Raw genomic sequence first — 246,563 nt, forward strand, 5'->3', positions numbered from 1 at the left:
ATCAAACCCCCTATCCAACTTCTTCAGCGCCTCCTCCACCTCGACCGCCCTCTCCTCCCCACCCCTCAACCCTTGCAACCTGGGAAGATTATGCATAACGCGCTCAACCATCTCCTCTAAGGCCTTAGGATCGCGCACACCACCCCCTGCACCCGTCATTGTACCCCCAATCCCACCTAAGGCGGTAGCACGCATGTTATCCCAGACAGCTTGGGCGGAGTCTGACTTGGCTTTGCCTTTGGTGGTGGGATTGGTGTTGTTGGTGTTACTGTTACTTCCAGCATTGCCAGGATTACCAGTACCAGTACCGCTGTTATTGGCGTTGGCGTTGGCGTTGGCACTGGTGCTGGTATTCTTGTTGTTCACATTCTGACCACCCCCATTATCTGTCCCCTTCGTCAGCTCCGTATTCTGAATCGGCAATTGCTGCTGCTGGTGCATCGAAGACTGCGGCACATGTTGACGTTTCCGCAGCATGACCTGGCCTTGTTTGTCCATGTAGGTTTCGTACCCTTGTTGGTCGAGCACTTCGTCGGGGACGCGGACGTTGACTGGTGATCGGTTGCTGCTGCCACTGCCACTACCACTGCCACTTCCGCTGCTCTCGCCTGGGACAGCAGGGTTCGGATTTGGATGTGGGCCTGATGCTGTGGCTGGGGCGGCGGGGGCTTTCGCTTTCGCATTGGCATCTTGATTATACTTCTCCAGCGCGTGAATACGGTCTTGATTCTCCTTATTCCCTTCCATTAGAAACCGAAGACACATTATAGCGTGTTCGCGGATGTAAGGGTTATGTTCATCGTAGGAGCAGCAGTTCAACACCGCCTCAATACCACCCAACGGCCGTATCTGATCTTGAACGTGCTTGTTCTTCCAGACCAGGGAGCTGAGGACGAGGACGGCGAGCTTCTTCAGGTTGCGCCACTCGAAGTCTGAGGGCTCGTCGGCTGCTTCGTCCATGTAGGGTCGGGGTGATGGTGAGGTGGGTGGAGGGATGTAGGCTTCGGCTGCGCCGGCTGTGGTATCGTATGGTCGTTCTACAGCGACTGGTTGGGGTTGGGGTGGCTGTTGCTGGTCTTGCTGCTGGTGCGACGGAGGGATGTGAACCTCTACTGGGGCTGGAGGTGGTGGCGCGTGCTGGACATTCCTCAGCGGAGGTGGCGATAGCTGACCCTTGGGTATCGCTGCGTCCAGTTCTTTCAGTAGGGTGACCAGTTCATGTGAGATCTCCCAATTACTGAGCATTCTCTTCCACGTTTCGTGTTCTGTAAGAATGGCGAAGAACTCTAGGTACTGGTAAACGCCCTCATACATGCGTTCCATGTCCCAGAGATTCAGAGGGAAGTCCTCGGGTTGCGCATGTCCAGCGCGGATCTGGCCTTGCAGGAAGATGAGGGCGCACGTTTGCGGAATGATGTGGCGACGGAACTCGGTGAGTAGAAAGTTGACCATGTGGACATCGCCTTGGTCGACCTGCGGGTGGTTCGCCTTGAGATGGCCCTTCGTGGGTTGCGCACGTGCCTGTCTGGCGCGGAAGATATTTGTGAGAAGCTTCATGATGACTGCCTGAGCCGGAGAGATGATGTCCTTAGATCTGTTATAATGTTAGTCAAAGTCCGTGTTTCCAATGGGTATACTTACTCAGACTCTCTAAAGGCATGGTAAGCAAACGGCAGTAGCTGGTTGGCAAGAATAGCCTCCATGATCTTGACCATGAACTTGAAGTACAACTCTTCCTCGCGCAGATCCCAAGCAGCAACAAAGATCAACAACTCGCGCAGCAGATTCCGGCCATTATCCTGCGCAAGAAGCAAATGACACCGAACACCATGCATGCTCCTGACACTGCTAAACACGGTCGGATCAGAATGATGACCAGGCTGTCCCTCCGTCGGCTCAACGATTCCAGCCATGATAATCATAGGCAGAACCTCAATCTCAGTAGGACCCAGAATAAGTGGAACATCTGTGAGCAGCCCTCGGCCTTCATCACCAGGAATGTCATCGTAGTCGTCATCATTGTCATCGTCATCCTCTGGCGGAGGAGAGGTAGGAGACGCTACGTCACTGATTAGCCCTGATGGACGGTCGGGGTCTGGCTCCAGCCGCTTAAGCAGATCTTCTTTGCCATTTTGGAGTATCTCCGCACCAAAGGATGGCGGGTATGTCACACGGAAATCGATCTCACCTGCCGGGGGAGACCGTTTGATGCTGGGATCTAGTAACGAGTCATCCAATGCTGGTTTCGGGGATTGCTTCTCCGCTGTGGGTTGGGGTGGTTGCTCGCTGTTGGACTCGTCGCCAGGTAGAGCTGTGATGGATGACCGCATCCTGTCGACCTCCACTTGGAGTTGGTTGATGCTTTTCGCCAGCGCCTGTACACTCTCTTCGTTCTTGGCATGCTGATCCACGACTTTGCGGTATGTGCTCGTTTGAGTGATCTGATCGCGATATCGGGCAACGACATCTGCATAGAGCATGTTCCATTTCTGAAAGTGTTAGCAGGAATCAGGTCACACGACAGACGTAACCTACGTTCTTCTCCTCTTCACCCATGGTCTGCCACCTCCGCCTGCACTCGGCCGCAATTTCATTGGCACCTGCCTTGACACCATGATGTATCAGCGCCTTCTTGACGTCGTTGCCAGTCTCGCCAATGTAGAGCAGGAATGGCGAGGACGCAGGCTGTTGAGGAATCTTGAACGCGTCCAGACTTCGCGCTGCATGAGTCGGCAGAGGCTGCTCCTCCGGTGGCGGGCCTTGATCTTGTTGTGGAAACTCGTCCATTTTGTACTTCATGTCTGCGAAGTTGGGCAGTTCATTGTCGAGATGACTATCGAACAGCTCGATCCAAAGCATCAGCTTCCGCTGCTCGTTCCGCGCGATGAGATTGTTTAGGAACTGCAGACAAGTAATGAGCAGCTTTTTGTATGCATTAATGACGCCCTGCCATTTGTCTTCATCCTGGGTTCCAGCCTCGCCATCATACCCCCGCGCCGTAACGCGTACACAGACATTGATCAATGCGAAAATGTCCTTGTCAAAGAGCCTGTCTGCACTCAAATTCTGCACCCTCTCGCCATGTACCTGCACATTCCTTGCAATGCACACAAGCTGATTCAGCCGTTCCAGGTCCCTCAGCAGGCTCGGCGAATAGCTTGCGATGAGCGGGCCCGACAGACCCTCATATTCAGGCGCAGCAGGATCCGGCGCAGCAAAACAGCGGCGTTCGAGCGAGGGAATAGCGGCTTTGAGCACGCCCGCGAGATCGTCCCAGAATTCCCACGAGAGGCCGAGTTCTTCGCGCAGCTCGAGACTCTTGCGCGACTCTTCCAACGTCTTCTTCACCACGTCGCGCTCCAGCATGCGCAGTGTATCGTCCCGCACATAGCCCGGGTTGTGGAAATGCACGGTATAGGGCGCGAGCGCAAGACGTAGGCGGGTGAGGTAGGGGCGCGCGGTCATGCCGGACGAGCTCTCGGGTCGCTCCGAGTCGCCCACGCTCTCCGTGTCGTTGATGCTGTCTTCGGCCATTTGGGGCTCCGTCTCAGGCTTCACGTCGGGCGGAGATGGCGCGCGGCGGTCCCAGTCATTCCACAGTTGGTGCTCGGCGAGTAGCGATCGGTAGACCCATACACGAATGGGCCCGGGTGCGCGGAGGATGCGGTAGACGTTGTTGGAGGCCAGTTTTTCGACTATGTTGTGGTATTGCGCCAGCGCTATGGGTGCAAAGGCGAGGTGGGCAGACTCTTTGCCCGTGTCTGCAAACGGCGAGGGGAGATGCAGAGCAGCAGGCAGCGAATCGGAGTGCGTGGAGGAGCTCGAGTCGGAGGTCATGATGGCGGCGGCGTTGACCAAAAATTTACAGTCGCCTCAAGACGTTGCCCCACCATGCATGATCCCCCACCTGACGTATGCAGGACGAGGTAGCGATTCCCTCAGCTGTCCATGGTAGTCACTCGAGACTACCTAGGTAATTTCATTGCATTCACGTGTTCACTCACATCAAAATCATCAAAACTCGATTTGTAACATTTTTCATTCATACCAATACTGGTATTTCGAGATATGTACGGAGCATATGAACCTCGAGTAGGCATAGTATTTGGCCCGGCGAGTCTAGTGGTACCGCTTGTTTCAATCTTGGAAGCAATGTAATGTGGTCATGATACATGGTAATAGTATCTCCCACGGACATGAATTGTTCCGTTGGCAAAGCATTCCAGCTTTGCGCTGTGCCGTTAGGCATGCACGCGTGACCCTCACAAGCGTCGGTGGTGAAAGTGTAGAAAGGGAACGACGATGGAAACGTGGTGGCGACGTTATATGGAGATATTACATACCCTCAGCCTTGAGCCTGGCCGCCATGAAACGGCTCACCTTTTTGGTCTTGCCATCTCGTTCTTCTACGATGGGACTTTCTTCGTCCTCTTCAGTTGCCTTGAATCCGCCTTGGCGCTGGATGAAGCGATTGCGCGCCTTGTGATACTCTGCTTTGATCTCGCGGTCCAAGAGAACTGGATCAAACTCATCAGGGGCCTGAGGCTCTGAGGGAAGAGGGGCGTGCTCGGTAATGGTAGTGGCTAGTGTTCGTCCAGCAGGGCCACTTGGTACAGGCGGTGCTTCTGGAACCGGAGGTGTTGGCAGCATCTGGGGAGGAGTGTTCGTCGCAGCGCGGGCACTCTTGAACCTGGACATCTTGGCGGGTTTGGGTGGCTCTATCGGAGCTGCAGGGATTGCAGACCGCTCGACAATGGTATCGGATATGGTCGTTGTGGATCTAATGGGTAACCGCGCGGCTCCAGCTGGTTCTTGTACTGGCTTTGGCGCTTCAGATATGTCCAGGTCGTCGGCAAAGCGCACTCCCTTCTTCTTCGACTCCTTTGTATCAGCCGGCGCCGGCATTGTCGCAGGAGAAGCCATGGACTCATCGAACTGATCGTCGCTCTTCACTTTCATGGTACGAATGTCTCCGATGTGGTCTTCGAGAGATGGCTTGCCCGACTCAGGCCCTACATTCTGAAGCATGCGAGCGCCCAACTTCTTCTCAAGTTCCATCATCTGCTTGCGATAGTCCTCGGTGATGACAGGCTTGGTGCTGCGGCCATACTCGTCTTCTTCTTCGTCGTCCTCAGTGTCGTAGTCGCCGTAGTCGTCATCTTCTTCGTCAGAGTACGACGCAGTAGGCTGGTCCAGATCGAGTTCAGCGACAATCTGTCCGACTTCCGACATGCCATACTGAAGCATTTGCCGTCTCAGCTCGGCTTCCTCTGCAGACTCGTCGTCTGGTATAATGGCATTGGCCAAGCTCTCGTAGTCGTCCTGCGTGAGCTCCTCATCGACAGAGAATTTTGCTTCGTAGTCGGGTTGTGCAGGTTGTGGTGTAGCTTTCGGAGTTGGTTCGACGTCGACCTCCTCAGAGAAAGACACTGACTTCTTGACAGGTTCTGGGTCTGAGGGTTTGGAGGAGGATGTAGCGGGTAGGTTTTCGGAGGAGGATTGAGCAGCTTTCGACTCCGGTGTGGTGTGTGAAGGTGGCGCAGACGTGGACGACGTATCTGGAGAAGCCTCCTGCGCCTCTGCATTTTTCTTCTCCAGCTCCGCCTTCTGAACACCAGCCTTGCGCAGGACATCAACAAGCTCAGCCGCAGCCTTGCCTGTCTGGTTGACGGAGCTCGAGACTTCGTTGCCGTCGTCATCCAGTTCTTCCTCAATGTCCATCATCGGCTCGCCCTCTTCATTGTCCATGCCTGGCTCCAACAGAACATCGACACCAGCAAGCTTCTTCTCAGCAGCATCGAGGTTCTTTTCGATAGTAGCACTGCTCGTCCGAACATAGTCAATGCGTCTAGAGATCATGTCAATAACTTGGTTAGCAGTGCGTTCCTTGGGCGAGTTCTTGCAGAGCAGCTCCTCGACTTCCTTGTGGTCCAGCAGGCTAAGGTCGAGGTCGCGTGCCATCTCACGTATCTGTGAGGGTGAAGGGTCGCTGGCGCCTTGGATCTCTTCCTTGAGCGCCTCATACTCAGCCTCCCAGGTCGTCCAGTGGGAGAGGGCTTTGCGCAGCTTATCGACATTTTGCTGCAGCTGCACACGGCGGCGCTCAATCTCCTCTAGGGCGCTCTGTGTTGAGGCTGCCATTTTTGCTGATGTGGTGAGTGGGTTGGGGAGGAAGGAAAGGTGAAGGAATTTTGTGTACGAGAAAAAGCGTCGGTCTTGGCGTCAGGCCCCACAAGGGAAACCATGCAAGCCATGCATACAGATCGTCGGTATGTCGTCTGTCAGACAGGAGCGTTCCTGGACTTTACAATCAGTCATAATCCCCTCGTCTGCATTTCTATCGACTTCCAGACATGCTCTTGACCTCATAGAAAGACCAGCGACTTCCACCCGCTGAGTCAGCACCAAACCTCAAGATCCCTCGGCCCATCCTCGCAGCTCCATCGCCTCTGCCTCATACCCGCCATGTCGAAATCCGCGCGCGGCGCCGACGCGTCCAAGCCAGATGGCGGTGCGTCTCTCTCCAAAACCCTCTACAACTTGTCTTTGCAGCAGTCACAACTCGCTCGTTCCCTCGCTGACGATGCATCAGACTCTTGCCCCGTATGCAGGTCGTCGCGCTTCCTCAACTCCAACATGCAGTTCAAGATCAACCCGATATGCTACCACAAAATGTGCGATACCTGCGTGGATCGGCTCTTTGGCAAGGGCAACAGTATATGTCCTGTTGCTGGATGCGCAAAGACGCTGGCGTATCGGAACTTTCGGAGGGCGACGTTTGAGGATCTGAAGGTTGAGCGGGAGGTGGATCTGAGGAAGAAGGTCATGAAGATGTAGGTGCTATTGACGCATAACAACGACGTCTGGCTAACAATCTACAGCATGAACAAAACAGAAGACGACTTCGAGTCCCTCCGCGACTACAACGATTACCTCGAGCAAGTCGAAGAAATCAACTGGAACCTCATCCTCAACATCGACGTAGACGCGACCTGGGCAAAACTAAAAAAGTTCGAAGCCCTCCAAAAAGCCGAATTAGAAGCCGCCGCCCGCAACAAGAGCACCGGCATCAAAGACGACGTCGACCCGGGTTTCGCAATCCGCGGACTCAAGAAGCGCGTCGCGCCACCCGTCGAAGCACCCTTCGACCCATTCGGCGGCTACACCATCGCGCCACAATACTACGTCCTCCAGGACAGCTACGAGGTGGACTGGTACGCGCGTATGAAGCGAGATCCGGCGCATCTGGTGGGAGGACACAGCTTGCAAGATTACTGCAGTCGGACACTACGGGAAGCATTCGGTGGCCTGGGTGTCTTTGTCGAGGACGAGATCCCCGCGCGCGAAGCTCCGTCCATGTCCATGAACGCGGATGTGGGCACTGAGCATGCCGCGACGGCAGCCATGAGCAGAGATGTCATCATGGACGACGTTTTCTAGTTTTCTTGCACTGTGATACCCGGCTTCAGGCCAGCATTTGGGCGGCGTTGAGATGGCGTTTGAGTAGATGGGATTATCCTTATAGCATTGTTCGAGGTCCAAGGATTATATCCTGCTTTGCCCGACCTGACCCGCTGCCCCGTGATATCCAATGTCATTGTACTCAAACTGCTCTTCAGGCAGCGCGTATCCGTCTCCGCCCCTGCCTCGTTGCGCCCGCGCAGCAATGGGATTCGGATTGATGTCCCTCCCCGTATCCTCTTCATCTCTCTTCGCTTCCCCTCCATTCAGCACATCCAATTGCTGAAACACGCCCCTCGTCCTCGCGCCCCTCATAACCTTGACATCCAGTGCCAACGCGCACCCGGTTGCCACAAATCCTAGCAGCGCAAAGCTGAACAGCGCCTTGTACATCCTGCACACGCTAACCCCGGTGTCTGATTCCCAACTCTCTGCATCGCAAACGTGTGCCAATGTACCTGAACACCACCACGCCAGCAAAGCAAATGATACAGTCCAAAGGAGCGCGAGGACGCTGTTGAGAATCAGGTTGAGGGACGCGGAGAGGCCGTGGCGGAGGTGTAAGACGATCGTGGTTGTGAGTGCGGCGAGGGTGAGGAGGGATACGGTCATTAGCTAGGTAATTATTAGTTTCGCAATGGATGTATGTAGTAGGTAAATAGCCAGGACGAAATGAGGAAGGGACTCACCAAGATAAACGTCCACGGCAACCTATACCCATCATGCGCCAATTCACGCAGAAAGTAAAACATTATACTCGCTACTACTAAGGACGAAAGCAGTTGCGCGCATCGTATGATGTGGAATGGGAGGAATGGGTACGCTGTGGGTTTCACCCGCGTCTTGCGCGGTGCCATCGTAGGCTAGAATGTGATGTGTTGTTTGGCGTTGTCGGCAAAGATGAAGTATGTACAAGACAATGATAGAGGTGTTAGTGGATGAGCAAAGTTCGCATTTCCGTCATGTCCATGTTGAGACGCGGAGTTGGGACTAAACTAGGGGTCCAGTTGGCCTGGCCTGGGCAGCTCAGCTTTCTCGTGTTGCGGCGGTTGGGCCGAGATGCCACCTTTGTGACGGTAGACATGCGAGAAAGCTACGATTCTTTTAGAGTCTCGAATGGATAGGTTGGAGAGTAGTTGCGGTGTGTATTGTTGTGAAGTATAGCCTTGTTCGTTCTTGCTGATAGAGGACCTCAGGCACCCGACTAGCGCGCCTGCCCACTTGGGCGTTTCAATGTTCTACAGCTTTTGACCATGATTTCATTGACGGCTGATTGCCTCTTTACCACGTTCTTGCTACACCCACTCCTACCGCTCGCGTACGCTCAGAACAACGGAAACGTAGCGTTGGCGGCAGAGTTGGGGGTGTTCAAAGGCCATGGACCGTTGCCACCAGTGTGGAATACGGCTCGCGCATGATGCACCGTCCTACAAAAAAGCGTCTAGTTCCCGTTTATCAACTCCCGGACCCACATTGCGGCTGAGTAGTCGAACAAGTCTTCACCATGTCCCCGGAAGCCATAGGTACCATGTTCCCGATGGGATGGCTCTCAACATGGCGACAACGCCAGGGATCGCGACCGCACCGCTTCGAGAGCACCAGAAAGCACTGAAGCTCCCATGAAGTATCCGGATTACTCATACGAGATCCCCGGTAGACGGCGTAAGGACGCAGGCAAAGAGTGGGTGTTGTGCCCGTCCCCTGTCCCGTCTCGCATCGGATAAAATGGATACACGATATCAGGCCCGCACCTGCATACGGAATCTTGGATCTCGGCCCAAGATCTCGATGTCGCTAGCATGCTTTTCCTAGTTCAGTAGCGCTGACAAGCAATTTATATTCTGCTGGTATGCTCCAGGGCGGTGATTTACCGGTCTCCAAGTCTTGTATCGGCTATTCATTCTTTTGAGAGAGCGCTGCTTTTTCACGGGACGCGATTATGAAGTTACAGACGTCTACTTTGCTGGCGTTTGCGCTGTTGGAGTGTGGTAGTGCCGCAGTTGTCGAGCGGGAGGCAAAGGGAGCGGTTAATGCCAGCTCTTATGACTTTGTACGTTACCGATCGAAGCCAACAGATCACCTCATACATGAAAAAAACTGAACAGCCTGGAGCCTACGTTATCGTTGGGTCACCTACTTTGCAAGATTTTGGGTCAATGTAGTCTGCAGACCTGTTCAGTCTTTTTCTTATATGAGGTGAGATTCCATCCCGACTCCGAAGATGATCTAACAGACGATGTAGATTGTCATTGGAGGCGGAACTGCAGGCCTCGCCGTCGCTTCACGCATCAGTATCGGACTCCCAGAACTCAGCGTCCTTGTCATCGAAGCTGGACCCGATGGCCGTCAGGAACCAGGCATCTCCGTCCCAGGAAGAAAAGGATCAACACTTGGTGGCAAATATGACTGGAACTTTACCACCATCGCCCAACCCGGCGCCAACAACCGCGTGTTTGCGCAGAACCGTGGCAAAGTTCTCGGAGGATCCTCCGCTCTCAATCTTATGACATGGGACAGGACTTCCGAGTACGAACTGGACGCCTGGGAGAAGCAGCTCGGCAACAAAGGATGGAACTGGAAGAACTTGTACGCTGCGATGTTGAAGTGCGAGACATTCCTACCGTCGCCGGCATACGGCACCGAGGGAGTCGGCACAACGGGGCCCATCCGCACGCTCATCAACAGGATCTTTCCCCGTCACCAGTCCGCATGGTATCCCACCATGAATAGCCTCGGCTTGGCGACGAACCGAGAGAGCCTGAACGGACGCCCCATCGGTGTCTCGACCCAACCGAGCAACGTCAGCCCCAACTACACTCGCTCTTACGCCCCAGAATACCTCAAACTTGCCAAGGATAACCTGGTGTTGAAGCTAGACACGCGTGTGGCGAAGATCAACTTCAAAGGAAAGACTGCCGTCGGTGTCACACTGGAAGACGGTACAACAATCACCGCGCGAAAGGAGGTCATTATCTCGGCTGGATCGTTCCAAACTCCTGGTCTTCTGGAACACTCCGGTGTCGGCAACTCTACTCTCCTCAAGAAGCTCGGTATTCCCGTCGTTAAGCATCTACCTTCGGTTGGCGAGAACCTCCAAGACCACATTCGCATCCAAATCTCCTACCAACTGAAGCCCGAATACCCTTCCTTCGACGTCCTCAAGAACGCCACTCGCGCGGCTGCCGAGCTAGCCCTCTACAACGCGGATGAGGTCTCACTTTACGACTACACCGCCAGCGGCTACGCATACTTCCCCTGGGGCACCGTCGGCAATGAAACCGCTTCAAAGTTCCGAAACCTCGTTGACAGCGACGCCAGCTTGACGTCCGCAACCGACAAGTTGAAGAAATCATACTTCTCCCCCGCTCTCAGCACAAAGGTACCTCAACTGGAAGTCATCTTCTCAGACGGCTACACCGGTCTGAAAGGCTACCCCGCCGCCAACTCCACCCAATTCGGCATCGGCACATTCGCACTAATCGGCGTGGTTCAACACCCCTTGAGCAAAGGAAACGTCCACATCTCCTCCCTTAACATCAGCGACAAACCGCTCATCAACCCAAACTACCTCTCCCACCCCTATGACCTCGAAGCCGCGACCAACCTCGCCAAATACCTGCGTAAGATCGCTTCCACCGCGCCCATGAGCGAGGTCTGGACAAATGAGTACGAACCGGGCAGTGCTGTGCAGACGGATGCGGATTGGCGCAGGTATGCGCTGGCGAATACGTTGAGTATTTATCATCCTATTGGTACTGCTGCGTTGCTGCCGGAGAAGGATGGTGGTGTTGTGGATAAGGAGTTGAAGGTCTATGGTACTAAGGGGTTGAGGGTGGTGGATGCGAGTGTCATTCCTCTTTTGCCGAGTGCGCATTTGCAGACGCTTGTTTATGGGATTGCGGAGATGGCGGCGGAGATGATTGTTAGGGAGCATAGTTAGGTGGTAGGTTGTTAGTGAATGTATGCACGATACTTGGATCAAAGATGTTGACTGAGCGGCAAGATAGCTGCACCAGATTACACAGGCACGCCAACCTTAGAAAAATCTGAACAGGTCTAGAGCCTACATCGACGTTAAGACACCTACTTTGCAGGGTTCTATGTTAATGTAGGCTGCAGACATGTTCGGTTTTATGCTTGTATGAGGTACAGGTGTCTCTAATTGACGCGTTGTTCCATGCCGGTCATGCTTCATAAGCGTGTTACTTCCTTCTTCTAAGGCCTCCCGACCCGTTTGGGCTAGCTTCCCTTCCCCCGCATGTAGGGCCGGCCTCAACCATTACTATTTAGATGCCGCCGATGGCGACATGCCGCGGCATCACCACTAATGCGCCCTGCGGTTGACACCTCAACAATTCGGTGCAAAGCATTATTAGGATAGATGCCGACGGCAACAAAGTCATCCTTGGAATGGATGAGCCTCGTCACCAGAGCATGACGCCCAATAATTCTTCCTAGCAGTACAAGCTACATAACCCAGAGCTCGGACAAAAGACATCGGTCAATTGACTACACACCACGAAAACCTCCCTCAGGTTCACTCCACAAGCTATCAACATGTCTTTCTCCATAGGCATGCCCTGGAACGAGGGCGAAGAGAAGATGCACCGCCTCCTCCGCATTCCGTCTCAAGACAACCCAACATCAGCCATGCTCACACCACAAGCAGCCTTCATGTTCCAACGCGCCCCTCTGCTCGCACTCGGGACTCTAGATGCACAGCATCGACCTTGGACGACACTATGGGGTGGCGAGCCTGGTTTCTCAGAGCCGCTTGGTGGTGGTTTCGTCGGTACAAGGACTCTCGTCGACGGCAAGTATGATCCTGTTGTGCAAGCGCTTGTGGGTGGAGGGGAGAAAGGCGAGATGACACAAGCGAAAGACGGTGGGAAGCTAGTAGCAGGTTTAGCCATCGACCTGATGACAAGAAAGAGAGTCAAGACCGCCGGCCGCATGGTCGCAGGGACGATAAAAGACGTCGAAGTCGAAGTCGAAGGCGAAGAAAACAGGAAACAAACACAACTCCAACTCGTCACGAAGATCGAGCAAAGTCTCGGGAACTGCCCAAAGTACCTCAACCAATACGAAATCCGGCCCGCGCTTTTAGACCCAGAGCTCGTATCGAAAGGCTCGTCGTTGTCTGAAGAAGGGAAAGCACTGATATCAAAATCCGACATGTTCTTTCTCTCCACCAGCACAGAAGACGACATGGACGTCAACCACCGCGGCGGCCCACCAGGTTTCGTCCGCATCATCTCCACAACCACCCTCGCCTACCCCGAATACTCTGGGAACCGGCTTTACCAATCCCTCGGCAACCTGATGCTAGACCCGAAAATCGGGCTCGTGTTTCCAGACTACGAAACCGGAGATGTTGTGTATATAACAGGCACAACCTCCATCCTCGCCGGCACAGACGCCTCCGCCCTCCTCCCGGGCAGTAATCTCGCTGTTAAGATAATGATTGAAGAATGCCGGTACGTAAAAACCGGTCTACCATTCCGCGGCACGAAGAAAACACCAAGTCCGTACAACCCACTCGTCCGCACACTAGCGACCGAAGGCAATGTCCGCGCCGCCCTATCCAGCACCTCCTCCTCCTCTTCCCGCTCCACGCGCCAAACAGCCCTTCTCACAAGAAAAGAGATCCTCACACCCACCATCGCACGCTTCACTTTCTCCGTCAATGGCGGCCTCACATACGCGCCTGGTCAGTGGATCGCGCTTGATTTCAGCCAAGAGCTCGATGTGGGATATGAGCATATGCGGGATGAGGATCCGGCGAGTTTGAACGATGATTTTGTTAGGACGTTTACGATTTCTTCGACTCCTACTGTAGGAGACGCGGGTAAAGAGAAGGAGTTTGAGATTACCATCCGAAAAGTGGGGGCTGTGACTAAGTTTCTGTTCCAGCAGAATGAGCGTGCAGGACTGGAAGTGGGTGTTTTGGGGGTGGGAGGGGAGTTTAAAGTCGTGAGTGCTAGGGCTGGAGAGGGGAGAAACGTGTTTGTGGCTGGGGGTGTGGGTGTCACACCACTATTCGGTCAAATCGGTGGGCTGGATTTACAAAACGGCGGGTTCATGTTACTGTGGGCGGTGAGGGGGGAGGATGTGGGGTTGGTGCTGGATACGTTTAAGCGGTATCCTGGGCTTGGGAAGTGTACAAAAGTGTTCTTTACTGGGCGGGCTGTGGAGGATGAGCTTGCTAAGACGAAAGATGAGGTCAAGGCGCAGGCGAATGTGGTGGAGAGGAGGATGATGAAAAGCGATGTACAGGATGTGCAGGCTGAGACGTGGTATGTGTGTGCTGGAAAGGGGATGAGAAAGGAAGTGACTGGGTGGCTGGATGGACAGAAAGTGGTGTTTGAAGACTTTGATTATTGAGAGCTGGAGAAGATCATGTATACTCCACCCCCTCCCCTACACCCTCCGCCTAACCCTCCCCGCAATCCTCTCCCTCGGCCTCATCGTCCCAAACGCCTTCCTCTTATTCCCCGGATCCAGCCTCCTCGCCCCCTCCAGATCACTCACTTCAATCTCAAACACCCCCATCAATACCGCTAGTGTCACAATGCCGATATTGCGTGCAAAATGCCGACCAGGACATTTATGTTCGCCGCCGCCGAAAGACGTCCAACTACCGCTCAGACCTGCGTCGCTGAACTTTGAGCGGTTGGAGGTCTTGTTGGGGGGAGTCGGAGTGGAGGTGGGGGTGGAAGTGGAAGAGGGGGTGGAAGGAGAAGTGGAGGTGTTGACGAGATACCGCTCAGGCCAAAAGGTATCCAGAGGTTTAGCAACAGTATGGGGCCGGATGGCACGCCAGCCCTGGGTGAATTGGCCGGCGAATTTATGGCTGATGAAGACTTGGGTTCCTTTGGGTACGGTGTATTTCCCATCCAACTTCCACACGTCACTCGTTACTTCTCGAACCGCGAGGTTGGAACTGTACATTCGCGTGGTCTCGGCGTGGAGACTCTGGAATAGCGGGCGAGAGGTGAGTTGCATGAAGTTGTACGCTTTTGTCTCCTCGTCTACGTGGTTCTTCATCTCAGACAACACACACTGTTGTAGTTCCGGATTCCGCAGCGTTTCGAATAGATACCAGAATGTGACTGGTACGGTTAAACTAGTTCCGCCGTAGAGTAAACCGAGAGTCTGAGCGGACCTGCCTTCGATGCCGTGGCCAGGCATTTCGCTATACAGTTTCTCGCGTTCTTGGAGAAGACCCGAACCCGCGACGGGATCCCACACTGTGTTCACGGCGTTGGCTTGACGCAGAGTCTCGGACTTGATGGTCCATGTGCGGATTGCGGAGAGGAGGCGGTCGCGGGCGGCGTATGCTTTTGGAATGATGAAGCGGGGGAGGCCCATGAAGAATTGATCTGTGGCTTCGATGTGGATCCAGAGATCTGTTATGATTTCTGGGTAAGACTCGATAATCGAGCTGCCCAGCAGTGTTTCGGTTATGCCATACGAAAGATGGTATTCGAGGAAGGCGTAAAGGTCGGGGATTTCGTGCCATGTGCCATCAGGGGTTTCGGCGAGGGTTTCAGAGATGGTGCGCTTCATGACGTCGAAGAGGCGTTGGACGAGGAGACCGAGATTGGAGCCAGTGGTGTGTTGCCGGATGTGCGTAGTTTGGATGTAGTCTGTGTTGCTTTCTGGGGAGTTGTAGTAGTCGATGACGGCTTTGGGACTGCTCATTAGTGCGCCCATGATCTTTTCGTGGATGAAGGGGTTGGGGTCTAGTTCGGCGGAGTTGTTGAGCGCGCCTTTGATGTGCTCGGGGTCGAGGATGAAGAGTAGTCTCTCGCCTGCGCCGTCGAGGAAGAAGGGTGAGCCGTCCCCGTATTCATTCCTGTCAACACGTCAGTTCTGCTACGATGTGACAGTTCAGCACAGTTGTCCTTGGGTACTTGCATGCATTTGGCCAGGAAGCCATGGGAATCATAGGCCATTGACAAAGCATGTCGGAGTCCTGGAATCCAGTACGGCAGTGTTGGTGGTAAGATATTGTGCCCTTTGCCATACTTGATGGATCTGAAGACGTGCGACGACCATATCCTCGTGCAAACACATATCGCAGCTATGGCCACGACGCACTGTACGATGAGGCTGCTCTCCAATACTGCAAACGCCGGCCCCAATTGATCGTCCACACGTGTCGCGTTGCTGATCTCCATATCGTTGCAAAGAGAGCCTTGGACTGGACACCTTTTCGATGATACCCCGCGGCTTACAATGACATTGTCATCTTAATGCAAGGAGAGTCCAAAGATAGCAAGGCGACATTTCTGCCAAGTTTGGAGTACGCATCCTTTGATATTTCCATAGCCTCCGCAACGGATGGACACCTAAAGAAAAAGGGCCTTTTCGGTTCATCATCATCAGCATGAGCCAAACATTAGGCCCTTTGCCCTGTGCTTGGTGACGTTATCCATGTGCATACTCGGTGCTGCGCAAACCTAGGCCGATGCTATAGCAACAACGCAAAAAGACTACATGTTAAGACCTCCGCAATGCGCGAAGTATGTAAACTCCAGGACGATATTGTGTGTGGTGTTGTGCAGCTCACGTGTCACGATAAACCACAAAATCTCCGATCGTCGTCGATGCAGGGCGAGTCAGCGCTAACCAGAAGCGGCGTCTAATCTCTGTGGTATCGGCGGCCTCGTCGGCAGCCTTGGGAACGGTAAGCGCGATGGTTCAACTGGAGGATGTCCTGCATGGCTGTAGTGTACTCGAGCGACAGGTGAAACACCAACGGCGGCTGATTGCGTGCAGGTAGTGCATGAAGGCGCTATTTTTGGTGGCATGGTGTGCATCTGGCGTGCATAGTGCGGAGGTGGAGACGATTGGCTAGCGTGTCAGGGTCCCGGCTAGAACAACAGAGCTTCGTCAACTCGACAACCTCCGCGCGCCTCGCTGTCATCATCACGCTCCTTCGCGACCTAGACATCCTTCGCCGTTAGCTACTCATCCATTGCATTTCTTTTCCCTGTTCTTTTTGCGCACGCTTGTTCTATCCCTCAACCCTCAATAGCTTATCTAGCAGCCAGCTAGGACCGTCGTCAGCATGCCGGGAGTTCGTAAGTGCGATCCTCACCCATTTTCACTCTTCAAATCGAGTCCATCTCCGGATCCGACGCGCTTGCATCGTTGCAAACTTTGTAGCGGTTGGCTACTCTGATGTCTGCTTGTATCCGCGCAAACTCCTACCCACCACAAGCCATGACCCTCCACGTTAGCCCGTGTGATCACGAGCACATCCACAGAATCGCTATCTGACACATCCCTCCAACAGCACTCGACGCCATGGACCAGATGAAGAAGGCCTTCAAGGGTCTCTTCAGGGGCAAGAAGTCCAAGAAGGAAGAGCCAAAGCCCACGGCCACGGGTGAAGCGGCTGCTGCTACGCCTGCGCAGACCAAGCCCACCGAGACTACGCCAGCTGCCCCAGCTCCTGCGACTGCGCCCGAGCCCGCAAAGACCGAGACGACACCCGCGGCTACCAGCGCCGAGCCCGCTGCGCCAGTGCCAGCGCCTGCTGAGCCCGCTGCAGCTCCAGCTTCAGATCCAGCTCAGAGCGAGGTGAAGAAGGATGAAGCTGCGGCCCTGACTGAGGTCAAGAAGGCCACGTCCAGTAGGTTTACATCTCGTTCACACTCCAGTCCACTACCGTACCGCGGGAACGAAGCCTGCGATGGCTCTAGGCGGCGACAGAAGGTCGACCTAGACAACCAGTGGAACGGCCCCATCTAGGTGTGGGACTCCTGCACCAGATGGATGGCTATGTGTTAGCATCAGCGCACTTCCCCCAGCACGTTACGACTTACGCCAGATACGACATTTGTTTTCAGTAGTATTTCTTATATCTCTTTCATCGCTCAAGACACCGAGACTAACGCATCATCTTCCAGCCCCCGAACCCGTTGGTGCCGTCGCGCCCGCTCCCCCAACTGCTGCCGAATCTCAGCCCGCTGCCACCGAGGCCCCTAAGGACACTGAGGCCAAGGTCACCGATACACCTGCACCTGCGGCCCCCGTGGAAATGCCCGCAGTGCCTACCAGCCAGCCCGCAGCCGGCATGAGCGCTACAAGCGGTCCTATGTTCGACGAGCCCAACTTTGGCGAGGACAAGGCTGCTGCGCCCGCTGCACCAGCTGCGGCACCAGCTCCCGTTGCGCAAGCTGAGGAGCCCGTCGCCCCTGCACCAACCCCTGCAGTTGCGGATTCTACTCCCGCTGCTCCTGCGCCTGCGCCTGTCGCTGAGCCTACCGCTACCACTGCTGTCCCAGCCGCCGCTGAGGAGAAGGCGGAGAGATAGGGAGCTTCCTTCTCGGCTTAAGAGAAGCCACCGGGCATCACCGCACAGTTGAGGAAACGCCGCATCAGAAAAGGGTCAGAAAACCACAAAAACAATCTTTTTGAATACAGCGGGCGAAGGGCGAGTGTCGGGCCAGGGTTTTCAGCATTGTCTCTTTCCACTAATACTATACCCCACTGCTGTATCTTTCGACGGGTGTGTTGAGCTGTTGGCGAGCTTGAACTTGAATCGAAACAATTTCCATGACGATTGTAGCTCTCTCTTGTCCAGTGAAAAGTAAACGAATCATCGTCATTGCATTGCCCAAAGCTCCCAACTAGCGCGGGGCAAATAGCAGCCCGCGCTACACGTCAAGGCAAGCCCCACCACCGACGTCAACCAAGGGACGCGATAATTCACACTAGAAAGCTGCCTCTCCCGAAACATTTCTACACGCCCGCGAAACAGCTCATCCACCACGAACACGCCCCCAAAGTTTCTCACATTCCCCTCACTCTGCCAGCACAGCAATAACACCAATCTTGCGGCGATGCCCCCCAAAAGCGGCTTCTCGCGCACGCGCAACGTCGACTACGATGACGACGACATGTACGACGACGATGACGATTACTACGAGGAAGAAGAAGCTGGCGGTGGAGCCGATGCAGGAGATGGCATGACTGAAGACGATAAAGAGCAGATGCGTGCGGGTACCATAAGAGTACGCGAGGCGCTGGGGGATAAAAGCGATTTTACGAGCGACGAGCAGATACAAGAGGCGCTATGGCATTATTACTATGATGTTGGGAAGAGTGTTAGTTATTTGAAGAATAGGCTTGGGGTGGGGGAAGTGAAGACGGAGGCGTGAGTGGTATCTCGAAGAATTGGATGTGAGGCAGATGCTGACATGTTGCAGGCCGAAGCAAGAAAAGGCCAAACCTGCGTCAAGGTTCGATCAAGCTGCTAGTGTTGCGGATCAGAATGCGCCCGTAACTGCAGGTAAGCACGCTCACTACACTCCATTCTTCACCTGCACTTTAGCTATGTAGACGCGTCTGCTGCCTCGCTGTCATCCTCCACCGCTGCCCCAATCTCGATGCGATGCCTACCAACGCTGTCACAGACTTCTTCTGGGATGTGCCCTGGGGCAACGTACCACCCGAGCGACTGGGCGTCATCACCGTCGATCCTCCACACTACAAAGGCGGACTACTTGGGGGCTCCTCGAAGCTGGCTGCTCTTGCGGCGAAGCGCAGAAAGGAACGAGAAGACGCGGAAGCCGCTGCCTCGAAAGCCAACAATGACGCGGATTCGGCGATCGCCATGCTGGATAAGCTTTCGGTGAAGAACCAAGAGGGTGGCAATCCTTCTCTCGGCGGCACTGGTCCAGCTCGGCCTTCTCGATACCCTATCCGCAGACGGTCGCCATCGCCAGCACCAGAAGCCCCGAAAGAACCCGAGATAGAACAGCCTCAAGCGCCTCAGCCTGCCGTAGTCGTCGAATCGCCAGCTCAACGCGCCACCGCCTCCATGTTCGCTTCCACCCTTTGCGGCTCTGACGAGTCATCGAAACACCCCCAAGCACCGCTACAAGAGGTTCCACTACCCTTTGCTGCGTACAAATCGTATGATGGCACTGGTGCTTTTGCTGGGCCGAGTCCGGATGACATTGTGCGGGCAGCACAGGCAAAGGGCGCAGGTGGCGGACGTCACTAGATTTTGATACAACTTCTTTTTGAACATCTCTAAATCATACAGGAACAACACCAAAGAAGAAAAAGAAGCAAACGAACGGTGATCTGACCGAATCGGTCGAGAAGCTTACCGTGGCCGACGAACCGAGAGTGAAGAGCAAGAACCTGAACGTCGTGGATGAGTTTGAGAAGAGCGCCTCGAAGCGGTTGGCGAACTTTGTAGTACTTGGTGTGTAAAAGGCGATCGTCGATGCTATGTGATTCCCATGTTAACATCTCCAGGCCACGTCGACCACGGCAAGAGTACGCTCATGGGGCGGTTGCTCTACGATCTCAAAGTCATCGACCAGCGGTCAATAGACAAGTTACGGAAAGAAGCAGAAACCATCGGCAAATCCTCGTTCGCGCTAGCTTGGGTCATGGACGAAACAAGCGAAGAGCGGAGTGGTGGTGTCACCGTTGACATTGCTACAAACTACTTCGAGACCGACAAGACCAAATTCACCATTCTGGATGCGCCCGGACACAAAGACTTCATCCCCAACATGATATCAGGTGCATCACAAGCCGACTTTCCCGTCCTAGTCATCGACGCAAGTACGAACAGCTTCGAGTCTGGTCTTAAGGGGCAGACCAAAGAACACATCTTGATCGCGCGCAGCATGGGCATGCAACATATCATCGTGGCCGTGAACAAGATGGACACTGTCGGATGGTCGAAATCGCGCTTCGACGACATATCAAAACGCATGACTGCCTTCCTCACCGAAGCCAGCTTCCTCGAAAAGCGGATAACCTTCATCCCACTCGCAGGCCTGACAGGAGAGAACGTCGTCAAGAAGATCGAAAACTCCGCCGCCCACTGGTACACCGGCGAAACCCTGCTAAAAGCACTTGAGCGCATCGATCTCCCACCCCGAAACTTTACAAAGCCCCTCCGCCTCTCCGTCGCCGATGTCTTCCGCGGCGATATCCGCTCCCCACTCAGCATATCAGGCCGCATCGACGCCGGCACCCTGCAAGTAGGCGACGTCATCCTCGCCCTCCCCGCCAACGAAACCGCCACCATCAAATCAATCGAAGTACAAGACGCCCCCGTAGACTGGGCCGTATGCGGTCAAATCCCCACACTCCACCTCACAGACATCGACCCCGTGCACCTCCGCCAAGGCGACATAGTCTGCGCACGTAGCGATCCCGTCAAACTCGTCAAAGCATTCACATCCAAGCTCCTCGCTTTCGAACACGTGCTACCGATGCCTGTAGAGGTGTTTCGGAGTACACTTAACTCGCCTGCGGGTATCAGGACGTTGAGTGCTAAGCTGAACAAGTTCACGGGTGAGGTTGTGAAGAAGAAGCCTAGAATTGTTAAGCCGGGGGAGGTAGCGAGGGTGGTGGTGCAGTTGGAGAGGGAGTTGCCGGTGGAGGAGGGGATGAGGGTTGTGCTTAGGGAGAGGGGGAGGACGGTTGGGGCGGGGCTGATGGAGAATGTTGCGTAGATGGGTGCAAAAACGTTTGTCCGATGGCATGCTCCGACATGGAGTATTCGGCGATGGAGTGATCCGATATCCTGTAAAGAACATGTTGTAACCCTGCGGAACAGGAAACCGACTCAATGAAGACAACCAAATGATTACCTTTCCCATCGCCCAGGCAGCTTGTCTCTCCTTCTAATATATGACTGCGTCTTCACCCACAGTACTCGTTCAATCGCCCCGTGGGCAAGCGTCACTTTGGTAGCGCTTGTGGAATGTGGGCAGCGGTGACGTGTGCTCTCCTAGGTAAGAACACTCCATCAGGAAGCCGCGAACCTTGGAACCTTTCGCTGACACGGGATTTAGCCCTGCTGTCAGCTCTCCTGATCATTCATCCAGGCTATCTAGAACCGAGAGTGTTCTCCTTATAACGAGGCGCTCCCATCACAACACCTGCATCAATAACCCCCTACAGAAAGCTGGAGAGGCATCACGTACCTGGCACCAGACGTCACTTCCAGTTCCAGCAGCTTCTCGGGGTGAGCGAGGCTGCTCGCTGCCACAATGATCGCTCGCACCTGCCTCTTGTCCAGTTGCTAACCCAACACGGCCAATGGTCTGCCTCAACGCTTTGAAATCGTCCGATACTACGTCAACGCATGGTCAGAGCGGTCGTAGCGCTAGTCTGTGGCCCCGGGGCTGTCTTCGTCTGTAGCCTGGTTCTGGTTCTGCTTCTTACCACCTCCGCGATTTTCACATCCTCACCTCTTTCACATCTTTCACATTCACCACCTCGACCTGTTTCAAATCCACTCACATTCATCAAATCCTTCACAACCTCACAGCCACACAATGGCGACTAAGAAGAAGACGAAGGGCAAGGCCAACAAGCGTGTCAAAGTCAGGCACACTCCAGTCTCGGACGTGGATGACACCGAATCTTCACCGGCCTCTTATCAGGACACTCGACCTGTATCGTGAGTACAAACCCATGGCTAGTCTCGATACCCCCTGACATCTTACAGGCAGAATGTTCTGGGGAAAAGGACCCGGCACAGCATCCCGGACTCCGACGATGAGCAGGTCACTGGATACGAGACCGAATGCGCAATCCAGGCTCTATCGCGTCTTCAAATCACCTCGAACGACAGTATCAGCTCGAAGACGGTCGGTTTGGTGCTACCACTTCCACGCCAGCAGATTGACATAGCCTGTTACTCCAGCAAGGTCTATCACCTCCCCTTTGCCCAGGTACTCGTCGAAAAGGGCTACGCCGTTCTGATCGATTCCATATACGAGCAGGAGAAGGTGCAGGGAGGCAACATGCACCGTCTCGAATACTACGAATGGAGAGCGAGACTACGCTACCTCTTCGCCAGCGTTCCTTTGCGTGTCCTACGGTACACCCTGGACGGTTCGCTGGCCCGTCGCGATCTCAGCGAGACAGATCCAGATATCGTCAAGCACTTCCGTCAGGATGGTCCGTGGCAGATGCGTACTTTGGAGAAGTTCGCACCGGCGATCTATGTTCGCCCCTTTGTCGATGACCGTGGAGAATCGCCCACGCCAAGACAGTTTTGCCAAGTCGCTCAAGTCCTGTTCAACTACGCTTATGGTCTGGACCTGGACATGGCCCTCCGCATCGACACGGCCCTCTATCCTTTTCAACAGCCATCGACTCTGGCAGGGCTCAAAGAGGGTCGCCACTACTACCTAGCGTGCTCACAGAAACGTGCTCTGAAGGTGGCAACGTGGTGTCACGCCATCATGACTCTAGCCGATTTGAAGACGCCCGAGGACCAAAAGGACACACCCATGAAACAACCTCGAGTTCACTGTGGCTACTCCAGGAGCATTTCACATCGCAAGCGGCAGTACGACAAGCACCAGTCCACGACTTGGCTCGCCCTTCTTGTCGAATCAGCGTTTCGGGTCCTGTTCCCGGCAGCAACATACCATTTTCACACATATCCCATCTGTTTCCTAGGGGCCGAGTACGAGGTGCTACTAGCTGAGCAGGCTATGACAGTTTGCACACATGCGGACTACAAATACGGTGGGTTCTGTGTCGTACCCGCTGGTCAGTGTTCCTCTGCAGAGCTGTTAGGGTACAACGATGCTACCAAGAGCAAGACATGGGAAGAGCTCAACCTCTGGCGCGATGAGTACACACCTACTTTGGCCAATCAGATCTACGATAACGCCCTGCGCAACCCCGACCGTGACCCGGACGAGTACCCGCCGTTACCGGGGTTCGATGCTGCCGAGGCTGGAGCGGCTAACACGGATGATGCCGAGGTGGGTCTTGCTGCGCTCGCCATCGCGGACGACAAGATGAAGGGGAACCTTGAGGGTGAAACATTCTTTCACTGATCGTGGGGTTGAGGACGTATGGGCACAGTGGTACTCTCACAGTTGACATGGGTGTCGCAGTCTATATGGTTATCAAACTCAACATCAAAGCAACTGATGACATGATCTTCTATCATCTCAACCATCTCGACATCAATGCAAGAAAGCTACCAATCTATTTTGACCGATGTCCTTTGCCGTGCACGGGTGCTTGTGAAGGCGTAATCGTTACCACGTCTCGACATAAGGAGATAGCAACGGGCTGTTCGGTTATGCTCGATGTTTACAAGATTAATTCGTAGTGATATATGCCGTCGCCAATACATGAGGGCGCTAGCCGTTGATATTCCACAAGTTATGTTGCCGACGTTGTTTCGACTATCATATATACGAACGCTGTCTGGCGGATTTCGAGTCTACAGTGTGGTTGCGAACGCCGGATACCAAAGCTAGGTATTGGTTTACATCCTACAGCATTACTTGTAGATAACGCAAGACACATGAGAAGCCTGTGTAGTAGCCAGGGTTATAGACTGTCTTAACAATGCATTGAAGATGCGGGTATGTTGCCATCATACTTCCGCGAAATCACGGGTGAGGGGCTTTGTGCTGGAGCGTGGATTGTTAGGACGCTTTGAGCTCGTTCGAGTCTTTGTTGTCCTAGCATGATAGTCGATGAGTGAAAGGGTCAAAGAAGGTGAGCGATTGTCTGCTAAAGACGCATAGTGAACAAAGACTTCAACATACATAGCAAGTAAGCGAGCGTCTCGTTCATCGCAAAAGCAGACTCATCGTATTGCGCACCTCAACATTTCTGTACAGCGACTATCAATAGCTCCATCGTATACTCGCCATGGCAGACGAACAATCACCAGTTGCAGGGTTTTCGCACCGGGAGAACAATGGTTTCCTTCGTGTAGCTCCTACGCCAGATATGCCAGTAAACAACACACAGCCAACCAGTGCACAGCCGCCACCACCATCGAAAACCGGAAAAAGACCATTCGGGGGCGGTGAAATACTCGGAGAGCCTCTCATAAAACGATCCCGGGTGGATGAGAACAACGAAGCAAGGCGTTCCAAAGAGCGCAGACCAAGAGAACTAGACCCAGCAATGCTATCCAAGCACTTCACCATGGCCAACAAGAAAGAGATAGAAGAAGTAAAAGCGCGTATCGCAACTGCAACGCCAGCGAATCCAACTGGCATTCCGCCTCGCTCCACGCGTCACGCAGAGCCCGTTCCACTATCGATGGCGACAGGAAAACCAATGGTATCAAAGTCATTGCGCGACGCACCTCCACTTCCAAGAGACACGCCGTCCAAAGAGCGGCGAGATGCCATGGCACCACCCAGAGAAAACACCTCGAAGCCCCATCAAGACCCTTCCGCTTACCACCAAAAAAGAATGGCTGGAGCACATCGCGACACACCCACACCAACACCAACACCAGGTACAAAAGCCAACCCCATATCCTTCAGTTCTGGCCTGCACGCACTAGACCGCGAGTTCCGCTCTGGATCAGGCTATTACTCCGAGCAGCAAGACGACGACGAACTATCTCTTCTCTCATCCATATCCTTGAGTGAAGGGCCAAGGGGTCCTGGTGCACGTCGGGGGCTCAGACGGGATGGTAATGGTTCGGGGAAAGGCTATGACCGCTATGGGAAAGATTGTGACCATTACCAGCCGGCCCGGCGTACCACAAGGTCTGAAGAGAGGAGGAGAAGGGGGGCTCTTGATAGTGGAGAGTTGGAGAGGATGGCGAGGAGACACCGGACGATGGGGATGGGGGGGAGTTGTGATGTTTCTCCTAGATCGGGGCATGGAAGTAGAAGTAGGAGTCGTAGTCGCAGTCGGAGTTGGAGGAGTAGGAGTCGGTCGAGGTCGTTGGTGAAGAGGGATGATAGGTACAGAGGAGAAGGACATCGTGTAGAAAAGCCACGGGGACGCTCTGCAAGGCTCGATCGCGCTCCATCGCGACGGCCCCCACTGGTATCGCAACGGCCGCGTGAACAGAGTCCACCGCCTTCTGGACAGGTGAGGAGAGAGGAGGGGGTGAGGAGTAGAGGGGGGAGGAAGAGTCGAGACCGGAGTCGTGGCGCAGACCGGCAGCGTAGTCGAGGGCGGGAAAGAAGTCCAGAGCAAAATCGAAGTAAACAGCGGAGTCGCGGCTCTTCACATGGCCGTGGTAAAGATCGCCGGCGTAGTCGAGACCGCCGTCATAGTCGAGATCGTCGCCCCAGTCAAGACCGTCACCACAAGAAACGCCGCAGCCGCAGCCGCAGTCCCACACCCTCCAAACCATCCAAACGACCCCGTTCAAACCCCCCACACCCACCACCTTCCCCTCCCTCCCCTTCCGACTCCTTCTTCGGCGCGGATGAAATACCCGAACCCCACGAGAGTCTCGGTGTGAGCGAAGGCGAATACACACAAGAGCAGGAAATGGCGTTGTTTGATCTTGCAGTCACTGTGTATGTGCAGAGAGAGAGGGTGGCGGAGCTCATGTTGAATCGGACGAGGCTGCAATTTGATTTGGATAATAGGAGGAAGAGGGAGGAGGGGGAGGAGGGGGATGGGGGTGAGAAGGAGGATGAGGGAGGTAGAGAGAAAGGAGATGGCGATGGGGAGGAGGATGGGGACGGAGGCAAGGGTGGAGCTGAGAAGGGTAGTAAGGAGAGGAGTAGTAGAGAGAGGGGTGGTAAGGAGAAGGACGGTGGAGGGAGCAAGGAACGTTCATAACATTAAGTCCTTGTGCGCTTGCGGCGTTGGCTAGGTAGATGTGTGTTGATGGCTTTGTATCGCTAGACGAGATGAAATCGAGCCTTGGCCGGGTATAATCGTTGACAAGACGTGTATAATTCCTCTACATACCTTCATTGCCCATTGCACCTCATCTCTTATTCGCCCAAGGTGCCTTCGTGCCCTCTTGTGCACTTGGCGCATTTCCAGCATTCCCTTTTGCCCAGGGTGCTGCAGTACCACTTCCTGGCGGCGGCGGTGCAGGTGTCCTACTTGCCCAAGGCGCTTTAGTAGGCTGATTCGGACCGCTGGGTACACCTGCATCTGCACCTCTGGCAGTAGCCCAGGGCGCAGCAGTTGCAGCTGGCATGCCACCACCCGGCCTTGTAGTACCAGCACTAGCCCATGGTGCCGCGGTCCCAACCGTACCGCCAGACATGCTTCTGATTGGCATGCCAGTCGCTGGCTCAGCCATCGGGTCTCTTAACGCGGGCTGCGGTCTTGCAGTTGGTGCCGTGTTAGATGGTGTACTTGACTTTGGCTGACTGGCTGTGTGGACGCTTGCTTGAATGGCCTTGGCGTTTGGATCAGCAGAGAAGGAGAACAGCGAGCCGAAGGGGAAGTGCTGAACCACAGGGAACTTGGATAGTACTTCTGCGTTGTACATCTTGATCATTCCCTGATGTTGGGGTCAGTCAATGCACGCAATCAAGGGTGTCGCAGTACTCACCTTGTTTATCTTGGCCCATCCTGCCTTGACGCCGGAGACATCGTAGAGAATGTTGCTGTGTTCCCAGAATGGACCCTTTTTCACGTCGTAGATGAAGCCGATGGCACTGAAGTACATATTCCGGTTTCGCTCGCGGGCGACTGCGGGAGCCTTCGCCACGTCGCCTGGGTGGGGAGCGGATGGCAATGAGCCTTCTGCTGCCACGTCTGCTGGTGTGCTGATGGCCGGTGAGAGTTGTGCGCTACCGAATATGTAAGGTACGAAAGAATGATCATCTAATCCCCATACACCATGCGACCCGGCAGGTTCAAGGGTGTATGTCAAGATGAGTCGGCGAATCAATTCGAGGTACGGTTCGATGACCCCAAGTACAATGCCGCGTTCTTGCTCGCCATCCTGCGACGCGGGAAAAGCTCCAAGTTTCCAGAGACAGCCGAGAAAAGCGAGGAAGCTCAATTCATGACCTGAACCGTAGTCTAGGCGCTGAGAGCTTCCAAAACTGCCGATAAGATACGCTTCCAACTCGGTTTTGGCTGAGACGTCGGATGAGGATTTGAAGGATAGTACTTCTTTCGGTAGATACTGATCCAACAGTGCAGGGACTCGTTCTCTGACGATATCGTACCACGTCCTGAAACTTACGTTTCCGAAACGACGCGGTCCGGGATCTGGTGGCGCTTCATCCATTATCGATTGAAGGGTAGAGATAAGCTTGGCGAGGCTTTGCACAACGGGTGGATGGGGCACATCCGGGTCATGCAACTTCCACTCTTTCGCCGTTTCTGTGCTGTTCTTATCTTCGCTCTTGATTTTCCGTGGTATCATGGCCGTGTTGAGCTGGAAGATGAAAGTCATGATATCGGCATAGGCTCTGCTTGCCAAGAAGAAAGTGACGTCGTCGCCATCGTGGATGCGTTTCGCGGGGACTTGGAAACTGTGCGATGCATCTCTGCTCAATACTTCTAGTACAGGTGCTTTGGACGGATTCGATGACATGGCGGGGTGCGTGGTGTGGTGGTTGTTTGGGGGTTAGTGGGCAGGGACGATCTCATGTGATAGCGTGTTTTGGGGATGGACCCACTCTTTCGCGCCTTGACAGCGTTCGATGCTTTTGGCCGCGGGGATGACTTCACTCTCCCCCCACATCGCCGTCATCGCTCGGATACCCTTATTAGCACGGATGCACTAGTATTATTGACGCTCACTTTATGGCGCGGCTCAAAAATGCGCCCAAGCAGGCAGGTACGTCGTGTCGCAGTTGCCGTTGAGCTGGCGGGTAGACGCGCGAAGCTCTCCCACATGCCCACCAGCTACACAATTCTATATGGAGCTTCCATCCGAGCTTATATAAGCTGACACTCATACTACAGCTCCCAAGCCTTCCTCGCCCTCCTCAGACGACAATGCTGCAACCCAACAGCTCCTCGCAGAGTCCAACTCTCCAAGCGCCAACCCGCCCTCATCGTCCGCAGTCCTCGGCGCCAACCTCCTCAATGCAGCGCGTCCTGGAAAGCTCAAACGAGTCAGCATACTTCCTGAAGGAGCCAGACAGAACCTAGCGATAAGAGGAGACCCGTACGAGATTGAGCTGAGCCCTGAGAAGGGTCGGTACGCGCTCCCGCTGAAGGTCAATCATAAGCCGTTGAAGATCAATAGGAAGAAGAAGGAGAAGAAGAAGCCAGCCAAGAAGAAGGTGCAGGCCACTGTGCAGGCAGTCGAGGAGCAGAGTGACGTCCCTGCGCCTTCGTCAGAGCTCCCGGTGCACCATGACGCTGAGCCACAAGTGGAGGATCTGGCAGTAGCAGAACCCGAAATACGTTCCTCGCCGCCAGAGCTCGCACCGCCGGAACACACCCCATCTAAAGCCGCCCCGCCCATACGCGACACTGGCGTGGTCGATGCCACTGGTACGACAAGCCTAGATGGAGAACCTGCTGGTGCGCAGAAGGACAATAGCAGTACACCACGAACGTCGAAACGGAAATCAGAGTCGGATCACAGCGAAGAACAGCCCTCCAAGATTCCGAGGAAACAAAGGCGGACGACTGGCGAGTCGAGCGCATCGAGAAAGAGTCACCCACAAGTACGCATACCGGTCCGGCGCAGCTCGCAACAGCAGGATGTGGCGACTGCGACCGGACATGACGATGTTCAAAGCACGCGAGAAGGCCCCGAACGGACTTGGGAGCAGAGACAGGAGGATTTCTTAAAACTCATTAATGGTCCTGCACGAAAATTGAAACCTCGGAAGAAACGCACCAACGATACCACTGAATCAAGCCAGCAGTTACCGGCTAACGTGAGAGGATTGCAAAAGCACGCAGAGCCGCCCAAGCAAGCTGCGGAAGTTGCCGATGCTCCAGAGACTGAACACGCGCCTGTTGTCGACGTGTTTGGGGACGATTCAGACGAAGACGACGCTAGTAGCGTCGCTGAGCAAGCTGATAATACAACGCGCCCTGCAGGAAGGCCTGGGGGCATAGAAACCGTCTTTGAATTCCTCAACCTAGAGGCACGGCCAGGAAAGTGCCGAACCAAGCTGGCTACCACCATCAGACGCGCATGCAAGACATACAGAGCCCACCTTCAGGAAGGTGACCTTTCCATGGACACTGTCGTCGATGAAGCCGACGATTTAAGGGGGGCGCTCGGACAGATCAGTATCGATGTCGAAAAGAAGGACCAACGCGCCTTCAAACGAGATGCTTATCGTCATGTCTTCCGGGCTCTTGCACTGTATCTCGAAGCATTGTATACGTGGCTACAGGACAATAGCGGTGACGTAACCGAGTCTTTGGAAGCTATGAAGATTCTATCACCCCTGATCAACCAGGTGCTGTCTTTCAAAGACCGCATCGCTGAGTGGAATGTTCCAGTGCCTCAACGCTCCAAGGGCGATCGAATCATTAAGGATGTCGATATTGGCCTCATTGCCCATCTTCGACAAGTGAGCAAAACGTATCGCGGACATCTTAGTAGACTCAAAGCCAGGGAGGAGCACCGCAAGATACAAGAAGACTTCGAGCGCAGGATGCAAGAAAGAGAGGAGGAGGAGAACCGGAAAGCCGAACTTGAAGAAGCGCGAACACAGCGGTGGAAACGTTGGCAAGCTCTGCACATCGTACGTCTGACGTGCGAGCCCGATGCGCGCAGAAGGAGCAAGCTGGCTATCACAAGACTCGAAGACCTGGAAGAGAGAGACGCCAACGGCGTCATCTTCGAGCGATTGCCAGTATTCACACCTCGCTCAGCTCCACCGCATCGTCAAGCATCAGCGTTGAGCAACAAGCCGGAGTGGACCGAACAGGAAGAGACTGCTCTGCTTGAAGGTTTGAGACATCTTGCTGGTACGTTGGAAGTCATTGTTCACAGCTTATCGTCATCGCACTGACATGTACTCTAGGTCCTCAAGTCTTCGAGAAGATATTCACAACGTATTGCCGGCCCGACTCATCTCATTCACTTAGCGGCCATTTGCGCGATCGCAGCGTCGCAGAGATTGTCACAAAAGCAGCACAGTTCCGGTCAGACTTCCAGAAGTTATATCAAGATAATGGCTGGGAGATCGAGGAATGGATTACGAAGATACCAGTATTGCCGTAAGTGCGGGTTACTTGGATGCTTTGATCCACCTCTGCTCCACACACGATCCTGCCCCTTTCCCGCTTGGCGAGAAGGGTTTTTTTATCAAGTTACGCTTTTTGCCGTTTGTCTCTTTATGATACCCCTCGTGTGCTACATTTCTTTGATACCAATGCAAACAACATCATGGGCGCGGATGTCTCCACCAGCCCTCATTGTGGCCCTCCGCCCACCACATCCCCCTGTGCTCCATGTTCAAGATTATCAAACAATATTGCACCCAACAGTGTGCGATAAGTACAGTTCCCATTGCATTGAAAGCACGGGTCTACCCTTTCGCTCGTGGGGTACGTGGCCAGATCACTGGACGTGAATGCCAATTACACGAATGCCCGACCGCCCACTGGTAGACATAGACATTTGGTACCGATAATCTGCCTCCACTTCTCCACTCACTATCGCACCTATACACGAAGCGCAATATTCCACTTGGATCATTTTCACATTGGGTTCAGCGCACGCGCCCCTCCACCGCCCACAGTCGCGAAGTCGCTCTCACTTTAAATTCCCAGTACACCCTTTCTCCCTCCTGACTACTCCAACCCGCCTCTCACTTTCAACCGCAAACAACACCCAACACCCGAACTTGAATATTCCCCCAATTTCAGGTCAGAATTCCCGACGACAATACGCAATACTTACCACAACATCACCATCCCACAATGTCTCCTCCCGCTGCTGCTGCTGCTTCTTCGCCCTTCTCCCACGCAGCTAGCCTCGCCCACTACGAGACCAAGAACTCGTTCGAGCTCATAGTCATGGCGAAGCTGCGTTGCGTTTCTGATGCTGGTGAGAACCAGGAGATTATCGCGCGGCTGATGGCGCAGGATAGGGAGAATGGGACGTGGCCTGGGAAGTGCGAGGGGCCTGGGGCGACTGCTGCGACGAAGACTGATGGCGCGGCTGAGGAGATGAATGGGGAACAGGGGGTTGTGGTGCCGGTCGAGAGAGTCTTGGGGAAGGAAGAGAGGACGCCTGAGGCTGAGGTTGGTGGTGAGGGAAGGGCGGATCACGTGCCTGTGGCGATTGTCTCCGGAGACAGACGCGCTCGTGCGCGTGCTGTGACTGCCAGCACCACTGCGATTAGCACGAGGAGCAGAAGCCCGATAATCCCCCTGTCACAATTGGCAAAAGAATGGGATGAGGATTGGGGCGCACCTTTCGCTTTCCCTCTCGCCGCTAACACCGGCTCGAAACCCAAAGCTAAACCCGTGACTACATCCGAGTCCGTTTCCAGTGGCTCAAAGTCACCCGTTACACCCACATCCCCCGTCTCGCAAGCCTCTCCTGTCTCACAAGCTTCTCGCCCGTCCCTGGCAACTCCTGCCTCGTCCCCTCCAACCATCCCGGCTTCGTTGAAGTCGAATCCGTATAACCTTCTCATGAGCGATGAGCAGGACGATGAAGAAAAAGAGGAAGAAGAAGCAGAAGAGGAGAGCGAGAACGAGGGCCTCATCATCCCCCTGAAGATGTACACGGAGAAGGCCAGGGCTGCCGCCGAGTCTACAAGGGCTGAGGTCACGTATGCGGCAACAACGTCTAGTAAGGATGCTGCCGCCGCTCCTACGGAACAGCCTGGAAATCTCCCAGCTCCCGATTCGTTGGCCAGTTTCGAGCCGTCTGAGGTTATGTCGGCGCCTGAGGTTGGTGTGCTTCCTGAGGCTCCTGTTGTTGTCAGGGACTTTGGTGCTATGGGTTCATCTTCGTCCTCGCTGTCACGCTCACCCGAAGAGGCAGCCCACAAGTCCGACGTAGCTGCTTTCTACAATATGCCTTCCCCCTCGCCCGTTCAGCCAGCGACATCAACGAAGAAGACTCCGGTTCAGATATCCGCTCGCGCTCCCCCATCGCCACCATCCTCGCCACCACAGCACGCTCACACCGTCCCGTCCTCTCCCGCGCCCACCAAAAAGACTCACCAGCCGCGCAACGAGAAGCGCAAACAAGACCAGGCTGTTGTGTCGTCGAATATGTGGGACGCGCTGGCCGCTGACGATACCGGTGATGGCGATGACACCGCTTCTGCCCCCGTTAACACCGGTGATAATGACGAGGGCGATAGCGACGTGGAGACAGCTCCTGTCCCAGGGGCGCAGAAAAAGAAGAACAGGAGGCGCGGAAAGAAAGGTGGAAAGAAGGTGCAGGCGATGAAGCAGAAGGTGGAGCAGGCTGTGGAGGTTCCTGTTATTGTTGCGCCTGTCCTCCAGCAGACGGTCTCGATGACGGCGAAGGTGGGGAAGAAGATGGAGATGTCGCAGGCGCTGGGTGTCGCGGCGATCGTTATGGTTCTTGTTGCGCTTTTGGGAGCTCGCGTTCTAGGTTAGAGGCGCACGGCGCGTGCTCAGCGTTTTTACCATTTGGATGAAGTTTTCTGGGGTTTAGCGGCATTTTCTGGAGTCTTGGGGTTCTAAGAAGACACAATGGTTTATGGGGCGTCCTGGCGCTCTGGTGGTATTAGCATAGTCATTCTAGACACTTCTCGTAACGCTTTGTGTGCGCAACGGAGAATCGAATGCGCCATTGAAGCAGACTGTGGCCTGGTCTTGATCTGGATTTGTCGTTGACATAGCACTTTGGTATCCAATATGACTGCGATAGCTTGATGTTGTTCGGTGTGCCTGCCCAGGTGGTGTGTTTTATTGCCGCGATGAGCTTCACGTCACTTCGTTGGCTTCGTATCGAATCCGTGATAATCCCTGTGCCTTCGACTGCTCCGCATATCGCGTTACCAGAAGTGCGTCTCGAGGATTCTACGAAAGCGAGAGCGAACAGGTGCGTTCGTCGAGTGCGGCGGAATGAAATCAAACTCTACGATCATGACTGAGTGGGCGGTGTGAGGTTAATCAAGCGCGCGTAGCCAGGAAATCCTGTCTCGTGTTGCGCGAATAATCAGAAAAGGGTGAGGATTCTAAACGTAAAGTCTTCCGTTCGAGGACTCGCCCTGGACAACATGGCTACGGCTGAATGGGATGCACTAGCACCGCACGTCGTGGCCCTTTTGCGGTCATTTGAACTGCCGTGGACACCCTCAAGGCCGTCACCAAGCAGTCATCCCACAGGTTCCGCAAGCCATCGCGAGCTACGCGCGACAACGCCTGCATCACAACCAGCAAAGCCCACGAGTATACCATGTGAAATAACACCCCCACCGTGCAAGCGATCGCGCACCTGCATACACGCAAATCAACCGACCAATAACAAGCTTTCACGCAGCGGGAGGGGTCCGCGCTAGTCCGCAGCCAGAAGCTTGTAGGCAAAGCACCGCCTTCCCACAACCACGACATCATCACAATGCGCGAATTATCCCCCCCTTGGCGCACGCCGGCGAAGCAAGTAAAATGTAGCCCATCCTACTTTCACGTGCGGTTTCGTCGCCGCAATAGGCAAAACCAGGCCCACGATGGCAGTGGCTGAGCAACACCGCTGATCACGAGATAAATCCCTCATACAATTATTTCGCTGGGCCTTTGTACCCAGGCCGTTTTGCGCTGTAGCTCACGTGTTTTCTGGGTGATTCTGCACTCCTCTTCTTCTCCTTCTTATTCCATTCCCAATACACTGGTAACTTCCTGTACTCTGGACTTTGAACACGAAAGAGTTATTTTTCCTTTCGCTTACCTCGCCCTTGCGCTTTCGTTGCGTTGCTGCACGTAGCGATAATCCCTCAGTGTGTCAGTGCGGATTGAGCGCATAGCGACAAAGGCAATATGTGGAAGCCGCCAATCAACTTCATTACGCTGCATTGTAAGTTGCACACGGTTCCGTCTGATCCGGGAACGGCATGGCTAACGGGGTGTAGATGCATACATTCTCAGTTTCGGGATTCTGGCCCTCATCATCATCTATCCCTATGGCAATCTCTCGGCTATCGATGCGTACTACTTTGGTGTCAGCGCGTCGACTGAATCTGGCTTGAACCCGTAAGTCTGGGTTGGTGTACTGGGATGGTAGCCGTGCTGACAGTGCGTTAGTGTTGATGTCAAGGCTCTCAAGACATACCAGCAGATCTTTGTTTACATCACGCCTATTGTTACAAATCTGGGATTCATCAACGTACTCGTCGTCGTTGTGCGACTACGCTGGTTCAAACAGAAGCTCAAGGGCATTGGTATGTTGAGCGTCGCTCTAAGCCTGCAGCTGAAGCTAACCCCCAACAGCGGCGGCACACAGTAGACCCAAGAGCTTGCAACTGTCTATGAGCCGGGCGCAAACAATCGACAATACCGCCGACACACGAAAGATCGAGGAGGGTCTCACCGGCGAGACCACAGTCTCGGAAAAGCAGCCTGTTGCCACTGCAGACGAGTCAAACGACCAGCCTTCCGCTCCTGCTCCTCGCATCACATTCGCCCCGGATCCTCGACCTCATGTCAACGAAAAGGGCGCTTTGTATGTCCCTGGTCCACGAGAACGCGACAATGGCGAACGCATCACTTCGATGTCGGATGGTAAGCCTGCCGATTGGACTTCCATGAGAATATGCATAACATGATCGCTACAGAGGAAGACGAAGACGAAGACGACGATGAAGACCGCATCAAGCCCGTCGCAGAGTCAAGCAACCCACTGCGTCGCCTGCGGTCAGAGACAAGAAGTATGAACACGCGTACCATGAGCAAGGCTACCTCCGTAGACCGCGCTGTATCCTCCATCTTCGTTCTTGGAAGTACCGCAAGCGGCGCCCGTCGTAGCGAAGACAAGCCGGCACGCAAGACACCCACCATTGACCTGAGCTCCATGACCCGGGAAGAGTTGGGTGGTGTTGAGTACCGCGCACTGCAAGTCTTGCTCAAGGTTACTATTGGTATGTATCGAGAGCGATGTATTTGGCTCGCTCATGCTGACTATTATTCCAGGATACTTCGTCGGCCTACACACGCTTGGAGTCGTTTGCTTACTCCCATGGATTCACACCGCACCAGCCAAGTATCAAGACTACCTCGCCTCTCAGGGTCAAGACAAGACGTGGTGGTACGCTCCACCCCCTCTTACACCACATGATCTCCATGCTAACATGTCCCAGGGCGTTCTACTCCGCCCAAACCATGGTCGACAACCTCGGCCTGACCCTCACACCCGACAGCATGGTAACCTTCCGCGACGCCACCTGGCCCATGCTAGTAATGTCCTTCCTCGCCTTCGCCGGCAACACATTCTACCCCGTCTTCCTACGCCTGCTCATCTGGTCCATCTACAAAATCGCACCCGCCGCTTCTTCCCTCAAAGAATCCCTGCGCTTCCTCCTCGACCACCCGCGCCGATGCTACACCCTCCTCTTCCCCAGCACCGCCACCTGGATCCTCGCCTCCATCCTCTTCGCCCTAAACTTCATCGACACGCTCCTCATCATCGTCCTAGATCTGGATAATCCCGAAGTCAATAGCCTGCCAGTAGGACCCCGCATCCTCGCCGCTATCTTCCAATCCGCATCCTCGCGCCACACCGGTACCGCGACTTTCAACCTCGCCGCCGTGAACCCAGCCGTCCAGTTCAGTCTGCTAGTCATGATGTACATTTCCATCTACCCCATCGCCATCAGCATACGCATGAGCGAGAGCTACGAGGAGAAATCCGTGGGGCTCTACGCCGGGGACGAGAATCTCGATGAGCAGAAGGGTGGTAAGACGTATCTTATCAGCCACATGCGGAACCAACTCAGTTTCGATTTGTGGTATATCTTCCTGGGGGTTTTCATGATTTGCATTGCGGAGAGTGATAGGATTATGAGTCAGGAGGACTATGTAAGCTTGATCGAATCCACGAAGCGGGTTTTCTTAGTTGGGAACGGCATACTAACGATATGGACAGGCTTTCAACGTTTTCGCCATATTCTTTGAAGTCGTATCCGCATACGGTAACGTCGGTCTTTCGCTTGGTCACCCGTCGAATCTCACATCGCTGTCTGGCCACTTCAACACGTTTGGCAAAGTGGTGATTTGCTTCATGATGCTGCGTGGTAGACATCGTGGTCTGCCTTATGCGCTTGATCGGGCGATCAATTTGCCTCATGACCTCATTACGGAGGATGGACAGGAGGACAGGTATAGAGATGAGGATGCCACGACAGCTGGCGGCGTTAGTGGGAGTGCGAGTGAAAGTGAAGGGAGGGAGAGGAAGATGATGAAGAGTTTTACGCAGTAATGTTGACATGGTCATTTTTATATAGAGGGGATTGAGTGGGCTTGTTGTATAGAATATACCGCGATGCGTTGGACGGTCATCTTCACAGGATACGCACGAATTTGAGATGTGAGGTTTACGTTTGACTAATGATACTTTGACTGCATATAGCTGACTATCTGATCACAGAACTCGAAAGCAATAATACGATGAAGTACGAAGCAGCTTATACAAGCCAACTTACCTACCCTCTAAGCAAGACACGAAAAGCTAAAGAAGGAAGAAAGACCAGGCTCTACGAGGATTTCGCATCAATCCCCACTTCCCGCTCATCACAGCCTACCAGTTCATCCAGCCAAACCCGCCATTGCTAAAGTTACTCCCCATCTGCGGCCGACGCTGAGTTCCTAGATGAGCTCCATACTCACCATCGCTACCCATCCTTCGCGGCGCCTCGCGGCCCTCACTCCCCCGCACCGCACTACTACGATACAAACCGCCACCACCGTAACCGCCAGACGTCGAGGGACGCTCGTACCCGCGATCAATACTAAAGCTAGTCTGTTGCGGCTCGCGGAAACTAGATGCGTACGACGGTGTGGCGTATGAGGAAGTGCGGGACGAGGAAGAAGAAGTGCTGGGCCTACCCATGCTAGCGAGGAGACGCGATGTAGTAGACGGCTGCTCGAAACGAGAGGAGCCGAGCGGACTAACGGAGCGATGGTCGTCGTATGAGTGCTTGTTAGTGTATGCGCGGGGCCGCTCGGAAGCGCGCATTGGGCTGAGGTCGCGGTACTGGTACCGGCTATCGTAGGGGTCGCGCTGGGATGCCGCGCGGCTGGGTCTAGAACTACCAGTTGTTTCACGACGGGGTTGGCTGGTGTAGTCGCCGTAGGGCTGGGAGAAGGGCTCGGTCATTCTACTGGAGCTCGATGCGCCATAGGGGTCACGGCTGGAGGATGAGTAGGGGTCACGGCGGGAGGAGCGGCTGGAGCTAAAAGGGTTGTCTCCGCCGAAGAAGGATCCGAAGGGCATGTTGGGTTATAGAGATGAGGATTTGGTTGGTGTGTTTGTTGGAATGGGTGGATGAAGACTGTAGTGGTCTCCAAGCTGTAGTCGTGTGTGTGTGTGTGCGAACTGTTGATGTGATGCCGTCAACTAGGGGCCAGACTGGGAACTCTTTTAAACACTTCGATCCGTCGCCAGTCGTGACGAGACAGTGCGAGTGAGACCATGGTGTTGATGAACGATATGATGGGCCGGCGTGTGGTGTCGAAGAACATGCGGCAGAGTGCTAGATCGATGTGTGGTGTGAATGTATGTACCTGCGCCACTGTGAATGAGGAATGTATATAGTGAATTGACGGTGGGGATGAAGGAGGACCGGGGAGAAGATACGGTTATGTACTGGAAGGGGATAGAAGCTGTCTTAGCGACAGGAAAGACATTCACTAGGTAGTTGAGCATTGAATCGGTTTTGTGTTTCGTGAGGCTACGTAATAGGCTTCATAGGATACAAGACGCGATCCATCCTTGAGAAGTCCGTGGGCTTATTTCAGTACCGCTTAGGAACGAAGTTACAGGCTCTGATAACGGCGGCGCACCATGTCAATATCTTCCTGACACCTCAAACAAGAAATAACTGAAGAGGTCTGCGGACTGAATTAAGATGAAAACGGGCGAACTAGATAACCCAACGTCGGTGCAGGTCCTAGGGTGTTCAGTCTTTTCCTAGATTGACGTGATGGTACGCTTCTGTGGCGATGCGGGCGGGCTCATAGACAATGATAGAAGACTGTCGAACCCAATAGTCTTGGTGAGCGATCAGGAAAGCTGACAGACCTACCAGCGTTCATATCAGCGACGTGCCCACGACCTTTCAACACAACCTTCTTACCTAGCAGAGTAATGACTGTCGTGATGCCTATGGCACGACCGGAACGAGCTTTTGCAGCCCGTAATCGGGTTGGAGGGATGTTGGCGATGGTTATGATGGATGAGTATGACGATAGTGGATGTTCTTGTCTCCAAATCGCGATTGCGCTGTCGATCCTTTGGAGCGATTGAGATGTCATATGTGGATACGCGGTACGAGCCTGTGCGATCAGTCCAAGAATTTCTGCCTCGTTTTCAAGATTCCATAGCTTGACCAGCTCCCCCAATGACACGTATCCTTTGTTGTTCTGCCCAAGAATGTGACCAGCACTTCCCTCTTTCGGCGGTGCAAGAAGCTTTGTCATCAGTACGTGGTCATCTTGTATGTTGACCCACATAGCTACTGGCTTCCTTGGAGAATCTTCAGATATAAGTTTAGACTCGATCAAGATTTCCGTTGTGTGAACACCTTTTGCTTCGTCGCGCTCCAGAAATAGTACGATGAGCTGACCTATAGTACGAGACCACGAGGGCTCGCTATAACGATTGATTCTCGAACAATTCATAAGGAATCTGGGCCACAAATAATGTGTGACAGGTGACGCGCTTTCGTTCAAGAGTCTTTCAAAGCAGCTCACGATTTTCTCTAAGTCTTCAGTTTTTTCGACCTTTAACAAACTCTGACTTAGACAGTGTAGGACGATACCGACTAGCTGGTCCGATAGCGGTGGTTTGTGAGGCCTTGTAATCCGCCAGAGGATATATGAAGCGTTGCCGAAGAACGCCGAGTACGAAACCGGGGTAGTAATGGGGACAGTAACATGGTTTTTCCAATCCTCGGAGTCGGAGTAGCAGCTTGTTGGTTGAGCGACCAGACCAGCAGCAAAACCCTGATGAACAACGCGTAGGATATATTCTTTGGATGGAGGTAGCTTATTCTCTAGCCAGCCTGGGAACTTTCGTGACACTGTAGACTCCAATTCTACAAGGAACTCGAAGTGTGACCTATCTTTCCCAGCGCGAAACCGTAGCTCCATGAGGTTACCGTACAGGTACGACCAGTATAGCGGCTCGATCAGAGAACAAGGTGTGGCTTCATACTCTGCCAAATGCATTTGGGAGATGGCTTCAATAACATCAAATCCAACTAGTTGCTCAGCCGTGGTTTCAACGACCGCCGGACGTTCAAGGAATTCGACGATAGTTCGATGAACGAACACAACGTATCTGGATCCGGCAGGCTTAGAGGGGTTGGGATAAGTTTCCGGTCTTGTGTACCATGACGACTTCGGCCTAAGCGCCACCCCCCCGTACTTCTCCCTACGCGCACGATCCTTCTCATCCTCCTCGTACTTCTCTCTATGCTTAGTACCCCCCTCCCACAAGACGGATTTCTCATTTATGACTTCAGGGGTGGGCCGGTCCTCGACCAGTCCTCTACAACAGGCTTGCAATAGCCTCCGAGCTTTTTGGGTCTGCGTTTTGTACCATGTGTGTGGGTCGAACTCGTTTTGAGTGTCCAGCTGGGTCAATACGGGAGGTTCTTTCGTTGCAAATTGGCCACCTGCCTGATATTCGTCCAGGTATAGACAAGACAGCAATGATAGTCCGCCTGGTAAAGTCTCAGCTTTCTGTACCATCGCAAAGATCTGATACGCTTTCTTCCGCTGTGATTTTTGTATAGATCCAAGAAGATGCTCGAACAGTTCCTCCAACTCAGTAGGAAGCGTCGCCAATTCCTCCTTGAAAGATGATGTGTCGCGGCCATCTTCCAAAGCTCGGCGGAGCTCCTTGATGACGAGCACCACCCAGAGAAAAATGCCGTCCGATCTATTGACGATATCTTGTGTGAGACGCTCCAGAGTGGCGGCTTCGGGTATAGATCCGAGCTTGGATCGCGTGAAACACTCCATATCGTGCCTAGTCAGTTCCTGTAACCGAATCCTTGGGCCATCGGCGAATGCGTTCACGAACACGTTATGTTCTCGACTGGATACGCATAGCTTAATGATATTCGGTGAGGTTTGGACCCAGAAGCGAAGTGCGTCGACCAGGTAGCTATCATCGTGCTGGGCGGTGTCCTCAAACTCATCCAAGGCATCGATGAAGAAACAGAATCGATAGGATTCCTGAACGGCTTTGTTCTTCAGGAGAGCTATCAAGGCATCGAGAGTTTTCCGTAGAGGCATCAGACTTTGAAACGCTATCAGTCTGTCCTCCTCCGTTATGAGTGCCCAGTCACGTGGGAACGCGATCTTGATCAGGGCAGGATGAGCACTCAGTATATCGAAAAGAAGTGATCTCATCATCCCATTGAACGACTTCTGCAACGGCTGCTTTCCAGGTTTCCAGAAGAAGTGGTTGGTCATTACAAGTTCTGCATCACCTATAAGTCGTCAGCTTACCACCGTCTCGATCTTGACTGGTCACAAACCTGCCCACTCCAACAATCGCTTCCGTGTCTCGGGATGATCGAACAGAAATTTCATGAGTGTGGACTTCCCGGATCCTAGCTTCCCAGCGACGTGAAATATACCACGGCCTTTAGAAAGCCACGATATATATAGCTCACGTGCGTTACTTGCCAGAGTAGTGTCATGCACCCTGGCCCATGGGTCCACAATCCATCGAAATGTGTCGCAATGCTCTTCTTGTATAGTTTCAGCCCTGGTGTGCATCTCATCGAAGGCGAGAGATTTCAGAATCGCACGTGATGCGTCTCCTTCTATAGTCAATTTCGTCAGTCCGAGAAGGGTTTTGATCTGATCTTGGGCCTCAACACTCAGTGAAGCAACACAAATGCTTTGGCGGAGCTGTTTGATCTGTTGCGGTATGACTTCTAGCATAGCATGACTCGAATGCGCAAGGGTTGTAAGAGCCTCAAGTTGCGCTTGCACTTCCGAACTATTCACATTAGGGAAGTGCCCAAGAGCGACGTCTTGACATTGACTAACCTGGTCAACTTGCTGAACTGCAGGTGCAGCTGGCTACGGCAATGTGCTAGCCTCTCTTCAAGTTCCTTCTTTTCGTCATTGTACTTGATGTTTTTGATCGCTGACCGTAGAGTGCCAAGCGTTGAGTTCGGCTTGCCAGGAGCGATTTTCTTCAAAAGGTGGAGAATCTGCTCCGACAGCTCACGACACTCTTGAGCTAACCGACGGAGGGCTTGTTGATCTTGGCTGTTCGAGTCCGTTATTGGGAGCTTCAGCCTCCAAGTTAGATCGCGCATCTCAATGGTGACTTCCTCCAGGCTCTTGTTCTCCATCGTCATGCCGCTAGTAGAGTCGTGTATCTCTTTCGCAGAACCGATCAGCTTTGCGCCGAGGTCGACAAATTGGACGATATTGGCAATCAAGCCAATCGCTGTTAAGGCTTCCATGGTGGATGGTGTGCAAGATCCAGGTTTCCATGTATGAGGCCAAAATCGGAGCTGGAACGGAATATCAAGGAGCAACCCAGTCTCCAGTTCCGGAACAAAAGACTACAGCTCTGGTGAGCTGAGAGTACACAGTGGGTGTCAAGACTCGAAGATACTTGAGATGGGAGACGGAAGGCGCGCAAGACAACCCCTCATTGTACCGCCCATGGCGAAACTGTGCCGCAACCATGCAGACATCCAATGTGAGCGCGTCGATTAGCGCTGCCGTCCAATCTATGCACGGTAATGGAGGCTGTGTACGAGAAACATGTATGGTGACGCATACGAAAAGTGAGTGGAGGGGTTAAAGTGAGTGCAGGCTGCACATAGAACGGGAAGGTACCACCCACTACCCTGCACCGTTTCGAAGGAAAGAGCCGGACACCCACTACGACCCTGGTGACGATAAGAAGGGTAAGTAACCTAGATGTCTCCGTTATCCTGGGAACCTTCTTGGCCTTTGTTGCTGTGGGCAATGTAGACTGCGGCGCACCTGTTTAGTTCCTTCCTTGCGTAAGTGCTCGCGCGGGGTCGCAACATCACTGTGCTGTGTGGGTGAAGAACATGGGGCAAAAACCCTCTGGTTCGTTACGGCCGTTCCTTGCGCATGTACATGATCTACACGATCTACACGTTTCCAGTGTCCTCACCTATCGCACCTCTGGTATCTTCCTGAGCACGATCAGGTAGCCGGCGGCGTAACCAGCCCATCGCAATCCTTCGCTTCCACCTGGGTATCATCCTCCTTCTCTATCCGTCTCGACTTCGCACCGATCGCACCGCCAGGGTGATTCGTCCTAAACACAGCTTTCGTCTCATCTTGATGCAGCGCCTCGGCGACAGTCAACGCCAACATATCGCCCACCGCAATGGTGACGGTGGTGCTAGTCGTCGGCGCGCAGACCCCAAACGAGACCTCCTCCAACTCATGTATGGGCGCAGGCAGCAGTATGGAGTTGGGCCGGTCGTCGAGGAGCGGGCAGTCTGAGGGTTTCGTATGCGATGTGATGGCGAGGATGGGCGTGTGGGAGGGTATGTGTTCGAGGAGAGCCATGAGCTCTGCTGTCTTGCCAGAGTAGGAAATGAACATGATTGCGTCGTTCTACTTATATCAGTACAGCCCTTAACATCTAGGGTTTGGATATAACTTACCTTCCTGATGTCACCGAGATCCCCGTGCAGTGCCTCAGCAGCATGCATGAAGGAGCTCGCTATGCCCAAACTCTTCATCGTCGCGACCATCTTGCGCCCCACCAGTCCGCTCTTGCCCACTCCGCATATTATGAGTTTACCGCCAGTCTGGCTGGTCTTTGTGATGACTTCGACAGCCTGGAGGAGACCATCGCGCGCCACATGGTCGGACTCGTAGAGAAAAGTGACCTGCGAGAGCGCGGTGGCAGCAGTCGAAAGAACGTGGACGGCGCGCGAGAGCAGACGCGATCCTTCAGAGTCGCTTGCGGCTAACGGCGGGGTAAGAGGTTGGGTATCAGAGCCCGCTCGTTTTCTCTTCAGTGATGCTGGCGGGGACGATGTGCGTGATAGTGGAGAGGTCTCAAATGTCGCGGTCATGTTGGTGTGAAATGTGGAAGATCGGCGGACGTGACGTGAACGCAGGGTCAACTGCTGCTGTATATCAACAAGGCCCTGGCGATCTATGCGACAGGTCTACACATGCGCGATCTAGATTAGTCTTCCTCGGGCAGCATCGGAGGCGGATCCCAGTTTAGTAGGCGTAATACACTTATCGATGTAGCAGCGCGACGCGACACAACCACCAGACGGAGTTGCAACAAGCCCTGGAGGGCCTGATAGCCCCTCCATGATGACAATTCGTCGCATGCCGGCTCGAAACAGGCTTCAGGCCTCGTCCGCTTACTCGGAACATACCAGAAGGCCGAGGGCGCGAGCCAGACCAGTAGTCTATGGTGATAAAGAAAAATGGATGGCGATATCTACGCTAGAGATGACATGCATGCAGCATGGGCCCGCGACTAGGCCGGAAGCAAAGATAGCCGTTGTCATCAGTCGAGACCAACCATCAAACCACGTTTCTGTCACTGTAGCGTCTGATCGCGAGGAATAGTCGTCCATGTTTAAGGTAGGGAACTGCATACGTGCGTACACGGCAAACCGCTAGGTCCCGCTATGCTGAGGGCGGAGCGCCCGCTGCTTCGGTGAGTTTTGCCCGCCGAGCCCCCATACAAACCAGCCCCTCCTCCACCCCGTCAAGCTTTGTCATGCCCAATTCCTTCCTGTAGAGCGCTTGCGCTTGCTCGCCGCCGGTCAAGAGGACCATCCACCGGAGGTTTTCCATTCCGGCGCAGATCTCGCGACAGCATGCGATGAGCCATTTGCCGAGTCCTTGGCCCTGGTGTTCGGGGACGAGGTAGACGTCTGTGAGGTAGGCGAGCGTCGTGTAGTCGGTAATGAAGCGCGCCATCCCAATAGGCTTCTTGATGCCGTCCGAAACAGAGTATACACCGAGGGTGAGACTGTTGTCAAGCATGGTCGACAGGTCCGTGAAAGAGAGCGGTTTCGCCCAAAACATTGCGTCCGTCGCGTAGGCTTCCTGGACGAAGGTGTACGGAAGGAGCGACCGGTCGGAGGATATGAGGTAGGTGCCCGAAGCGACAGTGCGCTCCCATTGGAAGGTTTTTGAGTCCATCTTGTGCTTGGATTGATGATTTAGAGTGTGTGGTTGCAGATGTTGGCGAGCAGCTTCCCAATATACCTTTCGAGTCAACAGGTCCTGTGTTCGGAGATATTCGCGACCCCTCGCGCCCTATACGCCGACACCACCCAACCACCATGCGACAACGCGACGACTTCACCTCCATTCTCCGTGCTGAACCTGGAACATATGGCATGCGCGAATGGATGCCGCGATGCAGAAGCGAGGAGGTAGTCACCGCGACTGCCTTTTTCAAATGGCGGCACTCATGTGAGGAAGGTGCATACATACGCGTACACCGTTGAGATTATGAGAACAAGTAGTTGATTGCACGCTACATCTAGCATACGCCTGTTCAATCGCGCTTACCTACTCACTTGTAATACGCTGTGAGGATGTTCACTCCCGGTCGCATTATGGCCACCTGCAGTCACGTGCCGATCACGCCCCTGTTCTTGATCAGTAAAGCTTTCTAACACCAGCAGGACTGACCTACAATCGCGACCTTCGCAATGCGCCATCAGCGTGTCTTTCCAAACGTCTCGGTCCAGGGTGGCGGGAGTGACGCGAAAGTCTTCATACCCATCCAGCGCCCCATACAACTCATAGCCAGCCTCGATCAGCTGCAGCATCAGAGGAAATAGCGCGCTTATGCGTTCCGAGAGCAGGAACATGTTGAATTCCTCGTCATACGAGTATGCACCTGGGCCATAAATGTAATCTACTCGCAGGTGGAAAACGATCGATGCGCCAGGCGCGAGCTTGAAGAGACACTGCTGGAGCGGAGTGACGTTGTCTTCGTCTTCTTGTTCGCACACTTCGACTTCGAGATGGCGCAATAGACGATCGCTTTCCAGACCGAGACCCCAGATGTCAGTTTCGAAGAACTCGGCGACCTCCGCAGGTGTGAGGAACAGCCACAATTTGGTATGATAATACCAGCGACGTGCAAACTCGCTCATAGTGTCCAGATCAACAAATTTCTCGCTACACATATGCGCGTATCCGTATCCGCGTTCCTCGGCGAAACCCGCAATAATATCCCGGTATGGCTTGTCGACGTCATCGAGGTCATCGTCGTTGATGGAGAGAGACTCATCTCGAGCAGGGGAGAGGATGTGGTCGTATATCATGTCCCGGAGCTCGCGGGGAAGCTTATGTTGCATGGCGGTACACAATGCCCGACAAGACTGCTGGGCGTAGTGTTCGACATGAGCATCGGCGAAGTCTTCGTATTCTGACAGCGTACGATCCAGACTTGCGATTTGGGACGCCGTGAGTAGTGGACTGTTCTTGTCCAGAACATGGTCGATAAGTGCGCAATATCTGAGTGTGCTGGTCCTCATATTAGTACTGAACAACCACTCCATTAATGACCCAGGTGTCTACATTGCCTTCAGGGTTATCGCGACTTTCATTTTTGTCCCCATGTATACTGCAGCTCGCCTGTTCAGATTCTTGTTTGAGGCTTTTGAGATGACTTACATGTACACGTTTTCACGAGTCAAATCGACTGTGTGAGCCATGTTGCTTTCGCTTTTGGGGGGCTTAGATGGTGGGGTTGAAGTTCTAAGAGATTTGGTTGGGTTGAATCAGGTCTGCAGGCTACATTAAGCTAAAACCTTGCAAAGTAGATAGCCTAACGTTAACGTAGGCTCTAGGCTGTTTGGGCTTTTTCTAGGTTAGCGTGACTGACCTGTAATCCACATATTTCACTCCGCAGGATGAGTATCTGGTCCGTGTGATCTTTCCCTTCACGTGCACTTTGGATGACTGATCGCAACGCCGCGCTGAGGAGAGCACCCACCCGTCGGTCCCTACAGTCTGAACTACCCGCCCCGACCTTTCTTCAATCACCTTCACGACTCACTTGTTATCCAGCCATCGCCATGGAGGTGCGCACTCCGCCCGCTGTAGGATTCTTTCTCGACCATGAATACGTTTCCCAGTAAGTTCCATCTGGGATCCACGAAGCTAGCATCTGGGCAGCTGCTAATGGTCCCAGTACCCTCGGGCATATCCGTATCCTGAAGCACATCGAAGCACCCGACCGAGCTAAGCTCAATCGCACAAGGCCTCATCAAAGGCGTAGTAATCTTACAGCAAAGACCCGACAACGATTCCAAAATCTCAAGCAAAAGCTGGCCAAAATCACAACAAAGCTAGACCAGCTCGAGGACGTTCTCCAGCAGTACTTGAAGGACTTCATAACGCACCGTCATCAAATCATTCTGGAACTATTTCAGACGAAGTTCGCCCGAGAACTTCGCGATGAGGTATACGGCTATATCCTCCGTGATCAGATGGCGATCAGTATCAATCATCATGACCTAGTGGCGTCTGCCTCACCAGCATTCGCCATTCCCGGTCACACGAGCGCAAGTCGTTCCAAGCACTTCCAGACGTCACTCACACGCAATGGCTACGGCCACTTACTTGAAGCGAGGGCGATACTCAAGGACACGATGCTGGAGCTAGCTCATGCATGGTACAGGCTCTCCACGTTTCGCTTCATGCACGCCCTCCACGTCGAACTATTTCTTAGAACCGACTTCCATGGCTTCGGCCTCGATACGCAGAAGCTAATCCGGAGTATTGAGGGTAAAGTAGCCGCCACGGATAGCTCTTGAGCTATTTTGCTAACTTTTTACTAGTATGTGTTCTCCTTGCAATCGGATCATCACGAGACAAGCGCGCAAACAAGAAGATGTGTTCTCCTTGCTACGCTTTAGCTAAGGCAATTCGAAGACATCTTGTTATCTATACTAACAGCTTGATAGCTATTCACCCCTGTCAACTCATCTGGAGATTGCGTCAAACTAGCCAAAGACTTGGCCGAGCTTCACACTCTCAAGACTGGTGCCAACATTCTGCTCAGCTTCCAAGCTATACCGACAGATGCAGTGAGAAGGGCAATGGCAGATTCCAGCGCAGCAATCCAGCCTCGGGATCTCGCACTCCTATTCCCGGGCATTCAGAAGTTGATTACAGCCGAATATCGTGTCACGGTGAAGCTGGGCTACCACTTGAAGTTCAAAGTTGTGAGCGAGGAGCTGACGGAGGAGTGTTGGAAGGAGAAACTCGAGGATCATGACAAAGTAAGTCCCTTCCTTGGTGTGCTGATAGACACTCGCTAAACTCGTCCCAGGTCATGCTTGCGAAACGCGCCCTCCGTGAATGAGCGGCTAGTGATGATTCTGGTTCGTCTGACGAGTTTTATGGGTCTGCGTTGGAGACTTCAGGTTCATGATAGATTAAGAATTCCAAGGTTATAGCCTGCGTTAGAGACGACAGGGTGATGAAAAAGGAAGAATGGCAAGGTCATAGCTTGTGCTGGAGACGACATGGCGATGCAAGGGTGCGGCGGAGAAGATCGAAAGACCCCGAGACGCTCCGGACGTGGTTATCAAGTTTCTTAGGTACAGATTAGTCCGTTTGTATTCTCCAATCGGAGTTGTAGTGGCGCTGTCTCCTCGCCGGTTGATAAGCCAGTATCTTCTCCACCCACAAATCATAAGTGATCTGTTCCTCGTTATTGACGGAGAACTCCAAACCATCATCCACCTTGAACACCAAACGGAGCCCAGCTGCACATAGCTTCTTGAATGTATCGAAGAGTCCGCTCTCAAGATCCTTAACAAACTCCAGTTTCTCGGTCACGCCGCGCTCCCAAAGAATGCGTTTATCTCGTGCCCATAAGGCCACCTCCATGATGCCATGTGAAAATGCGCTCCGGCGGGACCTGCTTCTAGTTGTTTTGTAGCTGAGAATCCCGAGCCTAATCCTGGTACCTTGCTTGAACTGCAGTAACTGTTCCATTCGGTGGCGCAGCAGTGGCAGTTGCCATGGCGGTACACCATGGCGATCTCGCGCGACGAAAGCCATGGACATCTTAAATTGAACATTCCTGATATGGTCGCGTGGCACAATGCCCAGCTGCCAGCGATCTTGGGTAGCGAGATCGACGACGAGGGATAAGTCATCGGGTTCCCAGATGGCGAAGGTATTGACTCTGTACCAGTGCTCCACTAGTTCAACCAAGAACTTGTGGCCGACACGCTCGCACAGCCAGATGTCTGATAGATCCAATCGCGGACATTGCAGATCGAACGTCCAACGTTCGCGTCTCTGTATAGACGAACAGGCTCTTCCGCGTTGACCAACGTATGTACAACCTTGGCCATAGTCGTTGTAGTGAAGGTGGTCGTGATCTAAGATCCCAACGAGCCTAACGGTACTCGGTACAACAAGATATCCATAAATCTGGTCCCGAATCTCTCGCGCTGTAATCTTCTCGAGAAGTCCGTGACTTATAGAACGACGGACTTCTCTGTTGTAGTTGGACTTGGAAAAGATGCGTTTCCTCTTCAGTCCCTCAAGATAGATTTTGGGAGAAAGAGACTCCGCGTAGCTCTTCCAGACTTCCCAGGCGATGTGTATATCGTAGGCGTAAGGAGTGGAAGCAAGGCGAGCCTTTCCGAGCGATAGTGCTTTGACAATAAGGGGTGCTCGTCCTTTATCGTGGAGTAAAGTCTTGATCCTCTTTGTAGAGGGCGCTAGTTTGGCCCAGTCTCTTGGAATCATCAGCAAGGAAAGCTGTATCTCAAATAGGGTTTGCCTTACTCGTCAAGCATACCACGAACTCGCTTGAGCGCCCCAGCCGACGGTACTGGATTCTCTAGATGAGGTGTCGCCATGGTCTAGAAATGCTGTGGTTTGAGCAAATCGAGTTGCGCGCAAGGTGAACTCCGTAACATATACATATTCAGACTCCTACCGGGGTGCGGTGCAACTTCGGAAATGACGAGTTGGTTCATCGATCGGGTTTCGTGGTAGCATCACGCTATACAACAAGAGACGTATGACCCTCTTAGGAGCCTATATCACCTTGGGCTTTGGCTGCTCCTTTTCTTGCACACTGAGGTAGATGGCAGCGCACCTGTTCAGGATCCTTTTTGGATAGGTAAGATGGCAATGTCGTTGCGATCGCTCAGCTTGGGCGTGCAACACATTGAGCAATACCGGCTCGAATTCGTGAGTGTTGCAACATCAGCCGCCGTGTTCGAGTTGCCCGGATGCAGCCAGTAATCGTGTTTGGGTGTGACTTAACGCGTGATCACGTGAACAGTCTTTGCCAAGGATACTCCCATGATCGGCATTATGGGCAGCCGTCAAGAACGACGTGGTATTTGGCTAGGCGATCGCATTCTCTGCCGACGCAGGACGGCTCCATGCGCGATTGTTGTCAACTCGTTGATGGGGGCCCAAAGAGAGCTCTGCGAGGATGTTGATGGATGGCTGGAGACGTGCATGTGAAAGCCTCGGTCTCAAACTTTCAGGGGCGATGACGCCATCGCAGGGGAGTCGCACCCCATCGCGCCTGCACTACGCGTCTTTCAATAATTCTCACCACCTTACTTCACCACTATTGCAGTTCATTGTCGCATTGATCAGACATTATTCATTGTTATGCTGTTTATCTAGCTTTTACTTTCTTCTATTGATGCATCTAGATGGAGATCCACCTTCCCATCCAGGTATCCACGATTTGCTTCGCCTCGTCGACCAGACCCATGTCCAGCAGCAGTTGCGAAGTGCCGCGCACGGCGGAGTCAAGTGCTGAGAAGATCCAGGCGTGTGTGTAGCTGGTGTGCTCACCGATGAAGATGGTTTGGGCTTCGGTCTTGTAGTAGGCGGGCAGGAACAGGTCTTGTTGGCCAACGAATGGGGAAGCCCAAGCACCAGCTTGGTGCTCGTCGGTCTCCCAGCACTGCCGCTCGTATGCACCAGTCCACTGCTCGGAAGCCACATCGCCATGAATCTCCACCATCGCCCGCTGGACCATCGCTACGTGGTCTTCTTCGCTGAGCGCACCCACTGAGCGCGCAAGGGTACCAGAGATGTACGATCCGAGGATGACACCGGGCCCAGTTGAGTTGACCTTGTACGCGGGGTAGCAAACGCTGCCGATACCTGCGATGTCGACTGAGCCGCAGCCACCGATGATGGGCTCCGGGAGGTGTTCCCAGAAACGAGTCTTGTAGTGCAGAGAGACCTTGCAGGACTGCTGGTAGTTCATCTCGCTGATGGCGCGCGACAGAAGCGAGGAGTACTGGGGAAGATCCCAGAGCCTGACCTTGGAGAAAGGCACCGCAACGACTGCGTAGTCGTATTCCTCACTTTCCGGTTCCATGGCGAAAGGATCTTGGCGCCATTGGACAGCGATCTTTCCGGTGCTCTCATCGTGCTTCAGACCGGTTACCTTGCGCCCTAGAGTCAAACGGTCCTGGACGTGGGGGTAGAATGCACGCGGCAATGACTCCAGACCCTTGTCAATGGTTCGCCAATCCGTGGCTTTGAAGTATACAGTGTCGTATTCCCAGATCGGAGCGTCGGCGTTGCCGGTGATGTAGTCCACAACATCATCGCTGGCGTTCAGTGCGTACTTGATGTACGCAGCCTCGGACCAATGGAAGAGACCCTTGTCGACGGCATTCTTGTGAGCCTTGAAGACATTGGTGGCGATCTCACGCTCAACTTCCGGTGTGTATCCAACGAATTCTTCGTATGCCTCCTCCGCCTTCTCCACGGCCTCCTCATCTGGGCCCTCAGCTGCTGGCAATGTGTAGGCTGTTGCGTTGCTCTTGATCTGCGCTGCGCTAGGGATCCGGCCGTTTGGCAGACGGTACCCATTTGAGTTAGCGGGCAGGTTTGGGCTTGATTGGATCCAGTTGATGAAATTGACAGCAAGATCGCTGGTGTTGCCTCCGTTCATCTGGTTCAAGACGTCTCCGAGCTGGAAGACCATCTTGTGGTCATTGATTTCCAGTGTTTCGTTCTGGTCCGGGTAGGTGATCGAGACGGGGAATCGCATAGGCCCCATCTCTTGGTACTGGTATTGCTCGGGTGTGCTGCCTGCTAGGTACTTCGTCCTGATACGGCCGCCAATACGCTGCGAGGACTCATGGATATGCCAATCGTGGATGCCTACGGAGTCGAGGAGAAGACTTGTCATCAACCCCGACATGCCTCCACCAACAATGGCGATCTTTTTGCTCTTCTCGACTGCGGCGTACGATGCGTTGTTTTGCTTCGCCTCCATGTAGGCTACACCGTCGAACCAAGGACCCATGGCATCAGCCACGTCGGAGATCTCCTCTCGTTTCCTTGGTGGATGTTGGATCGAGATGGGCGCTGAGCTGCCAATCAAGTTGGATCCTGAGTAGGCGTGAAGGCATCCGCCGTGGACAGCATCATCTGGTACGATCCAGACGAATCGCTCGGGACGACTTGATCGCTTGATGTAGTGGGATGCCACGTCGTGGTGACCGTCGGCGTGGCTCTTCATGCCGCATTCGCCATACACCAGACGAATCTCGCCCTCGAAGTCATCGTCTCCGTAGCCGACATGGACGTTGTGTACCGAGTTGGATGTGACAGCCAGAGGCTTAAAGAAGACAACCTCCGATCGAGGAGCAACTGGGCTGGCAATAGCACCACCAGCCAAAGATAGGGCAGCCGAAGAGGCTGTGAAAAGACCCTTCATCGTGGTGTAAAGAAGAGATGGATGTGATGAGGAGTGTGAGATGAAGGGAAAGATGCCCTGCTCATATACGGATCTACATGCACGACCACAGCGGGCAGTACTACACAAGCTTACACCTTCTTTCGCATTCCCGTTGGTCACCAAGTCTTATCGTCGTAGGGCGTGGCTATGATCGTCGGAAGTTGTCGTTGCGACGGACCGTTTGCCGTTGGCCTAACAAAAATGCTATGCATTCGGCCGCGATAAGGACTACAGGGCGTCGCCATGCGCGACTTCTACAAGACTTTTCGTAAGTAAGATGGGGTACGCGACACGCCCAAATGCCTGTTACAGTTGACCCGCAGTATACCCTCGAAGCGAGGTGCAGTAGCGCTATGCAGTACGGGTGACAGTGTGGAGACTCAGCTTACAGAAGAGATGGCATTGTGGACTGAGGTTCCTACCAACGAAAAGATAACCCACATCGGATAAGACAGGAGTCTCGGCTTAGCTACGACCGTCATTCCGAGCGATCTCGGCTCTGATACCAGCGCTGCGTATGCAACTTCACGATACCACCTTGAACCATCCAATGCGATCCCCCTCGACGCCAAACATCATGGACCCCGCCAGGTCATTCGAACAAGCACGAAGGACGCAATTCTCACAAAACATGCCTCAAGATGAAGGCTACATAACCCATCGACTGCGTTGTTGCGAAGGTGACACAGAAGCGGGGTGCGTGCGATGATGTGCATGTTCGTCCAGCGCGACCCTACAACGCACTGAACGCGTTCATGTGGGGCTGAGCTACCAGCATGAGTCGGACACAAGATATGTCAAAAACGTGGCATAGAACTTCGTCCGGGAACAATGTCAAAACTCCGCAGGGAAAGCTTGTCCCTTCACGGTAGCAATAATTCGACAGGGGTCTGGATCCTCTCGGCAAATGAGCGGCAAGCCATGGATACCCCAGGTGGAGCCACGATTGCGATAACGCGCAACGGCTGGCCTAAACCCCGACTCTTATCTCAACACCCTGCAGCCTTTATCTCACGTTACGTCAGGACGAATGCGCGCTTCACAGTGCGCGTTAAACGCAGGATACAAATGCAGAGATATCTCGGCGCCCAGGCGAACTACATCTTCGACGGCCCTTCTCGCGATAGCTTAGCTGACCTCTGCTCCACCTCGCCACAAGTGCTATCCTCCTTCCTTTTCTAGTGCGTGCTGGATATCTACGCGGTTTTGAACCCCACGATGGCGCCGAAACGGTTGCGCGAGGCCCTGCCAACCTGAGTGTAGTGCAGGTAGTACAGTTCCTGGTGGACATTCCGGTACCTTGGAGCCGGCGGTGGACCGTTAACCATTACAAACGGGTCTGACTGTATCGCGGATCCTCAGCCGTGGCTGGAATCCAACAATACTGGCTGCATGTCGGAGTAACATTGGCAACGAGCTTTACCTGGTACATGGACACTCGCAGCTCTTGGAAGCCATGGCATTCGGTACAACGCGGGCGGTCAGACTTGACCGAACACGAAAGAGTCGGGAGATGATGATCCGCGAGCATTGCCAGCTCTTATAAGACTGTATAGGGCCAACGATATCGGAATACTCACATCATCGTACTCGTGCCTCTGTCAATACCCTCGCAGAACTCAATCGCTATACTCCATTCATCATGGTCTCTTTCACCTCCATCGTCACCACTTTCCTCGCCGTTACTGGTGCCGTAGTTGCCAAGCCAACACCAAAGCTCGCTGAGCAACCAGTTGTTACCTATCTTGGTACCCAAGGACCCATTCTCTGTATGCTACCAGCCGATGTCTGATGATTACGTGCTAATTACTGTCAAGCGAGCGGTGCATGGACATCTAAAGGCATAGTCTACACCTCTGGAACCGTACCTTCGTTCAATGGATCGATTGTAGCAGGTGGCATTGAAGCTCAAACGGTACTTGAGTTGCGTTCAAGTTCATCAAGGACTCATACTTACGCAATACAGGCCCAAGTCATCAAGAACATTGCGGTCATCCTCGAAGAAGCGGGTACATCATGGGACTACGTTATGAAGACCACTGTCTTCCTTGCCAACATGTCGGATTACAGCGCGATGAACGAGGTGTATGCTGCTATGCTGCCCACTCCCAAGCCAGCCCGCACGGCTGTTGAGGTCGGCAAGCTACCGGGTAACTTCTTGATCGAAGTTGAGGCCATTGCCGCCATTCCAGACTCATGAGGCGAAACAATTGTAAATAAGAGATAGAAACCAAGAGCGGTACCCCAAGCTGTATTGACAATGCGAAGTCTTCACAAGCGATACGAGTCAATTTTCCTTGACCTTCCGCGAGAGACGTAGATGTGACTATGCACATGGCGAGGTTCACACTACTCGAAGTCTTACGTCCAAATTACCGTACGATGCAAACCTGTGGAGGTGGAATGCCAACGGACTTGCTTTTGTTTCTACGGCGGAATTGGCTCCGCTCACGCATCGGTGAACCATGACGTTGAATGTGGGGTAGAACCAACACCATACTGCTGGAACAGCGCAACGTAGTACAAGACCAACAGGCCCGATATGATCGTATCCAGAACGACCGCAGCCTTTCCGCGATGCCTGAAATTCACGACCACGATGGCAAGCCCGTCCACCACCACATGGCACGTGTAAACGGCATCCGCCTCCACTACATCAAATCCGGATCCGGCCCACCCCTACTCCTCCTCCACGGCACACCCAAAACACACTACTACTGGTACCGCATCTTACCCCTACTAACCAAAAAGTTCACCATCATCGCCCCCGACCTCCGCGGTTTCGGCGCAACCGATAAGCCCCCCGCAAGCGAAGGCTACGATGGGCGCACCAACGCCAAAGACATGGCCGAACTCATGACCCAACTCGGACACGAGGAATTCTCCGTCCACGGCGAAGACCGCGGCGCAACATATGCCTTCTGCCTCGCAGGCCTATATCCCGAACGCGTGACCCACCTCTCCTTCTGCGAGATGCTACTTTCCTACGCCCTTACCAAACAAACGTTCTTCACGCGCAAAAACATCGCAGCGCAGTATAACCAAGCCGGCGTGTGGAACTGGCATATTCCCTTTTTTTGGCTGCCGCATGTACCCGAGATGTTGATTCAGGGGAAGGAAGAAGAGTTCTGGACGCATTTCATGAAGGCGGAGTGTTATAATCCTAGTGCGCTGGATCAGGTGGCTGTGAATGAGTGGGTGGGGTGTTTGAAGGCGCCGGGGGGGCTGAGGGGTGTGTTGGAGAGTTATAGGGCGCATTGGGTTAATGTGGATGTTGAGGAGGAAATTTTGACGGGGGGGAAGTTGAGGTGTTGTGTTATGACTGTTGGGGCGCCGGAGTGAGTCTGATGATGCAGTGTGTTGATGCGGCTTGATGCTGACAATTTCAGGTTTTTCGGCCCGCTGGTTAAGGAGCAGATGGAGTCTGCTGCTGAAAAGGTGCATATTTCGGAGGTGTTTGAGGAGTGTGGGCATAGCTTGGCACTTGAGCAACCGGAGAAGCTTGCCAATCTTTTGAAGAAGTTCATTCTCTAGACTCAATACGCTGGAAGCGTGATACTCAACATGAAGAAACTACCCATGTGAAGTCGATGCTCCGGCAACAACCTCCCCACCCCTTTCTCTAGCAACTAAACCCACAGTCTGTGGTACGACATCTACCGTCGCCGTAATAAGCTGTCAAGCACCTGCAGATATCGGGGGTAGCTTGTGTCTAGTGTTGATTAGAAAGTAAATTAGGAGACTCCGGATTGTAGGTCACTTACATCGAGACATTGCTCGTACCAGAGTGCGCAGATGTAGCACCATAAGAGCGGTTTTCCGTCGGCGGCTTCGGCCGCGACGGCTGCGTCGACTGCGGCGTCAATTGCAGTGACATCGGGGCGTAGGACCGATGATGTAGGGACTGCGATGGCAGTTGTGGCCATGAAGGCGGTGATGAGGGTGAGGAAGTGCATAGTAGGTGTCTATTACTGGAATAAGTTCTGATAGTTTTCTGCTCAATTGAGGTGTGAACTCTTTCAGACTGGTGTGATGGATTGTCTTTAGAGAGGTAGTACAGGCTCTTCTTATAGATGGGGAGGTTCCAATGCTGGCAGTATCGCGTCAACCGCGGCGCGAGCGCTATCACGGCGTGAACCTTCGCCGATGAGTGAAGGACGAAGTCGCGATTTAACCGCTGTATGTGTGAATGGTGGTCGCAAAAGCAGTGAACCCCCTTACTTATCATGAGGGGTAGTGTGTCGATTGACGAGCCTATGTGACGTATCATAATGAGATCGTTATCATCAGCAGGTGCGTCGTAACAGATCTGTCCCCGATCTTGTATATCGTGCCCCATATCGTATGGGTTCTCGTTGCGGCCAGATGTCGACAAGCTCAACACTCTTCAGTAGCTTGTTGCCCTGGAGAAGGTTCTAGCTCTTTTGATCCGTGTTTGCCCAGCCAGAGGGTACACGACCCGTATATCCGATGAGAATTGATAGGAGACGCTATTGCCTATAGCTCACAGTAGACTTTGGCAGTCAACGGCCTTCATCGGATCCTTGCACCGTTTCCATCTAGCTCTTCGATGCAGGCGTAGGTATACCTAGGTATTATGAGCTGCTCTTGTGTGAAACCTCCGCAGCTGATAGCGGCTTCCTACCGACAGCACATGCAACATAGCTAAAACTCCGCAACATCGTCTGTACAGTTGCGGCGTGGCACTGACGGCTCATGTCGATGACGTCGTGTCGCTGAACATACCCACCAGCGATTGAACAGTCAGGGGACCTCGGGAGTAAGGGCGTGAGTCACATCGGAGATGGTGTGCGGGACGTGGTAATCGGCTAGATCATGCGCCGGCCCGCTTTTGAGTCACACGAGGCAATCGAGATGCTGAAGGACGATGCATCACCAGGTGCGTGTTGAGACACCTGGGCACGCGTGGACGAAGACGACGTCACGTGGAATCTTATCGATAAGCTAGCGCCGGAATATCCTGACGCGGGCACCGCGAAACGTCACCTCACGACGCGTGCCATGGTTGCCTTCATCCTCCTTGTCCCCAATCGCGATCTGCCCATATGCCAACGACACCTGCTTCCTCTTTCGCTGGCAGTGTGCGCGTATGGTGTGAAACCCTGACCGGGTGACACGCGCTTGTCCTGTTCCTGTTCCGCTAGCTACCAGCTCCGCCGCCGGGAACGCACGATCGAGTCCTTTTCGCTTGCCGCTGACGCATCGGTCTCATACACCTAGCTCATACGAGCGCATTCGGACAGATATATATCGCTCGAGTAGTGGGAAGCCGGTTGTTGCTGGTAAATGCCGCAAGATCGCTACGGGAGATCATGCTGAATGCATGCTGCTTCGGCGCTGAGGTCGCCAAAGGGCGGGCCCCACCATCCTCAATACACATTCGGCGATGGTGACTTTCCAGTCATGCTGGATAATCGCCGTGTGGAGCGCACCTTGTTGGGCCGTCCATTCAGGTAGCAGACAAGAGCGAGGAAGCCTCAAGGCAGAAAGGGCGGCTGTGCTATGCTCCTTTCATACGCCTGCTATATCCCGCTTCCCGATTGGCGCATCGCAATATTCTGGCAACACTTCATTCGAAGAAAAACCTGACGCTATGATGCCTACGTTGACGTTAGGTCATCTACTTGGCAAGCTTTCCTCTTAATGTAGGCTGCAAACCCAACGCAGCATGCAGCGCATACCTCCGCATTCAATATATAGTAGTAAAGAAAGCGTTCAGCCCTGACGGCCTTCATTCCAGAACAGGCCAGCGGCATGCGGCACATCCTATCAGGCTGCTGCGATTTGAGATTATGTCGATTTGCGTGGAACCGTGGAGTCATCAAGTGTGGTGGGGGGAGTACATATAGAGTCCCGTTCCATGGTAAAGGCGGCTTAGCGAGTATACCTGCCCCTTGAATGCTTTGTGCAGCCGCCAGACCCCAAGCCATTCACGTGTGCACGCTAGCGTAGATCAGTCTTCGGAAGCCGCATAACAGCTCAACCTGCCGCACTGTCCTCGCTGATTCCAACCTCATCGCACTGCCACCACGCACATAAAAGCTGCTCAACTCCCGCGCTGTCGCGTCAAGCACGACTGCACCCCGCACGCCACACAAAGCAACAGTCGACCTGCTTCTTCCGCACGACATTGTACCTCAACGACTGCACCCTCTGATCGCGGCATTCTACCTGGTGAATCCTAGTGCTCCCGATTAGCGCATGCTTTCACCCCTGTCGTGCGTTGGCTAAACCCACCCCACATCGCGCCACCTGAAACAGGTACATCGTCAAAGGACATCACCAGTCACCGATCCGATTGCATCTTTCTCACACATACTTTAATCGACCGCGACAAATACTCAACCCCCTTGTAGCCGCCATGGCAAGATTTGACGACTTCCCGGCAGAGTTGCGCAACATGGTATACGATCAGCTTCTCCGCGATCGTCATACTCAGCAGCCAACTCACAACTCTCTTGCACTCTTCACCGTCTCACACCAGGTGCATCTAGAGTCTACTTCTTACTTCTACAAGAACAATCCCATCAGCACCGTCGCCCCGTCGTCGCCTATAAACGCTAGCGCCACCGTGCTTCCTCCTATCGCCGATAGGTACCTTCGATTCCTAAGTCGACTCAACGTATCTGCCACGATTGGGAGAACGAATCCGGAAAGAGAGCGCAAGATCGCTGATACCATAGCATCACTAGCTACTATCGGCGCAGCCTTCGAGGACCTGGAAATTTGCATTCAATCCTCCTTATCAAGGCTTACGAATTCACGCGTCGATGACTCCGTATTACACGCCAACCATCCCATCACGGTTTCATTGCGACGACTGCTCGATTCTGGAGTGGCAAAAGTTTTGCGCCTCGATCTCCACAAAGTCTGGTTTGCGCCCGGTATCGCCCAAGACCTTCACGTACGATACGGCACTCGATTCCAGTTCGTGGGTGGCAGCAATGCTATCATGGACCCACTCAGCATGGAAAGGTCTCTCACTGGCGTTTCTTCAAGCTCTCATCTGACCACCTTAGGTGTCGATGACGAAGTCATGGCCAACGCTTGCTCGGACGATGCTTACACTCCCCGGACGCCATCTTCTCTTCCTTCCTCGATTTGTTCACCATTCCAAGATCTGGACATGTTTTCGGTGACGTCGTTCGATCTCAACTCCGATACTACTACCGACGACGAAGGGTCTATGGAGCACCCGAATGAAGGATCGTTCTTCTCTGGCGCCGACATCGAAGAATGGGAGGCCTCAACACAGGCAGCGGAACAGGAAGAACCGAAACACCCGTACGACATCGAAATCGATGAAGACGAAGACGATGATGAGGATGAAGAGATGGAAGACATATCGCAAGATGATATGGAGGCGATATTTGGCAATCTGGAGGAGACCGCTCATCACGTTGCCAATGATGCTGATATTTCATACATGACTAACTTTGCGCCTGAGCTGCTTTTGACTCGGCACAATCTTGGTCATCTGGAATGAGGCTTACGTGGTACTACTACTAGGTCTAGGATATGGTGGACTTCCCATGATGTCAGTGCGTGTTGTACAACAACCATGATTAGGCATGATTGCAGCGAGCATGTCGCGTGCAATTTGCGGTTATGGCATCTTTCCTTTATCCGGCACTCAGCATACAGCGATCTTCAGCACCGAAGCGTGCTCATCGCGTTTTACACCAGCGAGTGTTAGCATTTGTTAACGGCGTTTTCTTGGTCTTTCACATGTATCGGATACCCGTGCGCCGCCATTACCAGCATTAAGGCGTTTTTCTTTCATTCCACGACGATATACTGGCACGAAAATCGCCACGTCTCTTTATAGAAATTACCGATCGAAAACATACCTTCCATCCCATCTCACTTCGGCCTGCCGATGTCATCATACCTGAGTCATCGGGCATGACTCCCATAAACTTACACCCTCATTGCTAATCAGCTTTCCGCAGCACTAGTATTCTCCCTTCATCATCCCCACCGTAGCTCTCTGCGGTCAGCGACATGGGGAATGATCGATGCAGACTTCAGAAACCCCGCCTTCCCGATTCCCGTGACTCACACCACGACGCGACCATGCCGCAGCCGGAGAACCCCTTCGCTCACTTCTTTCACTCCCAGGCACGCCGCAGATCAGAGTCGGCTGCTATCCCAATTCACGACCGCGATGTCAAGCGCGATACGGCGACAAGCTCTACGGCGCGCAACCCTTTTGCACCACCGGTTCCACCAAAGGACGAGCCGCATAAGACTTCGTCCACTTCATCCGCGATAAGTGAGACAAGGAAGACTCTGTCCGCTCTGGAGAAGGAGTGGATGCTGAACGACTGCATTCAGCCGACATTGGCACGTGAAGATAAGCTGAGGCAAGAATACTCACCGAAGAGTATGAGGGCGGTAGATGGAAGCGAAATTCGGGAGGGAAGGTCACCAGCCAGCCGAATACATCCAGCTTTGAGGTCAATCTCATCACCCCCACGAAGCTTCATAGCCCTCCGAGAGAGTGTACAAGATAGCGGGGTCGACGTATTCAGTCCTGTAACCTCCAGCGACGCAACATCAGAGAACGCCAACAGCGAAGTCAAGTCGAAGGCTACAAAGCGCGATACCGTCGCCGATCTCTTCAGCGAGATCATGGGAACCGGTAAAGCGCCACGCCTACCTCGTCAGAAAGTGCTAGACGAAGTCTCTACACGTTCCGCCGTGCCACCACCCCTGCGTATACCCAGCAAGCCCAAGCCTTCACCTCGTGGTAGCGCCCTACCGCCGACGCACAAGTACAACAAGCTAGAGCTAGGCGGCCGTCCCTCACTCCAGATCGTAACGACGTTCGCCGAGCCCAGAACCGCACCAGAGCCCCTCGCCAATCGTCGCAGTTACACAAAGCGCATGAGTCACCAGCACGGTCGTAAGGATAGACCAGCACGCGCATCCATGCTGCGATGGAGTCTCTTCCCGAAAGACACGACAGTATCACTGCCGCAAGTACCAGAACCACGGAATGAGACTCCGCCCATACCCCGGAAGAGCAGCAAGAGAGGCAGAAGTATCACCTTGGAAGAGCCATTGCTACCCAGGAAAAGTACACCTCCTCTTGGAGAAAGTGTGCCACCGCCTCTGCCTGTCACTAAACAACGGCGTGCGCAAACCTTTCCTGCGCAAAAAAGCTCTCACAAGTTGCGAAAGGATTCAGACATCCGTCTTTCACCCACACTACCGCAGCGCAGAGCCACGCATCACATCACTGTGAACAGGATGCGCGATCCAGACGAGGCCTTCGAGGAACTCATCGCGCTTCGCAGACGTGCGACCGCTGATGTTGGCGGAGGTGCACCCACCGTACCTGCCAGGGTGAATAGCAAACCCCACAGCGTTAGTGGCGGTAGAGGAGGCGATTGTTTTGGCCTATACACCACAGCAAAGAGTCGCGTCGATGACATCGTAGAAGTAGTGCGAAGCGTGAGAGAAAAGAACAGGGCGAGGAAGAAGCGGGAGAAGATGATGGCGGAGGTGAGGAGAAAGTATGAGGAGATGGCTAGTGCTACTAGTAATCAGACGGGTGGAGAGGGAGGGTATAAGTGGTTGTGATTGGAGATGTGATGGGTTTTACTATGTTGATACATCTATGTTATACTTTATCTGGAGTTTCATCATATTCATCCTTTAGCGTCTTTCGACTGTGATGATGGCCACACGAAGTTCTTCGCCTTGCCTTCTCGCAGGTCTTCAGCTGTAGGCGGGATCGTGGGTTGGCGTATGGGTCGTTCCCGCCCATCCGACGAGTTAGCTGAGGAAGACTTGAGTTGTGTCTGTGGTGTAAACGTTGCCGCGCAAGGGTTCAGAATCTGTGCGACTCTTGCTAGGAATTCTGGGCTGAAGCTGGGTTCTGCGTTGGGTGATGTCATAGTGCTGTTGTGGGGTTGGAACGGCAAGGGTGACTAGATGTATGGGTGGGAATAAATGGGTAAAGGAACAAACGCAGTGTTAGTGATTGTTGTGTGCGACAATGTCTAATGCGGTGGGCGCGTGACTCAAGCAAACAAGTTGTGGTAGTTAAAGACGTGTTCCATACCTGTCTCTTGTGTTGTCGCAGCAGCTGGGGGATTGTGGATACATGCTTAAAGAGTGTTTTGCAATTCTGAATACGATGTGATCTTCTGCGCTGAACTACAGCACCTAATTATCTTTGCCTGCTATTGATGTACTTCACGCATCCGCCCGCGTAATTCCATCGTGGCGCAGAACCCAAAGATCGTTCAGCCGAGGTGTACCCGTCTACCGGCCTTTCATTCGCTGCCTCTCCTACAAACTAGGAATCAGTAGAACGTGCCAATAAAGACCCGATCTCCATGTTCTTAACACGACTACTCTTCTTTGGGACCGCGGGCCTTGGTTTTGGTGATAAGCTGCCAGAACTACGTTGGCGTGAGGAGGATCTAGAGTGACTCTCTGAGCCATGGGCATAACCCCCGTGAACCGCTGTTTCAATGACTGTTGCTAGGGAGCCGATAGCGTAGCATATGAGGCGGATGGAGCTGCCAAGGAAGGAGGGTGACAACGAAGTAATCGCAGTACAGATCAAGACCGTGGCGAGCGCGGCGGTGATGGGATGAGCACCGAGGATGTATAAGATGCCCTCGTAGCACGCGAGTATGACCCAGACTACCACTGCGGTGAACATAGCGATGCGTAGTCGTGTGGGGACATCTTTGCCGGGATTGTCGTCTTCTGGGATTCTTTCGAGTCGTGCCTTGCGGCCGGGTCTGTCGTCGGCAAGGGGAGCTCGGATCTCTTCATGCCCACTTGGTTGGCTGCTGGTGTCGATAGGATCAGACTTGGTCGGCGCGGGAGGTTGTGTTGGCAAAGGATGAGCCGGCGACTGTTCGATTTGGTGGTGGCCTACTTCTGTCATTGTTCACGGTAGCTGTGACCGAGTTGTATGGCTTATAGTGTAATGAATCGAGAAGGAAAGTGGTGGCGCAACCCGATATACATACTGAGCGGAGAGAGAAGTTTGCTTCGTCTCAAAGAGAATGGGCGAGAAAGCGGACGCAAGACGAAGGAAAACTACAGCCAAACAACATCAATAACAAGACCCTACAAGAAAATCAGTTCTCTGACGTCCATTCAAGCACTGCGCTAAGATGGGTAAAACCCGAGTGGCAGATCAGGCATCCAGTTCCTGTAGACCTGAGTATCGGTTGGCGTTTGCATGCATACAATGCGCACCAGGCTACGCCGCATCAGGTCTATAAAGCAACGTCACGAAGTCAGTTTTAAGTTAAGAACACCCGTGCAGCTAGTTACCGATAGTCAGAGTTGTGTCGCGTACTCGATGTTTGACAAGTCGACGACACCACACGGCAGGCTGACGACGAGAATGTAGGAAATAGACAGCGGCCCCAGTGATGATCACTGATCAAGGCCAGTGATGATACCTAGGCTATCCATCGTAGCCCCATAGGTGTAGTAATCACCGAGCTTATTGCATTGACGCTGACAATGTCGAACGTTTGATTGCTCCACGGAAGTGCGGAACGCCCAGTCAGCAGCCGCATATTGTGGCACCGCCCAGGAAACACGGCCTTCGCTGCAGTGGACACAGGTTCGTTTCAGACAGCAACAGACAGCGGCGTCGGATGCGGGGTGGTTCTGCATGTTGGAAAGGAGGCGTTGGCTTATCGGGAACAGCGAAGATGTCAGGAGGCGGGATGGAGATGTCGAGTGGGGCGGGTAGCCAGGCGGGGAGATTACCAGTTTCTGGTAGGCGTCGCCCCAATTTGGACCCTTTGCCACCATCTTCGCTCGTCCGGTCGCACTGGAAATGGCCTCGAGCCCAACACGTACAACAACAGTTGTCCTCTGTTCCTCGGAAAATATCAACAGCTTCGACTTTGTCTATATTGATGCGCTGTCAGCCACAACGGCACATGACCGCCAACTGCACTGTGATGCCGTGCCAGCCGTTTACCAGCGCGGCAGGAACCGTGCATCAACACCATTTGGAAAGATTCACGGCTCAGCAGCGGGCCAGCATCTGATTCGCCCCAAGACGGGATCCAGAAGCCACTTTAGCACCGCCAGTGGATCCAGGTTCGGGGGCGTCTGGCTGCAGGGACACCGCAAAAGGCTGAAGGGCCTGCCAAGCGCAATCTCGCCGGCCCCCAGCGCCCCATGCCACCTCCTGCGCGTCTTGGCTGGTGCTGACGAGCTGGCGGGTCTGTCGTCTTTTAAAATGTGCTGATCCCCCGACGCCCTGCCACAGCACGCTGCACCCCCTATCGCCATCGTAACATCTCCGTCTGCACTCTCGCGTCGCTCGTTTGGATCTATCCTCGTTCCTGGATCTACGCCGCCCAAGATGATGCTACCGTCGACTGGAGGTCGGAGCCCGTTGCTCGCGCTCTCGGTGAGCGCTGGCTGTGTCCTGGTATTCATCTTCGCCTTCATGGCTTGGCAGAGTCCACCCCGGGTGACTTTCCCACATGGCCAGTCTAACTTGTACGTGCTGTCAATTCATGGTTCTTGGGATGGAAGGGCCATGGCCTAATCAATGCTTTTCCGGCGGAAGCTAACAGACCCTACAGAGCTGCAGCCAGCGCGCAGACCGACTCGACCATTGGCGATGTCATCAAGCTACTGTACCAGAACCTGAAGGTGTCACCGACTGAGCCCTTCATTCGCGAACCAAATGGCAGCCACATCACGTTGCCACCGAACCCGCGCTACAAGAAGAACCTAGGCAGCGACGTTCTGATTCTGGATCTGGAGACCCGTCCCCTCAAATCTACTGAGGAGTACGAACGGGGCGAATATGATTGGCGCAACATCAACCACGTTTCTGGCGGCATCTTCAACCACTACACGTATGCGCTTGTCCACGGCTACGACTACAAGTTCGTACAAGCCCGCGAATTCGAAGACCGACACGCTACCTGGATCAAGCCATCTGCACTTGCAAACCACATCAAGGACTACAAGTTCATCATCTTCCTCGACGCCGATGCCGCTTTCCGCTTCCTGCACGTCCCTGTCGAATGGATGCTCAACCACTGGGACGTAAAGCCGCACCACTCCTTCGTCATGGCCAAAGACCCTTGGAGCGCGAAAGAGCCCCAGTACAACTCCGACCGCTTCAACCGCACCTACACCAACACCGGCTTCATGATTGTCCAGAACAACGAGCAAACCCTGCCCATTCTCAAGGCATGGCACGAGTGCCCCGACGACACCCGCTACGCAAACTGCTCGCAATGGAAGCAACCCCGCTTCCACGAGCAATCCGCTTTCGGCGAGTACATCCGCTACGACTACGAGCAATACATCAAGGAGCTTGAGTGTGGAGAGGCCAATGGCTTCCCCGGTGTCGAAGTCAGCAACTGCCAGGGCAAGCTCATCCGCCACTACTGGTTCGAGAAGAGCAACGTCAAGATGGACTTCCGCGAGAACATCATGAACGCACTCACACTTCCGATACAAAAGATCTTCGCGCAGAACACGAGTGGCGTCGTATACCAGCAGGAAGAGAATGTCATACTACAATAGCAACGGCTTGCTCTACTGGCAAAGCAAACATAATACGTTTACGAAGAAAGAGGAAAGGGCTTATCGCATAGCATAGCGTTGCATTACCAAGGCGTTTTCCAGATATGGGATGGGCAATCATTTGTTATCATGTTTTCGGTTTTGGTTCAGTTCGGGCTGGGTGGTTTTCGCCCCGATTCATTTTACCGTCGCACTTTCGATCTGGGTCTTCCGACGCGATGATACCCCAATACGAGTCTCCAGTTCACACAATCAATATTATTCACACAACGCTGATATCCCGTTGTTGCGCCAGATTACGTTGCCTTGTTTCGAGTTGCTGCGCTTGGCTTCCGACGCTGTGACACCCGGGGCCAGTATCACCTGCCGAACGAGGTATACTCCCCCAGCCGATCGTACAGCTTACCACGATTGAGACGCCCATCAAGCGCATCACCAACGGCACGCCTGAGAGCTACAAAACAGGATCTCTTGCCCAGCCCAGCCGCTTATCACCGCCACTTCACCCTAGCCACGCGACTGCATATCTGCCAAGGCGCTAGAACGTCGTTAGCGCCGATGATCGGCGGTCAGCCACGTCCTCGAAATTGGGTTCGGCTGGCAGGGCGGCGTCCTATGTAGGTTGGCCGACCGGAGTTGCGACGGCGCTGTTCAGGCGGTCTGTCTGCGGAGACTACTCGCTCTGCTTTGGGATGGAGAATGGCGAGCTTTCGCGACAAGTGTCCCGAAATAGGCTGAATGCGCTTGTCGATCTATACGAAGCGCTTCGGATTGCGCCGGACGCTGGAATTGGCAGGTTTGGTCGGCGTACCCGGTCCCGGTGCTAGCAGGTTCTGACACGACGCTACTTGGCCTTTGGACGATGCTTCTTTTGGAGATGTAGCCTTAGGGTGGAGGCTAGGGTCTTTCGTGCGTAAGGTGGTCGTCTGAATGATGGCTTACTGAAGGCGGCATATACACTCTCAATCACATACCGGACGACAAGCAGTACATGCCGCCAAACTTCAGTATCCGTCGCATCTCGTCTCCGTTTCAAGCATGAAGCTCAGCATCTACACACGAGAGAAACTCGCCATCTACTCACGCTTGCCAGAAGCTATTAGTGCTTCATGTACCCCGAGTTGCATTGGTCCTTGGCGTTTCCGAAGTTCACCTTCAACACGAGAGAAAGTCGTCACCTAATTACGCATGCCAGAAGCTGTTAGTAGTCCGTCTACCCCGAGTCGCCTCGGTCCTTATTTTCTCCCCATCGCACCATGTTCTCGTGTCAGCCTCGAGCGCTTGCCCTCGTACCAAACTCGGTGTACATGTGAAGCCGAAGTATCACCAGTGGGGTTCTTGACGGCCTGAGTCTCAGCTCCATCTGATAAATTTTCTAGGGGCTTGAACACATCCATGGTTTGTATGTACGATCATGATCTCGGTCGCTTTCGATTATAGAACGTTGGTCTGCGTTCACATCTGCTGTGGTGTGTCCAGCATGCGCTTCTAGAGTTCTCTTCTAAACTACTGGCTACAAGTTGGAAGTATATTAGAAAGCCTGCTCGTTGCACAGCTGGTCAACACAGTATGTTGCTGTGACAAGGTGCTGCAACAAGCCCACGCTCTCAAAATTCAGGATCCAAGGCCTGTGTTGACGATTACACACTTGAGGCCGTCACTTCGATGTTGTGCCGCTGAAGTATGCCATACGGCTCGTTCGATGTTGTTTTGAGTGTTTCGAGACGACGCAACGGAAGCTAAGCAACGCTCTTTACCCGGACGCCCATGTGCGGTGTCGCCAAGCGCACGCAATATACTCCTGTGTTGGTGGCACGAACCAAGCGCATAAGGGCATGAACGACAACGACCATATATGTTGTATATTCCTATTCTTCTGCTTCGCTTTCCCGACCTTGCCTTCCTAACAACGAAACCGCTATCGCATGATCATGCGCCGCCATGCCCAACAATTATCAATCTTGCTGTGCCTCCTAGGCGCATGTACTGGGCTTCGAACGGAAGATCCTCCGGCCACAGTACAATTCGACCTCGTTTTCCCTCCGAACTACTCCTTGATCGAGCCCTACTACCCAGCACCCGTCATCTTCGCGGTTCACAACTTCTCCGCCATCGGCCAAAACACTTTGTTCTGGAGCTGGAACATTACTGATGCGATTAACACCGTCAAGGGCTATGAATCAACCACCGTCGTTGCCTCAGGTCAAAGCCGCCCCGATACCATCGGCGTAGAAATGTCGCCTGATGTACTTCTCATAATTGAGCCAGTCTCGCAGTTATGGAACAACACCATGGATCTTCTTCGTTTGAGCTACACATTTGGTCTAACGTACGCTTGCGGCAATACAACTGGAATCTCGGCAACTGGTTCAAACGAAACAGTGCAGTTTAAGGGAGAGAGCTTCTTTGCGCTATTACCAATCCACCCAGACGGAGACTATGGGCCTTTAGCGCTCGCGAGAAAGGGACGCTGCGCCAAGCCGATCGGGTCTGTTGGGGTTCAGAAGCGGTCCGAGGGCAATTCGGACCAAGAATGTCAGGTTCTCAACCCTGCTGTACAGCCTACGAAAACTTGTGCGCTACCCATCAATGCAAGAGTAACAAGATGGGCTGAGTCTGTGATGAACATAGCAGCTGAGTGTCCTAACCGGACATGGCCCGATACGACTGGGCTGATGGGTAATTGCATGTCGAAAGCGTCTGGGAAGAACGATTTGGAAACCCGTGGCATGATTCTGTTTATATCTGCAGCCTTTCTCTTGACTGGAATTTACCCGTAATCTAAAACCAACACTGTTGTCTGGCAACAGCCAATTTGGTTGGAAGACATCGGCTGTGCACCAATGAAAGTTTTGTGTCTGCTCTAGGGCTGTGCCGCGTACTTAGGGAAGGATGAATCCATCGCTCGTCAAGATACCCCGTCGTCCCTCACATACCTTGAGAAAGAGACCACGTCTACACAAGGTGAAAACAACTCAAACTCTTCCACAAACAAGATGCTCTCGCGATCCTCCGAACCACCCTACATGACCATCGCCTGCCCGCGCAGCACGGGGATCAGTCCCCGAAACAAGATACCAACTGGTATCGTCGACCCGGGTGCGCATCCAGCGTGTACGTTCTGGCACGACAACCTGGACAACAGTCTTCCTTGTTGTATCCTCACGTATTTCTACCTCATCACGACTGAAGAACTGTTTGCATGGGTCAGTAAAGTACATACGTAAGGACTGGATGATTTAGAAGAACTGATAAGATGATAGAACCCCTCCCTTACCAGTGAATGCGGAAACTACCGAATTGGCCATAGCTACTGCGTTGAAGTTGCTACCAATTCCAGCTCTTCTACGGGGATTTCGTCAGCAATGATATCCCCAACTCCTTTAAGCTCCAAGTCGTCTTCTACGCCACCTGCAGTTTCTCGTCCCTCTACAACGTCGCCAGTTGCCACAACTTCCCCCACACCTTCTCCCACGCCCGCAGTGACCACACTGTCTACAACATCTCGCGCCTCTTATTCGACATCCTCTTGGAATGGAATCGGTACAATGCGTCAGATTTTGGACCGATGCCTGTACTTGTGTTGGGGCTTTATGATGTAGCTTGGCCGCGACATGATCTACTCGCTCTTCTGGACAGAACTGGAGTCCTGGCGTATCCGATAGATCTGGTGTGCTACACCTAGGTCCTCCACCTCCTCCTCCTCCTCCTCCACCTCCTCCTCTACCTCCTCCTTCTCCTCCTCACACAACGACGACAAAGCGCATAGTCCTAAGTTAGTCTCCAGGTTTAAGGAACAGCGCCGCGATGTCAGGGTCTAGAAGCCAGATAAGACGTTCTTCAACACTGCGTACTTCAACAAGGAGATTCTGTTGGAGTTGGCCGAGGATTGGTATTGCAAGTTTGGGTTGTTTGTGCCGGATCGGGAGCATCTTGAGTCGTTTTTGGTGCATGGTGGGGTTATGAGTGTGGTGTAGTGTAGCATGTGATGCGTGGACTTGGAAGGCCGCTAGATGGTGATGTGGAGTTGAGATTGCAAGAATGTATTGATGATGGGGTATCGAGCAAGTAATATATACAAGAAGAGGTGAAGTCTATGAAATGAAGTGATGCGAAAAAGAATACAAGACCCTCTTCGGGCTAAAAATGAACACCTGCCACCGAACCTAAGAGTCTACATTGCCTTCGTGATGTCATGAACTTTCCTTTTAATACCGATGTAGACTGCAAAGCATCTGTTCGGTTTTTTGAATAGAGTAGTACGAAACGTTGCTTAGTGACCGCTCTGATTTTGCTGCCCTAGATCTTCGCCAGGAGGTGGAGACCATGGGAACAGATCCAGGAATGAGACGTTATCCTCTTGACTGTGAACAAAGCTTTCATCAGACCTCGGAAGAGCCTGGTGATGATACCCGGACAATGATCCTTGCGCAGACGGAATGTCCTGATGCATGTTGTAAGGTGATGCTGCGGAAGGTAGCAATGGTGAATAGAAAGAGAAAGGCGACGCTAGAGGGCTTTGATGGGTTGGATCCACTGAGCCGTGTATGGAGGTAGGTCCGGTGTATAGGTGTGTCGAAGGAAAGTACGATGAAGAGGCGGTGTCGAACGGTTGGTTGCTCTGTAGGGTACTCAGATCCGTCAACCCAAGATTGCCGCTTACATTTACTGGCGAAAGTGGGTGCCCGAAACCATGGGCAGGGCGAAGAGGATACAAATGCTGAGGCGATGGCCAGCCTTCCCGTCGGACGGCATTGTATGGCGCAAGATTCTGTTGGCCGAATTGGAAGGGCCACACATTTTGGTGGAGTGGTGCCGCTTCTACGGCTTGCTGAAGATCATTATGAAGTTCCTGAAAGGCTTGGTCCTCGCCTGCTGCAGGATCGTACGATTGGGATGGTATCGAAAGCCCATTTCCAGCGCCCCTGATATTGAAAAAGTCGTGTGCGAGTGAACCCTCACCTGATACTTGCTGTATGTCGGGTAGAGTATACGAGGCCTGGGTTGGATGTGCTGCAGGTGCATGGTTTTGAGGGGTCTGCGGTGCCGAGCCGAGCTTGGTAGGGGTAGGCCTCTTGGCTGGTCGGCGACGAGGTGTAGAGCTCTTGTTGGCTCTGCGTGAGGGAGTCGTAGCAGTGTCCGTTTTGTTCTTCTTTCTCTTGACGGGATCGGCGTGTAGGCCCGGCTGGCACTTGCGCTCGTGCTTCAACAGAGCATCATTGCGAGTACACACGACCTTGCACTTCTTGCACATCAAAGGGCTCTCGTTGGCCGATGGATGTTGGGTCCGTATGTGTCGTGCGAGGTTGTTCGTCATGTCGTCACCAGTGAATGGCACATCGCACTGTCTGCACCGAACCTCATCAGGGGACGATGGTGGCGACGCAGGCGTGGAAGAGATGAGATGCCCAGGTGCGTTTGTATCGACCAGCTGCTGACCATGTCCAGGACTGGCCGAGCCTTCTGTGGGTTGCAGCGATAGGCCGTGGCTACAGTTCGCGTGCGCGTGTACGGTAGGAGGGATGTCGTTGGCTTGATGTTGGGAAGGCGGAGTGTTATCGAGCTGGTAGGGGGGTCAGTCATAGACGCGCAACGAAGCAGAGAATGGCTTACATGAAAGCCATGCTGCGACCAAGGATTAGGAGGAGGTGCCGTGACACAACGCGACCCTACGCCAGTGAGGTTGTATGCCGACTTGCCTGCGCCCATGTAGGAGCGCAAGGGATGCTCGAGGCGTTCATCATCGTTGGGGTATATCGGCGGCGACATGCTGAGGTGTTGCCCTCCCTCTAGTCCTGTATGAGGTGGGACGAAAGGTGGGTGAACCACCCAAGGTGGTCAGCGGAGGGTGTGAAGGTATGTATTGCGGTTTGGTCCAATGCGATCTGGTCGAGGCGCATCATCGGTGGGGTGAAACAAACGTCCGAAGGAGGGCTGGGACAGCAGACTTTATGCATGGAGAGGTGCTGCGAAGCCGTGAACGAAGAGCTTCCCAACGGCAGCCAATGTGGTGCGCCTCCAGCCCGCAAGTGTGTAATTGCTCCTTTGCTCGTCCTCCCACGCTGCATTATCGTCACAAGAAGGCTAGCCGATGCCCCGTGCGGGGACTGATGTATGAGGGGAGAATTCGTAGGGCTAGCTAGGGGAAGGATGCCGGAAGGATGCCGAGGGCTTTGGATCTTAGATCGCGACCAGGATGGCCTCGTAAGGTGGAGCAATGAGGACGGCCTTTCTGAAGTCGCGCGTTGGTATCTCGTAGAGGGGCGAGTGCGCAGCCATGCAGGGAGCTTAGCAATTCAGCAACTGGGGAAAACGCGATTTGTACGTCACAGGGAATTGTCGTATGAGAACGTGGTGGTACCAAGAGCGTAAGCCACTCAGGCTAGTATACTTCAAGTCGAGGCGGTGCACAGCAAGGCAACCACCAAGCATGGAAGCATAGAAGCTTTTTGCGCCTCAGATCTCATTTCCGCTCGCCGCGCTGCAAACGCACGGCAACTGCAGCATGGAGTAATGGAATAATCCATATTGGCGTAGACGCGTCCCCATCGCGAGCGCGGGAGTGCCTGGCGTCACCGCGAGCGGGGTGTGCAGTGCACAGACCGCGACAGAGGCACCTGTGGACCTATCGTGATCGCAAGCGGGAGGCGGAGCAGCGAAGGATAGTGGCAAATTTTCAGAATGCGCGCAGCTGTTTGGTGTTATGGGAAGCTCTTTGCGCCCAGGCTGGGGGACTCTTACCAAAGCTTCTTGGGTGGTGTGGGTGGAGCGTGTAATCTCCATCAACTGCTGTCCTGCGCACGCCAGCCAACTTGGCGTCGTGGCTTCGCTCATGAAAATTCTTTGAACATGAAACAATGCTCGAACGAAGGTCGAGACGCGTCCTTCGTAAACATGCTGGCGAAGGACAGGTAATTCATCTTGTTCGACGGATGACGTCGGTGGGGGAGGGGTACCGACTCCGTAACGCTCGAAGGCGGCGCTTACGGCTATCTCAACAGTCTTCGGATAAGATCTTGGCTTCGTACGTGGCACGCTCAACGCAGTGTCAAAGCGTATCGCACGCTGCATGCAGTCAGCAACGTGAAACGGGTTCTGGCCAGAATTTGTGCGATGTGATGGTGCATGGAGCTACAGCTTCCCCTTAGTTGCACTGTGACCTGTCAGGGCAAGGTACCACTTGACACCGCACATGTCGATCCCGTCGTTCCCACGAACGCCCGCCTGTCGGGCCCTCTCCAGTATTGCATCATATTTATCCTGGCCCTTGACGCCGATCGTGATCGACACAAGGCCCTCTGGATGCCCTTGTCTCCCTGGTATGAAACCCAGCCTGGCGTTTGTGAAGGCCAGCAGGTCACGACTTCGCACGACGCCAAATATCGCTTCCCACTCCCGTGCGGCCGCTTCGTGGCCAAGGTCGCCGGGCTGCAAGCGCAGTACACAGCCCTCTAGCGTAAGGTGTTCGGTCCGCTCCATGCCGGCCCTATAGCGGTCGATGTCTGAACCGCAGGCGTGCCATGGGGAGAAGCGGGTCTGAACTGGCGTAGGATTCTTCGGACCTGGTACGTGGGAATCGAGTTCTGGCATCATGCCACCTGTCACCTCGTTAGCCATATAATTTTGTAATTGGTAGGTGCCTAGCGTACCCTTGATGCCCTTTGGATGGTACTGAATGCACACCGAATCCGCGTAACTATGCTCAAAGATGACTCTCGACAGTCTCTTCGCTTCGATGTATTCGCATCGCTTCTTCGCGTCTTCGGTCTGCATGATGATCATGTATCCGCCGTCACCGCGCTTCTCGATCAGCCGTCCGGCAGTCGTCCCTGGCTTAATGGGCGAGACCACCTCGATGAAGTCGCCGCCGATTGGTACTGCAGTCATGTTAGTCGCTGGAGCTGGGAAGAGACGATGAACGTACTGAGGAAGTTCTTCAACCCCCATTGCTCGACAGCTGGATCCTCGAAGACGACTTCTGTTCCTAGAACGTATGTCTGGCATCTCTGTCAGTTTTCGGTGTGTCGACCTTCATATCGTCGCCCTACAAGCTGCTGCTTCGCGCGTTCGATATCCTTCGCGACAAGTGCAATCTGGCGTAGACGCGTCGGAGCCGGAGCAAGAGCCATGTTTGCGTGGAAGATTTTCCCAACGAATATGCTGAATGGCCTAAGATTCAGTCGAAAGGGTGAGATGATAGAATTGGGACGCGTAATGCCTCGTTGACGCTTACTCGAGCTCAGCGGCTCAGCAGCGAGTAGCTTCTTCCCCGCATCAGCAGCCGCGGCACTTCCTGTTACGGAAGCTACAACGTTAGTGTACTAGGTTAGTAGAGCATCAATTGGGATCAATGGGACGATGGGTGACATCGCAGGTATCGACTGAGATACGTATCAGAAGCGGTGTCGTGACGTCGTCAGGGCGTGATGTTGCGATGTTTCATCGCGACTGCCATCCCGGAGGTCGGGCCGAAGTGCCGAAGCACCGATGCTTTCGTCCGATCTTCAACGCGCCTTCCAACAACAATCACCTTCTTTTCACTTCCGCCGCTGATGCACATGAACATTCACCAGTGACTTTATCTAGTCATCACGGCGAAGGAACGACACGAATTGCGCTCCTTTTTTCGCACGCCTCTCGCGTACATCATCCACGACATGGAGATGGTTGGGCTCCAATGAGTCGTTTGCAAGACTACACCGTAGCCTGGAGGTACACAACCCCCTTAGATCGATCTCCTATCGGCAGGTGCTTCTGCGAACATCTCCGGACTAGGTATGCCGATGCATCATGAAGAGCAACTTCTTCGCGTATGTGGGTTTGTTTACTCACTGACTGACATATCTCTTACTTTACAGACCTTGACAAACAGTCACCGGGCTTCTGGAAAGCCCCCGCCTGACCTTGACTGAGCATCTGCAAGTAAGGCACTTGGAAGGACAATCGTTTGCCGACTTTACTTCATATCCACAAGGACATGTCATGCCGCCTTCTTCTGGTTCATCTTCAAACGTCGATAACAATACTTCATAAACAACTTCGATACCTAATCCACACACAGCGAACTCAACACTCACCTTTCTTTATTACTCTGTATCCACTGGGTGGTTTCAAAAGGTACGCCTGATGTGCCATGCGAGGCCCGATCATCACCGCTTGTCGGTGTTGCTATTATATATACGAACTTCACTGGTGTTTGCCTAGCAAAGAGATCTGTCGCAGTAAGTCGTCGGTCGTCGACTTCAATTAGAATACAGGTAACGGTAAGAGACCATAGAGGACCAGACTACCGGCTACGGTCTTCTTCTACTCAACGCCCCCCATCTTTCGTCCACTGCGCATCATTAACCTCTCGATACATCATCTCTCCGGATCTCTGATACTCGCAATCTTTCGGTCATTCTTTCTCAAGCCTACACGCACAAGATCTAAACACATCGCTAACGCTCAACGTAGGCTTTCACATAGTACGAATTGATCTTCATGGTCGTTCCCGAGTCAAATCCCGATCAAGTTAATTTCGCCAGCAATACTGGACGACGGCCTTCTTGTCATCGCACCTGTTGCCTCATCCGTCAACTCTGCATCAAACATCCGAAGGTCTTACGTCTAATTACATCTGGACTAAGGAATGCCCTGCTCTGATCGGCCTTGAGCTATGGACAGCTTCGCAGCATATATCGGGTACTCGTTGTGTGCGTCTATTGTTGGCGATGCAATATCTTGGTAGCCATCCTCTGGTTCGCGGCAATCGGCATATCGCGAGCCAGTTACAACTCATCCAATACCAACGACACAACATCCTCTTCTACATAGAACCGAGTGCGAATTGGTAATCATACTTGATGTCTCAATGATTACAGGTTATTCGTCAACGAACAACTGCCAGATGGCTTCCTTTCACTTTGGGTAGCATGTCCTAGGAACGTACTACACATCTGGAATAGGAAGCGGCCCACATTCCAGCTGATCAGGAGACCCTTGTACCGCAAAGAAAGACATCATCTCCTCATACTCATGGTCACAGCTGACCCTTTGAGTCATCGAACCTTACGACTCCTCCCTCATTAAGACAACATTCAGTGCATCGAGATTATCAGTACGTCATCTGCGTCTGTTTCTGACGCGCTGAAGTCCGTTTAAGGGATGTACAAACGCTTTTGAAACATCCTATACGCGCCTTTTACGCGTTTTTACGCGTTGTGAGCTTTTGTAAGCGTCTTGTCGGCTTCACCACGGGAGTTCGGGTCCGGTGCCCGAGCGCCCACCCTGCCTGTTCAAATTCGTCTTCGCGGTCACCTCCGATTATACTCTCTTCTTACGACTCTCATTCAGCTTCGAAGTATTCGTTCATCTTCTTGTCATTCTTTATAAAGGCCGCTGTTCCCGTAGTCGTCTTCCCTTTCTTCGGCCACTCCCTCGCTTCTGTTCCGGAGACGACGAGTCAACCGTTCTGTTCTACGTTTTCTAGGTAAGTCCCTCTTTTTTTTTTACCGTTCTGTTCTGTTTAGCGTTCAGCGTTTTGCTTTGGTGGGAGCTTCAGTGGTTTATAGCTCTACAGTGAGCTTGTCAAGATGTCGGACTCTGTCAACAACTATTTCTTCGCGATCGCGGCGGCAACACCGCTTCCTTCTATCGAGGGTCAAGACCCCATCAACAACGGCAACCTCGCGCCTCCACTACCTCGTACTCGTTCTCAAGTCTCCGCACTTCGTCCACCTTTCACGGTTCGACCCACTGTCCTTTCCGCACCCGTTGCCAAGAAGTCGAGTACAAAGCCAAGCAAGAAGCGCAAGCCCGATTTCACCATCTTCGTCGACACCGAGGCAGCCAACGACGTCGCGAGGCCCATTCAGACACCCAAGCGGTCCAAGACCAACAGCTTACGCACTCCGCTCCGCGACAGGACCTTCTCTACTGCTTCAACGCCCTCGCCGTCTCCCCGCCTTCCCGACACCCCATTCCGCTTCTCGCCTGCCGACCCTCTCTGGGAGAACACTGAGAACTACGAGCCTTACATTGAGACTCCTCCCACGACTCCACTTGGTCCTCCTTCCACGCCCCTCGGTCCCACCGCCTCGGTCGGCCCACCCCCTCCGCTGTCCACACGCGCTCTTCGTCCTCGCCGTGATCGTGCTTCTTCCTTAGCCAACCTCCTGCCCCCGGTCAACATGCTCGCCTACAACATGCTCGGTATTCAGAACTGGAGGATCAGCTCCATCGGTATCAACCTCGCCTACCGCAAGGTCGCTAGTAGAACCCACCCGGACATGGTTGCGCCAGCTCAGAAGGAGCTCGCAACGCTGGACATGCAGCAGATCAACGCCGTCAAGGACATGTTGATGGACAAGGTAAGTCTCAATTGTAAGAAAGGAATACGACACAAATACTGACCTCTATAGGACCTCCGCATCAAGTACCACCGGGACGGTCTCATCCCCTGGGTCGTCTGAGGACTCGAGATGTTGTACCACACTGATGATACGATGATCATGATACGACGATAATGCCGAGTTTGTGTAAGAGATACTGGAAGAGAGTTGTGTACAGGGTTTTGCCGCCTGTGGCATGCCAGTGTGTTTTCCAAACGGTTGCTACGATGAGTATGAGCATGATGGTAATGGTCAGAGGTTAGTGTGGTAATGGGTGGCGATCTGGTTTGCTGATGAATTATGCTTCATGGCAATGGTAATGGTCGGTGGAGGAAAAGTGCCTTGTCTTTCCTTATTTTCTTTTCCTTACTTTCACGACACGGTACTCGCATGTGGTGCTAAGCGCGCACATTCGCGCACGACGGGTACGTTTTCATGACGCTGAACGCGACACGATGGTTACGAATACTGGTATGCTCAATACATTACATTCATTTGGAACTCGAGCGTTGCGATAATATACGAGTGAGTTCCTCGGTGACAATTTCGTGTCAGTGAGCACGTCATAAGCCTTGATTCTCACGCAAACTGCCGTGGACTTAAGTACAGAATACATGACACAGCATATAGCACAAGAGACGCAGCACATCCCGACCACACAGAAGCCAACAAATAAAGAGCAGAGTGCACTTCAATCCCTCGATTCTTCGTCTATCGTACTCCGTATATCGTCGCCGGGTCGCCCCATAAGCTTCTCATTCAACGCGACCATTTCACTAAAAGCAACTCCGTGTAATATGCTTCGCTATTAACAACAACAAGTGGTCCGCCCCATTCGCCCATCGGGTTGCCAAGGTTCCGGCCCGTCCCACTACAGCATTCATCTCCGCGGACATCTCCGCGGCACACTCGATCGCGAAAAAAAAAAACTGCCCCGCAGCCGTGCCGTGCTTAGCGATTCAGGGCCAATTCGTCCTACCGTCGCCAACCCTTCTGCATAACGTAATTCGTGTCGATCTCTCTCGATCTTCCCGTCCAACACCACGAATTTCTTCAATACCCCTCCGTCCTAATCCTCACATAACTATCCGCATTACTAACATACCCCCTGAAACTCGGTCCCAGGCTCCAACTCGCCAACTCCCTGACCACATCCCTCGCGGCATCGCACAGATCCACCTGGCCCGTCTCTTCATTGCTACACAGCGCCTGGTCCGTCGCAAAGCTCCAGTCGCACTGGATGTTCAAACTCATATCCATGAGCCACTCCATGCGCTCCTGCATAGCAGGGATCTGGGTAACGAGTTCGCGGAAAGCGGGCCAGACGATGAAGTCGACGATGTTGATGTGCGGCATGAAGAGTTGGTTGGGGGTAGGGCGGAACCATTCGGGGATTGCGTTGTAGGTTTCTGGGCTGGGGGAGATCATCCAGCGCATTAGGTACCAGAAGAGGTACATGGAGCCGAAGCAGGAGAAGGTGTTACCTGTGGGGGGTTTGTTAGCGATGACGTATTTCCTTGGGGGGAAGGCCCGGTGAGATGTTACCCTTCATGTATACGCCGTGCACCATGCCGACTGCCCATTTGGTGAGTATGCCGGAGTTGTTGTATACGTCTTCGTCCCAGAGTGCGGCGATGTTGGGGTGGGTTTCGATGATTTGGTCGGCGGGTATGCCCATGTTCATGAGGGTTGTCGCTTGTTCGTAGATACCAGGGAATGCGCGTTTTAATGAACCCGGGTCCGGTATTGTGTTTATGGGTAACATGGACCATGTGGGTAGGAACAGGTTGGTGATTTGCGTCTCTTGAATGTCGCCCGGATAGTGGTTACTTCGGATGCTACTGGAGAATGGCATGTTGCCGAAGAGGTTGCGGAGGTTGAGATTTGGGTGTATCCTGATGGTGTTCACGATCGGTTGTCGACCAGTGAGATGCGTAGGGTATGCCGAGCGTATCGTGTTTTGTCTGTGTGGTGAGGGCCGTTGGCTCCGAGATGGTTTCGATGATGGTGCGGCGTTCCCGACTCCGTCGAAGCTCGTTCCTTGCTGCAAAAGTCGTGGGTCAATCTGGCTTTCCTGAAGCCTATCTTCCTCTTCACTCTCTTCCCCAGCCTCGTCCCTTGTTAGGAGATAGTCCTCTCGATCAAACAGCGGAACTAGGAAGGGATGATCGTTCGCTCCATCTGCCGTTGCTGCTTGTTTTCCCTTACCCGACGCAAATGTTGATGAAGGTGCTGACGGTGACCAGCCTCTGTTCTGGCTGGTGGGTGATGCCATGGAGATATTGGAGCCTTTTCGAAACTGTGAGGCGCCTTTACTCGTGTCAAATGCCGATTCGTGGCTCATACCGCTTCCAGAGGTGTCCGTGGACTCCTGAGCCAGTAAGCTGAACCAGAGTTATAAACTTGTTGTAGCCAGAGGAAGCTGTCGAGTGATGCATACCTGGGGGGTTGGCCGGATACCGCCGGGGATACTGTCATTGGGAGGGTCTTTGCGACCTCTTCAGGTGCTTCACCGAGCCTTAATCGAGCGAGGACAGCGGCGGCCTGGTCGTCGGTCCCGGAGCGTAGCGAGGTAACAATGCGCTTCAGGTCATCCAGCTCGCCAGTCATGCTGTCTCTCTTCATAATCTTCATCCGCTCGGCTCGCGAGACACCTTCGGCGACGTCGTATTGACATGATAGGTCGTTCTCCTTGCATCGATTGCATCGGGGTCTGGTGCCGTCACACTGCGAATAAGCAATCAGCACAGTCCGCGGGGCCAATGAAAGCTGCAAAAGGCCTACGTACAGGTAGTGTCACATGATGTGAGTACCTATAGAAGAGCGCAAATCAGGGATGCATGGGCCTTGAGTACTTGGAAGTATCCTTCAGTGCCTCGCAGGGCTGTAGCATGGCATAGTGCCTGATAGCTGAGCGAAATACCTTGGGATGGTCCAGGGCATTGCTATTGCGTGTAACTCGGTCCTACGTACCTTGGCCTTCCCATTTCGGCACTGCACGCACGCCACGGCAACAGCCTGTCGCTTCTTCCGCCGGTCTGAGGCTGCGCGTCGCTGCCCCGGCTCATCTGAGGCTGGTGCAATGCTTTGCCATCGCTCCGAGTGATCCATACCGTGAATGTCGATGTAGTGGGCGAGATCCCCGGTGCTCAGAAATGCCAAAGTCGCTTGTGGAGCCGGTGGAGCCTAGGCAACGTCGGATGCGTGAGCGTGTTCAGCAGGCCGTGTTGTTGGGCTCGCCTCGCGCTCTGGAGTTGCGCTTCGCCAACCTGTACACATCTGCAGCGGTTCGCCACTTCCTGTTGCACAGATAAACCGGTCGGGGACGCCACGGGTTCCTCGCCTTGGAATATTAGAACAGATCGCATTTGCGACCAAGATCGAATTTGATCGAAAGCTCGGTACAAAAGGCCGACAGCAAGCTTCGTCCGGGAATGCTCTCCTGACCAATGAGACGCTATGGCGCACCATCTCACGTGCTGTAGAGATCGGTCCAGAATAAGGCATCGGAATCTGTTACTATGAAAAAGAGGCGAAGGAGAAAAGTGCATGAGGGTGGAAACCGAGGCTACGTTCCAGACGGATAGATTGGCTAGCTTCGGCGGCACACGTGCGGCGGTTCGGGTCCAGATGTATTTGCTCGCTAGCATTCAACGGGGTTCCAGGCTCCCTAACCCTTCGAGAGCCTCAAACGACCGTCTGAGGTGTGGGTGAAGACTGGTCATGATTGGACGGCGTGTAGTAACAGGTGTGGTGGAGTGGAGGTGGCGGTGCGTGTCGTGCTGACTGCTAGGCTGGCCCATTGCAGCCGAGAAATATCTCGCATCGAAGTGTGACGTCGTGCCATCCACAGCGTCTCCCAAACAACCTTCTCTTGACCTTAGTAGGCATACCATGCATATACGCCAACGGGCGCGGCAGTCAGGTCGGTAGAGCAGCGTCGCCATCGGTCCTGCCTGGTGGGCTCTCCATGTCGCCGACCGTACATTGAGAAGAAAGGCAAAATCGCAATGCGCCTCGGAAGAGCTGGCGGACGAGGTTCAAATACAACATGCGTGATTGACGTCACTGGGCAGACTGAACTCCAGGATTGCTTTGAGGTGCCACGATGGCAAATCCGGAGCCTAGACCACATCGCGTTGCAAAAAATGTCCGACGGATGCTACTGGCTACATGCATCGGCAAGTTGGGTGGAATCGACATGCGTTGGTTGTCGTGGTATTGCACGAAGATCGCAACACCATCAACGGGAACGGGTACCTGTAGCACTGCGACATTCGTGCGTCCTCTTTTGCTTGCTATGTAAGGTCCGGAGTTTCAGGCCGAACCGCCTCATTTTTTCGAGTCCGCAGTCAGCACTCGGAATATAGAACGACTGATATGGTATGTGCACGGCTTTGCTAACTATATGTCGACAAACTTTACCTCTTTCAACTGCCGTTGCATTGGAGAATCATATCTGATGAGAGCAAAATCCGAAAACTTCAACACGTGATTCTCGTAACGAGTTGCCCCAGCCACGGCTTCAAAAACGGAAAAGTGTGAGAATGCGAGCCACGATCTGTACTGCCAGTCTTGCCGATTCGCCAACGGAGTGCACATGCCGAAACACCTTCACGAAAAGGGTACGAGCCAGACCTCCTAGGGCCATGGAATTCGCAAATCGCATACCCACACCAAGATAGCCTCATCTTGGATCCACCTCGGTTCGCCCTCCGCCGAAATCTCGGCCTCCGGCGCCGCCCGCCAATCTGTCGCCAGCGACAGCTGCATATGAAGTCTAGGTACTATTTAGCTGTGCCTCAACATCAACTAGGGAGCATGCTTCCTGGTCAGGATGGGCAGGGTCCATCTGCGGGGTCTAGGCAGTGAACTTCGTAACGAACTTCGTACGCGAGAATAAGTGTTCAAAAATGTGGATACACGACGAGGTGATATGTAAGATGAATTGCGATACTAGCAACGGGCGAGTACGCCTCAGAAGCTCCTGGACTCCTTGCTCGACATATAAAATCCCCCGGTATATCCGTCACTCTATGTCTCCGTGTCTAAGGTCCTCAACTGACAAAAGAAAGCGCTATGCCATGGCACATTGAAGGCAAACCCGTAATCCAGACACTCAGGGTTTCTAAACCCGACCCAATACCATATCGTTATCTGATGATGTGGTGTCCATACTCTTGCCCCGACTCGCCCTGTTCTTGCCAATCGTGTTACCAAGCGCTGGGAAGCAGTACCCAGGATGGAATACGGTAAGCACCAACACACTCATGACGATCATGGCACCTTCCAAGATGATAAAGTCCGTCTCATCGCGCATGAGCTCGCTGCCCCAGCCATCGGTGAGTTCCGGAATACGGTAGATGCATCGAATGTAGATACCCAAGAAGCCGACTATGATGGCGAAGATGAAGCATCGGAACGATGTCTTGCGGAAGAGCGTCATTGCTCCAGAAGAGAGTTGATCGCGGCGGTGGTAGGTGCGGATGGTGTACTCGACGAGAAGGGCGCCGAAGATGGACAGAACAACGACCTGGAGGACGACACCGGCCACCATGAGATTTGTTCCGAGATCCTGCAAATCCGAGCCGCTATCTGCTGTAGCAGCAATGCCACCACCGGCACCCTGGAGAACGAGCGAGAAGATGTCGCCGGTAATGAAGATGCGCGTGTACCACACTGGCGACAAGCGTGACCACGATTGTCCGAAGTTAATGACGATGTGCTTGAGCGTGACGTATATTCCAGCCGAAACGAAGGCGGGGGAGATAATCAAGCAGCAGATCTGCATCTGGAAGCCGGTCTCGTCGTAAGGGTTGTTGTACAAGAGGATGCGTCCGATGTATCCGACAAGCTCGCCCAAGCAGCCTAGACAGAGAGCAATCTATCGGGTGTTAGATGCGTCCTGCCGAGTCGAGGAATAACTTACCATGTAGGTCCACGTCTTGTATCGAATACCCAGCCCCAGGTTGATGACCAGGCAGAGGCCGAAGAACGCCGCGAAGAAAGCATTGGCTTCGATACTGGGGTAGTAGCCGTATAGTGTACCCTCTACGGGACATTCAGGGCCAACTTCGACGCACCACTGAGGGACAGCTACTTGTTCGGGCATCGTCAAGGGTTCTTGGAAGCTGGAGGGTCGTTGCGATAGGGGTGGAATACTCCGAAAGCGATCGAGATAAGTGATCTCTGGAGAAGATGGAGGTAGATGCGGTGGTTTGTGATGATGACCTGTTAAACGACGGGTGATCCCTTACCTTATAGCCAACAGTCGGAGATACAGGTGAGATGGTGTTTCGCACCATGCACCGAATCCATACATGGCGCAAGTATAGCCCCAGCCTGAGGCAGTGCGGGCTACGCGTATCTTAACGACCCGTTTGCTAGTCCTAGAATAGCCAAGGATGCGAAATCTGACAAGCACATGCAGGATGCCTTCTCTTGCAAGCCACGTTCTAAGTCATCATTGTTTCGCGGATTGCCCCAGGATAGGTTTAGTGGCATCGCTTCGGTAGCCAAGACTTCCGAAAGTGGGTATGATTGGGTGCGTCATGTACTGTGGGCTGAGCAGATGTTGGTGATGAACTTATTTCACCGGACGTGTTTGCGTATATACGCATCTTCATCCGCATCTCCACATCATCTACGTAGGTGATGTGATGGTGTGGACCAATCGAGTATCTTGGACACGGGCTCGCGCGACACGATAGCTGCGAAAGACAACACCGAGTATGCCAAGCATACAGCAAGTAATGCGCCAGTCGCTACAGCGCGAAAGACAGAGACTGCAGTAGTAGTGGTGTATATTCGACTGTTGTTCTGCCCAGCTTTGTGGACCTCAGAGGCATACCGCCAGCGCCATGCTGACGTTTTGACGCAATCTGCGGAGGAACTTTAGGCCACCGCACCGCAGAGACACGGTGAGTTGTCAAGCCTCCAAGGAGTCCGACGAATTATGAATCGATAAGGATTATTTTTTAGCGGTATCCAGTTGGTTCCTCGTGTTTTATAGGGCTTGGCACCTCATCGTTCCGGTTACTCGGTCTTCGGTCGATGGACGGTTCCTCCTCGTTTGCTCGTTCACAACCAACAAGCTTTGCACAGCCATGATACATGCGCTTGAGTAGTCGTCCTCTTACGCGCGATGAACTGTGAGCCCCATTATCTCTACCCCTTTATGCTCATTAGCATCTAGAAGGGACAAGTGTGGGAGTTCATGCTGGGGCAGCGCCGTGCTTGCCGTCACCATCAGTAACCACGAGAGAAGTAGAAGGTAGTTCAGAAACCATGGCGCACGCGATACTGAAATTGAACAGCCAGCTCTGGACAATGTATCGGACGAATCGTGATGCGCTCGATGAGGGTGTTGCGATGGACCGTGGACGCGGCCTCAGCGATGGAACACGAGAAGCCGCCCGGCGCTTCGGCATCCGCATCTCCGACAATCTGGAGCGGCCGTGCGTACATAGGTCTCGCATCCCAGCTCTTTTTTGCAGCGCTCGCTCACCGTCGCGCGACACCGAAAGATCGCGATTGACACTTACGCGCACGAATGGATCGAAGGTCCCAGCATCTCAACAAAGAAGCCACGGAAAAGTGCCGGTCCTGATTCAGCGTCGATGCTGCGCGAACAGCGTCCTCCGGCGAGTCGAAGTCAACGTGCTGCCTGCATCATCAATTCCATCCGCACAAGGTCAAGCTATTTGGAGACGACTTCGGGATGGGCGGTTCATCGCGCGATCACGTCACATGTCACGATGCTTCCCTCCGCTGCATGCGAGTAACAGTCGCATCAATGGAAGGTAAAAGGTGAAAGGGATGCGACCCCTGAAGGGGATTACTGTTTAACAACTACCCTCCAATTAATAAATTGCAGGCGCAAGATTGGCATACGCTAGAGAATGCGCAAGATGAATCTGCATGCCTGGCTTTCCACCTACTGTTGTTTTCAAGGCTCTAACGGCAGTACATGGAGTGCAGCAATTGCTGGCAGGATTGCACAGCTTTAGTTCCGGATATAAGACGTCTGGTACCACGACCACGGGATGAGCGGCACAAGCTGGACGTCGCAGCATGCACTCTTTACAATGGCACCTGGTGCCTGTCAGAATCTCCAATGTCAACACCGAGCAGCCCGAGCATTCGTCAGTCTCGATCACACTTACGCACATAATAGCAGACTGTGAAAAGGATATTGTCTTGCTAGAGCGAACAAGAGCACACGTCGCATACTAAACACTGCAATTTTACCTTCGCGTGGCGTCTGCATGGGACATGCTGTACCACATCGGCTCTCCCACACATGTCCGACTGTCGGTACATGGTATACCAAAGTTTCCGAAAGATCACCATCGTTTTTTGCCTCAACCGCACCACGCTAACCTGTTCCTAGTCTAGGCAAGCCATCATAGAAGCATTGAGATGCACGCCACTTGTGTCTTCCATTCTTTTCCAGCCCAGCACGCGAGACAGCGTTTCGGACGGGGTTCCAATTGGCATCTGTCGCTCCTTGCATGTGCATGTGGGTATTCTTGATCGTGCGAACACCCCATGTGAGCCAATAGCTGGCCTCGGTATCGTCAAGCTTTATACCTCCACAGTGATCAAAACGATCAAACCATTCCCGCGTTGCAGCCCGCTACTCGCGTGGACATGGTCGGACCCTTGTTGCATCTGTGCAACATGGTTCTTTTGCGCGTATCGGGTGCTGGCACGCAGACGCATTCTACCCCTTCTGGAAGGGCGGTCTGTTCAAAGCCGTTGATCTTGGCCCATCGTGCAAGGGTTGAGAGCTTCGAAATATTGAATACGCGTTCATATCTGATCGGAGCGATTAGAGCATAGTCGAACGGGCCAACAACGTCAGTCATTTCCATGAAAAGCATACATTCATACTTAAACTCTCGAGAGCGCTGCTTCTTCAGCCAGATATTCACTCTTTATATTTCATTCGTTACTTGTTGAGCAACATGTTGGGTCTATCTCAGGCACTCTTGTTGGCGGTGTACGCTGGAGTAGCTTGTGCAAAGACTGTCACTTATGACTTCGAGGTTGGCTACGTGACTGTGAGTACTCTAATCTACCTGTTGACACCAAATGACAACACTAACTCACTGTAGGCTGCGCCTGATGGCTTCGAGAGACAGGTTATTGGCATCAATGGAGAGTGGCCAATTCCTACCATAGAATGCGATGAAGGTGATACCGTTCAGGTGACGGTTCACAACAGCCTTCCGGATCAAACCACCGCACTCCATTTCCACGGCATATGGCAAAAGGGAACACAAAACTACGACGGTCCCAGTGGAGTTACTCAGTGCCCTATTCAACCTGGATCGTCGTTCACCTACACCTTTATCGCGAACCCTGCTGGCACGCATTGGTACCATGCGCACGAGAAAGGTCAATATCCCGATGGTCTGCGTGGCAAGATGATTGTGCACGACAGAGCTTGGGAGGCGAGCTTGAACATCGATAAACAGGTGTACCTTTCCATGTCGGACTGGTAAGTAAACTCAGCCTTTTTCACGCGCGCGAACTCACAGTAATCAGGTACCACCGCCCCATGCCCGAGATGATCGAGGCTTATATGAGCCCCGACAACACAAACGCCAACTTCGACTCGCCCGACTCTTTCCTCTTCAACGATGCCGCCAAGCCTTTTGACCTCAAGATCGCTAAGAACAAGAGGTACCTTCTTCGTATCGTCAACACCGCCGCTGTCGCATGCGCTCGCTTCCACATCGCAAACTACACGCTGAGCGTAGTTGAGATTGACGGTGTCCAGACGCAGCCCCAGGAGGCAGAGACGATCATCATTTGCGCCGGCCAAAGCTATGGTGTAATTGTGCAAGGAAAGAAGGACCCCAAAGGATCCTCCAACTGGATTGCGCAGATGATGACAGACATGTTGACCAACGGCGCCCCCTCAGCAGAGGAACGAACGGTAATTGGAGAAGTAGTCTACGACGACATCTTCGGCGAGATCGACGACATCATCGACAGCATCTCCGACGAAATCGACGGCATCTTCCTCGAGCCCGAGTGGACGCCCCCACCCCAAACCATCCTCAACGACTTCACCATGAAGCCGCTTGATGGCCAGAGACTTATGGGCCCCGTCGACAACCACATCGAGTTCACCACCAACCAGACCTACTTCGAGGGCGTCGGTACCCGCACTCCTCTCAACGCCCAGCCCTGGGTTCCTCCTCAAGTGCCTACCCTCTACACCGCTTTGACAACCGGCAGCATGGACCCCGCCACCTACGGCCCCGGCATCAACCCCTGGGTTATCAAGTCCGGCGAAATCGTCCAGATCGTCATGCACAACCCGCACATGTACCCCCACCCCATGCATCTCCACGGCCACGTCTTCCAAGTCGTCGCCACGGGTCTCGGAGTCTGGAACGGCGATGAGAGTTCGCTTCCCCGCGTACCCCTCAAGCGCGATGGTTTCGTTGTACCTGCTTTCGGCTACGCAGTCATTCGCTTCAAGGCTGATAACCCCGGTGTGTGGTTCTTCCATTGCCACATCGATTTCCATCTTGTTGGCGGTATGGCTGCTACGATCATCGAGTCGCCTGATCTCCTCAAGGGCTCTGTACCTGCTGCTGGTGTTGCGCTTTGCGATGCCGGTAAGAGGAAGTCGAGCGGTAACTGCGCTGGCGAGAAGGGTGAGATCTCCGCAGCGGACGCGAGCACCAAGTGCAATAACGTGTACAACACTCGCGTTCGTGGTGCACTGATCGAGCAGAACTAGTCTTTTCGCACTTTGCATCTTTTCCTCTTCTTTGTAGAACATTGAATACTGTACATGTCTTCATCTATTTTTAATTAGACTGTATCTTATCATACCACTATTTCTCTTCCTACTATACTTCAATGAGACTTTCCACAGCTACATCCGCTCTTCGCTCCGACCCTCTTCTTCCAACTCCATGTCATTGTCGGGTCGGCAACCATTTTCTGCATTACGGCGGTGTCCTTGTCGTTCCAGCCCTTGTCTAGCATGCTCATCTCTACACTCAACCGCGCATACCGCACCGCCTCCCACTTCATCCCAAAACTACTATATGTCTCCGCGGCATGTTGATACGCCGTCGCGAGACTAGCATCGAGACGCTCTTGCTGGTACAAGCTGATGAGAAGCTCTGCCGTTGCCGGAGTGGCAGCAGAAGATTCCGTCCAGTCACTGAGAACGTCCTGCTGAATAGTCGCAATATGTTCGAGCCTCGAATCCGATTCCGCCACCAAAGAAGCATGGGCAGTGCATGTGGAGCAGGAACATCTGAAGCCCCAGTTCTTTTCCAAACCGCGCATGCGCCGTGCGCGCGGTAGCTCGTTGTTGATGTATGTTATTGTGATTTCCTCGCCGGGGTAGATGGGTCGGATGGCGTGGACGTAGTGCGTCAGCGTCTTTTCATCGAAGAAATACGCGGCATTTGGTCGGCAGTCGTGGTTCAGCATCGCGATCTCGGGGAAGAGCGCAGATTGCGAGATGCCGTCGATGGCGACTTCAAAGTTGTTGGTCGTGATGCGGTCGTCTATCTCATCCGCATCGGGAGTGTGACCCATGAGCTCCCAGAACAAGGATTGCGTCGACTTCGGAAGCGTGTCGATACCGCGATGCAGCAGCGCAAGGCGCTCGGATTCAGGTAGGTCGTATAGATCGGGGTCTGTGATAAGAATGGGTGTGGAAGCGAAGATCTCGTCGCCTCGCTGAAGGGTCTTGTTGGCGACCAGTCCTCTTCCTTTTCCAGGGAATTCATGCTGGTAGAATGGTGGGTTCTCGTAACGGTTGATGCGCTCGAGGGTTTCTGGGCGCTTGAATGCGTCGTGTTGCAGCATGGCGTAGGCGAAGGTACGTGCGGTGACGATGAAGATGCCTCTCCCCGATGCGAAGTCTTGTTTGCTGAAGACGCAGTAGGGCTCTGCGACTTTTTCGTTGGTGAAACATTCTGGCCAGAATGTCCAGGGGAAGTTTTCTGTTTGGGAAGCTAACGCGCGGGCGTCTTCTAAAGAGTTTGTGTGAGGCGAGGGGTCGGAGGTATTGGACTGGAATGCTACTGATGCTGGTGAGTTGCCATATGCCAAAGGTAGGCATTTGCCGTTGTCAAGTAGGTGATTTGATGGGCATGCGTCTTGTATGAGAGGTTGTTGCGCAACAAAGCCGACTTTCTCGTTCGATAGTGCGAGCGCGCTTCCCAGCAAGCTCAGGCTAATAGCTGACTTCATGATGATAGGCTGTGCTTTGTAAGTGGATTCGGTATTCCGGGAATGTGAAGATACAGGAGCAAAAGAACAGTATGGGTTACAGTTTCGTTTTTGTATAAGAATGTCTTGAACTTTTGAGTAGAAACTTGAAACGCATCCTGATCGTGAAGCCGGAGATGAAACGATTGCGCAAAACAAGCCGCACCCAGACGCGTCGGAACCACCGTCTGGAGTTGCTACATGGATACTGTAACATACTGGGTATGAGGCTTCAGCCTTTGTTTAAACATAGCTACGCGTTGGAGATAGAATGTTAGCTTGGCTGGCGTGTACTCCCTAAGTAGTTATGGGTGTCGCGAAGCTCAAGCGACGCAGCCGGAGTGGTCTTCGTAGGAGTCGTGCTGCCCCCATGTTGGGAGTCACTAGAGTGCGCAAGATACATTTCTGTAACATTGCTTGCTTGCAACAGATGTTGCTAGGATGTCCGATTACGAGTGCGCGGGGAACGGCGGGAGGATGCACGTGAGTGAAGATGTGACGCGTTTCGAGAGTGAAACCCTGGCGCTATCGTGCCTCGGCAAAACTTACCCGCTAGCACTCTCCAGAGCTAGCGCAAGCCCCGCCACTTGAACCTTTGTCGGGAAGCATCCACGCCCACGGAGGTTCATCACTCTAATTGCAAAACGCGTCATCTTGTGCCATTAGGCTGCTAACAGCATACATTTTGAGCGGAATTCCTAGGCCTAACGCGACGAAGTTCAGCGAGCCCCTCACCATACTCACAACAGCAAAACCTTTCGGCTCTGCGGGTACCTGAAGCTGCAAGGCCCCGAGAACTCAGCCATCTATAGGAGATGATCGATTGGTATAGACGCAGGATCGTTGCATCAATGAAGTATTCCCGAAAAGCAACTTTAGAACTGGTCTAGACTTCCCTAATCCATCAAGGATCCCACTCAAGAAAAGCCGCTTGGATTATCGTTGTCACTCTTTCCAAGGTGAGGTCCTCTGGTCCAAACACGACTGTCCGGTTCCACATTGGTGCTACTATGACCTTATATCCCGCACGTCTCAGGCATGCCAATGGCCAAAACAACCACTCTACTTTCTGCGCGTAATCTTCCGCGTCGGTGCGAATCACGTCTAAGGATCTGGATTCGTTGTTGTGTCCTTCCAGAGTGATCGTAATGGTCGAACGTTCTTTGAGCTGGAATAGGGACCCAAGCCTTTGCAAGTCGAGGATCTCTTCGGCAGTGTCTCGGGCGTATAGAACAGGTATGTAGATTTCGACGTTTAGGACCAAGTCAAGTGGCTTACCCACTAGAGCAGCACTCCATTCGAGCTGAGAGAGGCAAGAATCGATGGTGCTGGCATCTTCGGTAGAGAACCTCGTCGCTTCGTACCATGCTTTAGCTAGCTCTTGTTTGATTTGAGTATCCGCAGCGAAAAGTCTGAAATTTACCCCAAGGTCTCGGCGGAAGGGAGCAAGATTACCGACCTTATATTTCCGCGCCGCTAGATTCTCATACACGTCTTCGAAGAGGTATTCATACACCATATCGCGAAGCTCTCGAGGCCAGAAATCTTGCATGTGCTGGAGGATTGAACGACGATAGGCGTATCGTATCCGATCGCACTTAGCTTCATGGAAAGCGTCGATATCCGCTTTTGTGGCATGTCCTGTTGGACTGTGGTAGGCTGATGAATGAAGAGCAGTCCAAATCTTCTGAGAGCCTCTCAGTTCTGTCGTCGCGCTACGAAACGTTAACAACCATAACATCCATGGTGACACCCTGATACGCACTCATTGAGGTATGCGCAACAAGTAGGCCAAGCAGCTTCAGCGGCTTCTCCGTCTAGAATTGCACCATCTTCCTCGCCTTGGAGCTCACCGGACTCTTCTAGAAGCCCGTCGTGCTCATCTCTTAGAAGCGCAGCGTATTGGTCCTTCGAAAGCCCGCATTTCTCTTGTGGAAGCCTATCGTCTTCATCTTCTGAGTCTCCATCTTCCGAGTTCTCATCCTCTTCATCGTCTGAGGCCTCATCATCTTCATCTTCCGAGACCTCGTCTTCTTCGTCGACTGACATCTCATTGTCCTCCTCATCCGAAGGCACATGATTATCTTCTAGAAACTCATTATACTCAGCGTCTGAGACATCAGACATCTCCGTATCTGAAAAATCCGAAGAATGCGAGAACCCTACGTTGGCTCTTTTCGTTCGTTAGCCATCAAGATCTAAAAGGCTTTTACAGTAACTTACTGGTGGGTTATATTACCCGCGGTAACATAGTGATTTGTAGCAATTTCTTGCATCTTTCGGCCCTAGACTTGTTAGCAGGACTCAAGTTGATGCACGAGTGCAGCTGTAGAAAGTGCGGAAAATGAGAGTTTAAGTAGTGAACCCCGGTATCCGGTATCGCTCGGAGAGCCGCATCAGGGGTCTGGTTTTGCCGTTTTCTTACTCATTCATCCACTCCTTATCGTTCATTTTAGTGGTGGTAGAAAACAGGGCGCGCCATAAAACAGCAGCGGTAGAGCAATCACGGCTGAAGGATACCATGGGTTTGATGCGCCCGGGTTCTTGCGGACGTACGCCCCATCTACCCGCTTTCTCTACTTAGGTACTGCTATCGCTTCCGGAACAGCGTTATGGATGGCCATGGATGTAGTGTCATGATTTGAGAGCCAACAAGGATGTAAAGAAATCATTGTAACTGCCCGGTACGTAGTTTCAAGCTGAGCACGCGATGTTTTCTGGGATGGTACGGACGGATAAGAGCTCCACTCTATCCAAAGAAAAAGCCAGATAACTGTGACAATCCAATATCGAAGCTAGAAGTCTACATCGCCTGTACGTAAGCCTGAACTACTCTTTCAAACTCATATAGACCGCAGAAATCACTCATTCTCCCTCAACCATGCCTCCACCCGACGGTTCCCTCGTTCTACCACAATCTTACGGCAACACCACGGTTGAATTATCATCTTGTATCCCATACTTCTCATACGCAGCGACACTGGGAATAGAGACGCTGCGCGATTCTCGATCTCCCGCAGAAAAGGCAATCTAGGGGGCCAATCCACGATAATCGTGATGGTTGTGCCCGGGTTGAGACATTTGAGAGAGTCCAGATCTTTGCAGATGGCCTCGCGCATTAATGGGGCTTCTAGGGGTTTTGCCTTCAATTCGACTCGTCTGATGAGTTGCACTGGATCAATGCCAGCGCTCCATGGGTACTTTTCCAAGAAGGGGCGAATGAGTGCGGCATCCGTGACGATGAAGTTTGACGTCCGGAACCATGCTTCAATAAGCTCATTTCTTATCGCAGAGTCGTGTATATATCCTGGCTTAAGCAGATAGCTATAAGGATAATGCCTTCCGATGTCTGCCTTCACACAGGGTGGCGTGTCGTCGGAGTTATTGGCGTCGGAGTTCTCGGCTTCGGCATCATCCGCTTTCAACAAGACATATGTGCCCTGAAAGATGTTTTCGAAAACCATCTCACGAAGCTCCTTTGGTAAACGATCCCGTATACTCTGGAAGAACGCACGGCAATGCGGGCCTTCTTGGATCATAATGCGTTCGTCGACTTCGGCTGGAAGTCGGGCGAGGATGTTCGAGAGGCTGCGGTCCGCTGCCTCGAAGGTTTCGCATTCTGACGCCGTGGCAAATTTGAATTTGCCTTTTAGCCTTGGTACATAAGCTAGAAATTCTTCACGCCCGCGGTAGTCTTCTAGCCATGCGCTTGCGCTGAGTTGTGTTAGCATGTGTCTTGACGATAAGGAAATTGTGTCACACACTCTCTGAGATAGTCGTGGTACTCTTCCTCTTGAGGGTCATCGTAGCTATCAGAAGGATTGGTCTTGTAGAATGGATCTGGGTCGCGTCTCGAGTCTTCTCAGCTGCCATATCTGAAGCAGAGTCATAGTTACTCACTGGTGTGCCATACTGTTTAGCGCAATATCGTCGCGAAGCTGTGTTGCAGGTTGAAAGGTGGAAGCAAAGGACGCCTGTTGATCAAAGAAAGTCTGAAGGTAGATAGCTACGCGAATTTTATCTGTATTCTCTTTGGTCTGGTAACGTTGTGATTGCGGAGCCTATGAGTGGCTTACCGTCGTTAGACCTCATTACAGTACCAGTAGATGGAATGGTTAGCAACCAAGGTGTTCTCCACGCTACCTTATCAGTGACTAATGTGCCTCGCATCTATGGCTTGTCATCGTTAAAGGTCATTACGGTACCAGTGGATGAAGTGGATAGCAACCAATGTATGTACCAGGGCCCATGGTAGCGACGGTAAACTCGGATTGCGCACTCGCGCCGGTCGCAGTCAGAAGAGCAGGCGCGTATACTCCAAAGCGCTAGACAGTGGCCTCCCCATCTGATGTGACAATAGAATACTATCCCAGAGTATCCATCCGTGTCATGTGCCCCTCGCATCTATGCCCTACTTCCCCCTGCGCGTCCTCAACACCCTCCCCCCTCTGCTCGTATCGCTCTCCACAGCACCACCATCCCCACTCTTTGCTTCTCGTCTAGCCCGCCCCTTGTTCCGCACCCTCTCTTCTTTTCTCGAAACCCTGCCGCGTCTACCAGCGTTCTCCTCAGGATCCCCACTCTGCTCTTCCTCACCTTCCGTTTCGCGCTTGGCCAGCGCCTCATTCTGGACCCGCTCTTCTATCCTCAAGATCTTGATTCGCCATATGCGCTGCTCCATGCTCAACTTCAGTTCTTCTAATTCACGCTTCTCCGTTGCTGTCGCATTCGTCGGAAGTTCGGGCAGAGAGGCGAGTAGGTTCATGGCTTCGATTTCGGCTTCTTCTGTCGCATCTATCGGTTCGTGCGTTTCACTATCCGGTGCCGGATTTTCCGCGTTGTTCAAAGCCAGGTCTTCGTCATCGTGTGCGTCGGGTATGGTCGCACCCTCTCCTTCGTCTTCTGCAGCAGAAATACCGGGCGGTTGCGTCGGGGCCGGAACATCAAGGGTAATGTTATCGTTATCCAGCTGCCAGTGCGGTTCCCTAATTCTTTGCTGCTCCAGCCTCGAAAGCCGCTTCTTCCTCTTCCTGCTCTTCTCCCTCGCCTCATTGCCTTCAAGATCTGAGAGGAAACCAGTGTCATCAGGCACCCGGGGGTCGGGGTCTTGATGCACTAAGGTTGGGAGTTCGACTGCCAGAGGATCTGGCATTGCATCTTCATTTGCTTTCCGTCTCTTGCCTCTTGGTGGTGGTTTGGGTCGCGTTGGCTTCTTCACAGCGGATGCATCGGGGTTCAGGTTGACTTTGACAGGTCGCACGCCGGAGAGGTACTGGTATTTTCCACCCGCGAGGGGCTCGGACGAGCCTTCTTCCTCCTCTTCCTCGTCGTCGTCGTCGTTGTTGACAGGTGTTTTCGGCACCTGTATACGGGTATTCCGGGTTGTGCGGCCACCTTTCTTTTCCTTCGCGTCTGACTCCGGGCTGGCTAGCCCAGCTCCCATCTCCTCGGCATCTCTTTCATATTGTTTCAAGACGGCTTTCAGATCTACAGCTTTGGCCCGGCTCGATCTGCCAGCCGCCGACTTGTTCTTCTGTTGACGCATCTTTACAACTTCCTTCAGTCTCCTTGTGAAGTCTGGGAGAGTAGCGCCAGGTAGTGATGAGATCTCGCTTAAAAGCATAATGATGTCGGCACCCCATTGAGGGAAAAGGTCCTGGGGCCATAATGGACGTGGAATGCAGTCTTTGGCGAATTCGAGGTGCCAGTTGGTCATGATAGTGGTGACATGTTGTTTCAAGGACCTTGGAAAGATGCAGGTGAGCTCTGATTGGATGGCTTTGGATAGATCAAAATCTTTGGAAGGTGCCATATTCGCGTCTGGGAAGAAATGTCGTATATCGTATTGGTGTTATTGAATAGTCGAGTGCAAAACATAAGGACTATGAGATGGAGGAGATGGGATTCGTGATTCTGGCGCGTGTGGAGGCAGCATCGTGGGTTGAGGTGAAGACATCGAATGAAGCGGCAAGTGCAGTATTTCCAGGGTAAAAAAGGCGGTCAATGCTCAAGGCCGTCAGCCACGCCGACTCGAAGGAGCTAGCATCAACCTGCAGCTATAGCAGACTCCGTTCAGTGACTTCCCCACGCGTGCGTTTTAGCCTTCGAGGCATTCGCAGTGTCCCAAACGCCGCAGGATGCTGGGGAAGCTCAGAGGATTGTTTACTGAGGAGTGGGTCTGATGATGTCATCAAGTTATTTTAGGCGGGTTTTGAGTTTAGACTATTGCGGTAAGCTCGGATTCAATGGATTGGGTGCGCAATAGCTGATGGACATTGAGATGTGTCGTATCTTCTGAATTCCGCACACTCAGGCTTCCGTCTAGAGACGCCTCCAGATGTTGTACAAGTCGTGTCGCGTATATGATACAGGTATAGCACAAAGCTGAGGAGAGTGTGAACGCCGCCCGCTGCAGAAACCTGCGGTATATGCCAAACAACCCAAAAACACCGCTTGCCCAGACATGTCGCTGCCCGCCTGTGGCCTGATAACGGTTCGCTCTGAAGAGGTATAAATCGTGAATCGAAAACGTTTTACGCGGCCACAGCCATGCCGCCGCCGCCAGATGGTGCACCCACGTCGGCTGGTGGTGGTGGGGGCGCATCGAGCCTTGTGTTGTCGGCCATCATGCGGTTGAAGCCAATTGAGACACCCTCGATGACAGCCAGCAGAATAGCACATGATATCGCGCCGTTTCGCATCGACCTGTATCCTCCTCGTACTGCGAGCGAGCCACCTGTGAAGAATCCTGCGATGATGGCGTTCCACGGGTCCTCCTTCTTCCGTATTCCCTTGACTGCGCAGTCGTATGTGTTGAAAAGTCCTCCCCAGACTCCGAAGTTGCCGCCGAGAACAGGCGCGCGGGCTTTGATCGCTGTGATGGCGCCGATGCGTCGCTCGCCGTAGGGTGAGTTACGGAACTGCAGATTGTAAGCGCGGGTCTTTATGAGGTTGGAAAGATACTTACACCCTTCACACCATGCCATACTGCTCCTCCGACAGCCTAATGCGGTATTAGTATACGGGCCAGAGATGCAGCGCTGGTGGGGACATACACCCATGGCAAAGGCACCGCCAAAGTCATTGAGAATGACCCAGGGACAGGGATCGCGCGAATGATCCATTATGTATTATTAGAGAGGATGATGTGTTTTGGGCGATTCCGGGGGTGAGGCGAGGCGTGGGCGAGCTCGTGGTCGGACGGTAGCCACCGGTGACGATGTGCTTCGATGGAATTTCTTGAGGACCCTTGCTGCTTTGGCGCTAGCGGTAAATCTTCGGGACTGGCGCGACCACTTCTGCCGTCAAACCTCCTTCCATGTCTCGTCACTCACCATCAGAACCATCTATGCGGCATCAACTTTTCGCTTTTATGGAGTCAGATGCTACTTTCTCTGTCATTTGTCAGCCATAGCAGCTCTGTCGAACAATGCAGCTACGAATCGCTCCTCCGCGCAGCACCCATCGCTTGCGACTGTGCACGTCCAATGAATCTATACTGTAACATCCAGACCAATTCGTCGCGAAGTCTACTACCATCTCATATAAGAAAAAAGCTGAACAGGTCTAGAGCCTACATTAACGCCAAGTTACCTATCTTGTAGGGGTTTAAGTTGATGTAGGCTGCAGGCCTGTTTAGTTCTTTTCTTGGTTGGCGTGCTACGTCTATTGTGATAGGAGCAGCTATTCGATATCTGTGTGACGGTTCTCCTCTGTCCGCCTCCTTCTCCCGCAATGATTTTCCAGCTTGTCCATCAACTCTGACTGTCATCGATTCTATATCTTCAGCATCAATTCTCTGTACTGCGTTTACGGGGACGTGTGCATCGCTTCCGAGGTGAGAGTGTGACCTGGACATCACTCTCAGACCACGTACAAAAGAGATGATTTTCCGACAGAGTTCTCAGACCTACATGCAGGTAAAGTACAAGCATCTGTCGTCCATCCAACTCATGTCTTCTCCTCGCTGCAAGTTGAGCTCATGCGTATCATGCATTCACCGCTCACCGCTTCAGAAGTGGTATCAGACTCGCGCTCACTACGACATTCCTGCCCTCTCGTCCTGGGGATTCTACGCTCGTCCAATGGTTTCCATTTGCGTACTGCTCTTGGACCCTGCTTTGGAGTCTGTGTCACCTCGGATTTGCTGCCTAGAGTCAAGTCTTGGCGCTCGCGCTCTCGTTGTTATCAACTTTGCTACCACACACACCTACTTACCTCTTACCACTACACCACTTGACTTTCTGTACAACTTCTCAATATGGTGGGTGCTACTCGAGGCCGCACACGTAAGGAGGCTGTAAAGCGACCAGTCTCACCTAGCGACGATGGCACCATTGCGGACGCACCGCTCGAAGGTACCGCTATTGTCGACGCTCAAAGCAATCCGCACATGCCTTCGTCAGCCACTCACCCCGCGCGTGACGACGTATCGCGTCTGAGTGAGGGCCTCGAGCCGCTTCACCTGGTTGGGCAAGATGGTGAGTAAAGCGCCAGCACAACAAGATTTTATTCAGCTAACAATAATCTAGACTCAACACATCCAATCCACACACCTGCTTCTAGAGAAATCGATCCGCTTACTATCCATGTGAAGGAGGCCATTGCGACAATTGGCCGACTAGAGGCCTTAGGCTTGCAACGCTACGACATTCCCCTGCCCAAGTGCATCGTGCTAGGTAAGTCACCAAATTATAGATAATACAAAGGTTTTGTTCGCTGACATCCTTAGGCGAACAATCCACAGGAAAGTCTTCAGTGATTGAAGCCATCTCTGGTATCAAGACTCCGAGAGCCGATGACACTTGCACCCGATGCCCTCTTCTCATCAAGCTGGAGTCCTCCGATGATCCGCGCGCGGGCTGGAGCGCGAGCGTAACACTTCGACGTAATTTCGGCTACGATGGCAAGCCTGCAGGTCCAAGCCACGAACGTCGCTTTCCCGGTTGGATACAGTTACCACAGCCTAACGACGCTTTCTTCGCTGATACCGACAATCCTGAGAACCTGGAGCACATCATTCGCCGCGCACAACTGGCCACTATTAGTCCCCGCGTTGACTACCATGAATTCTTGCTTCCGAGTCTTGCCGCACTTGGAGAACATCACAAATGCAAGTTCAGTCCGAACATTGTATGCATCTCCATCACTCAGCCGGGTTCACCGTCTTTAAGTTTCTACGATCTTCCTGGTCTCATCAACCAAGCCGACATTGAAGAAGAAGCGTATCTCATCCAGTTTGTTCGTGACGTAGTTGTGGACTACGTCAAAGACGCCGAGTCTCTCATACTAGTCACCTGCTCGCTAGCGACTGATATCGCCAATTCAACCGCTGCTGGCATCGCGCGTAGTATGAAGGCTACTGACAGATGCATTGGTATGTAAAATCATCGTCTATAACTTCTTTTGCTAACGCCGCTTCCAGGCGTACTCACCAAACCCGACTGCCTGCCGAAGGGATCACGTCACGACAAACTAATGGAAGTCTTCGATCAGAAACGGTTCGCGCTAGGGCACGGTTACTTCGTTGTGAAGAACCCAGCACAGGATGAACTTAACAAAGGCCTTACACATCAAGAGGCTCGGTTGCAAGAGCATCACTTCTTCAGCGGAGAAGATCCGTGGTCTACAACCTTCAAAGATTATGCACACCGCTTCGGAACTCTCAATCTCCAGAGTTTCCTTTCGGGGAAGCTTGCCGACCAGATAACGAAGAAGCTCCCAGTCATCGAGCATGAGATCGATACTCGGCTTGCTGTAGTGGAAGCTCGTCTGCAACAGTTCCCTGAACCTCCCAACCACAACGCGTCACGAATCATCTCTGACGTCGTGCTCGACTTCTCACAGGGGGTTCGTAAAGAGCTCGAAGCCGAATTCCCATGCAAGGAATGGCGTAACAAGTGGAGGCTTCTGCAAAACGCTTTCTTCGATGCGCTAGTCAGTATGAAGCCCACAATGGCGACGGGTGGACGTCGAGACGCAAGCGTTTATGCAGACGTACTAGACTCTCAGCCAGGAAGTTCTGCGAATAAAGCTATTTCGCTAGACGACGACGATGACGAATACGATGACGGAGAGCACAGCGAAGATAGTGAGTCTGCAGCGCGCAACAATCCCGAGACACCTACCAAGAAGCGCAAGATCGACGGCACGCCGGGGCTTTCTCCAGTCAAGACACCGAAGCGAGGTCTGCCCAAACCGCCGGAAGAACAACCAATGATTACAGACTTCCGTGGCTTGAAGAAGAAGTTCGTTCTCGACGAAGTCACTGAATACTTGTCCGAACACTCCCAGTCGAAGGTACCAGGCCAGATCGAGCCACGAGTGGTCGATAACCTCATGCTCAGCACGCTTGAACACTGGGACCAGCCGCTTGCGAAGTTCTTCGATGCTTTCGAAAAGCAGATTAAGGATCAAATGAGAACACTGTTCACCCAACACTTCAAGAAATGGCAAGGCTCAACTTTCCATCAGACCGCATGGAAGATCGTTGAAGAGATGCTAGCAACCAACTTCGACCAGCAGCGCACTACCATGGCTAACGAGAGCCTCAACGACGAGAAGGAAGGGCCATACATATTTCACAACGATATCTTCGAATGTGAGAAGGAGGCCGTCTTAGAAAACTACCAACAAGCTCGCTTCAAATATCGCTTCACAAAGTACAAGAACAGCAGAGCGCAGCGCACAGGCAAGCCAATGAGTCCTGCTGAAGAAGAGAGGTTGAAGAAAGATGTCAGGGCTATGGAGGTATTTAACCATGAGCCTTACCTCGTCGAGCGAGGCGTTGTCGCTCAGGTCACTACCTACTACATGCTCGCCGTGCGCCGCTTTCACGATGCGGTATGTATGCGAATAGAATCCAAGTTCTACAAGCAGCTCCGCACTCAACTCCGCGACGAGCTTGAGAATGGTCTTGGTCTGAATGAGGGCCATGAAGGTAAGTTGCCATTATCTAGACGGGAGACTGCATATGCTAATTGCTTCGATTCAGGTTACGAAAACGCCAAGCGCCTCCTCTCGGAATCCTCTCATCGCTTCAACCAACGTATGGAGCTTGTCGGACAACGCGACTCTCTTCTCCAAGGCCAGAAGATCCTCCGCGATCTCCAGCAGAGGAGGTACGGTGGTGACAGCTCATCCTCCACGTTGGACGTCGGTTCTCGGACTCGCCAGTCTAGTACTTCTTTCGGCATCCCCACACCGGTTTCGGCAGATATGGAGGACGTGGATATGGCAGGCGCTCCGCGTCACTAGCCTGATGGCTGTACATCCGTGGCTATGGCCTTGTTCTGGATACGATACGATACGTGAAGCTTGCGCTGTTGGTGGACAAGGAACACTGTTTGCAGGAAGATTTCTTTGGTCTACGCAAGCGCGGACCAGTGGTCACGCGCAGCAGTTGCATAGCATGGGTATTGTCGTCATGAAACAGTTCTGGCGGCGTTGACTGACGACTAGCTGTCGCGTGGACACTCATGTATGACGAAGTATACGTAGCGAAAGCATCTCGTCTCTTCATTCTGACTTGCTAATATGGCATGTGAAACGTAAGTGTATAACAACGTCTTGACATTCTAGTCCACAGATCTTTAGATAGGGAGGAGCGCTTCGCACGATATCCGCGAGGCGATTGGACGACAATATTTCCCTGCTCTAGGCCACTCTTCCTTCCTCATCACCTTCTCCATTGCCATCTCCTTCCCCGACATTCACTTCGACATCTCCATTCTCTCCGACTCCTCCTCCACGACGCTGCTCTCGCTCTCCCACTACACCTCCGCCATCACCACTCCGTCTCTGAGTGCGCTCCTCCTCCCCCGGCCCAGCCGTCTTGCCTACTCTCTGCGGTCTTCCTAGACTTCTCGCCAGCGCGTATCCCTCAGCAACACGAAGCTGTTCTTCGGTAACCCTCAACTGGCGAATTGCTTGCTGGTGTGCAGTCTCACTTTCGAGAGCAGCGCGGACACGCTGGGCTTGCGCTACTCTGACCGCCGCTTCAGCAACTACCACTGCATCCCAGGCTGCTTGCATTTCGAAAGATGCTTCATCGCTCCGTGCGGCGTACCGTCGTTGTTTGTCTGGCCGTGCCGCGAGTGGTGCTGGTGGTGCTGCCTCTGACTGGAGCGCTTGGTCATTCGCATCACCTGCCTCCGGTTGGGGACCTCGCTCATTCGCATCGCCTTTATCGCCTGATAGTCCTGGCCAGTCCTCTTCTGATTCTGATTCTGATACCCAGCTCCTAGCAGTAGCAGTGATAGCTTGATGAATAGCCTTGAGACTGTACCGTTTCATTCTCTTGCAGCGCATCTCCAGTTCCTCGCTGATCTTCTTGCCTTGTCTTTTGGTAGGAAAACGTTCGGACAAGTCACGAAGCAGCTCGATGATCACATCCTCAATACCTGTATCCTCCGGAGCATCAAGGTCGCCTCCGCGTAGTATAGCTGGGAAGTCGCGGTGGAGAGAATGGATGCCCCAGTTAGAGTATATCTGACTGAGTGCCGCGTCTTTATCTTCTCGCGTATGTATGGTCTGGGCTTCGGGTGCTTCGCTGAAGATGCTTGAAGTGTCGTCGTCTGCTTCGCTTGCGTTGCTCCCTTCCTTTCCTGTCTGCTGTGCTCCCTTCTCTACTTCGTCCTTTCCGTGCGATCTTAGTCTTCGTCTGAACTCATTTACCGCTCCATCATTGACTGGTTTGGTTGCAGGCTTAGGGTTGGGTGCCGCAGGAGGCTCATCATCTTCTGCTTCGTCTGATTCGGGAACGACCGTGTCTTCTTCCTCTACCTCGGATGTGATCGTGTGATCTTCATCCTGATCGTTGCTGGCGGTAGTGTTGTTTTTCTTTGTCTTCTTCCTGGCAGCCTGTTTCTTCCCAGGCCCTTTTCCCGCTGCTGGTCTCTTCTTCGTGTTGTTGACTTTGAACTTTGCTTGGTCTATGAAGTTGTTCCCGAGCAATTTCTGCAAATCCTCGCAGATATAACCCATCTTTTTTTCCTTAGTGTTACCTATGGGCCCTGAGCCGTGGTATCTACGAATGTAGTACTGCTCGATTTGGTCTTTGACTTCCTGGCCTTGGTTTGGATGATTGATCGACAAATCTCGGAACGCGCGTATAGTCGTCATGTCGCAGGTGAACTCTGTCATTTTCTCCGTACTGCCCTGGAGCCAAGTGTCGGCGTGCATCCAACTTGTCATGGTAGAGAAAGCCTGGCCCCAGTTAGCGATAATGGTGGCGATCGCCTGTGTTCGTTCCTGGGCTTCGGCTTGGGTGTCTCCAGGGGGTTCAGCTCCTTTGAGGTTGGGCGTCTTTGGGGGCATTGCGTTGGTGATGTCTTGAGAGTTGCTTGAACTGTATTTCCAAATCACAGCTCTCCTCTCTTTAAGATAACCCGCGCATTTCCATCTTATTCCAATGTTTGTGTTCAAGCAAGCACGCTCTTTGATCTTTGAAAGACATCGCCACAAAGGTTTCCAAAGCAGTACTAGTGTTCAGCGGAGCAAGCGAATATCTGAATAATGATACATTGGAGTGTGCCGGTGTGTTGCTGGCATCGTTACCAATGGCATGGGAAGACGCGAATGTGGCAGCTGGTGATATGAGAAACAATAGCTCTATCAACATTCGCTAGACACTGACCACGTCGTGTTCCGCTACTTCTTCTCCTTCTCCTTTTCGTTCGTCTTACTCTTGCGTTTCACTCTACCTTCTCCACCATTCCCTCCAGCGTTCCCTCCGCCATTCTCTCCTCCATCTCCTCCCTGCTGTATCTCTCCGTCTCCTTCCTCACCAGCACCCTCAGCCTGCGTGCTGCGTCCCAATCCAGAGCCACCGGAAAGACCCCCTGGACCATCACCCATCATACTTCGTCTCGATGGTGCTCCTGCCCAGCGTCCCTGTAACTCGTCCGTCCTCGCATACGCCTCGTCACTCACTCTTCTAGCTGCTTCTACTCCCATCAGCAGCGCAGCTTGATCCTGAACGGACTGTCCATTGAGAACGGCCTGCTCGTATCTACGGCGGGCCGAATGAATGCGTTGATCAGCTTGCCTACTGTCGTTGAGAGCACGACGAAGCGTCCAGTTCGTTCCTATAGTCAGGACACCGCCTTCGAAACGCGATAGTCCTGGTTGTGCAGCAGGCTGTGTCGCAGCTTGCGAAGCTCGGAAGGATTGGTTTGTCAACGCAGTTGGAGGTTGAAGTTCGCGGTCTCGGCGCCTGCGCTCTCTTTCTTCTGCGTTGAGTACCATCGGCTGTCCACGCGGGCTATCATCTCCAAAGGACCCTCCGATCATGTCCAAGGCGCTACGTCTCCCGGTGCCCAGTGGGGGCGGAGGAGGACCTCGCCCCAGTTCTCTGATCGATGGCCCACCGCTTGCATTTGCCGTAGTCGTCCTTGCCGTAGGTCCTCCTGGTATCGGTACTGCGGCATGCGTCGGCCTATCAAACTGTGCGAGGAAAGCAAGGGCTTCATCCGTACTTCTCGCCCTTACAAAACTCTGCATCAAGTGAGTCCTGATCCGTTCCATAAGAGCAAAAGCCTGCCGAGAATCATCGTGAAGGTTGGAAAGGTCAAGCAATCGTGCGACGAGTCTGAGGTCGATAGCCGTATCGCTCGTTATGTTGGCTGGAAAGAGGCCTCGAGGGAAGTCGAGATGCAACTGGTAGATGTTCCAGTTGATATAGATGTCACTGAGTGCCCGGCCTCTCTGTAATTCGGTGAGTACTGCGGCTTGCGTGGCGTTGTTTGCTGTTCCAGTCGCTGGTGCTTTGCCGTTCTGCTTTGCGCTTGCCGCTGCCTTTCCGCCATCGTCTGCCTTCTTCGGGGCTGGGCCGTCGTGGAGTATAATACTGGAACCTGAGCCAGAGTCGTCGTCGTCGTCTTGATGTAGGCGGTGAGGGGCTAGGTCGTTGTAGTTCGGCTTTGCGCTATGCCTCAAGGTTTTCCTGCGCTCAGACATCTCTTTACCGTCATCTCCTGCAGATCTCTTCTTGCCTTTGCCCTGAGCTTCGGCCTGCTTCTCGTACTCCTTTAGTATCCTCTCCAAATCATCGCGCAGGCTCTTCTGTTTCTCAGCCGGCGTACTACCTATATCGCCAGTCTTTGACTTTCTCGTGTTCCAGCGCGACTCAATTTTCTTTCTGACTTCTTTGCCGAGATTAGGAGTTGCGTCGGATAACTCCCGCAGTTGCTTAAGGGTAGCTGGTTCGCATGTGTGTTCAGTCAAGTTCTTCGTTTGACCTTTGAGCCATGTATTTGCCGGTATGCAGCCGCTCAGGGTACTGAACCGTGGACCCCAATTCCTAGCCATGGCATTCGTCTCTTGTCTTACTCGTTGAGCGTCCGTTAGAGCAGGGGCCGGGACAGGTGCGATCACCGGCGCAGCTGCATTACCCACAGGAGGGGGAGGCGGAGGATCACTCGCAGTCGCCGGTACAGCTACTTCGTCGTCTAGTTCAGTCAAGTAGTTTCGCAGCTCTTCTTCGTCTTCAGGGTTAAGTTCGCGGTGCGGCATCTGTACGCCATCTTCTACTGCCTCCTCCGCCTCATCATCAACCATCACGCTATCTTCCCTGGTATCAGGATCCGCATCAGATGTGGCTGGTGCCGCCGGTGCAGCTGGCGCAGTGAGTACAGTGGGTGCAACGGGTACCTCATCGCCGGCGTTCTCGTTAGTATCGTTCTGTTGCCTATGTCTTCGTTCTCTGTTCTCTTCTCGTAGCGAGCGAGTGAACTTGGTTTTCCCTTTCGGCAACATTGTGAGATCCGTTTCTTCCGTGTTTTGCTTCTCTTTTCCCATAGAGATTGAATGATAAGATAGGTGAACAATTGCAGTTATCTTATGGACGGAGTGAACTACATTCTTGGTTCACGACTCTCTTTGGCTATATATAAGCCCTCGCAGCTCCATCTTATTCCATCGTTTGCATCCAAACAAACTCGTTCTTTCATCTCTCAAACCTGAACGGCATTCAGTTGGTACTAGGTTCTCGTAGAGCAATCTAGAATCCAAGCAATCGCATTTCGAAGATGCTTCGCCTCCTCGAGAACATCGTTGCCAGATGGCATCGCGATAAACAAGTGTATCTAGGTATGGCATCACACCGTTCAGTGTTGGGACAAGTATATGAGAGTCTTGATATTCTTTCCACATGTGTCTCGGACAGATCTAGACAGATCATGGAGTTGTACTAGTTCAGCTAGAAGACACTGACATAAGAATAAACTATCAGGCAGTATGGATGCGCACGTCTGCTACCCTATTGCTCCGTCTCCTTCTCGCCTCCACTGCCGATCTCGGCCCCTTCACCCTTCTCATTGCCATCGCCTTGCCCGTCTGCCTGGGCTCCCCCACCACCCTCTACATCATCCCCTTCTCCCTCCTGTCCCCGCTCTCCACCCTGCGCCTCAGCCTCCCCATCGCCCGCAACCTTCACCGGAGCTCTCTGTTCACCCTGCTCATTCGCACCCTCTGCCCGTACCCCCTCACCACTCCGTTCCTCCGCGCCTTCCCCATCCATCTCCTCTCTCCTCCGTCCTTCCTGTATACGGTCCCTCAAACGATCAACATCCATAGCCCCCTCGATACGATCTCGCAGCCCAATCGCGTTTTCCAACTGCGACTCATCTTCATCGCTAGACACACCGATGCCGCGTAGGTAGGCTAGCCTGCGCCTGCATTGAAGTACCCACGTGTTCGCGTCTCGGAAGTCCATGGCGCTTAATGAGCTTCGTAGCTCTGCTTCTGTGGCGGGACGGGGGATGCGGTGTTCGGTGTTCGGTCTCGCTGGGTCGCGTAGTACTGCTCTATCTGTGCCATCTGCTCTGGCTTGTGCTAGAACGTTGGCTGCGGTAGTTCGAGTCTGTGCTGACGGTAAACGGGTGTTATTTGCCAATTGTGCTGCTAGACGATACAGTTCGGTGACTCTTGCAATGACGGCAAGAAGGGTGTCTGTGGTGTGCTTTTTGGACCGGCTCAGCTGTCTTGCGAACTCTTGTCTCACCGCAGCACCTTGCTCTCTCGTATTGGTCATGTTGGATAGATGCAGGATTCGAGTAATGACGATCAGATTAATGTCGTTATCGCTTCTTACGGCCGCTGAACGCTGGAGGTCTTCTCCTAAGTAATCGAGCAATGAAGTGATGCCCCAGTTGCTGTAGATTTGTCTGAGGGCGTTGTGTCGCTGCGTCGGGGTCCTGATGTCGAAGTCTGGTTGTTGTTCAACTTCGGCATCTTCAGACAGTTCGGTTAGCAGGGAGCTGATGAGGTTATCTCGGGTAGATGGGCGTTCTTCTCTTTGTTGTCGTCGCTCGGTAGCTAATTCCCGTTCCCTTGTATTCCCCCTGGTATTACGTTTGCTAGCCACTTGCTGGTCATTTTTCTTTTGCTTCTTAGATGGCTTGCCATTCACGTAGTCTTCGTCATCTGCCGCTTCGCCTAACGTATTCAACCCATCATTGTCCTCTCCCACCATGGTGCGCGGCTGTCGCTTGGCTGCCTTGCCGGGTTGAGCTGAACTGGTCCCATCATTCCTTGCTTTCGCAGCTCTCGCTCTCGGTGTTCTCGTGGGCTGGGGCCCAGCAGCTCCTTCTTTACCCTTTGTAGCCTTCTTTGCTTTCTTCTTAGTACCCTCCTTCGGTTCGTCGTCTTCCCCTTCGCCTTCGTCGCCGTCATCGTCTTCCGGTCCTCGTCCATCTGCTCTTAGCTCCGCACAGATTGCATTGACATCGTCGCGCAGCCTTTGTTCCTTGACCTCGCGTGTCTCACCAGTTCTCTCCCATTTATCACGATGTTTCCTCCAGCCCAGCCTCTTGGCAACTGCCGCTTTTGCCTTGTCGTGGTCGTTTTTCGTGAGCCGGGAGAGGTCACGGAAAGCACGCAAGGTCTCGATATTCCAGTCTGTGTCGCGAAGATTTGTGTTCCTTTTCAGCCAGGACTCTTTGGCGTTCTCCTGCAAGGTATCTCTCAAGGTAACGCCAACCCAGTTTTTATAAATCTCATCTAGTAGGTCTTGTTTGGTCTCTTCGTGGCTAGAGTCGGCGGAATCGTCATCGTCGATCATAGGTGCATCTTCTCTTCCGTCCTCATCTCCGCCAGTCTCCTCCCCTTCCCCAAGTTGGGTCTTGCGTACGATGAGATCCTCTTCGACATCGTCCTCCCCGATCATTGCCTCATCTTCCTGCTGTTCTGCCTCATCTCCGTCATCCGCGAAATTGAAATCATCGTCATTCAACTCTGGGTCTAAGTTTGAGGGCACGTCTGACATTTCGCTTGTGTCTGGTACTGGTTCTGGTTCTGGTACAAGTGGTGCTGCAGCCTTTTTCTCCTGGCTTTTGCTGGGTCTGATGTACTTGATCTTTGCCATGTCGAGATCCGTATCTTCCGTGTTTTGCTTGTCTTTTGTCATAAATGCTGAATGGTACGATGTGTGAAAGATTCCAACTCACGCTTCCCCTCTTGATAAACACTCACCCACCGCTCCATCCCCTTCCACGTTTGCTTCATCGACAAACATCTTCCTTTATCCCTCTATTCGCGAAATCGCCAGAACAACCAGGTCGTTAGCAGAAACAACTTGCGCGAAAACGAGAGTAACGAGGTGCAAAAATTACATTATCTGTAATCCTCCATTCCCATCTTCCGACCGTCAAGCGTAAAAGCCCACCCATCTCATACCATCTCCTCATCCATCCGTCTCTCTATTCCCACCCAGCCTCAACGCCAGCCATCGCTTTAGATATTAAACCCTCAAAATATACATACAAGTAAAGCGAACCCACAACGATCAGGAAAAAAAAATGAAGAGAAAAGGCGTAGTTGAAAAGAGGCTGTATATCCCTACTCGGCCCCCATCCACCTTCCGAGGTCCTCATATTAATCACGAACCATGACTTCAACTACCACATATCGTCATCCCCCCTCTTCCCCCCCTCTTCATCACTATAATTACTATACCCTCCTCCTCCCCCTCCTATCCCACCACCACCACCCCCTTTCCCAGATTGTCCCAGATAATTCTGCGTATTCGCTACACTATATCCACCTCCACCACTTCCTCCCCCGCCATTCGCACTATGATTCGAGTGATGCGAATCACGCGGGTTCTGGTTATAAGAATTACCCTGCTGAGAGCCGCCTCTTGCATGCTGTTGGTGGTGTTGGCCGTTTTGTTGTGATGAGAGGCCGCCATTGGCTTGTTGTTGGTGAACAGAGGGCCATTCTTGTGAGGATTTTTCGGAGGATTGCTGTTCGTGCTGTTGCTGTTGCTATGTTCTTCGTTAGTCTCTCTTCTAAACACTCAATCTCGACATGTCTTACCTGCTGGTACCGCTGATATTGAGCAAACTCCTCAGGCTGCGACTGTTGCTGTTGATGCTGCGGTTGCTGCTGCTGCTGTACCTGCTGCTGAGATTGCTGAGCAGCCTGCTGCTGATGTTGCTGCTGCTGCTGCTCCTTCTTCTGCTGCGCGGCTTGTTGCTGTTGCTGAGCCTGTTGAGCTTGCTTTGCTTGCTTGGAGTTGCCGATGGAAATCTGCGGGTGCATTTGCTGGACCTTGGCGAGGTACGAGTACATGAAGTTGGACAGCAAGACTTGGGAGTAAAGCTCGCGGCGGGGATTCGCAAGCTTGATGTGGGCCATGCGGTATATCGCGCGCTCTTCTAGGATCGAAAATCGGGTCCAGTTGTAGTCGATATCGGGCTTTAAGATGCGTGGCGGGGGCTCGGGCGATAATCCACGTGAGGCGTTCTTCTTGTGGGACGACTCTTTCTCGCCCTTCTTCTTTCCTCCTCCGAAGATGGAGGACAGCAGTCCAGGTTCCTTCTCTTTCTTGCCCTCGCTGGATGTTTTTCTGGCGCTCTCCTTCTTTCGCTCTTCTTCCAGCTTGACGCTTTCGCGATCCAGCACTACGCTCTCGCGACCACGACCGCCGCCCTGTATCGATGTCTGCAGGAGGTCCAGTCTCGTGTCATCGTGGCCCTTGTCCTTCTCCTTCTCCTGGGACTTGCTGAGCTTGTTCTTGACCTTCTTCGGGGCTTCTTTTTCTGAGTCTTTGTCTTTTGACTTCTTGTCTTTTTCCTTCTCCTTATCACCGCCAAACCAGCCCCAGCTCGTCTTCCTTTGCCCGCCCTCAGAGCCATCCTTGTCCTTCTTATCTTTGGCCTTCGGTTCGAGCTTCTTCTCTTCTGGTGCGTTCGGGATTATGGACAACGAATCGACCCTGTTGTTCTGGCCGGGCATCGCCGAAGGATGCGCTACTAGATCATCGAAGGACTGAGCGGGTTTGATCGGGGACGACTGAGCAGCTTGTGCATGACGGTTCGGTCGACTCGACGACTGGGGCTGGCGCTGTTGTTGCGGAGGTTGCTGCTGAGGTTGAGGATAATGACGTGGGCCCGCAGGTTGTTGCTGGGCTTGAGGCGGAGGTTGGCGGGAGGAGTGACGTTCGGGTAGCTGAAACTGAGGTGTTCGGTTCTGTTCTTGTGGCGGTGGTGTCTCGATGATCTGGGGTACCTGCTGCGGCGGAGGTGTGTAGCCTGGCAAAGGTGCAGTCGTGCGGCCGTTGGAGGCGATTCGCGAGTGGAACTGCCTGGGCTGCGGCGAACTCCGCTCCTGCTGGGATATCGGCTCCGTAGAAGCTGATCTGGGGTACTCTTCAGATGAACCAGGTCTCTCGCCGCCATAGCTGGGAGATGCCCGCTTTGCCCCAGGCCGCGAGAAGTTGTTGGACGATCCTTCAAACGCCGAGTTAACGGGTTCCGACTGAACGCGGTTGAGACCTGGGAGAGGAGGGACTTCGGGTATGCTCTCGGTAGAGTGGACGGGCGAGGTGGACGGGGAATCTTCCGTGTCTGTGTCTCCTTGTCGGCCAGAGACGAGTCGCCGTGAGAGGGGCGGGCCGCCTTTCCGCAGACTGCCTCGTCTGTACGTAGTGTGTGTTGATCTCTTGAGCGTGCCCAGACCACGCATCTTGCTACCCGGCACAATGGGCATACCGTCGGCGCCCTCTTCCCCTTCCCCCGACATGCCCTTTTGATCGATGCTCATCCGTCTTATCAGGGCCACCGGGTCCTCCTGTATGTGCTCGAGCTCCTGTAGGTTCGACAAGCCCCCGTTGGGCTGCGCGCCGGATCGCTTCCTCTCCAGCCTCTCGGCGCCGTCCTTGTAGCCAGAGCCAGTATCAATCTGCCTGGACAGCATGGACTTCTTCCGCCGCAGCCCTCCACCCGAGCCCTGACGCCCCATGGCGCCGTCCGGAGATAGCGAGTCAGAGTCTCCGGAGCGTCGTCTCGTCCTGTCAATCTTGTCTTCAATGAACGTCTTGAACTCCATGGGCGCCAGTTCGGGGTGCAGCCGTGCGGGTACCCAGAAGAGTTTCGACTCGTCCTCTTCCGACATGGCCGGTGGGGAGGGCGGTGAGTTTGCGGACTGGAACGAAGGCAGATCGGGATCGGCATTGTTAACGCCCATGGACATCCTCCGTATGGCCTGCAGGTTGCTCAGCTCCTGGGCGAGGCCCGCCGGGCTGTTCTCGTAGTCGAGGTTGTTCAGCGGGAACTGGTGTGACGCCGTGTTCGAGTTCGAGCGGGACAGCGGAGGGGACATCTGGCCGCCGTTCGAGGGGTGCCGGGCGACCGAGGCCCGCTTCTGGGCCATGTTGGCGGTGCCATTGGGGCTCGTGGGCGTTTGGGGCTTCTCGAAAGACATCTGGGGACGCAGCGGGGACCTCGCGGGGGGCGCGTTGGGGAAGGGGTCGAAGGCCTCGAAGGCGCCAAAGGACTGGATCGAGTCGCCGTTGGGGCTGGGGACGAAGCTTAGGGGTCGCAGGCTGCGGCGGTTGGGAGCGTCGGTGTCGCTGTCGCCGCCGTACATGTCGCCTATGGCCTCGGTGACGTGGTGGCTGTCATCGCTGATGGATATCTGCGGCGCATGCCCCCGGCGCGGGCCTGGGTTTCGCATCTGATATAGGCGGTCCAGCTCTCTGGCTCTGTCGGTTGCCTGTGGGGTACGAGACTTGGTCAGCTTGGGGGCTCCTTGGAACGTCGGGTTGGCGCCGCGGGCCTTTGCCGGGGAATAGGGAAACGAAACAATGGCGACCTCAACTGTCACCACAGTATTTGGTAGATGTTTGCCTGAGGCTACTAGGTAGACATGCGCTACTCACCATTTGCGAACCTCAGAGAGTGCGGAGGTGCGGGTTAGCACGATTGCCACGGCTTGCTTAGGGCGCCGAGGCGGTGCGGGCATCCAAGGGCCCAAGGTTTGCGAGGCGGACGGGTCGGGCGTGTTGGTGCTGCGGCGAAGGAGTATCAAGCACCATGGTCTCAGGGAGAAATAGTAGAGGTACACATTCGCGCCGTGATGCACATGTCCAGCCAGCACCCCAACTAACTGCAATGTCACTAGCCCGGAGCGCGCCCAAGATGCACGACTCGGCGCCCTCCAGCTGCTCCGCCACACAGGGGGGCATCACCACAAGCCGAGTGTAGGTCAACAGCAGCCGCCCTCAACCCGCCAGACACCCAATCCATGTCCGCCTTACCCAGCCGGGCGACATCGATACCGCATCTAGGGTCCTGCTCAAAAACAACTAGACCGTTTCAACGTCTACACCCAAAAGGAACCCCTACTGGAGTTTTCACGGTTTCGGCAGCACGCGGGTGTTCACGTTGTCACCGAATGTGATGCGTGCGAGAGACAAGAATAGCCGTCTCGTCTCAGACTACTCGCAGATCCCCGGACTAAGTCACGGAAGTGCACCATGAAGCACGTCGCTAGCCCACACCATTGTCAAGCGAGCTGTCACCCTCCCTCGCTCCCAGCCCAACATCGTGATCCCATGCTAACTCACCGATATCATCTATCCACATATTGGCGCTACTCCCCGTCAGGCCGAAGCGCCAGGGGTAAATGTCCCTGCGTCTACCTATTCGCTCGTGCCGCTGAGACTTGTCTGTTGTACAACGTAGCCGCACGCCAAGGTGATGTCATGCTTAAGCGCTGACCCTCCGCGCTGCCATTATCGTGAGTGCTGCATTGCCATCATCTCCGACGCTTGGGACTTTTCCTATTGCGAGTAGTTTGTCTATAGGGGTGGGAGTGGTGTGCTGCCATGGTATATACAAGAAGCAAAGATTCACATTCATGCCTGGCCCCTGGTCTCACCTCATACAAGACAAAAGCTGAACAGGTCTGTAGGCTACATTAAGCCAAACCCTTGCAAAGGCAGTAACCCAGCGCCAATGTAGGCTCTAGGCTGTTCAGCTTTTTCCTAGGTAGGCGTAGTCTCAGGTCTCAGGTCGATGCGCTGCTGCGTCTCCAGACAAACATCGCCGAGGCCACTGCGCACGTGACGGCTCCGAGCGCTAGGTAAAGATTGAGATAATCGTAGCCGTCCTCTTCCTGCTTGGGGAAGGCTGTCGAGGGGTGGGTGGCGCTTTCAGCCAGCTATACGGTGTTAGCTCGTGGAATTAGTCAATGGATGTAGTACGTACGTGAACAAACAGCTCCGAGATGCTGTTCCATGTCGTGCTGACGTGCAGTGGTGGTGCCATTCTCAGGGCGCTGGTGTACTCGTCGGGCTGCTGCTCGCATCGCTGCATCGTCTTGTCCTGGTCTGCCTTCAGGGCTGTGTAGACCGCTGGTAGTTGGTCGAGATGGGGGTACTTCTTCCGCAACTCGACAACATGCGCAAAGCTCGTGGGGTCGCTCGAGTCGTAGGTATAACACAACAGGTCGCACGCGTCTAGCTTGGCCTGATTTTCCAAAATCGCGGGTTCGAGTTCACCGAGCTCCTCTAGGATCAGATAGCATTGTTTGCCACCTTTCAATTCCACGCTGTTGACTGCTGAACGCGGTTTTATCGTGGGATGGTAGGTGTGGCTGAACGGTCGCTGGAGGAAGGCAGACAGCAACGAGCTCTTTCCACTCCCGCTCGACCCTATGACATAGCATAGAAAGACGTTGCGCTCGACGCGGCCAGGCTTCTTCCGCCGCTTCCTAGCTTTGGTCACCTTGAGTGCGCTGGTGGTGCCTCCGCGCTCGCCGCTCTCAAATCCGAGGTATGCCAGGTATGCTAGAGTCGTTTTAGGCTCTTCAAAGGTAGTCATGCTCCATTGCGCGAGCCATCCCTGTAGTGTGATGTATCCAGCTTCGTTGCGCACTGTACATGATGGGAACGACGAGTCCACCCACGATGTCGGCATGCCGGGGGTCGGTGCGAACAGATTCGCGAGTTCTCTGTCGTTCAGTCCTCCGTCATTGTCCATATCAAACTTCAGGAACAGATCGACGAAGAAGCGGTAGCCGGACGGGCTGAGTTCGGCGGAGGAGAACTGAGGAACGTCGAACTTGGGATGGAGGAACGTATCTTGCAGACTGAGACTGTCGGTGTAGTGGAATTTCCGCAGTATGATCCAGATGGTTTCGTGTCGTCCCTTCTCTGCGAAGATCTTGTTCAGGAGCAGAAACCCCTTCTCGTCCATGCCATGCTCGCCGGTCAGACCAGGAGCAAAGCGCTCCATCGACCTCTTTATATTCATCAAGTCGTCGTCCCCCAGCGGTTTCTCGAAGCACTTAATCTGGAAATCGTGAATCTCCTGATCGTTCCAGTACCCATCCTTGTCTGTGTCGCATAGATGGAAGACGCGTTGCAGTGCAGACACGGCTGCTGGCTTGAGTGCGTTCTCCTTGGAGTCGTATAGCGGGGCTATCGGGTGTGTGACGGCCTTTTGGCAGAGGAAGAAGACCTCGTTGATATTGTGGTGGTCCTTGGCGCTGGTGCGGATGCAGGAGTCGATCTCCTTGAACTCGTTCATGACGGGCAGCATCTCCTCCGACACGACTTGGGATGTTGTGCCATTCGAGGCGATGTCGGACTTGTTCGCGCACAGCACCACTGGCACGTTGACACCCAGCGAGCGGAAGTAGGGCATCCAGAACAGCGCCACCCGCTCATAGCTGTAGTGGTCCGAGTATACGAGGAGTATGACGTTCGATTTGCGGAGCTCTGTGCGGAGAGTGTGTCGTTCGTGGGGGAGGGCGGAGGTATCGACGATGGTAGTGGTGACATTGTCGGGCGTCCCAAGCGTGGGCGGGAGCGTCACCTGTGGCAGGACAGGCTGGATTTTGGCTGTGACGAAGACGTCCTTGACAAGAGACGTGATGATGGAGCTCTTGCCGACGCCATCGTCACCGCAAAGACAGATCCGTACTGCGCATGTTAGTGAGTGTGTTGTCGGGAGGGTGCTCCACATACCGGTCGCCATTTCTCGGCGGCATTATTGATGCATTATGGCAGGTGTGAGGGATGTAGTGGAGGTAGTGAGTGGTTGAAAACTTGGTCGGACCTGCCGTGAGAATATTCAGACTTGTGCAATGTTCATAGCACTTCGAGCGATTCGTGGTCAGAGCAGCACCAGTGCTGTCAGAAGGCTTGGCACACGTGGGAGACGATCGCAGCCCTGGAGCTTCCCCGCCAGCAGCCCCGCAAGATTGGCTGCTGGGAGGTGCAATGCGTCGACCGTTGTCAAGTGGCCCTGCAGACACGCCGGACCCATGTCATGCCTCGTCCTCTCCACCAACGGCCAGCGGCATGGCAGGCAATTAATAAGACTGCCCAGTGCACGGAGCCATAAGGCGCCCGTCTCGTCTCCGCTTTCCACTTCCCCAATGGTTCCATGGCCCGCGCTCCCATGCCAGTCCCAGCCTGCCTGCCGCGGGCCACAAGCTTCCTTCTCCGCGCGCGCCCAAATTGACGTATCCTGCCTCTTCACACGCCGATGCCATAGCCGCGGTACTTGCTGGTGCTAATGTCTTACCCTTAACTCTACCCTGCCACTCCTAGCCAGGCACCGCGACTCCACCAGGCCGCAGTTAGCCCGCAACTGATTACACTGCAGCAGCTATGTTGTGAGTACCTGTCCTATCTCTGGCTGACCGCCAGTCGCCCACCAATGGCAGCCCTATCGTGCTCCACCCCCATCGGACGCGCGACTGATGTGTGTACAGCGTCCTCCCTCCGCCGCCGCGCTATCCTGTCGGAGGCTACCCGGGCGCGCAGCCGGGCCAGCTTATCGAGACCAACAACACCCTCACCCATCCCACCGGCCCCGAGCACCAGCTGGTCGTCGGAGAAGGTAATTAACCAGCCTGGACCCTGCATTCCCTGCCCTCACTGACGCAATGAAAGGTACCTATGTGCTGCGCGACGACCTCCACCTAGCTACGCCCCCGCCGCATCCCTCAGAGGCCCCCATCCACAACCCGAACCCGCTTGCGACGACAGTCTCTCCTCCCACAGCCGGCACCAAGCTCTCGCTGGTCGCCCTTGCGCCCCGCCAGCCCTCGCAGTCGCAACTCCACCGATTCGGCACACGGACGAGCACCCGGTCGCAAGTGCCCCCGAGCATACAGGAGTCGCCGCACGAGTCCAATAGCCAGGCGAGCGATGGCGGTTCATACAGCGCCAATGGCATCGTGTCGTCTCCGCTGGATGGGCTGAAAACACCCGTGTTCGGCGAAGGCAACGCGGCGCTGGCAGTCATCAACGGCAAAGACTCCAAGGATCCTACTAAGAGGCGGAAACCGAAGAGCAACATTGTTAAGAGCAACTCGTCCTTCGTATCCAGAGTCATTCCCCACGAGGCCCTGACCAAGCGATTGCAAGAACACAACCCCAACGGCCTCTATGCCTTTGCAAACATCAACCGCGCATTCCAGTGGCTGGACTTGACATCGCCTACCAAAGACGAACACCTGACCAAGATCCTCTTCACCAAAGCGCACGCGCTATGTCACGACATAAACCAGATCACAAAAGGCCCAAATCATCTTGACATCATCATGGGTTTCTCGACAGGCGACATAATATGGTACGAGCCAATGTCGCAAAAGTACGCGCGCATCAACAAGAACGGTGTCATCAACAAGACCGCCGTGTCGGATATACGGTGGCTGCCGAATAGTGAGAATCTGTTCCTCGCAGCGCACATGGACGGCAGTTTGGTGGTGTATGACAAGGAGAAGGAAGACGCCGTGTTTGTGCCAGAAGAGGCCGTTACCTCTCCTAGCGAGAATGGGCTGACGGATCAGGAGAAGAAGCTGAAGCACCTCTTAACCGTGAAGAAGTCTGTCAACTCGAAGAACCAGAGAACGAACCCCGTGTCCTACTGGCAAGTCTCGAGGTCAAAGGTCAATGCCTTTGAATTTTCGCCCGACCGACGTCATCTTGCGGTTGTGTCTGAGGATGGGTCCTTCAGGATCATGGATTTCCTTCGCGAGAAGCTGCTCCACCACTACATGAGCTATTACGGCGGCATGATGTGCGTCTGCTGGTCGCCTGACGGTCGCTATGTCGTCACAGGAGGACAAGACGATCTCGTCTCGATATGGTCTTTGGAGGACAGCATGCTGGTAGCGCGCTGTCAGGGCCACAATTCGTGGGTGACGGCAGTGCAGTTCGATCCATGGCGATGCGACGAGCGCAATTACCGCATTGGCAGCGTAGGAGAGGACTGTCGTTTGTTGCTGTGGGACTTCAGCGTCGGCATGCTGCACAGACCGCGAGCAGTGAGTGCAGTCGTTGAACGCGACAGTTGTGATGGCTAACGTTGATGTAGGCGTCTGTGCGACAGCGCGGTAGCATCGCCTCGTCGAACCTCAAGATGCAGCGCACACAAACGGGAGGAAGCTCGGTCAATAGGCTGCGATCGAACTCCAACCTCACATCGGGCAGCATGGCAGACGAGGAAGAAATAGTGGTGCACCCCGTGGAGCCTCGGGCACGCACGGCCATGCTACCTCCAGTGCTGGTGAGTTTGGCCTGAAACCTCAACATTCAATTTCTAACCGCCAATACCCATAGGCAAAATCCGTCCACGAGCACCCACTGTGCTGGCTAGGCTTCGAAGAGGACTGCATCCTCACCTCATGCAAGAACGGTGAGTCCCAGCAGCAGCAGCAGCAAAGTTTTCCGTTCAAATCACCTCATATCCACCCGTTACGCGCACGTTTGGCACCATGATCTGCGATAAGGGCCGGGTTTCTACTACAGGCGCCAGGTGGCCGTGCGCAGGAACACCCGTCTTAGTGGCACACAGGGATCCGCCCGACGCATTTGTTGAGTTCGCGATGGGCAAAATTGAGAGATAAGGAAGTGGATCGCTGACAGTGTGTATTTGCAGGCCACATCCGGACTTGGGACCGACCGAAAGAAGGTGCTGGGAATGACGACAGCAGTACGTCTGCGAGTGCAAATGGGAATCATGCATAGGACGCGGTATTTGGATCTGCATAAGACGTTATCGCGCGATTGGGTTTTGGTGGTGGTGGTGGCGGGATCGAGGTCGGAGGTCTTGGTAGCTCCTAGTCTTCGGAGCCCAGCATTTGTGTGCACTTTGCTGCATACGCACCACTACAGTCTAGGAAGTAGACGATCTCTACGATAATGTATACTTCTACTGAGCCTACAGACTAAATTCTTCAAAAACGTGGATTCACTGAAAACGGCGCGCCACACGGAATCTCTCATCCTGGTCCTCAATCGGAGGAGGTTGGACCTCCGATATATCCCGACATCAGTCTGACATGTGCCAGACGCCCGTTCAGCCCTACATGCACGTCTGTCTTCCTTGCATGCGCCGCGGGCGAAGAAGCTTACTTTGTTCTAGAACACCCAGTCCATCCATCTGCACTACAGTACATGCGTCACTCAAAATCAAGTTTCCTTATCTCCACCATGTACCCTTTACGGCAAAAATCTCGACCATGAGGGTCACCACTGGGTTCCCGGCCGGTAGTAACTAAATTAACTAGACCATGTTGATTGCGCTCACGATGTCGGAGCTGTATGTATGGACTAGGGCGGTGGATACAATGCGGGAATTATGTGTAGTTGAGAAAGCAAGCGATTGTGGGTCTGTATATACTTTAATGTACGTACATACATGTACATGGATATGATATGGATATGATGAGGCTCTGCTCGCATTACCCACAGTTGCGGCAATGCAGGTCTAGCCGCAGATTTTCGTGACCGTGCATGCTCGGACCGAGATTAAGGTAGGGGAAGAGTTGAGTGGTCAGTGGTGTAGTGTAGGAGAGGCTGGTGGCTGGTTTCAGCGTGGCGGTCAAGACAGTCGTGACGGCGACGGCGTGGCTGTATCGGCGATGCAGATGCGTTGAGATGGAGTCAGTGTGAGACGGAGGCAGGAACGATGGTTCACATGAATAACACCGCAAGTCAAACCTAGATAGCCATACCCCTCCATTGAGTGAGCAACGACACGCAATACACATGCACACCCTCCACCCAATCCCTCCACGTCAGGCGACCCTCGTTCGACCAGACAGCAGAAATTCCTGTCTCAACGATAGCATTCGTCGAACAATGGAACCGGCGAGGTGCATTCGCACGTTTCGGAATTTGAGCTGCAGGTTGGCCGATGCTGCAAGATGGGCGGCAACCATGCCAGGTGTGGCGCAATCGCAGCTGCTATCCATGTGCAATGCGTAAGAGGTAGAAAAGCGCACTAGAAGGCTGGGTAGTACCATGTGGAGATACTTCGGGAGAGCCGCAAGCAAAACCCTGAAGAGCTTAGGCTTAGTTAGAGCAGGAGGGCGATGTGACTCCAAGCGAGGAACGAGGAATAGTGGGTGTTGTCGGCGGGTTTGTTGGATAGGCTGTAAGACGGAGGTATTCATGATTGTATCGCAGTGAATTACTCTGGACGCGCGTAATACATGTCTCTGAATGCTACTTGCACAGGCAGCGCTGCTATCGCCATGGCCGCCGTTCGCGGTGTCTTCTTATCGGAAGACCTTCTTTGGGACGGCCCCTGCTGCCAGCCCCGGCCTGCCAATGCGACGCCTAATGATTGCGCCAGAAAATTCTAAGACGTGAGCGCAACCAGGAGCCGCGCTAGACAGGCGACTACAATGATGCGAGCAGGCCTACTGGACTTGTCGCGTCTCCACTTGCAGCCCATGAGCTCATCAGGGTGCAGGCCGCCCTTGCCCGCTTTATCCCACGCGCAGCCAGCTAATGTGGTATATCTAACGCGGTACCTACACGCGGCCGCGGCCAGCTGAGTAGAGTCCTGCCCTTACTTTACTTTGGTTGCATATCTGTGACGTGCGGCGCTTTCTGTGTCTACTTCCTCCCACGCTTCGAATCAGCATCTCTCAGCTTGCTGACTGCATCGCCGTCCACGTTCGCATATTATACCACCTACGCCTGCTAGAAGTAAAAGGATACACTGTCGCTGGTTACATTTCTACAATCGAAAAACCCCTCTAAACACCTTTTCGGTGGTGTTTGGTTCGACTCATAAAAAGACGACCCTCGTTACATCATGCCTCGCCCAGGTGTCGGGGTCTTCGGCAGACATGCCGTGCCCACCCTGGAGATCAAGTACGCTTCTACCACCGCCAAACCTCAACATGGCGATATCTAACACATTCCCAGGCCGGAGTCGCCTTTTGTCGTTTTCTACGGAGAGTCGTCCGAGTCGCATGAGACGGAGCTGAGGGGCAAGTTGATTCTGAACAACCCAGAGTCCATGTCAGTGAGGAGCTTGCGGATAACACTCACGGGCACACGCAAAGTCTCGTACGGTAACGCCCCTTTCTGGAGGTTTAACAGAGCTGCATGCTAATTGCCCGCTCACGCAGATGGCATTTGACCAACACCGTCAGCCCGCAGCCGATTACGCAAAAGACCAACTTCCTCGTCGAAGAACTCCACCTCTTTCCCGTCGACGTCGGCAGCAAGACCAAAGCGCACAAGCTCAACGCCGGATACCATGAGTGGGATTTCAAGTTCAAGATGCCGCCCAACCTCGACCAGAGCGTGGAGGGGCTGCCGACCAACTGGGTGGTTTATAGTCTCAAGGCCCACGTGGATAGAGGGTACATGAGCAAGCAGCTCAGTGCTACGGCGCACATCCGCGTCATTCGCACGCTCGGACGCGACATGCTCGAATCCATGCCTATGGAGCAAATCAACGAGGATATCTGGGCGAACAAGCTGGCCTACAAGATTACGGTCCCGCAGAAGAACTACATTGTCGGAACGTCGATAACGGCCGATTTCGTGCTGATTCCCCTGCGCAAGGGTGTGGAGATTTCGACAATCAAGATGGAGCTGATAGAATCGCGGCAATTGTTCGCTGACTATGCTGGCCGCCGGATAAGTCACAACAACGACATGCAGGTTGCGGTCACAGAAGGCGACATGCCCGAAGACTCTGCGCGCAGGGTCCCCGACGGAACAGAAGACACAGACGCGCTATTCGACGAGTCGCATCGCTTTTCCATGACACTCGATCTACCCAAGTCGCTCAAGAACTGCCGGCAATCCGTGGACACAGAAAACATACGGCTAACGCACAAACTGCGCTTATACGTCAACCTCAAGAACCCCGAAGGCCACACTTCACAACTGCTAGTAAAAAACCACGTCCACCTCTTCATCTCGCCGAACCTGCCCCCCAATGAAGACCAAAGCGTAGTCGTAGACCAAAACATCCTAAACGCGCAAGCCATCCAAGACGAAGTCAACCAAAACGCGCCCCCGACATACGGGCTCCACCAGCTCGACTCGCTCTACAACGACATCGACCCCTCCGGCTTCATGACACCCGGCGGCGTCCACAGCATGATGAACAGCGGGGCCAACACGCCCTTCTACGCGCAATCGCGGCGCGGCTCAGCCGAAGACCTCACGTCGCTCGACGCAGCCGTCCACCAACCCGGCGGCGGCGCCTCCGCAGCTGCCCTCCAACACCGCCTCGCTAACCTCAGCATGCACCACTCCGACCGCCCCACCCGCTTCCAACCCTCCCGCCAACACTCCTCCGGCGAAAGCACGCCCGCCCACGGCACAAACACCAACAACAACACCGAACAAGCGTACTTCGACCTCCCGCCCTCAAACTACGACATGGACGCCCTCGCCCGCACGCCCAGCTACAACACTGCTGTGCGCACGCCCGCTGGTTCGCGTACGCCTGGCGGCATGGATATGGATTTGCCGAGCTACGAGATTGCGATGAGTAGACCTAGTAGTCCTAGTAGGAGTCGGGGTAGTAGGGGGACTACCCCGAGTCCTACAAGGAGTTTGGATACGTTGAATGAGGAGACGTATCGGAATACGCAGATGAATAGTCGGAGGCAGAGTCCACGGACGGCGAGTCCGAGTAGTGAGGGGAGGTAGGGGGGGTGGTTTCTGTGGGGGATGGTTGGTTGGGGAGAGGGGGGGGTTTGTTGGGTTTGCTACGCGGTTGTTTTCATGGTATTTCATCGCCTGCTTCCCCTGTCATCTTTATGATTACGTTCACGAGCGCATGTTAGACGCAGAGACGCATATCTCTTTCACTTCAGCATTTGTATAGATATAGATTTAGACTTCCACTTTTGTTGGGCTTGTTGTAGGGCTTCACCACTCTCGATTGGGTTGGACTGGGTTGGATACAGAGGTAGTAGAGGAGGGAGGATACCCCATGCGCATCGTTTTCTTACAATGCATAGTAATTACACATATCATTACACTCCATTCATCATCTATCATGTTTGCTTGCTTGATCTGCATCTGCATCTACCATCCTCCATCTTCAATATCAACATGACGTAGCGAATCACCTTGGCATCGCATGACTCGTGTCTCATCTCTCCATGGACAGCCACTTACACATTCATTCCCCCACGACTGACTCAATGCGTACCCTTCTGGGCTGAGACATGCAAGATGTACAGATAAGAACAAGGTCACGCGTACTACGTAGATTGTGCTAGATCTTCCACCTCTCACACACGCCAAGCTGTCATCGGATCGTGGGCTGCCCAGGTGTCGGGTAAACACCGGGATGTTCGGGCAGATGACCGAGATGTAGATTGTCGATCCATGGATTGGCGAGCTAGTATGAGTTTGGTAGTGTTCCCGCTGTGTTGGCTGCACGTATACTTCCGAAGTTGAACCACGAGTTTCTGAGAAGTGAGGACCATGCAGGTCTTGATAAGTAAATTGTTTCTTGGACATACTTGGCATATACTGACTCAAAGTACATGCTTGTGCAGAACAAGCAGTACGGTACAACTTCATCACCAAAAACTCATCTCTAGGTAGCCAGTCCAACATATACAACTTCCTTACTCATTATCCCATGTTCTTATATACTCTTCCTCATCTACATCTACCCATCCTATACCCACACCCACACAGTATTTATCCAGTCCTATATCTATCCCCTCACACCCACCCTACGAAGGATAATGCTCAAACAAAAACCCCGCCGCCATCTCCGTATCCCCCTCGGTTGCATTCAACGCCGCCAGCGCCTCCTGCCTGCTAAACCCCAACACAACCAACTTCTGCACTTCCTCATCTGGCCAAGCCGCGCGCGCCGCAGGTAGATTACTAACCATGTTGCGGATCTGATCAGCCGTGATATTTTGGAGTCCACTTCCACTTCCACCACCCATTCCGCTTCCACCGCCTACCCCACCCACCCCACCCATCGCCGCTCCACCAAAATCATAAATAGGCGTTTTATCTAGATCAACATCCGTTCGTAGAGACAATCCAAGCGCTTTAACCCACCCCGCCTGCACAGTCTCAGTATCGAGATTGCGGTCGGTGATGTATTCGATATCATCATCACAATCCCCCGCATTAAAATACTCCCAGCCCATCATCCCCCCAAACCCCCTCCCCACCTTATAATAACTCTGCCGTAACTGCTGAGCAACCACCGCCAGCCGTCCCACATCAACATACCCCCCACCATTCGCCTCATTCGTAACCACGCCCATGACAATCTTCTCTGGTTTCCAGCCCGCGGCGATGATGGTGTCGTACCACGCCGTTGTAAACGCGTCGCCCCAGCCGCAGTAGAATTGCGTGTTGTACCAGGCTATTTCTTTCCCCCAGACGCTGCATTCGAGCTCGGGGTAGCTGAAGCCGGAGAGATGGCGGAGCGTGGGGTGTAAGGGGTTGGGGGTGGGGCCGCTGGCGAGCATGGGTCGGGGCGGGCGGAGGTGAGCGGGGATTTTGGGGTCCGGGATTAGGGCTGTGGCGACGGGTGCGAGGGTGATTAGGAATTCGGGGCCGAAGTCGCTGCGTAGACGCGAGATGAGGCGGGTGGTGGTGGAGAGGGGGATGGCTTCTTCGATGTCGAGGTCCAGGCCTGAGAGGGAGCGGGCGGTTATTAGGGCGGCGAGGGGGGTGTAGTATGCTTCGAACTGTGGGGATTTATTAGCTTTATGGTCTTGAGGGATGATGGGATGGGATGGGGTGGTGGCATACACTCTCTTCATCTCCGCTCAACTTCTCGTAACTCCCCTTTGCTGCTCCACCCAGCATACCCAATACCTTGACCCCACTCCCTTGTAACCAATTCACCTCGCCCCATAACTGATCAAACCTCTTATCATCCGGGCTATGATCATTCAGCGTGATATTCCCAGGGCCATCGTTGAGGTGGATAGCCGCAACAATCACATGCGTGATGCCCGTGTTGTTCGTGAGCAGCGGAAGCAACGAGTGGTAAGTGCCGTTTGAGTCGTGGAAAGTCTGGTGGTAGACGATGAGACGTGGGCCGGTGGATGGCGGAAGGAGTTTCGCATTGGGAGTCATTGCTGAGTCAGTGGAGGAAGCGTGGTGAGCAGACCGCCCGTGGACGGATTGCAGACCTGGTACGTGGACGCGTTCCTGCAGGTCCGTAGGGCTGAGGTGGGGCACGCGCGCTACGTCATTCATCGGTGCCAGGGGCATCATCGCCGCTAGGGGCATCATCGCGAGCCAGCACAGGAAATTCATAATGTCGGTGTAGTTGTATGTAGTATTAAGGAACGACGCACAAGTGCGAATTTTTATATTCCATCCCTCCTGGCATCAGCAGGACATGCCTGTGGTGTACTTTGGTTGTCAAGCTGCGATTTTACTGAGATCCATGGTTGTGATACACTGAAGCACCATGAGCCACAGTTCCACTTCATGGGAGAAGGACAGCCTGCATACTCAAATATTGAGGACAGAACGTGCTGGAATAGACGTAGAGTAGTCGTAGTACACTGAAACCAACGCTCACATTCAACACGTGATATCAGTGTGGTTGTATGTAGTATTGCATGCATGTACTCAGTAGCATACCCTGACCAGAACGCCATTTGCTGTCCGATAAAGACACAGCCCCAATCCTTGTAACCAGAACAAAGCAGGAAAGCTCCTAGACACTAACGTCTCGTATTGCTCACCAATCCTGCAGACCACTCAAAGCGTAACAGTCGTAGCATCCTCCTGGGACAGGCTAGTGGTAGCCGTTGCTGTATTCGTGTCGTGTGTCACCGTTCATTCCGCCAAAGTACGGGTGGATGACCGTCTGCTTTGCTGAGATGCGGCCGGCGGGGTCGTAGACAAGCAGCGCATCGAGGAGATCAAGGCCAACTTCGTCGAGGTTGGTGACTATGTTTGCGACGTCTGTCCGGCCCCACTTGGGGAACGAGGGCTTGAAGTCGGGGAAGGAGGTGACGCCAGGCCAGTCTTGCTCGTTGGGTGTGCCGAGGATACTAGACATACTTAGTATATGGAGATAGTATAGGGTGAGAGTGCATACCGGAAGATCTTGAAGATCTCGTCAATTTCCGAATCACCAGGGAACAGAGGCTTGCGCGTGCACATCTCGGCGAAGATGCAGCCAACAGACCACATGTCGACACCAGTTGAATATTGGCGACCACCAAGAAGAATCTCCGGAGCGCGGTACCATAGCGTGACGACCTATGATATGTCAGACGACGACCCCAAATCACATATGCAGTATCCATACCTCATGGGTGTATGTTCGCAGCGGAACACCAAACGCACGCGCCAAACCGAAATCCGCCAACTTGAGATTACAGTCCTTGTCAATGAGCAAGTTCTGCGGCTTCAGATCACGATGCAGCACGCGATGAGCATGGCAATACCGCACGCCCTGACACAGCTGCATCATAAACTTCTTAACCATCTTATCGTCCATGCTCAGGCTCTGTCCCGCCAGCCCAGACCCCTCCGGCAGCGCCTTGCCCCGTCCGCCCTGGCTGACCGGCAGCGCCTCCATGTACTTCTTCAGATCCAGATCCAGGAACTCGAAGACGAGGTAGAGCTTGTGGCCGTCGGCGTGTACGATGTTGAGGAGGCGCACAATGTTGGGGTCGTTCATCTCTTTGAGGAGTGAGATCTCGCGGATGGCCGTCGAAGGGACGCCTTCATCTTCGGCTTCGAGGCGGATCTTCTTGAGGGCGACGATGCGTTGGTCTTTGGTGGTGAGGTCGCGCGCTTTGTAGACGACTCCGTAGGTTCCTGAGATTATGTCAGTAGGCGCATATTAAGCCATCAAGAAATAGCGTACCCTCTCCAACCTTCTCCAACTTCTGGTAGTTCTCCATGGTGGCGGGCTGGGGACTGCGATTGCTTCAGACGACAAGCGGTCAAGCGTGTTGAGGTGGATCGCGGGAGATGCAGTTTCGCCGCGAGTCTGTATTATTCCCGGTTCGAGGTGGGACGAGGGTATTGGATGCCTCTCGTGTGTACCTGTGGTTAGTACGTGCGGGCAGAGAGGAAGGTGCAGCGGGGAGCAGGGGACGAGGGTGTCTGGTGTTAGGAAATTCGAGATGTAAACACCCTTGACGCATCGGGCAACGCGCACCCGTCAGCCACAAACGCGAGCTTAGTCAACAATACCTCCCACGTTTCTACAGCCCCATCATTATCAACATCTACCCGTGGACCCTGCTCACAAATATCTACACATACATCCTCACTTTCCCAAAACTTTCTGCTGTCGAACCCACACGCAAAATGCACCACCTAGACCCCCATGAACGCCCTCCAGACAGCATACGCAACGTCTACAAAAAGTACCAGAAAATGAAAGCAAAAGACATAGACCTAGATGGCGACATCATCGATCTCTCCAGCGACGCCGCCGCGTCATCAAACCCCAAAGTGCGCGTAGTAAAGGAATACACCGCAGAAGACCTGACCGCCATTTTCCGTTCTTTCGCCGGTGACGGTGAAGACGGGGGAAAACTGCAAGCCACAGATCTGGCAAGATCGGTACCAGTGTATGAACACGAAGATATGCCAGGTAGGAACGTCCCGTGTTTTGAATAAATGAATTGTTCCACGCTTGCTCATCTCCCGATTTCTCATTTTCATACCTTCCTTCATACCTCAACTCCTAACACCTCCCCCAGGCCTCCACATAACCCCCTCCCTCCTCCCCCTCCCCACCCAAATCACCCTCTTATCAACCCTCCTTCACACGTCCCTCTCCTCCCCCACGCACCTCACAAACATACACACCCATTACACGCTCTCCTACCCCACCTCCCCATCCTCTTCTTCCCCCTCATCCCCATCCCCCTCATTCTTCTCCCTTCCCCCTTCCTCCCCCACTCCCATCGCCGTACCCCTCTCCCCCTCCATCCACAAACCACTCACCATATCCCAACTCCTAAACAAAAAGTTGCGCTGGACAACCCTAGGTGGCCAATACGACTGGACCGCAAAAGGATATCCAGATACAACACCTCCACCCTTTCCTCCGCAAACAAAGTCGTTACTGGAAGCCCTCTTCCCCGAGACAAAAGCGGAAGCCGCGATCGTGAACCTGTATTCTCCAGGCGATACACTGAGTGTACATCGCGACGTCGCTGAAACGAGTAGCACGGGACTTGTTAGTGTGAGTTTGGGGTGTGATGCGATTTTCGTCTTAGGGACGTCGAGTACGGCAAGTACATCAAGCACATCAAGCACAGTAAATACGGGAGAGGCGGAGGGGGGAGAAAAGACAGAGGAGAAGATCATAACGCTAAGACTGAGATCAGGCAGTGTGGTATACATGTCCGGGGAGTCGAGGTTTGCATGGCATGGGGTGCCTCAGATAATGGCGGGGACGTGTCCTGAGTATCTTCAAGACTGGCCCGCGTCGTCAGCAGAGGGGGAAGAAGATAATGAAGAAGGAGGAGGAGGGGAGTATGAAGCGTGGAGGGGGTGGATGGCGAATAAACGGGTTAATCTGAATGTGAGACAGATGTTTGATTGATCACTCTACACCACCCCACATCACATCACAACAGAACAGATGGAGATTACAAAAGCATTATCATGTATTAGTACTATTCAAAGCAAAAAGGGGTATGTATATATATCCACATCCACATCCAACAACCATCGCCCGCCCACTTCACCACCTCCCCATCAACGCACACCTACCACAGCGTAACCTTCGACCCAACATCCACATCCTCATCAGACGTACACGTAGCGATCATGAGACTTTTCCACTAGTATTTCCCCGGCTCACCAGGAACCGCACTCCCCGGTGCCGTCGTCGCACTACCAGGCACCGCAGACGCAGGCGCACTAGTATTACCACCCGTGACAGCATGGTCAGTCGAGTTAGTACCAGCACCCTCCAGACCCGTAGTCTGGATAGGAGCAGGTTGCGTCTTCTCCTCGGGATACATGTTCTGCGGGCTAGTATCGCCAGAAACAGGGCTGGTGGGAACGTCGTTTGTAACTTTACCCGCTGCGCCGCTGATGACCTGCCACCACTGCTCCGCAGCCTGTGGCGTGTGTGCTTTGAACGCAAATTCGTGTGTCATGGAGAACGCACCGCCGATCTTTCCCTTTGACACATCCTTGCCCTTGACATTAAACTTCTGTCCATTCACCGCACCGATCATACAATCAGGGATATAGAGCGACAGTTCGGGGACTGGGTCCTTAGCAAAGTCGTCGTCTGTCTTGAACTCGTGCAGGAACTTGGAGGGCGTTACGACGTAGTAGTTTGTGTCGTAGGAGCGCATGATCTTGCCCTTCTTTTCGAGCGAGCCCGAGATGAGGGGCTGCGTCGCGCGGTGGTTCTGGTTGGGGAAGCTGATGTCGGAGAGGGTGCGGGCTGGGGCCGCGGGGTCGATCAGCACGGTGTTGTTGCGCTGGATGAAGCCGTTCCATTCGAAGTCTTGGGGGATGCGCTGCGATGTGCCGACCATGTCGCCGTATGCGGCTTTGGTGTGCTCGGCTTGGGTGTTGACGACTTGCAGGAACTGGCCCATGCCGGACTGGATGGTCTGGATGATGTGGGCTTCGAACTGGGCGAATGAGTTCTGCACGCTGATCAAGTCCTGGCGGTTGTTGTTCTCCTCTTGGACTTGCTTGTGGAGGCGGTGGTTGACGCCGCGCTGGAGGATGTAGGGGTCGTCGGTGGCCTTCATGTTGCCGCTGTGCGAGTCGAAGACTGCCGTGTGCTGGCCGAGGAGCTCAATCTGCTTCTGGGTGTGCAGGCGAGCCTTGTCGACAGCCTTACTGCCCTTGCCAGCTCCCTTGGTGAGCTCCTTGCTCTTGTTCTTGATCTCGGTGTGGAGGCGGTCGAAGATGGGGAGGACGGCGCCCTTGAGCTGCTTTGCGGTCTCGTAGTGTTGGTTGGAGATGCCCTGCCATGGTTAGACAGAGAAATGTTATGTGATGTGGGAGAAGTCGTACCTGGGTGTTGGACCTGATGTTCTCGAACATGCCCGCAATACCACCGAGCGACTGATCGAAGTGGTGGCCCTCCTTCAGGGGATCCTTGACCGTCTGTTCAACGTCAGTAGCTGTATCGCTCTCGTATTGAGTCGTCGACCAACCTTCAAGACGCGCTCATACTCCTTGCCGTGTGCGTGGTTCGTCTTCTCCGTGGCTGTGACATAATCCTCGAGGTAGGCGACGGCGTGCTTCCAGGCTTGCAATCGCTCCGCAAAGAGCTTCGTGACCTGGAACACGTTAGGAACTTTCCCTCTCGCCGATCTCCAGACTGCTCACCTCTGAGGTGTCCTCTCCTGGGATGGCATCGTCGTCGGCAGATCGGTTGGTGAGGCTGCGCGTGGGCATCTCACTCGTGGCAGAGGTGGGCGCAGACATATTGCAGGTGTGTCGTGATACTGAAGAAACAAGGTGCAGTCGTGGAACGTGTCTTCGCACGTGTAGGAGGTAACGTTGTTGTTGCTGTGAAGCTCGAAGACGCGGCTAGCGAGATTTGGTTGGTGAAGGCGGGGTTCGCGTTCTTTCGGAAATGAGCCCGTGTCGTATGCTGCACGAGGGACTTTTATAATAAAGATATCTGGTTCAGTAGGATTATTTATTCCAGGGTAAAATCAGGGTCCAGGGAGGGGTTTAAGTTTGATTCAAAGCTCCGGGGGCGCATCTAGATCGACACTCACACATGCCGGAGAAGCAGGGTGCCATGAGGGTTTGGCTGGCCCTGTGACGTCAACGCTCGCAGCTTTAGTCTAGATCCACGCGGGATCTACGCCAGGAAATGGGTTTGGACTGCTGCTGCGCCACGATCCTAGGGGTGATCGCGGGACAGACCCTGACCACATGGTTACATTCAAGGTCGTTGACGTATCGTGGCTTCATGCCATTGCGCCCGAGTGTGAGAGGCTTGTCAGGGTCTCCGCCCAACGCCATAGTACCCCCACATTAGCACCGAGGAACGGCAGAGGCTCCGAAGGCTTTCAACGAGCACAACATTGCGCTAGGTCGAGGTTCAGGTCAGGCAGGTAAATTCCAAGGCTGTGAGTTACCCCTGTCGAAAGGTGTAGAGAAACTCAGACTTTGGTGGTCTCCACGAGGGGTCCTTATTTGTCATGCTGTCAACTTCTATGACAGCGTACCTGTTGCCAGTGTCTAATCAGGTTGAAACCTACCACGAGCTGAGATTGACGCCTGTGGTTATGTCAGAATTCGCGTCGCATTCTACTGTAAACATGCTAATAAATACTAGCGGCCAAAGAGTTTCCATGGAACCTAGGTAACGTGTACCTCCACCCAGATGATGTTTTTGCAATTGCAGAGTGCGACTCGACTTGTAGCCACCCTTATCGTTCAGAATCCGGTGACTGCCCAATTTGATCATATGTGCTTACTACAAAGCTGCATCGTAACAACCTGTACTAACCAGCATGAATGCTGCAACGTCCGAGCAGATAATAGCGAGGGTTTATGGTGTGAGTAGAACAGGGAGTTCTGAATAGTTACGTTCCAACATGACTTGTGTGGTGCATTTATCAGGTGAGCCGTCCCGCGAGTTGATTGGTATCATGGAGTCTGAGGGTGACAGCCCCAGTATCTCCATTTTCTCTCCTCGATTTGGATGATCTGGACGGGGCTGTGTGGTATGAATCCCAGGTGTCTGGAATGGGTACAACACTACGTTGCGAGTAGATCAGCTTGCACCCATGAAGCATGCTAATATTGGGAGTTAATCGGTATGTCTGCAGGGAGAGTCTTGACATCGTTCCCCATCTTGTGAATCCACTCAGTGTATTCCTGGATGTCTCCGCGGTGAGGGCAGCAACGGTTCTGGATCTGCCGCCTGAGGTCAATTGAATGGCGCAACCCCGTTCTCTTCTGCTTCGCAACGTCCGAACCAGTCACTATGGGGTTTCTCGCGAACTAGGCACAGTGACGAGTTGCAAAAGTCCGTCTTCGTCGCTGTGCCTCAATGAGACCTCACGTGGGCAGGATTCCGGTTGGGTTTTGTGTTCCAGAAATGTGCTGCAGTAGGAGCTTCTCTTCGGCCATTGCCTTTCCAAACTAGATAATGTCCAGCGATCAAGTTAGCAAAAGTGTTATGGAGTTGGTGATGTGTTGTGGCCGGGATGAACGGTCTCGGACAGTTGTCAAGGGACAACGATGACGTCGGACCGACCCATACTGCGACCCTTCAATATCCGTTCGTCTACGTTGAACCTCCGGTCGGCATGAGCGCCGCAGACGCGTTGGAGGCTTTGTATAGCAAAAACTGGGGAACAGGACGTATCTCCGATGTGAATTGGAGGCGGCAACCGCTTACCCCACATCTCGGCATACCGAATGCGGCTAAATTCAGCTGTCATCCGAGGTCGAGCTGGGATGTGGGAAGCATGGCATTGGAGAACGGCTTCATCCCCACACACTGCTCTTTGACAAATTAGGCTGTACATATAGGAATTGGCCCTCAGAGCATCAATTCACGACTAGAGAATATATCTTTGTGGTTACCACCATCAACGTGCTACCTACACAGTAGGAGCTGACACGCGCCTCCCCGCATTTCTCCACACGACCGAACACCACAACAACGACCGTTGCTCACAATGGTGATTTCAACAGCAATTCGCATTGCGCCATCGCGCGCAGCTCGCGCCCTCAACCTCCTCCGAACCGTACAATACACACATCCTCCATCATGCCCCTGCCATTCGAACCCCAACTACCATCAGTCGCCGTCTACCGTCCAGCAAGCTCGGCGGCATCTCGCAACGCCCCTCGATCATTCCCAGCAAAAGGAATATGCATTCGAAATGGCAGCATCGAGTATACGATTTGGACCTGGATGTACAAAGGAAGTTGGCATGGACTTCAAGAACATGGGCAGTAAGCGCGTCATGGTCGTCACAGACCCCAACGTGAGGAAACTAGACGCAATGAAGCAGGTCATTGAAGGTCTGGAGAGAGAAGGTGTGACATACGAGGTCTTTGACAAGGTCAGAGTAGAGCCAAAGGACCACAGCATAATGGAAGCCATCAACTTCGCGAAGCCATGGAAACCAGATGCGTACCTAGCTGTTGGCGGTGGTAGTGTCATTGATACAGCCAAGCTGATGAACTTGTACACAACCTTTCCCGACGCAGAGTTCCTAGACTTCGTCAACGCGCCTTTGGGCAAAGGAATGCCAATTCCGTCAAAGCTCTTTCCGCTTATCGCTGTACCAACCACTGCGGGAACTGGTTCTGAGACGACTGGTACTGCTATCTTCGATCTAGTTTCCAAGCGAGCGAAGACTGGTATCGCGCATCGCAACCTGAAGCCCACTTTGGGCATAGTTGATCCGCTGAACACACGTACCATGCCCTCTGCTGTGCACGCATCTTCAGGTCTCGACGTACTGTGCCATTCTCTCGAATCGTGGACCGCAATCCCATACTACGAGCGCACTCCACGACCCACCAACCCCCTCAACCGTCCAGCCTACCAGGGCGCGAACCCAATCTCCGACATTTTCTCTCTCAAGGCCCTGAAAGACACAGTCAAGTACCTGCCCCGTGCGGTGAAAGACCCCGATGACCACGAGGCTCAGTCGCAAATGTTGCTTGCCGCAACCCTCGCTGGTGTAGGTTTCGGTAACGCAGGTGTGCATCTCTGCCACGGCATGTCGTACCCCATCTCAGGCCAGAACCCTGGATACAAACACTCGGGCTACGACGTCGACCACACCATCATCCCACACGGTGTCAGTGTCGCAGTGACCGCGCCTGCAGTCTTCAAGTTCACCGGCGCATCGAACCCTGAGCGACATTTGGCCGCGGCCGAAGCATTCGGTGTCGATATCTCGAACGTCAAAGCAGAGAGCGCGGGAGAAGTACTGAGTGAGGCGCTCGCGGAGTTCTTGGTCAAGCTTGGTGACCAACCACGTGGGTTGAAGGCGCTTGGGTTCGGGAAGGAGCATTTGGATCAGCTGGTTGAGGGTACCATTCCCCAAGCGAGAGTGCTGATGTTGGCGCCTAGTTTGGAAATGCAGAATATTGATGCCGAGAGGGAGCAGTTGCGGGGTTTGTTTGAGGATGCGATGGAGTATTGATAAAATACCGGTGGACATCTAGGTACGCAGTGCAATTTGTAAAATTCGCAGTTTCAAATACAACTGATTTAGCATTTGAAGACAATCGATCTGCAAAGTACTAGCCTCACATTACTACACTATCCATGAATAGGTATCGGGGTTAGCAGGCCTTCTTTAACGCCTGCTCAACTCTGCGCAACTCTGCGCAACTGCTATCGGCGCCCACTTGCTATACACTGGCATCAAAGACGAGAACGACACGGCAAAAAAGCCCTTAAGCATTGCGACGGCTTCTCATCGCGCAATCGCTGCCCGCCAGCTGCATGTATCTCGCTATTGAGTACGTCATCTTACACGTTCCTCACTGCCGGGCGTAGGCGAGTCACATGCAAAGATGATGCACAGCCCCGCTGTGGGTGGTACAATGAGGGGCCAGATGGCACAACTTCTGAATTGCAACCGATGTGACTCTACTCAGTTTCTCCATGCTCGGCGCCGCTATCTAAAGCGCAAAATCTTATTCGACACCATCACATTTCGCGGCTCATGATTTGAACCAGTACAGCAACGATGGAAACACTTGCCGTCATAGGTCTGGTCGCCAACATCGTACAATTCGTCGATCTCAGTGTTCGTGCCATTAAGTCTATTGATGAGATACGACAATCTGCACGCGGCATGACGAAGGAGACGGAAAGTCTAGAGACAGTTACCGAGACGATGCGCGATTTCAGCGTACGAATTGTGTCCAATACAATCAATCCAAAGACAGATAATGAGCAAGCGTTATGCGGTCTTGCTAACGAGTGCGGCGAGATCTAGTAAAAAATCCTGGTCATCACTCAGTCTGTCGCATGCCGCAAAGGCAAATCTAAAAGATTTCTTATCCAGTCTATAATCAAAAGTCATTACTACCGTAGTGAGCTGGAGCAGCTGAACCAGAGACTTGAACGTTGTAAGGGACAGCTGAATCTATTCTTGTCTAGTCTGAATAGGTATGGACCACGAGCTGTTCTTTGATCGTTTACTGATTGAGGAAGCGCCAAAATACAGCAACAGTTGACGGATCTCTCCCTTACTGCTGATTCAAACAATTCAATACTCCAAAAGGTCGAGGAGCAGACGTCGAAACTTCAGAGAGGCGTCACAGTCACCTCGTTCAGCAAAGATGCACAGCAACAAATTCGATCGTTACTAGGAACCTCGCAAGATGAAGTAACAACAGAGGCACAACATCAAATTCGTCGAGGTCTCTCCTTTGAGCTCATGCGATATCGCGAAGAAGCCATAATGCCAGCAAACTCCGAAACTTTCCAATGGTTGCTAAGTGGAAGAGCGACTTCAAGCGCTGAGCTCACCACGAGAGCGCGAGAAACGTTTCTCCAGTGGCTTTCTTCCGGCTCGGGTATCTTCCACATATGTGGCAAACCAGCTTCTGGAAAGTCAACGATGATGAAGTTTCTATACAATGATCGACGCACACAAGAAAGACTGGTGTCTTGGGCGGGTGAGCGCTATATATAACTCTTGACTGGACTCACACTGAAATATGTTCAGGATCTTCGAAGCTGGTCCGCGCCCGGTTTTTCTTCTGGAGTCAAGGAGCCTCAAGCACTTACTCCATCCACGGCATGAAGCGAAGCCTCTTACACGACATATTGGAAGCGTGCCCTGAGCTTGTTCCTGTCATCTTCCCCGACGAGTGGTTGGCCATCAACTCCGAGACTGCGCCGAAAAATCTCAAATTCGAATTCACCGTGAGTCAGGTTCATGATGCTTTTGGTGTTCTTCTAGATCTTCACCAAATCTACGAAAGGCACCGTTTCTGCATCTTCGTTGATGCTCTGGATGAGTTGCAAGAGACCCACCCCAAAGATCACTACAATCTGGTGTGTATGCTCCAGGACTGGGGAATTGCTTCCAATGGCAATGTGAAGTTCTGTGTGTCTAGTCGAGAGTATGCAGTCTTCGATGGCACCACATCAGGCGACCACTGGATACGTGTTGAAGATATGAACCGTGAGGACATATCTCGATTCGCCAGAGACAAATTTCGGTTCTTTGTTGAAGATGAAGTAATTCGGGAACGCTGCGTGAAGGCAATTGCTTCTAGGGCTGAGGGTGTGTTCTTGTGGGCGCAACTCGCGATCCAGACCCTCCAACGCTCCTATGATGAGGGTGATACTCTAGATCCAGACCGACAGCTTGATCAAACGCTGCTTTCGACGCCATATGCATACCGTCATTGGTTTTCGACGAAGAGCCGGAAAGGGCGTCAGATCTACGCTATGATAGCTCTCCTTGCCAAGGAAGGCGCGATGCTACCACTGTTCTCTTGCTCCTTCCTCGAACTGTATTCGCGCGACCCAAAAACCGGGATTGGACAGGGGACTACGATACCCGATGCACAAAAGATCGGCCCGGGCGAGCAAGAGACTTGGATGGACGACTGGAACAGCAAAACGCGAAAGTTGGTAGAAGACGAATGTGGGCATTTAGTCAGCATTACGAACGTGCGGCAGGGAAACGGAGCCCTCGACTCGTGCATCACATTCACTCACCAAAGTGTACTGCAGTTTCTAGACTCGCCGGAAGCTCAGGCTGGCATATCGGGTACTATGGCTGACTTCGACACCGTCGACGCTATCTCTCAGCTACTTTTAGCGACTCTGAGATATGCAGATAAACAGTTCGACCCAGCGCAATGGTCGACGCTCATTCGCGCCCTTTCCTGTGTACGTACGCGCAGCAGCCTGGACAAGGCGCCATACCATTTCCTGGAGCAACTGGAAATGGTTATCTATCACAAGATCGGGCAGCCTTTGTCCGTCAGTGAAACGAGAGATGCCGAGATTACTGGGCTGTTGTGGAATCCCAAAGACGGTCCACTTACAGTTGCGTTCCGTGGAAACACTGGGGAATTCTCAAGCCGACTGTATTGCCCATTGGTCTTACCAATATATCTATACGCCGGTCTGGGCAATGTTGAGTACGTCGCATGGAAGCTCCGCCGCGCCCCAAGATTTCCACGCAGCTATCACGACGGACAGATCATTTTGACGTGTCTATTTTCCAGCATAGAAGCGTCATTACCGGATCCAGTGCATCTCCTCGACTGCGTGTCGCTGTTACTGGAAGACGGCTACACGCTATCGACGTATCGACTGGTTTCTCAACTAATACAGCTTCAATGTCGATCGAAAGATTCTGCTTTACAGGATTACAAAGATCGGAAAGCCCTGATTGGCAAAGCTCTCGAGATGATCATGCGACGTTCTCCGAGCAAAACCATTCCAAACCTTCTTCTCGAGTATGCTTTGGAAGAAGGTTGCGAAGGTACCACAGGAGAACGTGTAAAAATATGGATGACTTCGGATATGATTCCGACTGCTGTTTTACAAAATGAGTATGTGGACTGGAAAGATGCCCCATCTTTGGCGAAGATCATCAATAGCGGAAAGCGACGCGTCCCGCTGCGGAAATTGGTCCAGTACTGCCAGTTCGACAACGGAAGAGAACTCCTACGCTTAGTGGATACTATGGCCAGGCCCCCGGGATACTTTAAGCGTGTCTGGTATGGTAATGAAACCTCGATCTTCGTCATCGCATGTTTGTTCGGTAAGAGTACCTAGGTGGTGGAGATAGCTGAACAGGCTGCTCTTTGACGATTAGCTAACACCAACAGGACTGCTGATTGCGATACAATGGTTCAAAAGTGGTGCCTTTCCAGCTCCCGGTTCATTGACTTGCTCTTCCGAAATTGCTCCAGTGTTAGGAACATTATAAGAAGCGATGCCAATGCGATCGCGCTAGCTCTAAGAAGCCCGCTCACAGTATCACATTTCTCAATCTACCGAGGGAAGTCGACGCGTTGTCCAATAGATGTAGCTGTGCTTAATACCTCTTCTTTCAATGGCATGGCGATGCTTTTGCTCAATTTCCACACGAAGATAGCGTTTTTCGCGATACGTCCTTGTGGTTGTCCACCACTATTACCTACATTAACCACGTAAGTATGAGTCGTATGTAATTCGGGAGGTGTAGTTGGCTCCCCGCCCTCGGACGTTGCAGTACCATGGGATGCAGGTGATGAGATCAGAGCGAGGGTACAAGATGACGCCGTGGATGGTAATACCGGAACCCCAACTCGACTATGCGAACGAACTTGACTGCCTCATTCTTACTACTTAAGCTCGCACTTTCCGCCAATACTCTTGTCTATCAGCCATCAGATCTGCAGCCATTGCCGGTTCGGATATCAGCAAGTATTATCCGTGTATGAACTGTCGTGAGACATTCACTAACTTCAGACGTCCGTCATTAGGCAACACTTTTCAAACATTGAATATACTGGGTGGCTCAAGATGGCACAACAGTGGGTAGCAAGGACAGTCCTCCAGACCTTAGTAGCTAACTGGGAAAAAGACCCCAGACAGGTTCATCGATTTTGGGCAACATTCCCGTGTACGTCGACGAGGCTCAGGAAGAATACGATGAGAACCTTTATCAGTATGTAACATCATTGCGTTATCTGAGAGGCAGTTATTGACATCAGGTAGCGCATCGAATCGACTGCGCGGCTGTTACTCGGTCGTCAACGCTCTTTTTGATCTGGGTTGTAACCAAAGCATGACTATGCGTTCATCATATGAACGCGAGCGTGCCTTTAACGCAGCTCAAGACATGGCTCAGGATGAAATTGACCGAACGCAACCCGAGGTCACCCGTCTTATCTCGAGTCATGAGGCGAAACCTTGCCGTGCATTGTTTGGGGATGTAGAACGCCTACCGACAGAGCTTCGTAAGATGATCAATGGGTTCATCTGGCAGGATCAACGCGTCCAGCTGGACACTTATAAGAAGGATCCAGAGAACCCCACCATCGTTCTTTCCACAACGGAACGGAATAAAAGAACGCGTTGGCCTTACGACTGCCTACTGAAGCCCGACTACTTCACCACCGACGATCCAACAAGGCTCGAGCTAGTCAAAGCGTGGTACGAGTCCAGTACCTTCCTTGTCAAGAATCCCGCCCTCATCGATAGGTCTCTCGAAAAGTTTCGTTGGGGCTCCAACCTGAGACCGCTCGAATACATCAAAAAATTCGAGATGAACGTACGGATTACTGGAGACACTGCTGAGCAGGCGGAAATGGCGCGAAAAGTGCAGTTGCTCGCACTAAATGTAGATCGATCCGCTACCATGACGATCATCCTGGAGAATCTTCAAGAGCGTGTGCAAGCGGGTGATTCAGTGGAGGATTATATGAGAAATGCGGCATGCATGTTTCCCATATTGGAGAATTTGACACAGCCACACGTGGGATTCAAGTTCATAGTCCGTTCCAGGTTGGGCAGGTGCAACGTTAAGTTTGCGGTAGTACACGAGGAGATTACTGTACAAGATTGGACTGATAAGGTCGAGGAGGCGACGCGCGGATTCGTACTTGAGTAGCGCATGGTGTAGCTTACGGCTTTGGCTTTTCATTGTTTACTTGTTGCCTGGATCGTACCTACCTACATAGTATAGCTTACACTTTAAAGTGGTACAAGTGCTTTATTTCCTCACCACCCGCACTTGTTATCATTTCGTCAATTCTGCACTCAACTTCACAGTATAGCACTATGTCAACGAGCCTCGACAGTATCCTTCCAGAAGCGGAGCCAACTCATATTCCTAGCGATGCGCGACTCCCTGCTGGGAAGGTGTAAGGCTCATCATACAAATTTCACTAGCGGCAACTGACGAAATCTGACAGAAAATTCGAGCAGGCGGCTACATCAAAGCATGAAAAACCAAGTGTCGCTGGGGAGAATACTGTATCCGCCACTGTCGACGAAGACCGGGAGTATCTTCAGACGTACGCGCCATTTGGGGTGGGAAAGAACAACGACTGACCTCCAACAGCGCGTTGAAGAAGCTCAAAGTCCTCAAGCGAATTATAGACGCGCGAGTCGGAGAATTGAATGCCGAGAATCACATCTTCTGTCTACGCAACAGTTTTCCAGTCAAGGAGCCTTCTCACGAAACCGGTCGATACCAACGGATGTTCAGACTCCAGGAAGAAGCCCGGAATATTGCTAGTGAGATCGATCGCCGTATGCAGCGCTATGCAGCGGCGCAGTGTCTCCCTATCTGCACTATGGTCTGCAACAAATTACCCCGCGAGCTTCGCGACATGATATACCAATACATCATTGGGGAGTCGATCGTGAGGATTGATAAGGAGGTACTGAAATCTTTCCTCTTTTGTTCCGAAATCGGTGTCAAGCCCATGCTCCCCGCAGGATTCACGAATCGCACCAACATTGCCTACGAGCACCTCTGGGATCAAGACTACTCCGGCAAGCTCTTCTACTCCGAGCTTATCGAGGCCTGGTACCGCAATACAATGTTCTCCTTCGTCGAATGTCGTCTCGTCCCTGACTTCCTCAACAATCCGCGCTTCGGCTACGGTGTACTACCGCGAGAATGGGTGCGCAAGATCAAAATCATCAGGATTACAACAACGGAGAGCGTCCTCTCTATATACAAGGGAGAAGAGAAGGCATATAACATCAAGACCGGCGATCTCGATAATCTCAAAGATCTGCCTAAGCTGACGCGTGTCACGTTTGACTTTGACGCAGCCTTTTCGTCACTCCCCACGTATCACGACAACTATAGGCGATTTGTATTAACGGATCTGAAGGAGATGTTTCCAAAGATTCAAGATCTAATAGATAGGGAGTGTAGGGTATCGGTAGTGTTCTCCAGTATGGGGCCGCTCGAAATGCGAAGGGATGAGCTTACTTCTCGAATATGGGAGGATAAGCTGGAGGCTATCAGGCCTGATTAGACAAAGTACATAACACCCAAAAGGGCAGCCGGACGGCTACATCTACCAAGTGTTATTCCCTTGTACTGTATTATGTTATTGTCGTCTCCTGGCTGAAGTCGAACGAACCTGAAGATCCCCTTCACTTGATCTTTCCCTGCGCGCGTCGTCGTCGGCGCGTCCCCGCGTTGCCCGGTCACTCACCTTCACCACCACGCCAGTGACCGCAAATTCACGCTCCTTCCGCAAACAGAACGCCCACACCCTTCCAGACTTTTCCAACGCGCGTCATCGCCACCCATTACTCAGCCCCGGCGCCGGATCAATCCCCCGCCGCGCGCCCACACTGGCTATATAATCTCGCCTGCCCCCTCCCTCCCACCTGGTTTCTTTTCCTTACCTTGAACTCAAAACTGCAATCGTCGCTCTTGTTCGCATAGACGACCCAATTGCGGTTTTACTCCTCGCTTTCTCGCGCTGACGTGAGAGAGTCATGTGGTTCAAGGTCATACCGCTACGGCGGTCGCTTGGCCTTAGGGACAAGCTTTGCGACCTTACGGGGTTCAATGGACACACTTTCATCGGAACCCATACCTACACATCCTTATGGGTGTCGCTTATCCACGGAGAAGCTGTTTTGAATCTCTCAGCTCATACTATCGCACACTCGGGGCGTACGCAAAAGCTGCTACGGCAGTGCTACGCCGGTTTGCGTGGTTTGACTGAGACAAGAATCTACGGATCCCTTGGCTGACAATTCCACACACTTGGGAGCGTCGGCGTTTCATCTGTTTGGGCTACTGACGGCTACGTCAGTCGCGAGAAGCTGCGAGAAGGCGTCTTCTCGCAGGGGATTGTTGATCCATTGCTGAGGGTGGGAGGGAGGGGGAGAAGCTTTCATGACCATCCAGCTCATTCTTTCGCACACTCGGAGAAATGAGCAAGGTTGGCATGATTGACAAGACATGGATTCACGCATCTTGGCTGATCTGTCCCACCGACTTGGGAACGGTAGCCAGTCGTGATGACATGTACTTGAGGGAATATGGGGAGGGTGGGAGGGTTTGTGACATGGTGTGGTTTGTGGATGGGGTGGGTGGAGGGGGTTTTGATATGGTTGGAGGGTTAGAGTTGTGGTATGGGTGTAGATAGTAGATAGAGTAGAAGAACGTCCATTCTTCTACACAACGCTGTTCTGTCGTGAGTGCTTACTAAAAACCCCCAACTTAAACTGAATTTGTTCGCTAAATGTTACCTCGCGTGTGCTTAGATTGCTACAAGATATCGCCCACTTCGTGTCGTGCGATCAGAAGACGAAGTAGGCGGCTCACACATGGTCTCGCGAAAAGTTCCAAGGGGATTGTGTTTGCTACATGCGTTCCAACGCAGTGAAGGTTCTTAAGCTGGAAGTAAGAAGATAATATGCGCAGAGAACTTGAATCACGTACGAACACAGTGTAAAACCTTTAGCGAATCCTAATACAAGAGGACACGACATAACGCGACACGATCTTGTGGATATTGTCGATTCTGGCAAGCATCACCACTTCAACGCCCTATCTCGTGATGCGAAAGTTGTTCTCTTGGTATTCTCCAAATACCACACCGCAAGAGCAAAGTCATGAAAGCGCGCAGTATCAAGTGGTCTTCCTATACTTGTTAATGCTCGTAGTGGGCGCACGGAGTAGACATTGCCATGCATGCCACATTACGCACCAGACTCAGCGGCCACTATATCGACCCGCTTCCTTCTTCCCACTGCTTTCATACTACATTCAAACATGCTCTAGTGTTTCTTCACGTTCTCGCCGCTTGATGCCATCCTACTCTCGCTTCGCCTTCTTGGCATCCACTAGATTTCAAAAAGTCCAAAAATACAACACCATCACCAACGACCTCAAAAAAGAAACAACTCCAACGCTGTGTCAACGTTGGGAATTGTTGCAAGCCCGACGTGGGGGTCGAACCCACAACCTTGAGATGAACCAATCGAGTCTAGTTAGGACGTGAAAGCTAAGAGTCTCACGCTCTACCGATTGAGCTAGCCGGGCTGATATATTGGCTTCGGCAGAATTAACGTGTAATGATTGACTGTTGTAGAGGCTGGATTGGGGCACTGCGGGCTTGAGAAGCTTGTAGCATCTGGTGTGAGGTGTTCAAATTGGGCGTGGTAAAGGTAGTTTGAAGTTTTTTTCCTCTTCGGCGGATATACGGCTACACTCAAGGAAGGTATGCCAGCGGAGAGCGACCATTATGTTCATATGCGAATACATGGCATGTATACATGGCAATGCTACGAATGAGCAAGATGCGCGAATGGGAAGCAGAGGTAGTAATACCTACCCCCCACTTACACACCCTCCACACCTAGCCTCAGGCACAGATACACAATCCATCACAACACATGCCACCTTCGCTATCGCTGTCTTTACCCCTGCGTGTAACAAAAAGGCACATGGTCACTGTCAAAAATACAATACCTCAACAGTTCACAGCAGGTCAGCACTACACCCAAGCGAACACTCGAATGCTCAATTCGCGACACCGACAGGACCCACATCGGCGGTCATGCACGTACCCGCAGAGCCTCAACACCCTCCTCCGACCCCCGATTACAGCCGCCTCCATATCCAATATCCAGTAGTGTCAAATCCCATCGTCTCACCTATCATTCGTTCGGAGTCGGCACGGACAGAGTTCATACACCAGCTATCGTTCGATAGCGTGCCCTCGCACAAGACTCCGAAGTGGCTGGACTGTGGATACAGCAAAGTCTTTGCTTCGGAGTCGAAGTGAGACAGCGATGGCAACGGTGGTTCGCGATGGGGTTAGGTTACAAGCTTCGATATACGCGGCCGGTGAAAACTAGCGGCGCGGAGGTCGTGTTGGTGGTTGCAGTTGTATGCAGTCTGCGTTATGCGAGGGTGATGCTTCTTCTCGAAGCGGCGCTAATGCAGAGTCTAGAAGGGCGTGAGAGTACATGCCACATGCGATTCACCGCGCGATTATTCTCGGGAGGATTGGGATAGGCTGGGAGACTTGGGTAGTTGCCGTTGTTTTTCGATACGCCGAACACGTTGTCTAAGCGTAGAGCAGGCGTAAGCCGGAGGCATCGCATCGGAGGTTAGCTGGCATCGGTGGTTTGTAGGGCTATGGGTTACTTCGCTTGGGACTGGAGAAACCGAGCCGAGCCTCCGAGGATAGACTATCGTTGTCTTACCATGCCGGAAGGAGTAGCCCACTAGCATCCATCGCAGTCTAAACGAACGAAAGATAAACTAGACTCGTTGCGAGTAAGTTGATACCGGTGTAACGTTGCCCCTCAAACCACCGCTTGCGTGGCGGTGAAAAATGGCTGTGGCTCAGATACTCGAGAGGCTCGAGCCGAGCATTCACCGTTGTGGGTCGCAGACGCTGTCAGCTGCGGACATGGAACATGGCATTTCAACTCCATGCCATATCCACATGTACAGAAATAACCGAGAAGTTCTGGACTCGCGGGAACTACTCGTTGTGCGCTTTACAGTGGACCTTTTTATCGGAAATGTACGGGTGAGATTGAGAATTGTTCTCGTCCGCGCATCTGCAACCCTTAACTGCGGAGTACAGCCAGACATGTGACAGCAAAAGACAACGGGAACTATGCGAGGATTTACGCCCCCAAGGTGGAGATAATGATCCTTGTAGAGCGAGTAGAATTCGAGATGTTGCATGCGAGCTTTACTTTGATGGGGAAGGATCATGACAATGTGACTTGCAAAACCAACTAAAGAAAAGAAAAAACTCCTCTTCATTCAGACTCGTGCAGATATCACGTCCGATGTAACAGTGCTTTGGGTAGCAATGCAGGTACGTACCTGCCATTTTGATTCCGTTGAAACAATAACCCTGGCTGCGCTCGTGAACTTGCGTTGCTTGCGTGTCGGTGGAGCTCGGCAAGCACCGCACACATGCGCGCCCGCGCAGGTTTGGCACGTGAAACTCGGTTCATGCATGCATGCGTTCGCAAGTCAGCGTCCGTCGGATTTACCGACATGAATGTGCTGCAGCGTCGACAGCTACGCATGAGTGACGCTGTTCATGAGGAAATGGATACGATTGTGTGATTCGTGCATACTCCATCCCCAATGCGAGCACAATGACGCATGAATCAGCTCAATCGATACATTCAACACCCTGCACGCATGCGCGTCAACGCGTCGCCAGCCTCGCGAGTACCGAATACGGAAGACTCGTCTCTAATGGCCACCGGAAGGATAACAAAGCTTGTTGCGCGGCGATGCCAAATAGCTCTAGGCGTAAACGATGTAATATTCTCTGGGGCTTCTAGAAAATCTTCGCTTGTGTGTGACGATGGCAAAAGGCGAAAAGGGCTGAGATCCGCTGACAGCCAATCGATCCGGTGGAGCGGAGGGGCTGTTGGCGCTGGCGATAGCGACTCCACACCACTTGCGGGCACCAGAGGTCTTGTTGAGAGAAACATCGATATTGGTGGTGAGGCCTAGCCATGCCAATCAGCAAACTACCATCGCTATTTCGTCAGCGCGATCTTGTTGGATTTCTTGTGTGACGTATGAGCAGCTCTGTTGAAGCAAGCCAACAATCCTGCCGCAACATGTCTTGTGTTGGGGAGCTGAACAACCCTGAGGCTGACAAAGACATATCTTTCGCGCTGTAATTTACCAGTGTTCTGCATTTAGCCTGCCTAGGGAGAGGTTTGACCCGGTTTACCCAATCCAGTAACTTGATGATCGACGTCTTGGGCCTTGGTACCTGCATTGGATCCGGTGTGTACGTCATGGATCCTAAACTCCATGACGAAGCTCTAGCAGGTTCACCCCAGAAAAGGGATATGCTTTCTACCCCATGATGTGTTGCGACCCATTGTCTCCAGATTGTAACAGGTTCGTGACCAGGATCTCGCGGCTTCTGGCAAGTGAGGCGCATTGATGACAGCATCTCTGATGCAGCGAACAACCATGGAAGCAACTGATGCGAAAAGGGTCTTCGCGTCGAGGGTCGAAGGTATGGGGCGTGTGGAGTGGTACCCTTGACACGTATGGATTTGAGCAACCTGCGACGTCCGGGGTTGCCAGTCTGGGGAAGTGTAACCACCAGTTCCACAGTTTCAACAGCACACCTGACATCTCAAAACCTTCGCTCCAAACTCTGTTTGTCAGTCGTGAATCAGTGCTTGGGCGGGAATTGCCTGTTCTGTTTAGCTAACCGCTCGACTTGAGTCCTTGCGGGGTAAGCGGCGTTCGTGGGGAAGCTAAGCAACGTTCCGCGATATAATCGGCACGAGATAGCAACAACGCGGATTGGTGGACAATCGCGCCATGGAGCGGTGTTCTCGCCGACTATTACTGTCTGATTTTCAGGGTACTTCGGTCCATCTTCGTTGTTTTGACACGTGCGGGGCCGGGTCTGCAGACCAGGGAGATCATGAGGTAAGGCAGTAAGGCATGATGCGCAAAATGAGTTCTGGAAAGTGCTTCATCCGAGCTGTATTGCGCCGAACGTCTGAGTATCCGAAGATACCCGAGGCGGCCTCTGTCGATAGTGTGCTGACTTCTGGTAGTAGGCTCGTCCTTGCTCCGCAGCATAGTGAGTCACCAGATTCTTGATAATGTCTGTAAGCTGATGGGTGAGCAAAGCGGTGCCGCACGCAACTTATTGCTGAGGCGCACGCTACGCAAGGATGCGTCGCGTGGGAAGAGCTGAAGCAGCAAGCGCATGCCTGCGACGACGGCGGGGAAGACGTGCCCGCTGCAAGATCAGGAGACAGCTGACCACGACGAACTCCCGAACCTTCTGGCAGACTTGAGCCCTGCAGAGACGTGTAATGAAACAGCAGATAAAAGAAATTGGGATGTAACAAATACTGGGCGGCGTTATGCTGTTTCCGGGAGCGCCATCCGATACTACGTAAATCTGGGGTCTGGGGATAGTCTCCAAGGTTTGGTTCTACCGGTAGCGTACCATGGTCTTCACTCGCCGCTCGATCGAATCGTAGATTTAACGCACAGCACCGGTTCAATGGGTGCCGTTCCTGAGAAACGGTTTGCATCATGCTTGCCTCAAGTCTCAAGATCGCCGTGTTATTGTTTGGTTCGTGATAACCGTTGCGTATGATCATCTTGCTTTTCGTGGTGGTTGGCCATCGCGACTTACCTTCTTTAGCAAATGTCCGGGGTACTCTCGACATCGTCATGGCTGCGTGCATCGAAGCTTGTCGCAACAGGTCTCTGCGCGGCATGAGGACCGTCCATCTTCACGGGCAGTGCTAGGAGCAGCACGGTGTCCATGTGCTCGTATCTTGAGAAGCCTCGGTGTTGTCGAAGAGTGGCCGGGGGTTGTTCCGCTTGTCCAGCGCAATGTCTCCCCCGCCTCTTGGACCCCAAGTTGGTTGAGCTTCGATAGCGCAGTCATGCAAATGCCTCGGCTTGCTGTGTCAATAGCTGGAGGCTAGAGCATGCATCAGCACGGCGAAAACCGCAAGATCGCTGTTGTCGTTTCCATTCATAACGTTAGAGAAGTCAGGGCGACAAAAGAGGCTGGTGAGCAATGACGTACATCCGTGAATGCGATGGACATGTGGGTGATTTAGGGCTGCATACTACCGTGGCGTCTCTATGGAGTGGAGCAGGTGTCCATCTACCGAGACTTCGGAAAAAAGATGGTGCATGCCTGATCTCGATCTTTGCAGGTCTGCCCTGGCATCATGAGACTGATCGTGATCAACCTGATGCGCCCGTTAATCGCAGACACGATCGAGAGATCGCGATCATTCGGGAATGTAAATATCCTGATTGTCGTCAAACGGCCCTTTCATATCGCGATGGTGTTGACTGAAACATGCCAGCGAAGCCTGGGGTAATTGACGCTAGGCTAGGGCAATGTCCCGGAGTCAGAGCCACTGCCGAAGATCTTACCGACTAATAGCCAACTATCGTGAAGGTCAACAGACGGTATGAGCGCGCTTGGGCGATGCGCTGGCAAGACTTGAGGTTTGAGCGGGGATGGCTGGCGTTCAAACGTGTTGGAGACAGGTGATGCATCTGTAAACAGTCAAAGCGCAAGTGTTCCTGTGTCTGCTCCTACTATTTCGAGTTAGTGATATGACGGTTGAACTGATAAAAAGTAGATTGTGGGGTGCCGTTTGCACCGCGTGCCTGATGTAAAGAATACCACCGGATGAAGCATGATGGTGTACCGCTAGGCTGATGTGTAGGCAGAGGGTCGGGGTACGGCTGAAGACTAGTGACGAGAATCGACAGGAAGCAAAGAGAATGTCACTACAACGACAGAGACACCTCATACAACAAAAGAACTGAACAGGTCTGCAGACTACGTTGACCCAAAACCTTGCAAAGTAGGTGGCCTAACGGCAACGTAGGCTCCAGGCTGTTCAGTTTTTCCCTAGGTTGGCGTGGAGAAGTCGTAGTGCCTTGGTTCTGGTGTTGCTACTCCCATGTGCCCTGCTGGACTATGGGCAGTGCCAATGGCTGCATTCAAGGCCAATAAGCCATTGGTATGACCGAATCCTCTCGTACATTAGGTGCGTAAGCCGAGTATTGTGATTAAAGTATGTGTAATGCGGGAAGTATTGACGGAACGATGGCGCTGCGTGTGGGACTCTACATCCAGGCAATGGGAAAGACTTCCGCGGCCACGACCTCAAGCACGACATTTTGACGGCGCTCTCGCCGACCTGATCAGCGGAGAATGGCGTCCTGCACAGCGGCAATTGATTGTCTCTGCTTCGCCTCAACGACACCACCTCATACCAGAAAAAACCTGAACAGGTCTGGAGCCTACATCGACGCCAGGTCACCTATTTTGTAGGTTTTTATGTTGATGTAGGCCGCAGGCCTGTTCAGCTTTTACCTTGGTTGACGTGACACCAGCATCCCGAGATCCGTTCGACGCGTAGGCAGACGCAGACATCAGATCTGCACGCAGCGGCATTGGCGAGAAGGGACGTCACCAAAGTGTGACGATAGGTGTTCATGTGACGGGACCCCCACGGGGGCAGCAAATGAGACTGCGGACACAGGAGGCCTGGAGTGATACTGAACCGAAGCCGCCAACGGAAGCGATAATCACAGTCACAGGACGAGGGATGTAAGCGGTTGAGCCAGATATTGCCAGGGAGCCCTTTGGCGTGGCGGAGTTCCTCGTACATGAGGCTGAAGCATCTCCAAGTTGACTCGTCAAGGCTGGCTTCAGATGACCACTCGCAGGCGCTAACATGCCAACGCATCGACCTCCAGACCGACTTGGTCGCGGGGTAGCGCTGCGGGTGCCTGATAGAGCGTCGCCTTCCGCCGTTTTCAGGGATGAATGTTGTTTTTAGCATCCGGATGATCAGAGGACTTTGAAATCAGTGGTAATAGTGAGCGTCAACAATGCAAGCTGCTGGAGCGACCGGGGCCGCGTTGCGCTGCGCTGATTGAGCCCGCGCAATCCGGTGGTGATGATTGCTGAGCGACGACCGAGGGACGATTGGCGAGGCCGCTTCCCGGAGTCATCTGGCAAGGCTTGCATGGTGGTTGAGTGATGCTGATGCAACGCATATTGAGCAGCGAGGGGCGAGGGCGACGACGCCTGGAGCAGGAGCAAAACGGCGCGCGGGGAAGTGCGGTAACTTTCAGCTAGCATGACGTAGTGGCGTCGCTCACTATTGTCAGTGTCAGTGTCTGCGAAAAGCCTCGCCGCCCGACTCGTGCCTTGCCCTGCTGAAACCGCGAGCGTCGAGATTGCGTTGCGCGGGGGCAGCTGTTGGTGTTGAGTTCGCAGCTCGAGTCATAAGGCTGAGCGGCGTCTGCAGCCGTCGAGTCTCGCCCGCGATCCCACGACGCACGACGGAGGGTGGGTGTGCTCGCCACGATGCACGCACGATGCACGTTGCCTGCGCCCTGGCCTATATGGCGCAAGGGTAGGCCCTCACGGGGCAGCGCCCTCGAGTACCGCATGCCCTTGGTGATCTCCTGTGATGAGCAGCGGCGCAGCAACATGTCAGGCACACAGAGTTCGTGACGGTGAACAGGAAGCCGGGCCGAAGCAAGGGCGGCGCGGCTCAGTCCAATTTGACTTTGGGCTGTGACGAGCGACGAGCAATGTCGCGGCTATTGCAGATCCAAGTTTCGCCATATCATCAATAAACAATGACCAGGCTGATCGCCATCGTGACACAGACAGCGTGCCCTCTAGGCGCGGCAGATGTAACGGGGGGAATCAGTGTGGTGGTGGTGCGATCCGGCACTGCATGAAGCCTACAGCAAAGCGTGCATAAGCGCTTCTTAGGCAGCTAGCTTGGAGTGGTTCAGAAGAGCGGTAAAGGAACCTGCCAAACAAGTGGCTCTTTACAATCGAACATGCGTCTTGTTGGGACCTCGAACCCCGGAACAGGTGACAGCTAGAGAGTCAATGAGGCTTCGAGGTACATCGGCCTAGTGCATGGCCTTGCCGCCACAGTCACTGTAGGCATCATGTAGGAGTGTGAGATAGTGAAGAATCCGCTTTTTATCATTAGGTATCTAGGCAAACACCTGCTATTTCCAAGCTAGGTGTTGCTGTGGTTCAACAGCTCCGTGGAGCCGTCCCATGCCGGGGTATAATGGGTCGGGCAAAGAGTCCGATACAAGTACAGTGCAGGTGATAGTACAGACCAAATAGGCGTGAGCCGTAACCCGTCTTCAGACCAAGAAGCACCCATTGTCCGATAACTGCAGGAAAGAAATTCGTAGCCTCATTGGGCGTAATCGATGCCCTGGTGGTATCAGAAGATTTTGGGAGGATCATAACCCATCATCGCCTGCAGAGCGCTAAAGTGAAGAAACAAAACGCCTTGGTCCAATGCCAAACCATAGATGCCGCTAGAAGTGCAAATGTGAAGAAATGATGATGAAGTGCTACCATCCGGAGCGGTGGTACTCTTGGGCGTCGCCGCCGTCGAAGAACTGGTTGTAGGAGCTGTCGGGCTTGTTGTCGTCCCGGAAAGTAGTAGATCTAATTTGAGCTTGTTGCTCGTTGGTGTTGAGGCCCTTGACATCGCCGGTGGTCATGGCCCGGCGGAGGGCTGGTAGGTTGACTGCGCTTTGTGCGCGCTTTGCTACTGCGTTGGTGGTGGCATTCTTTTGCTGCCTCTCCCACAGCAGGTTCTGACGAAGAGAGCCAGTTAATTCTGATGTAAGCATGTTTCTCCTGCACGTCTTCGGGGACATGGCGGGTGGGTGGACGTTGGAGGTGGTCATGATGATGGGCTTTGGGCGGGAAGCCGGCTCGCGCATCATCAGACCCTTGTCCTCGTGGGGAGAGTTGCCGGTCGATGGACCGTTGGGTGCGTTGGTGCGGGAGCGTCGGATAGCAGGCGATGATCGCGATGCTTCGTTCTGTAGTGCTGATGCGCGGTCACCTTGGTGGAGCGCGGTGGTGAGTAGGGAACGGCGGGAGGTGAGGTTGGGCTTTGAGTCGACGCGCGAGAACAGAGGACGGTGCTCAGCAACGCTGGGGGGACCGCTCTCCTCGTTGTCGTCGTCTTCCCACTCGTCTTCGTCGGAGTCCTCGTCCTCGATGGCGCTCTCGTCGACGTCGTCCTCGCTGTCGGTCTCAATGGCCGCCTCGCTGCTCTCGGAGACGTCGTGGAAGGTGCGGGTGCTGACCTCGTTCTTGAAAGAGGTCGTCTTGCGCATGGGAGCGGCGTTGCGCAGCTGCTGTGAGAGGGAGCTGCGCTGGAGAGAGTAGGCCTCGAAGGAGCTGCCGTTCTCCTCTTCCGAGGAGCCACCGAGAGTGAACATGGGCTGCTTCTTCTTGCTCAAGTCGGCCTTGGCAGGCAGCGGCTTAGTGACAAAGCTAGAGGTCTTCTTGAGGATGGGGGTGGGGTTCAGGTTGGTGGTGGACCGTACCGAGGTGGAGATGTGGCCAGGCTCGAAGCCGCGAACGACGCTGTGCTCGCTCACGTCGGTGGAGGTGCTCGCTTCGGAGCTGACGGCGGGGCTCATGATGTCGCTGTTCACCGTGGTGGCTACAGTGGAAGTCGAGGCTTCGGGGATGGGGCGGGCGGTGGTGGGGGGCGAGGTGTTGTGTTGGGCGGGCTTCTGCTCGGGTACAGGCGGGGCAAGCTGTGCGGGCAGAGGTGAGAGCGGCTCAATGAACTTCTTCTCTTGGATCGAGTTGACGACCTTCTCGAGACCGATGGGCGTCATGTGCTTGCCGCGGGCCTGGCTGGTGGCAGAGTCGTGGCGGCGCAGGTCGGGGCGGTCGGCCGAGAGATCAGAGCGGGAAGTGGTGATGATGGCGCTTTCCACATTGGAGTCGTCGGAGGCGACGCTGGTAGACAGCGCGGGCATGTCCGCGGCGCTAGCCGACAACTGGCGCTGGAAGGTCCACTGGGGAGCAGCCACGGGGTCTGGCTGGCAGCAGAAGGTCTCGCGGGACCACAACCGCCAGGCCATGTTCTCGTAGCGTTTGCCGTCTTCCATGGCAGGCGAGCATCGTGCAAATACTGAGGGGTGAGTTAGTCGCTGTTGTGCGCTTCACATGCTATCATGGCGATGTATCATGTGTCTATCGGCATGCATGTCACTCACCAGACCAGAGGCCGAACAGGTTCTCGGTGCTGCGGGTTTCGATGGTGCGCATGGAGCTGTGCTCGACACGCACTATGGGCCGTTCGGCGCGGAGAGGCATCGTAGGCGTTGTGTTGGGGTTGAGGGGGAGTTCGTTAACGGTGGTTCCGCTTGCGTCAGTGACGATGAGGTTCCGGGTGCGTCAATGGAGTTGCCGAGCAGAGGGAGTTGCCGGCGATGCTACAGCGCTGACAGATACATGGATAGACGGTGGTGAGTGAATGGATGTATATGTGGGGAGGTCCAAGAGAGCGTAGTGGGTGAATGGGAGCAGGCGTGTAATGCTATGGGCGAGGTATGTAGAGAGGGCATGCAAGTGGGAGTGGATCTTGTATGTATAAGCCCAAGTACTGGTGTGCGTGCAAGGTCCACTAAGAAGGTGCAGGGGGGCAGCGACCTACGACCTGGGCCGACATGGAAGGCGCGATGGGCACCCACACTAACAGGCGACCCCTGCAACGCGCTCCTTCCCCCGGCAGATTGCCATCAGAGCCTTGATCCATGCCCTTGCGGCCTTTCTCGGGCTACCGCTCTTTTGCCCGGAGTCCAGAGTCTACCATGGATCCTCTCAGTCAGTTTCTGCGACGCTCGTGGCCCTCGTCCCCATCGTCATCCCCCCCAGAGACATGGCCGCATTCACTCTTCCAAAACAACGCATCCAGGGCCGCCGCCACCTGCGCCAGCGAATGCCACCTCTGCGTCGCCGCCCGCGTGGTGACGGCCTGGGCGTGGGAAGGCACATGATCTGAACAACACAGGCCGTGCACGCTGGTACTTCCAGAACACTGCCTGACTCGCTGTCTCTACCGCCTCCCTCAAGACTCATGCCCATCCCTCGCGCTGCTGCGTCGAGCCCATCGGGGCCATGCTGACCACGGCACCCTCTGCTCCTACGGCGCCCATGGTCGGCTTGCCTGGCTGACTGGTAGCACTGTCTGCTGTCGCTGGCGGACCCGTTGCACCACAAGTCACCTGCCCGGCGAACCTTGGGAGAAAGTTACGCCGCCGTAATACAATACCGCTAACTCAGCGGTTTCGAAAACCTATGCACGCCATGTGATGCTGCTTGTCGCATCCCGTTAGCGCTCGCGGAAGCAGCTGAAAACTTCCGCGCGGCGCTTCTTTTCCCTAACTCGCCTCTTCCGACATTCCCCCCTGCACGAGTCTAGCCTTTGAAGCCCATGTGCTTCCCTTGCCCAAATGGCTGCGCCCTTGGCTGTGCCTCTTGGACCCTGAGTCAATCCTCATGCCCATCCACACCAACTAGACAGCCTCACAGGCAACTTGGCACCCTCGACGAGACGGGTACTCTTGAACGTCGCGACAGCCCTGTTTTCAGGTCCGCATCCGACACTCTGTCCTTTGCACCGTCTGCATCGTCTGCGCAAATCCCCCGCACTGGGGTCGGCAACACGGGATCCTCAATTCTTCCGTGGCGGTCAAGAGCAGCCTTCGCACGCTCTGGTGACAGGGCTGCTTTCGGTGTGGTCAACTCCGCCTTTGTCTCTGCGGTTGCGAATTTTACCGCCTACCACCAACGCTGACCTGCCACTGTGAATCGGCAAGCCATTGTTCGCTAGGTTCCTAGATGCGTTGGTTATTCGCAAGGGTGCCAGGCCACGAGGTACAAGCCCGGTGGCCACCTGGTTAAAGTGCTGTCCTCGACGCCTCTGAGACATGCCAGCTACCCCAGATATTCCGCTCCAGACTTTGGGGTAGCGACAGGTACCCTGCCATGGTGCACTGTGCGCCCACTCGTCCTCCAGTAACTTCCAACTTGGCTGTTATGCTACGTCAGTCCAGTACACGGCAATTTCTCGAGGTCATCTGGGGCGCCTGTCGAATCATAAAGCCGCAAAAGCATCAGGTGCGACCGCACATTATCGCTGAATGCGGCGTGATGCTTGTTTCATGAGTTGTACACCGGCAGCTACCTCTACGTGGCACTAGACTGTCGAGTGCCTGTCGCTCTGCTTATCCAACCGGTCGTCGCTCCTGAAAGCCACCCGGCTCACGATGCAATCGATCGCACATTATGCACAGCGATTTCTTTGGTACAAAGAACAAACGTCAGCGTGGGGAAAGACGGGGCCATGTTCACCCCAAAGGCTGTCGTTCGCTCGTGACATGACATGGAGCTGAACTTTAGTTCCCCGGACCGTGGCCCCGTCGTGGTTGTCGTATGCTTTTTCTCACGATCATCATACAACCGTCAACTTCCACAAGCTCTCCACCTCTATCGCCTTATCGCGACGGAATGAACCGCCATCAAACCTGGTACGACTGCACGATACGCCAAAGGTGTATTTCATGTTCGCATTAGTCGTAACCACCTTTCATCGTTCCGAGACTGCGTATATGTTGTATCATGACCTAAATCGGGTTGCTTTGATCATCAGCAGGACGATGACTGTACCCCAGATCACGACATAGCAAGCTGTGACGCTTGCCAAGCGATTGTGGTATCGGGTCTGCCGTTGCTTTTCGCTCTACAACGAGCATGCACGGCCATATGGCGACGGTGGCACCTACGTGATCGGTATGCGCACACGTCGTAATACAAACGACATTCTGTCGAGGCTGCGCACTGCCCAACTTCGACGACTCTAGTCACTCACTGCCGTCGCCCTCTCTTCGGGACAAAATCGAAGCGATCGAGTTCGTCAGCGTCCAGCTGAGATGAGAGCTCGTATCTGCGTCGGGAGTAGCCAGCAGCCTGTCATCCGTGGTTATGACAAGTGCCGGAGAGTCGATCGCTGTATGATTACTCGTCACATGCTCGACGGCAAACGATCTCGGTACATTTTGTGTTTTCCTTTTACGAACGACTCTTCTGCACCGCGAATATGAGCTGCGCTATCAAGCCGCACACATCGATCTCGCATACAACCCACACTAACTACAGGATAATACATACTGCACCCACGATGGCGGCTTGACAGTGCCACTCTACCGGACACTGGAGAATGCAAAGAGCCCGACAGCCTGGAAACCATGTTCGAGCTAACCGTATCGGATCCGGGGCGTCCAGCCGCTCCCCGCGGGCGTCGCGTGGCTGCTACCAAGGTGCACCAATTGCCTGGCTTGCAACCACCGGCTGTTACATCGGTTGGTCGTGATAGCATTACACTCACCTTTCCGTATCACGTTGTAATCATGCTCTGGGTCGCGCAGCTCCTTCACCTTCCTGGTGCTTTCCCGGCTCGCGCATCGCAGATTCCCCTTCAGTGGCGGCGCCCGGCCGTTCTCAGCGCTCACTGTCCAATCATGCGCAACAACGTGCTCACCCTCACATGTGCTGCTCGTCGCGATAGTTAACCGAGGCTGTGATGGTCAGTGCCATGCCGCGCAATGCCACTGAAACATCACCATCGCAGAGAATAGGAAGATTTGCCTTTCCTGTCGCTACAGCGCTTCTATCACATCTCTAGCGTACGGGGGGAACTTGATGCTGGTCTCCGCCGTCTTGCACGAATCGACATGAGGGATTTTGCACGAATCGCAGTAGTCCTGTGCGTTCCCCGGAAGCGGACGTTGCGCCCAACAAATAGCAAGGGAGAAATTATTCCTCATTTCCAGTGAGTCGGGTCTCCATTCTGGCGCGCATTCAGTATCGTCGATTGCCTGAACGAGGTGCTGTGGCTGCCCAAAGCAGCGACACGTTCCCCAGTGCCTGGCGGTGGGGCCCGACGCGCAGGCATCCCACGCGTGCACGCACGAGCTCGTCGCATCGTCCACCTCCGCACTGATAACCAACCAAATGACATCCGGACGTCTCGCCGGTCACCGATGGCAACGCGACATCAAGCGGATCAAGGCGCCGGTCTTTCCGCCGAATGTCACAAGCAAAGTCATTCATCTGTTGGCCTTCGGTGCAATGTCGACCTAGTATCCCGCACTTCGGAGCAAAGGTCCCAAGAGGCCAACTACAGTCTTCCAGGCTCATTACCCCAGCCGGCATCGAGTTCACATGGACACGCCCCCTGCTTGGCGAACGCCGTGTGGTGTATACTGCTCCCACGTGTGCAGCTTATCATCGCTTATCCGAGTAGAACGCCCTACTCCCGCAGGATTCTGCAGCGACAAACGGGCCGGCTTATTGCTCATGAGACCGTACCTGAAACCCAAAGATGGGGGTAAAAGTTTGCAAAAGCAACTGCATGTCTGATATCTTAGCAATGTTTTTTGTAACGGGCGAATGGAGAGGGGTGGATTTGATGATGTTTTCCCGTAGGATTGTGGCAGATTCCTTCGCTAACGGCCATCTTGTTCCACCTTCTGCATTCAGGCTGCGCCTTGCATGGGCCCTCTTTCCGGCACCTACCTTGGTTAGCTTATCGGTCGAGCCGTGAGCAAAGTCTGGAGACCTCGTGGGACTGAAGACGGGTTACAGTTCCATTACTCGGCACCTTGCCATCTCTGGCAACCCTTCCAGACGCCTGTATGACTGGTCTTCTCTTTGAAAGCGGCTTACAAAACGTCTTGAAAGTTTCCAATATAACGCCTCGAACATGGTAGTTACAGGCTGTTGCAGAAAGAGGCGGTTGGCGAGGCTCTTTCACCCGTCCCGGGCTTATGGTTCCCAGTTCCAAGTCTGGTTCGGTAACACTGCGTGCTGACTGTCATCTGCGCGTCTTCATCTATCTCGTCCTACCCGAACGCGCTTACGGTGTCAACTCGAGTGGTGGTCAGCCTGCGCTGATGTACCCGCTCCCATATTGAATTCATTACACTCAGCCAGCGAGAGCGTATTACCGTGCTGTCGGGACCGAGGCGCTGACCCCAGATACCAATCCTGATTCCAAGGTCTCACTCTATGGTCGTACAAGTCTACCTAGGGGTGCTGTAATGCTGTGGCAGGATGCTCGTATACCCCTTCACCGCCAGAAAATGGAGCTGAATTTGGACTTTGTTATTCAAGTGCCGCGCATAGCTTACGAAGATCGCAATGCCAGCCCGCACAAGACTATGATTGTGCAACACCCAAAGATATCGCTAACGAACTCAAGACTAATAACACAACTGCCGTATCATCTCAGCAGACCCCACGCGTTACGCCCGACAACTCATCACACAACCACATGTATACCAAGGTACTTTATCACACGGCCCGAGTCTTACCAAGACTTTCGGCAGCCTTACACCTCCATGGTTTACCACAGCCCGAGCGACATGGCTCTTCATCCCGTGGTTGCGGTTCGCATGGTTCATGGATAAAGCACAAATATCCAGCCTATCAAGCCCCCAGCATCCTATGTCATTTCCAGCCACCACCACTCACTCCCAAAGTCGGTAATAGACGCAAGCGAGAAATTCAGCTCCCATCTTTTGCAGGTTCCTGTATAGCCCCATACGTGGCCGGCAGGATGTCGCACCAAAAGCGCGATTTCGATCACGCAGTCTACCTGCTGTAGCACACCAACCTTAATCAAACGCAACGTCTAATTCCACATTCTGGAAGAATAGGCAGAACCTCTCCTCCACTGACAGACAGCCGAGGCGTAGTTATACAGGACTCTCGGCATCAGCGAACACCCCGTCGGTCGATACCTTCCGTTTCGGATCTGTTCCGTAGCCTCCGCGTCCGCATGCCTGGCGCAGTTACCCCAGACAGACGTCGTCGCGTGGTTCGGTTCTGCATGCGCTTTCACCGGTGCTTACGCGCTTCCTTCGTATCGGGGTATTATATCTGGCTGTACTTTATGCTATGTTGATCCGCCGTCACATCACATGCGAAGCTATTTCCGCGGTCCCATATCTCGCGACGAGTTTCGGAACACGAACTTCGGGCGGAACATGATGCTGACATCAGACGGCAGACGGCTGTATGGCCAACGGTGAGGGAGGGAAGGCTCGGGGCGAGAGGGCGATATTACTGCCCTGCGTTTAGCACGCTCGGGGCTCTTGCTTACTGTGACAGATGACTTGACCTCTGCGCTGTACAACACAACTACCCTGATAGCGTCATCAGCGTTCATGTCATGCTTTTCTTGCGACACTGGATACTTGGAGACCCCATCTACACCCCCGCATACCAGCCCCAGATCTCATCTCGCCACAGCCTTAATCCGGGCTGACACCTCGGGCGCAGTCAAGGGGAAAAGTGTCACCTGTCACAACTGAGGCTCCATGCGTCCGAACACGTCTCCAAGACTCTCACATGATTCTCCTCAATGCCGCTCTTGACCCGTGCCGTCGTCGAGCATTTTCGGCCCCTGCATGCCACGTTTGTCTCCACATCTACGCAGAGTATATCAACATGCTGATATGATAGCTATCATTACGTTCATGCACATTCACCAGTTTAGCATGAGATCCCGCCCTGCGCCCAGGATATCTTCGTCACGCGCTTCCGCTTCGCCTCATAGTCGATCCTTCGTGTATGGGTATGGGTAAGGCGAATGGCCAAACCATGCTGATAGTAAGATTGGGCGCGTGCCTGAATACCGCGGGCGATCGCTTAGCTGCATTTAGAAAATGCTGCGGTTTACTTACGCGAATGCATAAGTTTTGTTTGATATAGACTAGATGCGGTTCTCTTTCGATAAGGGACATCAGAGCGAATGGAGCGGCGACTTCCATATGGTAATTGTTGGAATGGGCGATTCGTTTCGAAGGATTGGTATGGTGATCGTAAGTCTAGATTTGGATGCGAGGGCTGATGCGGATGTGTTCGCTGTTGCCGACGAGCCAAACATGCGAGTACAGTACTCACCATAGGATGCGAGTGTTAGTTTCACACAGCGATCGAATCGACAAGTCGTCGCAACTACCGCAACAGCACCGTCTCTCACCGGCTATCCCCCACCCGCTACCTTCCACTCCACACTCTCTACTCGCCTACCACCCGTCCTAACAATACCCAATACTCGCACTCCCCTCCACCCGTCAATACATCTCCTTTCCACTCTCCCCAAATCATCTCCACATCCCGACCTCTCACAGCCCACCTCCACCTCAACAACACCCAGCACTACCACGCAGCAAATACCCAGCACTATACGCATAAACGCCTTGCAGCGACATATGCACCGAACCGGCTAGTCTGGGCTAGTCTGTTCCTTTCCCTCGTGTTGTAGTATGCAGGACGGACATATCCGCAAGGAACGGATTCCTTTCAACTAAGCGTGTCTGCGCTACTGACGTGCAGCGCTTCTGGATATGCAGGAATACTGCAGCGAAGGAGCATGTGTAACGTGGGAATGGAGGGTTTACCCGGTCGCTAAATGTCGAGGCGAGATGGAGCGAGGGGGAGCGAGGGTGGATGATAGTAGAGTACAACGTGGATGATGTGATAGTTATGGTGTTAGTGTAAGCGAGGTGTGTATGATGAGACGTGTGGATATGAAAATTGGCTTGTCAGGAGTTAGCTGTTCTCGATTAGCTAGAAGTGTAGTATGTTTTCTCGGCGACACATTTCTTGCCCAGTCACGGATGCTCTTACCAAAGGTTGATTAGTAAAATACGAAAAGAGTTTTTTTGGACCCCGACATGTAAAGCGTTATCCTTGAATTTTTGTCGATGTCTTTGCAATATGTACATTTGACAAGATCTCTCGCGACTAACATACACGCAATGTATCTCAAATTTCTAAAGGCTAGTCGGTTTTTATGAAGTTCATGTTTGCAACTTAATCGTCTTCCGAGAGCTAGCAGTATCGTTGACACACACCCAAGCTTCCCCTCATTCCTTTTCTACACTCATTTCCTCTCGAGAAGATAAGGACACCACATGCCGATACGCAGCGAATACAGACCGTCAGCCTGTCATGTTGATCAACTTCAATGTCTAACAAACAACCCATCTCGCACGCCAAATGATTCTCGTGTCGAGACCACACAAATCCCCTGCGTATTGTGTATTCAGATCTCTCGTAACGAGCGATAACGATGCGACGGGTTGAATCGAGGGTGAGGACAAAAATCAGGAATCGAATTTCCCGATCTAATCAACACGCGATCGAGTACGCTATGCGATGCACATATGTAGCATGCGTTCGCATCATGTAGAAAGAGTTCGATTCGATTCGCTTACGGGGAACCGGACGTGAGTGTCAAGAACGACGATCGTAGGATCAAAGGATTGGGCCTCAATGCCGCGGAGGGACACTGTGATGCAAAACATGATACGCAAGCCTAGGCGACTCGAATCACCAGATTCGTAAAGACAACAGTATCAGAGTGCGACGTCGACATCAACGGTTAGTAAAGAGCCCACATTGTATAGCACCAAGATGCTTGTATTGATTTTACTTTGAATAGTCTATGGGTATTAACGCCTTAGACATGGCTTCTAGATGTTGCCATCCAACATGCCCTTGCGCCTTCGCTCGACGCGCCCAACGACCAGGCACAGGCACAGTCACAAACACAAGTGCACAGATCAATCGGTGTGATAGGTACGGCGTGGTGACATGATCGGCATCTAGAAGTCCTGGTCGTCGTTTCCAGCAATGATGACGTTGTTGACCTGTGCGTTTGGTGTCAGTAGTTGTTTGCAACAAGGCAGTGATCCAGCGGTGAGGATAAACGGTAACACAAAGCGAAAAAAGGGAAGGGTGGTGTTTGTTCGCGTGTAACGACAACAATGCAACCTGCATAAAGCGCACCACCCGTGCGACGCTTTATCTTCGGCTTCCCCGCTTCCCCGGCCTTGCAAATCGATCCAGAAGACGGACGCAAGGGAGGGAAAGTGAGCAAAGCGAGGTTGCACAGACGGGAGGGAAGCGGAAGGGATAGCGGGAAAGGGAGTCACACCAAGGGTGTGCGGTGCGACAAACGACAATTCGTTACGGAACAAGGGCGGGAAAGTTACGATACGTACCTTGAGTACCATACGGCACAGCTGTGTAGCGAGCAACAGTTGTTGCCGCTTCGAGATCAAGGGATCGATCACGAAGTGCTCCTTCATATCTGTGATAACGCCACGTTAGCACAATCTTCGGTAATTCAGCCACCAATGAGGCCCATGACGTTGTGCATAACAATGACAGCAAAGCAAAGGTCTCAGATGACTCCTGCTCATCTCCACTTGTAGTTGCGTTCATGCCAGCGCAGCAAGTGGCGTGGCGTGGGGTAATGCACCGTACCCCACGGGGGCGTTGGATGCGGGAACTGAATGCGGGAACTTGGATGCATCACGGGTCTCGGGTCTCCCGGAGATAGTCCGTACTGCAGCTATGCTTGATAGCGGTGAGGCAGCCGGTAATCATAGAGACAGCCGTGGGGAGATGGTTGGATAACAAAGAGCGAAGTGCACTTACCGTTGCTTCCCGTCTGCATGCAGTCAACACCTAACCTGGTGTTTCCCTCCTTGGCTTGTCGGGACTTGATGTTGGCGAGGGTTTCGATGGGGCTAAGACCGGAGTTCTCAGCCAGCGCCATGGGGACGGCGTCAAGGGCATCGGCGAATGCGCGCATCGCGTATTGCTCGAGGCCAGGGCTCTGCGAAGTGTTAGTTGTTGTTATCGCGGAGCTCCGTAACGCTTACCTTGACTGCGGCATCCTCGACTGCGAGCGAGCATGCTACTTCCGCAGCTCCTCCACCGTATACGATACGGTTGTCGCGCACCAAGTTTCGGACGACACAGAGGGCATCGTGTAGTGACCGCTTGGCCTCGTCGATGATCATCTTGTTGCTACCGCGAACGAAGACAGTGACAGCCCTTGTGTTCGCACACTCCTCAATGACCAGCATCTTGTCGCGAGTGGTTCCGAAGGTCAGTTCCCGGACGATGCCAGCCTTTCCTAGCTTCTCTGCGCTGAGGTCCTCGAAACGGGGAACGATGCGTCCGTTGGTTGCGATGGCGATCAGCTCGATCTCTGGGCCTCCTACCCACCGTACAGCAGGCAGCTTGTTTGTGAGAAGAAGATGGTTGGCCTCGTCATCGAAACCCCACTGACATATTACTACGTTGGCGCCCGTGTTCTTGATCTGCTCAATCATCTCGGTGAACTTGTTCGACTCGTAGTTTTGTAGCTTCTTGAACTCCTCTACGGTGGTGATGTCCAACTTGTGCTTGGTCTTGGGCTTCGGTGGCTCGAATGCGCATGTGAGGATGGCGAGTTTGGCGTCCTTGACTTCCGACGGCATCTGGGGATGCGAGAAGTCCTTGTCTATTATGACACCCTTAACAAGCAATGTGTCCTCGAGCGATCCACCGACCTTGCCGTCTACCTTGATGAGCTCGAAATCGACGTCTTTCCGCTCGAGATCTGCGACCGAAAGCACAGCATCTACGGCGATCTTGGCGAACTGGTCGTGCGCCTTGGAAACGATCTTGCTGCCCAAACTTGTCTTTGCGACCTTGAATAGCTCTTCGGTGTTGTCCTTGGAGAAGTGGATCTCGTCGCTGACCTCGTCGAGCTTGGCCACGGCAACCTCGCAAGCCTGGTCGTACCCGTCTGCTATCCTGATGGGGTGGATGCCCTTGTCGATAAGGTCTGCTGCCTGCTCGAGAAGCGCGCCCGCCAAGACTACGACACCAGTTGTTCCGTCACCAATCTCGTCGTCTTGTGATTTGGATAGTTCGACTAGTAGCTTCGCGACGTGGTTGGAGATTTCCATCTGGGAAAGAATGGTGGCGCCGTCGTTTGTGACCGTGATGTCTCCGTCGGGCGAAATCAGGATCTTGTCCAGTCCTCGTGGTCCCTAGTTTCATAAGTTCATGTCCTCTTCTCCTCGACTCGGGCGTTGGTGCGTACCAGAGAGCTCTTGACGATATTCGCGACCGTCTTGGCCGCGAGGATGTGGGACTTGACAGCATCGTTGCCGTGTTGCCTCTGCTTCTTGCCTTGACTGTCCCGGATATTAGCTGCTGCCTCTTACTGAGCCTTGGACCCTCTCCATATCGTTCCACGTACTCTCTGACAATGATGAACGGCCTGCCCGATTCATCCTTCATCACCTGCGCTGTACCCCACTTTGTCAGTCGTTGATTCACGGGCGATTCGTAGTAGATTCGGACGCATACCGTTGGAAAGGTCGACCTCTGTAATTGTATAACGTTAGCACGTATATCTCACTACCGGGGGTTTGGGAGTTCGGAGCTGTTGCTGCCCGCACTTACGCATCTTTGCGGTGTGAAAATGCCCGCTGAAGTAACAAATGCACGACTCCGAAGAAGTATCAGACTACAGGTACACACTAGGAGGGAATCCCGGGTATGTTTGGTAGTGAGGGGTGGTGGGGTATGGCCAAACAGCTGCCATGTCGGTCTTGAAATTTCCCCAGAAGGGCTTGGCATCAGGGTGCACGGCCGCGAGTCGCGAACGCGCCGTCCGCCAGCTCCAAGTCTCCGATCTGCCCTGACGCTTGCTGCCCCGAGCTGCCACCACACCCATCCCAGCGCATCGCGGGCTTCCAATCGCGCTTATCCGAATCGTCTCGAGCTCCACGAAGCTATCTATCCGCGTTATCTTCAGTTCCTATTCATAGCGACAGCGATTCGACATGCCTCGTGAGTCGCGCCCGCCTGCCCAAACAATCACCATACGCGTAATATCCAGCTGCTAACTTGCGCAGCTGCTCTTAGCGATCACGGGTCCTCGGACGCCGAAGACGTCCCCGCGCAGCCAAGAAAGGGAAAGGGAAAGCAGCCGGTGCAGGAGGATCCCATAGACGACGAAGAGGACGAGGATGACAGTGAGGTGGGAGAGGACGAGTACGCGCAAATCCATATGTACATGGATCGCATCGTGCTGACAATGCGACAGATACGTCGTTGAGGCGATTCACGGCCACAGATTCACAAAGGTGCGCGCAAACACCACCTCTTTCCCACGCGCAAACACTGACAACACCAGGGCGTCCTCCAATTCGACGTGAAATGGGAAGGCTACGACGACCCCAAGGACCGGACATGGGAGGCAGAGGAGAACATGTTCGTTGCGGTATTGCTCTGTACTAGGTTGAGACTGACAGTCGCAGGGAGGGAGCCATTGACGTGCTGAACGAGTACTTTAAGAAGATCGGAGGCCGACCAGAACCCAAGGGCCAGAAGCGGAAGGGACGACCATCGACCGCCGGCATCAAATCCGAGTCTGGCACCCCGTCATCCTCCACGAAGCGCGCCAAGGCAGACAAGCCAGAGAAGAAAGTGGTAGAATGGAGCCCACCACCAGGCTCATGGGAACACGACGTCGACCACATCGACACGGTGGAGCAAACGAAGGACCCCAAGACGGGCCAACTGGAGAAGTTTGCATACTTGGTGTGGACAAATAAGCAAAAGACACAGCACCCTCTCAAGCACGTCTACCAAAAGTGTCCACAAAAGGTGCGTTTGAATGCCTTCTGGATATCATTCACCATACTAACATCTCGCAGATGCTCGAATACTACGAAAGCCACCTAGTCTTCACCGAGAACGTGGACGAGCCTCTAAACGGTGACGACACCAACGACACAGTGATGAACGACGACTAATCCGCTTAAGTCGAGTAGTACCCGAAACCGAAATTGCCGATCAAGATATTCCCTTCCGGTGAAGTTCGATTCGACTTCGCCCCCGCGATGCCATACGCGAAGATGCTACCCAAAAACTTTCGTTCCCCGACATGGTCACCCACCACACCTCTTCTATCGTTCCTCCAGTCGCCGACCGTATCTCCCATCACACCTCCTCCTCCTCCTTTGCGCAAACCACCAACCGTGTCCCGGTTGATACCCACGGAACAGTTTTCATCTTCCAATCCTCTGATGCGCTTGGGGGCTGGGGAGGACCCTGATCAGCTGCAAAAGGGTACACATGTGTCTGCTGGGTACGGTGTATAGGCACCGAATGTATTATAAGAACTTCTTTGGATAGGTACGGAAAGGGAATACTGGAGTATCAAGGCTTCGTTCAAGCGGTTCCAGTTTCGCATTGTGTATCTGGTATCGTTCGGAATTTACAACGTTCATACTTGCACCCAAATCCTAACGTGCAACGCCTGGTGAAAACGATCATGTGCTTCGCAAGTCTATGCGACCAAGTATATGCACTACTACAATTTGTAGGCGATGTTCCCAATCTAAAGCATCTCTCCCAAGTTATGACCAAAGGTTCCAAGTCAAATCAAGTCGAAATAGTTCACAGACGAGGCAATCAAGAGAAATGGTTTTAAGTAACTTTGAGTATGTGATTCGTTCCATTCCATTCCATGCGCAATTGTATATACAAACATAACAATAAGCTCCGTAATAACGTTGCGGGTATCCCAATTCGGCCCAGTCCATACCATGCCAATTCAGCATGACTTCTTCAATCTTCAATCGCATTATCTCGTTCTCGTTCTCTTATAAGTTCAAACTCCAAGGCGCAAGTCGCATAGCCATGCAACCGCAACTGCCTGTAACGCCGATGTAAATGCGAACCACATCGTCCTTCTCTCTGGTGATGTGTTGTCTTGTGTTGTACTGTAGTCATAGCGTCGTTAAAAATGTCTCTTTTGTATCTCTTCTGTATCTCTTTTCTCTTTGTGTATCGTTGCTCCGTGTTGTGTGGTGTTGTGTGATGTGACGAGCCGATTACACGTTCTCAGTCATATCCGAAACAGACGACGCAGTGCCGCCGACAGCCATGCGCGTCTGCAGGTAGTAGATGAGGTATGCGATGGCGGCGATGAGGATGAAGAGGATGAGGATGATGAGGAAGATGACGATGTTGCGCTGCATGGTTGCGGTTGGGGGTGGTGGGAACGAGGGGGTCTCGTTGGTTGGAGTGGTTGAGGTGGAGGTGGTGGTGTTGGTGGTTGTAGTTGGTGTTGGTGTGTAGTAATGCGATGCGATAGTCTTCTGTAGTAAAGTCAGTAAATCGTCCTTTCGTAAACGGAGTAGTAATTGTATGCGCACTGTAATCTCAGCGCAAACAATCAATGGTTTTGTATAACGCGGTCGTGGTGGTGTCCAAGCTCGCTATCGTCCAAGCAACACTCAGTAGTCAAGTGATGGTATCCTGGAAGCAATCGAATGACCAAGGATAGCGATAGTAGTACGAAGGAACTCGAAAAGTACAAGTGTGTGTGTGTGTGTGTGTGTGAGGGGAATGAGTTAATAATATCAGCGAGGAAATCTGCAAGCCAAGTCGTAGTCCATTCTGCAGGTGGCATGCAGGCACTTTTGTACAGACGTGGCGGGGTGCGTGCGCCGCGTGGGTGGTTGGGTCGCGTCCATGGCCGGAGGGGCTGGCGTGGCTGGGATGCCGGCGTTACTGGCGGTGAGGCTGGGCTTGAAACGTTGGTTGACGGAGTTGATTTAATTGAGTACGTGGTGATGCGTTTGTTGAGGGAAGCTTGTTTTTTGCAATTCGATTCAGGGTAAAGTGAGATGGAGTTTGTGGTCGATCATCGGGGGGACGGGGAAGGCGCGCGGTCAGGTATTCTGGGTCTTGGCGCGTTCGGGGCGGGAGAGCGATCTGACGGTTCGGTCTTGCGACGACTTCACCACCCCTTTTGTGACTTCATGATGAGCTGTATTGTCGTCGCCGCCAAACATGCGCACATCACGATCCGCTACCCCGACGATTCGCCGCGCAACAGTTGCGAATCAGCTTCATCTGGTACCCCGACGGCCTTTGATGACTCTGGCAACGAGCTGTTCACATAAGAACTCTCGACCGGCGCTACTGTCCACGTAATCCTCTTTTGCTTCTCTTCCGACAACGTCCACAGTTGAGTTCATGATTAGAAACTCATGCTTATAATTGTTGCATGTGGTGAAGGTCGCGATCAGCAAAGTGGTATTTCCCGTCTCTCAGGTGAAGTTATCTGGTTCGCAAGGTGAGTGCCGTCAAGTACACTCCGGAAGGCGATGCATCAGCGGCTAGGTAGTAAGTGAGAGGCAAATCATCCCCGATGTTAGTATACTTAAGCCTCTCATTCTTTTTCCACTCCTCAGACATTATCCTTCCTTACCTCCTCTACATCCGGATCGACATCAGAGTCGGACAACAGTATGCCACCCAAGAGAACCCATGCCGAGATGTCGGCTACAGGAAACGAACCGCCTTCGCTTGATACTTGTCCGCAAGGAAAGCATCTGGTCGCTTTGTGAGTGGCTTTGGTCTTCCCCAAAGTTCACTCGACTAAACCGTTTTTGACAGTGCACAACGAACGGATATACTCATCAAGATATGTGTACACCCTACGAACGCCAGCTCCGGTTCCGTTTACGTGCCACGTGAGCTGCTACGTTCTGTCTATCGCCCCGACCATAGCGAAGAATACCGTCGGTCCAAGTCTGGAGAATTGGAATTATTGGTCCCCGGACTGTACTGTTCCGAGGTACTTGGTCTATTCGTACAGTGGCTCTACGTTGGAAAGTACACCGAGCTGGGTGGTCTAGTCATTGCATTTAATGAATCCCCGATTCCGAACCTGACCATGTACAACACCGACAGGAAAGACACAATGGAGTGGGCAGTCAAGGCTGCGATACTGGCTTGGCTCTTGGGCGACATGCTACAAATACCCGGGTTTCAGAACTATGCTATGGAACGCCTCCTTGCCGCTCTTGCACGCAAGTCAAAGCAGCCACAACTCACATTAGCCTTGTGTTTGTTTGTTTGGGGATATACAGACTCTAGCGACGTTCTAGATTGGGTGCTGATGGACTTGGTCATCCGGAACTGGGGTGATGCAGCCGTTGTTGATCTGGCAGACTTGGACTCATGGTTTTCTTTCATAAGCGACCAGCCGTCCGACACCAGGGTCAAGTTCATGGAGGGGACGCTCATGTCACTTGAAAAACGTCGTGAGAAGGTCTTGGTGGCGAAGGAGTATCTCGTCTGAGTACCTGAGAGCACGGACGAGACATCAGCTTCGGGAAGATGAGGACGGACAAAAGCAAGACATGGTAGTCGCTTGGGATGGGAACTGGAACAAAAGTACTTTACATCATCCGGATAAGTCCATCGTACCTGGACACTAGATTCATGTCCGGGGCCATTTGCGTTACTTGATTTGGTTACCTCATCACTATGAATTCAGCATCTGCTACCTTCTTCTCCTGAACTTCGCTTCCGAGCCGCCCGTCTTGGCTACTAGTTCCTTTCCAGCCTAGGTCTTCGTCTATGCGAAGTAGCCTTGGGTACCATCTGTCTCGATGAAGCCATCGATCACAATTGCCATATAAATAGCCGGTAGCCCAGACATGTATTGTAACCCGCTTCCGATATCTCTTTTTGCCTTCCCTCAATGCTCCATAGTCCCATCAGCCATGAATGTCGAACGCTGCATCAGCCTTCACAACGAAATCGTACGACACGGCTGGGTCGGCTCAGGACGGTCCCCAGATACCCTCGCCTCGCATAGCAAATCCTGGTTCGAAGTATTTGGCGATGAAGCTGAAGTCGAACGGTCTGCACTCTCACCCGACCTAGTCCAATTCCTCGAGCACCGGAAAAAGGAGGGAGACATCGAGAAGAGTGGCCTAAGTATTCGAAGAGTACTGGGAACACGCGCCTTGGGTTTTCGTGCCGTACAATGAGAATATGCTGAAGCACAACCTCGATGTGTTGGAGAAGCTCGTTGACGCGATTGAGAGCCGCATGCCTACAGCGAGTAGATCACAAGCAACCGACTCACCTGCATATGGCCTGTTGGACGACAACATACGTGACACAATAGACCTCCCTCAGCGATTCGCATTCAACTTCCTATTCCGCGCCCGCCGGCCTCGCTTCAAGATGATAGCTCCCGGTCTCCGCATTATCCCATCCGCAGACTTTCCGGACCAACCCTTCCGCTCCTACATGTCCAAAGACAAAGAAGAAGTGCCACCCGTACTACTCTTCCAGTCCGACCTAAACTTCTTCGAAGACCCAACCTGGACTCCGCAAAGTCCAGACGACGCCATGGTGCCGAACTTCTTCGACTACCGCGATATCAAGACTTACCCTTCTGGCTTGTACCTACTGCCTACTAATCACAGGAGTTTGGAAGATGGGATCTCATGCGTCTTGCCGTACGCTATTGGTGGGAAAGGGTTTGCGAGGCGAGGCGATGGAACAGATTTCGCGGGTGGAGAGGAGTGGCGTGGGAGAGATAGCTTCACAGAGTTGTATCAGCCTGGAAGACGGGCGCTTGAAGAATTTCAGGCGCAGAGTCTGGCGGGGGTGTTGGAAAGTTGGCTGGGTATGGTGGAGAGGGGGGATTGGGAAGTCGATGAGAATGGGGTTGTGGGTCATATGGAGACTTGGAGGGAAGCGGATACGGAGGAGGGGTGGAGGAAGTATGTTATATCGAGTGAAGAACCATCTAACTCCGACTGGGGTTGGTATACATAGGAAGAGACCTTCTTCTAAGGCAGAGATGCTTCAATAACAACATCCAACGCATCCTCATGAATCCAAATGCCCTCAATCTTGAGTCCCAACGACTCGATTAACTCGCGAAATTGCGACTCCGTTCGCTCTTGACCAGAAAGTGACTGCATGACATTGACATCCATGGCCGTAAACGCCCACGGTGCGTTCCGATCGGGTATGAGGAGCTCTTTGATGAGAAGCTTGGAGTAACCAGGCTTCATAGCGAAGACGATATTGCGCAGGATGCGGCGACATGCGTCATCGCTACTGAAGTCATGGAGAACGTGTTGGAGCATGTATGCTCTCGCGCCTTTGAAGAACCGTTAGTGCCTTATACGTAGGATTGTGATGCCACCGTAGAGACGTACCTTTGATCGGCTGAACCTCATTCCAGTCCCCAACATGTGCTTCAAATCCATCTTGCTCACTCCGATCAACAATATGCTTCAACTCCTGCAGCACGAGTCGACCTTTGACATCCTCCCCAAGCGCTTTCCTCAACAGACCCAGATCACCCGCATCGCCGCCTCCAATGTCAACGAGTAGCACCTCCTCGTCAGACACAGGTCCACCTTCCACTAAACGCTCTCTGAACGGGTAGTACCCATCTTCCCAAAAGAAAGGTTTACCAGCGTTGTACATCTGAATCATTCCGCCGAATCGCTCCCCCATCGCTGCGTCTTCGTTGAAATACGTGTAAAGCGATTTGTTGGAAAAGCCATGGGCGTGTTGAAATGGGCCGTTGTTGATATTGGATGGGTTGCAGTGAGAGATTGAGTCAAGGAATGAGGGGACGCGCCAGCCTACGTTGTAGAAGTCGTCGAACCTGTTGTGGGTGTGGTATGAGTATTGAGACGTATGTATGTGCGTGAGAGTATGAGTTTGGGGCTTACATGAAGTGCACAGCATTTTTGAATGACTTTTGTCTCAAAGAAGCTGAGAGGCGAGTGCTTGCGTAGGCATCATGATCGACTTCGCGGATCGTGCCGTTTGCTGCTAGATGGCGTAGGAAGCGTGCTGTACGTTCTTCATTAGTATCACTTCATGAGACAAAGATTTCCAGTCCCTCCAAATAGTTCCGCATGCCAATCTTGAGGGCATTTGTTATAGTTTGCGATAGTGCACACATACCAACCAACCTTGCATCCGCCCCCGCACCCTCAGCAATCCGCTCACACGACACCTCCTTCTCCCCAACATCACCCAACGCTTCGAAAACTCCCCATTGCAAAGCGAGTCGAATAGCGAGATAATGTCCAGGCTGAATGCATTCCGTCCGTGGTTAGCGCTAATCGACCAAATGCAGTAGCCACAACCCCGCAAACCCAGCAAGACCACCACGACCCAGGAGACGTACCTCATTAAACGTCACCCGGAAGACAGCTTCATCCGGTCTTTCCAACTCGTTTCTGAGCGCTTCGGCTAGACCGCTGAGTTGGAGGCGCTCGGTGTTGCTGAGTTGAGCGCGGAGGGTTGGGGCGGCGGCTAGGAGGGTTTTGAGTTGGGAGAGGGCGTTGGACTCCATGATATGCGGATGGTAAAGAAGGAGAGTAAGTTTCGTGAGTAGATTTGACTGACGTTGACGATGATACGACATCTATGATAGATATGCCGGCAGAATGCAAGTAGCCAAGAAGGCGTATCGCGCCTGCCATTCCAGGTCAAGCGCGGGAAGGCAGGAACGGTGGGGTGCATGATTTTGCTCATATGCGCCAGGGGTATACTTGGGAGGCTGACGACGTTTGTATGGTGACCTTGATGAGTTGAAGAGAATGTGATGGTGGGCTCGCTGATCTGGATTGACAATTTCACATGGGCATCGTCTACACCCCGCCCACTAGGCTCGCGATCTTTCCCTTCTTTCTCTCCAACCGTGCCCTGTCCATCTTCCATTGACCCCAGCAGCATGCCAATCCAAAGATTATTGAGCCTCTGGGAGGAGGAAACCGTCCGTAGAGGGCTCGCATCTGGGAGTGACCGAAGAGTCGAGCTAGCATCGTCGGTTACTTCTGAAAGAACTAGGTTGTCAGTGAAACTTTCCGTATCTAGACAAGCTAGTTGTACCTTTTTTGGGGTGATGTCGGACCGTGGACAGGAATGAGAAGCAGTTGTGTAACGTGGGTTGATGAACAGATAAGTCGTAGTTGTCGAAGAGTGAAAGTAACGCCGTTTAATGTCGTTTGTAATGGAGAGAAGCGAAAAATGAATGTTATACACGGCGACATATATATGGTGAAAGAAACGTTTGGCTGTATATACGTGACGTGGTAGCGATAGAACATAGCCGTGGTTGTGGTAAGTCAGACCCACTTCATGTGTGCGGTACCACCTTCACCCAGCTCCTCGAGCTCAAAGACAGCATGCCAGTATGCCATAACCATATACATTAAGAAAAAAGGGTATATACAACCACTTTGCGTCCTCCAAAGCTTCCGAGCTTCTAACAAAGAGTAGCTCAACACTATACAAAAGCTCTCATCTCAATCTCAATCCCCAAGTAACACCAAAACGCCATCCTTTTCCTGAATCTTCCTATCCGTGCCATCTTATCCCTTTCTTCTTCAGCCATTCAATGCATCTCATCCACCTCACTGATAAAACCTCCACTTAACCTCCTTACACGCCCACTCCTTCTTAATCCCATTAATCCTCTCAACCTCCCACCCACTCGTCCACTCCTCATCCCCGACCTTCCCACCCAACCGAATCACCTTGCTGAGATGGCACTCTCCCTCCCCCTTCGCCGTATACCGCCATTGCAGACAGTCTTCGACTTCTGAGCAGACAGCCTGGCAGCGCTCAGAGCTATCTGGTGCATCGGGATGTTTCTCGGCGAGCTTGTCCCAGTTTGGTGGTTCCTTTTTGTCTTCCTTCATATCCTTGCCTTTTTTATCGTCTTTCTTGTTGTCTTTCTTGTCTTCGCGTTTGGAGATGCTGTTCGAGGTGGGGAGGGCGCCGGCTTCTTGGAAGACGCGGGAGTCGGGGGGTGGGGCGGTGTCGAGTTTGAGTTTTGGGGGGTCTTTCTTGTCGTCTTGCTGGGTCTTGTCTTCTTCCTTCGGGGTTTCCTCTTTCTTGGCATTGTCTTGCTCTCCCTTCTCTTTCTCTTTCTTCTCGGCATCCTGCTCCTCCTTCTCCTTCTCCTTCTTCGCAGCGTCGTCTTTGAGCTTTTGCCGACGTCCTTCTGGTGCAACGATCTTCGTGTCTTGACTGAGGTTGTCCCAGCCCACCTTTTGCGTTTCGATGTGCGGTTCCACTGAATCGTGATAGGCGTCGCGGTACAAATATGGCTTCTTCCAGCCATTCGCGGTGGTCCACTTCTTCTCAATATCCCACTGCCTCGTGAGTTGGTCGCCGCCAAGGTGATTCCATGACACGGCAGGAGCACACCAGTGCTTCCTGGTGTAATCAAGTGTACTTGGCTGCTCACTCTGGAGAAGTGGCCACGAAGCGTAGAATTCCACGTGTGCGTCGCCAAGCGCCTTCGCTAGCATCAAGTCGCCGCAGCATTGCTCGCCGTTGTCCGGTTCCCACTTGGTTGCGTAGAGCTCATCGTAAGATTTGGAGTACCGTCGCAGTGCACCCTGAGACATCATGATGCCTGCTCCGCGTTGCGCTACCTGTGTACCTGCGATGTAGTAGGGCGCTCCACTGTAGTACGGTATCCGATAGTCCAGCCTGTTCAGCCATTGTAACAGGTTCGTCCAGCTCAGACTCGTGTCGGCTTCGATGAAGACAAAGAACTTGGCACTGGGGTTCATGTGGTACGCCTTGTACACCATGGGCAGGAACTTCCACTTTTCCAGCTCCTCCAGCTTCTTCATGTCTGGCTTATGCTCCGCATCAGCATGCATGAGCTGGTATTCCTGGAATTCTTGGTGTTTGAACTTGGTCTCGCCGCTTATGGAATCGAGCGCATCGTGTACTTTGTGCCCTTGGAATTCGCCGGCGTGGTCGCTGAAGATGGCAAAGGTGGGAACGCAGGCTAGCAGATTGCTGAGGTGGCTGTTGAGCTTTTCGATTTCGGCTTTCGATGTCTTGAGGACGACCATGACGTCTTTCGCTCCGTCGGCGTCGTTGCAGAACTTCTCGACTGCGTGTGTAGGAATGGCGGCTTCGGCGGGCTTCGTAGTTGCAACGTCCGGCTTAGCCGCAATCGGAGTCTTCGACGCAGGTATCGCCTCGGTGGCTAGTGTTGTAGGCGCTTCCATTGCGCCTGAGCCCGTTATGCTCCCAGACTTATCACCACCCTTCAACTTTTCTTTATCCTCCCATCTTCCGCCATCTTCCTCATACTCCGCGACACCCGTCCCTGTAGGCGCGGGTGGTGTTGTCTTTCCCTTTCCACCTTGCGCTCCCTTATCGTCCCATCTGTGATCATCTGTCTCCTTCGGATGATCGCCATGTGCTATCGGCGTGGATGTCGCGTGCGGAGTCTCGATGACAGGCGGCGGTATTATCGGTTCGGTATGCACATTCTTGTGGTCGTAGTGGTCGATGACGGGTATCGTGGGCTGGGGCGTCTGTTGCGGCAGGCCGAAAGTCCAGAAGAAAGTCAAGAGCGAAAAGGAGACGATGATGATGGCGAGCCGTGAGGGGGTGATGAGCGGCATTGCGGCGATAGGGCTTCAACCGCCAAAGTTGGGATTTGAGGTTTGGTTGAGATTATTTTAGGGCATTGAATTAGACAAAGTCTTTGAGTGAAAATAATCAAGTCATGGTGGTTGCAATCGCCAAAGTCGCGAATGCCCCTCTGAGCGATGATCCCGGGAATGATGGATGGATGAGGCGGTGGCTCTCACCCCTTGGCTGTGGCGCTCGGTCTAGCAGGCGCGCCGGAAGACGCGCTATCACGACGCTTGACCTGCCCAACTCCATTTTTCGGTCTTCGATGCTGACGCAGATGCTTGCTTTTGGAAGAACAACTAGAGACTTGAAATCGTATCTACTACACTACTGTATTATGCAGGGGCTTCTGACAGCTGTCACCACGTGTCGAGGGCGCGCCCGCTGGCGTAGCTCACAATATCACGTGATGCACTTTGATTCCTTTGCATCGACAACACTGCACGCATGCAACGCGATTGCAATGTTTCACTGAGCCGTTACGATAGCTCCTACAGGTTTGCAATCACTCTCCGGCCTGAAACTGGACGCCTTGCGTTCTATTCGGCGTCTCTTTCCCGTATTCAATCTCCGTCCCACCGGAGTTCCTCCGCTGTCCACAACTTCATCACCCAGCATGCCATTACCAAATCGCGCTTCTTACCGTCCTTTTCGATCTCATCTGTCAACTCCAGCGCGAACTCTTTTCTATTCGTGTCAAATTCCGTTCTCACCAACGAAGAATACGCGTTCGCGGCACCCAGCCCCTCCTTGCCAGTCTCTTCCCTCGCCACAACCACCCCCTCAGCATCCTCCCACACCCCCTTCTTAACGCAATACAAAAGATGCTTCTCAGGCTCACACGTACCTCTGTAATCGCACACATGATGCTGAGCTTTGCATTTGGTAACATGCCAGATGCGCGTCCACTGGCCGCCCCAAAGTGACTCCCCAGAAGTCATCTGGATGCTGCCAGGTAGTGTTCCAGCTTTCTTGCCGCGCATCTCGAATTCGTCTATGCTATATAGCGTTTCCTCGCTACTGTAGGGGATCGGTTGGTCGCGTGCCGTGTGTGTGGTTGGTACTGAACACGATCGCGTCTCGCGTGCGTGTACTGCGCGGATACGCAACTTCAATACCGATCCGTCAAGATCGAAGTCTCGATGCAATTGATATCTCGGAACGTTATGCGTCGTGGTGGCGTATATGAAGGAGCCCTCTAGTCTGAAGGTCTGCGCTTCTTCAAGGGGCACAAGGTCGAGTATCGTCGTTCTCGCTTCTCGTTGATCCTGAACTTTCGATCGCGATTCCTCTTTGTATTTTGGAATCGTGTGTGTTTTGGCGAGCGGGCGACGGGCTGTAACGTTGGCGCTTAGCAGCATCGTCTCTGGTGCTGCGGACGGGCTGCTGCTTGGGCGACTTGATGCCGACCACATGCTAGATGGAGAAATGGCTTCGTCGAAGAGCGCCTCATCACCATGCGTAATTGCACCCGTCAGAACGTTGAATGGGTTCGTCTCTTTCGCATACGTCTTGAACGTGAAAGAAGGGTCAACAAGTGGGATTAGGTCGTCTTCAGCAGATGCGGTAAACTCAAATGGGCGGCTGAACATCGTATTGGCTTCTTCAATGAGATTAGATGATGGGTATACTGCTAAGCATAGGACTGAGGGTCTAAATATCTATCCGCAATGTCTCTGAGTGTTCTACGTCGTTGATGTATCAGCCACGATGGGCGTCTAGATTAATCGTTGTCGGCACCTCGCATACACCAGCATGCGCTGTATAAGTCGATCGCGCAAGGAGGAGCTGCAGAGTCATCTAGCAGTATTCAAGCGATTGGACTGGAAAGGCCGTGGTGTGTGGGCGTGGCGGGTTGAGCTGTCAGTAAGCATGTGAATAAGCGCAGATCACAAGTTGACTACGCGCGGCTACTCGCAACGCGCATCACAAAGCACTTCGAAGCGAGACATAAACGCAAGGCGCGTAGCGAATGAATATATTATTGTATACAGCGAGCGAAGGCAGCGTACGTAGCCAAATATCCTCCTAGCCACACGGCTCCAACCTACAATGGCTGCCCATCCTCACCCAGAATCGGAGCAAAGAAGTTGAACTTGCCAAAAGGATCATACTCCTTCTTCAGCTTCCTCAGCTTCTCCAGCCTCCACGGCTCATACCCGTACAACTGCTCCGTTGTCTCGTCACCCCTCGCATAGTTGATGTAAGACTCATACGGCTTGTTCGTCCCGTTAATCATCGTATCGCGAATTTTGCCCGCGTAGTCCCACGCGAGCGCGTCAAGACTAGCGTTCTTGTCATAGGTCATGAACGGAGAGAAGAGGAGCTGACCATCGCGATCGGGGTATGCGGTGCTGTCGCTGGGAATCTCGCCAACGCGGTTGGTGGAGTAGCTTTCGAGGAGGACGGCGGAGTTGCGGAACTCGGCTGGGAAGGTGGTCATGATGTCGATGACTTCGCGGAGGGATGGGGCGTCATATGTGTCTGCTGAGACGGGGACGAGGGAGCGCGTGTAGCCCTTGGTGCAGGAGGGGCCGTCGCTGTCGGCGCCGGTAAATCTACTGACGCCGCCGAGGTCGGTTATGCCTGATTCGGTGTTGATGGGGGACATCGCGTCGAAGGGGTCGGTGTATTGGGCTGGGACGGTGTCGGCACCTTGGTAAATTACCCAGATGATGACGATGGGCTGGTGATGTTAGTAATTGGACGGTGTTGAGGGAATGGATGTAGACTTACGTTCACTGGGTCCACCTCTGGATCGAAAGAGAAGACGATGTAGTGTTCCAAGCTCACCGACCTGTTGGCAGCTGTCATCCAGGTATTTGCGACTGCTACAACGTCTTCCATCTTGTCGTGCGTAAAGAAGTAGCCGCTGACAGCCCATCCATCCACCACTGGCTTCTTGTCATAGATCTTGATCTCAGCCTGAGTCACGAGACCAAAGTTGTGACCAGCGCCACGTATCGCCCAGAACAGGTCTGGGCTGCTCTCGTTGACGGTGATGGCGGTACCGTTGGCTAGGACCATACGCGCGGAGACGAGCTGATCGGATGCTAGGCCGTAACGTCCCTGATTCCAGCCATGACCTCCTCCGAGGATAGGGGAGACGTAGCCGACGCAGGCACAAGCCGTTGTCATTGTTTGCTTGTCATGGAGCCCTAGGAAGTCAATGACGTCGCCATTGAGAATACCGCCCTGAATCAATGCGGTATCGCCATCGTCGACGATGAAGATATCGTTCATACCCCGCATGAAGATTCCGACGGCGTTGGTAATGTTGTTGAGGTACGTCGTCGTCGCGTGAGCGCCCGAGATGGCGTGGAAGGGCTTGTCGTTGGCATTGGCATAGAGGATCTGGCTTGAGGTTAGCCAAAAGAGAAGTTTACCAAGGTAAGTGTCTACTAACAGTCTCCTGAACATCTTCTTCAGTCGCAACCTTTACGATCATATCGTAATGCGGAGTCTGCCCAGCACCCCATCGTACAGTGGCATTGGCAAATTCTTCTGAGCCTGGCAAGTAGACTTCCGCAAGCTGACTCAACGAAGACTTGAAAAGCTTGAAAGATGAATCAGACATATTCAAAGAAGCCTGAGCGGTAGCCACCCAGGCCGCTAGGGCGGTCGCTGTTGAAAGAGTGTTGCGCAACATTGTTGTGATTCGATCCGATGAACAACAGATGAGGTACGGAATTCCATACTGTAGACTTTGGTCTTATACAATTTCGGATAGTGGTTAACTACCGTGAAAATTGCGTGAATTGCGCGCCTCACCAACTTGTCGCCGTTGTTAGTTTAAGGAGCGCCCTTGGTCTTTCCCGCTTCTCCACCAATTCCAACATTGTGGAACAAAGGAAATGTAGTTCACTAGCATCCTTGTTCCCGACACAATGGGTCAGGCGTGAGTCGAATGCAAAGGGTCAGTTCGATAGGGCAATCGTGAAAGCCATCACTCCTTCCGTGCAGGTACCGTGGTGAACTGATTGGTAGCCACGCGTGAAGCTTACTACGAGATCTTCGGAAGATTCATTGAACTGCCAAGTTCGGCCGAAAAACAAATTGATAGAACAGAACGAATATGGAAAAGCGTTGCTAGCGGCGTTGGAGCGGCGTTGGAGCTTGCGGAACGGATGATGATGCGCGCTGAGTCGAGACGCGCGTTAGAAGCGCGTAAACATGTTGGATAAAGACGACGACGTGACTTCAAAGGTTCGAAAATACCTATGAGAGACCGAATCCTGACCTACTCGAATCAAGGATCAAAAGTGGACTTCGTGTATCGATGCGCAACCGATCATACTGGATAAGTTCAGGACGCCGCATCGTAGGTATACTGTCCCGCGGCAAGACGATTGCTGACACGAGCCTTGGAATTCTAGAGGGACATGCCCCTTGATGGGCCTGCGTCGAGTCGCGAATCCGGTGTCGCCGCGGAAAGCAAAGTGTACGGCACAGGTCCAGAACACCTACGTAGAGGGCAAGCTTGTTCGAAGGTGCTGAGAATCGCCCCCAGATACGCGTGCTAGTATGTCATAAATCACGCTTCCAGGGTAGCACTTGAGCGTGCTGTGAGGCTATAAGTCTGTGGACGTCGATGGGTGTGCCTGGAGTGAATGAGATGAGGACGGGTGAATGGGCGCCAGATGCTGCTGCCTCCAGGGCTTCGGCGGGGGTAAATGCGCCGCCCCGCTTTCTAACTGCCACAACAAACAACACCAGCACCAACTATATAGCAGCATCACTCCCGTACCATCTGCGTTTGTTGATCGTAAATTCTGAATCATCGCTCGATCCGCGTTATTCGTAAATGACAAAGCTGCCTTGCACGCCCTCACAATACCGTATTCACTGGCTGCCCGCATAACCAATCCTTAGATGCCTCGCCTATCGTTACGCGCATATAAGATGCGCTTAGCATGGAACAGCAGTGTAGTTCGGGAGCAACTCTGATCCATTGCCAGCATTGATATCTTGCTCAGTAATTGCTGCCAATTTTTAGCGCTTTGCGTGCCTTGCTGCGACAAGCGGAAGGGCGCTTTGCAATTGCCATCTATTGGTAGCTGACATGCACCGCGCTAGTGCCCCTTCCAGCTCGAGGGGCGCCTGCATGGAGGGGCACCACCCGCATAGCCTCATCTCACTGATACTAATATACGCGTCTTTTCTCAATGGCTTCATCATCACTCTATCAATTCAGTCTCTTCCCAGTCCCCCAGTCTCCATCTAATATGACACGAAGACGCGTAACTAGCGACGATACCAGCGATCGCGGTCGCAATGTGCTCGCGCACAACTCGCCTAAAGCGGACGACGTCTTCGATTTTGTTTCCACTAATTCTGGCCTTGCATCCCATCCCTTCCACGACATGGAACTGTTCAGCTTCGAACAGCCCGATCTCGAACGACTTCAACTCGAACGACTCGATTACGATCAGTACGGTTGCCTTATGGACCTTGAGCCATACAATTCATTTACATCTACCGTGCAAGCGGGATCCGAGACTCACAGTCGGTAAGTATCGAATAGACTAACCATTACAACATTAAAGTGAATATACTGACCCAATGGATGGGAGCACGTACTTTTGACTCTTCCCGGCCCACCTTTTACGTAGAGACTTCGGGCCCGGAAACGCTTCTCTCTCTCCTTCATGCCCTCTTTGTCATTTTCCCACGGTATCTATCGGTTAAACACTCCTCACGAATCGGGTCTTATATGATTCCGTTGGTTGTTGTGGTGTTTCATCCATAGAGCCTTCCTAGCATTCATCACAACATCTGTCTTCGGTTTCATTTGCTCTTCCTTCACACGCCAATTCCTTTTCCTTCTCGACTTCTGTGTTCCGTTCATCCTTTGTAATCATTTCGTATGACAGCGTCTTGTATCATTTCGATCTGGGCCTGCAGTGGAAGTCAACAGGTCTTGTGTTACCATAAGCTTCAGCGGATGATACGGTGTTTCATGATCTGATCTCCTCGCCATGGCGAATGTTGGTAATGGTAGCACAAGACCAAACGCAATGCCTAGATCATCATACTGCTCCCATCTAGGTACAACAGATACCACGCCTTCCCTCCCTCCCTCCAGAGCCACCTTCAGGGACATCTCTATGATGACCCGGGCGAGCTTTTGTCCACCATCGGTTCGTGAAATGGAAACATCATATCAAAATCTATGCTGACCCGCGAGCAGGCACATATAATGCTCAAAACATGAACACCACGAGTGATTACGACGGGGGGAGACTGCGTCACGATTCTGCGAACATTTTGTTCGACGGGTCGGTGAACATTGAACCCCTAGAGTCTCACTTCCTCAGCCTGGAAGCCTATGGGGATGATAAAGACGACGTCATGCTCCGCGATTTCCCACGAGACCAGGAAGTTCCTTCCGGACAAGGCTCCCCGTACATGCCTTCTTTCCGAATCGAGATCAAGAAGCTCTACGTCTGCACCCAAGACGACTGCAACAAGAAATATTCGCGCAAGCAAGATCTCCAACGCCACTATCGAGGAGCTCACCAAAGAGATCGGTCGTTCCGATGCCGCGCGCTCCTATGCGAAAGGAACACCCGTGGGTTCCCTAGGAAAGACAAAAGAGATGTGCATGAGAAGAAGATGCACATTGACATTGGAGGTGGTGTTTGGTTGTGAAGGGAGTAATGGCGGAACGCACGCAAGACGCGACAAGAGTAGCCTTTTTGGCGGGGGAGATCATTCCGCTGTCAGAAAACTACATCGTGTACGCGACGACAAGCTCTTGCGTCATGTCGCACAGTCTGGGGCGCCACGTGGGATATACGCACGAGGAGGTTTCGGGTTACGGCGCAGTCTTGCCATGTCTTGTTTACTACGTGGCGTTCATGCTGTCTAAGCGATCCTGCAGAGCTCAAATCGAAAGCATTATCTACTTTTAGCGAGCCAATACATGCTAATCAGCTGGCTAACTTACCTGATTCCTGTCTGCGCGCTTCTCCTTCCGGCCGTGTGATCACCCGTTCGGTCTTCCTGCGTATTACCCATGTCCGACTCCCGGCGCATCGGTGATTCACATGACTCGACCGACCTCTGCCTCCGACTGATACCAGCGCATCATAATTTTAAAGTTGTAGTCTGCCTCGCATTGATTGAGATCAGCTCGCGAACTACACTGATCGTGACTATTGGCAGTAGTCGCGAAATTAGCTTTCGGCAATGCGAACTTCCCCGGCGGTACTGCGGACACACCCTCATGGCCGCAGTCAGGCGGATACGGGCCGCCACGACACCATACTGATTGGGGAAATTCTTACAGCTTTACTTGCCCCGACGGAGTAACCCTTGCTGAAGAGCACATGGTTCAGGGATGCAGGGCAAAACTTTCGTGGCACAGTCCAGGTGTGCTCTGTTTGCGCGTACTCCTTATGCTGACCGCTGTGTTACCTTGCTCTCTTGCTCTGTCAAGTCTCACCTACCTTTCTGCATTCATCCTTCTTGACCACGTCCGCGGAACCGAATTACCAACTCTCGCAAAAAGAAATCATGTCGAGAATTGCTTGTGCCTGGGCGGAGTTAGGCGAGGATGCTAACGATGCCTATCACTGGTACGAAACCACGCATATACCCGACGCCCTGGTGAAGATCAGGTCCACCGCCAGACATGCAGAGCAAGTGGAAGACAGCCCATTCCAGGAAGTACCTGGGATTGATGGCAGGTTCATGACCATCTACGACCTACCAAAACAACCAAGCGCGCAAGACCTGGATGCGCGGATATGCCCTGCGCTGGACAAACTTCCGAATGAGGCGAAGGTAGACACACGGTTCTACACAGAGCATAAGAACTGGTTTGGAGAGGAGTGGCGCGGAGGTATGTCATCCTCAAGATCATGATACAAGGATACACCATGGAAGCTAACACCCTGCGTCAGATCCCCGCGATGTCCAAATGTGGGTCGTAGTCCTTTGGCAACCCGCCCCGGAGGTTCACGACGAATTCGTAAAGTGGTTCGGAGAAGAGTTTACGCCCGGCATGCTCGAGAGTCCTGGACTTCTTCGCACGCGCATCTTCAAGCTCGAGCACGCTTCGCTCATCCAGGACGAGAAGTACAAACAAGTGGATAAGGCGTCAGTGTACCAGTACATGACGTTTTGGGAGTTCGATAGCGAGGAACTGCCATGGGAGATCTTGGTATACCTGGGGTCTTCAGAGAGGTGGAGACATTATGTGGAGGGCGGACTTCTGGTACGTCGCGTGTCACTAGTCAAATGAGAGTGCTGATAGCTAACAAAGTCGTAGTCGTGGCAGGTCGGACAATTTCTGGTAAATAACATCTATCCCGACATCGAGGACGCGGACTCCCCGGCCGTCATGGGGGCGAAGATCATCGTAACCCCGGTCGCACAGGAGACGTGAACGTTGTCGACACCGAAACTGATGCTAAGTAGGAATATCAGGATTTGGACGACGATATCAGCCAACATAGCGGAAGTGATCTGTTGGACGGAGGAAATGAGGCAATACCCGTAATGAACAGCGGATTTGATGATTTGATCGAGGACGTGGATTAATTGGATTGGCTAATATCTTGCCTTCGGTAAACGGCGTTTAATAATACCCCAATTGTTGTTTTCCACTCAGAGTTCCTGTTTCAGACACTTGTATTGACGGCCGGGCTGACCGTCATATGCCATACCACGCTGCTGTATCATTTCCGAATCATGTCGCCTTTCCGGGCGTATATGGTGGGGTTCCTGGGGTGACACTTGATGGGTACCGATCAGACGGTACACCGGCCTGAACATGAACTAGTCCAGGTATACCTGAAGTGACTTGTTGTAGGGATTGTTCTGGAAGAAACCGTGGCATTATGTCCCGCGTGGCGCCGCGTGTTGACAACGCTGTTCTTGAAGGACTGATGAGAGCAGGTGCTCGCGATCTTGTAAGAATCTCATGTTCATCATGCTTGAGTACAGAGTGTCCGAAGTCTAATGCAGATGGGTTTTGAGCCAGACTGTATGCGTCCGTCTTTTGCTGTATTTTGCCTAGTGAAGGATCGCGTGCGAGCTGGGATGCGGACTCATGCACGTCTGGCGCAATATGATCGTCTGCCCGACCCGCTCGCAGCCGTCTCCGCGTTTCGACTTGAGAGCTTGCCCCGAAGACTAAGTCGGAAGACTCCTGTGGCGTCAGCCCGGGTTGCCTGAATGGGCTTCCAGGCGCCTTTGATATCCCGAATGCGTTCTGCTCTCCGTCGAGTGACACATGGTCTTCCAATTTGGATGTATATTTTTCGGGGTTGATGACAAGTTTGATGGTATTGTTCGCTGCGGCTGTTCGAAATCTTCTCGAAGAAAGTATCGGTGCTGACTCCAGGGGTGGTCTATTTGATCGATGCTCTGGGATCGGCAGCGCGCCTGAGCAATAATGGTCTCGACGTCTTCGCACGCGCTCTTCGGCTTGCGAAGTCGGCTCACCAAAGCGGTCTGCTTCTTGTTGTCTGTGGACTTGTGAGCCATCACGGGGATTGACATCGCGTGTTCTGCTGCGTGAGCCATTATGCGACTTGCAGAATATATGCTTCCCATTGTCGCCAAATCTGAGATGTCTAGGCACATTCCACACTTCGTCCGAGCTTGCGCTTAAGAGTCTGGCTCGTGACGGCGCAATTCGATTGCCTTCAGAACGACTACCAGAGCTTTCATCGTGAGCCTTGACAGCCAGCTTCTTAGCCTTCGGTCGCCTCTTCCCCGCGGCATCTGCTATTGGTGGAGATCGATGCGTCTTCTGTCTCGGGCTACGGCCCTTGGTGTAGCGCATAGTGCGTTGAATGCCAGCAAAACTCTGTCGCTCGTCGTCGTCGAGATCGACACCTTCCACATTCGTGTATAGCCTGACTTTGCGTCCGCTGTTGCCTGTACGCTCGCCGCTGACTCGGTAAACGCATGTTCGTCCCTTTCTTCCACTTTGATGTTTCTTGCGCGCGCAGACGTATCGTGGAGCCGAAGTTTCGGCGTGATCGCTTGTCGTGACCTGAGGTGAGAGCAAAGATTTGACCAGCCCTCTTAATCCGCAACTCGGAAGCAACACGATGACCATCGCGATAGGCCGTAGGCTAGAGGTAACGATAGGGTTGATGGCTGGCCGATCGCCGTGAATGTGGTCTCGAATGTGTACACATCGCGTGCCGCAGGTCCCGAATAGGCGGTAGGGTCGCAGTTGCTTCGAAGCTCTCGGGTAGTGGTCGTCGAAAGGCTCAATATGAGCAAGGGTGCTAAGCAGGAGACGCGACTGCCGCTTCCAGCAAGTGAAGTCATATTCGTAGGTTCCTGTATATCGCTGTCATCTTCAGGCGGTTATCTCCTACCCGCCCACGCGTTTCAAGGCTTTCGTGCTGCTTCCATCGCAACGAGGATTTCCGTTCGACTGCTAAGACCGCGTTACAACTGGAGTAGGTACCTAAGCTTCGTAGAAATCAAGGTCCCTGCTGTAAACGAAGCGACTGCGTTGGAAGACGCCATTGCAGGAATTGTTAATGATGATCAAGTGAAGTTCATGCTACACGCAAAGCTGCCAGCGCCTCACCATATCCAGAGTCATAATTCAGACTCCGGAGCGGATTAACGGCAGTTTGGAGAGGTGTAGATAGCATGCTAGTGGAATCTGTGGTGAGGTTGGGGTGAACACGAGGGTGTTCTACGTCATCGAGATCGCGGACCCCTGATGGGCCCCACTCATCGAATGACTAAGTCGGTCTTAGCCTATTCCGGATGGCATGTTCTCCTTCTATGAGAGTAGTGATAGCAAGCGACACTTTTCGTCGCCGGACGTAACTACGACTTCAACCACTCCGAGCAGATCCTTGTTTTGCTTCCATGGATCTTGGCAACCCACTCCCCATCTTTGAGACACCTCAACCTCCTCCAGAGTTCCGTTACCTAGGTAGGAACGCGTGTCGCAATACCTGTGGACCATGTTACACATCGCGCCGACCGTCGTATCACGTCTTAGGCACCATTCAACGCAACTATTCATCGCCGATGTAACGTCAAAGATGGATCCAGCTAAATAGAGGCTGTATTGCTATGTAAGGGCGAAATTCGAGCCGATTGTGACCATCGCCTTCAAGCTCTTCCATTGTAAGCCAATAGGTTTGGTGCGCCTGCTACATCTGTAAGGCGATTTGGCTAAATTTAGGTTTGCGAAGTTAGTGTACGTCTCACGTGCAGTCGGTGCAGAGCCACTTACAGTAGCCAACGACAAAACTCTTGCCCTCGCGGCCGGGCCGATCGATTGCCCTTCGAGACCGCGCAGATAAGACACTATGCCAGCCACAAATGGTGCAGACGCCGAGGTACCACTCGCTGTCATTGTGGCTGTATCTGAGGTGTGCCAGGTAGATATGATATCACCACCTGGAGCCCAGATGTCTACGGCCGATCCGTAATTCGACGTCGAAGAACGAGCATCATTCGATTGAACGCTTCCTACGCATAGAGCATTGGCAGCACGAGCTGGCGAGACATTTGCGGCGGGCTGGTTTTCGTTTCCTGCAGCAACGACAGGCAGTATACCTCGGTTCGCCAATGCGTTCACAGCGTTATCCATGGATGAGGAAGCCGGCCCACCGAGCGATAAGTTCACCACGGCTGAACCCAGACGGCTCTTGGTGACGATATCGTTTGTTGCCCAGTTCAAGCCGGCCAGCACACTGGAGCCAGCTGCGACGTTGTCATCGCCTATTACTTTGACCGCAATGAGGTTTGTCTTTTTGGCGACGCCGTAGGTTTTTGAACCAATTACACCAGCTACATGGGTGCCATGGCCGGTGACATCGGCATTATTGGTGTTGGCTGCGTTGTAGCCCCAGGAAGCACGGCCTTCGAACTCGTCATGGGTCGTTCGGATTCCACTGTCTAGTACATATGAGTAGGTATTCTTGCCAGCTGTGTCATCGTATATATAACTGGTAGCCCCTCTGGTCCTGGAGGATACGCTTGCAAGGCCCCATGGTGCGTTGGTCTCTACTCAGAGTTAGCGACACGCAACTCATATTAGAGAAAAACGAACAGGTCTGCAGAAGACATCATGTTGAAAACATGTAAAACGGAACACCCAACGTCGATGACAGCTTTGAGTGGTTATACGTACGAGTTACGAGAGCCGTAGGATACATTAAGAAGTCTTTCTCGACGAGGAATACGTCATCCATCGCCTCCAATTCGGCAACAACGGCTGGATCGAAGGCCCCGGCATAGCCCTTGAAGTTTCCGAAGTTGTACTCCTGATCGATCCCTGCGTTCAGGTCGACGTCATCTCGTCGTCCGAGATGGCGAGCAACTATACTGCGGACCTTCTCTCGATGAGCGGTAAATGTTGCGACGTCCACGTCCGGCTTGAGCTGTACGATGTATCGGCCCGCAATCGAATCTTCGGTTGAGCGAGTTGGGAGAGGAGTCGCATGAGCGAGAAACGATGTCGCAGCTACAGCAAGAGAAAGAGCACGGATGAAAAACCGCATCTTGAAAGACAGAAAGAGGGGTAGTAATGCCTGGAAGGTGAGATCAATGAAGATAATTTAGGACTTATCGCAACGCTTTCGCATACTTATAGCGACCCAGGATACCAAGCTCGACTTGCTCCATCGCACACCCTCGACCTAGCCTACTACCGGCGGAAGAGTCAAAAGCCCATATACCCCCCAAACATATCCAATAACGACGATGTGAGAAGCAAGATGCCTGGCCCCCAGGCGCTTGCGGATGTCGCCCGGCTGACGTGCGCAGAGACTATCCTCGTATGTACTCCACATAGTCCACTGAGAACTGATCCATCTGCCCGCTCCTGCCTCTTCTTCGCGCGATCCGATAGTTCATGCAGACATCCTGCGATGCAATGCAGGGGCCGAATGCCCTGCGCTGCACGTGCGCGGCGAGGCAGACTGGGCGAGGTTTATCGTTACCGTCTTGGAAGCTTCAAGTCTTTGTTGATTCGGCTGAACAGGCCTCCGATGGCAAATCAAGATAACATCGACCGCAAAAATGTGCATCGTCGGTGACTGTGACACAATGAGAGAGGCTTCGTGATGGTGTTCCGGCCACGTGCCGCCCGCGGTGGGGCAATGTCTCAACTGCGCCGCATTTCACCACCGACTAGACTTGATCTCCGGAACTACTGTGCCTCATACACATTTTGCTGCACGCACTCCGAGACCGGGAAAGCTCAAGTAGACTGGCGATACGACGTGGCGAAATGCTGCCGCCTGCGTTCACCTCTACCCGCCGGGTACCTCACTAATCACGGCTGCTCTTCGGGGAAGAGGTACAACTCATTGCATTATCATATACGCCGGCTATTAAAACGCCTTTACTATCCAGTAAAGTCTCATCCTTCATCCCGGGGCTTGCTCGAACCCGACTCGCGTAGCCACTTCGGCCAAGCAACTCTCTTCCAGCGACCTACTCCTCCGGATCGCGACCTCCACGCTTCTTCATCTCCTCAAGATATTCCTCCTCGGTCTCGAGATCAAATGGCAAAGGCCTGGTGATGGGATGAATCGAAGCACCGTGGTCTTCGAGTTGCTTGAGACGCTTCATCGTGGCGGGTTTGGTGCGATTGACGCTGTAAAGCTTGACGCGGCTACAGTAACGTTAGCCTTCTGCTGTCTAGCATGCAATATCACCCAGACGAGAAATACTTACTGGCATGATGATGTCACGTGGAGATCCCAGTTCCATGCACTTCGCACGAAGGTGGGTTGCGTCTGCGAACAAAGTCAGCACATGCCGTCTGTTAGTTACAGCGAGACTTTGCCACGCCACATCGAGACAACCACGATGTAAGATGTGCGGGACCGTCGCAACGGGAGTCAAAGTTTGCTTACATTCAAAGCGTCATCCCAGCAACGCACGCAGAATTCACTGAGCAACGTTAGCATCTGTCGGAGAACTACCGACGACAATAGACTTACAGCCATCCCTCAGCATCGACTGGAATGTCGACCCACCACGTGCGCCAGGCATGGTAGTACTTCTTACTCAAGTTCTCGTATGGCACTTCATACCAAACACCGCCACCATCGTTGCTGACTTCGACTCGTTCCGGCCAGCCACTTCCACTATATGCCCAGCCAGTCATGCGGATCTTCCCGTCGTGTACAATGACGTCTTTGTCGACAGGCGTCATGATAGCACTAGCAACAGGCATCGTCTGGATACTGAAACCGTTGCTGTATGTGACGTTTTGCTTGCCGTTCTGCGGAGTATAGTAGAGATACTCCTTCATTTGAACGGGAGCCAGAGACGGCTGGTCGATGACGTTGATGCGAGTGAGCCATTTGCAGCTTCTGGCGCCGATGTAGCCCATCACGACAGTACGGAGCGGGAAGCCATGGATGGCTGGTAGTGGCTCTCCGTTCATCTCCCACGCCAGCATGACCTCGTTGATCTTCACCTTGCGAGTCGGTACTGATACAGCGTAGTTGTATACGTGACCCTTTTTGAAGTAGGTGTCGGCGCCAAAGAACTCGACGTGCTTTCCTTCCGGCTTCAGTCCGCAGTACTTGAGCACCTTCTTGAGACTGACGCCCACGTAACGGGCCGTACCGATGGCGCCTTCTCCCCACGGCGCATTGATGAGTTCATCTCCGTCTCCAGGGTAATCGTGGATCTGCTCGATACGGCGCGTACCACTACACTGAAGAGTAACGCAGGTCTCCATGCGTGGGAAGATGCTCTCGTCTTGTAGTTCCTTCAACGTGATCTTCTTTGGCTTGTCGACGAGACCTTCGACTTCGAAGAAGTATTTCTCCGGGTCGATCTCAGGTATGCCACCGTGGTTTCTCACAAAGTGGTCTTTGTTGTTAGTTATCTCGGTTTCGACAAGGCGCTTGCGCTCCGGCTCTCCGTTGTAAGGAAATTGCAGTACATGGACCATGTCCTCGCTCTTCTCTTTCTTGACGTGTTCCCAAGAGTCGGCCGGCATATCCTTCAGCGTCTTGCCCATCGCGTAGTGGTAGTGTTTCCATCGCACACCCTCAAGCACCGGGTTGGTATCGGGGAGCGGTTTCAGCTGGAATTCGGGAGGTACGGGGAAGTCATATTTCGCCAGGATTTTCGCCGCCTGCTTCTTCTTTTCTGGGTATCGCTCCCACTCGATGTATCCTTTCCACCCTTCTCGCTCTTCTGGGAAATTCGGCTCTTCGGCTGTCAAGAGCTCGAAAGGCTTTGCGTTGGGTTCAGCAGGCGCCATGGTCGGAGTGTGGAGTTGGGGAAGTTTGATCTAGCATGAGGCTCGGGATGCATCCGCCTACAAATGCGCGCGACTGTCGCATTGTGGAGTGGACGCGCCAGCCCATGTGCGTTATGTCATGACCTCAAGGTGACTGATACTTAATCATGGGCTATACTGATCTGCCATAACGTGTACTGCAGGCAACCCCTGTACATCATCGTGCCAGCACGTGGTCTACCTGGATCCACGAATCAAAATGCCGCAAGCTCCGCAAAAACGTTAGGAAGAGATACACCACTGCGTCATCATGATGAACGTTGAAGAGCTGCCACACATCCTGGGATGGTACCACGCGTCTAGAACCAATAATCATTAAGTCCGAGATCCGAGCATGGGCAGGGGAAATGCCGGAGAAAAGATGGAAACGGTGCGACCCGCATGCGATTGATGAGTAAGAATGCTAAAGTCTTGAGAATGCTTCTTATTAGTAGTCATTGCTTACAGACATGCTTGGCGTAGTACTCGTGAACCAGACCAGTTTCAGTCGGTGATGCGGAGGTGATGACATGCAGGCCGCATACGATAAGTTCGAAGAGGCTCGCTTGTATCGCCGACAATTTTCGGGAGGGCCAGCGCGAATTTTCATCCCAGGGGTCAGGCATACTGCAGACAAAACCGGAAAGCAGCGCGATGATATCGTTGTTGCAGAGCAAGGGATGCCCAGAGTTGGCATGCACGCATGGGAATGCGCGGCAGTTGCTTCACAGGTTCTGCACGTGTCGCCTCGGCAAGTTGCATGGCGCACTAACCCGAAATGGCTTGGCCCACTTCCGCCCGCCGTCATCTCACCGCAGAACACCACGATCTCAGCATCTAAACATCCGTCAGTCTCCGCACATCTGTATTCGAAAAAGCTGAGCAACAAGGGAGCCGCGACAACATCTTTCGAAATCTCAATGTAGATCACCAAAATATCATTCACCTTTCGCAATGGCAGGTGCGGTGCTAGTAGCGCACTGGAGTGTACCCCTATAAAATTGCTGCTACCTCAGCTGTAGGCATTGGGCCGCCTCATTCCAACCAAGGATAGGATTCAGATCCGTACATCTACGTCAATGCGTCCCACAGATAGGTCGAAGCCAAGCACTTCTGGGGTGGAGGAGCCGGATCATCTGCTACTCGTTCTCACGCGCTCCATGTCCTTATTATCTGATCGAAGAAGGCTCATCGAATAGCATCGCAGTTCACGTCCCTTCCGAGGGAGGATCATGACACGGCCAACATCGCACAGGTCCGATTCGATATGCCATCGGAAGATGAGGACTTTCCCCGCGTGGCGGCGCCATCAAGGGCCGCCCTTACAAACACGGCCCGCGTCTTTCGGTTCCAGATTTCGATCTCGTTGACTGGCCGAAATGCGACCTCTGAGGAAGCGTGCGGTATGAAGTCGCATCACACACACTCAATTCGATCTGAAATGAACACTATAGCCCGGGCCATGGGCTCGAACTGCTGGAATGTGTTCAGTCCCAACTGTACGAGCAAAAGCTATGAAACACGAGATCAAGGGATCGCCCAATATAGTGAAGGAGCCGTATCAGCTAGACTCTAGATGGAGTGACATATCTCGCATCTGGCGAACGGAAGGACCATGTATGCACATCTCCGTGAGGACATCTGGACGATCTGGCCAATCGCAATTTTTGATCTGGACTTCTACGCCGCATGAATGCAGATATGGTTCATACTGGGTAAAAAGACGGCGACATATGGCTTGGAGGATGGCAAGCGCGGGTTACGTGTCTGCCCAGAGAGACTATGGGAGGCACACCATCATCAATGGGGGAAGCCCAGTTCACCCGGCAATAGACTGCTACATCTCGGCTTGCTCAACACGTCTTAAATGGTCATATTCATCGGCCACCATCAACCCTAGTCTTCGCCCCCGCATCTTCGCCTCTCACTTTCACGTTTTGTTGTCTATACCTTTAGAGCAACAATGGTCAATATGGTAGCAAATGCCCAGAGCGCGCTGTTGCAGAAAGCAAGAGACTCCGCCTCTTTCGACACGTTCCAGCTTACATGCATACTCTGGGGAAGGTAGGAACAATTTGTGAGCCTATGTAACATCCTCTCTAACTCATCTGCAGTGAGACAGTTGTCAAGGAGCGAAGGGCCGCCTTCAAGCGAGTGGAGAAAGCAATTGGTACCGACGACAATGCAAAGCTCCCTCGATGCTACGCGCAGACCTCACGCGAGGATCTATTCGAGCAAGGTCTTGAGATGGGAAAAGCTTGCCTCCATGATATGCTCGAGCATGACCATGAGCACTTTGTGTGGATTACGCCGCGATACAACCTCATGAACGCCAGGTATGTTGAGATAGTCAGGAGAACTCTCCACGACTGATGAGCTAACTTCTCATAGCCCCTTCGGCCACAAAGCCATCCTCTTCGAGCCCGGGATGGAGCACAACGGTACTGAGGAACAAAAGGCAAAGTGGCTTCCGCTTGCTCGATCCGGTAAAATACTTGGTACATACGCACAAACCGAGCTTGGTCATGGTTCATTCGTACGAGGTATCGAAACGACCGCCACCTTCGACCCCAATCGCGATGAGTTCGTCGTTCACTCGCCAACAATCTCATCGACAAAGTTTTGGCCTGCGGGGCTAGGCTTCTCGACCACACACGGCACAGTCATGGCGAGACTCATCGTTGGCGACCAGGACCATGGCCCACATATATTTCTTGTACAACTTCGATCAGTCGAGGACGGCACCCCAATGCCAGGTGTGAAAATGGGCGATGTTGGCTTGAAGCTTGGGTAAGTAACGAGATCGCAGAAGACGTCAGGAGTTCAGCATCTCACCAAGACTTAGCTATAACGAAGCTGACAATGGCTTCGCCTCCTTCGACAACGTTCGCATCTCTCGATCGCAGATGCTCATGGCTCACAGCCAGCTCACATCCGATGGCATATTCACCAAGGATCCCCTCCGCGCTAAGCTCTCGTACTCCGTCATGCTGCTCGTCCGTGGCAGGATGCCCAGCGTCTTTACGGTTCAGCTAGCCCAAGCTTTGACGATTGCGACACGATACTCCGTTGTACGACAACAAGGCCTCGGGCCTGCTGATGCATTCGCGACCGAAGGAAGCATCTTGCACTACAAGCATCAGCACTTCCGTCTTTTGAGCTTGATCGCCAAGACGTATGCCATGTTCTTCGGCTCTCGGGCATGCGACGAACAGTATAACAAACTGCGGGAAATGCAGAGCAAGAATGATCACTCGCTTCTGCCGGCTGTTCACGCATTGACTGCTGGGATGAAGGCGTATGTCACTTCTGAGGCTGCTGATGGTGCCGAAGACGCGCGCAAACTATGTGGCGGTCATGGTTATATGTCTATCTCAGGCCTGCCAGACATCGTCGGTGCCTTGGTCGGTGGAGCAACCTTCGAGGGCGAGAACTACGTTCTGTGGCAACAACTTGGACGACATCTCCTCAAGCAACTTGACCGCCTACAAGATGGCGAGCCGATTGAGCCCCATGTGCAATACCTGACCGATGTTGAAGACCCCAACCTTCCATGCTGCGCATCCGCGACGCAGTTTCTCGACCCTAAAGTACAACTCGGCATCTATCGCGACCGCGCACACCGCATGGTCGTGAAGGCGCATTCGGCCATTCGCGCATCAAGCAAGTTGCCAGCAGATGCGTGGAACGAGCACATGATGCTGCTTATCTCCGCCTCGCGGGCCCATATCGAGTACTTCATCCTGAAGTCATTCACCGACTTCATCTCGAGCCTGTCTGATTCTACGTGCAACTACCTACGCATTGTCTTGAACCGTATGCGCGCCCTTTACGCCCTGTCCACTATCATAAACCCGCGTACCGTCGACGCAGTCTCATTCATCGAAACAGCAGACGAGCGTTCTCCATACTTCACTTCGGGACAGCTCGACACTATCCGGCATCTTGTCAACGGCTTGCTCGATCAGCTACTGCCCGAGGCCGTTGCCCTGACGGACGCGTGGGACTTCTCCGATGCCAGTCTCTGTAGCGCGCTGGGTATGTACGACGGCAATGTATACGAGAACATCATGCGTTGGGTAGAGCAGTTGCCTATCAATCAGAAGGCGTGGCAGAATGCTGGGGTACAGCAGGGGTGGAAGAAGTGGGTTGATCCGATCCTGAAAAGGGAGGCGAAGTTGTAGAATGATGGAGCCTGGATGTGGATTTTACATCGTCGCGATAGTATGAGTGTGACGAGGATAGCAGTGTTGGATGCTTTGGATTGGATTGTTTTGTATTTGCAAGACAGCTACTGCAATACCTTTGTGTGCTCCTATATAGTACAATGCAGTAACCCTAGAGTGCTTGGCACCAATGTAGACTGGTAGACCTCCACTCATATGTGACGCAATCTCATTGCTCTTCAGCACAAGCTGCTAGCTAGGATTGTGTACCGATGCTTCTGTTCAGTTGATCGCTCCGGAGGTCATTCAAATGTCTGTCGGAGAGCATTTGGTTCAACTGACTGATCCAACTCGGCGCATTCAGTGTTTCAACCTTGACCTCGAACACATCATAGCCCTTCACGTTGACCACAACTGTTTTTCCCTCTCTGACAAGTTCCTCCAGGACAGGGAAGATCGGCCGAAGCTTCCTCACAAAAGCTATTATCTGTTGCTCTCTCAGCGTCGACCAGGGCTTGTGTTCACATTGGAGATATAGAACGACGCGCGCATTTGCTCCTAGTGACAGAAGTTTCCGGAGATTGGCGTTTAGGTGGCCAATGATCTCGTCGACGCCGTGGATATAATCGAAACCGACATAGATGTTCTTGACATGTTGGTACACATCAATGTCCAAGCCCCGACTGTCATTGCGGAGGAAGTTCAAGGCTTCTGAGGCTCGTTCGGGGATGTCAGAGGCGCAGACTACGAAAGTCGATACCTCGTACCACATCTCGCCGATCTCTTTCATGGTATCAAGCGGAACGTATCCACTCGTGAAGAGATGATCGCAACTGATCTTCCGTAGGGGACAAAGCCAGTAAAGTTCATTTTTTTTGCGCTCGACGGTGTAAGTCTCTCGTGAGAGTAGATGGGCGTACACCATATCGCGGAGTTCCCGTGGTAGTTTGCTCTGCATCATCTTGGACAGTGTCATGCATTCTTGCTTTGCGTGGGTCGCTATGTACGTGTTGAGTTCGTCGTCGAGCTTCTTTGCTGCTTGACCGATGCGCCTTGATTCGGGGTCTTCGCTGGGGCGATCGCGGCGCCAGAGTGTGTATAGATGATACCTCTCTTTCATCGAGAGGCCCTGATTGGATGGGTACAGATGGGTTTTGGAAGTCGCTCGTTGCTCGTCTGCTTCGCGGCGTTGGAGTAGAGTGGAAACGTGGCGCGTCAGTGCCACTTTTCGCAAAGAGCTATTCAATCAATCAGTAGGATGCCTGGCAGCCGCGATCATGTTTACTTACCGGTGGACGAAATCCCTATCCATGGTCGAGCTTGACGGGCTGCGCCGCAAAGGTTCCAAAGGTGTCGCAATGTGGGTAGAGTCTCGGCACAACTGAGAAAATTAAGAGCGTGACACTAGCTCCCGTTTGTTATTCTTTCAATCTCTCCAGGCAGCAGCACTGGCACGTGATCGACCGGGTAGGCGCACTGCCCAGGTGAAGACTGACCACAACAAGCTAGCACCTCCGCTTGAACTACTCAGACCTTCAACCCACATACTCGCCGTGATTAATCTCCCTCATAGACCCTCTTCATGCCGATGAGCCTTGCATGTATCTCCTTCCAGCGCCACCGATCCAGTGCTTCGTCTCCCGAGTTTGGAACGAGGATGTGCCTAGTTCTAGTCGTCAACGCGATGAGGAAGCTCACCAATTTGCACTTGGGAGCAGGACATGAGCACTGCACGCCATGGCCTTTTTGTTGCTTGGAGACTACCGCGCCTTAAAATTCGTCAGATGTTTCTTCTACACTACACCTGAGAGCTACTCGTTGTCTTTTAACGGGCGTGTTGTCATACCATGTTACCCTTATGTGCAGCAACTGTCGTCTTTGCTCTCCAGTCACCAATGGACAACGATGATGTATGCGGCTAATGACAATGAGATGTGAGCAGCAGGTAACATGATGAGAGTAAATTGACCATAAACGCCGTCTCCTAGCCCGTACGCGGGCGGTGGGTATCTATGCAGGCCGTTGATACACAGAGTAAAATACATTTGAAACCACAAAAACGCCGCTTGCCCCCTCATTTCTTGCCCATTACAACCACAATACGCCACGAATGTCAGCGCTCGAGGACTGGTAAGGGAACAGTTCCGCGACATTCTCTGGAGCATGTTTCCCATCCAGGCAATCCTCCACTACTCGCACAATGCCTTCGAAATCAGACAAGACGCGTTTCGCATACGGCTGACTATAGGCCAAGTCATGTAGCATGCCCTTAGCGCGGTGGAAGGCCTCGATGTGGGCCTCGGTGTGGGGATGCGTCCTTCCAGCAGAGTCGCGGACGAGAAGAGAGCAAAATACCAGAAGTGCACTCGACAGGGCCGACGTCATGCGATGCCGGAGGCTGAATGGCTGACGAACCTTCCGTGTCCAGAAGGTCATTCTGGTGAGGGTGTCGCAGGCAAGTTGGCTGAGGTGTTCAGCGTGATTGTCGTCGTATTGCAGGGACGTTATGACGGAACGTAGCCCCCAAAGAACGAAGTCTGTCTTCTTCTGTTTGATGAACATCGTCAGTGGTACATCCCCATCACCATCCCGCTGAGCGTATGATGGCATCCCCAGTACTGGTAAGTCGTGATCGAGGTAGTGGGAGATCTGCCGATCAATGATATCCTGGGTTGTGCTATCCAGACTGCGACCGTCGACAGCATTGCTGGCATAACGCGCCCAGAGTATGATGTAGTGAATGTAGTGATCGACGAAAGGCCTAGGGTCATCACCATCATTAGGTTTGTAGAGGTTTGCCTATAGAACGTGAGCGTGAGGTAGCAGGAGGAGGAGGACACGTTGATCTAGGAAGAAACTGAACACCCTGGAGGCGACATCGACGTCAAGACACCCACTTTGCATGTTCATCTTGATGTAGTCTCCAGATCTGTTCAGCGGGAGGAAGGATAGGAGTCGTGGACTTTACTTACCCTTTGTGAGAGGTCTACAGGTGCTTCGACTTGAATGTCGGTTTCGTGGATCCTGTATGGTCTTCCACACGTCAATGAGATAAATCGGTCTTGGACGAATATATTCCAGAAGGTGCAGATGCGCTCATATGCTTGAACCGTCGTGATGTTTGTCCACGTGGATTGCTGATGTAAGGAGGACTGGAAAGCGAGTGTTGCAGCGGCGCCGATGGTGTTGTAAGCTGGACCGGGCATGTCTGCGTATTGGTAGTAGAGGGCCTACAACTATCAGTCTATGCGCATCAAGTTCGGAGCTTTTAGGCACGTACCTGGAATAGAACGCACTGTATCAGCGTCAGATCGCCGCTTCCGCTTAGTAGCGACCTCTTGTCGACGAGCTCGTCAGCCATTTCAAGCCAGCGCCAGCCCTTAGGCTTGCCAGTGTCGATGGGTGCGACATTGAGGAGTACGTCGCAGCATGCGAAGATGGTGTAGTTCAGCGCGAGGAACTCACGATCTTCTGATGGTATGGTCGTGCTTGCTAGCATGTGTTGGCTGCGGCTGCGGAACTCGGGTTCATCTATGCACGGATGAGACAGGTGAATGTCGGTGAAGAAGGAGGCTAGGTACTGTTGGTAATCGGCGGGACTAGGAAAGGATAGCTTCCTATTGCCGAATTGTACGAGATGCGATGGGTCGCCGTTGATAGGGGAGCCAGCACTTGGGACGACGGGGTTGGCTGGCTCTAGGGAGTTCTCTGAAAAGAGCGACGGCTGTCCCATGAAGGCGAGAGCTGGGTTGATGGGATCCAGCGGCGGGACAGACAGTGCGGTGTCACCCCTGAAGGCATCGCTGCCGTTCTCGTCACGCTCCACACTGCCCATTGGCGTCATGGTCAGGCCTCGGTCGCGCATGAGAGCTTCCATCATGGTCTCAATTCGGGCCATGCGCGCTTCCATGGTCATGCCGCGTGTGCTGGCATCGCTCGCCCTCCGCTCGGTGCCGTTTTCCGACGGCATTAAGCTCCTTCGTGGTACGTTATGACCGTTGCCGTTGCCGCTGGTATTTGAGGCGTTTGTGTGGAGGGCAGGCGTGGGTCGACTGAGGTTCTGCAGGGCTTCGGCGGCCGTCTGGTCTTCAGAGAAGAAGCATCGCTTGCCGTTGTCCATGCACCGTTGGCATGGGTTTTCGCCGGAACACTGTTGACGTCAGTTGTTGACTCTTACGGTTGTTGCTAAGGGAGTTCGTAGATGCGGAAGCGACGCTGTCGCATGAGGAAGTCGCGATGCTGTCGCGAGAGAAGTGGCCGAGGCAGCTAATGTACAAAAGAGCGTACATACCTTGAGCTTAGATCGCCTGCATGATACACCTGCACAATCTGTCAGCCGGCTGATGGCATAACCTCGTCGTCCTGTCGCGCGAGCTGCGTCGAACCACTACGGAACCATCGGAATGCCGCATAGGAAGCTCGAGATGCGCCGAACCAGAGCGAGTGTCGCGACTTACATGCTTTGGGCGCGTACTTTTGCCGGACCTTTTTGCGCTTGGGCGACGACGACCTCCGTTCGACGTCCATGTGCTCCATAGGCGAAGGATGGCTGTTCATGGCGCGATGGAGTTGTTGGAAGAAGGATGGCGCTCCCTCAAGCTACTTCGGAACGCGACCGGGATCCGGGCCTTTAGCGCGTCTCCAGCTTCCGTCTCGGTGCAGCCAACCGCATCGTTTTCATTTCTCCATCCATCACAGACGTCGTTAAAGAGATTTGTATCGAGGCAACAAGTTTCCAGCTACACGAAGTAGTACCGCTTGATTGCAAGTTTCGCGGAATGCGATATCGAAGCGAAAGGTCCGGTAGGGACACGCCCAGCTTCTGACATGTGATCGCACCATCCTGAGGCCCGTTTCTATTGCGCATGTCTACCTCCATGCTCACAAAACCCATCAACATTGGTCCTAGTCCACTTTCTTCCAGTCAAATATCTCGGCACCCAGACTACCTTCAATACCAGCTCGCGAGTGAGGAATTATCTGAACTTTAGTGAAATCGACTATTATTGCTATAGAATCTGGAACGGTAGCAAGCTGAGACGTCCTCACAAGTGAAAGTGGCGTCGTCCCCTGCTTCGCTTGTAGCCGTAATGGACGTATGGGTTGTCAACCTCTGGACCGCGGTAGGTCTCGAGAGATTAAGGAAACAATGTGATCGAGAAAGAGAACTATCAAAAAAACAAGAAAGGCAAAACTGGCTCGCGCGCTGGAAATGTATGACTGGATATCTCCGATACCCGCGTGAGAGAGAGGTCGATGTGGTAGTCGTGGCTTCGTAAGCCGTAACGTCGTGAAGTCATGAGGAAGAGCACTTCTGGCCCTTATCGTCATCGTTCCGAATATCTCATGATAGCGAAAGAGATCAGAGTCAAGCTCAGGAATGGCGTCCAGCGAAGAGACTATTTTCTTCATCTCTCGCTCCCACCACCCAAACCTGATGAGATCCTTGTGCTCCTTGACGGTTGAGCGGGTGGTCTCCATCTTGCGGTCTTGAGCCTCAATGGCCTCTCTCCCAGTCCCCACTCACCCATGCACCGCCCAAATCTTCAACGCCAGCCCACAAAGCTTCCTCAGCGCCTTCGTCTCCTTAACCTCCTTATACCTCTTCGCCAGCCCATCAATCCTCCTCACACACTCCTCAATCTGCGCGCGATAATACGACGCATCCATCGTACCCAGCACCTTATCCTCACCGTTCGCAGCATCAACAAGGCCCTTGATGCACTCGGTGACGGCGCGGCGGTGACTGTTCTTGGGCTCCGCGTGCCGGAACATGTCGTCCATTTCTGCTTGGAGGACCATGTTGTCGGTGCTGATGTACTGGAGGACCGAGGTGCGGGCGGCGCTGTCGCCGGGCTCGATGGTTATGGATGGGATTTGGGGGTTGGCGGCTTTGGAGGCGGCGTTCGAGGCGGTTGCGGCGTAGAGCTTGGATAGACCGCTTCCCGGTGGTGCGGAGGTGGCGGCGTTGGCGAGCGTGGATTGGGGGGCGTCGGGGTCGAGGCCGGAGGTGGAGGCGCGGCCACGGAAGGACCAGCCTCCTGCGGGTGGTGGGACTGCGCCAGGGAGGGAAGAGGCGGTCTGAGATGTAGTGTTCGCCATCGTGTTGGCGTTTGTAGAGCTGGAGCTCTGATAGAGGTCGCTAAACGGCTGCTGCTTGGGCGCAAGAGGGTCGACAAATACCGTTGGGTTGTTAAGACGTCGAAGGATCTCCTCAATACACTGAGCCATGCGCATAGTCTGTAAATCCAGGTTGTTGGACCTGCCCAGCAAGAAGTCGTAGAGTGCCTGTAGACGAGCCATGGGCCAGGCTTCCTTGAGCTTCTGGGCGCCATCCGGATCCAGGGGGATATCAGCGTCAAACTCTTCAAGCACACGCTTGACGGGTTCAAAGACTTGGTGGGTCAGGACTTGCACGACCCTGGCCACCTCCCACTGTTCTCCCGTCTGGAGCAGATGTTCCAGCCGGTCGATGCCTTCGAGCATGTGGCCGGTATGCCATGCTAGCACGTTGATACGGCCCTTGTAGACGTCCTTGTAGTGGCCAAGGAGAATCTGTGTCTTGAGTCGAGTGACCTCTTCTTCGCGAGCCAGGCGGATCTGCTCGTCGTACTGGCGCTGTATGTCCACCTTGTGAGCTTCGAATTGGGTGAGAAGGCTGATCGTGGCCACGCGCTGGTTGTGCTCGGCAATCACAGGTTCCATTGGGTTGTGACCGGAAGGTAGGATGGGCGCTTTCATCTTTTCCTCACCGAGGACGTTGGTAAGCTTCTCACGCACATATGCCCTTCGCTCCTCGGAGGTCTGGTTCTCGTAGAACTCGGCGGGGTGTTGTAAGTTGCTGAAAGCTTTTGGCGGCGGGAGTGCTGGCTGCGACGTCCACCGGGGACGCTTATCCTTGATACCGGTTGTGCGCTCCATTGAGGTTCGCTTGTACGGAACATGACGCTTTTGTTGTTGACGTCGCTTGCGCTCCGCTGACTCCCTTCGCTCGTTCTCTCGGAGACGCATTTCGCGCTCGCGGAACTCTTCTTCGGACTTCCGCTTCATGGCCATGTCGTACCATTTAGAGTTCAGCTCTCGGGGATGGGGTTCTCGCTTGGGTTTCGCAATGCGGCCTGTGGCGACGGTGTGGTAGATCTGCTGCTTCTTCGGGGTGTCAGCCGGATGGCGTTTAGTCTGAACAGCAAGTCTTCTAACCTTGACCCGCGGCCGGAGTTCTGTACGCGTGGAGCCGTCGCGGACATTGTTGAGTCCTTCTGCAACGATATAGGGGGTTGACCTCAGGAACGGAAGCTATGTCCATGGTCAGTCGTAGTCTGGACGCCGTCTGATGGGATATACAAACCTTGAATACGCGAGCATGGGTTTCGAGCTTGAGGTATACCTCCTGGTATTGGATCTGCGCCTTCTCTCTAATGACGCCTGCAAGGTAGCTTGCGCCGTTCCGGATGGTCTCACGGATGGAAGCCATGGCGGCGAAGTTGGTGGGGGTAGATGAGCTGAGTGAAGTGTAGGTGGAAATGATTGAAGAAAAGCTGTGGAGCTGTTGGGGGACTGCTAGGCTGTCTGGATCGTGGAAATGTCGATCAAGATGGGAAGTCAATGACAGCAGGGGCAGTTCGTACTGTAGAGAGTTGATATGGAAAGATAGAAACGTTGGCTGGAGGAGTGGGAGGCAGCCAGGTCGGTGTACGCTAATGAAATCGCGCTTAACCGATGTAGAGTTCTTGGCGTCGTTGACGGAAGTGAATACTAGTGAATGGGGGAGTTATGACGAAATGATCCGTAGATACAGCCGTGGAACGCCAGTCACCGCGGCGAGAAGAGCCATTCACGTCAGGCAGGCAGGAAAAATGGAGCAGGAGAGGGTTAAGAAGGCTGGGAACTTGGTCTTGTGATGCGTAATTGACCTTCTTGTGCGCGAGCATTCACTGTGGCGGGACTGGCACCTTGTGACAGTCCTATCAGCAAAGCAACAACCGGGCGGGCTACAATGCTCCACCATCGTGAATTCGGAGTGAGTAGAAGTGTTGGTAGACAGTGCATGCTGAGATAGTGTCCAAGACAGTGTGGACTGACATGGAGGTTGTCTCCACAAGGGCATTTCACACCACACTCATGGAGGTGCAGTGATATGTCGACCCTGAGACGCCTGAATCCAACATACTACGCACCCTTCGGTAGCAAGTAGAAAAGGAAATAAGAGTATGCGGAGTGAGGCTCATGTGAAAATGAAGCAAAAGTCAATGTGCGAAGATGGGATGGTGAAGGGGAGGAAGAGGGGTGTGGGCACTTGTGTAAGGAGTGAAAGACATTAAGAATTTTGGGTTGAGTTGAGGGTAGTTGTAAAAAAGGATAGAGCTGAGGTTTTCCATACGGCAGGCGTCGAGGCAAGGACGTCGGGGACTGCACTTGCCGTCTGTGTCGAAGCAGAAGCCGCCATTGACTCTCCGCCACGTTTCTACACTGCGTAGTGCCCTCAGCCCCCCATCTTAATGCATCAAAACTTAGCTGCCTCGAAAGAAGAGGTGAACGGAATGTGTATATCAACACCCGTAAGACGGAGGCAGAGGGAAGAGTGATTCCAGACGACGCCCCCTTGCCCACCTGCCGCGCGTCTTCAAGTCCACGGATACGGAAGCAGCGGCACTCGAACTGTTCGAGACGCCCAGGGGTCTCTAAAACAACACACTGAGGTGAAGATGCAGCCATGAAGGATGCAGAAGAAGCCAGACCAATGCAAGTGGGGACCCCAAAATGAAAATAGTGCCCACGACTCAGGCACCAGAAGTCTCGAACGAATCCTACTCCATGGGCCGTCAGGCGTCCGGCGTTTGCATCGTATCGCGGTACGGATCGATCGCACGTCCAGTCCTTCGAACTCGGTGTTGCACGTCAAGTGTGGCGTTCACTGAAGATACCTTGGAAGTCAGTCATTTGAGGCTGACGGGACAGCGCTGTTTACATACATCGCGACGCGCTTTGAATAGTAATCCAGCACAACACCCACAGAACCCCCCGATAACGAACCCCCCTTTTGACGCCTCGATGACGGGACGCGCAAGCCCCAAGGATTTGGGCGAGATTTGTTCCTGCAGACAGGCGGCTTGATGTGGCTTCTGTGGCACAGGGCGGCTTGGCCGGATGCCGAAATCCGAGTTGGCGCGTGGGGTCTTGCCGCTTGCGGCTAGCCGACGGGGCGGAATCGACGTTTTCTGTCGAAACGCAGCCTTTCTGTCGAATAGCATTGATAGCCCCAAGGCAAACATGCCAAAGCAGGCTGTAGCCCATGCATGCCATCTGTGGGGGCCGTGCCCTCACATCATGGGCGCCGATCGCCTGGGACTTCTTGATCCTCGTAGTATCAGGTTTCTCAGGGCTGCCCCAGGTGCCCGCTTGGTGTCGTGTATATCTCCCGTCTGCCCTGCCTTTGTCGAAGCTGCTTCCGGGGTTTTCACTGCTTACTACTAATCGCGCGTTCTTGGGGACAGGACGCTCAGTTTACCTTTCTTTTCGCGGCTACCTACATTAGTCACTCGTTATACCGAACTTTGTAATTACGCTAATATGAGGGTCTCACAACTTCCCCTCCTCGCCATCACCGTCGGCGCCAGCCTCGTGCTCGCCCAAGAACGCTGCGACGCGCCTTCGCCAGGCATTTACTGCAACTCGACGGAAATCCTTGCCTACCACGCGGACGACTGCAAACCTTTCCACGTTTTTGTCGCACGAGGCTCCGACGAGCCCTACCCTGGCCGCCTAGGTAACCTTACCTCGAAGATCTGCGCAGCGATTGGAGGATCATCAGAATGCGGTTACGAGGATGTCGAGTATCCTGCAAAGAGCTCAGCATGGGGAGCAACCGCGTGGTGTGAATCAGCGAGCAAGGGTGCCAAGAACGGACAGGAACAGATGAAGACGTACAGCGAAAAGTGTCCGGACAGCAAGTTGATTGTGTTGGGTTTCTCGCAGGGTGCATCCGTGGCACAGGACATGCTTGGTGGAGGAGGAGGTTTAGTCTTTGCATGTGAGCAAGACATGAACCCAGCTCTGGATGCTTCAATCGGTTCCAATGGTACGTACGCACGTGTAAAGAAGTCACGCTCTACACCGGTTTACTAACTCATCCGCTTTAGTCGTCGCAGCAGTAACATTTGGCGCGGTCGTCCGTTCCCGTGACCAGAACTTCACCGTCGGCCGCGGCGTAGACTACGACGGAACCAGTGCGCGCAGCCCAGAACACCTCGAAGGACTAAACGCCTACGCCGACGTCCTCCTCGACTACTGCCACTACGGCGACCCAATCTGCGCCGTTGGATCCTCGCCCCCAGACACAAACGAGCACCTGAACTATTTCTTCATGCACAACGAGGAGGTGATCAAGTGGGTATCCGGCATGGCCAAGTCAGGTGGTGATGTGAGTGCGAAACCCAGCAAGCCCGTAATCAGCCAGTCTGCCTCTTCGACAAGTGTACCCGCGAAACCTCAAGCCACCCCATCTGGATCCGCTACCCCTTCACCTGTTGCGACGACAACTGACGATGCGACGAAGGTTGCAGCGGCTACTGCTACGGGTGCTGCCGGTTCATTGACTGCTACCCTTGGCTATATGTCGGGGTTGGCTTTGGGCGTGGCTTTCTTTTTGTAGATCGTTTGCGTGATCTTTCAGCGTCATACCCTACATTCCATTCCGAGAGCTTGTATCACAAGCATAATGGTTTAGTTATTCAACAGACGAGCTAAGGAGTTAAGGAAGCATACAACAAGCATATACACACGGCGTACATGGTGTTCATCACAAGTCTTGATTGGAATTTGAACATTACTCTTTCATTACTATGAAGCCATTATCATCATGACATGCAAGATATACTGGCGTTCCCAAGCCTTTTGCAAGTAAATGCAACAACTATCAACAGAAAACGACGCAGCCAATGCAACGCATTCGAAACAATATCGAAAACAGCGAATCTACAAAAGACCAATGGTCCTCTGCTTCATGGTCCTGACATCGACGTTCTGCCAGAAGCAAACACTGAAAAGCGTGATGCAGTAGACGCAGACAGCCGAGATAAGCATGTACCTCTGTGTCTGACCGTAGCTGAGGTTGATAGCATCGCGAGTCGGACTGCCGACAGGGTAGCTGTCCTGAACATTGAAGTCGCCGTAGATAGCAGCGAAGTTGTCCATGGCGCTCTCAGGTAGGTTCGCCATAAGACGAGCAGGGAAAACGCCGGTCCAGATGGCGCCCGCAACAGTAGAGCCGATAGCGCTTCCGATGGAGATAATCATAGACTCGACGGCCAAGAGCGCAGGGAAGTCTTGCTGTTTAGACACAGCCATCAGAGTGGTCTGCTCAGAAATGACCAAAATGCCACCACCGAAGGCAATAAAGATCATGCACATGACAATGTAACCAATGTTCTCGTCAGGCTGGCGGAACTTGATCATGAGGCCAACTCCGAGCATGGTAAGCGGCACACCCAAGAAAAGCGAGTAGATCTTGAGCTTTCCGTAATATCGCAGTACGAGTCCGTAAACGATGGAGCAGAAGCAGCTGCCCATGGTGTAGATGTTGGCGATCCAAGTAGCGTGCACAGGGCTCTGGTCGAACAACACGACAAGAAGCGAGTAGAAGTACGAGTCCCAGCAGTACCAGCCGATGTACAAAGAACCGGCCATGGTGTAGGTGAAGATGACGGTTCGGTTCTTGAGCAGCGGCCATGGGATGAAGGTGACGGGTGCGCCGTACTTCTCCCACAGGCCGAATGCAACGACGAGGAGGGCGCCGAATACGAGGAAGCAGATGATTAGGGGTGACGCCCATTGCTTGGCCTGGTAGGAGTAGATGTTGAAGGCGAGAAGGAAGAGGGATAATCCAGCGGCGAGGAGCAGAAGACCAACGGCATCGAATTCGCGGAGGTAGTACTTGAGTGTTTGAGCAAAGTTACCGCGGCTGGGGCGGGGCGTGATAAGACCCTCTTTCTTTGCCTTGCCCTCGTAGATGATGAACAGAAGCATGAGCGGTGAGGTGACAATAGGCGCGATAATGGCGAAGATACCGAAAGTCCATCGCCAGCCGATGCCGCCAGGGGCTGTGATGCTGTTGATACCGTACCCGTAGATCCAGGTGGTGATGAGCCATGGAGAGGACGCATATCCGATGAACAGCGCTCGGTTCCTTAACTTGGACGTATCGGCGATGAAGACCGTGATGAAGAAGTCGATACTGTTGGAGCCAACGTAAAAGAAGGTCTGCGCCGCGCAGTAGGCCTTGACATTGTTGCAGCTTGCCATCAGGATGAGACCGAGGACGTAAATGGCAACACCCAGGCCGAGGCCGAATGGTCGGCCCCAGATGTTGAGGATCTTGGCATACGGGAGCTTCCAGATACCGCCGACGATGGAAGAGATGACGCTGGTCAGGGCGGTCAAGGAGTGAAGCTGGAAGTCACTGGTAACGTAGGGCGCGAGGGTGCTTGAGGTGCTGGATGCGTAGGCAGTGAAGAACTGGATGAACCACATGCTGTTGTCGTTAGTGTAGTTCTGCAGCAGTGTGGAGGGAGTGACTTACGCAATGTACGCGAGAATCAGATCTCGCTTCTTCCACAGGAGCGAGGCTGCTTGGACATGCTGAACACCTGCCTCCGCGGTGGTGTCGACTTTGTTCAGTTCCTCATCCGATTCTCGACTCCTGGCCGACTCCCTTGGGCTGCCGACCTTTTCGTCAGGGCGAGCGGCATCCATGCTGGTGTGACCCTGGTAGGAAGCAGGCACGTCGGCAATGTCTTTCTCATTGGCATCGGCATTTTTGCTGTTACCAGAGACCAATGCACTGGTAGTCAATCCCTTGAAAGTGAAACCCATCTTGGCGATAGGTGTAAAAGCACACCAAAAGAGAGGCTGTGATGAAGACGAGACGAAGAGATTGATAAGACAAGGTACCGCGCGCGCCTCAGGTTCATATACCGAAAACGCAGATCCACGCAGTTCCACCGCAGGACCTTTCCGAGACGCGCCCGGTTACCGGCTCCTCGTCGCTGGGTGGGGAATTCCGTTCACGTTCACCATGAACAAGGAAATAGTCGTGAATATCACGCGCTCGCTCCCTGTTAGCATCATGCACCGAAGCTTGACTTTCCTGAATGCAGTTGGGTCCCCGGAATTAAGCCTTCCCAAGCACGGCCCAGACAGCCTCCAAAATCTTATCTCGATAATCAGCCGGCATCTCGGGCCAATGGGAGCGCGCGGTGGCGTGACGCGTGGGTTATCAGATGAAAATTTTCGATCTAATCATTATCTGATCAAAACCCGCAAGCCACGACGCCTGCCTGTACCACTCCACTGCGAGCCCTCTGCTCCGTCATGCCTTCGTAAAGCGGGGGTACCGAGGGAGATGATGCTACTTAGTCTGCGACTACGGACCTGCCGATGGTGCTCCCAATGCTCGATAGCCGCCGGGCTTGCGGTGGAGCTGGCTCGGGGTTTCTGCAGAATCTGCTACTTTGCTCGTACCGTGGTGGCGGCCTCACAGATAGGAAAGGATAGAAGTGGGTAGAGGAAGCGGGAAGAAAGGTACGAATGGGTCAAATGGGATCCGAGAAGCTTTTGCTTGCAGGCATACCGTTCCTACATCATCGGGGTCCAATCGCATCCCATCGTCGCTGCTGCTATGAACGAGATCAAGGGTCTGGCAGGTTGGCGTAGGTGGGGTTGACGGTTGGCGTGCTCGTGCGAAAGACGTGCTAACGGCGGCTAATCCTTCATCCTCGGGTCCCGACAGCAGGCAAGGCTTTCTTGAGCGCAGATCCACCCATCCATCAGCCTGGGAACCGAACCTGATGCTTTCCGTGTGATGCCGGAGAGCTGAAAGAGGAGGAGCGATGGCGTCGTCAGTCGGTGGTCGCGCAGAGGTACAACTTCGGTGCGCACGAGTCATGTCAGCGGCCGACAATCGGACCTGCGCGCGTCGCGTACCTGTCGTTTGCATCACGTTGCGTACATGTCTACGTCGACTTGCACACGACACAGCATGTTTCGAATACACCCCTCTGTTGCGCACGCTGTTGGAATCTAATGCTGGAGTCGATACCTAGATACACTTGGGTTCTGACTTCCTACACCAGGGGCTCTAATCAAGCTCATACTGGGTTTGCTGACATCATAGGAACTGCTCGAGAGCTAGCTCTCACCAAATCACTCCAATCCGACCGAGTGCGCCCTACGTTCCGCTGGCTTTCCTCAATTCTCTCCTCACCTGGATCCTCACTTCTGGCACCCTAGTGGATAAGGTAGTCTGCCAGACTCAGCTTCTTCTCTCGCCTCTTGACCACGTCCTGATGCTTCGCCTTATGGAAAGTATCGCCGAAGGCCTGGCAACTGTTGATGATCGGATACCAGTCGCCCCTGTGATTAACGACGGTCTCATCACTCCAGTTGCGAAGGATGATATCTTGGATCAGGTGTTGTAGCTGCCAAGAAGCCCTTGGAAATCGTTTACAGAAGAAGTATGTGTGCTGGAGTAACTGCGGCACCAGTAGCTGCGAGAGTGGTCGAGAGAAGGCTTCGAAGAGACGCTTCATGGCGTAGTTCTGGAAGTTCTTCGCGCGTAAGCTGGCGCCCAGTTCCCAGCATGCGAAAGCTGCCTTGATTGCCCAATCCATTAGGTTCCGGTTTTTGAGTTTGCCGTCTGGAAGGATAATGGTTCGCAAACTCGGGACAGCAAAGTCTTGTGCTAGGCCTTGTCTCTCGCAGTACTCCTGGGTATATAGCCACTCAACGAACAGGTCGACTGCCTGCAAAGGTAGGGGTATGAAGTCAGTATATGTCTCACTTGCACTTCGTACAGCTAGAACTTACCTCGGAGCTATGTTCAGACCCGATGAAGTATTCACTGGCAAGCCCTTCGTTCCACTGGAGGTTTTCGCACTCGCTCTCCATCAACGTTTTGTGGATGGACCATGATGTGCCCTCGAATACGAGCCCAAGTCTAATGACACCGATTTCTCCATCGCGCATACTGCAGCAGGTTAGCCATCGCTATGAGCTTGTCCATTCCTCGGGCGACAACTTACCTTCTTGCCAATCTCTCGCCGTGAACGCGATCCTCCAGCTTTGCCGGAGCCTTGACCCCAGTCACCGTATCGTCTTGCAGGTGTCGATCTTGCACGTGTCTAGGGTGCATGTATGGACGGGCCATGTCGATTTTGGAAGGTTTGGAAGGTCTGGAAGGAAGCGAAAGCACAATGGAGTTGTTCTGCTGCTATATGGTTGCGCCAAGACAGAGGGTGAGTTGCAAGGTGAGAGGGCCGCGCGCTCACGTCCTCATTCACCGAGGAAGTCTTCGATAATCAGTCATCGATACGACCGAGAGCTCACCTCTAAGGACTCCAGCTTCAGAAGCCGATAGGGAGAGGGTCAGTCCGGACTACGCAGTCGTATGACAAAGGAAAGCGAATCTTGCGTACGATCCCGTCCGCCCGTTCAGGCGTCATGGCGAACTCAGGTAACACGAGCATGAATTTTGCACTGACTACAACGCTAGGAGCCCCAATAGAGACGACGTTCACAGCGTTCGTAGGTCCAAATATGTACTGCTTGAACAGAAAGGCGACGAGCATCGGGATTGGTTGCCACGAATTGCGACAAGCCGGACGTCTTCTGCAGCAACCGAAAGCTGTAACATTATTCAACAGAGCTCTTTTAGGCTGAGAATGCAGTACGATCTGTTGTTGGCAGAAGTGTACGGCTGTAGCACGCCTTCCAGATGAACAATCGAATACCTACCCACATAGAAAAATGAAAGCAAATAACATCAGTCTACATTACGTTAGCAAATCAACAACTTCTGTTTTAACTTCAATGTAGACCGTAGAGTGTTTTGGTTCTCCGCCAAATGTGGTGGTAGAAAAGCCTGAAGTCCGAGCGATTACCCTGATGGATTCAGGGCCACGCACGGTACATGTATCTCGCGATCACATCACCTCACAAAGCTGCTTTTTGTGCGGCATCCTCAGAGATGGTTATAAGACGATATGTGTCTCAGCAGCCCAAAGGCCCGTTGTACCGTCACTACCTAGTCAGATTGATTAAGACTTCGCCACCATCGACGGATCACATCCTCGACCGCCCTCTACACTTGGCCATAATGTGCGCGAAACCTCTTCATCCAAGAAAGACGTCATCTGTAAAGTGACAGCTTGTCACTCGCCACCTGGCGTTCGCTTTCTTGACACTACTTCCGGACCAAGCCCTCCATTAATACTTGGCCTGTAGCCACAACTTGCGCAAAAGAACGCTCTTGGATATTCTATCCACACTATTGTGGAGCGTGGGTAATGTTGGGCCGCTGAACCCCACCCTTTTCTAGCTTTAACCTGGGCTCAGCGGCCGAGATGCACAAGGTGCTCAACGAAAAAGACGACTGGGCGAGACTTGAGGAGGTAGTTTATTGCGGTATCAATAGTAGGGCCGAGAAGGCCTTGTATTTGGTTGCCACCACGGCTGTCATCCGGAAATGCGGGCGCTTCATCCCACGGAATTACACACGTGGATCATGTATACGGAGGGTCTCCGATTGGTTGATTCTGCTGTACGCGGTTTCCCTGCAGCTGATGTACTGGCAGGTGCGCTTACACATTTCCGCGGCAAGAGCGATGTACGTGCCGTAGCGAATCTCGATGAGCCGTTGGGACATTTAGCATGGCATTTCGAAATTGAAGCAACTGCTCACGCTTTTCAGAGCAAGATTCTAGAGAAAGAAGAATTCATTCGCGATATCGCAATCATAGGGTATCTAATCGTCAAAGTTCGCCGCAACCAGCTCATGCTGCCCACTACGCACAGCACCCAGTTGGCCCTGCCGCTTCGATAGAGGAGCGCCGTGTGTCCTTCTCATCGACCTGACCATATGGTATCCTGACCACCATCCAGTCGCACAGGAACTTGCCCAACACAGCACCCAGTATGATGGAGATGAAGATGTACCCGTTGAAGTGCATGACCAGCAACATGATGATGTACGCAAGACCGAGAGTCAAGCCGTGGATTGAAGCGCGAACAAGTTGTTGAAGGGCTGTGGCGCGAAAGGTAGCATGTTGGAGACCGAGAGTCGAGGTGGGGCCGTCGCAGCAGTTGGTGGGTGTCGCAGCAGCGAGAGCCGCCCGTTGAGCGTTGAGTTGGCGCTGGAATTGGCGGAGCAGTAGAGCATCGTATTCGTGGCTGACTCTTCGCAGGAATTCGAGGCAGACGACTAAGAGAGCGGCGCCGATGCAGCTTGCGGCCATCATGCCGTTGTTGGTCACGTGCCATGATTCGGACAGGAAGCAGGCGTCTTCGACACGCCAATTCCACAGCATCTAGAGAATGTAAGTCATGATATCATACCAGTTAGAACGGACTACTAACCTCTGTCACGCAAGTGCTGTTGGGCTCCATGCCCGCCATTCCTGTCATTCCGTGCATGCTGGCGATAATGTTCTTGGGCTGCGAAGTTTGGATGGATAGGTGTCAGAGGCTGAACCACGGAAGAGGACTGTCAAAATGATATAGCAGACGTCGGACCAGACCCTGCGATTGCAGATGCGCCGCCATGATATGTAGGAACGAGATGCCGTCTCACGACAGTCTGGCCCGAGCAAGCAAGCCGGCAATCGCGCCGCGAATTATGGGGGAACTTGCTCAAACACACTCGCACTAGCCACTTTGATCGCCCCAAGAGAGCGGGAACCGCCCAAAGACCCGCCTAAGCGTCGCCGCCCACTTCTCGAAGCCTTGGCCCGTGTTTTTACGAAACGTGCTCACCACGTTTCCGGTGTGCAATGCTCCGCCGGCGATAGGTCATATAGATATGCGGCGCACTCCACCTCGAGACATGCAGCACGCATCGCATCTCCAATTCTTGCCTTGACCATGGCCGCTGACATGCTCGTCGCGCGTGCGCACATCCAGAACTACTCCGAGGCGAGCGCTGTCGAGCCGCATTGGGGCTACGCAGATCGCCTCGTGCCCTGCACCAGCGACCCTGGCTCCTGCGAGTACCTCGACGTTGTCTATCGCAGTCATGACCTTGGCATGTACTACAGCGGCATCATATGGGCCACGATTGGCGCCATTCTGTTGGTGTGGGCTGTTGGCCGACACTTTGCGCGCTCACAACCATCCGGCGTGCAACTACCAAAAGAAGTAGGAGAAGGAGTACCGCAGAGGCGCAGCGCATTCGAAAGACTGCAACGGGCGATTCCATCATACGCACGACGATATCTTCTCCCTGATGCCGCACGACCAATCTTCGGACGGGTGACCCGCACCCAGGTCTTGACCCTCGTTGTCCTGACCGGCTACCTGACCATCTTCACCTTCATCGGCATTGTCTACAAGAAATGGGTCACGCCCGTCAAGAAGCTCCCCGGCGTCTACAACACCCGTACCAGTCTCGGACCATGGTCCGACCGTATCGGTGTCATCGCATACGCCCTCACACCTCTCTCCGTTATGCTCTCGACACGCGAATCCATCTTGTCGCTCGTCACTGGCCTGCCGTACCAGAGCTTCAACTTCCTCCATCGCTGGTTGGGATACATCATCTTCGCCCAGTCCGCTCTTCACACCATCGGCTGGTGCGTCATCGAGATCCGTCTCTATCAGCCCCAGCCAACCGTCGCCGCGGAATGGATCGTGCAAGAGTACATGATCTGGGGAGTAGTCGCAATGCTTCTCCTGACTCTTCTTGTTCTGCTCTCGACTCCCTGGGGTATCCGTCTCACCGGCTACGAATTCTTCCGCAAGGCCCACTACGTCCTCGCTATGGTGTACATTGGAGCCTGCTGGGGACACTGGGCGCAGCTCAAGGTCTTCCTCCTCCCCGGACTTCTGGTCTGGTTCATCGACCGCGCTATCCGACTTGCTAGATCAGCCCTACTTCACTACAACTTCCTGCCCTCTGGACACATGGGCTTCCGTGCCGCTTCTGCAAATATTGCGCTTTTTAAGGACGATGTCAACGGCGATGTCGTGCGTCTAGACTTTGACCACCCTCAGGATGCCTGGGCAGTCGGCCAGCACTTCTACCTCACATTCCCGGATAGCTCCATCTGGCAGTCCCACCCATTTACACCAATCAGCCGCCCGGTCTACGGTGCTGACTCCCAGCGCCACTCGTACATTTTCCGCGCAAGGGGCGGAGAGACGAAGAAGATTGCCGACCTGTCAATGAAGCGCATTGCGAACATGTCAAGCCACCGAGAATCGCACGAAAGCTTGATGGCCGATGCCCGCCTCTCTGTAGTCATGACCGGACCCTACGGCGAGCGTACCATGCGTGGTCTCGCTGCCAACTCCAACATCCTCTGCATCGCTGGCGGCACCGGTATCGCTTACGTCCTTCCCGTACTCCTTGACCTCGCTTCCAGCCCACAATCACCCGACCGCCACATGACGCTCATCTGGAGCATACGCCGAAGGAGCGACATCGACTGGGTCGGTCCCGAACTCGCTACCCTCAAGCGCAAGTGCCGGAATCTACGAACCGGTATTCACATCTACGTCACCCGCGCCGCAGAAGAAGCCAACCTCGATCTCACTGTCTCAGAAAAGGCCGCGCCCAATGAGTGCTCCAAGGAGATCAACTCCGCCTCTGACTCTTCATCTGCCGACGCATCCTCTGCGCTGTCAGTTCATGGTGTCGCAAAGTCGGAGCTGGGCCTCAACCACATCCAAGCAAGGCCTGACCTAGATACCCTAGTGTCAGAGTTCGTTGCTGGTACTGTACGAGGTGGCACCGAGGTGTTCGCTTCGGGACCCGGTGGTATGATCAGCGATCTTAGGCGGATAGTCGCCAAGAACAACAAGGGTGGTGAAGTGTGGAAGGGAGACGACAGGTGGGATGTACGGTTGACGTGTGATGATCGATTAGAGTGGTAGTTTGCTTGATCTAGATACCCCAATTGCATTGCTTTCATGTTCAACATGTCTTCCTTTCGTGTGATGTTACGTCCTCTCTTGTGCAATTTAGCGGCGCCCTGACAAATTGCATGATGCGTAATATCAGTTGGAGAGTCGGCAGAAACTGATGGATTTCGGCGTTCCGGCTGCCTGCTGACTAAAAGCTGCGCTAGCGCCCGTTGTGACGTTTGCAGGTGTCCAGCCTGTCGCTCGAGACAGTGGCGTCTCCTTTCGTTACACAGACATTCTCATGTTACACAAGAATCTCAGCAAGCACCAAGTAACGCGCAATCCTCAGAGAACGAGGAGTTATTAAAGTGGCGTCAGCCCGCTGCGAACTATACGGGGATAGGCCTTATCTCCGGACCCCACATCGTCACCACTTGGACCCTTGATTTGTCTCCGCTTTCCACCTTCGCTACCAACTGCTTTGAGCATTCTTACTCCGCGAGAGCAGTCATGATCGAGTTACTGGATCTGTGTTATGATGTTCTGATCGGAATTCTGGAAGAGATTGACCCCCACGATCTCGCGGCATGTGCACAAACGTCTAGAGGCTTCAACCAATTCATCAAGGAGAACAAGCGGCTTTACAAAACTCTTTACCTGAAGCACTTCGTATGCGATATCCTTTCCTTTCACCGCATTTCATGCAGCCTAATGGTGTGGTAGGACGACCCTCGACGCCGAAGACCGGCTGATCCTGAGCCAGAATGGGCAGGAGCGTTGCAGAGGGTGGTGAGATGTCAAAAGATTCTCGATTCTGCCAACAACGACCTCAAGGTATCTTTCCAGTTTCGATCTACAGGCAAATTTGCTAAGGAGTAGCAGAGAGAAGAGTTCACATTTGTCGCGACATGCGTCGACGAGCTTATCGCCACGATGTCACTAGATGAAGATGGCGTGACTCACAACAAACAATTAGTGACCAACCAGTTCCAGCGCATTGCCCAGAATCACGATGCCTTCATGTGCCGATCATCTCTGTTCGACCGTGCAGGTACAGGAAAGCAGAGGCCAGCTGGGGATGAAGAGAGTCGACAGCTGAGCGCAAGACTGCACAGTCTATTCGGCTTCCCGCCATCCAACGCTGGAAGAAGAGATCTCTCAACCAACCCATATGCCAGATCGCGTGTATACGACCTACGAAACTACACCGACAACAATGAGTGGGGCCCTTTCCGCGACGATGGCACCATGCGAGTGGATTGGGAGATGATCGAAAGCATCATGATTGTCATCGGCTACAACTCTTGCTACTGCACCCATACCGTATCGAACAAACTCCGGCCACCATGGTTCGCTCCACTTGATGGTGTGATTCCAGAAGACGACCATCAGATGGGCGCCGCACGGAACTATACGGCGTTGGTACAGCAACCGGACATTTCGCTCAACATGAAGGATCCATACGGAGTGGAAGGTATCTGGTCACGTGTAAGTTTTTGTTCGCCCGAGCACTCAAAGTCTCTCTAACGACATCTAGATCGTATGTTTCCTCGATTACAACGACTTGTACCACTACAACTTCAGCACCGAGGCGATGAAAGTTCCCTCCGACGAGCCGAGAGACGCACTCAACACTGATGAAGCCATCAGACACATCATCATGGACTTGCGCATCACAGACGTCACAGCACCAGGGCCTTTCGACAACCCAAAGCTACCCATTGTGCATTTCAGAGGCAAATCGAAGTCGGTAGACGCGCATTGGGATCCAAATGCCAACTCTGGTATTCGCGGTACTGTCAGTCTGACAGCGGAAGGAGAGGTTCGCTGGCAGACTATCTCGGTGTTTCAAGGGTAAGTACGCAGAGTTGTGGGCATACAATGAGCAGAGTATTACTGACTTTGCGACAGCGGTGAGGAGCGATGGCGCAGCGATGGCATTCAAGTTGGTGGGTTGCGCTGCCCACGTGGTGTTGTGGGAACGTGGTTTGACAAGGATTTCGATGCGTAAGTGATGGCTATGTGCGGACTGATGTGAGACACGCGCTAACTTTGAATACACATTAGTCATGGCCCTGCCGGACCGACAGCATTCTGGAAAGTCAGCGAGAGGCCTGTCGATTCTGCAGATGAGGACAGCGATTCCGAAGATAGCTTTTGGGATGCATCATGAGGGACTAGCTGAACTGAAGTACAATGGACCAGATCATAGCTTTCACATCTCAACATATCTCCATTTCAGCATCGTCGCCGGTAACCCCTCCACCTGTATCTCTTTCGTCTCCCCTGGTACCAGGTCAAACCCATTGTCACTCAGACGGCGTTCAGTGCCCTCATCGAACACAAAGCCCTTGACTGGCTTCGCTGAAGAAACGAACACTGTCTTCTTATCTTCCGAATAGCGCACATGTACGCCTGGGTTGTCAAAAGTGAGATACTTGATGGGCTCTGGCCAGGATACGTCGCTAGCGAGAAGCTGACCATTCCTGTACAACGACACATGGATGACGAAAGGGTCGACCCTTGATGTACGAAAAGGTCCACCCGGCTCTTGTGGGTCATCGACTTTGACGACTTGGCCAGTGAGTATGTCGTTTGTTCCATTGGCCGCAATGCGTGTCTTCTTGTGCTCTCCAGTGCCGATGTCCTTTCCTGTGCCGATTGAGATGTAGCGGATCGAAACATCGACTTCCATCTCTTTCAGTGTACTATTAGAGACCCAGAGATCGTATTCGACGTCCTGCCACAGCTTGTGCATATCGATGTGCCCAGTGTCGCGCTGCCACAGCCGGTCAGCCGGCCGCATAGTCCAGCTTTGGTACTTGCGTTGAACGCCGATAGTGATGGGCTGCATGGCGCGCTTGATAGCATAGTACGCTGGCTTTGGTACCTTGTAATAGTCCACCACAGCCCATGACATCGTCGGCCAACAGTCGTTCAGCTGCCACACCAACGCACCGCCACACTTGCGATTGCCAGCCGATCCCCATTGACGGCGCCAGGACTTGTAAGCCCACGACATCGCATCCGCTTGAATCACCTGGGTGAGATGCGTATACCCTTTCAGCAGGTACTGAACCCGGAAGTTCTCAGATACGTAGCTGATGAGACGTCGCTCATGACCAATGGCTTTGTTGCGGAAGTCCATGGCCATCGAGCCAGGGTGGAGGTCGTGCTGATCGTTGATGCACATCTCAAGTGTGGAAACATGAGGATATGCTTCCATTCCGAATTCGGATACGAAGCGGCCGCCCATCTGTGGCAGGCGTTGGTATGGCTCCATGGTACCGTGCCACATATTCCACTGGTGGATATCGCCGATCGTAGGATCCACTCCTAGGACCGTCGACTTGCCATCACCGAAAGGCGAGCTGGGGTGGTAGGGTATGTTTGAACATTCTTCTGCAATCACCTTTGGCAGAAGATGCTCGTAGATGTAGCGGGCTGGGAAGTCGGTCTTGAGCCAGGATTCCGGATCTTTGTCGTCAGGGTCGTACTGTAGTTTGTATCGTTCGACGATCTGATAGTCTTCGTTGTTACCTGCCCACACCACTAGGCTGGGATGGTTTCTCAGCCGTCTAACATTCTGTCTTGCTTCGATCTCCACACTTTTCAAGTACTCGGGGTAGGTTGGGTAGTTGGCACATGCGAACATGAAGTCTTGCCATATCAACACGCCAAATTCATCAGCGGCATTGTATAGCGCATCCGCTTCGTAGATACCGCCTCCCCAGATCCTTAGCATGGTTTGATTGCCATCGGCGGCAAGCTTCACCCACTCGCGGTAGTCGTTTGGTTTGAGCCGTGTGAGAAACGAGTCGGCGGGTATCCAACACGAGCCTCCGCAAAAGATGTCGACATCGTTGATGCGGAAGTAGAAAGAGGTGCCGCGTGCGTCTGGTTCTTTGATAAGCTTAGTGCGGCGGAAGCCAAACTGCTTCGATATGAGGTGAATTGGGTCCGGGACACCCTGCACAATGGCTTCTGCTCTAATGGTGTAAAGACTCTGTTGCCCATAGCCTCGTGGCCACCAGAGCTCGATGTTTTCCATGGTGATAGTAGTTTCCAGGGGACTCTTGCGGTTATTGATGGTGGTCCGTATACCGTCAATGTCTTCTCCGTCCTTCGAGATCATGAATAATATACCCGTGGTCTTACCCTCCCATTCGACACTCATCTTCAATTTTGCGGACTTCAAGTCCTGCGACAATTCGTATTGCACATTTAGGTCTGATAGGCGGCATTCCCACGTCTCAATCGATACTGGCTTCCAAGGCCCACATGTCATTAGGATAGGTCCCCAATCCCAACCCCAGTGGTACTGGGCTTTGCGAACAGGTCCTCGCGAGATTTCTGTCTGGTGTACGATGAAGCGGTGTTCTGGATGCTGTTCCACCAACTCGAGACCCTTCTTGCGCGCCGACTCAAAGACGATTTCGAGTACGTTGTCCTCAGCCTGAAGCTTGCCTGAGACGTCGATCTGATGCTCGATGAACATGTTGTCGGATTCCAGAATGATCTCTCCGTTCAGGTAAACTGTAGCGAAGGTATCGAGACCTTCGAATCGAAGGGTGGTGGCCGCGTTCGCCTTCCCATAATCGGAAGGCGCAGCAAAGGTCGTGCGATATGTCCATGTCTCATCGCCAACCCAACGCACTGCTAGCTCATTGAGGTCATGAAAGGGATCTGGGATCTTGTTGTGTTTGAGTAAGTCGCGATAGACTTCAGTTGGTGCATCGCAAGCCGGTAGGTACTCGTTGGTCGATGAACGGTCGCCCTGCTTGAACGTCCAACCCGTGGTTAGCGACGATGAGGTATACGGAACAGGCGTCATCTTGTCCGTTAGTTGTAGACTAGCGATGAGCTTGACCGATGTGACAGCTAAATGATGGACGTTCGGTGGTTGTTCACCCGCGGGTAAACACATGCGGGGTACCTGCCCCTCAAGATGCTTGGGTGAACCGCTGATCAACGACTACGGAGCTTCCTTCGTTCAACACAAGCGTAGGCACGGCCATACTTACGGATGTACATCAGAGGCCGATTTATCCCGCCGCGACGATGCGCCTGCGTCACATCCTCTCGCATCCACCTCTTCCGCAGACTCGCAGCGTTAGGTGTAAAGTACAGAGTTGGGTAAAAAGTACGAAGTTAGGTATAAAGTACAGGGTTGGGTAAGAAGGATAGAGTTAGGTAAAAACGGCAGACTTGGGTAAAAACTACAGAGCTGGGTAAAAAGTGTAGTTAATCCTTAGGTAAATAGTGTGTGCTTTGTACCTAGAAAGAAAGCATAATATACACCTAAGTAGAAAGCACACCTTAATAGTTTATACCTAGGTAAAAAGCGCAGTTTATACCTAAGTAAAAAACATAGTTTATACCTAAGGACGAAGTATAGTTTATACCTAAGTAAAAAGCATGTAGTTTATACCTAAGTACAAAGCATGGTTTATACCTAAGTGGAAATCGTAGTTTATACTTAAGGAGAAAGCATGTAGATTACACCTAGGTAAAAATCACATGGATTCTACCAAAACAAAAAATATCTACCCAAGCGGAAACTCTAAGCGCTGTTCAGGATCTGAAAGCCTACAAGATCCGGCCCAAAACTGTCTCCGTACCCTCGGAACTCAATCATGTTCTCTGTACCTTCCACAAAGCCATCAAGCTCTATCTGCAGCCGCAGACTCTCTTCCCAGTCGCCACCAGAGAGAGGGAAGGCCCATCGCTTCGCCTCAGCACCATTGACTGCGATCGTCATGTTACGGGTGTTGTCGCCCCATTCCCATGCAGTGGTAAATGCATAGTGGTAGTTGACGAAGTCGATACCCATGAGGTTCTTGCCAGTGGACTGAGAGCTGACGTTGGCAAACATGACGCTGCTGGCGCGGCCGATGTACTCAATCTTCGAGCCAGTGGGAAGGCATGCGCCGGACGCGCAGGAGAAGTTGTGTGCTGGTCCGGAAAGCGACGCATTAACAGCGGAATGGTACGAGTCGGAGGTGAGAGGGGCGGCTGCGACGATGTTGGATAGAACCCATAGTCGCAGCTCATGTCCGGCCAAGTCAGCCGTCTGGGCACCAGACAAGGTACCAAGATCTTTCGCAGCCCAGACATCGCGCACATCAGCCGAAGCTATGCCCAGTGTTGCCAGATCAAAGTCTACGGCTTGGGAGTCGTTCTTCCAATTCGCGACTCCCAACACCTGCTTTGATCCCGAGAGTTTCCCCATCCAGATATCCCACTCGTTTTCGGTATCGCGACGGACCAGCATGGCTTGCTGGGCAAGTGGGTCTTGATTGATGGCAATGACTTCCTTGTTCGAGAGGATGTCTAAAGAGCTCTGGCTGATGCGTTCGGGATCGAGGGCGGCGCCGATAATGAGAGGAGACTTGTTGATAGCCCACATGCCAAAGTGGAAGCGCTCTTCCTCTTCGGAAAGGGCATTGAGGCCCACGCTAGACTTGTCAGTTGACGACTCGAGATACAGCGTACTGTACTTACGTCAGCATGTCCATGTCTGCAAAGGCACCAGCAGTGGTGTGCCTGAAGTATGGCACGACCTGATTGGTGATGCGCCAGATGCTGCGCCAGCCATTGTAGATGTCGTTGCTGATTCGCCAGGTGTTGCCAACCTCAGCAGCCCAGTCGCCGACATCTGTGCCAATTCCCCACTGGCAGACGTAGTAGTGTATGTCGCGGTCTACCGCATCTAATTCGGCCGCCATGTGTTGGAAACGTGCTGGTGATTGAGCTTCTGCGGAGCTAGAGTCGACCATCGTTGTGTTGGAAGTAGAGTAGCAGTTGTCGTACCTGCATACCGTTAGCAAGGGGGAAAGCGTGTTGATGATGCTCGTGATCATACTTGAGGCTATCTCCTCCCCACTGAGCGAAACTCTCCGCATCTAGTTGTTCGTATCCCAGACTCGCAGGTAGCGATTCTGACCCACACTGTAGATACCCAGCGCCAGAGTAAAGGCCAAAGTCCAGTCCTAGGTCATGGAGATAATCCCCAAGTGCCTTGCCACCAGATGGGAAGAGGGTCTCGTTCCATTGAAGTCTTCCCTCTTCATCTCGATCATGGGCGTTCCAGCCACAGTCGACTGTAACAAAATTGTAGCCAGCGTTGCTCAGACCAAGGTCGATTAGGCCGTGGGCGCTTTCGTGAATCTTCTCCTCAGAGGGCAAGCAGTTCCAAGTGTTGTACGAGTTCCATCCCATAGGAGGTGTGGGTGATCTGACTGTTTTGGCTGCTGCTTGTAGGGCAAGGCATGCCGAGAGCAAGATGGTGGTAGCCATGGTGATGTGAGGATGTTGAATATCGCATGTCTGCGCCTTTGTTTTCAATCGCCCATCACGAGCTCACAATATCCGGTGGTCGCTGTGCTGCATACTGGATGACCTCACAGCAGGCAGCGTTTCCTGGCTACGGGCGCGGGCGACGGAGGAATTGGTCGCGATGCATCATGTTGCACGTCTTGGCCTGCACCGTTTGACATAGCGCACCAGCTCAAGGGAGTGATCGACAGCTGTACGAGATGCGCGTACAGGGATGGGGTGTTTGTATTCTGGGGTTGGGGTGAGGAGAAGGTGGAGGTTTGCCGGCGGACGCGTGACGAGCGATGGCCGCGAGCCGGAAGGCGCCAGTCGGAAGCCTTACCCCGCCAGACTTCGCGCGACCAGCCTCGCCCAAGCACCAGCTCGGTGTCATGGCCGGAGAGATTACTGCCTCACCCCCAACGCGACTCGGCGATGCGGAACTGGGTAAAGATGCTGAAGAATCCAGGTGCGACGACGCGCCTGCACCAAGCCCGCTCGAATACACATCCTTCACGCAGTCGCAGCGGCGGCGACTACGGCCGCTTCTTGGGTTGGCAGCTATCACGTCACCCTTGACCGCGACCATCTACTTCCCCCTTCTTCCCCTGCTGCGCACACAGTTCAGTACTACAGCGCAGGCTATCAATCTTACAATAACCCTCTACATCATCTTCCAAGCCATTTCACCCGTCATATTCGGACCACTGTCTGATGTTCATGGCCGGCGACCCTACTTCCTGGCCACTCTGGCCCTGTACGTCATCGGTAACTTAGGACTAGCTCTTAACAAGCGCAACTATGCTATTCTCTTAGTCCTGCGCGCGATACAGAGTCTCGGGGCCAGTGCAGCGTATGCCATCAGCTTTGGTGTCGTTGCAGACGTCTGCGTGGCTAGCGAACGAGGACAGATGCTAGGTCCAATCAGCATGGCCATGAATCTGGGCACTTGTGTAGGTCCAGTCGTAGGAGGCGTCGTGGCACACACAAGTGGAAACATCAATTGGGTATTCTGGACCCTGTTCATTGTCGGCGTAGTCTTGCTGGTCGGCGTAGGCGCGCTCCTCCCCGAGACGTCCCGCAACATGGTCGACAATGGCAGTGACAAGTCTAGATACCAGTGGTGGCAGTACAGCTGGGTAGGCCTCTTACGAGAGCGGATGAAGGTCAAAGCAGCAAGGAGACTGAATGAAGACGGTGCGATTGCAATTTCATCGGCGGCAGCCCCATGCCAGACGACTAAGCGGAAGTACGGACTATCTAACTTGCTCGCCTGCTTTCGCATCATCTTCTATAGGGATACGTTCCTCACCTTATGGGTTCACGGATCTTTCTACACAGTGGACTACTGCTTCGTTGCAGCGGGTCCAGACATCTACAAAGATATATACCATTGGAATGAGCTTTACATTGGCTTATCGTACCTTCCGCGTGGCATTGGCACCATTTCCGGGGCCTACTTTACCGGAAAGATGATGGACTACAACTACTGTGCCGTTGCTCGCAGCATCGACTGGACCATCGACAAGGTATCTGGTGATGACCTCCTGAAGTTTCCAATCGAGCGTGCAAGGACAAGATACAGCTACGCCATGCTAATGATATCGACAGCGACCATGATCGGCTATGGATGGACTGTCCAATATCACGCTCACCCGGCTATACCATTGATCCTACAGTTTTTGCAAGGTTTCTGGGGTTGCTACGGCTACACGACGTTCAGCACCTTGCTAGTGGATTCTTTCCCTCAAAGTCCAAGCACCGCCGCAGCTGCTACGAGCATCACACGCTGCGCCATGGCTGCGACAGGAGTTGCGGTCTTAGAACCATTGCTGAACGCAGCTGGCAGAGGATGGTACTTTACGACTCTAGGCCTGTGGAGTGGCATACTGTCGGCCTTGTGCGTCGCCCTGCTACAATGGAAGGGCATGTATTGGAGACAAATACGGAACAGTCGCGTAAATCAGAAGTGATCACTGGTCTCTGGACCGATTGCAACCATGGAGACCAAGGCTGGAAACTGAAGCATCACTGATAAGCTTCCCAATGATTTGTATGAGAGCAGATCATAATACAATGTCTATATGCTAGCATCCAAAGCACTTACCCCAAGCGCTTCGCCCTACACAGTATGATCCCGCTCAGATGACAGCAAAGCCATCTCAGCCTTATGTAGTGTTGGAGGTCTCTCACCTTCTGGAAAAGGCGCGTATCTGTCGATGAGAAAGAGCATATCGTTGTAGGCGCTTTTAGTGTGTTAGCTATGCCTTGTCACTTCCTGCTCGACTCACACTTGGCGAATCGCTTTACCCTGGGCAACGTGGTTGACCGAGTAGATGACATTCCAGTAGATACTGTAGAGACGATTCCGATCGTTCCACTCCTCTTTCGGCTCGCTAGGCTCTTGGTACCTCAAATAGGTTTCCAAGTATACCTTGTTGCTGATCTTGTTGTAGTAAGGTCTCCAATCCGCCACTTCTAGCTCATTATGGGCGTAGAACGCAGCAGAGTCGAAAAGATACACATCACTACCGTCAATGGCTGTACCGATGTTGCCTTCCCAGAGATCACCGTGAATCAAGCTTGGCTTGATCTTACGACCTTCCGTTGTTAGGGCTCCAAGCAATCTCGGAATCACAAAGTGAATGAGCCGCTTCTCGACCTTGTCGAGCTCATCCCAAGCTCCGTTCAACTCGAAGTCGACATCGATGACATGTTGCAGGAGTTTGATGAAGAACGTCGTCCAATCCTGTTCCCATGCTACAGACTGAGTCGCACGACCCTGACATGTTGTTACATGGAATCCGTATTGACCAGTAGGTGAGGTGCTTTCGCGATGGAGTCGAGCCAGCTTCTCACACAGCTGATCGGGATCAGGCATTTGGTCGCTCATCTCGATGTATTGTGAGACGAAGAAGTATGCCTCTGGTTCGTCATCTCGGTATCGTCCCCACGAGTGCGGCTTGGGCACGAGGTACGGCGCCCACTTGTACAACTCTGACATGGCGTTGAACTCGCCTTCTATCAAGGTGCGGCCATGAGCCTCCGAAGCCGACTTCAGAAAGTAGCGTTCCTCGGTACCGTCGGGCATCACAAGATGTAGCCGCGCGGTGACAGTCCAGGATGATACTCCAAAGCGGTGCGCAGAGATGATTTTGGTACCCTTTGGAAACTTCACGAGAACGTTGTCGTCGACCTTAAAGTCTCCGTCGTAGAGTAAGCTGTCTACGTGAGACTTGTCCTTGGGCACTTGGAGTGGAGTGGGTGTCTGCATCATGATCTGATATTGCGAATGCTCTGAGACGTCGACTTTGTGTCGCGATATAAGAGAATTGTTCAAGAGGATGGTGTTGTAACTTTGCCGAGATCTTGCAGGGTTCTGCGTCACGAAAGCTACGCCACCGAATCATGTGACTGTATGCACTCAAGAGGCACGTACCGCACGCGCCGTTTGTCAAACATGAGCGGCGCAGTGGAAGATCTGTGCCTAGTGGCGGTTTTTGCCCAGGTAGAAACGTTTTTACCTAAGTAAAACCTACTTTTTACCTAGGTATAAACTCTTCTACTTAGGTATAAACTTATTTCTTTAGGTATAAACTCTCTTTCTTACGTATAAACCTTCCTGCTTAGATACTAACGTTTTTACCTAAGAAAATACTACAACGTTAGTGTATATACATAGTACTTAGGTAAAAACCTTTGTACCTAAGTAAAAACTCTTACACTTTTCACCTAGGTAAAAAGTACTCTATGTTTAGGTAAAAAGTACTTTGTGCCTAGGAAACAACTCTATACTTATTACCTAGGTAATAACTTAAGCCCAAGGCGACGTCTTCTCCGGCTACGCACTTACTGCATGAACGCAATTGGTGACAGATCTTGAGCACAGGATCTTCGATCGCTGTTAATCAGAATCAAAGACATCACACACAGAGGAAAGCGGCAATACGAAGGGCTGCAAAGTGCTTGGTATTCACCTGACGCAATGGCGGTATCAGTCTGATCATCTACGAAGATGCTGGCGGCTGAGGCCACTTGTCCAGCACGGTCTCCTCACCCGTGATCGTGAGCTTCAGTTCAGCCTGCGTAGGCTCGTCAAGAAGCAGTGTGTACTCTCCCGGATACACTACCGTGTTGCCCATTTGGTCGACCCGCGCCAGCGTTCCAAGCGTGAGAGAGAGTGATGCCATCTTCGTCTGACTACCAGCAATGTCCCTCAATCGCGCGTATGAGACCAGTGTCTTGAGCGGGTATGGCTTTGGTCCAGCCTCGCCCCTGATGAAAGCTAGAGCGACGAAATCGGAAGTCATGTTACCCTTGTTTGTCACGCCAATCTCCAGTGGCGCAACGTCGCACAGATCAGGATACATCTGCGAACAATCGCTCATGATATCCTGGATGTTGTAGGTGAGTCCTTCGCTGCTGCTGAAGTTCGCCGCAAATGTGGTGTAGTGCAAGCCATACCCGAAGGGCTGTACCGATTGGTTGTACCAGCGGTAGGTGCGACCTGGACTGATGGCACCAGGACGAAGGTTCATGTTCAGCATCGAGAGATTGGTGTAGCTTGCGGGGTATTGCGTGATTGGTAGACGACCAGCGACGGCATGCGCGCCAGTGATGACATCCATGACGGCCAATCCACCATCTTGACCAGGCCAGTTAGCCCACATGACGGAGTTGACGCCTTCCATCGACAGTAGGGGAGAGTTGTCGACCATGTCGCCTAATACAACAACCACAAGCGGCTTCCCAAGCTTAGCAAGCTTGGTGATGAGTTCGACTTGCGCGCTAGGCCAGCTGATGTCGGTACGGTCGAAACCTTCTGCCGCTGCTGAAGTGTCTAGACCACCGAAGTAGATGATGTAGTCAGATTCTTCGGCCGCATTGAGCGCATTCGTTGTCCAGTTATCGCGGGCACTAGAGTTCTGCAAGACAGGACCAGTCGCAATAGACATGTTTAATCCGAGCTGTTCACCGGCCCACACTGGAGTACGCAGGTAGGGAGCAGGGCCGCTGTAGATACCGGACAACTTCGACGAGTCGTTGGCCCAGAACCCGATCATAGCGACATTAGACCCATTGGAGAGGGGGAGTGGAAGGGTATGATCGTTCTTCAGCATGACAAGACCCTCAGAAGCGACTTGGAGAGAAAGCTGCTGTGCCTCCGGCGTGTTCACATCATCGATGCCGAGGTCTGCGTATACAGCTCCAGCTCCATCAAAGTAGCCAGCACGAACGAGACCCTCGTACTGTCGCGTGAGCGCCCTATCGATAACGGTGACGTTCAAGAGTCCTTGATTCCAAGCTCCAGGGATATCGGAAGATCCTTCGTACTCGCAGCTGTTGTCCATGCCGGCAATGAAGGCGACTGCTGTACCTTCGGCGAGTGTATCCGTATAGTTGTGGTTCTCGGAAATATCAGCAACGGCCTCGCAGTCACTAGTGATGTAGTTGTTGCTTTCTGTCCAGTTCCAGTGGTCGCGCAAGATGGTTTGCAGGACGTATGTATCGGCGCATGTAGGGACGCCGTTGACAGCGTTATACGAGCACATGAATGAACCAACTTTGGAGTCTCGCGCGCATTGCTGGAAAGGCGGCATGTAATACTCGGCCAGATCCTGCATAGTGATCTTGGCGTCAAAGTTGTGGCGATCGACGCCGCCCCAAGCCTCCATGTCGTAGCCAACATAGTGTTTGCATGTCGCGATGATCTTCCTCTGAGCTTGATCGCCCTCTAGTCCAGCGAGCAGACTCTTTGTGTAGCCCTTGATGCGCAGAATGTCTTCGCCTGGCGTCTCTGAGCCCCGACCCCAGCGAGGATCGCGGAATGGGTTGATGTCTGGAGTCCAGTAATCCACAGGGGCCACACCCCCATTGCCAAAGGCACGCGCCTCGTTTCCGATGATGTTGGCGATCTTGAAGATGAGATCGTCGTCAAAAGCGGCTGACATGAGCAATGGCATTGGGAAAGAGGTGGCGTTCGTGAATGGTTCGGTGAAGTTGATTCCCGGGGCTCCTGCTACACCGTGCAATGCCTCACCCCACCAGTTGTAGGCAGGAAGGCCCAGTCGCGCTACACCCCTCGATTTACTACGTAAAAGTTAGTTTATTGAAATGAGGAAATCGCAGTGGACGCCTACCTCATCAAGTTGTCGAGCTTCTCTTCGTTTTCCATAGCCGCAACGAGGGCCATTGCCCGTTCCGTGGGCGCGGCATTGACATCGCAGATCTTGTTGTCTTTCAATGGACCATTGACACAATCAGGACCGATCGCGTAGGTGGTCGATAATAAAGTGGCGCCAAGAAGGAGAAGAAATGAGGCGGAATGCATCATGACTACACGGGTGCGATGTGTACACTACCGCTACTAGACTGCCCTTACCTGTCACGTTGAGGCAGCCGACTCTTTATGACTTCCACAACTCATGTCGTCCCAAGACCACCATGCAGCCAAGGATGCGAATTGATCCGGACAGGAACCCAAAGACGCGCTATTTTACTCTCCCGTGAAGCCATAGTGAGGGTTGACCGTGCTACCCCGCGTCCGCGTATACGAGCCCCGGATCTGCATGATGCTGTCTCTCGATCGACCCGCGATAATAAACGACATTCAGCCACCGGGCTCAACGGAACATAAGGCGCATGTCACGTCACATCACTTCGCATGGATTTGCAGCAGCGGTAGTGCCTCGGTAAACTTTAAGCGACTGGTTATTGTGCAATACGTGAAAAACGCGACGCTTAGCTAGCTAGCAGTGTGGCTCCTTCCCGCGTCCCACGGACAACGGCTGTAAGCCATTTAGCCATTGCTTTAACTAGCTTGGCTGTTCTTGGACTTGTCCGGGAAAACCTTGGTGCTCAGATCGAAGACGGGCAGCGGGCATGGGATTCCCACGGCTTCGCAAGCGGTAAGAATGGCGAGGTACCAGCCAGAGATTAAGCCCAGAAACCCGAATCCTCCTGCGCATCGCAACAACGTGTTGATATGTTCGAGATCGGCTTCAGTCGTGGCGGAAGCAATGGAGAAGTCTGCGGCAGCGATGAAGCCGAACAGCATGACGAGCCCGAAGAACGTAAACGTGAAGAAGAGGTTGACGCGAAGGGTACCGATCAAGAAGACGAAGCTGGCGAGCACCCTGCACACTCATTAGAGCCTGCATTCCAGCATACAAGAGCCGGTATTACTCACATAGAAACGTTGTGGAAGCCTTGAGACGCATTGTAGGCTGCGCCTTCCGCGCCTCCGAGCTCACCGAAGGCGGACGTCGTCTGGTGTATGGGGTCTTGCTGGTACGCCAAACTGCCCCAATGGCTACCATAGATGATGAAAACCGCGAAGGGAAACGCTGCAAGAAGTCAGTACCAACAGTAGGGCAACTATAGACAAAGGCAAACCGTACTGTTACCCAGGATAAACTCGGCGATGCCAGCGAGATTCATGGCTAACGCTCCAAAAAAGTAGTAGTCGGCGCTGATGCCGACCAAGCTCTGCGGAGCGACGGCTCCTTGGAACCCGCACAAGATGAGGATAGTTGAAGTGTATGGGACCAAGAAGCCAATCAGCCCAAGCAGTGTTGGATTGGCGAACCGCTTTGCGAGATCTCCACGACGGGGTGCGGATGGCTGGAAGAAGAGACGCTCGTACTGCTCGGGCGAGAGAGCGACTGTAACCTGGCGACTCAACGGCGCACCATTGCTTGCGATGTTCACACCGTTGTGCTCAGTCATCTCGTGATCTATCTTTGCTGTCTCTGACATGGTGGAAGGTGGCTCTTTGTGTAGATGGTCGTAAAGTCGTGGTCGCAAGATAAGGTGGAAGTTGGCTGTGAGATGGTATTGGAAATGACATCTTCCTGGGCCGCGGCATGATAACTATATCGCGACACGGAGATGGCTCTGATTGACGAGAGACGGCACACGGCTCAGATCTCACACCCTCTCGTCGTCATGGCTCGAACAGACCGAGGTATGTCGCCCGTCTCAGGCAGTGTATCCCCAGGTTTCTCCGCATGTATCTCCACATTTGCTGCAACGGCTGAGCAGAAGACGGGTCGAAGGCCTATCTCCGTCGCAATCCGAAAGCCTGGGTTGCGCTGGTTGGTGGGCGGTGGGCAGAGCGGCAGACTAAGCCTTGTCAAGCGGTGCGAAGCATTACGTTCCGCGCACTCGGCAACGTGGCGCTAGGCAGAGAAGAGGTAACGGGCCGCGCATGACATCACCGTCAACGCCTTGTTACTAGAGGTAGCTAGAATCTACGTCGCAACCTATAGCCTAGAGCTTTTCTAAGTAATTTAAAGTTTACGTACCTTTTCTAAGTAAACTTAGATATTAACCTATTAATAGACTTATACTTTTATAGTATTAAAGCTAGTTATAAAGAATAAAATCTACTACTAGTATACTAAAAAAATAAAACTAATTATTACTACTATTAGTAAACTAATTATAATTTAGTATACTAGTAAAAAAATAAAGATTATTAACTAGTATATTAGTGTCTTAAGCCTAATTTAGTTATCTTTATAGTAAAATAATATTAAAAGATATTAAAAGATATTAAAAGACTTTAAGCTAGTTCTCTTTAGAACTACTAAATAATTTTAATATTAATTTAGTATATATTACTATAGTAATATAGTTATTTTAGTTTATAGTATAATCTTATTTTATACTTACTTATATACCTTTCTTTATATTATAACTAGAAATAACTAGAAATAATATAATATATAGTAATAGAAATACTACTAATAGAACTTACTATATCTATTCTTAGCTATTAATTATAACTTTATCTCTATTTTATAAGTCTTATTTAAAATAACTATAATATATAACTATAGTATTTATTTAAGTAATAGTATTAAGTAAGAGAAGATAAGCTATAAATACTAAATTTTTTATTTTTTATGTCTTATTATTTATACTAAAATAGTACCTTAAGTCTAATTTAGTGTTATTTCTATAGTAAAATAATATTAAAAGATATTAAAAGACGTTAAAAGACTTTAAGCTAGTCTCTTTTAAAACTACTAAATAATTTTAATATTAATTTAGTATATATTACTATAGTAATATAGTTATTTTAGTATAGACTTATTTTATACTTACTTATATAACTTTCTTTATACTATAACTAGAAATAACTAAAAATAATATAATATATAGTAATAGGTACACTACTAATAAAACTAGCTATATTTATTCTCTATTAACTATAATATAACGCTATATTAACTATCTAGACACTTAGTAACTAGTAAAGATAACTACCTACTTAAGAATAATTCTAGATAACTATTATAGCTTTTATCTACTTAACTATAGTAATACTTAAGAGACTATTTATAAATACTTTTTTATCTTTATCTAATTTTTTGTTAAGATAACTAAGAATTTCTTTTAAAGTAGTAATCTATAAAACTATAGTATTATAAATAAGCTTAGAAAGAGATTTTATAGTTAGTACTAGTCTATATATAAAGATGTAAATATAAATAGCTTAGGCTTCTAGCGTATTTATAGTAATAAAATTAATCTAATCTATTTTAATAATAAGCTTAAGTTAGTAGAAGAACTTATATATATTAGTAATAAGAAGTTTCTTAATAGTAAGGCTAATAGAAGAGATAATTAATAGCTTTACTCTAGGTAAATATATATATAAGATAGTAGTAATAAAAGCTTTAATAAAAGTTTTAATAGAAGCTTTAATAAAAGTATTAATAAAGTAGCTCTTTATATATTTTAAAATACTTCTTAGAGCGTCTAAGATATTAGGTATTATATTATAAATAATATCTTATTCTATAGCTACTAGAATAGCCTTTAGAATAGCTTTTCTAATAGTCTCTCTTTTAGTAAATATAAAGTAGCTAATAGTAGCTTCTTAAAAGTAACATAATTTAAAGAATAGTAATTAAAAAATAAGAAAATAACTTAGTTAAGTATTAGTAAGTAAGATAATATAACTAGTAAGAGATTAGTTTTATTCTTATAAGCGCTAAGAAGACTTATAAATTATTTAACTAGCGTAGCGTTTAGTATTAGATTTAAGCTACTTATATTTTTAATTTTTAGTATCTTAATTATTATTATTATTATAGAAATATAAAGAATAGAAAAAGCGCGCTTTTACTAAGAGAGATTTTAGTATATATATTCTAACTATAAAGCTTTAGAATATATTACTTTATTAGTTATAAGCTAATAAGTATATATAATTATATTATAATTCTTTTATAGAGTATTTAGTATTTATAGAATAGCTTCTTAGCTAGCCTAAAAGATTTAGAAGCTTTAACTACTTTAAAAGTAGTAGCACTAAGACTTTAAGCTTTAGTTTACTTAATACTATACTTCTAAAAGTAAGTAAAAGATTTAGTTATACGTTCTTTAGAGTACTAGTAATAGTTCTTACTTCTTTAGAATTAGTAGCTCTTTAAGCTATAAGTATTACTACTTAAGATTTAGATTTCTACTTAATAATTTATACTAAGAATTCTAAAAATAGTACTATATTACTAGAGTATAGCCTACTTTATATATAAAGATAGTAGAGGCTTTATTTTTAGTCTTACTTTATATATAAATTTATAAATATAAATAGTAATTATAATTAATAGCTCTTTTCTAGTTAGCTTATTAATAGAATAATTCTTTATCTAGCTTTTAGAAATATAATAATAGTACCTATAAAATATATTATATATCTTCTTAGTAAGCTTCTTAAAGGTAAGAATAAAAGAAAAAATAATAAAAAGCTCTACTCTAGCTAGATAACTTTTTAAGATTATAGAAATATTAATAGAAATATTAATAGAAATATTAATAGAAATATTTATAGAAATATTAATAGAAATATTAATAGAAATATTAATAGAAATATTAATAGAAATATTAACAGAAATATTAATAGCTCTAGAACGTATATATTTAGAGTAGAAGATCTAGATTATATCTTTTATTATATAAATAGTATTTTATTCTATAGTTACTAGAATAGCTTTTAAAATAGCTTCTCTAATAGTTACTCTTCTAATAGATATAGAGTAGCTTATATAATCTTTATAATAGTAATATAGTTATATAAAAACTAATTAATATAGTAATAATAAAGTAACTTAGTAGAGCTTTTTAGTAAGTAAAGTAATATAACTAGTAAGAGATTAGTTTTATACTTAAAATTATCTAGAAAACTTATAAATTATTTAGAAGTACTAACGTAGTAATATAGTAATATAGTGTTTAGTATTAGATATAAGCTACTTATATTTTTAATCTTTAGAGTTCTAAATATTATTATTATATAAGTATAAAGAATAGAAAAAGTATACTTTTACTAAGATTTTAGTATATATATTCTAACTATAAAGCTTTAGAATATATTACTTACTAGTTATAAGCTAATAAGTTTATATAATTATATTATAATTTTTTTATAAAGTATTTAGTATTAAAATAGCTTTTTAGCTAGTTTAAAAGATTTAGAAGCTTTAACTATTTTAAAAGTAGTAGCGCTAAAACTTTAAGCTTTATCTTACTTAATACTATACCTCTAAGAGTAGATAAAAGATTTAGTTATATAGTTTTTAGAGTACTAGTAATAGTTCTTATCTTTTTAGAATTAGTAGCTCTTTAAGCTATAAGTATTACTACTTAAGATTTAAATTTCTACTTAATAATTAACTAGTATATAAAAAGATATATTCTTATAAGCTTATATTTAAAAATATAACTATAAAGTAAATTAAAAGCTAAGTTTTTAGTTCTACTACTTAAAGTATAGTAGTTAATATATTTAGAAATTAAAGTAGTAAAGTAACTAGTTTTTAAAACTAATATTTTCTTATAGTATAGTATAGAATTTCTAATATAACTTAATATTTATAATAGCTTATAACTAACTAAGTAATAAATTCTAAAGTATTTAAGTTCTAAAATCTTATAGTAGAGTAGTAGAAAAAAAGAGATATTTAAAATGTTATCTTTCTTAAAGCTATATATTACGTTAACTAGACTAGCTAGAACTAAGATTTTTAGTTTTCTAGAAAGCTAAAAACTTTCTCTTTAAGTTAGCTTCTTTAAAATCTTACCTAGTAAGTATATATAAAAAGAAAAGTTATATTAAATATAGAGTAAAAAAAAAACTTAGTTTAATTTAAGTATAACTTTTTAACTAGTGTGTAAAAGGTTCTAAAAAAAGATTACGTAATACTAGCTTATATAATACTTATATAAGTAGAATTTTAACTATAGTTTCTAATCTAAATAATTTTAAAAAGTTAAAAGAGAAAAAAGTATATAAAAAAAAAGTACTAAAATTATATAAGCTTCTGTTAGTCTTATTTTATATATTTATCTTTTTCTTAGTTTTAATTTTCTATTTTCTATATTTTCTTTATATTAGCAGAACTTTTAAAATTTAAAAAATAAGTTTATACTCTATTTTTATAATAACTATCTACTAGTACTATTAGTACTATACTAAAAAATTCTTCTAAGTCTATTATAAACGCTCTATAATATATTAAATAGAAAAAAAATACTTTTACTACTTTTTCTAAGCTTAAACTAAGCTACTTTTTAAAAGTTTTTAAAAAAGCTACTATAGTAGTTAATAAAAGCTTAGAACGTAGTTTTAAAAAAACAAATTAATATACATAAGAAAAGAATAATCTAAACGTTTTTACTAGATCTTTATAATACTTATTAAGAGTAGAGAAATACTCTATTTCTACTATAAAGAAAAAGTAGCTTTTAAATAAAAAAAAGGCTTTATTTAAATTAAAATATATTAAAAAGACTATTAAGAAGATAAAATATATAAACTTTAATAAAGTAAAATTCTTTAGTAATATTTCTATATAGTATAAGTATAGTACTAAGTAAGAATATATTAGAAAGAGACGAAATAAGAGAACTAGGCTATAATAAGTCTCTATAACTAATACTAGTAAGTTTAAAAAAAGTCTAAATAAGCTTAATTATTCTTTAAAAAATCTAATCTTTTTCTAGTTCTTTAGATTATTTTTAGCTAGCTTACTAACTAAGTTAGAGCTTATAATATTACTATCTTAATTTAAAGAGCTATCTAAATAAGTAGAAGATTTAAGTTATATATAACTAAGACTTTATAAAACTTTAGAAGCTTTATAAATATAAAATATATAAAAGAGGTTTTAACTTTTATAGTTAAACCTTTATCTAAAGAAGGTAAGAAAGAATTCTTTAAATTTTAACTTTAAAAAACTATAACTTATTTAATTCTTATTACTAATAAAAAAAATTTAATATTTAAAAAGCTAATATCTTCTTCTATCTAAAGTAAAACTTTTAGTAAAATAAAACTAAGATCTACAAAACTCTAGCTATTTTTTATTAGTTTAGTAGAAATAGAATTTCTCTCTTTAAGTATTCTACTTATAGCTTAAATTTAAATTTTATAAAAAATATTTAAAGTTTACTAAAAAATAAGCTAGTAAAAAAGCCTACTAGCTTCTTAAGTATAAAAGCTAGTAAAAAAGTAGTAAAATTATTTTCTACTACTATTTTAAAAGAGTAAGTAGCTATACTATAAAAATTAATAAATTACTATACTAAAAGCTTACTTAAGTATTATAAAGTAGTAGAAAGTAAAATTATTTTCTACTACTATTTTAAAAGAGTAAGTAGCTATACTATAAAAATTAATAAATTACTATACTAAAAGCTTACTTAAGTATTATAAAGTAGTAGAAAGAGCTAAAAATTAGTATACTAAGTACTAGTTACTAGATTTAGCTAGCTTATAATAGAAAAAGCTTAAAAAGTAACTTCTTAATATAACTATTATAAAAATAAATAGAATAACTTCTAATTTATTTTAGTAATAGATCTAAGTGTATATAATAGTATATTAAAATTTTAGCTAGATTATTACTATAAATAAAAAGATACAGGCTAAAAAGAGTAAAGCTTTTTAGTATATTTAAATACTACTTACTTTATAATAGTTTAAGCTTACTAAGTAAAATCTTAAAGACGCTTACTTAAAGAAATTATTCTAAGCTTTCTAAAATACTAAAAATCTTAGTTCTAGCTAATCTATTTGTCTAGATATATAGCTTTAAAAAAGATAACTTTTTAAATATCTTATTCTTTTTATTACTCTACTATAGTAAATAAAGATATACTTCTAATTAAATACTTTTTATATTCTATTTCTATTTCTATTTCTATATTTATTCTTTTTTTTTATATATAGTATTTAGTAAATTAAAAATTAAAATCTAAAGTAATTCTAGTTAGAATTAGCTACTCTACTTCTTAGCGTAGCTAAGAAGTAGTATTTTAAATTTCTAAAGCGTAAAGCTATATAAGCTTTTAGGCTTATACTAGCTACTTCTTATAAAACTATTTAAGTTTTACTTTACGCTACGCGTAATTATTTTACTTTTATTTAAACTTTTTTTACTTTTATTTAGTATTTAAGCTTACTTATATAAGCGCTTTTATATTATAATATTATACTTTATATACGCGTAATTATTTAAAGTTTTAGTATTCTTTATATATAGTAACTTAATATAAGTATTATATTAACTTACTACTATAGCTTTAAAACGCTAACTATTATAAATATAGTAAGTAGCTTTATAGCTAATAAGTAAGCTACTACTAGTTTACTAATTATAAAGTCTACTTCTATCTTATATTATTTAATCTAAATAGCTTTATAAGTAAAGTAATAAAAATTAATAGAAATATTAATAGTAACGTAAATTAAATATTTATAGCTGTTAGAGCTAGAGATAATTAATAATTAGAGATAATTAAGTATATTGTAATTTTTCTACTATAAAAGAAAGTTAGAATAAAATCTCTAGTTATATACTTAAGAGCTAAGCAATTACATGTCTATAATTAAGTAATTATAACTACTCTCTAACTTTAATATACTCTCTAGAGTAGTAAGAGTATTAATCTACTCTACTAAAATTAATTCTATTAAATCTACTATAATTAGTATACTTTAGCAGAGTCTAGGCTTAAGAATCTAGAGCGTAGTAGTAGGTTGTAGCCTAATTAAGCGTTTAATTATACTTAACACTAATAGTAGTAAGCTCTTACTTATTTAAATAAGGCTTAATAGCCTAGAAATTAACTCTATTAGTTTAGAAATTACTTTATAATAGCTTAGAATGTAGCTAATAGCTATAAAAATCTAGGCATCTAACTAGTAAAAGATAATTCTAATAGTAAGATCTAGGCTTCTAATCTCTTCTAAGTAAAGTTTATAGCGTAATTAATAGCTTAATAAGCTATACTAGCTTTTTATATAAGTACGTGCTTAGGCTAAAATTAGAGACTTTATAATAATAAGTTCTCTAATTCTTCTTTTTTTTACTATAATTATCTACTTTTATATTATTAAGACGCTTAAGCTAATAAGCTAATAAGCTACTTATCTAATTAACTTATCTACTTAAGATTCTTAGCTTTTAAGCCTTAGCGCTCTTAAGCTCTACGCTTAATTCTCTACTCTACTTAATATACTACTCTACTTACTTTTCTATTCTCTCTATTACTATAGTAAGTTCTTACTCTTATACCTAAATTAATAGCTAACTATTATAATTTAGTTTAATAATCTAACTTCTAACTCTAACTCTAGCTATAAGCGTTAGCGCTTTAGCTTCTACTATAATAGCGTTCTACACTCTAATTATAATACTCTTAGTAGTAGTAATTATAATATATAAGCTAGTACTTAGCGTAATAGCGCTTAGTGTAATAGCGCTCTACTTAATAGCGCTCTATAGTTAAGCGCTTAACTTCTTTACTATACTTAACTTAAAGATACTACTACTTAAATTCTACCTTTCTCTTCTAGAATAATAGTAGCTAATAGCCTATTCTCTAGTAGCTTTATATAAAGTAAATAGGCTTCTAATACTTAACTATCTTAGAGCTTTATAAATTCTAATAATTAACTAAGTTAGAGCTTTAAGATAACTAGTAGTTTTAGTAATAATAACCTCTATAAGAATTATAAGTAATTAGAGTTATACGCTAAGCGTGCCTACTTAGATTATAAGGCTCTTTAGTTTAATAACCTTAATAACTAGAATATCTAAGAGACTATTAAGTCTATTTCTAAGAGTAGTATCTTTATTACTAATAATACTTTCTAGACTTAGAATTTAGGCCTTTAGTAATCTAACTATGTTAAGAACTAAGGCGCTTAAGATTAAGAGAAGTAAGCGTCTCTAAGTAATAGTTATAGTTATAGTTACTTTTATAAAAAGTCTAAGAGTAAGACTTTTATATCTAAGACTCTTCTAGATTATCTATATCTAACGTATACTAGTTATTAGCGTAAGTAAGTTAGAGTATTATCTAACTATAATACTTCTTAACTTTCTAAGTATAAGTATTATATTTATTAGTAGCTTCTTAATAATATTTAGAAGGCTAATTATTTTAAGTAACTTTATTAAGTTACGTGTTATTTATTCTATAACTTTTATAACTATTATACTACTAATTAAAATCTATATAATTACTTTATAAGCTTAGTAGATTACTATAGTTCTAAAGTAAGTTTATAATTTTCTTCTTTTTAGTTTTTTTTAATCTTTTACTAACTTAATAATAGCGCTAGAGCTCTAAGAACGCTATTAAGTATTATAAGTAGCTCTACTAAAATCTCTACACTTATAAGAAGTAGAAGAAAAAAGCTAAGAGTAGTTCTAAGACACTAGCTAAATTATTAAGTAGAACTTCTAAGTTCTTAGATAAGAAGAGCTTAAAAAGTACTTTACCTATAACTTCTTAAGACTCTAATTAATATAGTACTTATAGTAAGTTTATAATACTAAGTAAAAGAATAAAAGAAATTAATATAGGTAGTAGTTAAATACTTCTACTTATAATTTCTACTTAGAGTTATCTATCTATAGCCTTTAATCTAACACTATAATACTTAGGCTATTATTATTAGAGCTTATTCTAGTAGCTACTACTACTAACTTTCTAGACGTAGGCTTTTTAATTTAGAAATTAGCTACTATAGAATTAGTAGTAGAATTAGTATAGTTATTATTAGTTTTAGTAGTATAACTACTAGTCTTAGTAGCGTAATTATTAGTCTTAGCTACATAATAATTATTTTTATTATTATAATTCTTAGCTATATAGTTACTAGTCTAATAGCTCTATATCTAGTATTATAAGTAATAGGTTCTATTACTATACTTAGCGTTAGCTAGCTAAGGCTAAGCACGTAAAGGCGCTACTACGTACTAAGTATAATTAGATATAGCTTAAGATTTATATATAGACTTAAGCTACTAAGACTACTTATCTATAAGCTTAGGTTAAGAACTTTAAAAATAGCTAGAATAGTAAGCTAGCCTTAAATAAAAGTAACTATAAAAGTTATAATTAGAAAGATTAGCGCTATAGTAGTTAGTAAGTAGGTAGCTATATAAGTTAGTCTAGTAGAAAAGTTTAGTAATTTATCTACTTTATACTTACGTTAATTATTAGTAATTACTTCTCTATAACTAGGCGCTAGTTAGAGTAACTAAGATCTAGCTTAAGTATAATTAATCTTTATAGTAGTAGTTTAAATAAAAATCTCTTTACTCTATCTACTTTTTAAGAATTAAATATTATAAATCTTATAAGTTAAGTAGCTATTTAAACTTCTTAAACTATTATTAAGTAAGTAATTTAGTTAATCTATCTACAGGTATAATTATAGTTTCTAAATACTTAATCTTAAATAATCTTTTAGTATATTTCTACTACAGCTATATATTCTAGATATTAATATACTTAAGCTAAGTATTAATATACTTATTCTTTCTAATAACTAGCCTAATTATCTACTAATTATTATACTAAATAGTCTAAAGTTCTCTAAGATTAAGCGCTAGCTTTTTAAGAAAGCGCCTAAGCGCTATAGCTTTCTTAGTAGTATACTTAAGAGCTAGCAGCTCTACTTCTATAGTAGAAGTAGTAACTATACTCTATCTTATAGCTTTCTAAAAGATTACGCCTTTATATAATATAGTAATATATCTATAAGATAATTAGTAGATCTCTAAATTATTAGTAAAGAATGCGTTTCTAGTAATTATTAGATTAGGCCTATTATAGTTACTATACTAGATTATATTAAAATAAGTATAGTAGAGATATATAATTACTTACTCTATAGCCTTCTTATACTTATTACTTAAGTTTATAAGAAAGTATAAAAGCTTTAAGATAGTATACACTATATTTAGTTAGAGTATAATTACTATATAAAGTATAGAGCTAACTATTTTCTAGTATCTCTTAATTTTAGGCTTAGTTACTTTTCTAGTATTCTTAATTAGCTTCTCTAATAGTAGAGGCGTTAGTAAAAAAGATTTATCTCTAAGCTTAAACTTCTTAAGTATCTTATCTATATATATATTATAAATAAGTATAATTATCTTTAGATATTAGTCTCTAATTATATAAATACCTAGAAACTACTCTATATCTCTCTAATCTTAGATCTTATACTTACTAGAGATCTTAGCCTATATAGCTATTACGTATTACTTTATACTTTTATAATAAAGTAGTAAAATATTATTAATATAGAAGAGAATAAGAATTTTATATTCTTAATTAAAGAAAAGATAGAGCTCTTCTTAAGAAGCTATTATACTAATAGCTCTTAGCGTTTCTAAGAACTTCTTATACTATAATAGTAGAGAGTCTTATAATCTATAGAGCGCGTAGTTAAGCTATATATATAATTCTAGCTTTCTAAAGCTATCTAGTATCTTATAGATTACTAGGTTCTCTACTATAATCTTTACGTTAAGAAACGCTTCTATAATATTAAACTATTTAATCTTTAGATTACTCTAGGTAGTAATTACTATTATAGTATAGAAGAACTTTATAGTAAGTGTTACTATATAAGTAGAGTTAATTAAGTTCTTTTTCTAAAAATTACTATAAACTATAATTTAAGCTTTATATTTAAAAAGATAGCTATTCTAATTATACTTATAAGTCTATACCTATTTTAATAGAAGTAGCTAATCTTAGACTTATAACCTATAAATTTCTATCTAGGTTCTCTTCTTACTTAGCTAATTAATCTCTCTCTTAGAGGTATCTTTAAAGAGCGTACGTATTAAATACTAGATTAGTTATTTCTATAATCTAGGTAGCTTTTAAAAATTATTATAGTATTAGTAAGTAGCTTTTAGCTTATACTTACTAAGTGTAGTAGCTATAATAATAGAGTTTATAGTCTTATAGCTAGCTTAATTATTCTAGTCTTTTTAAAGACTAGAGAAGTAGGTCTTATAAAAGTTAATCTAAGCTTACTTATTAACTAAGCCTATAATTACTATATTTATACTACCTACGCTACTATCTTCTAGTTAATTACTAGGCTAAGTAGGCTTTTTACTCTTACTCTTTAGGCGTCTTAATAGTTAATAGACGTTTATAGAAAGAGAGCGCTTAGGCTCTTTACTTATAACTTTTCTACTATAGTATATTCTAGAGAATTTAGCTATTAGCTAATTCTATAGCTATATTAATTATTAAGAAAAGGCTACTAATTTAGATAGCCTACTTCTTAGTCTTTTTAGCGCTTGCTCTAGTTAAGCTAGTTTTTTATCTATTTCTATAGAACTAAAGTCTATTATAATAGACTTAATAAATAGAGTTAGATTTTTTAATTTATGTATAGAAGGCTCTCTACTTCTAGACTCTAATAGATTAGCTTTCTTAGGCGTATACACTACTCTTTAACTATTAGAAACTCTATAATTACTTTAATTATCTATCTCTAAAATCTTACGCTTAGACGTAGGTTCTAGAGTAGTAAGCCTAGTAGAAAGCTACTAATTATTAGAAATTTCTAATAAAATACTAGCCTTATATTCTATCTCTATTAAATTAATAGAGCCTTAATTATGTTTAATAGGTAGACTAACCTTATTACTTTAATTATAGCTTATATTACTTTTAAGATCTTACTTAGTAGTTAATAGCTTTACTATACTTACTATTTAATTAATAAAAAGAATATTAAACTTCTCTATAGAATTAATAAGCTTACTATTATTAAGTATTTTAACTTACTTAAGTGCTTAATCTCTAGTTAGCTTCTCTTTACGCTTACTTTAATAGAACTTCTACTTATTAAAGGTAATATTATAAGTTATAATTACTTAATTAATTACTAGTATCTATATATAATATATATTAGAAGCTTAATAGCTAATAAAATATTCTATATAGCTATAAGGCTTAACTTTAAAGTCTTAATAGTGCTTTCTAGCTACGCAATTACTATTAAGTAGATACGCTTAATAGCTATAAGTATAGATTCTACTCTAATCTAGGTAAAGATTAGTAGCCTAGTACCTAATCTTAGATAGCTAATAGTATTAGAAATACTTCTTAAACTATTTATATAATATCTAATCTAGAGATTAATAGCTATAAAGCTATAATAGACTTATTTTATAGAGTTAAGCTACTATATTTATATTAAAGTTAGAGAGTAGTTATAATTACTTAATTACAGACACGTAATTACTTAGCTCTTAAGTATATAGCTAGAGATTTTATTCTAACTTTCTTTTATAGTAGATTAATTATAATATACTTAATTATCTCTAATTATTAATTGTCTCTAGCTCTAATAGTTATAAGCCTAGCTACTTAATTATAGAACTAATTTCTACTATGTATTAAAGCTTACTAGAAGATAGATTAGTTAATTTTATTTCTACTCTACTCTCTCTAAACGTTCTACAATTAGAACTTCTTCTACGTAATTACTTACTTACTATCTACCTTTCTATATTACTATATTAATTCTACGCTCTAACTCTATAAATATAAGTAATTATAATATAGCTATTATAGCTATAGGTGTACTTCTTAAGAAGTAATCTAACTAAAATACTTAGTTTACACTTCTTAAGCAACACTATAATAAGAAGAGTATTTAGAAAGAGATTAATTCTAATCTTTTAGATATTAAATATATAGATACTTAGAAGCCTAAGTTCTCTAACCTTCTAGTTCTAGAGCTTATAGCTTTAGCTTCTCTTCTTATAGAGCTAACTAAGAATTAAAAGAATAAGTATAATAAAGCTACTTATAAGTATAATACTCTCTTATAAGATTATAATTATAAGACTAAAAATAGTACTACGCTTATAGTCTACTAGAACTATAAGTTTAAGTAGTAGCTAAGAAAGAGCAAGAAGATTAATAATATTAAGAACTAGATTATATATACTATTACGCTAGATTACTTATTACTTATAACTATAAGTAATAATAGAAGAATAGTCTAGTCTCTTATAAAGACTCTTAAGACTACGCTTACTTCTACTAATTAGACTATATAATATATAGTTTATATAAAGTATTATACTTATTTTAAGAAGACTTAAAGAAGTACTACTAAGAAGTAGTTTACTAACTAGTTAATACTTTACTAGAAAGTAAAGATCTTTAAGCTCTTAGAGGTTAAAGAACTTTTTATAATTACTAACTTTCTTACTATAGTTAAGAAGTTTAACTCTAAGTAGACTTACTAGTAGTAATATAATTAATTATTTACTATAGCTCTTAGAAAGAATACGTTAAGCCTTAATAATCTTAGTAAGATATTTAGCGTTATTCTTTAGAAGATATTAATTACTACTAGAAAGAGAAAAGCTAATATAATCTTTAACGCTATTATAAGTTAACTCTCTACTTCTACTAAGTTAGGTAAGAAGTAGTTAAGCTTACTGCCTAAGCCTTATCTCTATAAACCTAATACAAAGTATAAGTAGAAGCCTATCTTATATTACTAATTATAGATAGTAATTACTAGATCTAGGCTACTAAGCGTTCTACTAATAGAACTCTTAGCTTAAGATAAGTAAAAGATCTAGAAGCGCTATTATAAAGAGAAGTAGAGTAGTTTATATAAGAAAATTAAGTAATCTAGCTAGAAAATAAGCGCTCTAGCTAGTAAGTACTTTAGTAATATAGTCTTAATAATTATTTACTCTAAGAAGCTAATTACTAAGTTTAGGCCTTCTATCTTTAGTATAAGATTTAAGCCTTATGTACTCTTAGCTAGTATAATTCTTAATAGTAGAGCTATAGTCTACTTAGTTAATAATAAGGCCTTAATTAAGCCTAGTTTCTTTATTAAGACTAATAGAAAAATAGTTAAAATAGGTAGCTAAATTCTTCTAGTAATTAGTATTAGTAATTGCGTACTTTATCTTATTCTTAGTACCTCTAAAGAATCTAAAAAGGCTAATCTTACGCTTACTAGCGTTAAGATTATCTCTAGTTTCTATACTAATATTATTTTAGAGAAGCTTCTTAGAAATAGTAGTATATAGTATATAGGCTATAATTATATAATTAGAATAGGCACGCTAAAGGCGTCTATTATTCTTATAACTTTTAAGTATAGATTTAACCTCTTATTTATTAAATACAACTCTTCTATCTATTCTTCTAATTCTATTATTATAAATACTATTACCTACTTATAAGTTCTATAAATACGCACTAGTAACACTAATCTTTAGTACTAAAGATCTAGCTACCTAGGTAAGTAAGCTCTTAAGGCTCTTATAAAAGCTACCTAAAATATAAAGATTATAGATATATAGCGTAGTAAGTATAATAATTACGCTACTATCTATATATCTTAAAGAATCTCTTATTAGCTTTATAAGCTATTACTACGTTCTTTCTTTAGAGTATTATAGAACCTATTTAACTTCTTTATAAGCTATACGCTTAATAAATAGGCCTTAATTATTAAGAAAAATTATTTAGGCAAGCTATATAATTATAATCTAAAGAATAAAACGCTAAACTCTATAATAGAAGTTATTATAAGCTTTATAGCTATAGTTAAGCGCTGCTATTAGTAGAAGATTATAGAAATCTATTAGAATAATAATACTATAATATTACCTTAGAGAGAGTACTTAAGATATAAGAAATAGGCTAAAGAAAAGAGAATTGTAATTATAACGCTTCTACTATATATCTATAAGCCTAATAGCTCTATAGAGAGAGCTAGCTAAGAGCTTATTACTAAGTTAATTAAAATACGCATAAGCGCTAATCTTCTAGCTAGGCTCTAGCTAGTAATTATAAATGTAGTAGCTTAACTCTATAGAATAAGTCTATTATAGCTTTATAGCTATTAATCTCTAGATTAGATATTATATAAATAGTTTAGAAAGTATTTCTAATATTATTAGCTACTTAAGATTAGGCACTAAGCTACTAATCTTTGCCTAAATTAGAGTAGAATCTATACTTACAGCTATTAAGCGTATCTACTTAATAGTAATTGCGTAGCTAGAAAGCACTATTAAAACTTTAAAGTTAAGCCTTATAGCTATATAAAATATCTTATTAGCTATTAAGCTTCTAATATATATTATATATAGATACTAGTAATTAATTAGGTAATTATAACTTATAACGTTACCTTTAATAAGTAGAAGTTCTATTAAGGTAAGCGTAAAGAGAAGCTAACTAGAGATTAAGTAATTAAGTAGGTTAAAATACTTAATAATAGTAAGCTTATTAATTCTATAGAGAAGTTTAATATTCTTTTTATTAATTAAATAGTAAGCATAGTAGAGCTATTAACTACTAAGCAAGATTTTAGAGGTAACGTAGGCTATAATTAAAGTAATAAGGTTAGCCTACCTATTAAATATAATTAAAGCTCTATTAATTTAATAGAGATAGAGTATAAGGCTAGTGTTCTATTAGAAATTTCTAATAATTAGTAGCTTTCTACTAGGCTTACTATCTTAGAACCTATGCCTAAGTGTAAGATTTTAGAGATAGGCAATTAAAGTAATTATAAAGTTTCTAATAGTTAAAGAGTAGTATATACGCCTAAGAGAGCTAACCTATTAGAGCCTAGAGGTAAAGAGTCTTTTATATATAGATTAGAAGATCTAATTCTATTTATTAAGTTTATTATAATAGACTCTAGTTTTATAGAAATAAATAAGAGACTAGCTTAACTAGAGTAAGCGCTAAAAAGACTAAGAGGTAGACTACTTAAATTAGCAGCCTCTTCTTAATAATTAATATAGCTATAGAATTAGCTAATAGCTAAATTCTCTAGAACGCGCTATAGTAGAAGAGTTATAGATAAAGAGTCTAAGCGCTCTCTTTTTATAAATGTCTATTAACTATTAAGACGCCTAAAAGGTAAGAGTAAATAGCCTACTTAGCTTAGTAATTAACTAGAGAGTAATAGCGTAGATAGCGTAAATATAGTAATTATAGGCTTAGTTAATAAGTAAGCCTAGATTAACTTTTATAAAATCTACCTTTCTAGTCTTTAAAAAGACTAAAATAATTAAGCTAGCTATAAGACTATAAACTCTATTATTATAGCTACTACGCTTAGTAAGTATAAGCTAAAAGCTACTTACTAATACTATAACAATCTCTAAGAGCTGCCTAGATTATAGAAACAACTAATCTAGTATCTAATGCGCACGCTCTTTAAAAATACTTCTAAGAAGAAGATTAATTAGCTAAGTAAGAAGAAGACCTAGATAGAAATCTATAGATTAAAAGCTTAAGATTAGCTACTTCTATTAAAATAGATATAGACTTATAAGTATAATTAAAATAGCTATCTTCTTAAATGTAAAGCTTAAATTATAGTTTATAGTAATTTCTAGAAAAAGAACTTAATTAATATAACTTATATAGTAATACTTACTATAAAGTTCTTCTACGCTATAATAGTAATTACTACCTAAGGTAATCTAGAGATTAAATAGTTTAATATTATAGAAGCGTTTCTTAACGTAAAGATTATAGTAAAGAACCTAGTAATCTATAAGATACTAGATAGCTTTAGAAAGCTAGAATTATGCGTATAGCTTAACTACGCGCTCTATAGATTATAAAACTCTCTACTATTATAGTATAAGAAGTTCTTAGAAACGCTAAGAGCTATTAGTATAATAGCTTTTTAAGAAAAGCCTTATCTCTTCTTTAATTAAGAACGTAAGATTCTTATTCTCTTTTATATTAATAATATTTTATTACTTTATTATAAAGATATAAAGTAATAAGTAATAGCTATATAGGCCTAGATCTCTAGTAAATATAAGATCTAAGATTAGAGAGATATAGAGTAGTTTCTAGGTATTTATATAATTAGAGACTAATATCTAAAGATAATTATACTTATTTATAATATATATATAGATAAGATACTTAAGAAGTTTAAGCTTAAAGATAGATTTTTTTCTCTAACGCCTCTACTATTAGAGAAGCTAATTAAGAATACTAGAGAAGTAACTAAGCCTAAGATTAAAAGATACTAGAAAATAGTTAGCTCTATGCTTTATATAGTAATTATGCTCTAACTAGATATAGTGTATACTACCTTAAAGCTCTTACACTTTCTTATAAATCTAAGTAATAAGTATAAAAAGGCTATAAAGTAAGTAATTATATATCTTTATTATACTTGCTATAATATAATCTAGTATAGTAACTATAATAGACCTAATCTAATAATTACTAAAAACGCATTCTTTACTAATAATCTAGAAACTTACTAATTATTTTATAGCTATATTACTATATTATATAAAAATGTAATTTTTTAGAAAGCTATAAAGTAAAGTATAGTTACTACCTCTACTATAGAAGTAGAGCTGCTTACTCTTAAGTATACTACTAAAAAAGCTATAGCGCTTAGGCGCTTTCTTAAAAAGCTAGCGCTTAATCTTAGAGAACTTTAGACTATTTAGTATAATAATTAGTAGATAATTAAGCTAGTTATTAAAAAGAATAAGTGTATTAATACTTAGCTTAGGTATATTAATATCTAGAATATATAGCTATAGTAGAAATATGCTAAAGAATTATTTAAGGTTAAGTATTTAGAGACTATAATTATACTTATAGATAGATTAACTAAATTACTTACCTAATAATAGTTTAAGAAGTTTAAATAGCTACTTAACTTATAAGATTTATAATATTTAATTCTTAAGAAGTAGATAGAGTAGAGAGATTTTTATTTAGGCTACTACTATAAAGATTAATTATATCTAAGCTAGATCTTAGTTACTCTAACTAGCGTCTAGTTATAAAAAAGTAATTATTAATAATTAACGTAAGCATAAAGTAGATAAATTACTAAACTTTTCTACTAGACTAACCTATATAGCTATCTACTTACTAACTACTATAGCGCTAATTTCTCTAATTATAACTCTTATATTTACTCTTATTAAAGGCTAGCTTACTATTCTAGCTATTTTTAAAGTTCTTAACCTAAGCTTATAAATAAGTAGTCTTAGCAGCTTAAGTCTATATATAAATTTTAAGCTATATCTAATTATACTTAGTATATAGTAGCGCCTTTGCGTACTTAGCCTTAGCTAGCTAACGCTAAGCATAGTAATAGAACCTATTACTTATAATACTAGATATAGAGCTATTAGACTAGCAACTATATAGCTAAGAATTATAATAATAGAAATAATTATTACGTAGCTAAGACTAATAATTATACTACTAAGACTAGTAGTTATACTACTAAGACTAATAATAACTATACTAATTCTACTACTAATTCTATAGTAGCTAATTTCTAAATTAAGAAGCCTATAGCTAGAAA

At 51.0% G+C, this 246,563-nt stretch overlaps 80 protein-coding genes and 1 non-coding gene across 81 annotated transcripts; 33 read left to right on the forward strand and 48 right to left on the reverse strand.

Moving 5' to 3' along the window:
• Positions 1 to 7: 7 nt before the first annotated feature.
• On the reverse strand, positions 8 to 3,837 carry J4E79_011222 (uncharacterized protein; the record flags this gene model as incomplete). The annotated part of the gene is made up of 3 exons (XM_049360053.1): positions 8 to 1,594; positions 1,642 to 2,489; positions 2,536 to 3,837. Coding segments are annotated over 3 exons (3,737 nt in total), but the record flags the coding sequence as incomplete, so codon positions are not given.
• A 498-nt stretch (positions 3,838 to 4,335) lies between these two features.
• J4E79_011223 (uncharacterized protein) lies at positions 4,336 to 6,141 on the reverse strand (the record flags this gene model as incomplete). The annotated part of the gene is made up of 1 exon (XM_049360054.1): positions 4,336 to 6,141. The coding sequence occupies one exon, from the start codon at positions 6,139 to 6,141 to the stop codon at positions 4,336 to 4,338; it is 1,806 nt and encodes a 601-aa protein (XP_049205412.1).
• Positions 6,142 to 6,465: 324 nt separating this feature from the next.
• Positions 6,466 to 7,440, forward strand: J4E79_011224 (uncharacterized protein; the record flags this gene model as incomplete). Its single annotated transcript, XM_049360055.1, has 2 exons — positions 6,466 to 6,833; positions 6,882 to 7,440. 2 exons carry the CDS (start codon positions 6,466 to 6,468, stop codon positions 7,438 to 7,440), a joined length of 927 nt encoding a protein of 308 aa, XP_049205413.1.
• A 105-nt stretch (positions 7,441 to 7,545) lies between these two features.
• J4E79_011225 (uncharacterized protein) lies at positions 7,546 to 8,318 on the reverse strand (the record flags this gene model as incomplete). Its single annotated transcript, XM_049360056.1, has 2 exons — positions 7,546 to 8,076; positions 8,151 to 8,318. 2 exons carry the CDS (start codon positions 8,316 to 8,318, stop codon positions 7,546 to 7,548), a joined length of 699 nt encoding a protein of 232 aa, XP_049205414.1.
• A 1,082-nt stretch (positions 8,319 to 9,400) lies between these two features.
• Positions 9,401 to 11,401, forward strand: J4E79_011226 (uncharacterized protein; the record flags this gene model as incomplete). The annotated part of the gene is made up of 2 exons (XM_049360057.1): positions 9,401 to 9,511; positions 9,704 to 11,401. The coding sequence occupies 2 exons, from the start codon at positions 9,401 to 9,403 to the stop codon at positions 11,399 to 11,401; spliced, it is 1,809 nt and encodes a 602-aa protein (XP_049205415.1).
• Positions 11,402 to 12,018: 617 nt separating this feature from the next.
• J4E79_011227 (uncharacterized protein) lies at positions 12,019 to 13,845 on the forward strand (the record flags this gene model as incomplete). Its single annotated transcript, XM_049360058.1, has 1 exon — positions 12,019 to 13,845. The coding sequence occupies one exon, from the start codon at positions 12,019 to 12,021 to the stop codon at positions 13,843 to 13,845; it is 1,827 nt and encodes a 608-aa protein (XP_049205416.1).
• A 36-nt stretch (positions 13,846 to 13,881) lies between these two features.
• On the reverse strand, positions 13,882 to 15,644 carry J4E79_011228 (uncharacterized protein; the record flags this gene model as incomplete). The annotated part of the gene is made up of 2 exons (XM_049360059.1): positions 13,882 to 15,319; positions 15,565 to 15,644. The coding sequence occupies 2 exons, from the start codon at positions 15,642 to 15,644 to the stop codon at positions 13,882 to 13,884; spliced, it is 1,518 nt and encodes a 505-aa protein (XP_049205417.1).
• Positions 15,645 to 16,776: 1,132 nt separating this feature from the next.
• Positions 16,777 to 17,788, forward strand: J4E79_011229 (uncharacterized protein; the record flags this gene model as incomplete). Its single annotated transcript, XM_049360060.1, has 2 exons — positions 16,777 to 17,104; positions 17,382 to 17,788. 2 exons carry the CDS (start codon positions 16,777 to 16,779, stop codon positions 17,786 to 17,788), a joined length of 735 nt encoding a protein of 244 aa, XP_049205418.1.
• A 529-nt stretch (positions 17,789 to 18,317) lies between these two features.
• J4E79_011230 (uncharacterized protein) lies at positions 18,318 to 20,960 on the forward strand (the record flags this gene model as incomplete). Its single annotated transcript, XM_049360061.1, has 5 exons — positions 18,318 to 18,631; positions 18,684 to 18,766; positions 18,891 to 19,475; positions 19,526 to 19,690; positions 19,744 to 20,960. The coding sequence occupies 5 exons, from the start codon at positions 18,318 to 18,320 to the stop codon at positions 20,958 to 20,960; spliced, it is 2,364 nt and encodes a 787-aa protein (XP_049205419.1).
• An 828-nt stretch (positions 20,961 to 21,788) lies between these two features.
• On the forward strand, positions 21,789 to 23,309 carry J4E79_011231 (uncharacterized protein; the record flags this gene model as incomplete). The annotated part of the gene is made up of 2 exons (XM_049360062.1): positions 21,789 to 21,913; positions 21,962 to 23,309. The coding sequence occupies 2 exons, from the start codon at positions 21,789 to 21,791 to the stop codon at positions 23,307 to 23,309; spliced, it is 1,473 nt and encodes a 490-aa protein (XP_049205420.1).
• A 2,876-nt stretch (positions 23,310 to 26,185) lies between these two features.
• Positions 26,186 to 27,760, reverse strand: J4E79_011232 (uncharacterized protein; the record flags this gene model as incomplete). The annotated part of the gene is made up of 2 exons (XM_049360063.1): positions 26,186 to 26,713; positions 26,765 to 27,760. The coding sequence occupies 2 exons, from the start codon at positions 27,758 to 27,760 to the stop codon at positions 26,186 to 26,188; spliced, it is 1,524 nt and encodes a 507-aa protein (XP_049205421.1).
• A 212-nt stretch (positions 27,761 to 27,972) lies between these two features.
• Positions 27,973 to 30,367, forward strand: J4E79_011233 (uncharacterized protein; the record flags this gene model as incomplete). The annotated part of the gene is made up of 3 exons (XM_049360064.1): positions 27,973 to 28,006; positions 28,135 to 30,111; positions 30,168 to 30,367. The coding sequence occupies 3 exons, from the start codon at positions 27,973 to 27,975 to the stop codon at positions 30,365 to 30,367; spliced, it is 2,211 nt and encodes a 736-aa protein (XP_049205422.1).
• A 701-nt stretch (positions 30,368 to 31,068) lies between these two features.
• J4E79_011234 (uncharacterized protein) lies at positions 31,069 to 32,730 on the forward strand (the record flags this gene model as incomplete). The annotated part of the gene is made up of 1 exon (XM_049360065.1): positions 31,069 to 32,730. The coding sequence occupies one exon, from the start codon at positions 31,069 to 31,071 to the stop codon at positions 32,728 to 32,730; it is 1,662 nt and encodes a 553-aa protein (XP_049205423.1).
• A 1,383-nt stretch (positions 32,731 to 34,113) lies between these two features.
• J4E79_011235 (uncharacterized protein) lies at positions 34,114 to 36,547 on the forward strand (the record flags this gene model as incomplete). The annotated part of the gene is made up of 8 exons (XM_049360066.1): positions 34,114 to 34,150; positions 34,206 to 34,326; positions 34,378 to 34,514; positions 34,564 to 34,854; positions 34,908 to 35,210; positions 35,263 to 35,377; positions 35,430 to 36,147; positions 36,215 to 36,547. 8 exons carry the CDS (start codon positions 34,114 to 34,116, stop codon positions 36,545 to 36,547), a joined length of 2,055 nt encoding a protein of 684 aa, XP_049205424.1.
• Positions 36,548 to 38,246: 1,699 nt separating this feature from the next.
• On the reverse strand, positions 38,247 to 41,780 carry J4E79_011236 (uncharacterized protein; the record flags this gene model as incomplete). Its single annotated transcript, XM_049360067.1, has 4 exons — positions 38,247 to 38,368; positions 38,424 to 38,912; positions 39,081 to 40,594; positions 41,356 to 41,780. 4 exons carry the CDS (start codon positions 41,778 to 41,780, stop codon positions 38,247 to 38,249), a joined length of 2,550 nt encoding a protein of 849 aa, XP_049205425.1.
• A 721-nt stretch (positions 41,781 to 42,501) lies between these two features.
• Positions 42,502 to 43,388, reverse strand: J4E79_011237 (uncharacterized protein; the record flags this gene model as incomplete). The annotated part of the gene is made up of 2 exons (XM_049360068.1): positions 42,502 to 42,921; positions 42,972 to 43,388. The coding sequence occupies 2 exons, from the start codon at positions 43,386 to 43,388 to the stop codon at positions 42,502 to 42,504; spliced, it is 837 nt and encodes a 278-aa protein (XP_049205426.1).
• Positions 43,389 to 43,962: 574 nt separating this feature from the next.
• On the reverse strand, positions 43,963 to 45,656 carry J4E79_011238 (uncharacterized protein; the record flags this gene model as incomplete). Its single annotated transcript, XM_049360069.1, has 2 exons — positions 43,963 to 44,490; positions 45,030 to 45,656. 2 exons carry the CDS (start codon positions 45,654 to 45,656, stop codon positions 43,963 to 43,965), a joined length of 1,155 nt encoding a protein of 384 aa, XP_049205427.1.
• Positions 45,657 to 46,379: 723 nt separating this feature from the next.
• On the forward strand, positions 46,380 to 47,671 carry J4E79_011239 (uncharacterized protein; the record flags this gene model as incomplete). Its single annotated transcript, XM_049360070.1, has 4 exons — positions 46,380 to 46,438; positions 46,496 to 47,096; positions 47,271 to 47,588; positions 47,639 to 47,671. The coding sequence occupies 4 exons, from the start codon at positions 46,380 to 46,382 to the stop codon at positions 47,669 to 47,671; spliced, it is 1,011 nt and encodes a 336-aa protein (XP_049205428.1).
• Positions 47,672 to 47,916: 245 nt separating this feature from the next.
• J4E79_011240 (uncharacterized protein) lies at positions 47,917 to 49,187 on the reverse strand (the record flags this gene model as incomplete). The annotated part of the gene is made up of 2 exons (XM_049360071.1): positions 47,917 to 49,063; positions 49,114 to 49,187. The coding sequence occupies 2 exons, from the start codon at positions 49,185 to 49,187 to the stop codon at positions 47,917 to 47,919; spliced, it is 1,221 nt and encodes a 406-aa protein (XP_049205429.1).
• An 812-nt stretch (positions 49,188 to 49,999) lies between these two features.
• J4E79_011241 (uncharacterized protein) lies at positions 50,000 to 52,036 on the reverse strand (the record flags this gene model as incomplete). Its single annotated transcript, XM_049360072.1, has 1 exon — positions 50,000 to 52,036. One exon carries the CDS (start codon positions 52,034 to 52,036, stop codon positions 50,000 to 50,002), a length of 2,037 nt encoding a protein of 678 aa, XP_049205430.1.
• Positions 52,037 to 53,699: 1,663 nt separating this feature from the next.
• J4E79_011242 (uncharacterized protein) lies at positions 53,700 to 54,257 on the forward strand (the record flags this gene model as incomplete). Its single annotated transcript, XM_049360073.1, has 3 exons — positions 53,700 to 53,826; positions 53,875 to 53,972; positions 54,024 to 54,257. The coding sequence occupies 3 exons, from the start codon at positions 53,700 to 53,702 to the stop codon at positions 54,255 to 54,257; spliced, it is 459 nt and encodes a 152-aa protein (XP_049205431.1).
• Positions 54,258 to 54,634: 377 nt separating this feature from the next.
• On the forward strand, positions 54,635 to 55,399 carry J4E79_011243 (uncharacterized protein; the record flags this gene model as incomplete). Its single annotated transcript, XM_049360074.1, has 1 exon — positions 54,635 to 55,399. The coding sequence occupies one exon, from the start codon at positions 54,635 to 54,637 to the stop codon at positions 55,397 to 55,399; it is 765 nt and encodes a 254-aa protein (XP_049205432.1).
• A 3,040-nt stretch (positions 55,400 to 58,439) lies between these two features.
• J4E79_011244 (uncharacterized protein) lies at positions 58,440 to 59,564 on the forward strand (the record flags this gene model as incomplete). Its single annotated transcript, XM_049360075.1, has 1 exon — positions 58,440 to 59,564. One exon carries the CDS (start codon positions 58,440 to 58,442, stop codon positions 59,562 to 59,564), a length of 1,125 nt encoding a protein of 374 aa, XP_049205433.1.
• A 590-nt stretch (positions 59,565 to 60,154) lies between these two features.
• J4E79_011245 (uncharacterized protein) lies at positions 60,155 to 61,666 on the forward strand (the record flags this gene model as incomplete). Its single annotated transcript, XM_049360076.1, has 1 exon — positions 60,155 to 61,666. One exon carries the CDS (start codon positions 60,155 to 60,157, stop codon positions 61,664 to 61,666), a length of 1,512 nt encoding a protein of 503 aa, XP_049205434.1.
• A 2,773-nt stretch (positions 61,667 to 64,439) lies between these two features.
• On the forward strand, positions 64,440 to 65,623 carry J4E79_011246 (uncharacterized protein; the record flags this gene model as incomplete). The annotated part of the gene is made up of 2 exons (XM_049360077.1): positions 64,440 to 64,579; positions 64,666 to 65,623. 2 exons carry the CDS (start codon positions 64,440 to 64,442, stop codon positions 65,621 to 65,623), a joined length of 1,098 nt encoding a protein of 365 aa, XP_049205435.1.
• Positions 65,624 to 69,242: 3,619 nt separating this feature from the next.
• J4E79_011247 (uncharacterized protein) lies at positions 69,243 to 69,576 on the reverse strand (the record flags this gene model as incomplete). The annotated part of the gene is made up of 2 exons (XM_049360078.1): positions 69,243 to 69,365; positions 69,478 to 69,576. 2 exons carry the CDS (start codon positions 69,574 to 69,576, stop codon positions 69,243 to 69,245), a joined length of 222 nt encoding a protein of 73 aa, XP_049205436.1.
• An 868-nt stretch (positions 69,577 to 70,444) lies between these two features.
• On the reverse strand, positions 70,445 to 71,392 carry J4E79_011248 (uncharacterized protein; the record flags this gene model as incomplete). Its single annotated transcript, XM_049360079.1, has 3 exons — positions 70,445 to 70,548; positions 70,586 to 71,186; positions 71,297 to 71,392. 3 exons carry the CDS (start codon positions 71,390 to 71,392, stop codon positions 70,445 to 70,447), a joined length of 801 nt encoding a protein of 266 aa, XP_049205437.1.
• A 1,362-nt stretch (positions 71,393 to 72,754) lies between these two features.
• On the reverse strand, positions 72,755 to 73,752 carry J4E79_011249 (uncharacterized protein; the record flags this gene model as incomplete). The annotated part of the gene is made up of 4 exons (XM_049360080.1): positions 72,755 to 73,221; positions 73,273 to 73,500; positions 73,548 to 73,620; positions 73,672 to 73,752. The coding sequence occupies 4 exons, from the start codon at positions 73,750 to 73,752 to the stop codon at positions 72,755 to 72,757; spliced, it is 849 nt and encodes a 282-aa protein (XP_049205438.1).
• Positions 73,753 to 76,197: 2,445 nt separating this feature from the next.
• J4E79_011250 (uncharacterized protein) lies at positions 76,198 to 77,076 on the forward strand (the record flags this gene model as incomplete). Its single annotated transcript, XM_049360081.1, has 2 exons — positions 76,198 to 76,974; positions 77,026 to 77,076. The coding sequence occupies 2 exons, from the start codon at positions 76,198 to 76,200 to the stop codon at positions 77,074 to 77,076; spliced, it is 828 nt and encodes a 275-aa protein (XP_049205439.1).
• Positions 77,077 to 78,048: 972 nt separating this feature from the next.
• On the reverse strand, positions 78,049 to 80,106 carry J4E79_011251 (uncharacterized protein; the record flags this gene model as incomplete). Its single annotated transcript, XM_049360082.1, has 4 exons — positions 78,049 to 78,479; positions 78,541 to 79,379; positions 79,436 to 79,722; positions 79,969 to 80,106. 4 exons carry the CDS (start codon positions 80,104 to 80,106, stop codon positions 78,049 to 78,051), a joined length of 1,695 nt encoding a protein of 564 aa, XP_049205440.1.
• A 2,017-nt stretch (positions 80,107 to 82,123) lies between these two features.
• On the reverse strand, positions 82,124 to 83,107 carry J4E79_011252 (uncharacterized protein; the record flags this gene model as incomplete). Its single annotated transcript, XM_049360083.1, has 2 exons — positions 82,124 to 82,879; positions 82,925 to 83,107. The coding sequence occupies 2 exons, from the start codon at positions 83,105 to 83,107 to the stop codon at positions 82,124 to 82,126; spliced, it is 939 nt and encodes a 312-aa protein (XP_049205441.1).
• A 2,857-nt stretch (positions 83,108 to 85,964) lies between these two features.
• On the forward strand, positions 85,965 to 87,757 carry J4E79_011253 (uncharacterized protein; the record flags this gene model as incomplete). Its single annotated transcript, XM_049360084.1, has 3 exons — positions 85,965 to 86,060; positions 86,115 to 86,500; positions 86,548 to 87,757. The coding sequence occupies 3 exons, from the start codon at positions 85,965 to 85,967 to the stop codon at positions 87,755 to 87,757; spliced, it is 1,692 nt and encodes a 563-aa protein (XP_049205442.1).
• A 119-nt stretch (positions 87,758 to 87,876) lies between these two features.
• J4E79_011254 (uncharacterized protein) lies at positions 87,877 to 89,232 on the reverse strand (the record flags this gene model as incomplete). Its single annotated transcript, XM_049360085.1, has 1 exon — positions 87,877 to 89,232. The coding sequence occupies one exon, from the start codon at positions 89,230 to 89,232 to the stop codon at positions 87,877 to 87,879; it is 1,356 nt and encodes a 451-aa protein (XP_049205443.1).
• Positions 89,233 to 90,154: 922 nt separating this feature from the next.
• Positions 90,155 to 91,377, reverse strand: J4E79_011255 (uncharacterized protein; the record flags this gene model as incomplete). The annotated part of the gene is made up of 2 exons (XM_049360086.1): positions 90,155 to 90,965; positions 91,016 to 91,377. 2 exons carry the CDS (start codon positions 91,375 to 91,377, stop codon positions 90,155 to 90,157), a joined length of 1,173 nt encoding a protein of 390 aa, XP_049205444.1.
• A 734-nt stretch (positions 91,378 to 92,111) lies between these two features.
• On the reverse strand, positions 92,112 to 93,500 carry J4E79_011256 (uncharacterized protein; the record flags this gene model as incomplete). The annotated part of the gene is made up of 3 exons (XM_049360087.1): positions 92,112 to 92,964; positions 93,015 to 93,090; positions 93,491 to 93,500. The coding sequence occupies 3 exons, from the start codon at positions 93,498 to 93,500 to the stop codon at positions 92,112 to 92,114; spliced, it is 939 nt and encodes a 312-aa protein (XP_049205445.1).
• Positions 93,501 to 93,661: 161 nt separating this feature from the next.
• On the reverse strand, positions 93,662 to 95,062 carry J4E79_011257 (uncharacterized protein; the record flags this gene model as incomplete). The annotated part of the gene is made up of 1 exon (XM_049360088.1): positions 93,662 to 95,062. One exon carries the CDS (start codon positions 95,060 to 95,062, stop codon positions 93,662 to 93,664), a length of 1,401 nt encoding a protein of 466 aa, XP_049205446.1.
• Positions 95,063 to 95,783: 721 nt separating this feature from the next.
• TIM17 (translocase of the inner membrane) lies at positions 95,784 to 96,374 on the reverse strand (the record flags this gene model as incomplete). Its single annotated transcript, XM_049360089.1, has 3 exons — positions 95,784 to 96,170; positions 96,218 to 96,253; positions 96,306 to 96,374. 3 exons carry the CDS (start codon positions 96,372 to 96,374, stop codon positions 95,784 to 95,786), a joined length of 492 nt encoding a protein of 163 aa, XP_049205447.1.
• Positions 96,375 to 97,510: 1,136 nt separating this feature from the next.
• J4E79_011259 (uncharacterized protein) lies at positions 97,511 to 100,506 on the forward strand (the record flags this gene model as incomplete). The annotated part of the gene is made up of 5 exons (XM_049360090.1): positions 97,511 to 97,730; positions 97,782 to 97,928; positions 97,982 to 98,626; positions 98,675 to 100,189; positions 100,244 to 100,506. 5 exons carry the CDS (start codon positions 97,511 to 97,513, stop codon positions 100,504 to 100,506), a joined length of 2,790 nt encoding a protein of 929 aa, XP_049205448.1.
• A 399-nt stretch (positions 100,507 to 100,905) lies between these two features.
• Positions 100,906 to 102,567, reverse strand: J4E79_011260 (uncharacterized protein; the record flags this gene model as incomplete). Its single annotated transcript, XM_049360091.1, has 1 exon — positions 100,906 to 102,567. One exon carries the CDS (start codon positions 102,565 to 102,567, stop codon positions 100,906 to 100,908), a length of 1,662 nt encoding a protein of 553 aa, XP_049205449.1.
• Positions 102,568 to 102,900: 333 nt separating this feature from the next.
• On the reverse strand, positions 102,901 to 105,048 carry J4E79_011261 (uncharacterized protein; the record flags this gene model as incomplete). The annotated part of the gene is made up of 1 exon (XM_049360092.1): positions 102,901 to 105,048. The coding sequence occupies one exon, from the start codon at positions 105,046 to 105,048 to the stop codon at positions 102,901 to 102,903; it is 2,148 nt and encodes a 715-aa protein (XP_049205450.1).
• Positions 105,049 to 105,508: 460 nt separating this feature from the next.
• On the reverse strand, positions 105,509 to 107,656 carry J4E79_011262 (uncharacterized protein; the record flags this gene model as incomplete). The annotated part of the gene is made up of 1 exon (XM_049360093.1): positions 105,509 to 107,656. The coding sequence occupies one exon, from the start codon at positions 107,654 to 107,656 to the stop codon at positions 105,509 to 105,511; it is 2,148 nt and encodes a 715-aa protein (XP_049205451.1).
• A 490-nt stretch (positions 107,657 to 108,146) lies between these two features.
• On the reverse strand, positions 108,147 to 111,415 carry J4E79_011263 (uncharacterized protein; the record flags this gene model as incomplete). The annotated part of the gene is made up of 3 exons (XM_049360094.1): positions 108,147 to 108,515; positions 108,568 to 111,309; positions 111,413 to 111,415. The coding sequence occupies 3 exons, from the start codon at positions 111,413 to 111,415 to the stop codon at positions 108,147 to 108,149; spliced, it is 3,114 nt and encodes a 1,037-aa protein (XP_049205452.1).
• Positions 111,416 to 112,542: 1,127 nt separating this feature from the next.
• On the reverse strand, positions 112,543 to 114,515 carry GEM1 (ERMES complex Ca(2+)-binding regulatory GTPase gem1; the record flags this gene model as incomplete). The annotated part of the gene is made up of 3 exons (XM_049360095.1): positions 112,543 to 112,695; positions 112,743 to 114,460; positions 114,506 to 114,515. 3 exons carry the CDS (start codon positions 114,513 to 114,515, stop codon positions 112,543 to 112,545), a joined length of 1,881 nt encoding a protein of 626 aa, XP_049205453.1.
• Positions 114,516 to 115,153: 638 nt separating this feature from the next.
• Positions 115,154 to 117,074, forward strand: J4E79_011265 (uncharacterized protein; the record flags this gene model as incomplete). Its single annotated transcript, XM_049360096.1, has 4 exons — positions 115,154 to 115,158; positions 115,258 to 115,385; positions 115,439 to 116,817; positions 116,868 to 117,074. 4 exons carry the CDS (start codon positions 115,154 to 115,156, stop codon positions 117,072 to 117,074), a joined length of 1,719 nt encoding a protein of 572 aa, XP_049205454.1.
• A 2,526-nt stretch (positions 117,075 to 119,600) lies between these two features.
• J4E79_011266 (uncharacterized protein) lies at positions 119,601 to 121,462 on the forward strand (the record flags this gene model as incomplete). The annotated part of the gene is made up of 3 exons (XM_049360097.1): positions 119,601 to 119,659; positions 119,714 to 119,813; positions 119,951 to 121,462. 3 exons carry the CDS (start codon positions 119,601 to 119,603, stop codon positions 121,460 to 121,462), a joined length of 1,671 nt encoding a protein of 556 aa, XP_049205455.1.
• Positions 121,463 to 122,798: 1,336 nt separating this feature from the next.
• On the reverse strand, positions 122,799 to 123,880 carry J4E79_011267 (uncharacterized protein; the record flags this gene model as incomplete). Its single annotated transcript, XM_049360098.1, has 3 exons — positions 122,799 to 122,850; positions 123,023 to 123,486; positions 123,551 to 123,880. The coding sequence occupies 3 exons, from the start codon at positions 123,878 to 123,880 to the stop codon at positions 122,799 to 122,801; spliced, it is 846 nt and encodes a 281-aa protein (XP_049205456.1).
• Positions 123,881 to 124,553: 673 nt separating this feature from the next.
• Positions 124,554 to 125,673, reverse strand: J4E79_011268 (uncharacterized protein; the record flags this gene model as incomplete). Its single annotated transcript, XM_049360099.1, has 4 exons — positions 124,554 to 124,812; positions 124,860 to 125,023; positions 125,073 to 125,587; positions 125,637 to 125,673. 4 exons carry the CDS (start codon positions 125,671 to 125,673, stop codon positions 124,554 to 124,556), a joined length of 975 nt encoding a protein of 324 aa, XP_049205457.1.
• A 412-nt stretch (positions 125,674 to 126,085) lies between these two features.
• Positions 126,086 to 126,396, forward strand: J4E79_011269 (uncharacterized protein; the record flags this gene model as incomplete). Its single annotated transcript, XM_049360100.1, has 2 exons — positions 126,086 to 126,343; positions 126,379 to 126,396. The coding sequence occupies 2 exons, from the start codon at positions 126,086 to 126,088 to the stop codon at positions 126,394 to 126,396; spliced, it is 276 nt and encodes a 91-aa protein (XP_049205458.1).
• Positions 126,397 to 127,575: 1,179 nt separating this feature from the next.
• On the reverse strand, positions 127,576 to 129,193 carry J4E79_011270 (uncharacterized protein; the record flags this gene model as incomplete). Its single annotated transcript, XM_049360101.1, has 4 exons — positions 127,576 to 128,727; positions 128,777 to 128,869; positions 128,920 to 129,045; positions 129,095 to 129,193. The coding sequence occupies 4 exons, from the start codon at positions 129,191 to 129,193 to the stop codon at positions 127,576 to 127,578; spliced, it is 1,470 nt and encodes a 489-aa protein (XP_049205459.1).
• Positions 129,194 to 131,412: 2,219 nt separating this feature from the next.
• Positions 131,413 to 132,897, forward strand: J4E79_011271 (uncharacterized protein; the record flags this gene model as incomplete). The annotated part of the gene is made up of 1 exon (XM_049360102.1): positions 131,413 to 132,897. One exon carries the CDS (start codon positions 131,413 to 131,415, stop codon positions 132,895 to 132,897), a length of 1,485 nt encoding a protein of 494 aa, XP_049205460.1.
• A 552-nt stretch (positions 132,898 to 133,449) lies between these two features.
• J4E79_011272 (uncharacterized protein) lies at positions 133,450 to 136,511 on the forward strand (the record flags this gene model as incomplete). Its single annotated transcript, XM_049360103.1, has 3 exons — positions 133,450 to 133,614; positions 133,939 to 134,386; positions 134,437 to 136,511. The coding sequence occupies 3 exons, from the start codon at positions 133,450 to 133,452 to the stop codon at positions 136,509 to 136,511; spliced, it is 2,688 nt and encodes an 895-aa protein (XP_049205461.1).
• Positions 136,512 to 137,562: 1,051 nt separating this feature from the next.
• J4E79_011273 (uncharacterized protein) lies at positions 137,563 to 139,717 on the forward strand (the record flags this gene model as incomplete). The annotated part of the gene is made up of 3 exons (XM_049360104.1): positions 137,563 to 138,321; positions 138,651 to 138,739; positions 138,787 to 139,717. 3 exons carry the CDS (start codon positions 137,563 to 137,565, stop codon positions 139,715 to 139,717), a joined length of 1,779 nt encoding a protein of 592 aa, XP_049205462.1.
• Positions 139,718 to 141,642: 1,925 nt separating this feature from the next.
• J4E79_011274 lies at positions 141,643 to 141,747 on the reverse strand. The gene has a single exon. It is a non-coding gene; the product is annotated as a tRNA-Lys (tRNA).
• Positions 141,748 to 149,613: 7,866 nt separating this feature from the next.
• J4E79_011275 (uncharacterized protein) lies at positions 149,614 to 151,390 on the reverse strand (the record flags this gene model as incomplete). The annotated part of the gene is made up of 2 exons (XM_049360105.1): positions 149,614 to 151,205; positions 151,291 to 151,390. The coding sequence occupies 2 exons, from the start codon at positions 151,388 to 151,390 to the stop codon at positions 149,614 to 149,616; spliced, it is 1,692 nt and encodes a 563-aa protein (XP_049205463.1).
• Positions 151,391 to 159,753: 8,363 nt separating this feature from the next.
• Positions 159,754 to 162,401, reverse strand: CCT5 (T-complex protein 1 subunit epsilon; the record flags this gene model as incomplete). Its single annotated transcript, XM_049360106.1, has 8 exons — positions 159,754 to 159,798; positions 160,153 to 160,241; positions 160,592 to 160,772; positions 160,819 to 161,979; positions 162,033 to 162,126; positions 162,192 to 162,240; positions 162,302 to 162,319; positions 162,398 to 162,401. 8 exons carry the CDS (start codon positions 162,399 to 162,401, stop codon positions 159,754 to 159,756), a joined length of 1,641 nt encoding a protein of 546 aa, XP_049205464.1.
• Positions 162,402 to 162,780: 379 nt separating this feature from the next.
• J4E79_011277 (uncharacterized protein) lies at positions 162,781 to 163,755 on the forward strand (the record flags this gene model as incomplete). The annotated part of the gene is made up of 6 exons (XM_049360107.1): positions 162,781 to 162,787; positions 162,853 to 162,991; positions 163,044 to 163,083; positions 163,134 to 163,210; positions 163,258 to 163,606; positions 163,657 to 163,755. 6 exons carry the CDS (start codon positions 162,781 to 162,783, stop codon positions 163,753 to 163,755), a joined length of 711 nt encoding a protein of 236 aa, XP_049205465.1.
• An 852-nt stretch (positions 163,756 to 164,607) lies between these two features.
• On the reverse strand, positions 164,608 to 164,985 carry J4E79_011278 (uncharacterized protein; the record flags this gene model as incomplete). The annotated part of the gene is made up of 2 exons (XM_049360108.1): positions 164,608 to 164,701; positions 164,843 to 164,985. 2 exons carry the CDS (start codon positions 164,983 to 164,985, stop codon positions 164,608 to 164,610), a joined length of 237 nt encoding a protein of 78 aa, XP_049205466.1.
• A 1,305-nt stretch (positions 164,986 to 166,290) lies between these two features.
• On the forward strand, positions 166,291 to 167,099 carry J4E79_011279 (uncharacterized protein; the record flags this gene model as incomplete). Its single annotated transcript, XM_049360109.1, has 2 exons — positions 166,291 to 166,358; positions 166,412 to 167,099. 2 exons carry the CDS (start codon positions 166,291 to 166,293, stop codon positions 167,097 to 167,099), a joined length of 756 nt encoding a protein of 251 aa, XP_049205467.1.
• Positions 167,100 to 167,526: 427 nt separating this feature from the next.
• On the forward strand, positions 167,527 to 168,595 carry J4E79_011280 (uncharacterized protein; the record flags this gene model as incomplete). Its single annotated transcript, XM_049360110.1, has 2 exons — positions 167,527 to 167,754; positions 167,810 to 168,595. 2 exons carry the CDS (start codon positions 167,527 to 167,529, stop codon positions 168,593 to 168,595), a joined length of 1,014 nt encoding a protein of 337 aa, XP_049205468.1.
• Positions 168,596 to 168,609: 14 nt separating this feature from the next.
• J4E79_011281 (uncharacterized protein) lies at positions 168,610 to 170,141 on the reverse strand (the record flags this gene model as incomplete). Its single annotated transcript, XM_049360111.1, has 5 exons — positions 168,610 to 168,926; positions 168,985 to 169,442; positions 169,510 to 169,633; positions 169,748 to 169,877; positions 169,974 to 170,141. The coding sequence occupies 5 exons, from the start codon at positions 170,139 to 170,141 to the stop codon at positions 168,610 to 168,612; spliced, it is 1,197 nt and encodes a 398-aa protein (XP_049205469.1).
• Positions 170,142 to 171,204: 1,063 nt separating this feature from the next.
• Positions 171,205 to 173,226, reverse strand: J4E79_011282 (uncharacterized protein; the record flags this gene model as incomplete). The annotated part of the gene is made up of 1 exon (XM_049360112.1): positions 171,205 to 173,226. The coding sequence occupies one exon, from the start codon at positions 173,224 to 173,226 to the stop codon at positions 171,205 to 171,207; it is 2,022 nt and encodes a 673-aa protein (XP_049205470.1).
• A 2,060-nt stretch (positions 173,227 to 175,286) lies between these two features.
• On the reverse strand, positions 175,287 to 176,888 carry J4E79_011283 (uncharacterized protein; the record flags this gene model as incomplete). The annotated part of the gene is made up of 3 exons (XM_049360113.1): positions 175,287 to 175,925; positions 175,976 to 176,593; positions 176,646 to 176,888. The coding sequence occupies 3 exons, from the start codon at positions 176,886 to 176,888 to the stop codon at positions 175,287 to 175,289; spliced, it is 1,500 nt and encodes a 499-aa protein (XP_049205471.1).
• A 3,869-nt stretch (positions 176,889 to 180,757) lies between these two features.
• J4E79_011284 (uncharacterized protein) lies at positions 180,758 to 181,631 on the forward strand (the record flags this gene model as incomplete). The annotated part of the gene is made up of 3 exons (XM_049360114.1): positions 180,758 to 181,085; positions 181,147 to 181,460; positions 181,515 to 181,631. 3 exons carry the CDS (start codon positions 180,758 to 180,760, stop codon positions 181,629 to 181,631), a joined length of 759 nt encoding a protein of 252 aa, XP_049205472.1.
• A 2,667-nt stretch (positions 181,632 to 184,298) lies between these two features.
• J4E79_011285 (uncharacterized protein) lies at positions 184,299 to 185,736 on the reverse strand (the record flags this gene model as incomplete). Its single annotated transcript, XM_049360115.1, has 2 exons — positions 184,299 to 185,239; positions 185,367 to 185,736. 2 exons carry the CDS (start codon positions 185,734 to 185,736, stop codon positions 184,299 to 184,301), a joined length of 1,311 nt encoding a protein of 436 aa, XP_049205473.1.
• Positions 185,737 to 186,673: 937 nt separating this feature from the next.
• On the reverse strand, positions 186,674 to 188,465 carry J4E79_011286 (uncharacterized protein; the record flags this gene model as incomplete). Its single annotated transcript, XM_049360116.1, has 4 exons — positions 186,674 to 186,854; positions 186,917 to 186,978; positions 187,099 to 187,135; positions 187,186 to 188,465. 4 exons carry the CDS (start codon positions 188,463 to 188,465, stop codon positions 186,674 to 186,676), a joined length of 1,560 nt encoding a protein of 519 aa, XP_049205474.1.
• Positions 188,466 to 190,446: 1,981 nt separating this feature from the next.
• Positions 190,447 to 192,667, forward strand: J4E79_011287 (uncharacterized protein; the record flags this gene model as incomplete). Its single annotated transcript, XM_049360117.1, has 4 exons — positions 190,447 to 190,547; positions 190,598 to 190,819; positions 190,875 to 191,273; positions 191,329 to 192,667. The coding sequence occupies 4 exons, from the start codon at positions 190,447 to 190,449 to the stop codon at positions 192,665 to 192,667; spliced, it is 2,061 nt and encodes a 686-aa protein (XP_049205475.1).
• Positions 192,668 to 192,905: 238 nt separating this feature from the next.
• Positions 192,906 to 193,961, reverse strand: J4E79_011288 (uncharacterized protein; the record flags this gene model as incomplete). Its single annotated transcript, XM_049360118.1, has 2 exons — positions 192,906 to 193,887; positions 193,939 to 193,961. The coding sequence occupies 2 exons, from the start codon at positions 193,959 to 193,961 to the stop codon at positions 192,906 to 192,908; spliced, it is 1,005 nt and encodes a 334-aa protein (XP_049205476.1).
• A 776-nt stretch (positions 193,962 to 194,737) lies between these two features.
• On the reverse strand, positions 194,738 to 197,206 carry J4E79_011289 (uncharacterized protein; the record flags this gene model as incomplete). Its single annotated transcript, XM_049360119.1, has 5 exons — positions 194,738 to 195,448; positions 195,622 to 195,879; positions 195,930 to 196,799; positions 196,941 to 196,969; positions 197,107 to 197,206. The coding sequence occupies 5 exons, from the start codon at positions 197,204 to 197,206 to the stop codon at positions 194,738 to 194,740; spliced, it is 1,968 nt and encodes a 655-aa protein (XP_049205477.1).
• Positions 197,207 to 198,172: 966 nt separating this feature from the next.
• Positions 198,173 to 200,123, reverse strand: J4E79_011290 (uncharacterized protein; the record flags this gene model as incomplete). The annotated part of the gene is made up of 2 exons (XM_049360120.1): positions 198,173 to 199,945; positions 199,998 to 200,123. 2 exons carry the CDS (start codon positions 200,121 to 200,123, stop codon positions 198,173 to 198,175), a joined length of 1,899 nt encoding a protein of 632 aa, XP_049205478.1.
• Positions 200,124 to 202,219: 2,096 nt separating this feature from the next.
• J4E79_011291 (uncharacterized protein) lies at positions 202,220 to 203,300 on the forward strand (the record flags this gene model as incomplete). The annotated part of the gene is made up of 2 exons (XM_049360121.1): positions 202,220 to 202,727; positions 202,789 to 203,300. 2 exons carry the CDS (start codon positions 202,220 to 202,222, stop codon positions 203,298 to 203,300), a joined length of 1,020 nt encoding a protein of 339 aa, XP_049205479.1.
• Positions 203,301 to 203,623: 323 nt separating this feature from the next.
• J4E79_011292 (uncharacterized protein) lies at positions 203,624 to 205,519 on the reverse strand (the record flags this gene model as incomplete). Its single annotated transcript, XM_049360122.1, has 2 exons — positions 203,624 to 205,178; positions 205,227 to 205,519. The coding sequence occupies 2 exons, from the start codon at positions 205,517 to 205,519 to the stop codon at positions 203,624 to 203,626; spliced, it is 1,848 nt and encodes a 615-aa protein (XP_049205480.1).
• A 1,412-nt stretch (positions 205,520 to 206,931) lies between these two features.
• J4E79_011293 (uncharacterized protein) lies at positions 206,932 to 207,851 on the reverse strand (the record flags this gene model as incomplete). The annotated part of the gene is made up of 3 exons (XM_049360123.1): positions 206,932 to 207,447; positions 207,512 to 207,671; positions 207,727 to 207,851. The coding sequence occupies 3 exons, from the start codon at positions 207,849 to 207,851 to the stop codon at positions 206,932 to 206,934; spliced, it is 801 nt and encodes a 266-aa protein (XP_049205481.1).
• A 1,636-nt stretch (positions 207,852 to 209,487) lies between these two features.
• On the reverse strand, positions 209,488 to 210,115 carry J4E79_011294 (uncharacterized protein; the record flags this gene model as incomplete). Its single annotated transcript, XM_049360124.1, has 2 exons — positions 209,488 to 210,009; positions 210,059 to 210,115. The coding sequence occupies 2 exons, from the start codon at positions 210,113 to 210,115 to the stop codon at positions 209,488 to 209,490; spliced, it is 579 nt and encodes a 192-aa protein (XP_049205482.1).
• Positions 210,116 to 210,562: 447 nt separating this feature from the next.
• On the forward strand, positions 210,563 to 212,572 carry J4E79_011295 (uncharacterized protein; the record flags this gene model as incomplete). Its single annotated transcript, XM_049360125.1, has 1 exon — positions 210,563 to 212,572. One exon carries the CDS (start codon positions 210,563 to 210,565, stop codon positions 212,570 to 212,572), a length of 2,010 nt encoding a protein of 669 aa, XP_049205483.1.
• Positions 212,573 to 213,475: 903 nt separating this feature from the next.
• On the forward strand, positions 213,476 to 214,715 carry J4E79_011296 (uncharacterized protein; the record flags this gene model as incomplete). The annotated part of the gene is made up of 4 exons (XM_049360126.1): positions 213,476 to 214,030; positions 214,080 to 214,396; positions 214,454 to 214,549; positions 214,610 to 214,715. 4 exons carry the CDS (start codon positions 213,476 to 213,478, stop codon positions 214,713 to 214,715), a joined length of 1,074 nt encoding a protein of 357 aa, XP_049205484.1.
• Positions 214,716 to 214,757: 42 nt separating this feature from the next.
• Positions 214,758 to 217,469, reverse strand: J4E79_011297 (uncharacterized protein; the record flags this gene model as incomplete). Its single annotated transcript, XM_049360127.1, has 1 exon — positions 214,758 to 217,469. One exon carries the CDS (start codon positions 217,467 to 217,469, stop codon positions 214,758 to 214,760), a length of 2,712 nt encoding a protein of 903 aa, XP_049205485.1.
• A 636-nt stretch (positions 217,470 to 218,105) lies between these two features.
• Positions 218,106 to 219,841, reverse strand: J4E79_011298 (uncharacterized protein; the record flags this gene model as incomplete). Its single annotated transcript, XM_049360128.1, has 3 exons — positions 218,106 to 219,000; positions 219,047 to 219,355; positions 219,408 to 219,841. The coding sequence occupies 3 exons, from the start codon at positions 219,839 to 219,841 to the stop codon at positions 218,106 to 218,108; spliced, it is 1,638 nt and encodes a 545-aa protein (XP_049205486.1).
• Positions 219,842 to 220,164: 323 nt separating this feature from the next.
• On the forward strand, positions 220,165 to 221,832 carry J4E79_011299 (uncharacterized protein; the record flags this gene model as incomplete). Its single annotated transcript, XM_049360129.1, has 2 exons — positions 220,165 to 221,108; positions 221,157 to 221,832. The coding sequence occupies 2 exons, from the start codon at positions 220,165 to 220,167 to the stop codon at positions 221,830 to 221,832; spliced, it is 1,620 nt and encodes a 539-aa protein (XP_049205487.1).
• Positions 221,833 to 222,146: 314 nt separating this feature from the next.
• Positions 222,147 to 223,136, reverse strand: J4E79_011300 (uncharacterized protein; the record flags this gene model as incomplete). The annotated part of the gene is made up of 1 exon (XM_049360130.1): positions 222,147 to 223,136. One exon carries the CDS (start codon positions 223,134 to 223,136, stop codon positions 222,147 to 222,149), a length of 990 nt encoding a protein of 329 aa, XP_049205488.1.
• Positions 223,137 to 223,866: 730 nt separating this feature from the next.
• J4E79_011301 (uncharacterized protein) lies at positions 223,867 to 226,052 on the reverse strand (the record flags this gene model as incomplete). Its single annotated transcript, XM_049360131.1, has 2 exons — positions 223,867 to 225,949; positions 226,000 to 226,052. The coding sequence occupies 2 exons, from the start codon at positions 226,050 to 226,052 to the stop codon at positions 223,867 to 223,869; spliced, it is 2,136 nt and encodes a 711-aa protein (XP_049205489.1).
• Positions 226,053 to 226,670: 618 nt separating this feature from the next.
• Positions 226,671 to 227,617, reverse strand: J4E79_011302 (uncharacterized protein; the record flags this gene model as incomplete). Its single annotated transcript, XM_049360132.1, has 3 exons — positions 226,671 to 226,995; positions 227,049 to 227,205; positions 227,260 to 227,617. The coding sequence occupies 3 exons, from the start codon at positions 227,615 to 227,617 to the stop codon at positions 226,671 to 226,673; spliced, it is 840 nt and encodes a 279-aa protein (XP_049205490.1).
• Between the last annotated feature and the right edge of the window lie 18,946 nt (positions 227,618 to 246,563).

Source organism: Alternaria viburni (genome assembly GCF_023758015.1).
Source record: "Alternaria viburni strain BMP 2772 chromosome Unknown scaffold_39, whole genome shotgun sequence".
Lineage (NCBI taxonomy): Eukaryota > Fungi > Ascomycota > Dothideomycetes > Pleosporales > Pleosporaceae > Alternaria > Alternaria viburni.